Raw genomic sequence first — 288358 nt, 5'->3', positions numbered from 1 at the left:
GCCCCCCCAACAAAGAGTTATCCAGTCCAAAATGTCAGTGGTGCCAAGGTCGAGAAACCTTGCATTTAGCATCAGTGTCGGTAGTTAGATCACTGCTTTGTCCTCCAGTGTTTGAAAACCTGGCTTGTGACCTGCCTGGTACCCCGATTCTCTAGAATGATTCTCTTGAATCCCCAGACTCCTTCTCAAACTGAGAGTCAGTCCCTGAGCCCCAGCCTCATGTCATGTCCACCTGCCTGCGTGTCAGAATATTGCCTGCTTCTAGGTGCCTGTATCCAGGAGCTTTGTCTGCCCACATGGGTGAACAAGCAGTTCCTCTAACTGGAACTTCTTGAAGTCAGTTATCCTCCCTGAATATTAATATCATCTGTGTTTGTTAATCTGTTCTTGGATATCAAATGCCACCTCCCTGTCTAGACTTCTTCCTATGGCCTCAGTTTCATTTATTCTCCTCTGGCCGATTCTTCCCACTTCTCACCCTACTGCTCTTTCATCAAATGGGCACACACAGTTTCACACTCCCATCCTTCCTGGTTAGCCCAACCTCACTGTAGTTAATACATCTGTGTCCAGCTGCTTGACTAGACACTTCAAAATGTGTTCTAGACTTAGAAGATGTGTCCCATAGAGAACTAGGAGATCGCATTGGTTTAGCTCAATATTTCCTAACTGGGAAAATCAAGAAAGAGGTGTCCATGCAAAGCAGCATCCAGGCTAGGTTTGTCTTGTAAGTCCTCCTCTAAGTCTGAAGAGAGAACAGTTCCCACTTCTAAAGCAACTGTGTGGGAATCTCTATAATAAATGCATTTACTTTTAGACCCACTAATTTTTTTGCTTAGTTTATTATCAAATTTAAAAAAATCCCTCTTGAAATTTTTAAAGGACTCAGCAGCAATAAATTGGCTGTGTGGTCTAACACACTGCATGATATGCATATTCTGCCCCCGAAACAACAAATAAATGAAAACAATGAAATTAATTTATGTTTTATGATGTGAATATAAACTGATGAGAGAATTAAATCTCTCAGGTCAGTAATAATAAAAAGTCTAACTTAAAAAAAAATAAATGTATTTACTATCTCATTTAATTTAACATTTACAAAAGAATCCTGTGAATTAAGAATTACTGTTTCTATTTTACAGATGAGGAAACTCAGACTCAAAGAGATTAATTCACTTACTAAAAGTCCTCTAAATAGAAAGTTGTGAGTCAAGATTCCCAGTCAGGGTTTTTTTGTTTGTTTTTTGTGTTTTTTTTGCCACACTCCACGGCGTGTGGGATCTTAGTTCCCCAACCAGGGATCGAACCCATGCCCCCTGCATTAGAAGGGCAGAGTCTTAACCTCTGGACCACCAGGGAAGTCCCTCAACTCAGGTTTTTTGACTATAAAATTTGTGCTCCTACTTCATCTGTATTTCAGAAATGACATGTCCCATGAAAATCTGGTAAAGTTTGAGGCGTTTCCCCCCTTAATCTATTTCCTGAACATTTTATTGATTATTCCTTTCAGATCGATTATTTGTTTAAAAAGAAAAAACTTTAGGTGTGTCATAACACTCAGTACATTTCCCTGTGGAGAATAACATACGTTCCATTTAATTATAAGCTTATTTTTCTGTCTCCCCGCTATACTATAAGTTCTTCAGTGGAAAGACCCTTGTATTATTCATTGCTATACGCCTGGCAACTGGCAAATATATACCTGGCTCCAATAAACATTCATTTTGGTGATGTGGATTCTTGTCCTCTATCAAAGAGGAACAAAGATACTGAGAAGGTTATCAAGACAAGAATTCAAGCAAAGGACAACAAAATAAGGGATAGGGTATACACACTAGGCAATCTGATCCCACAGAAAGAACTGGGATAAATTTTGGAAGTGAGGACTGCCATGTACCTGCCACTCTGCGTCTTTTCCCACATAGCTGTTTCCTTCCCTCAAGAAACATCGATACTTGTTGCATGAGTGAGTGAATGAGTGATTGACTGAATAAATGAATGCTGCTACTAGGATGAGATTTCTTTCTTAAAATTTTAAGACCCGAACTGTAAAAAATATCTGGTCATTGTGGAAACAACTGTATGTGGCATATGGTGTGTGCCAGACATAAATGTCTCAAATCTTTGAAATAAAACTTGAGTAACAACCAAGATTTCTTCTTGAGATCAGTGAAAACAATGTAGATTCTTGATCAAGGTTTGGTTACTCTGCAGGCAGTCAAAGATGACTTTCAAGACTCTGGTAATATATCTGACATTTGATAAATCTTTTGTTTTATAAATTACTGTGTTACAGGATTAGTGACTTTACATTTTTAAAATCAGTTTTACAAGAATTAAAATCACACCATAGCAGGAATACAAAAACAAACCAATCCACTCACATTCCCACCATCTGATTAAATTTTTGGTCTTCATTTTTCTTGTTTCTTTATAGTTCCTGTCTACGTTTATACCTAATTTTTACACATTGCCTGGCAGAGTGCCAGATAGGTGAACACAGGAACACTTTGTGTACTTTTTAAAAAAAATATTTATTTCTTCATTTGCCTGCGCTGGGTCTTAGTTGTGGCCCGCGGGATCTTTGTTGCTGCATGTGAACTCTTAGTTGCGGCATGTGGGCTCTAGTTCCCTGACCAGGGATCGAACCAGGGGCCCCTGCATTGGGAGCATGGAGTCTTAGCCACTGGACCACCAGGGAAGTCCCCACTTTGTGTACTTTTGATAACAAATGTTATCTGTTTGCTGAGAAAGTCACTTGTTCCCTAGACTAGGATCTGAAGATCATGTTGTTTGGTCCTGGAGTTATTAAATCACTCTAGTTTCAGTTTTATAGCTTTTTATTCATTTTTCTCACTTGTCTATTTTCATTTAATTTCAGACTACAAAAAAAGGGAAGAGATGGGGTAATTCAACAGCTCTTGAATCCATAAATACATTTAAGAAGCTCTTTGTCTCAGTCTACCACCTGCACTTTCCCCTGGCAGTTCTAACTCCCTTCTCTTTCCATCTTCTCCCAGTTTTCCCATCTCCAGCCCTCAATACCCCAGGGCATGTTATCTTTTCTGCAGCCAAAAAGACAAGCAACAGGAAAAAAAAAAGGTTTTAAAAACAGGAATTTATTAGTTTTTTTGTTCCCTTCCGCCAACCATCCCGTTTCCCAGTTACCTGCTCTTTGCCTGACTCTACCATTAGCCAGACTGACATCTAGAAGCCCCATCTTCAGTCATCAGTATTACATCAGGTACAGCACTGCATTTATTTCTCAGCAACTGATCTTTTCTTTTTTCTAACATGTTTCCATTTCAACAGTAAGTATACTCTGGTTCTTTTCAAAATACAAAGCAAGATCTTTTTAGAGTCATACAGGATTAGAGCTAGAAGGGACGTTAGAGATCATCTAACCCTCTTGTTTTACAGAGGCCACAGATGACCCAAACTAGTCAGTGATGATTTAATAAATGTAAGATTTCTAGCACTGCGCTTGCAGCATGACCAGTACTCAAAAAGTATGCGCTCCATGTCCTCTTAATACAAAACCTAGAATAGTCAGTGAATGTATTTTCCTCACTACTTTTATGCACTGAATAGTATATATTTTCATTGTAAGGCATTTAGGGGCAACTGGCTTTATTTTTTAAAAATTCTTGGTGAGGGCTTCCCTGGTGGTGCAGTGGTTGAGAGTTCACCTGCCGATGCAGGGGACACGGGTTCGTGCCCCAGTCCGGGAAGATCCCACATGCCGCGAAGCGGCTGGGCCTGTGAGCCATGGCCGCCGAGCCAGCACGTCCGGAGCCTGTGCTCCGCAACGGGAGAGGCCACAACAGTGAGAGGCCCGCGTACCGAAAAAAAAAAAAAATTCTTGGTGAGGCCAGATGAGTAGAGTAGATGTAGTAGGTAGAGTAGGTAGCCTGAAGGACCTGTCCTTTCATAGAAACACCAAAAAAAAAGAACAAAAACTGCCAGAATCAACTTTGTCAGAACTCTGGAATGTGGTCAAAGATTTATAGCAACCAAGAAAACACTGAATCGAGAAAAAAGTGTCTATAGTGTTTTAACCTAGCCTTGCCCCATCCCCTCCCCACAGAGCAGCGGGTCTTCTGGCCGGCAGCTCACGTCCCTGGTGTGGATACCTGGTTCTGGAGGGAAGGAGAGGGGGCCTTGTTCCCAGGGAATTGTGTTTGTCTGCTATCATCTGTCTGCAGGTTCTCTGAAGGACTGACACAACACACTGCCTTTTGTTCACCTGACTAAGAGCTCTCTCAGGGCAAAAGTGCAGCTAAAGGAAGGTAGTTTTTGAAAACATGGAAAGGCAAATGAACAAACTTAGGAATCTCTCTCTTGAACATATAACTATAGTCTAAATACCTATAATCTATTTATATACACATATATGCAAATATATGTGTATATAAATTATATATATACTATATATACATATACGTATAACTATGTAAATGCAGTTTACATATATATTTAGACTATATTTATATATTCATATATGTATGAATACATATATTTAGACCATGGACTGCCAGATATCTTTACAGAATGGACGAACAAACCTAATTTGTCACCAGCAGCACATGAGGGTTCCTGTATCTCCACCTTTCCACTAACATTTCACATTAATAGACTATTTACTTTTTGCTAGTCTGATGGACAGAAAGTCTTATCTCACTGATTTAATTTGTATTTATGTACTTACTAATGGCTTTGTATATCTTTTCATGTGCATGTCAGACACTTGGGGTTCCTTGTCTGAGAGTCTGCCCCTGTTTCCATTGGGTTTCCTTGTCAATGTTGACTTGGAGGCATTTCTCATACATTCTACATATCAATACCTCGTCGGTATTAGATAATACTAATGCTTTCTCCTAATTTTTTGGATGTTTATTAACTTTGTTCACAATGTCCTTCATCGAAAAGAAATCCTTAATTTTGATAAAGTCAAACTTTTTATCCAGGTCCTAGAGCAAGTGTCTTCATTATTTTTTCTCATCATTTCTTCATCTTCAGGATTGTGCTTTTTGTAGTCCTGTCCAACCTCCACTTTTCTTCAAGTTGTTTAAGTTGAAGAGTCAGGAGCTTGCATTTTGTGGATTTAATTTTATCAGCCTATGCATGGATTTTGGAGAGAGGAGCATTCTACCAATTAATATGTTTCTGAACAGCCTAAGTTCTGCACAGAGCCCATTAACAAACTGGTATCTAAAGCACATACCATGTGGTCATCAGGGTTAGGCCTGAATAATCCTTCCAGATGTTTCCTAATAATATAATTAGATATGCCTATAATTAGAGACTCATTTGCCTCTTTAGTATCTCTACCCTTGAATCTTTGACCAGTCTATTCTGTAGGGATGCAATCTGAGTTATTCTCCACTCTCCTTAGCCCTATGATTGACCTAGGTTATATTTTGATTTAATTGAGTCTTTGGCTTTTTCAGACTATAAGTGGATCCTGGCATCTCCAGGACCCACAAGAAGTTTGGCTAATTGATAAAGGTCTGGAAGCCCTGGAGAATATGCCTCTAAAACTAATCTGAATTATGTAGAAATTTTCTGTTTTTTCATGGTTCAGGAAAGTCCTTTCTTATCTCATTTAAGGCAGATTGAGACCAATGCTTAAAAATGACTTATTGGGAATCCCTTGGCAGTCCAGTGGTTAGGACTCTGTGCTTCCACTGCTGTGGCCCCAGGTTCCATCTCTGGTTGGGGAACTAAGATCCTGCCATGCAGTGGGGCCAAAAAAAAAAAAAAAGACTTGTTGAGAAGGGACAATTGAAGTCCTTCAACTTTCCTTCCTTGAAGTCCAAGTACCAGAAAAGTAGGGCCAAAGTCTTGAGTAACTATAGGGTAGTGGGGAGACAGCAAAGTGGATCAGGTTTGGCAGGGGTGTGGGGTGGGTAGATACAAGGAAGGTCAGGACGTGGTGGAGAGAGAGAAAAGGAGTCTGAAGGAGCAGATGGATAAGGAGAGGAAAAGGAGGCAGGTATGAGTGTCTTTAAGGTTGGAATAGATGAAGGAGTAATGGGTGAGGAGGACAGGTGATCCTTGAGAGGTTAAATAGCTTCAGATAAAGTTGATTGAGATTGTTGAATGGCCCCACTAAAGTGAGACTGAGAAAGCCACTTTTCAGTTTCTTCATACCAAGAGAAACAACACCATTATCTAGAGGGGTTTTTTGATCCTTAGGATGCATGGGCCTCCCATAGATGAACCAGCCTGGGGAGATCCCAGGAACCCCAGAGAGAGGACATTGTAGCTCCAAACTATCCTTTGTAAAAATGTTGACATTTTTGGAGATCTTAGACTGCATTAGTGCCATAGTGATGGAGCATGTAGTCAGGAGGAGAGGAGCCTGATGGAGTGAGAATTACTCATGTGTCTAGGCTAGTACTCAAATAAACAAAAAAAGACCTCATGAAAGATCTAGGAGTAATATTTGACTCAGCAGAAAAGAGCCTAGAAGAATTCCACTCAACAGAAAGAGTCAGGGATTGAACCCTCACTCAAAAAAAACCCCCCAAACCTAAGAAGACTTCCATCCAGAAAAATTCTCACCCAGACAGAAAAGGGCCAGAAAGAGTTCCTCTCAATGGAAAGAGTCAAGGATTAAATCCCCACTCCAATAGTGCCAAGATGCTGCTATGGAAAATAATATAGCGGTTCTTCAAAAAATTGGAAATAGAACTACCATATAACCCAGCAATACCACTTCTGGGCATATATCCAAAAGAATAGAAAGCAGGGTCTCAAAGAGATATTTGTGCACCCATCACATTCATAGCAGCATTATTTATGATAGCCAAAACAGTAGAAGAAACCCAAAATGTCCATTGATATTTGGGATAAATAAATGGATGAATGGATTCACAGATGAATGATTAAAAAAATGTAGTTTATGCATATAGTGAAATATTATTAGCCTTAAAAAGGAGGAAAAATCTGACACATGCAACAATATGGATGAACCTTGAGGACATAATGCTAAGTGAAATAAGCCAGCCATAAAACGACAAATGCTCTATGGTTCCACTTATATGAGGCATCTTGAGTAGTCAAACTCATAGAAACAGAAAGTATAATTGTGGTTGCAGGGACTGGTGGGGAGGGGAAATGGGGCCTTGTTTAAACAGAATAGAATTTCAGTTTTTCAAGACAAAAAAGTTCTGAAGATTGGTTGCACAAAATGTGAATACACTTCACACTGCCGAAGTATACACTTAAGATGGTTAAGATGGTAAATTTTATGTTATGCCTATTTTACTACAATTAACTTTTAAAAAAATTTTTTAAGAGCTAAGATAACTTTTGTCCAGCAAGACTCTTTCTCAAACAGAAAAGAATCAGGAAGAGCCCCATTCAATAGAACCAAAGTAACTCCTTCCTGTGTTACAACAGACAAATGTCTGGATGACTGGATTAGGAGTTGTGACTTATCCCTGTGTGTTATTGGGCTGAATTGTGTCCCCTCAAAATCCATATGTTGAAGCCCTAACCCCTAGCACCACAGAATACCACAACGATACAGTTGACTCTTGAACAACACAGGTTTGAACCACATGGGTCCACTTTCACGGGGATTTTTCTTTGATAGTACATACTACAGTACTACACCATCCAAGCTTGGTTGACTCCATGGATGCAGAACTGTGGATACAGAGGAACCTCTAATACAGAGGACCAACTATAAATTATACGCGATTTTCAACTGCACAGAGGCTTGGCACCTGTAACGCCCAGTTTGTTCAAGGGTCAACTGCATTTGTAGACAGGACCTTTAAAGAGGTAATCAAGGTAAACTAAAGTCACATGGGTAGGACCTAATCCAATATGACTGGTATCCTTGTAGGAAGAGGAGGTCAAGACACTGACATAGAGAGACAACCATTTGAGGACACAGCAAGAGGACAACTGGGGCTACATAATTTTCCATTATCTTTGTGAATTTAAAGTTCACATTTAGTCTTTAATATATTTAGGGTCCACATTCAACTATCATATTTGGAAGGAACATGGTTTTATTTTTTTCTCTATTTGGTGATCTAGTTTTCCCCAAACCATCCATGAAAAAGTTTAGTTTATCCTTTCCCTGTTTTGTGGTAATAACTCTCAAATATATATGGCTGTATCTCTGAACTCCCTATTCTGTTCCAATGTTTATTTATCTGTTATTGTACTTTACTGTTTTATTTCCATGGCTTTGTAGTATGTCTTACCACCTGCTCCTCTGAATTTGGCTCTTCTTTTACAATGAAAAAAGATAACCTTTGTTCTTTCAAATAACTTCAGACTGTTTGTTGAGTTTATAAATAAATAAATAAATAAAGCTGGAATTTTTATTGAGATTGCACAGAATTTATGGATTAATTTGGGGAGAATAGATGTCTTTATAATAATGTTATCTCATTCAAAAGTAAAATATTTTCCCATTTATTTGAATATTTCCCTACGTCTTTTAATAAAGGTTAAACTATTTTTTCATAGGTAACTTCTATATTATTTGATAAATTAAATTCTTAGATATTTATATACTTGCTTTTAAATTATGTTTTCCAGTTGATCATTACTCATATAGAGAAATGTTATTGATTTTTATCAATTCATCTTGTATCTGGTGCTCTTTCTCAATGCTCTCATTCGTGCTGATAGTTCGCTTTTTGATTCTGAGTTTTCTATATAGATGATCATATCATCTACAAATAGTGAGAACATTATCACTTTTTTCCTGATTCTTACATCTTTTTTTTCTTTTCCTATACAGCTTACTAGGTACTGCAGAACCATGTAAAATAGTATGAATGAATGTGAGCAAACTTGTGTTTTCCTGATCTTAAAGCAAATGCATCTAAATTTTTTCCATTAAGTAAAAAGTTTGCTCTACGTTTTTTGTATTAAACATTTTTCAAGATGAGGGAGTTTCCTTCTATTTCATGTTTTTAAAGGACTTCTTAAAATTAGCATAAATGGTAATCATTATTAAAGTCTTCTGAGTTTATCATATGATATTCTCCTTTAGAATATTAGGGAGGGGGCTTCCCTGGTGGCGCAGTGGTTGAGAGTCCGCCTGCCGATGCAGGGGACGCGGGTTCATGCCCCGGTCTGGGAAGATCCCACATGCCGCGGAGCGGCTGGGCCCGTGAGCCATGGCCATTGAGCCTGCGCGTCCGGAGCCTGTGCTCCGCAACGGGAGAGGCCACAACAGTGAGAGGCCCATGTAACGCAAAAAAAAAAAAAAAAAAAAAAAAAAAAAAAAAAAAAAAAAAAGAATATTAGGGAGGAATTATATTGCCAGACTTTTCTGACGTAGATTATGCTTACATTCTTAAGATAAACTTGATTATAATGAATTTTTTATGACACTATTAGACTTAATTTGCTAATATAGGCATTTCCTGCTTAATGTCATTAATCCTTTTTTTTTTTTTTTTTTTTTTTTTGCGGTACGCGGGCCTCTCACTGTTGTGGCCTCTCCCGTTGCGGAGCACAGGCTCCGGACGCGCAGGCTCAGCGGCCATGGCTCACGGGCCCAGCTGCTCTGCGGCATGCGGGATCTTCCCGGACCGGGGCACGAACCCGTGTCCCCTACATCGGCAGGCGGACTCTCAACCACTGCCCCACCAGGGAAGCCCCATTAATCCATTTTTGAAGATGAGATGTTCTGAGTCACTAGCCAGTGGAAGTTATAATACATTTCACATCAACCCCAAACCCCAAATAAATTTCTTAAAACGCAAGAAAACTCATAAAAAGCCTATAAGTAACAAACACTACTGTAAGACTATAAAATGCTTAAAACATCATTTCCCAATCACCTTAAAACTAAGTGGAAGTTGGTAGATAGGACTTTGGGGAGATCAGCTGAGGTATAGCCCTGTCTTTCTTCCTGTTCCCTACCTGGAAAGCAGATACGATGGTTGAACTGTCAAGCAACCATTTTGTGAGGTAAGGGTGGAAACACTAAGAATGGTAGAGAAGAAAGCCTGGCTCCTTTATGCCTTTGTAGAGCTGCTCTATTAGCCTTTGATTGCCTATTTTCCTAGATTTCCATTAAGTGGGAAATATATATCCTTATGTATCATAATAGATGTGTCTGTTACTAGCAGAAACTGAACATCCTTCCTGACTGATCCAGGTATCTTATTATTCAGGCCTATGACCTCATTTCCTCAGAGGTATCAGTTACGTGGACTGATCTCATGTATTGCAGAATGGGCCAAAGCCCTGCCCTAGGTTTTATTCTTCCCGGTGAGTTTAAGCTGGGGGATGGGAAGGGAGGAAATAAGGATGAGCCCCCAGAGCAGAAGGTCTCCAGCTGTCGACCACTTCCTTTTTCTGTCACTTCTTCAGGTGACTCTTCAAAGAGTTTCTTCGTATTAAAAGAAGCAGTACGGGAAGAGGATAGTTTTCTTACACTGTAATATACTCGTCCTGAGGATTAGAAAGGGAGAGGGTGATTTTGCAGCCTAATTTTGTAAAAGATGCCAAGCATGGCCACATTCCTTCAGCTCATTCTCAGCACCATCAGCGCTACGGCTGACAGCTGCTATAATGAAAATTTGGCTGGAGTATCCTTGGAAAATAGCTTGTTTCATGTAATGTCACAGAAACAGCAAAATCTCTCAGCCTGCAAATATCTGATATGTAAGGTTTCAGGCACCTACTTCATATCCTGAATCCTATTTGTACATCCCAGCAACTATTTTGCCAACTCTCTTTGAAGTCATCACTCAAATGTTACTTCCTCACTGAAGCTCTCACTAAGCATCCAATTTAAAATTGCACTTCTTCCAACTCCCCCATCGTTGTTCCCTGCCTTTATTTTTCCTTCGTAGCATCTAACATACGGTATGTATTTTATTTATGTATTCTGCTCATCATCTATCTCCTCCAACTGCATAGAGGTCCACAAGCGCAGGGGTGTTTGTTTTCTTCACTGCTGTATCACTAGTGCCTGGCACATAACATATGCTCAATAATTATTTATTGAATAAATGAATTCCAAGGTGTTAAACAGACATCTCCCTGTCACAGGGGTTGCTGCATTCCTTTAAATCAAAAAACTAAATTGTATTATTCAGAAGCACCCCTCAATACCCCAAGCCACTCCTGAACTGCTCAAGCTCATAAGGAATTCCCATGGTGGAGGATCTATTCCTTAGTTTGAGTGATGTATGAGTCAGGAGAAAAGCAAGAGATAGATGGCGCTCTTAAGAGGAGTATTTGAGTATTGCTTAATAAAGGGGCTATTTACAGAGGTTTGGGCAGGCTTAAAAGAATCCTTACAAGGGAAGGTGAAACACCCTGGACTAAAATCCATTAGGAGCTCTTATCCACCCCCAAACCTGTCCCCTGCTTCCCCCTTGAAGAGACAAGGAGAAGGCCAGTCACTGGAACCTGATGACAGTAGTTATAATTGTAGGAGTTGTGGCCTGTGTATAGACAGAGCTAACCCGCAGTTAGCCTGCAGGCTGGGAGCTGAGGAATAATGTCTGGCTATTACCCTCTTCCCTCCTTCTGCCCTCCTGCCAGTGCCTCTCAAGACCAACAGGAAGCCTGAGAGTACAGAATCTTATTGATGAAGTATATTAAATTCAATTTCCAAGATTACTGAGAAGGGAGGAAACAGTGGAGAGTGGACTTAGAAGAGAAAAAGGAAAATATCCAGTACAAGCGGTAATAATATACTGGTCAATTATGCAATCTGTATCTCTTTTTTCTAGAAAACTCTTTTCTGCCATTGCTCAAGCCCCAAACTGATAAATTCCTGAAAGCCAACTGTATGTGACCCTGATTATTTTCATCAGGGTGTCTACTACCCATCAGCATCTCTACCTGGAACCCCTACACTTTAGCACACTCAGTACCTCTGTCTACAATCTATGGGATCCACCTGTTCTCAGCAGTAGTTGTAGGTAGCATGACGCCCCCCTTAATTAAGAACGTGTTTTAACCACAATCCACCCATTTACTGACTGCACACGTACCTAATGTACTTTTCCCCTTCAGCCCCTATGTCAGCAGACACTGGTAGCCAATGACAGAATTAATCGTATTCTTTATTCTTTACTTAGGATAGTAAGGGCCTTTAACATCTCCTTCTTCTAACTGAACCAAAGCATCATCTTTCTAACATCGAACTTGACTGCTACAGTATAGTTTGGAAAGCTTATGGAAATTAGGCATTCCCCTGGACTAAGTAATCAATGTATTTCCCTCACCTACCTGCCCCTGCAGGATGTCATTGTATCAGATGGTTCCAATTGCTACAGAGGATGATCTCTCCATCTTAGGTTCTAAGTTTCTGGTCACAAACTAGGAGTATCCATATTAAGTAAGTCTCACTCTTGCCTGAATCATTCAAATACAGTTCCTTTGATCAGATCGCAAATTCAAACCCCTGCTCTGCCAAAGCATCAGATTAAAATAGGCAATTCTCCTCAGCCTTGCATCCCTTTCTCTTGTAGTCATTCCCCACAGATCAAAGTATGATAGAAACTTGGTTCACAAATCTCACACAGTAAGTACGGCCATATTGGTATCCTGGTACCTCCCAACTATATGACCACCCTAGGATGTAACCAACATTCCTAGAATTTCACAGGTGTATGTGGTAAACAGAAAAATGTTCCCCCAAAGATGTCCATAGCCTAAGCCCTGGTAACTCCCTCCACAGCAAAAGGAATGTTGTAGATGTGATTGAGTTACTTAAGGATCTTCATCTGGGAAGAGTATCCTGGACTATCCAGGTGGCCCCAATATAATCACAAGGGTTTTAAGAGAGATGTAGGAGGGTCAGAGTCACAGAAGATGTGGCAACAGAAGTATAGGTATGTGACTGCAAGGGAGAGAGAAAAATTTGAAGATGTTGTGTTGCTAGCCCTACAGATGGAGAAAGGGACCATAAGCCAAGGAATGTAGATGACTTTTACAAGCTGAAAAAGACAAGGAAACAAATTCTCCCCTAGAATCTCCAGAAGGAACATAGTTCTGCTAAAATCTTGACTTCAGCCCATAAGACCCATTTCTGACTTTGTATTTCCAGAATTTTAAAATCATAAATTTCTCTTATTTTAAGCAATTACATTTGTTGTAGTTGTGTTATAGCAGCAATAGGAAATTAATACTGGTGCCATCCTATCTCTGGGTGATAAATAATGGAATGAAGTAGCTCCAGGACAGCAAAATGAATAACAGGTGAGTACAGGTCTTCTGCTCACTCTTTCTCTCTTTTAACTAAACTTTGTACCAGCACAACTCAAAGATATTGCAAGTTCGGTTCTAGACCACCACAGTAAAGCAAACATCGCAATAAGGTCAGTCATATGAACTTTTTGGTTTCCCAATGCATAAAAAAGTTTATATGTTTATGTGTTATATGTTATGTTATATGTTTATGTTTATATGTTTATGTAAAAATATGTTTACACTATTCTGTAGTCTATTAAGTGTGTGATAGCATTATGTCTAAAACAACAATGTACACATAACTTAATTAAAAAATGCTTTACTAACACAGCATTGTAAAGCAACTATACTCCAATAAAAATTAATTTAAAAAATAAAAAAAGCTTTATTGCTAAAACATGCTAACCATCATCTGAGCCTTCAGCAAGTCATAGTATTTTTGCTGGTGGAGGGTCTTGCCTCGATGTTGATGGCTGCTGACTGATCATGGTGGCGGTTTCTGAAGGCTGGGGTGACTGGTAATTTCTTAAAATAAGACAACAATGAAGTCGGCCACATCAATTGACTCTTTTTTCACAAATGATTTATCTGTAGCATGCAATGCCATTTGATAGCATTTTACCCAGAGTAGAACTTCTTTCAAAGTTGGAAACAATCCTCTCAAAACTTGCCACTGCTTTATCAATCACGTTTATGTAATATTCTAAATCCTTTGTTGTCATTTAAACAATTTTCATAGCATATTAACCAGGAGTAGATTCCATTTCAAGAAACTACTTTTTTTTACTTATCTGTAAGAAGCAACTCCTCCTCTATGAAAGTTTTATCAGAGATTATAGCAATTCAGTCACATCTTCAGTCTCTACTTCTAATTGTATTTTTCTTGCTATTTCTACCACATCTGTAGTTACTTCCTTCACTAAAATCTTGAACCCCTCAAAGTCATCCATGAGGGTTGGAATCAACTTCTTCCAAATTCCTGTTCATGTTGATATTTTTACTCCTTTCCATGAATTGTGAATGTTCTTAATGGCATCTAGAATGATGAATCCTTTTCAGAAGTTTTTCAATTGACTTTGCCCAGATCCATCAGAGGAATAACTATCTATGGCAGCTATAGCCTTATGAAATGTATTTCTTAAATAATAAGACTTGAAAGTTGAAATTGCTCTTTGATCCACAGGCTGCAGAATGGGTGTTGTATTATCAGGCATGGAAACAACATGAATCTCATTGTACATCTCCATCAGAGCCCCTGGGTGACCAGGTTCGGTCAATGGGCAGTACTATTTGAAAGGAATCTTTTTTTCTGAGTAGTAGTAGGTGCCAACAGTGGGCTTAAAATATTCAGTAAACCATGTTGTAAACAGATGTGCTATCATCCAGGCTTTGTTGTTTCACTTACAGAGCACAGGTGGACTAGATTTAGCATAATTCCTAAAGGCCCTAGGATTTTCAGAATGGTAAACAATCATTGACTTCAACTCGAAGTCACCAGCTGCTTTAGACCCTAACAGGAGAGTCAGCCTGTCCTTTGAAGCTTTGAGGCCAGGCCTTGCCTTCTCCTCTTTAACAATGAAAGTCCTAGATTGCATCTTCTTCCAATATAAGGCTGTTTTGTCTACATTGAAAATCCGTTGTTTGGTGTAGCCACCAGCATTCATTATCTTAGCTAAATATTCTGGATAACTCGCTGCAGCTTCTAACTCAGCACTTGTGGCTTCACCTTGCACTTTTATGTTATGGAGATGGCTCCTTTAACCTCAAAAACCAACCACTGCTAGCTTCAAACTATTCTTCTGCAGCTTCCTTGCCTCTCTCAGCCTACACAGAATTGAAGAGAGTTAGGATATTGTTCTGGATTAGGCTTAAGGAAATGTTGTGGCCAGTTTGATATTCTGTCCAGACCACTACAACTTTCTCCATATCAGCAATTAGGGTGTTTTGCTTTCTCATCTGTCCTGTGTTCACTGGAGTAACACTTAATTTCCTTCAAGACCTTTTCCTTTGCATTCACAACTTGGCTAATTGGCACAAGAGGCCTAGTTTTGACCCATCTCACCTTTCAACATGCCTTCCTCACTAAGCTTAATCATTTCTAGCTTTTGATTTAAAGTGAGAGACGGGCAACTCTTACCTGAACACTTGGAGGCCATTGTAGGGTTATTAATTGGCCCAATTTCAATATTGTTGTGCTTCAGGGAATAGGGAGGCCTGAGGAGAGGGAGAGAGACGGGGGGATGGTTAATTGGTGGAGCAGTCAGAACACACACAACATTTACCAATTAAGCTCACTGTCTTAAATGGGTGCAGTTTCTGGTGCCCCAAGACAATTATAACAGTAACATCAGAAATCACTGATCATAGATCACCACAACAAATATAATGATAATGAAAAAGTCTGAAATATTTCAAGAATTACCAAAATGTGAGACAGAAACATGAAGTGAGCAAATGCTATTGGAAAAATGTCACCTATAGACTCGCTCAATGCAGCGCTGCCACAAAACCTTGTTTGTAACAAAACAAAAAAAAAAAGGCAATATCTGCCAAGCACAACAAAACATGGTATGCCTGTATTTGAAATAATTTTAGCTCTACAGAAAAATTGTAAAGATAATTTCAGAATATGCTCCCATGCCCTCCCATGCAGTGGTGCCAGGGGCCAAGGGCAAGAGGAGAGAATTGTCTAAAAAAGGGCATGGGGAAAGTTTCTGGGGTGAGATGTTACGTTATGATTCTGGTGATGGTTATAGAACTGTATACATTTGTCAAAGTGAATTGAACGCCTAAAATTTTTTAATTTTATATGTAAATTATATTTCAATAAAATTAATTTAAAAATATTTAAAGGTGGCCAAAAAATACAAGATTTTATGTTTGTATTTAATTTAATTTTGGCCACACTACGTGGTTTGTAAAATCTCAGTTTGCAGACGAGGGATTGAACCTGGGCCCCAGCAGTGAAAGAGCCGAGTCCTAACCACTAGACCATCAGGAAATTCCCTGTATTTACTGAATTAATTCCTGCTAAGTATATTGTTTTCATAATTATGATATTATTTAGTTTTTATGCTCACCTTTTTAAGTAAAAAACTGTATAGTGAAAAATAATTTATGAGAAAAATAGAAAATCAAATTGAGAAATCTCTCAGGAAGTGGAACAAAAAGGACAACATAGTACAAAAAAAGATGCATATTTATCACATGGATGAAACTTGAGGGCATTATGCTAAATGAAATAAGCCAGTCACAAACAGACAAATACTGTGTGATTCCACTTATGACATCTCTAAACTAGTCAAATTTACAGAAATAGAAGATCTGAATAGTGGTTGCCAGAGGCTGGAGGGAGTGGGAAATGCAGGGTTGTTGTTTAATTGGCATAGGCTTTCAGCTCTGTGAGATGAACAACTTCTGGAGAGCTGTTTTACAACACTGTGAATATATTTAGTATTACTTAACTGTATACCTTACAATGGTTAAGGTGGTATGTTTTATCTAATGTTTATTTTTATATAACAGTTAAAAATAATTTTTTTAAATCAAGAAAACAGGAATATCCTTTACTCCAAAAATTCCGTTTGTAAAACTTTATCCCACAGACATGCTAACAAGATCCCAGAGGCATATGTGTAAATGTATATAAATGTTTATATACACATTTGTGCATAAGTATATATAAATCAACAGGAAACAACCTAAACGTCCATCAAGAGAAGAATGGCTAATTAAATAATGACACAGACAGCAAAATATCAAACTGTGGTGAAAATGAATTAATTACAGTCATACAGACAAACATGGGTAAACCAGACATATAATATTGAGTAGAGGGACTTCCCTGGAGGTGCAGTGGTTCAGAATCCACCTGCCAATGCAGGGGACACGGGTTCAAGCCCTGGTCCGGGAAATCCCACATGCCGTGGAGCAACTAAGCCCGTGCCTGCAACTACTGAGCCTGTGCTCTAGAGCCCGTGAGCCACAACTACTGAAGCCCGTGCGCCTAGAGCCCGTGCTCTGCAACAAGAGAAGCCACGGGGGCTTCCCTGGTGACGCAGTGGTTGAGAGTCCGCCTGCTGATGCAGGGGACATGGGTTCGTGCCCCGGTCCGGGAAGATCCCACATGCCGCGGAGTGGCTGGGCCCGTGAGCCACGGCCGCTGAGCCTGCGCGTCCGGAGTCTGTGCTCCGCAACGGGAGAGGCCACAACAGTGAGAGGCCCGCGTACCGCAAAAAACAAACAAACAAAACAAAACAAAACAAAAACAACAAAAAAGAGAAGCCACGGCAATGAGAAGCCCGCGCACCACAACAAAGAGCAGCTCCTGCTCGCTGCAACTAAAGCCCGCGCACAGCAACGAAGACCCAACACAGCAAAAAATTAAATAAATTAATAAATTAATTTTTAAAATGTGTAAAAAAAACATTGAGTAGATAAAGCAAGACATAGATGTAGATTTAGAGGAGGATACCATTTTCATAAAACTCAGAAGCCACAGAGCTAAACAATATATGGTATGAGAATATATACACTCAATTCAATTTTGATTCAACAAATGTGTTTTGAGTACCTACTATATTCCAAGCAGAGTTCTAGACACCAAAGATAGAGGCAGCAGTAAACACAAAAGACAAAAAAGCCTGCCCTCAGGGTGCTTACTTTCAAGTGATGGAACAGACAACAAACAAGGTAAGTAAATTAAACATGTTACAAAGTAGAAAGTTAATCTTAAAGGAAGGGGCTAGGAAGTGGTAGGGAGATTGATTAGATAGGGTGGCCAGGGAAGGCCTCTCTGAGAAGATATATTTGAGGGAAGACTTGAATGAAGCAAGGAGTTAGCTGTGCAGAGATTTGGGGAGAGAGCCTTCCAGACAGGAGACACAGCAAATACAAAAGCCCCAAAGTCTGAGTGTGTTCAGAGAAGCAAGGTTGAGAGAGAGGGGTGGGACCAACCATGGGATATTGTAGGGTTTTTCTCTGAGATAGAGAGCTATTATGCAAAGATCTGACTTCGTCCGCCATCTGACTTAGGTTTAAACAGAATTACTCAGGCTGCTGTATTGAAAGTGGACTGGAAGGGGGCATGGATGGAAACAGGGAACCAAGTTAGGGGGCTACATTGGTGATGCAGGTGAGAGATGGTGGCTTGGAATAGAATGTTGCTGTGGTGGTGAATTCCGGATATGTTTTTAAAGGCAGAGCCAGCAGGATTTGCTGACAGATTGGATGTGAGGGGTAAGACTAATAAGAATTCAAGAGTGACTCCAATACTTTTGGCTTCAGGAACTGAGTGATATATATGTAGTAAGACAAATAACAACAAAAAAGGGAGAGATGACAGCAACAAACTTGAGTGCAGTATTTTTCTCTGGAGGTTAGTAGGGGTTAAGACTACGGAGGAGGCCACATGCAGCTTCAAATATTGATAGTGGTTGAGTTCTGAGATTGGATAAAGGGTTCCATGGTGTTTATTTTCTTCTTCTTTTTTTTTTTTTTTTTTTTTTTTTTTTTTTGTGGTACGCGGGCCTCTCACTGCTGTGGCCTCTTCCGTTGTGGAGCACAGGCTCCAGACGCACAGGCTCAGCGACCATGGCTCACGGGCCCAGCCGCTCCACGGCATGTGGGATCTTCCCGGCCCGGGGCACGAACCCGTGTCCCCTGCATCGGCAGGCGGACTCTCAACCACTGCGCCACCAGGGAAGCCCTATTTTCTTCTTCTTTAAACTTACATAGTCATTACATAAATATTCTTTTATAAGTATCAAACACTACATACTTTTTTCTAAAAATAATAACAAAATCCCAACAGTAGATAAAAGTGAAAATATAAAAACTAATCACATGTAGGACTATTTCCTAAAATAATTAGCAATGTGAACAAAGGTTTATATACAAGGAGGTTCCCTCTTCCTCATTAGAAATAAGAGTAATACATTGGGGGAAATAGAGGCATGGTTAAACTATGAGACAATAGAATATTATGCAGCCATTAAAAACCATATTTTCAAAGCTATTTGCATGGGCACTGCTCTCCTATTTTAAGCAATAACGCTATGTGGTAGGATGATACTTATTGTACTCTATATATATAAAGAAAAGAGACTGGATATTTGAATGTAATTATAGAGCTACATATAGATCTAGCATACTAGTTTGCATGAAGTGTGGCTTTGAGTTACAAAAATACACAAAAAAAGTGACTTTAACAAGATTGAGGTTTACTTTGCCCTCATGTAAACAGAATTCCAGCTTGGGATGGTTGTTCCAGGGTAATCAGAGACACAGGCTCCTTGCATGTGATTGTTCTGCAACCTTCAGCACGGGGCTTCTTGCAGTCTAAGCTGGCTACTCCAGCTCTAATCATTATGTTTGCATTCTAACTACGGGGAAGGAAGAGAAGGAGATGGAAGGGTATGTCCCCACTTCACCAAAATCTGCTAGAACTTTTCATCATTGCACTTGTAGCCCATTGGCTAGAACTTAATTTGTATGGCCACACCAGCCTGCAAGTTGAGGTCATATGCTGAGCTAAAAGCTTGGGATCTTACTATATAGAAAGAAAAGGAGAACAAATCCTGGGAGACAACTCTTAGTCTCTGTCACATCTAGTGTGATTCCACTTTTCTTAAAGACAGAGACAGCAAGACCAGAAAGTTGTATAGCAAAATATGAGTGCTGGTTATCACTGGTTGGTAGAATGTTGGACAATTTTTGCTTTCAATCTTGTATTTTTCAAATTTTTTATATACAACATGTACTATTGTTAAATATTAAAAATAAAATACTTAGAATTAAGAATAAACTATATAACAAAAACAAGGAAATTGAAGAGTATTCTTCTCTGTACCAAATCTGTTTGTTTTAAGGAATGTTTAGAAAGCACCAATAAAGACTATAGAAAGCACCTTGAGTGCTAGAGTATAATTTCTATGTTAAATAGAAACTCAAAATGTATCTGTTGTAAAACAAGTATCAAACAAAGGGATAAAAGGTAAGTTCCTTGGAAACATTCAAGAACCCCAACTTTTTAACACAGTTGAAGTGGGTCTGACTTTTGGGAAGGCCCCTGTTGTGACAGCTGTGAGTTCAGAAAGCCAAGAGATCAGAAAGCAAGGTCATATCCTTGGCTTAGCCTTTCAATGTCAACTGGACATGTCTTCCTAATGTCCACAGTCCCTGAAGAGTGTGGTTCCCTGGGCAGTCCAATATAGCCTTCACCCTGGTCTTTGCAAACTTCTTCAGTAAAAACTCAGGGAATTTAAATGAGAAGCCCAAGATTGCTGGTGAGGCCTGATGTCTTGGGAGTGTAAGTTTTTCCATCCATCCCTGTCTCCAGTTGAAATTATCTGCTGAATATAAAAAGGCAGAAAATTTTGTTATTTGGAGGTCTAAGGAGAGGCTAAATCCTTGTGTGAAAACAAAATCAACATTCATGATCAGTAGAAACTTATTCCAATTTGCCAAATTGGAATTGTTTTAACATGACAATACCAATAGTCATTTTTGCTATGTACAATTATACAGCTTAAAAATTGAAAGAATTCCACAGAACAAATTAAAAGAACTTTTTTTTTTAAACTAACTTATGGTTACCAGGGGGTAAGGGGAGGAGGGATAAACTGGGATATTTGAATTGACATATACACACTATTATGTATAAAGTAGATAACTAATAAGGACCTACTGTGGAGCACAGGGAAGTCTACTCAATATTCTGTAATGGCCTATATGGGAAAAGGATCTAAAAAAGAGTGGATATATGTATATGTATAACTGATTCACTTTGCTGTACACCTGAAACTAACACAACATTGTAAATCAACTATACTCCAATAAAAATTTTTTTAAAAAAGCACTTTTTAAAAGTAGGTCTTAGAAACATTTGAGTAACTGCACTGATTTATACAGCTGGACACCCCTGCCCCCTGCTGGCTAGAATTGGCTACAACCAGACTATCCCAGGTTAACTGTACTCATACAGTAAGTTCTTCCTGTACTTTGGGAAATCTCTTAATTTCCTTCAAGAGGCATACACACAGAGACAGAGGAAGAGAGGGACAGAGTCAGACAGAAGAAGAGAGACAGAAACACAAAGAATAGATAGACACAGAATACCTTGTGTTCTTGCCTTCCCCTCCCTCCTTCTACCTTATTGCACTGCAATAGCCTGCTCAAGTACTGATTTGTTTCATTATATTGTAAAAAGAGAGGGAAAATGCTTTTCTGATTCAAAATATAATCATCAGCCTAAAATAGTGCCTCGTATGTAGAAGGTGCTCAGTAGATATTTGTTGAGAGAATGAGAGGGAGCCAGAGAAAAAGTTGCAGAGGGATTGAGAGAGAGGAGGAAGAGAGACAAGACCTATTCTTTCCAGGACTCCTCCCACTTCTATTTGAGAGACAAATTTATATCAGAAATACTAACATCACAGTACGTTGCAGACATAGGAAATAGGAACTCAATTAAGTTGGCACACACACAGGCATTGACCTAAGCCTTTTACTATTATTCTTATATTGTCCTTATAATAATCTTATAAAATAAACACTATTATATCCACTTTAGAGATGAGAAGCCTCAGGCAGGAAGAGGTTAAGTTAAATTTCCCGAGGCTACTAAGTGGTGGGGCTGGGATTTCAACCCAGGAAGTTTGACTCCACAGTTCACACTTTTAACCAGCAGCAAAGTGCCTCTTCAAAGGATGTGAAGAAGAGGGCAGAGCAGAGATAGAGGAAAAAAATATCTTTGGGATATTGTACCAATCTTTCCATGTAAGTCGTCTGCCTGCTGGAGAATAATTTTATCAGAGATGACATAACTATAGCAGAGAACCAACTTCATCAATCCAGTCCTTCTTACACTTGATTACTAAAGGAGAACTAATAGCAGAGGTGGATCAGAGTGGTTTAAAGGACCTGAAACAGTCTCAGGGGAGAAATTTCTTGTTAGTTTTCTATTATAGCCTAAAAATTCATTAAATCTTTCAACTTTCAACAACAGATAGTTTATCCAGACAGAAAATCGATAAGGAAATGTTGGACTTAAACTACATTTTAGATCAGATGGACCTAACAGACATTTACAGAACATTCCATTCAACAGTAGCAGAATATTCTTCTCAAGCACATGTGGAACATTCTTTAGGATAGATCACATGTTAGACCACAAAACAAGTCTTAATAAGTTTAAGAAGATTGAAATCATATCAAGTATGTTTTCTGACCATGATGGTATGAAACTAGAAATTAATTATAAGTGGAAAACTGGGAAAATCACAAATATGTGGAGATTAAACAACAAGCTCCTAAAACCAATGGTCAAAGAAGAAATCAAAGGGAAAACCAAAAAATATCTTGAGACAAATGAAAATGGAAACAACAAACTAAAACTTAAGGAATGTAGCAAAAGCAGTTCTAAGAGGGAAGTTTATAGTGGTAAATGCCTTCATTAAGAAAAATGAAAGATCTGAAATAAACAGCCTAACTTTATACCTCAAGGAACTAAAAAAAGAACAAACTAAGCCAAAGTTAGAAGGAAGGAAATAAGGATCAGAATGGAAATAAATGAAACAGAAACTAAAAAGACAATAGAGAGGATCAGTGAAACTAAGAACTGGTTCTTTGAAAAGATAAACAAAATTGACAAACTTTAACTAAATTCACCAAGAAAAAAAGAGAGTACTGAAATAAATAAATCAGAAATGAAAGAGACCTTACAAGTGATACCACAGAAATACTAAAGATTGTAAGAAACTACTATGAACAATTATATGCCAACAAATTAAAAACCTTGAAGAAATGGATAAATTCCTAGAAAAATACATCCTACCAAGCTTGAATCATGAAGAAACAAACAATCTGAACAGACTGATTACTAGTAAGGAGATTGAATTAGTATATAGCATAATGACAGAAGTAAGTCCTTCCTTATCAGTAATAACTTTAAATGTAAATGGATTACTCTCCAATGAAAAGGACAGAGATTGCCAGGATGGTATTATGCCAGATGGATAAATACACATGATCCAACTATATGCTGTCCATGAGAGATTCACTTGAGATCCAAAGATACGAACAGGTTTAAAGTGAAAGGATGGAAAAAGATATTCCATGCAAATAGTAACCAAAAGAACCACTCCTGTTATGCTAATACAAGACAAAATGGACTTAAATCAAAAAAGGCTACAAGAGACAAGGAAAGACATTATGCATTAACAAAAGTTTAATACAGCAAGAAGTTATAACAATTTTAAATATTTACACACTTAATGAGAGACCATCAAAATATGTGAAGTGTATTGTTCTGTAACAGATCTCTAGGAAATTTTTCATTTTGGAAAACAGAAATTCCATATACACTGAGCAACAACTCATTGATTTTTTAACTAACCTTGCATTTCTGGGATAAACCCTACTTGGTTATGATGTACAATTATTTTTGTAAATTGCTGGAGTCCTATGCTAACTTTGTGTGTGTGTTTCTGCATTTATGTTTATTGGGTTTTACAGGTTTTAGTATGAAGTGGCCTTATAAAATGAATTGGAGGGTGTTCCCTTTATTTTCTGGAAGAGTTTGTGTAAGATTAGTGTTATTTCTTCCTTAAGTGTGTGATAGATAGAATTCAAAAGTGAAACTTCAAGGCTTTTGTTTGTTTGTTTGTTTTTCTGGTCAGTTAAAAAATTTTTTTTATAGTTAGGTATAATTTATATACAGTAAAAGTAACTTTGTATGTGTATACAACTATGAATTCTATGAACCTATTAATTAAATTCATTTTTATTTCTCTCAAGTAAATACTTGGAAATTGGATTGTTGGGTTATATGGTTAACTTTATAAGAAACTGTCAGACTGTTTTCCAAAATGGCTATACCATTTTTTCTGCTCTGTTCAATTTATTCTTTTTTAAAAAAATTTTATTGAAGTATAGTTGACTTACAATGTTGTGCTGGTTTCTTCTGTACTGACTCAGTTATACATATATATTCTTTTTCATATTCTTTTCCATTATGGTTTGTCACAGGATATTGAATACAGTTCCCTGTGCTATACAGTAGGACCTTGTTGTTTATCCATCCTATATGTAATAGTTTGCCTCTACTAATCCCAAACTCCCAATCCTTCCCTCCCCCTTGGCAACCACAAGTCTGTTCTCTATGTCTGTGAGTCTGTTTCTGTTTTGTAGATATGTTCATTTGTGTCATATTTTAGATTCCACATATAAGTGATATCATATGGTGTGTCTCTCTTTCTGACTTACTTTTTAGTATGATAATCTCTAGGTCCATCCATGTTGCTGAAAATGGCATTATTTCATTCTTTTTGATGACTAATATTCCACTGTATATATGTACCATATCTTCTTTATCCATTTATCTGTTGATGGACATTTAAGTTGATTCCATGTCTTGGCTATGGTAAATGGTGCTGCTATGAACATAGGGGTGCATGGATCTTTTCAAATTATAGTTTTGTCTGGGTATGTGCCCAGGAGTGGGATTGCTGGATCATATAGCAACTCTATTTTTACTTTTTTGAGGAAACTCCATACTGTTTTCCATAGTGGCTGTACGAATTTCATTCCCACCAACAGTGTAAGAGGGTTCCTTTTTCTCCACTCCCTCTCCAGCATTTGTTATTTGTAGACATTTTAGTGATGGCCATTCTGACTGGTGTGAGGTGATACCTCACTGTAGTTTTGATTTGCATTTCTCTAATAATTAGCAATGTTGAACATCTTTTCATGTGCCTATTGGCCATCTGTATATCTTCTTTGGAGAAATGTCTATTTAGGTCGTCTGCCCATTTTTCGATAGGGTTGTTTTTTTGTTGTTGAGTTGTATGAGCTGTTACTATATTTTGGAAATTAAGCCCTTGTTGCTTGCATTGTTTGCCAATATTTTCTCCTATTCTGTAGATTGTCTTTTCATTCTGTTTATGGTTTCCTTTGCTGTGCAAAAGCTTGTAAGTTTGATTAGGTCCCATTTGTTGATTTTTGTTTTTATTTCTATTGCCATGGGAGACTGACCTAAGAAAACATTGGTACAATTTATGTCAGAGAACGTTTTGCCTATGATCTTTTCTAGGAGCTTTATGGTGTCATATATTATGTTTAAGTCTTTAAGCCATTTTGAGTTTATTTTTGTGCATGGTGTAAGGATGTGTTCTAATTTCATTGATTTACATGCAGCTGTCCAACTTTCCCAGCACCACTTGCTGAGGAGACCTTTTCCCATTTTATATTCTTGCCTCTTTTGTCAAAGATTAATTGACCGTAGGCATGTGGGGTTTTTCTGGGCTCTTTATTCTGTTCCATTGATCTGTATGTCTGTTTTTGTGCCAGTACCACACTGTTTTGATTACTGTATAAAATGGCTATACCATTTTGCATTCCCACTAGTAGTGGAGTGTTCCACCTGCTCCACATCCTCACTAAAACTTGGTATTTACTTTAGCCATTCTAATAGGTCTATAGTGGTATCACACTGTGGTTTAATTTGCATTTCTCTAATGATTTATGTTGAGCATCTTTTCATCTGTTTATAGGCCATCAATATATCTTCTTTAGTGGAATACCTATTCAAATCTCTTACCCTTTTTTTAAAAAATTGAGTTGTTTCCTTCCTTACTGTTGAGTTTTGAGAGTTCTTTTTTATATTTTGGGTACAAGTTTTTTTTTTATGAGATATATCAGTTGCAAAGATTTTCCTCCCAGTCTGTGGACTGCTTTTTCATTCTTTAACAGTGTCTTCTGCAGAACAGAAGTTCTGCAATTTTTGTAAAGTTTAATTTATCAAACTTTTTCATTTCATATTATGCATTAGCTGTCATAACTATGATATCTTTGCCTGACCCATAGTCAAAAAGGTTTTCTCTTCATTTTCCCCCTAAGTTTATAGTTTTAGATTTTTACCTTTTGATCTGTGATCCATTTTGGGTTAATTTTTGCATAAGGTGTAAGTTATGGGTTTGGGTTAGCTATTTTGCATAGGAATGTTCCATTGTTGCAGCACTGTTTGTTAAAATGACTATCCGTTCTCCATTGAATTACTATTAAACTTATGTAAAAAATCAATTGATCAAATCAATTGATCTATTTCTGGACTCTATTCTGTTCCATTGATCTTTGTGTCCATCTTTTACCAATACTGCACTGTCTGATTATAGTTTTTTTTTTTTTTACGGTACGCGGGCCTCTCACTGTTGTGGCCTCTCCCATTGCGGAGCACAGGCTCCAGACGTGCAGGCTCAGCGGCCATAGCTCACGGGCCCAGCCACTCCACGGCATGTGGGATCTTCCCGGACCAGGGCACAAACCCATGTCCCCTGCATCAGCAGGCAGACTCTCAACCACTGTGCCACCAGGGAAGCCCTGATTATAGTTTTATAGTAAGTTTTACAATCAGGTTGTGTGAGCCCTCCAACTTTGTTCTTTTTTTTTTTCTTTTTTCTTTTTGGCCTGGTTGGGTCTTTGTTGCTGTGTGTGGGCTTTCTCTAGTTGCGGCGAGCAGGGGCTAGTCTTCATTGCGGTGCACGGGCTTCTCATTGCAGTGGCTTCCCTTGTTGTAGAGCACGGGCTCTAGGTGTACAGGCTTCAGCAGTTGCAGCACGCAGGCTCAGTAGTTGTGGCACATAGGCCCTAGAGCATGTGGGCTTCAGTAGTTGCAGCATGTAGGCTCAGTAGTTGCGGTACATGGGCTCTAGGGCGTGCAGGCTTCAGTAGTTGCGGCACGTGGGCTCAGCAGTTGCAGTGCATGGATTCTAGGGTGTGCAGGCTTCAGTAGTTGTGGCATGGAGGCTCAGTAGTTGTGGCTCATGGGCTCTAGAGCACAGGCTCCGTAGTTGTGGTGCAAGGGCTTAGTTGCTCTTTGGCATGTGGGATCTTCCTGGACCAGGGATCGAATCCGTGTCCCCTGCATTGGCAGGCAGATTCTTAACTACTGTGCCACCAGGGAAGTCCCCTCCAACTTCATTCTTATTCAAAATTCTTAGGCTATTTCTTTTGATTTTCTATATAATTGTTATAATGATCTTGTCAATTTCTATAAAAAGTTTTGCTGGGATTTTGATTGAGATTGTGTAGATTCTATAGATCTCTTAGGATAAAATTGACAGCTTTACAATATTAACATATCCATAAATATGATATATTCTTTTATTTAATTGGGTCACAGATTATCAGTGTTTTATAGTTTTCACCATATAGTTTCAGCACATTTTTCTGAGATTTATTCTTGAATTTATACATGATACTTTTACAAATGGTACTTTCAAAAATGATTTCCAGTTTTCATTCCTTATATAGAGAAATACAACTGATGTTTTATACTTAATCTTGCAATCTTGTTAAACTATGTATACTACTATTTTTTGATATTCTTTGGGATTTTATATGTAAACAATTATGCTCTCTATGAATACAGACAGTGTTATTTCTTCTTTTCCAGTCTATGTGTCTTTTATTTCTTTTTCATGATTTATTACACTGGCTAGACCCTCCAACATGTGGGCACATCGAGTGAGAGGAGACATCCTTGATGTCAGGCAGAACATTGAACACTGGTTACCAATGTCAGGGGAGGTCTCCAACAACATGAAGGATAGCAAAGATCATTACTATGCAAATCACCAGGAATAGAAGTCCAAACACTTCCACTCACTTTCATTCCACTATACTTGGTAATGGAGTTGCCAAGGAAAACATAACACAGTCAAACACTAGGTGGAACAACAATTTTACTTACATGGAGAAGAGACAGAGAAAGATCAGCTCCAATTGTGTGCATCGGTCCCCTATGGCCAGTGGGTCCCACCAGGCAGCCAACACAGGGCAATTAGCCTGCATGCACCGCTCTTGTGCTGTAGCAGAAGGACACCTCTTCCTCCTCCATGGAGTCTGAAATAAATGAAAGCTGGAGAGTGCCTGAGAGTCATTGATGCATTGAGTATAAATACTTAAGCAGAACAAAGGAATACACATTGGGTCTGAAAAAGAAGACATTCCCATACAAGGTGATAAATCTGGCACTGACTATATGGGTTCCTTATCTCTTGGTAAAGAAGTATTCTAGGCCCAAGCCCTGTTCTTCTGAAACTAGATGGGGGGGGGGGGGGGGTCAACAGGCAGTGCACATTAGACTGTCTTTCCCAACATTTGCCTTGTTAATCCTAGGGGAAAACTGTGGAATCTTTGATCGTTAAGTATGATAATGACTGTAGACTTTTTGTAGATGTCCTTTGCAAAATTGAGGAGATTCCCTTCTGTTACTAGTGTTAAGGATTTTAAACTCATGAATGTGTGCTGAATTTTGTCAAATGCCTTTTCTGCATTTACTGAGATGGCAATATAATTTTTCTTTTCAAATTAGTTAAAATGGTGAAATATATTGATTGGTTTTTGAATGTTAGACTAGCCTTGCATTCCCAGAACAAATCCCACTTGCTCATGGTGTATGATAATACATCTTTATATATTGTTAGATTCAATTTGCTAATATTTTATTGAGGATATTTGTGTCTAGGTTCATAAAAGATATTTGTCTGTGGTTTTCTTGTATTCTTATTTTTCTGTTTTTGGTGTCAGGATAATGCTGACTATGTGATTTAGGATATTTTCTCTTCTATTTTTTGAAAAAGTTTGTAATTAGTATTACTTCTTCCTAAGTGTTTGGTAGAGCTCACCAGTGGAGTCATTTGGACCTGAGTTCTTTTTGGAAGAGTTTTATATACTAATTTAATTCTTCTAGTAGCTATAGGACTGTTCAGGTTATCCATTTTGTCTTCAGTTAGCCCTTTTAGTTTTTCTTTTTCAAAGAGTCTGTTCTTTTTACCTAAGGTCAAATTTATGGGTATAAAGTTGTTTGCTAATATTCTCTTATTCTTTTAATATCTGTATACTCTGTAGTGATATCATCTCTCATTTCTGAAATTGGTCATTTCGGTTTTCTATTTTTCTTCATCATTATGGTTAGAATTTATCAACTTTATTGATCTTTTCAAAGAATTAGCCCTATGGTTTTATTTTCTCAATTGTTTTTCTGTTATTCATTTTACTAATCTCTGCCCTTATCATTATTTCTTTTCTTCTGCTTGCTTTGGGTTTAATTTGCTCTTTTTTTTTTTATAGTCTCTAGACCGAGGCTTAGATGACTTGACACTATTCTTCTTTAGTAAACATTTAATGTTCTAAATTTCCCCAAAGCACTGCTTAAGCTGCATCACACACATTTTGGTATGTTATGCTTTTTCACTTCCATTCAATTAAAAATATTTTCTAATTTCCCCTGTAACTGCCTCTTGGACCCTTAGGTTATTTAGAAGTAGGTTATAAAATTTCTGAATATTTAAGTATTTTCCAGATTAAAAAAATTGATTTCTAGTTTTAATTCTATTATGTTTACAAAACATACTTGGTATGATTTAAATTTTTAAAATGCCCTTAAGGTTTTTTTATGGCCCAGAATATGGTCTATCCTGGCAAATGTTCCATGTATAGTTGCAAAGAGTGTATTTGGGCGTTGTTAGGTGGAGTATTCCATAAAGGTCAATTAGGTCAGTTTGGTTGGTAGCACTATTCATGGCTACTATATCCCTTTTGATTTTCGGTCTACTTGCTCTACCAGTTAGGGGTGATGGTACCTTTAGTTATAATTGTAGATTTGTCCACTTTGAAATTAATATAGTTACTCCAGTTTTCTTTTGATTGGTGTTAGCACAGCACATCTTTTCCTTTTCATTTACATTTCACCTGTGTCTTTATATTTAATGCAAGTTTCTCATAGGCAGCATATATTTAGGACTTGAATTTATCATCTATGAGTTTATTGTTTATGGGTTGAATTGTGTGTCCCCCCCAGATTCACATGTTGACATCCTAACTAGTACCTCAGAATGTGACCTTATTTGGAAATAAGGTCTTTGTGGATATAATTAGTTAAGATGAGACCATGTTGGTGTAGGGTTAAGCACCTAATCCAGTATGGCTGGTGTCGTTATAAAGTGGGTTAATGGAGAAAGACACATACAGGGAGAATGTCATGTGAATATGGAGGCAGAGATTGGGGTGATGTAGACAAGCCAAGGAACATCAAAGTTTGCCAGCTAACCACTAGGAGCTAGAAGGGGAGCAAATTCTTCCTCATAGCCCCCAGAAGGCTCAACCCTGCTCACACCTTGATCTCAGACTTTTAACCTCCAAAACTGTAAGAAAATTTCTGTTGTTTGAGCCACTCAGGTGGTGGTACTTTTTTAACAGCAGCCCCAGAAGACTAAAACACCATCTAATCTAACAATCTCTATCTTTTAATTGGTATGTTTAGATCATTTATATTAATGTAATTATTGATATAGTTGGTTTAAGTCTTCTACTTTGTTTACTGGCTGTCTCCTCTGTATTTTGATCTTCTTTCTTACCTCTATTTCTATTATTTGAATACTTTCATATTCCATTTTAATTTATTGGCTTTTTGGCAATTTTTTGGGTTTCTTTTTTGTCTTAATGGTTTCTCTATAGATTAAATTACACATACCCAACCTTTCCCACTATATCCAGGTTAATATTTTACCACCTCAAGGGAAATGTAGAAGTCTTACAACCATGTAGGTTGCTTTACCCTGCCCTCTTTATGTTATAGTTGTCATATATATCTACATATATTGATATTCCTACCAGGCAGTGTTACAATTTTGAGAGGGGATTTATTTTAATCAACTTTCAAGCTATTAAGTTAGCATGCTACCATTTCATGGGTACTGAACACACTAGAATCCTAGGTAAGGTCCCCTAGACTATGTACAGTAGACATGCACACTAGACTCTGAAACTTACGGTGACAGCAGAGGCAAGAGTATTTTTATGCTGATTACCTGAGCCACAAGACCCACAAGGCAATGCAGAAGGCCTGATGAAGCCTGCAAAATTAGTGGATTTTTGGGCCACAGGAAAGGAGCTTTAAGGGGTCTACCACTTTTATGGCAATCAGTAAGCAGATCAGCTTTTTATGTGATGGAAGATATTACCTCACCTTTCATACTTTCCAGCTGCAAAAACAATCCTGAGAAATGACCTGGATGAAAGAGTTGTCAGGGTCTTGCAATCCTTTACACACTTAGCAACATGTATCAGAGTTAGAGAGACCCATTGACTATGTCCCAATCATTTTTTGCTTTCATCAGTTATGCATATTTTAAAGAATCTAATAGGAGAAAAATAGACTGTTAAATTTACTCAGATCTTTACCATTTGTGTTGCTTTTCCTTCATTTTTCAACTTCTAAGTTTCTCTTTGGTATTCCTCTTTAGCCTGAATCATTTCCTTTAAGTATTCTTCTCGAATCAATCTGCTGATGATGAATTCTCATAATTTTCTTTAATCTCAGAATATCTTTATTTATTCTGATGGATATTTTTGCTGGACATAGAATCCTGTGTTGACCACTCTTTTCTTTGAGCACTTTAAAGATGTTCTTCCATTGTCTGAGTTTCATGGCTTCTGATGAGAAATCCAAGAGCATTCCAATCATTGTTTCCCCATATGTAATGTTTCATTTTTCTCTACTTCTGTTAAGATTTTTAAAAATCCTTTTACAAAAGTCTTCAGTAGTTTCATTAAAATGTGTCTAAATATTATTTTCTTTATCTTGTTTGGGGTGCATCAAACTTTTTGCCTCTGTAAATGTATGTCTCATTAAATTTGTGATGTTTGGGGCATTATTTCTTCGAATAATTTTTTTGGCCCCAATCTCTTTATCCTCTCTTTCTGGAACTCCAGGGGCAAGTATGTTAGATTTTTAAAATATTGTTCCATAGACCCTTGATGCTATGCTCTTTTTTTGCTCTTTCTTTCTTTTAAAAATCTTTCCCTGCTTCTGTCCTTCAGATTCTATAACTTCTGCTTATCACTCTTCAGGTTCATTGAGTGATTATATCTTTAATTTTTGAGAATGTTTTAATTTGAAATAATTATAGAATAAAAAGTTGCAAAGGTAATACAGAAAGGCACTATGCATCTTTCATCCTGTTTACCTCAATGGTTACATCTTATACAATTATAGTACAATAGCAAATGACATTGACAGGAAATGACATTAATATGGTGTGTATATGTAGTTCTATATCATTTAATCACATGTATAGATTTGTGTAATGACTACTGCAGTCAAGATGCCAAACTATTTCATCACCACAAAAACCTCTCTGGTGCTATTGTTTTATAATTACACCCCTACTTTCACCAACCACTAATCTTTCCATTTCTGTATTTTTTTCATTATGAGAACCATATATATACATATATATATATATATATATATGGAATTATACAGTATGAGTTTTTGGAATTGGATTTTTTTTTCACTCAGTACAATGCCCTTGAGATTCAGTGTAGTTGTTATATGAAGATATAGTTTTTTTCCTTTTTACTGCTGAGTAGAATTCCATAGTCTGCATATATCAGTTTAACTATTCACCTACTGAGAGACATTTTGGTTGTTTCAATTTTGGGCTATTACAAATAGAGCTATGAACAATCATGTTCAGGTTTTAATGAAGACTTATGTATTCATTTCTCTAGAATAAATGTCAACAGTGATTGCTGGGTTGTATGATAAATGTCTTTAAAGAAAATGCAAAATTATTTACCAGAGTGGCTGTACTACTCTACATTCCCATCAGCAATGTACAAGACTGTTTTTCTGTATCTTCATCAGCATTTGGAATTGTCACCATGCTTTATTCTCTTGTGTTATCTTCTTTTAGCTTTATAGTTTTATACTTTGCTTTTAAATCTATGATTCACTTCGAGTTAATTTTTGTATAAGGTGTGAGTTTTAGGTCTAGGCTTATTCTTTTGCTTATGGATATTTAATTACTCCACACCATTGTTGAAAAGAGTGTCCTCTCTCCATCAAAATGCTTTTGCAACTTTGTCAAATATCAGTTGGCCATACTTGTGTGATGCTATTTTGGAGCTCTCCCTTCTGTTCCATTGATCTGTGTGTTTATTCCTCTGCCAATACCACCATCTTGATTACTACAGCTGTGTCTTGAAGTCTGTTGGTTGTCTTTGCCTGGTTAATTAGTCACTTTACTCATACTTTATATGCTAAGTAACTTTGAATTATATCCTGGAAATTGTGACTGCAATACTGTGTAGACTGTGGGTTCTCTTATAATCTTATGGAGGATGTTAATTTTTTTTAGCCAGTCTATCAACTCAGTTAAAGTTCTGTCTTGCCATACAACCATCACCCAGTATTAGTCTGAGATTTGGGCCCTGGTTTAAATCATAGTTCAGGTCATAAAGCATTTGCTATACTGTTTTGGGTCCAACCTGCACATGTGCTTTTCAGGGGTTAGTATGAGACTTGAGCAATGGTCAAAATGTTAAGTGTTATTAAGTTTTAGATTTGTCCTGTCCATGCACAGCCCAGGGGTGAGCCTGTTACACCAAATTAGGTAATCCCCTTCCCCAAATCCAGAATTCTTGTTACACTTTCTGACCTGCAAGTTTCCCTTTTTGTGGTTCCTTTGGACAGGAAAACAAGGTTCTATTGGAGGCTAGCCATCTACATGATCACACATTTCTACAACTGAGCCCCCCCTTGGGGGCATAGCTATAAAACAGAAACTCAGAAAATTTACTCCTTTACGGATTGCTTTTCCAACTGCTGACTTCCTTCCACAATTTTTTGTTTAGTTTTCAGAATGCTCAGGTAGTTGTTTATGAATATTCTCAAGAGATTTTAGTTGTAATTCAAAAACAGATAAGCTGTAGTGGACTTTAGTGTCCTGATGGAACCAAAATCTTCCTTTTGTCTCTCTGGGAAGGTTGTTAGATACAAATTCAGCATGTTTAAGATGCAGAGCTTTTCAGAGTTTCTATGTCTCCTGTGTCAATTGTGATAAGTGGTATTTTTGTTAAGTTGTTCTCTTTAAGGAAACTGTCCATTTAATTGAATTTATTGTCAGTTGTTCATAATCTTTTATTATCCTTTTAATCTTTGTAAAATCTACAGTCATGTCCTTGCTTTCATTCCTGATATTGATAATTTATTCTATCAGTGTTATGGGCTGAATTGTGTTCCCCTCAAGTTGAAGGCTTACCCCTCAGTACCTCAAAATTGACTGTATTTGACTGTATTTTGAAGAGGTAATTAAGTTAAAATGAGAGCATTAGAGAGGGCCCTAATCCAATTATGACTGGTGTCCTTATAAGACTAGAACACACAGAGAAACACCAAGGGTACACTGCATGGTGACCATGTGAAGAGAAGGCAAGAAGGTGGTCATCTGCAAGCCAAGGAGAGAGGCCTCAGAGGAAACCAACTCTGCCAGCACCTTGATCTTGGCATGCAGCAAATTCAAGTTTTGCTTTCTGGAACTTTCTGGAAATATTTTTCAAATATTTTGGATCCTAGGTTGGCTGAATCCACCAACATGGAACCCACAGATACCAAGGGGGCTGACTGTATTTCTAATTTAATTATATGGTGGTGTGAGCGCGTATTCTATAGGACATCAATCCTTTGCAATTTACTGAAACTTAATTATGGACCAGCATTTTGTCTTAGAGACTATTCCATGTGCATTTGTTTTGCGTAGTGTTCTATAAGTGTCAATCACCTTATATTAATATGGCCACACTAAATTCCCTATGCTAGGTGTATAATTTTCCATCTTTTTACTTATAACTTGTTTGGTCTTTATAAAGTGTCTCTCGGAAAAAGCATATGGTTGGATCTTTCTTTCTCCTGCCTTATTCAGAGTTTAGTCCATTACATTTAGTTATTAATATGGTTGGATTTAAATCTACCATCATCCTTTGTTTACCATTTGTTCTTTCTTTGTTCCTTTTCCCTCCTTTTCTACCTTTACTTTTTTTGTGTGTGGGGGAGGGGGTGACATGAGTATTATATATTATTACATTTTATCTGTTTTACTGGCTTTTAGTTATGCCTCTTTTCTTTTTCTTTTTTTGTGTGTGGTTGCTCTAGGGTTTATAGTATACTTTTTTTTTAAAGATTTTTTTTGATGTGGACCATTTTTAAAGTCTTTATTGAATTTGTTACAATATTGCTTGTTTTATGTTTTGGTTTTTTGGTCACAAGGCATGTGGGATCTTAGCTCCCTGACCAGGGATTGAACCCACACCCCCTGCATTGGAAGGCGAAGCCTTAACCACTGGACCGCCAGGGAAGTCCCTATAGTATACATTCTTAATATATCATGATCTTTTGCATTCATATTATATTAATCCACATATAAGAACTTTATAACAGTATAATTTCACATAAACCACTCTCCTTTGTCTGATGTCATATATTTTATTCACATGTTACAAATCCCACAGTACGTTTTCATTCATTTTGTTTTGAACAACCATTTGATTTTTATCTAAGAAAGAAAAAATTTTCTATTTATCCACATACTCTACTCACCATTTCCAGAGGTTTTATTCCTTCCTGTAGATCTGAAATTTCCATCTGGAAATTCTTTGAGCATTTCCATAAACACTTCTGTATTATGGGTTACTGACAGACAAATTATTTTTAATCTGAAAATGTTTAATTTGCCTTCATTTTAGAAGGATATTTTCTTGTGTATTAATCCTAAATTTGACAGGTTTCCCTCCCCCTTCCCCCACCTTAGCACCTCAGAGACGCCATTCCATTTTCTCCTGGCCTTTGTTGTTTCTAATGAAATGTCAGCTGTTACGTTATTTGCTAGTAATGTGACTTTTTTTCCCCCATGGCTGCTTCTGAGAATTAATTTTTATCTTGGATTTTTATTAATTTGACTATTTAAGGGTATGGATGTGGTCTTCTTTTCTTCTTATCCTGCTTGGGGTATGCTGGCTTAAGTTGATATTTTCAGTCAAATTTGGGAAAACATCAGCCATCTGTTTTCAATTATTTTTTTCTACATCATTCTTCTCCTGTTTGGTTCTCTCTCACAAGTCTTTGTGTCCCTGTAAATTTAGGGGGAAAAAATCTCTATGCCTTATTTTGGATAATTTCTAGACTTATTTTTAAGCTGTGTTCTGCATTAATCCCATCCAATTAATAGATTTTTGATTTCAGTTATTATATTTAGTTTTAATATTTACATGTGGTTATTTCTTATAGTTCTCATATGTATTTCCTGAAATTCCCTATTTCTTACTCATTCTATCTTTTCCTGTGGATTCTTTAATGTATTTATTATAGTTATTTTAAAGTCCTTGTTTACCAATTCTAACATCTGGGTTATCTTTGGATCTGTTTCCATTTACCATGGGTTTACACTTCCTGTTTCTTTATATTTCTAGGAATTGTGAATGATACATGTTATTTTCTATTTTATGACATATGGAGGCAATGTAACAATATCAATGCCTCATCAAGGCAACTGAAATGAACATTTTAATGAATATCCTTGGAAGGTATTTCTCATTTTTTAAACAATATACTAATTTTCATTGAATTATTTGGATCCTGACCTTTTTTCTCAAAGAACTTGGTTTTACTATATTTGAAATTACATGAAGAAAACAACAACAACAACGTGACAGTTGTGGAAATATATCCACAAAATATTTACTATAGAATAACATCCCTGATCCTTGAAGTTAACAGTCTAGTTACAGGGAGTGTAGTCTATTACAGTTTTCCTATGGGTTTCCTATGGGCAGATTTACAGAGTCCAAGAAAATATACCTTAGGCAAAGACAGAGAAGACAAAACAGTAACCTTGATTTTAGGGGTGAATTCCAACATTACATTTTGAAAAACCAAACCAAAACTAAGGAAAACGAGCAAACATCAGAGTCTGAACAGATAAGCCATGCCCTTGGAAATCCAATGTAGCTGTGGAAACAGACAGCAGTAACAGAAGGATGACTAGGTAAAAATCCAAGTTTACCAGCTAAATACCAGCTAAATACCAGCTAAATACCAGCTAAATGTAAGGGTAGAAACAAATAGGCATTAAAAACTTGAAGTAGGGCTTCCCTGGTGGCGCAGTGGTTGAGAGTCCGCCTGCCGATGCTGCCGATGCAGGGGATGAGGGTTCGTGCCCCGGTCCGGGAAGATCCCACATGCCGCGGAGTGGCTGGGCCCGCGAGCCATGGGCGCTGAGCCTGCGCGTCCGGAGCCTGTGCTCCACAATGGGAGAGGCCACAACAGTGAGAGGCCCGCGTACCGCAAAAAAAAAAAAACCAAAAACTTGAAGTAAATAGAAGTGTCCCAGAATCTGGAGAGTATGTGTGGGTCCAGTGACAGGAGAGGGAGATATAGCTAGCATCTAAGACAAGGAGCTGTCTTCTCTCTGCCCTGGTTTTAGGTTGTCTCACACTTTGAGGGCAGGCTGTTAGGACTCACTGAACTCTGAAGCTAAATTCTGTATTTGCTAATAATTGTAGTATGAAAGTGGTTTCCAGAGTTACACCAATTTCGCTAGCACCAAAGAAAACACCTGGTCTTAGCACCACTCACTGTGAGCCTCACACATATTAAAATTACACAAATACTTCTGTCCTATACTACTTATTTCTAGAATATGTATCAATTAGGTGGTTTGCCATGTGTTTCAAAAAGCAGATTTTGAACAAGCTAAGCAATTTAATTTTCCTTCTGGGTCTATCATTGAGGGTTTAAAAATCTTGTTAATGGATCGTGTACAAGTAATTCCGGTTGGGCTATTTTATTTTTACACAATCATAATTGGTGTCATTATATAGTTCATCTTCTGTGTGCCATTTTTAAGAAAAGTGGGAAGATCCAGGATGTTCCCAGTCTACCTAGTTGTTTAAAGGGAATTTTGAGGGATCTGTCCAAGAAAATACTTTCTTTATAGCTTAAGCCACCCACGAAAGAAAAAAACCACAGAAAATCTCTCCTTTCCAATCAAACTTGACTATCTTCTCTTTCCTTAACATTTGGCTCCTTTTGTTTTCAAAATTAATTTACCCTGTTGGGAAACTGAGTCTTACCCTTGGCCATCAACAAGACTCTTTTTTTGCCTCAAAAGTGAGGTTGTTTTTTTTTCTCCCCCCCCACATTACTTCTTGTTTAATTTAATTTTTATTTCTTATCGGAGTAAAATTGAAAAAGTGAGGTCTTTTTAAAATGGGAATTCAAGTCTGAAAACTATGGACTGTTTCACTTCCCAAATTAGTAATTTGTACACCAGTCTTTGTATATTCCAACCAAATACTATACAGTATTTTTACTATTTCAATGTGCTTGAGGGTGATTTAGGGACTTCTGTTTTGGGACAGCAGTAACAACTCATCCAGGCTTATTAATACTATACAAATTGTGGGCTCCCATGGGGATGGGGTCTCAAGGCAGTGTTTGTTTAAACATAGTACCACTACACAGGTTGCTTGGAAGCAATCAGTAGGTAAACTCTCATTAGTATTTAATAACTCTGAGACCCTTCTCAGAAGATGCATGAAGACAAACTTGGTGACTACATTGTTGGTCAATGCAGAGGCAAAAAGGATCTAGATCTAACTTTTTTTTTTTTTTCTTGTGGTACACGGGCCTCTCACTGTTGCGGCCTCTCCCGTTGCGGAGCACAGGCTCTGGACGCGCAGGCTCAGCGGCCATGGCTCATGGGCCCAGCCACTCCGCCGCATGTGGGATCTTCCCGGACCAGGGAACGAACCCGTGTCCCCTGCATGGGCAGGCGGACTCTCAACCACTGCGCCACCAGAGAAGCCCTAGATCTAACTTTTGATAGTTGTTAATTCTCCTGGAAAACCTTGGACTCAAGAAAAATGGACAATCTTAAGGGAAAGTAGACTTCAGAATGCTGTATATGTGATACTAGATAAGGAGGCTATTAGCCTAGTCACAGAATGGTTACTTTGCCATGGAAACCAGACAAAAACTGGGTTGGAAGACAGATTTCTTTGCAATAAAAATGTCTTTAGAAAATATAAATGAAATATTGCTATTCTTTACATTTAATCTTGAATATTGTAAATTCCATAAATAATACTGAATTTATTATTCTTAATAATACTGAATTTAGAATGTTACTATATTTTAAACATATCTATTTTTAATGCACATTCATAAGGTAAATTTACTTTGAAAGCTTTAAAAATACTCAGTAATACATCAGGGATAAAACAAAATCACAGTAATACAGTGATGCTTCAGATATTGAGGCAAATCCTTCATTTAATAATTATCACATTTGGAACACATACTATATCCAACACCGTCTTAGCATCTATGAACAAGACTCTTCCATCAGATTAATTCAGTCTAATGGGGGATGAGAGATATGCATAGCCCAAGGTGACAACTGATGTGTCAGGAAGAGCAAGCCAGTGTATGTTGGGATTGGTCCTGAAGAATGTGTGTAGGAGTTTGCCTGGTAGGAGATAATGCAGACCATTAAACAGAATAGTATGTGGGAAAGCCCAGAGTGGTCAAATTGTATATGTTTGAGGGAAGGTGAGGAGTTGGATAAGGGCTAGTTCTCAATCTTTTCCCTCAAGCACCAGTTGAACAGGCAATCTGGGTGGAATAATTGTTACCCTATTCTTTGTTCTCTTGCTGAAGAAAGCTTATTGGAACTTGAGTGTGAATGATATTGAATAACGATAATTAGTCTCATGTGTAAAGAGAGAACAGTCATTCCCACACTTGGGTGTACTTCTTTGTTAGTAATAATACCTGCTGCATTCTTCATAATGATCAGGACACAATTTATACCTCACAATTATTCTAAAAGGTAGGGTAATACTCAGTGCCAGGAGTGGATGGCTTAGGTAGATGGGGAGTTTGGCTTCCTCACAAATAACTATTAATAGCCCTCTACCACAAGTAAACTGTACATTCCAAGAAAAACCATGTGCTTGCTGAGCAAACATGCAGTTTTAAGAGTCTCACACTTCCTTCTACTCAGACTGTTCACCTCAAGCCCTCCTAGATGGAAATTCTGGAGCTGCTCTAGTTTGCAAATTGGGAGTCAGAGAGGTAACAAGACTTACAGAAAAGTGGTAGGCCCAGAACTCAGGTGGTTAAAGTCCTAAGCCTATGTTCTAAACCACTCTTTTATTCATGGAGGGTTTGGAGGAGGACTTTAAGCTAAAGAGAGGAATAGAATCTGACTTTTACTAATTATATCCCAACAATAAAAGTCATAACCTGTGGAGTTTGGATTTTACTTTACTCAAATGATTTTAGATACTGATAAATAAAGTTGGGGGAAAAAGACAACATAATCCATGATTGCTGAAGGCAGAGAAAAGGGTTTTAAGTGTGAAATGTTTAGTTATGCTCATAAATAGCTTTAAAAAACAAATCTGTTAGTATGTAACTGGATTCTAGTATCCGTGATGAAATTTTAATTTTCAAGCTTACCATCACATTAAGACTTCTGCTCCAAGTCTTTTAGAGGAGCTAGGAGAATATCTTTAAAAAAAAATGAAAAAACAAATATTAATTTGATCCATCCTACTGGTTATTCTTCTGCTAAAAATATATACTTAACAATAACTTTAAAAGCTGAATTTGAGCCTTCAATTGAAGAAGTCTTTCATCAGCAATGATAGAGCACTCTAGTTGTCCATAATAGGAAATATGCCTTATTTGGCAAAACCTCGAAGTTTATACCTCTATATCCATTAACTCTTAATCCTCCCAAGAAACTGGTATTTTATGGTTGAGAAAACTAAAATTCAGAAGCCAATGACTTAAGAGCTAGCTGTGGTGAAATGGTTTTAAATACAGAATGTTTCCTACCCTATCTCACTGTCTCCCAACAAACATCTTACCCAAGTATTCGTGATTATTGATGTTTACTGTTTGAATTTGCAATATTACAACTCACACAATAGATACATGGCACAAAATTGAAATTGTTTTATAAATCGAGTTTTATCTTACTAAAGTCACTCAATATGTGTCCTACAGGAATAAAAAATGTACTATCAATAATTTCTCCATATTTAGTTTATTTTTTGGTTTTCTTAAGTGAGGGCAATTCTAAAATAATTCATATATGCTTGGAGGTTGCTCTGTCTTAAGTAGTCTTCAGGACACTGATAATTCATTGCAGGAGTTAGGGAGCTCAGGGGATGAACAGTGATCTGGACGTCTTGAACTTCTTTGGGAAATGACTTAAAAGGTCATGATGTGATTAATTCTGACGAACTCAAGAGAATTTTAAAATTGCCCACTTCATATAATCAAAAGATTGTTTTCAGTATAGAGAAAATGAAATACTGTCACTACTTATAGGGAGAACTCAAGGTCAGAAGAAAAGCAGGCCAGATGAAAGAGTGAAGGCACACATGTAAGGCCAGACTAAGAAGAACACTTTAATACATGAGTCTAAACTATTCAAAACCTAGCATACCTAAGAATCAATGAACAGAGGAGGAATAAGGAGTTACAATGCCTGTTAATCTACAATATTCTTTCATAAAGTTTAAAAGAAAAACAAATAAGTGTTAATGAGAAACCTCAGTTTGAGATATTACAGAGTTTAAGAATCCTGAAAGGTTTTAAGAATTAAAAAGCAAGGTGATACTTAAGGTTTAAAACAGTTTGGGAAATGTAAAGAATTTGTCATTACTGAGAAAAACGTAAGAATACACATTATGGGAAAAGACTGTTGGGATGTTTCCGTATTTATTGTTTTACTTGTATGTATGTAGATTTAACTCCTAGCAATGGATTTGAAGGTCACAGCAAATAAAACTATTTTTTTGTTTCATCAAATTATATAGAACAAACTACAAGTTCCTGATATGAGGGAAAACTTTGAGCAAAATGAGCACCAACTTCAACCATGATTTTCTACAGTAGAACATAGTTAATTACCAAAACAATTCAAACATTTAAAATATTTGATTTTGTGCATACTGAAAATGTGCAGTCTTATTTTTACAGCATTTCCATTTAAAAGAACAATTTCCAAAGAGATAGCTGTATTTTTAGCTGCTTTGTATAATATTTAATAGGCATTTCTAGAAAAAAAATGACATCAAAACCCATTTGACTGATTTTTCTCTCTGTCCTTTGAGACTCTAGTCCACAATATTATGTCAACTCTTGATTTTCCCTGAATGGTTTATCCACTTTCTGGATTCTCTTAATAACCCAGAGTCTCTTCCCTTTCACTATCCTGGCAATTTCCAGGCTTCCAAAGATAGAGCTGGTTATAATTAGACCATGGTATGATGTAGTGTGAGGATGTTTCCCAATGCATATATTTGCCAAAAATAATTTTTGTACTGTCTGTTTTATATTATCCATTTAAAAATTCTTTACCCCATCATTAGTGCAAATAAGGCTTGATCAATATTTGAATTTTTACTATGTACATTTTACATGTATATTTTATCTTCCTGATTCTGATATTTAAAAACCTATTCTATGCTGATTAAAAACTTGAATATACCTAATCCAGTTTTAAATGAAAGTGTTATCTGAGCTATTTTGAAATTCTTTTGCTTTAATATATGGTAAATATGAATTAAACACATGAAAAAATATATAGAATTGAAATACCCCCCAACCTAGAATAATTTATAAGATAAATTAAACATGTTTCTCATTAAAAAACTCTGATAATGAAACAATAGACTATATAGCTCTACAACTAAATATATGTCAGCAAGAATATAAATACACTCTCCTTCCCCCTTTCTCTATCCTCTGGCACTTAAAAAAAAGTATCTGTGAGTTATCAACATAGTTACCTTTTCAAGAGAAGCTGTTTCAAATAAAAATTTAAAAAATTACTTTATTGTAGAGCAAAAAATATGACCAAAGATTTCCACTATTCTTCTTTGGCTTCAGAAATAAAATTTATTTTCCTTTCCTTCTCACTCCTCTGAGATTTTAAAGACTTTTGGTTCCTTCCCCTGTATACAAGAATTCTCCACATTTCTACCTTAAAAACTAAACTGGAGAGAATGTGCTCATCTATACTGCACAAGCAAAGATCAGAAGCATAGCTACAAGTAGGGAGGATGGGAAGCAGGCAGTAATGAAATGTATTGTCTGTAAAGTACTTAAAGATAATAAAACAGACTAAAAGTTGGCTTACTTTTTGTTATCACCATGTACCAGTGATAGTGTCAGAGACAGTACATTCTTCTCTGGGGTGAAAGGCTCCTACTGGCATGCTCCCCACCCCCGCAAACCACACCCCACCCCCCAACTCCCTTTTATAAGCCACTGAAGGAGACTCTACTCATTTTATCTCATAGTCTCCTGGCTTATTTCTCATAAGATGTCCTCACCTCAATGAAATTAGTTGATGAACAAGCACTGTCTTTATACTGTATCAATGGCTTTGACACTTAACTAATTTTCTTCATACCCAAACCACTGTTTTGTGTAGCTTTATATCTAGCTGCCAGAAAAGCAAGGACAAATATAGGACTACTAAAGGAATACAGATTATAAGAGAAAGCAGGATACTTAAATAAAACATTAGGCTGCAGCTTTTTCATATAGATTAATTAAAACTAAATCATAGGTGAAGAAAAAGTCCTGAAAATCAGGGTTGCATTTGGGGAAATGTAAAGAAGGGCACAGTTGAGTTACATGAACAAGGAAAAAAATGCCACATTTAAAATTTAATTAAAATTGTAATAAATGTATGTAAGTTGAATGAAGTTAGTTTTAAAAGGGAATGGTTAGTCAATGTTCCAGCTGGTATTTCTCTTATTCAGTACTCAAATATTCACCTGAAGTTACTTTTGGGAGCAAAGTTATTAGACTTCAAGATGACTTTGTATTCAGACTGAAAAAGTCAGTAATGAGTATACCACATAGCTTACAAAGCACCTTCCCATAAAATGCATTATCTTGTTTGAGCTCCAAACAATCCTGTGAGTCAGACACTATAACTAGTGGGAAGTAGCACATGTACCTGAGGATAGAATATTGGCTACCACATAGCAATTCTGTGAACTTGGGAATATTGGCTGCTTTGTACCTTGGTTTCTCCGTATTAGAAATGGGGATGATGAATGTTCCTACCTTGTAGCTATTGTGGAATTATATGAGGTAATACATGTAACACTTTAATATATAGTACCTGGTCCATGAAAGTGCTCAATAAATGCTCCTATTATTATTATTATTTTACAGGCGAAGAAACAGACCAGGAGAGATTAAATTCAAAGTCATGTGATTACTAAGTAGCAAAGCTAGAAGCAGAATTCTAGACTGGATATATTCCTACTACCCTGTACTACCTATGAATATCTACTTTTAATTAGAGTATGGATTAGCCTTTGTACTATTTTTACAGTTTTTTTTTTTTTTGCAGCTGAAAATGCCATTTGAGTTTGACAAATTCAATGGTATTATTAACATCATTTTCTTTTCCTTCAGTGGGAATATAAGTTAATCACAGGAAAAAGGAATGGTCTCTATGGACAACTAGGGTAGAGACTACAATCTAGAGCTAGAAAAAATTTTGTCTTTTCTTTAAACCTCAGAAAAATGGAAATAAAATTTGCTAGTTGGTAGGTAGCAGAAAGACTGCAAACTCTGTGAGCACAGGGATATTTGTTTACTGCTAAATCTCAAGATTCTAGATTAGTAGGTACACAAACAAACATTTGCTCAATGACTAAATATTTAAACTGAAAAAGTCCACTTTAAAACATGTCCTTAACAGTAGGATTTACTTAGCTATGACATGCTTTCCTTTCTATTTTTAACTGTATAACTAAAAAGTCTATGGTCACCTACCATAAAATAGAGGATTTTTATTAAAAGATTCAGAGTAAGAAATAAAAGACTAAATAAGGCCTTGAATAGCTTTATTGAAATCTGTATAAATAAACATGCACATTTCAAATGTAAACTCAAGTGAACTCAAGTGCAGACAAAATTTTAACCTCTGTCATGCAGGAGGTTAGTTTACATTAAAAAAAAAAGAAAGAAAAAAAGAAAAGAAAAGAAAAGAAGAGAAAAAAGGAAAAACCCAAAGCAGCTTTAAAAATACCAGGATGAAAAACCAGCTTTAATATCACGGTATAAAGCAAAGCCATGATCAACATACCTCATTTATCCTGGTCAAATGCATTTCTCTTTCACTTTTAAATGCTAACATAAATAAATAATTTACCAAAATGTGCACTCACAGAGTGAACTTTTATTTACAATACACAATTTATAATCTATTGTATTTGATTAGTTCAAGTGAAGAACATTATACTTTTTGCTTTAATAACAGTGGGACACAAAGCAATTTCTCAGGTAGTCGATATGTGAAATGTGCCCCAGCATTTATTTTCTATTAAAGGCAGTATTGTATGCCAACTGACAATACATTCTTTCAACTAGATCAAAGGGAAAAAGCAGCAAATGAAAAATGTTTCAAATGTTCACACATATTTTTGGCATCCTGGATCCTTGAATGTGGTGAACTAAAATAAAATTCAAGGTTTGTATACTTTATATACTGTACAGGTTCTGACTCTGGAACATGCAAATGCCAATTCTCTTGTAACAAGTTACCTTCTGAGAAAAGCTGTAAGGCTATGGTGAATTCCATCAGGAACACACAAAGAAAGTTAACAGACCTACCTGTAAAGCCAATTGTCCATTAGTGATTTAAAGGCCAGTATATGAAAAAAAATTCTCATCTAAGCTTGATGTAATTATTACTATGGATACAGAATACTATTAAGTTTGTCCTTATATTACAATACTTGGGAGAGCTGAAAGTTGCCAAATTACCAAAAAATGGGGTAGAGAAAAACAGACAGCCAAAATTTTAATTTTGGACCAACACCAGATTAAAGATATGCATTTTAAAGTAAGTCAAAAAGAATTTGAATATCTAGGGAATAGATCCCAATAGCAGTAAAAAATACTTACATTTAACTGAAAAGTGACTTTCGATGAAGTGTGAAATCTAGAACCTGTTTCCACAGTAGTAATAAGATGAACATAACATTCTGGATTTTTTATGATACTATAAAAGGAAATAACTTTTTCAAGATTATTTCTTGTATCATGATTTGGTTTTATAACAGGCCCACATTGACTACCAGGTAAAGATTTGAAAATTTGGTTTTCCAAGAATACTACTGCAGTATTTATGCCACATGGATACCGCAGCTAAATATCATAGTAGTATATGTGGCAGCTTAATGCACATGAATTAGATTATCCAAAAACTAAGTTCAGCCATAGTTTTCTTGCAGTATTATTTGAGCAAAATAAATGACCAACATCCACAAATTTAACGTTTGTCATCAATTAACTCACATCCAAAAAATTAAAGAAAACATAATTCATCAAAACAGCAGCAAACTTAAAAGGGATTTATTTGTGATTTCCTATATATATTTAGCTTGTAAATACAAGACTGTAAATGTATTAAGAGACAATTTCTGTTAAAGTTTTCATTGTGTTTCACTTCAAGTACTGCACAAGTTAAAATCTGATAAAGGATTTACATTCAGTTATCTGAAACTCCCCATCTCAGACTTTTGTTTAATGTGGTGGGTAACTTCATCATTTTGATACCACCAGCAGGAAAGTCTCTCTTTTATGGCTTCTAGGACTTTCATTAGTTAGTGTGCATACAGTTTTCATTTTCTATATCATTGTCATTATCATTGCTATCTTCATCACTTTCTAATGGGATGCCTGTGGCAGCTGAAGCACCTTTAGTTTCTCGGTCAAGAGGAAAAAAGCCAGTTCCACTGAAAGTGTCTTGCCTCTGGTAGAAGAGTACATATGCTGCTTTGGACTGTTAAAACAAACAAAAAAAGAATGTTAAAATGGTTATGATTCTTAAAGGTTATGTTAAATACAGTATGAATTTTGAGCTGGTAACCAATTTTGGTGACAGGACATAAATCAAGAAAACCACACATGGTCAAATGGGGGTTACTAAAACTGAGTAAATATAAGATGACTTCTATATATAAAGGAAAAATGGTCACTGGATTTAACATTTTTATTCTCTTCTAAGTTAGCTGGATAGATAAATAAATCCAACTGTATCACAGATTAACCTAGTTACTCTAAAATGAAATAGAATTCTATGCTTTCTTCCCTCCTGTCTCTAAGGAAAAGATAAGCTTCTTTCTAATAATAATAACTTCATTCTGTATTTGCTCTAGATTCTAACTTTTCTTACCATCTTAAGGATATTGCTCCATCAATCATCACTGTGTATCTTTAAAGAGTCCTTATCTACTGGACTTTTGGGCATAAAAAATACTTAAGTCTTTTCCCATCATAAATCCCTCTCCATTCTACCACTTCTTCTAGCTGCCATATACCTCTTCCTCTTCCTCATCCTCACAGCCAGGCTGGAGACAGAAAATCTAATATTCATCATTCACTCTCACGTACACTCCTCAATTCAATGTGACTGCCTCAACCATTCTAATGAAATGGCTTTCACTAGGCTCAAAAACCTCTTATTAACAAATTAAATGGATGCCTTTTTAAGCCAGTCTTTCTGTAGCATTTAATGCTTTACTACTCTTCTTACCTGCATTAAAGCATTTTTGGCTTCTGTTACACCACTTTTCCTTAGATCTTCCATCTCTACAGTTTCTTCTACTTTTCTGTGGGCTCTTTAAATCCTGACCTTCAAAAAAAATCATGTTCTGTCCTCAGCCTACTGCTCTTTCTCAATCTGTATCTTCCCATAGGTGACTCATTCGAACCTATGGTTTTAACTGCTACCTAAGACAGACAATTCAGATTTATAACTGAAGCCAGTTCTCACCCTTGAGTTAACTCACCCTAGTCCTATTAGTCCAATTTCCTAATGGAAATTTCCACATAGCTATTATACATGTATCTCAAACTTCACAGCAAATTTTCTTCCTACGTTTACTACCTTAGTGAATGTTGAAGAGTCATCTTCATCTTCTCCCTCTCTACATCTTTATATCTAATCTTAATCAAGTTCTATTATTTCTATCCATTAAGTAGCTCACAAATCCATTCTCCCCTTGTCTATATACTTACTACCACTACTTTAAATTTAGAAGCTCTTGTTGGTTAACTTACATGACAGCCTCCTTTCCTCTGGAGACAATAATGACCTTTCTGCTTCTGTACTCAGTGCCCTCCAACCTGTCTTCTAAAGTGTTCATAAGACATGTTAAGATGCAAATTTAATAATGTTCTTCTATTACTTAACAACCATCCAATACTTCTTACAAACTTTAAGAAAAGGTCTAGGGCTTCCCTGGTGGCTCAATGGTTGAGGTCTGCCTGCCGATACAGGGGACATGGGTTCGTTCCCCGGTCCGGGAAGATCCCACATGGCGTGGAGCGGCTGGGCCCATGAGCCATGGCCGCTGAGCCTGCGTGTCCGGAGCCTGTGCTCCGCAACGGGAGAGGCCGCAACAGTGAGAGGCCCGCGTATCGCAAAAAAAAAAAAAAAAAAAGGTCTAAACAACGAAAAATGTCATCTTTCTTGATCTGAGTGCTAGGTTTAGCCCCAGCCTAATTTCTGCTCCATATCCCCAACAAGAGTCTTTCCCTTCAGTAACACCAAATTATTTGCTGTTCCCCTAAATGCTATATTCTGTCATGCCTCCTTGCTTTTGTAGGTACTGTTCTTTTTGCCTAGAATACCTTTGCATCTTTTGTCTAATTTACCACTATTTGTATCTGCAACTCAGGTCAAACACCACTTTCTCTGTGCAAACTTCCCTGCACTGGCCCTGTCTCCTTAAACCCCAAATCAGTTGAGACAGATGCCTCCAACCTATACAGCCAAGATATTTAATAGTAATTATCATATACAATTGTCAATTCACTTCTCGTCACCTTTAGATTGTAAGCCTCTTGAAATCACAGATAGCTGTCTTTTAACCTTGTTTAGAATAAAGTGCTATATATAGAAGGTACTCAAGTACCTGTTGACTAAATGAAGAATTGTCATTGTTAAAATGTAAGGTAACATCAAATTCACTTACTGTACATAAACGAGATATATTATTTATTTGAAAGCAAGATTAGGGCAGTGTTGTCAAATAGACTTTGAAGGACAATGTAGGCAACTTCAGGATGTTTTGGTTGGTAGATTAAAAAGGAGAATAGAATTGAAAAGTGAGGGATATGATATGAAATTAGAAGTCTAAATATAAACTGAAAATGTAGTTAACTTAGGCGTATACACATTTTAAAAAATATTAAAATATTAAGAGTTCAAAAGTCTTCTTGTTCTTTGTTACAGCTGTAGGGAGATAAGCAACGGTACATAACTTAATATATAAATATATAAATTATATACACATATATAGATAAAAATATGAAACATCTACAGAGAAACAATTCAAAATAATTTCATATCTGTTCATCCAATGACCAATTAAAACTATGTCAGTAATTGGGCTCAGAAGTTTATTAACTTATTAAATAGAACAATTTTAGTTGAAGACTTTTAAAGCATTATAAACTAAAAAAGTAAAAAACTAGTCTCTGCTCTCAAGGAATATATAATTTGAATCAGGAAATAAAGTAAAGCAGTCAGTGCTCCCCAACATCACCAGAAAACCTCTGTATAGGAAATATTATCACATGAGCAAATACCTTAATTCTCATAATTTTAATACTGTCATCAATAAGTAAAATATACAGAAAGGCAAAATTTATAGAATAATAAATTCTTATCAAGCAATTCTTAGTTTTCTTCTTAGAACATACTAGTCATGTGTTGATCAATCAATATCTGATAATAAAAATGTGCTCTGATGGGAAACAAAACAAATGCCAATATTTTGGCTCCAGCTGTGGCTGATAAACTGATGCAAGTGTGGCTAGATGTAACTTCCTAATTTTTCTACTATTCAGAAAACATCAAAGTAACAAATGCACAGCATTAATTTTTAAAAAATCTGTAATTTGTTTTATGTAACTATATCATTTTGAGTTTGAATATGTAATTGTCATAAAGGGTAAGACTTTAAAAATCTGAGGTATGGTAAGGCCCTTAAAGAATTTTTTTTTTTCTACTTTAGCATTCTGACTTTAAGCAGTCAATGTCTAGAATGTCTGAGCCTATTTTTCAGGGGAAAATGTGATATTTTCATTAGAAAACTCCAGTTTTCATGTTGAAAACCAGAAAAATTTTCATGTTTCAACTTATGCTTCTGTTAGTGGGCAAATTTAGTAGACAGATTTCCACTTAGAGGACAATTTTACGTTTCTTTAAAGCAGAGCAAGTCTCTCACCTATTAGAATTGCTAGAATATAGACTATAGTGTTCCATGGGCCCCTTTTAAAACCGTAGGTTCCTTGATTTTCAGGAATAAAAGACACACTTACCACAATCTGGTCTTCAGATGCAGTTGAGACACTACTGTCATCAAAGTAGTACCATTTTCCATCATCTTTATTTTTTGCGAAAGCAGTATCTAATGAAAAAATATAATCGCTTCTGTGACTTAAATGAGCTGTGGTTTCCTGGGAGGGAACCCTCAAAACTTTAAAACCATCTAATATAGGGAATACCTATTAAAATTACATGATAATCATCTATATAAGGCCTGTCTATCATGTATTTAACTGATTCCAATGATTAAAGGTTTTTAGAATAATTTCCTACAAACTAGAAGCCTACAACACTTTCATATAAGTTGAAATATGTTTCATCCCAGGGATAAACAGGACAGATTTATTATTTTTTAATTCACAGAATAACAATACTAATGACAATAACTGGTGATTAACATTTATGTAGTGCTTCTGGTGTATCAGGCACAGTGCTATGCACTTTATATGTATTATCTTGTAAAGAAGGTACTATCATTACTATTCTTCTGATTTTAGAGATGGGGAAAGGGAGGCATCAAGAGAAGTTTAATTTGTCCAACAGTATAGCAGTTAGGTAGCAGAGTTAGGATTTAAACTCAGGCCTGTTTCTGATTCCAAAGTTTGAATTTTCAACCAAAATTTAACTTTTCTATGACTAATATTTTTCCAACAGTATTATCTCATTGATTTGTAGAGGTTTTTACAACAGAATCTTTTCCAGTCTTTAACAAAAGTACAGAGCAAAGGAAAGGTAAAAAACGATCAATTGATGTGCACAAATTTTAAAGATCTGCTTTATCTTTAAGTTAAAAAAAAATGCCCAATGCTCCCATCCATACTTTGTATAAACTATCCAGTAACTGAGGAAACAAAGTTGCAAAATGTACTCAAAACAATTATTTGCTGTCATAGTTTCTAAAAAGTGACTTTATAGGTTTTGTCTTCTAAATAGTTCTACCCCTCTTAAACAAAATTATTGTTCTTCTGGGTGGAGCCCATTATGGGTTATAAATTTGTCAATCTGAAATCAAGACCACCACACTCCCAAATTTAAAGAAACATATTTTCAGACCAATAAGTCTGAAAATAAAAAGATAAGATTTAACAATAATATAGATTATAAGAGACAAATCTAACAAGAAGGCACACAGTTTGCAAACGAAATCATGATATCAAAAGAAAGCTAAATTAATATTTGTAATTCTGAGAAAAAGACAAAATGAAAAATGAATGTCAAATTCTGGTAAAAGGAACAATAGAGAAAGAAGAGCTACCCATTTTAAACATAAATGAAACTAATAATGCAAAAGAATAAAACTGTTAGAAGAAACAGATAAATCAACACTTCAGTAGGAGTCTGACATATTCCTCTCAGAAAAAGAATGAACATCAAAAATAACCAGAGATAGTAACGATTTGAATACAACTGATCAGATTAACTGTAACGGAAATACAGAACTCTATGTTTAAATGGGGAATACGTATGCTTTTCAAATACACAAACATTTAAGGAACAGACCATATATTAAGCCCCATGGAAGGCTTAATAAACTCCTAGGATTAATATAATATAGATAATGCCCCTAAATGCTATGAAATAAAATTAAAATTAAGAAACAAAGGAGAGCTTTATAAAACCATATATTTGAAAAAGCATATGATGAGATAATCTTGGGATAATCAGAAAATTATAAAGGAAACTAAAGACATATATAGAATTGAAAGACAATGAATACTACATTTCAATATTTATGGAATAGTGATAAAGGAATATTTAAAGGGAAATTTACAGCTTTAATTATAGCCTTCAATAGAGGGGAACAAAAGGAAAACAAAAAGTTAATAAGCATTCAACACAAGAAGCTGGAAAAAGAGAAACAGAGCAAACCCAAATTAACAAGAAGAAAAATATACCAAAGGGAAGAGAAGAAATCAATGAGACAGAATACATACATGTATAACAATGAGAAAAATGTAATAAAATAGAAAGCTAATTCTTTGACAAGACAGAAAAGAACAAAAAAGGGACAAAAATATGGCACAAGAGTATTACAAACAACTACTCTCAAATATATTGGAAAACATACATTTTTAGAAAAATGGAGAATGCCAAAATGTACACATTTTGGAAAAAGAAAACTGAATATACTTCAATAAGCATGATATAAACAGAAAAATTTACGACTGTAAAGCCCAGATAGTTTTACACGTGAATTCTACTAGACTTTCATGAATAGTTAATTCCTATATTATACTAGCTGCCCCAGGAAATAGAAAAAGAGTAAAGTATCCCAGCCTGTTTCATTAGGCTAGACTGTAATCTTGATTCCAAAGTAAGAACAATATAAAAAAATTGCAGTATCATTTATGAATTAAATTTTAACAATCCTAAATAAAATCAGCTAACCAAATCCAACTGGGTATATTAAAAAATACTTCAAGACTAGGATTTATCCCAGAATGCAATGCTGGTTCAACAGACAGAAAAACCTATCAGTTGGAGAGCACAGACTGGTATAACCGTCCTGGAGAGCCATCTCACAGTACTTTACTCTATAACCCAGCAATCTTACATCTGGGTATGTAGTTCAATCAAATTCTCACGTAGGAGACCATAATGATGTTTATTGCTCTTGTGGTGGTAGAAAGTTAAAGACAATTTGGATGTCCACCATGAAGCGAATAGAGAAATAAAATATGGTTAGATATATAAATCATGTGTGGTTAGAAGCAATGAATTAAATTGACACAAAGTAATATGGAGAAGTCTAAAGTGTCAAGAGAGAAAAGTAAGATCCACAGCAGAGTAACAATCATGTAAATTAACAATGATGCACGATTCATGAGAGCTCATACATCAGACAAGTTAGAAACGGAAGGGGAAGGAGAATGGGGAAGGACAGGAGCTCTGAATGGACCAGTGATTTCCTGTGCTTTGAACTATGGAGGATGATTAACTCAATCCTCTACTCTTGATGTTAAAAAAAAAAGGTTCAAAAGTTGATTCATTCATTAATCAATATCTATTGAATGACTACTATATGTAAGACACATCTCACAATTTCCCTTTAAGAAGTAATAAATAGCTTAAGGAAAAAAGTCTGGAGTTATCAAACACCATGATTTTAGTAAAAAGGTAAACTATCAACTTACAGTGTCCTCCTCCCATCCCTCCATAGTGGTTGGAAACAGCAATCAAATTATAGCGGCAAGGACCTGCATTTGGATTAATTAGGAATTCCGACATATCCAAATCACTGTTTAAAAAAGAGATCAAGTTAGTTTTATGTTTTCCCTAAATGTAATGAATTCTACTCTCCTTTGTCAGTGTTGTTTGACTCTCATTTAAATGTATTCCCATCTATCTATCTATCTATCTCACGAAAGAAATTACTAAGAGCCAAATAACTTTATAAAACAAATTATATAAATACCCTTGAGATTTGAATGTTTTGGCAAAAATTTTCTTAGGGATTGAGAATTTAAAAATTCTCCAATGATTGTTGTTATTCAGATTAATGTTTTCATGCTAATACATTTCTCTCTTAGTATATGAGGAGATACAGACATCACCATTTAGCATCTGGATTCTTTTATTTTTTAAAGTCATTTTCAGAAATGATTTATTTAAGGAAGAATAAAGGGACAGTGAAAAACAACTTTTTAAGAAATTTTATCATAATTTAAATATAAGTATATACTTAAATATAATCCCAATATCTATTCTATATTTTTCAGGTTTTGATGACCTCTGTAACCTAAATGGGTAACATTCTCTGAAATACAACCAACTGTTTATATAATCTAGCATGCATGAAACTGGAATATGACCATTTTATAGCTTATCATTATTTCTGGTTATTCTTCTTGTATTTACATAATTAAAAAGCAATTATGATTCTAAATTTCAAATACATCTCTAAAAGGTTCCAGCTTATCATTACTTTTGTTTCACCTTGTACTCACATTTTCAAAATGCTGTATTCTTGAAAACTTTGATGGCTCAAAATTTTGTTTTGTTAAAGAGAAAATTAGCATTTTTTGTTCTATAATTGCAAAACGTTTTCAATTTATAAACGCCAATTAGAATAAGCAATCCAAAGAATGTTTTCAATATTACATCACCTATTTCCTTCTAATCACCTCTGCATGCACACACACCTGCCTTCAGTATTTGTTTACTTACTAACTGTATTAAGTAAATTTGGTGCACAAATATCATGAAATATGAAAGAATACTACCAATTAATTTTTAGCGAAATGGGAGAGTAGAATGTTCTTGTCACAAGATAGCGTGTGATAAAGTCCTGGACTCCATGAATGAAGATACACTATTCCCTTTTTGTCCTTCTGAATTCTCAATTATGTTTAGTGAAAGCTTAAAAGAAAAACCAAAAAGGCTACCAAGATGCTGTCTCCAGACTTCTTTACACATATTTACAAATAGGATGTCATACTCTGGACGCTGCAATAAGAAAACTGAAGGATGACAACAGGGATGACTTATTACACTACTGCATCATCCTCCTTCTAAGCAATTCCGTTATTCTGTTTTCACATTAGTCTTTTTAAAAAAGCATTTAGAAATAATTGAGGATTAATGATGAAATAAGTCCTGGGAAAAAGAAAATCACTAAGATCCCATGAAGTATCTTAGATTTATAAACAGGGCCAGTGAACTCATAAGATTATGTAACATAGAGTCTTACTCTGTTTTTTTAAAAAATATATTTTCTCTTTGATCTTTGAAAGATCTCTTAAGAAGGAATAAAAATTGTTACCGATCCACACAAATTGTCAGAAGTACCCAAAAATACACTCAAAAACTGAGATTGGACGCTAAAAAACAAAACAAATGAGCAAATATAACAAAACAGAAACAGACTCACAGATATAGAGAACTGGTGGTTGCCAGAGGGAAGAAGGTGGGGGGATGCGTGAAAAAGGTGAAGGGGATTAAGAGGTACAAACTATCAGTTACAAAATAAGTCAAAGGGACTTAGTATATAGCACAGAAAATATAGTCAGTAGTATTATAATAATTTTGTATGCTGTGTAAGGTATAAAAACATCAAATCACTATGCTGTACACATGAAACCAATATAATATTTAAAGTCAACTATATGTAAAAGTAAATAGACAAAAAAAAAAACACCCTAAAATTTGGGTGCAAACTTACCTAATGTCTAAAAAAAAGCTAGAGGTGCCCAATGTTTATGAAGCAAAATCAGAACTTACTTGATAGGAAAATCAACTAAGGTATCTAACTTGTCTCTCATGTATCGACTATAAGAAAATCGCTTGAGATGTACCACAAGTACTGGAGGCAGGGACCATAAATCTAATTTCTTTGTGGCTTGCTGATGTTCTTTACAATTTGGACAATACCTAAAAATAAAGAGAAATATTTAAAGCTTGTTAGAGATAATGTTAGAGGTAATATTAGGTAATGCCTAATATATAACAGATAGGAACTTCTGTTATTATTTTTATCATCAATACATTTTCCAAATAGATTTAACTATTAAAAATGAATATGTAAATAAGTATTCAAAGAAATAATGAGGGCTAGATTATTTACATTACAGTATGCTAAAAAGACATGGATGTATTATAAAACTGTGCTGAGATACAGGCATGAGAAAAATCTCAAAACTTCTGGACTCTAATGGAATTAGTAATGCCACAAAACATATTGTGATTTTCCTAAAAAAGCTTCTCTTGAAATAGCTGCACAGATAAAAGTTCTTGGGAAAATGTAACTAAAATTAATTATTCACAGTAAAATGGCTATTATGGAAAATATAGTAACAAAATTAAAGCTTAACATTATAATAATACTTTTAAAGACATTCTCATCCCTCTTAATATATTATTAGCATATAAAGAAATGCTTATTGTTAAAAATATCAAAGGGAATTTAAATATCACTTTTTCAATTTGATGTACCACATACCTCAGTATAAATCCTTAAAAAATAATTAGACACAATTATTTAATATTGTCTCTTACCAGGGATCTTCAGCACCCAGCTTTTCTTTTGTTGTAAAAAGCTCAATGCAATCTTTTAATTTCACAAAGGGTTTTTTAGGAGGTTTGTATTCCACACTTTCATGTTTTTCAAAATCCTAAAGAGAAGTATTTCTTGAGTTAAGAAAACAAATGAAACAAAACTCATTTTAGTGATACCATCTTACTAAGAATAGTAATGAAAAACTCCTAAATGTTCTCAAAAAAACCAAAGCTTATTTCAGCTGAGATTTACATTACGCTTCTAATAATTCCTGTATACACACCTATATGCACAACCAGGAAGTTTAAACAGAAAGCAGTTCCAAAACCAACAAGCCTTTTCTCTTTTAGCACATAACCAATTTTTTACTGCAAAATAAACATAGTTGGTAGAAGCAAAAGAGTGTAACAAAACAGTGTGATCAACAGGGAAAGATAAAGAAGGAATGATTGATGACCTACCTCAGCAGCATTTTCATCAAAATATCTTTTTTTCAAATCAGGATCCCAATCCAAAGCAAGAAAAGATCTTTCTAAGGTGGAAAACATATTTTTTCTTTAAGATTTAATATGCCTTAATGTTAAAAACTAATATATTTTACTGTTAAGATATATACCAGAATAAACAAATAGCAGTCTCTTCTACTTGCACTAGGTGATCAGGGTAAATAGCTGTTTCCAAGCCATTAAGATATTTTAGAGCTAAAAAAAACTTAAGCATAAGTCCAACTTTCATTTAATAAACACTGACGTGTTTTAGTCTACTTAGAAATGAAGGCTTTTCATTTAAAAATGTAGATAGATAAATAAATGTTATTTTTCATGATAGTGTTGAATTTCATGGTTTCACCTAAAAAAAGTAACATGCGCTCAAGTTTAGTGTTTAAGCCATTTTTCACAAATACTTACCATCTAGTCTAAGCTGCCTATCATCAAATCTTATATGCCTGGTATCATCTTTGATGTAGTTGATATCAGTATTGCCTAAGTTGTTGAACTGGAATGTAAACAATCGTTTTTTGTGTCCCATGAGTTGACCTTTGCAAGTTTCCTCAGTACATAATCCATTTTCAGAATCATTATCTCCTCCAACTGAATCTTCAGACTGACTGTTTTCATTCTCAGAGGGAAGTTCTTGATCCTGGCTGGATTCATCATCTGGCTCATCTGTTTCCATTTCACCTAAAATTAGATATTAGAAATCTTTAAATAAACCCAATGTTACATTTAAAACTTATTAATACTAACACTATTTTTCCCAGGCTTGCAAATATTGTTTAGTTCCTTAATCCCCATCCTCTTAATTTTTCTCTGCAGCAATAATCCAAGTGAAAAGTTTTTACAATTTAATAGGGAAGTCTTACTTGGTGAGCCTTCTTCATGTATGCCATTTGGGCCATTCCCATTAATATTTTGGTCCTTACAGCAGTGTAGGGATCCTTCGGTTTCTTCAGTGTCAGTAGATATTTTGACATATCGGCTTAAATAAAATCAGAAATCAAACAAGTTCAGTTCTATAAAGGCAAAAACTTAAAAGTTTTTCATTCTTTCAATAAAACAAAACCTCTAAATACAATTAACAGTGGTCATTAGTGGATTCAATGATAAATTCAAACTCAAGACATGATACCGTAATCATTTGTGTTTGGCTGTCTTTATAAAAATACGTTAATTTGTTACTTCTAGGGTTTTAACATCTTTCTTTTATATGTTAAAAGTTTGTGGCAGGGCCTCCCTGGTGGCGCAGTGGTTGAGAGTCCGCCTGCCGATGCAGGGGATACGGGTTCGTGCCCCGGTCTGGGAGGATCCCATATGCCGCGGAGCGGCTGGGCCCGTGAGCCATGGCCACTGAGCCTGCGCATCCGGAGCCTGTGCTCCGCAAGGGGAGAGGCCACAACAGTGAGAGGCCCGCATACCACAAAAAAAAAAAAAAAAAAAAAAAAAAAGTTTGTGGCAAATAATTTCTTGACATAAAATTATTTTATAAAGATCCTCATTTAGATGATATATATATTATTGCTAAGACCACTTATAGTTTATAATGTCATCTTTATGTATGGTTTATGGGACTACAATATTAAAATAGGTATGCAAGAAAGAAAACTAAATATGTTAGCTATAAAGGATAAAAGAAAGGGAGCAAATGGCATTCTTGATTACATTACAATTCAAATCAAGGTTTTAGGAAAACAAAAAGGTGTTGCCTTGCAAAAGGATCAACCATGAAAGTTTATCCTTTTAAATAAAAATATTTATTAGCATGAGTTCTTGTTATCAGTATGAGCATGGTGTATAAAGAAATGAAGCATATGACATTTGTTATGATTTCAGAGTGCAAACATGATAAATTCCTATTTTCTTCCAACTGTAAACTTTTGGTGTAGAACAACTAAAAGAATTTATGCTTCCTGGGTTTAAAATTACCTCAGTAATGTGGTTTACATGATCAAGAAACTGGATTAGACTATAATGTGATTTCTTACATTGCTACCCATCTAAACAAAGCTGAAATAATACAGACAACTAATTATATTCTGATAGTACCTTGCATGTTTACTTTTATTAGCTATTTAATATTTTATTTTGTTAATGTAGAATTGTTTGGCACTTACCACATTCTCACAAGCAGAAGATTATAGAGTTTATCTTCAGTGTTGTTTCGTGGTACAGCCATAAGAAAAGGCTGACCAAAAAGTGAAGAACCAGTATGGTGGGTGTAACTTGAATGTCTAAATTTTTCTCTCAGGCAAACAGGAATAATCACATGCTCTGTATCTTCTGTTCTATTGATGTTAATCTCAAACCTACAAGGATAAAATTGACTATAAACTCTTGAAAATTTTATGATATTTCTTTTCAATTTTTTCTCAAGTAATATTTGCACAATAGATTTCATACTTACACATAAATATCATCCCGTTCCATAATACTACTAAGGTTTTCATCCATTGCGAATATTCTGTGAAATCTATGATTGTATATATCAGTAACTATCATCTAAAAGGAAATAAATTTCTATTAAGCTGGTTTTACAACAGTGAAAAACTAAACTCCAACTTACATACTTTAAACCCAGAAACATCTTACCTTATCTGCAGGTACTCCTGACAAGGCAGACAACGCTGTACAAAGATCAAGTATGTTTCCAATTTTGGGGACAACCACTTTGTACTAAAAAACAAAAAAAATTATAATACATTTATTACTTTGGAAAATATTCACTAGGTGAGATAGACCTTTTGGTTGCTTCCTCACATTCACGGTGGCATCTGGCTCACCGTGTCTTGTCTCCAATCTTGGCATCATCCTGGGTGACAAAGTCCACATGGATGGTTTATCTTATTGTTCCCTGACTCCTCAATTCAAAGACCTACACTTGCTTCAACTATAGTTCACTTCTTGGACCTTGCCATCTCCTGCACCGCCTCTGACATCTTAGACTCTTAACTGTTTAATCACTATTTACTTTTCCTGGAAACTCATTCTTTCCTATTCTTGGCTTGCACTGAGATATCTAGTCCTTCTAATTATCTATTTTCTCCTAGTTTATCAGCTCCCTACTATCTCCATGCCCTTCCACCCCCATGATTCATCCCTTCAACCACTCATCGCAAAAACATTAATTACTTTGTTATTCAGGTTTATTCTTGCTATACTTTCTCAGAGTTGTTTAGATTGCTGGAGTAAACTGCTCAACTTCAGAGACTGGTGTAGTACAGACTCACAGTGCTCAATCTCAACTGATCCTTCAACACCAGCCAGAAATTCTTCTGTGTAGCCTTTATTCCCTTATTCTCTTATTTTTCTCAATAACTATTTAAAATCTTCACCATTTCTTAGGCTTTTAATTTTACCACTTCTCCCCTCACTATCAGCAGAATACCTATTTCACTGAGAAAAATATAGGCTACTGGATAGGAAAATCTCCAACTTACTGTTCCCCCTACAAACTTGAGTCTAAAAGGTCCTTTTCTCTGTCTCTTTTGACACAAGGAAAGAGAATCGGGTGTTACTCTTCCCATTCAAGGCTAACCCTGGCATCTGTCCTTTTCTGCCTCCTTTAGAACAGGGGTCCCCAACCCCTGGGCCACAGACCAGTACTGTTCTGTAGCCTGTTAGGAACCGGGCCGCACAGCAGGAGGCGAGCGAGCGAAGCTTCCTCTGCCGCTCCCCATCGCTCCCCGTCACTCCCCATCGCTCCCCATCACTCCCCATTGCTCGCATTACTGCCTGAGCCATCCCCCACCCCATCCCACCCCTGCCTCCATTCCGTGGAAAACCTGTCTTCCATGAAACCGGTCCCTGGTGCTAAAAAGGCTGGGGACCGCTGCTCTAGAACATAAACCCAGCAATTATCCTTTATTTCATTTTATTTGACTCTTATAAAAGCACTGAACTGTATACAAGTCTCAAAAAACAAAACAGTTTCTCACTGTTTTCTAATAATTTTCCACTAATTATCGCCCTTTCTCCTCTGCTTTATAAATAACCTTATTAAAAGTAATGTCTACACTTACTATCGTAACTTCTTTATCTCTCATTCACTTATTTATCCACTCCTGGCTTTTGCCTTCACCTCTTTATTTAACCTGTTACCAAGGCTGTCAATACTATCATTTAACCAAATCTTTACCAGTCCTTACTTTATTGAACTCTCTGCAACATTACTGTTGACCACTGCCTCCTTCAAAATTCTCCTCTCCATATGACACTACACTTCTTATTCTTTAATGTCCTGGTCACACCTTCTTTTGAGTGAAGAACTACCCTCTAGCATTATCCTTCAGAGTTTTATCCTCAGCCTTCTTGATTCTATATGCTTTCCTTAGACTAGGTGACAATATATCCTAGTTTGCTTTGGCGAGTCCTAGATTAGCCTGCTGTCCTGGTATAACTATTAATATGGTCCTTTTTATTTTTAAAACAGTTCTGATTTAGATGATCATTTGGGTGATCTCATCCTTCTAAGACATTCACTACCATCTTCATAGAGTTCACCACCCGATTTATATTTCAAGCACAGACCTCTCTCCTCTAGTCTACATAAATAAAGTCAAGGCCTATTGATATATCTCCTAAATTTTCCTCATGAATCTCAACTTGTCCAATACTAAACACAGATTTAGGTCATGTTAGGTCAACATATCCAATACTAAAATAGGTTTCTTCTTAAACCTTTCTTCCTATATCTCCCATTAAAACAAATAGTACCATTCTCTCCTCAGTTTTCCAGTTCAATAAACTTGAATACTCTTAATACATTTTCAACTCCTATATTCAACTGGTTCTTCTGATTGCCATCCTGACACTTAGCTTAAGAGGTCAAGCCCTTGTCCTCTGTCATATCATCACTGCAAAAACCTCCTACCTGGTCTTAGTATATCTGATCTAAGCCCCTCCAATCCAATCTTTGCACTAGCCAGAATGTTCTTTCAGAAATACAAATCTGACCACACAATCTCTTTATACTTAATACACTTTAATGGCTCCCTTAGTCTTTTAGGATGAAGTCCAAACTTCCTATGAAAGCATCAAGGTTCTTTGTGATCTACCATATTATCTACTTGTAGTTTCCAGAAGTGGGCCACATTCTCTTTTGCCTTCAGCCGTTTGTACGTGTCACTCTCTTGTTCTATATAATACTTTATTCCCAACTTCCATGTGATTAATTTTAAAACCTAATCATCCTTCAGGATTCAGCAAAGGCATCATCACCAGTTTGGGTAGGTTATTCCTTCTGTATATCCCTACAGCACACTGTCAGAGCACTTTTCACACTCTATGAAAAGCTTCTTGAGAACAAGGACTAGGAACACCCTTGTACTTCCAGCATCTTGCATAGTATGTGAGTCCAATACATAACACATGTTCAATGCAATTACAAATAAACTTCCATGACTCAAATCTACTTCAGTGATGGGAAAACTCATCAAGTGCGCTAACCTAGCTAATTCTCTTTTCCTCTAGAGCTGGTTAAAGCACAGTGTTAATGAGGTGATCATTTTGGATTTGAGTTGTTACTGTCTCCAAGAGGAAAAAAAAATCCCAATTCCTCTGTGCTGATCACGGCTCTAACTTCCACAAATTTATGGTTCTGGTCACCAAGTGAGAAAAGAGGTAAATCAGTGAAATTCACATTGCTGGAAAAATAATTTAAAACCCAAATTATGGAAGACCATTCAACACATACTTTCCAGGTTAATGTGTAATTTGATTTCAATTTGCTTCTACATAATAGATGTTATATTATTGGCATGGGAAAGTACTATCTTTAACAAATGAGTATAGAGAAATAGAGTACATTTATTTTATGTTGCAATAAATTTTTACTCATTTTTTTATACTCCTCTCTTATTCCATTATACTCACTGGCATATATTTGTAAAGTTACAAACTAGAGAGGTTAAGGATGTAGTTTAGCATTGTTATATCTTCTCTCCATTGAAAAGAATGTTAAAAATCCTATACTTCTAAACAAGTGAATAAGTGAGTATCTAAAGGATGTGATTTTAGACATGTGAACATATATGCCCCTGGCAAAAATAAAAGCAGGTATTCATTAACCTTGCTCATGGATAAGGGCAAGTGCCATGTCTCTCTTGTTCTCTAAAATATTCTCAGCACTGTTGGATGAAATACTGACATGAAGATACCAGGTTCAATGAGTTCATGAAGCAAATACATAAATAGCACAAGAAATGGGTGAAATTTGCATAACTGAGTACATGACTAGTCTCTACCAACTTTAATTATTTTGGATGAAAGTACTATATTTTTATGAGTACTTCATATTCTGTGCCCTGTTGACAGTAAACCCAAACACTTCCACTAAATGAATGGTACGATGACAATTTTGTTCAAAGCGTACCTTTCATAAAGATTTCATGAACACTGCTATGGACTGGATTCTGTCGTCTCAAAATTCCTATGTGAAGCCCTGTGATGGTATTTGGAGATGGAGCCTTTGAGAGATTTAGATGAGATCATGAAGGTGGGGGCCTCATGATGGGATTAGCATCCTTGTAAGAAGAGACAGGAGAAAGCTTGTGCTCCCAGTCTCTCTCCCTGCCCTGTGAGGACACAGCAGAGGAGGCGGCCATCTGTAAGTGAGGAAGAGTCTGCACTAGAAACCACCAGGCTGGCTCTCTTGATTTAGACTTCTAGCCTCCAGAACTGTGGGGAAATAATTTTCTGTTGCTTAAGTCCCTCAGTCGACGGTATTTTGTTACGGCAGCCCGAGCAGACTAATACAACTAATAGGCTCTAACAAACTGCACTGCTGGCTGGAACCCTCAATTAAGATCTTTAGTAAAGAATCTTCTAAAGTAGGAACTATGTCTGTCTTGTTTACCAGAGCTTTACAATCAGTAGGTGCCCATTTGAATGAATAAAATTTTTGAACACTTCTAAGTCATGAGGGTTGGGAATACAAAGATTTACGAAGTCCTTTTCTTCAAAGAATTCATGGTCTGGGGACAAAAGTTAAAGTAAACCAAAGGTCATAATAAAATTTGGTAAGTGCTATAATAGAAATTAGGGTAACAGAAGGTAGAAAAGGAACGAAATACTTTTATTAGGGTGGGTCAAGTGTCAGAAAATGATTAACTGATTAATAAAGGGAGAAAATATAGTGTTTTGCTCCATAAAATGTAAAAAAATCCAATTATAACACTAGGCAATGGAATCAGGCAGACAATTGATATTAAGGTCTAGCACAGGGCTCTTGCATAAACTAAGTGTTATGTGATAACCCAAACTGTTAAAATATTAGAACACTATTGAAACAAGTATTTTTAGCCTAACTAAATTTCCACTTCTTTTCCAGGTTCTTAAGAGGCCTAAAAATTACAGGTATTTGAATATAGCATTATTGAAACCATTTCCTCTAAGATCAGGAACAAGACAAGGTTGCCCACTCTTGCCACTATTATTCAACATAGTTCTGGAAGTCCTAGCCACAGCAATTAGAGAAGAAAAAGAAATAAAAGGAATTCAAATTGGAAAAGAAGAAGTAAAACGGTCACTATTTGAAGGTGACATGCGACTATACATAGAGTCCTAAAGATGCTACCAGAAAACTACTAGAGCTAATCAGTGAATTTGGTAAAGTAGCAGGATACAAAATTAATGCACAGAAATCTCTTGCATTCCTATACACTAATAAGGAAAAATCTGAAAGAGAAATTAAGGAAACACTCCCATTTACCACTGCAACAAAAAGAATAAAATACCTAGGAATAAACCTATCTAAGGAGGCAAAAGACCTATATGCAGAAGACTATAAGACACTGATAAAAGAATTAAAGATGATACAAATAGATGGAGAGATATACCACGTTCTTGGATGGGAAGAATCAACATTGTGAAAATGACTATACTATCCAAAGCAATCTACAGATTCAATGCAATCCCTATCAAACTACCAAGGGCATTTTTCACAGAACTAGAACCAAAAATTTCACAATTTGTATGGAAACACAAAAGACCCTGAATAGCCAAAAGTAATCTTGAGAAAGAAAAACGGAGCTGGAGGAATCAGGTTCCCTGTCTTCAGACTATACTACAAAGCTACAGTAATCAAGACAGTATGGTACTGGCACAAAAACAGCAATACAGATCAATGGAACAGGATAGAAAGCCGAGATAAACCCACCCACATATGGTCACCTTATCTTTGATAAAGGAGGCAAGAATATACAGTGGAGAAAAGACAGCCTCTTCAATAAGTGGTGCTGGGAAAACAGGACAGCTACATGTGAAAGAATGAAATTAGAACACTCCCTAACACCATACACAAAAATAAACTCAAAATGGATTAAAGACCTAAATATAAGGTCAGACACTATAAAACTCTTGGAGGAAAGCACAGGCAGAACACTCTATGACATAAATCACAGCAAGATCCTTTTGACCCACCTCCTAGAGAAATGGAAATAAAAACAAAAATAAACAAATGGGACCTAATGAAACTTAAAAGCTTTTGCATAGCAAAGGAAATCATAAACAAGATGAAAAGACAATCCTCAGAATGGGAGAAAATATTTCCAAACGAAGCAACTGACAAAGGATTAATCTCCAAAATATACAAGCAGCTCAGGCAGCTCAATACCAAAAAAACAAACATCCCAATCCAAAAATGGGCAGAAGACCTAAATAGACATTTCTCCAAACAAGATATACGGATTGTCAACAAACACATGAAAGGATGCTCAACATCACTAATCATTAGAGAAATGCAAATCAAAACTGCAATGAGGTATCACCTCACACCAGTCAGAATGGCCAACATCAAAAAATCTACAAACAATAAATGCTGGAGAGGGTGTGGAGAAAAGGGAACCCTCTTGTACTCTTGGTGGGAATGTAAATTGATATAGCCACTATGGAGAACAGTATGGAGGTTCCTTAAAAAACTAAAAATAGAACTACAATACAACCCAGCAATCCCACTACTGGGCACATACCCTGAGAAAATCATAATTCAAAAAGAGTCATGTACCACAATATTCACTGCAGCACTATTTACAATAGCCAGGACATGGAAGCAACCTAAGTGTCCATCGACAGGTGAATGGATAAAGAAGATGTGGCACATATATACAATGGAATATTACTCAGCCATAAAAAGAAACAAAATTGAGTTATTTGTAGTGAGGTGGATGGTTGTAGAGTCTGTCATACAGAGTGAAGTAAGTCAGAAAGAGAAAAACAAATTCTGTATGCTAACATATATATATGCAATCAAAAAAAAAAAAAAAGGCAGGGGCAGGACAGGAATAAAGATGCAGATGTACAGAATGGACTTGAGGACAGAGGGAGGGCCAAGGGTAAGCTGGCACGAAGTGAGAGAGTAGCACTGACATATATACACTACCAAATGTAAAATAGATAGCTAGTGGGAAGCAGCTGCATCGCACAGGGAGATCATCTTGGTGCTTTGTGACCACCTAGAGGGGTGGGATAGGCAGAGTGGGAATGAGATGCAAGACGGAGGGGATATGGGGATATATGTATACATATAACTGATTCACTTTGTTATACAGCAGAAACTAACACAACATTGTAAAGCAATTATACTCCAATAAAGATGTTAAAAATAAATATACCATTATCTTATCATAATATGAATCAAAATGTATAGCAAGTATTAGTTTCTCTTCCAACAGCCAGTAGGAAAAAAATTACAATGAACATTAAAGAAAGTTCAAGTTGGAAAACTGGGAAATTACTACGTTATTAATCTTTGTAAGCTAATATTCATACCGATATTGTAAAATCAAACCACCTCTCATTTTTCTTTATAAGAAAAAGTCTTTGAGAATTTTGTTTTTACATGACAAATAATGGTACTTTACACATCCCTCACCCTTTCAAGATTCTGAAAAGTTGTACTAATTAGTGTATAAAAATCTCTTATGCAAAACAGCTTATTATTATCGAATTGTACTTGAGGCATAAGGACTCAACACTAATCTTTTATAAAAATAAGAAATGCAAAGAAATTAATCACTTCCTACCTGCATAGGTTTCGTAAGTGGATCCATTCTAACTAAATAAACTTCCAAGGTACGTTCCTTTTTCATGGGCAATGGAAGTGTCAAGTAACAAAAAGGATCAAATGTTACTGAAATCTTAGCACATTCAGGACAAACTAAAGTTGATTTAAAAAGGCCATGAAATATATCTACTATGATAGAATCATTTCTTTTTAAATGGTTTTCCCAGGCTTCTTCAGCAACTACCTGTAAGGAAAACAGACACATATTACAAAGAGATACCACATTATTATAACAGTGGTGACAATAATATGGTTAAATTTACCTTATCTGGTCTTCCATCAGCATCTTTTAATTGTATATATGGTTTTTTCCTAATTCTATTCAAATCCTCATGTAGTCCATCTAATAGGAAAGCTAATAGTTCTTGACAGTCTTGTTGCTGGTATCCAGAGAACTGAGGTGCAAAACGTCCTACCTGTGTCTGTAAGAGAAGCAAAACTATAAAATCAGTTCTAGGGACAAGATTGATTTAAAAAATATATAGTCAATTTTCATTATTCACAGATTCCATATTTGTGAATTCACCTACTTCCTAAAATTTATTTGTAACCCTCAAATCAACTTGTGGCACTTTTGCAGTCATATGCAGATATGATAATTACATATGGATAAATACACGTAAAGAATTACATATCTAAAAATATTTTAATAATGATAACTAATCTGTAAAATAGAAAAGAAATGCTGACCTAAGGAGAGAACACTGAGAAAATATGGTATAGTTTTGTACGAAGGATTGGGAAACACTAAAGACTTAAAATTCAGTAACATTTCTGGGTCACTTGAAAAAAGTACAATGCTCTCATTTAGTTTCTGTGTGTAAAGAGAGGATAAATCTCATAGAGATAAAAAGAATATTCATGTTCATATATAATTTTCCTAGCATTTGCAGTGCTTTTTTTTGATGAGACTGAAAAGAAATGCAAAAGAAAAAAGTCAGATATCAAGGACCTATTTAAACATAATTGAGAACATCTTGTAAAATGAAACTAGTTGGAATCATGGATAATGGTTGAGAAATGACTTGTCTGAACTAGTTTGTCCTAAGTTTGGAAAGTTAAGGAAGATAAATGCAGGACTTCTTTTGATTTGTCTTTTATTTTTTAAGAACTAGTACCTAGTTAATAAAATGTTGCCCAGTCCATGTTCTATATGAACATCATTTAAGTTGTATAAAAAACGGTTGAAAACTGCTTATTTTCTTCAAACATTTAAAATTTCTCATAAATCTCACCCATATAATTAGGAAAACTTTAACAATATAAAGCTAAATTTCAGTTTAATTCTTATTTGAATGACAAACTAAATTACTTGAGATTTTGATTCTAAGAATTAACTACTTCACAAATAAGAAAAAATAGATGATTAAGAATTATATTGAAAATATATTTAATTAATATTTAGTGCTTACTTTGCAGACCAGTTTCATTTCAATTATTTTTCAAACCAATAATGACTCGCAAAATAAAGTTCTTAGAGTTTAATGACATGCCCAAATTTAGTCTTTACATTTGTATAAAATATTTATGTGGGTTTCTTAGAGATGTGCTGTATTCTAAAACAATCTGCAAATGCTCACTGCTGTCTATAGTCATTTTGAACCATACCAGTGTTTCTCAAACTTTATTTCATTATTTTCTTTACCATCCTCCAGAACTCTTTTTGGACAGTTTAAATTAATCATCTATTATGTGCCCCACCCTGAAAATTTAATACCATATATGCTGTGTATGTATTTATGTGCTGAGTCCCTTTGGAGGGCCACAAACCATTGTAATAGCTATGATTTTTTTACCCCTTTCCCAAAGATTTTTGTCCTGTTGGGTGTGATATAGGCCTTGTTGAAAATGTATTTACCATACTAACCTTAAAGGCTCTTGGTGTGACGTAGCTAAATTTTCCAGACCACATTTGCTTGATCAATTCAGCATAAGATTTAGCTATTTCACCTCTCATTCCTAAGGGATTGTCAAAATTCAGTTCTTCTTGATACTTATCATTCAGGAAATATTCAGTAAGTGGAGGTGTATTGCTCAAACACTGCAAAGAATAAAATATATTTTCAAGTAAAAGAAACCACACATTAAGCATGTTAAAATGTAGAGAGAAACAAAGTGATAATATACAGAGAAAAATTTACATGATGGCCTCTTGCACTAATAAGTAACTGATCAAATAAACACTCAAATGATATACTCAACTATTCATTTCCCAAATTTCAAGTCAATTACTTATAGTAAATGAAAATGCTAATATTTGTTGCTGTAAAATCTGCATTAATTTTAACCACAGCAAGCTACTGGTTAACTGGGAGAGAAGCTCAGAATTTTCTTTCCTTCTTTTACTTGACTGGTAGAAATTATGGATTGTCTAATCGTCCCAGGCATCTGCAAATTAGCCTGAGTAGGTAAAAACTGAGACAGAGCGCAAGCAAGAAATGAACTTTAAAGAGGTATTTACTGCTTCCATTGTCAGTTCCTTATCATCAAAGAGCAGCCTTCTAAACTTTCCTTTTGGATCAACCATTTTTAGAAGGGAGAGTACAGATCAGCTGAACCTCAGAAAACAAACTTGTTATGTGAACTCTGGCTAACTGTGTTCTTACTTCTTCTAGCTCTTCTTTAATAACACAACAATCCAACTTTCCTTTATGGCAAGATTAAAATTATGAATAAGTTAATTCTCCAGCTCTGTTCCACTTTGAATTAAATAATTTAGGATTTAAAATAAAATAGACGGCGGAGGTACAGTTTTTGCACAATTTTTTATCTCAAGATGAAATAATTTTTTAAGTTGATAATACCATAAAATGTGACTTCATTTTGAACCGAATATTACTTTATCAAGTAGATGTCTAGAGCCATTAATTAGAACATGTAATGACTGACACAGACATACAGTCATATAGGTAACTTTTTTTTGGCTGCAGGAAGATATTTGTCTTGGAGTAAAGTGACAAAGTGCCTTAAGTGAAGCTAGCTGCTTGCACGCAAAGTAGTAGAAACCTGTTCTTATGACAGTTCAGACTTATATTAATGGAAATAAAAGTTTTTCAAAGCTTGCTTACCACTCATATGGAATAAGTTAAATAGTTTTGGTAACTATGAAAGGTTCAGCCTGCTGAGTTCATGCTGATAACTTGGATGCTATAAACTATGACTATATGTCATATACTGTTTGGCTAAAACTCCAAAATTAAGCATATTCAATTTTTTTTTTTTCCGGTATGCGGGCCTCTCACTGTTGTGGCCTCTCCCATTGCGGAGCACAGGCTCCGGGCGTGCAGGCTCAGCGGCCATGGCTCGCGGGCCCAGCCGCTCCGCGGCATGTGGGATCTTCCCGGAACGGGGCATGAACCCGTGTCCCCTGCATCGGCAGGCGGACTCTCAACCACTGCGCCACCAGGGAAGCCCAAGCATATTCAATTCTTAAAAATAGATTACAGCGTTATATTTTGTGGTTTCAATTATAAATCAATTTATGTGTACTCATATAACTATGATATCTATTTTGGAATTTTCAAATAAAAATAATAATGTCCAAACTGGCAGTCTGGCCCCTACCTCAAGGTAAAAGGGAGAACTCTTCATAATATCATGGGACTTGTTATTGTGTTATTCTTAGGCAATGAAAATAATATCAACAGTTTAAAAATGTTTGAGGTGGGCTATACAGCCTGTACAGTTATTTACATGTCTTTTTCAACAGTAAAATATTTTATGTGAACAAGAGGTAAGCTACAGTGTAGGAAGTAATTAGGGAAGAGACTTTTTTTCTACCTTTCCTCTTAATTCCTTTTATATCTCAAACTTTCATAATTCTTACAGGCCTTCTGAGTTTCATTTTCTCTTTTCTTTTTGTAATATATGTCATTTTAATTATAAACCCAGCACTGGAGGTAGGGCCAGGCAACCTAGAATACACCATGACCACATAGGGCATAAATGCCATCACTTAGCAGTATCATCTCATTTAGTACAAAAAGGACCAACACTGAATAGTCGATGAGGCAAACTGGAGGTCAGACAGCATTTACAACAATTATCAATTAGTTTTCAAATCCTTATATTTGATCAGCTCAGGGTTATACTAAGAATATAATATTCTACTACTGCGTGTAACAATTACATAAAGCACCTAATGCTTTACCGTTTAAACACTTCAAAAAATCAAGTTGTGCAAACATGAATAATTCTCGAGCTTTGTTTTTACCTAATTATTCATGTTTATCCTTATCTTGCAAAGAGCTTCCAAGTATAATTGAAAATCTAGCTTTCCATAGCATCCAGAGTGATCTTTCTAAAATTTGTCACTAAAATTTATGACTTAATTATGTCACTTCCTTGCTACAAATCCTTTAATAGCAATTTCAGATTAAAATTTCAAATCTTTAGAAGGGTCTGTCTTTTGTCCATCTATTTAGCCTCATCCCTTGTCAATAAAATACCTTTAAAAAAACAAAAAACAAAAAAACTTCCATCCCAGCCTTATTTGATTACTTGTGGTTCTTTGACCTCCATGCATTCTCTCACTTTTTAAGTTCTCATTACTCTACCTATATGAAATATACCTTCTTTGCCTTACTAACTTCTACTAAACCATTCAGGTATCCTGTCTGGGAAGGATTCCCAGGTTCCCTTATAGTGTTTCCTCCTGTATGTTTCCTTATTGCTTACTTTTATTACAGCATTTATTTTATAATATACTGTAACTTTAATTTTTAGGTTGTCTGTCTTGCCAAATGGACTGAGACTTCCATGAGAGCAGGATCATGATATCCTTTAAATTCATGTCTCTAGCACTGAGCACAATGTCCCTTGGCATTTAGCATGTATACAATAAATGCATGCTTAGTTAAAATGTTTTTTGCCTATATTTACTAATGTATTTATCCTCCATTTCTTCTTCTTTTTCTTAACTCTTTTCTTTCAACGTTTGGCACAGAGTACTCAAATTTTGTTGAATGAAATATCACAAAGTGAGGCAAAAATATTTTTGCTTGTAATGCATAATTTCAAAAGTTTCTTCAAGCACTTCTACCTGAATACTAAATCCAAAAAGACAGCACCTAGTAAAAACTCCCTGGTCCCCTTTTGTTTGACTTTCATTTAATCTACCATCTGCTTTGTAGTGGGCCTCTACTTGTATTTTTAAAAAGTCAATGACACAGAGACCAGTGCTTATTTTCATAGTGACTCATGCCAGTTTGAAACTGATTATAATTCACTGATAACAAACTAAACAACAAAATACAAATAGTCTTAATAAGTAACTGCCTGTATTTCCTGTCAAAATATCATAACCAATATATTTTGAGATAAACTTTATATTTAAATGTAAACTATTAAATACTAAATGGTCCCCCAAAGCATCTTATTTGCTGAACATAATGTTTTAAGGAACTCACAACCTTAATTTTTCTAAAAATTTTCTAAAACACAAATACAGAAATTCAATAGCCGATTTAACTGTTCTACTACATAGATCGTAATAGTTTAAAAACTAAACTGATGTTAGACTTTTTTCCTCATGTTGAAAATACCATAATTTTCTCCTTCACCTTGAATATAATGTTATTATAGGAGTCACTATATTCTTGAAATAATATGAAAACCAGTTAAACATTAAAAGTTCTCTTTTGGTATAAATTTCAAGGAACTATTGTAATAGAGCTCAAACAACTAAAATATTTCCTCCAGGTGACATCAGTATTCAATGCCATCATTCTGGTAGAAGAAAGAGGCCCATTTCTTAAATTTGGTCATAATACAGCTTGATTTTTAATTTATGCAACTCATTATTCAATCTTTTAACATGAGGCTATCTTAGAAACATGAACATCTTCGACAATTACAAGAAAATTGGATACTTGGACTGGCTGCCATTAAATACAATGTTTTAAAGAATAAAGATAACTTTCATTAGTTCAATAATAAAAACTATAACCAAAGTTCTGAAGCATTTCTCTCAAAGATTTTTCTATTATAAAAAACATCACTTTCCTATCTGATTGGGACTGTTCCAGAACAATTCCTTTCTTAAGGCATGTAGATATTAGAAGTCCTACATATGTAGACATAGGAAATGTCCTTTTTAACTCATGATACTTTACTCCAGTAATGTAATATGGACTAGAAATCATACAACATATGTTGTGCCTATGTGGATATATCTCTTATTCTCAATGTTTCCTGAACTGCAAAAAAAAAAACAAAACCCCCTCATCGTTAACATACATGGTTTTTCTTAGCAAAAACTGAGAATAAAAAACCCCCCACAAAACCTGAGAATATATATGAATGTATGATAAAAACAAAAAGGATTATTTAAACAGTATTAGTATGTTATTTTTACAGCTACTTATGAGTTTTGTGCCATTCTAATAGTCACATGCCATTTTGAGCTTCACCTGTTAATTCATTTGATTTCAACTGCCTGACACTGACAAATGCCAACACTTTCATAGTTTAAGAACCACCTATTACAAGTCATCACCAAAAAAATGAGGTCCATAAATGAAGTAATGTGACTGATCATAAAACACGTATCTCAAGCCACATTTTGTTTGTATTATAATTGTGTCTAGAGTTGGTCCTAATATTGGGTAGAATTCTGTCAAATACCATGTTAAAAATAAAGCAATAATCAGACTGAAGAAAAAGATTCTGTACTAGTAGTTTCAATTCTTGATGCAAAAGAGAAAAAGTAAAAAAGCTACATTAATCAACAGGCAAATGCACTTGTTAACTAGGCAAATTATTTATTTAAATGCTTTTTATGATCCCTAGGCAAGTTAATAGTGTGCAAAACTGACAAGAGCATTTGAAGATCTAAGGATTAAAAAAACTAACTTTCACATTTAGTATATGGTAATATGAAATACTAAAGTTTCATATTTAGTGTATGGTAGACTTTTGGCATTCATTAATTTAGCCTTTGTGATAAAGCATCTTCACAGCTGGCTAACTGGAAGGTTGAGGATATAAGCTAGCATGAAAAGATGTTGATCCATGAGGAATGATGAGAATGGTGTATTATGTGCAAGCCAATTGTTTTGTGAGCAAATGTATCTGTTCCTCAAAATGGCTTTGTAGTTCTCTACTTGTGCTCACATATGCATTTAAAATGGAAATTGCAAGTAAGAGTATTCTTGAATGTGAATTTGAATAAGGGGTCTTAAGATATATTCCTTAGTTTAACGTATTAAGACTGAGCCTTAGCATGTACTCCTCCCCTTCTTAGAACATTCTTCCCCTTTAAGAAATTCCTACTTATTCTTTAACACTCATCTCAACATCTCAGCACCTCAAGGAAGAACATTCCTTCTTCTGGACTAATGCTATACCTTGAACTCACTTAGACTGTCCTTATCTTGAGAGCAGAGTCCATGTCTTATTCACCTTTGTAACTTAGCATCTAGCACAATGCCTGGCACATACCGTAATAAAGGTATGTGATGAATGAATAAAAACTTATACAGTAAATCAGTCCTTAGAGACTGAGAACAGTGGGAAAACACTTGACTAAGATCTGAATTGCACCCTGTTACATAACTATAACCTATTTAAAGTTCTACAAGTTCAAAAATAAACTCCAAATAATGCCTAAAGAGGCTTTCCTAATGAAGGAAAAATAACTATTGTGAATACTCCAAAAAATAACTGTCAAGATAAATCCATATAAGTAAAAGATATGTGAAAGAAAAATATTTGGTAATATATTTTCATGAAGACTCTTTTTCCCAAATCAACCTGGAACTAGACACCACAATTCTTAAAAAAATTCTTCTAAATAATCAAGTATCTCATCCAGTGGACATTCTATATGGCTCAATGTATAAAGACCTTTAATCACTGTCACCATGAAGAACTTTTTTAAAAAGAATGCATATACCATTGGACTATTTTATAAAGTATTAATTATCTATGAAAAACTCTCTGATTATAAATTCTGCGCTTAACCCAACATCCTAAAATTGGAGTATTATGTGAAGTATGATTCTCTCTCATTATTTAAATTTCATGGAAAGACTACAATATTTTGTACATAACTTTTCCTTACATACACATGCAAAAATCCTATTCCTCTTACATTACTTTCAAAAAGTTCTTCCATTAAATATGTTCTGATCAGTAAGACTGATGTTTCTCGAGTTCTTTGAAAGAGTGACTCATGTAAGAGTCTCAATTTTGTATTTCACTATAAACTTCTATATATTTTTAAAAATTGATGAATTGAAATAAAGTTCTACTATATAACCAAATCTCAAGTCTATAATCAACATATTTTAGGAAATGAATAATTAATAGCCATCCCAATAACTTGTAATGAATCTGGAATTTCCCCAGTACCTGGAAAATAGTCAAAGTAATCCCCTTCAAAAAGAGAAAGTTGTCTTTTGTAATGCTGAATATGAACCACTCCCTTTCTGTTCAGGTGCTCCAGAAGCCCAATTTTCAAGTGATCATGTATGCTCACTATTTTAGTAAACCGGTAACTAGAACAGGAAAGAAAACAAACTTAATTTTTGAATACCTAAAGCCTTTGAGTTGTGTAACTCATTCTGTAACTGATCAAAATGTAACGCTACTCACAACTCTTAAAGTAGCTACACTTTCAAACTGACCAATACTAAAAATAAAAACCCAATCTAAAATGAGGAAACCATTTTATTTTCTTATGATTTAAAAAATAAAACCTAAAGTAATCCATGGTTAAAGTAATCTTAGAATACCCCCAAATATCTTATTTTGGATTTTTAAGATTAGATGGATAAAGAATTTTCGAATTTGTCATGTTGTTATTTTTCAATTCGTCATGACAAGAGTATAAACGTTATAAAAAGGTACTGTATAACTCCAAAGCATTTTATTAAAACTGGGATACTGGCTCAAATTCTGTAAAAAAGTAATGGATAAGACAGAAAACTATGACGTAGACTTTTACAATGAAGAACTACAAATATAATCCTGCCCCTTCACCACGGAGGTTTGGAAAATGAGATATTTTTAAGACACTTCATGTTTTATCTTTTGTTATATTTTTTCCTAGGAAAGGCAAATCTCATTATATTTGAGATCAATTCTGAAGTTTCTCCATATATTTTAGGCAAACAAATACAACTGTAGCTCTATTTTGCTTTACATTTCCATTCTCTCTTCAAGCTTTCTTTAAAGAACAGATTTGTGTAAGTAAAATATAAGTCGATATAACTTTCTTTTTATTTATTTAGTTTTAAAAAACTTTATGTTTTCTTCCCTCTCTCACCTAGTTAGTGAAGAGAGAACTGCCGTACACTTGACTTAAAATATTGAAATTTTACATAAAGTAGGTCTAAAGACAGTATTTTTGAATTGGACAAAGATGTTCTAACATTTTCACGTTTATCATTAATCTGGTCACTATGCTTAGGACATGAATAAAATTAAACTTCATTTAAAGTCCCTGCTGTCACCCTTTCTTCAAATTCTATGTAATCTCTCTTCACACGCTACTTGAATTTAATTAAGAACTATTATGAAAGCTTGGGAAGTATGAGAACTAATGGGAAACCTTTTGGCTAGCAAAGAAATGTCAATGCCTTCCCCTCCTCATCTATGGGACTGAGGAAGGAAAATTTTGTCAAAAGGACTACCCTGTTACTTGCAGTGAGTAAGTCCTATAACTAGAGATGTCATGCTTAAAAAAACATGATTATATAAAGACCAGTGATTTTTTTCATATTAAAAGCTAAAAGTAGAAACTGGATAGAAGATCCACTTGCAATAGAGAGAAATTTGAAAGCTTCTGGGATAATGATTAGATCAACAATGATGTTATAAGCTTCAGGTAGTTGTATGATGCTTTAAAACTACTAGATTGTAACAGCAATTGTTTAATTTTTTTTTTTAAGTAACAGGCTATTTATTGAATGATTTTTATGTTTAGATATTCAGTTTATGGGAAGCATGCTCAAGCTAAATGGTTCTAATAACATTAATAAATATTAGTGTAAGTTATATTTATTTTAAAGAACTAAAGCTTATTAGCTCAATTTTAATGTTTAGTAGCTTATTAATTACCTATTAATTACCCTATTAATAATTCAAAACTGGCTCACAATGAAATGAATGCCAATATTTTAAGCAAGCAAGATAGTGAAAGGTTTTAAGAAAAAACAAGTGTTTTATAGTTTTGTTCAGTCCCCTGAACATAATATTCAGTAAAGAAACATTTTTGAATAAATTAGTATTAAGAATTATGTGATTTATTCATCTTTTAGTTATCCTGCTAAGGCATAAAGAAAGGGACAGCAGAATTTTTAAAAAAGTTTAACTGACTTACTACATTCTTTGAAAGAACTACCAAGTCATATACTTCTCGGTATCATTTCATTACACTAGGCCCATAATTGACAATATTAATATTTAAGCTGAGTTGAAACAGAAATTTAAGGACTATGTGATAACATAACTATGAAGGTTTCTAACTATTTTCATAATAAAAGAGAACTTTAAATTTATTTGATTAATCACTCAACAAATATTAAGAACAGAAGACCATTATGAGACTAGAAATACAGAAATACTGTTCTAAAATGATGTTTTCATGCCATTCATTGTGAAATCGTTCAAGAAACAATTTGCAGAGTAGTAGGGTATGTTCTGCCAAGCTGTGATGAACATGGCAGCCCAATTCAAATACTATCAGACTGGCTACATCAGCAGAACATAAGCTATAGTGTTTATTAGACTTTATATAAATTGGTAGGTCTTTGCAAGAAGTAAATATATATATTAAAAGCTATAATTCTTTTAAAAATTATTGTGCTCTTTGACATTTAGACAGCTCCAGAAATATCATTAATCTGGTACAGGTCAAGTACTAAATATTTCAGGTAAATTTTCCTAATGCAGTGCTTCTCAAATCATCTATGTGGAAGGACTAGTATCTTTTTAAATTTTCAAACTGTCACAGACTGATACTTCTATAAAGTTTTTTAGAAAACAAAAATGAACCACTAGAAAAATGAAATAAGAGAAAACATACAGAAAAGAAAGACCCATTTTAAAATTATTAGATTTAATAGATATGAAACTAACCTAACTGCTATAAAAGTTCTGGATCACTCACTTATGCCTAATTTCTATAGTTATTTTATTGTTGACCAGCATTGTCTCATCCAAACACTGTAAGAAACACTGTTCTAATGTAGTTACTATTATGTGGCATTATACCAAACATTGGGGATATAAAAGAAAACCAAAGATAGCCTCTAATTTCATGATTCTTACTGTGTAGTAGGTATTTGTCCAGAAGAGATAGAGGAAAAGGTGTGTGTGTGTGTTTGTATGTGTGTGCGCATGCACGCATGTGTGTGTGTGAAAGGCAACTAGGGAAGAGGTAACATTATATATAAAGAGATTTGAAACTTAATGAATTCCAAGAACCTTTAGTTTTGGTTAAAGAGCTAGGTAGGGTCCAGTTTGGATTTTATACTTTAGGTGATAGGAAATGAGGCTTTTAAAAATAATTAATTGATTAATTTTTGTCTGCATTGGGTCTTCGTTGCTGTGTGGGCTTTCCCCAGTGTAGGTGAGGGGGCTCCAGGCGAGCAGGCTTCAGTAGTTGTGGCACGCAGGCTCTAGAGCGCAGGCTCAGTAGTTGTGGCGTGTGGGCTTAGCTGCTCCGCGGCACGTGGGATCTTCCCGGACAAGGGCTCGAACCCGTGTCCCCTGCACTGGCAGGCAGATTCTTAACCACTGCACCACCAGGGAAGTCCCGGAAATGAGTTTTAAGCAAGGAGGTATTTGCTTTTAAAAACTGACTCTGGGGGCTTCCCTGGTGGCGCAGTGGTTGAGAGTCCGCCTGCCAGTGCAGGGGAAACGGGTTCGTGCCCCGGTCTGGGAGGATCCCACATGCCGCGGAGCAGCTGGGCCCATGAGCCATGGCCACTGGGCCTGTGCTCCGCAACGGGAGAGGCCACAACAGTGAGAGGCCCACATACCGCAAAAAAAAAAAAAAAAAAAAAAAAAAAAAAAAACTGACTCTGGGAGCAGTGTACTAAATGGAACAGAAGAGGATAAATGATGGAACAAAGAGATGAGTTAGATGTATTTTTCAACAGTTCACTTAAAAGATGCTCAAGTGTTAAAATACTGTACTGACAGGAAAGGAAAAGATAGATACAAGTGACATTTAAGAGGCAGTAGAATGAACAGAACTTGTGGTAAGTCTCAGGTTTTGACTTGGGTTAATTAATGGTTGCACCTATAAGGGAGTATAATAAATAAAAGCATCGGGTTTCTAGGAAATACGTTTAGTCATAGACATTCTGAGTTTGAGTTATCTTTAATACTGTTTAGGCAGAAATGTCCATCTAATAGTTATATTTTGCAGGGAAACTCAGGAGGGAGAAGTATGGTGGAGATAGATCTGGGATTTGTCACTTTTAAGCAGATGTCAACTTCTCAAAGGTAAAGGGGCTACAAAGAGCCTAGGAAACGGAGTCAAGAATGACCTTACCAAAAACAATTTCTATGGGGTGGTATGATGGTCACAGTGATGATATAACAGCAGTTGATACTTACACATTGCTTGTTACGTGCCAAGCACTTAAGCATGTTATCTTCATTTAACAGATAAACTAAAACGTTTCTTATCCAAGGTCACAAAACTTACAAGTAACAGAACTAGGATTTGAATCCAAGCAGTCAAGTTGCAAAATCTAAGCTTTAACTACTGTGCTAAGCTGCAGACGTGAGGGCTATTGAATGGGACATGAGAAAGTAGGGAGAAAGGACAGACCACCCTTTTCAAGGTCAAGGGTCCTCCTCACTCCATCTGCCTCCCACCCCATTAAAAAAAAAAGAGTTGACCATGCATATATGAGTAAAGGAAGACAGTGAAGAGGTGAGGTTAAAGATATAGAACAAAGAAGAGACAATTAATGTAACAAGTCTCAGGGAAGGTAAGAGTGGTCTCAGGAAGATGGTGGCATAATTATGATGATATAGATACTTTTGGTATGGTATTCAATGAATGTAAGAGGAATCATAAAGTATATTATATCTTGCTATTAAGAATTTCCTTATGAACAGTTAGTAATATTTTGGTCAAGAACTTGTTTTTAATTTCTTTTAAAAACAGTTACTGAGGGCTTCCCTAGTGGCACAGTGGTTGAGAGTCCGACTGCCAATGCAGGGGACACGGGTTCGTGCCCCGGTCCGGGAAGATCCCACATGCCGCGGAGCGGCTAGGCCCATGAGCCATGGCCGCTGAGCCACGGCCGCTGAGCCTGCGTGTCCGGAGCCTGTGCTCTGCAACGAGAGAGGCCACAACAGTGAGAGGCCCGCGTACCGCAAAAAAAAAAAAAAAAAAAAGTTACTGAAAGCTTTCTCTTGGGCAAGGTACATAATGCTTAGAAAAGCCCTGGGCAATTACTTAAGAATTACACAAAATACCTTAATCATATACCAAAACTATTTAAAAATATATGTATTCATTCATATATGCATAATAAATATGTATGTGTGTATGTATATTGTCATGTGTGTGTCAGTCAATGTTCAGTTTATATTCAAAACAAAATCTCTCTAAATAGGACTTCCCTGGTGGCACAGTGGTTAAGAATCTGCCTGCCAATGCAGGAGACATGGGTTCGAGCTCTAATCTGGGGAGATCCCACATGCCGTGGAGCAATTAAGCCCGTGCGCCACAACTGCTGAGTCCGTGTGCTGCAACTACAGAAGACTAAGCACCTAGAGCCCATGCTCCACAACAACAGAAGCCATGGCAATGAGAAGCCTGCGCATAGGAATGAAGAGTAGCCCCCACCTCGCCACAAATAGAGAAGGCCTGTGCACAGCAATGAAGACCTAAAGCAGTCAAAAATAAATAAATAATTTATATATTAAAAAAATCTAAATGAAGACATATTTTTAATTATACATGGGACTTGATTATAAAGCAAAGAGTGATTTTTCCAGTAAACACTTCAAATTCATATGAACATCATTTTTGACTTAATTACTTTAGGAGAGTATATGTTTGTTTCATTGATATTGTCACTGCTCAAAATATTTAGGTACTTCTCTTTTTAGAGTTGGCAGACGTACAAAAAAGTATTGCTGTCTAGCATCCAGGAGGTGTCAGTATGTGTTTATTGAGTGTATGAAAAATGTGGTTTTTACTATGGTAAAATATGATTTCTTTTTTTTTAAATTTTTTTATTGGACTATAATTGCTTTACAATGGTGTGCTAGATTTTGCTTTATAACAAAGTGAATCAGCAACACACATATACATATCTCCATATCTCTTCCCTCTTGTGTCTCCCTCCCTCCCACCCTCCCAATCCCACCCTTCTACATGAGCACTGAGCTGATCTCCCTGTGCTGTGCGGCTGCTTCCCACTAGCTATCGGTTTTACATTTGGTAGTGTATATAGGACCGACCACCTCACTACAAACAACTCAATTTCGTTCCTTTTTATGGCTGTGAAATATTCCATTATATATGTGTGCCACATCTTCTTCATCCATTCATCTGTCGATGGACACTTAGGTTGCTTCCATGTCCTGGTTATTGTAAATAGAGTTGCAATGAACATTGTGGTACATGACTCTTTTTGAATTATGGTTTTCTCAGAGTATATGCCCAGCAGTGGGATTGCTGGGTCATATGGTAGTTCTATTTTTAGTTTTTTAAGGAACCTCCATACTGTTCTCCATAGTGGCTGTATCAATTTACATTCCCAACAGTGCAAGAGGGTTCCCTTTTCTCCACACCCTCTCCAGCATTTATTGTTTGTAGATTTTTTGATGATGGCCATTGTGACCGGTGTGAGGTGATAACTCACTGTAGTTTTGATTTGCATTTCTCTAATGATTAATGATGTTGAGCATCCTTTCATGTGTTTGTTGGCAATCTGTATATCTTCTTTGGAGAAATGTCTATTTAGGTTTTCTGCCCATTTTTTGATTGGGTTGTTGGTTTTTTTGATATTGAGCTGCATGAGATTCATGCTTTGTCAGTTGCTTCATTTGCAAATATTTTCTCCCATTCTGACGGTTGTCTTTTCGTCTTGTTTATGGTTTTCTTTGCTGTGCAAAAACTTTTAAGTTTCATTAGGTCCTATTTGTTTATTTTTGTTTTTATTTCCATTTCTCTAGGAGGTGGGTCAAAAAGGATCTTGCTGTGATTTATGTCATAGTGTTCTGCCTATGTTTTCCTCTAAGAGTTTTATAGTGTCTGACCTTACATTTAGGTCTTTAATCCATTTAGAGTTTATTTTTGGGTATGGTGTTAGAGAATGTTCTAATTTCATTTGTTTACATGTAGCTGTCCCATTTTCCCAGCACCAATTATTGAAGAGACTGCCTTTTCTCCACTGTATATTCTTGCCTCCTTTATCAAAGATAAGGTGACCATATATGTGTGGGTTTATCTCTGGGCTTTCTATCCTGTTCCATTGATCTATATTTCTGTTTTTGTGCCAGTACCATACTGTCTTGATTACTATAGCTTTGTAGTATAGTCTGAAGTCAGGGAGCCTGATTCCTCCAGCTCTGGTTTTCTTTCTCAAGATTGCTTTGGCTATTCGGGGTCTTTTGTGTTTCCATACAAATTGTGAAATATTTTGTTCTAGTTCTGTGAAAAATGCCCTTGGCAGTTTGATCGGGATTGAACTGAATCTGTGGATTGCTTTGGGTAGTAGAGTCATTTTCACAATGTTGATTCTTCCAATCCAAGAACATGGCATATCTCTCCATCTGTCTGTATCATCCTTAATTTCTTTCATCAGTGTCTTATAGGTTTCTGCATACAGGTCTTTTGTCTCCTTAGGTAGCTGTATTCCTAGATATTTTATTCTTTTTGTTGCAGCGGTAAATGGGAGTGTTTCCTTAATTTCACTTTCATGTTTTTCATCATTAGTGTATAGGAATGCAAGAGATTTCTGTGCATTAATTTTGTATCCTGCTACTTTACCAAATTCATTGATTAGCTCTAGTAGTTTTCTGGTAGCATCTTTAGGATTCTCTATGTATAGTATCATGTCATCTGCAAACAGTGACAGCTTTACTTCTTTTCCGATTTGGATTCCTTTTATTTCTTTTTCTTCTCTGACGGCTGTGGCTAAAACTTCCAAAACAATGTTGAATCATAGTGGTGAGAGTGGGCAACCTTCTCTTGTTCCTGATCTTAGTGGAAATGGTTTCAGTTTTTCACCATTGAGGGCGATGTTGGCTGTGGGTTTGTCATATATGGCCTTTATTAGGTTGAGGTAAGTTTCCTCTATGCCTATTTTCTGGAGGGTTTTTATCATAAATGGGTGTTGAATTTTGTCAGAAGTTTTCTCTGCATCTATTGCGATGATCATATGGTTTTTCTCGTTCAATTTGTTAATATGGTGTATCACATTGATTTGCGTATACTGAAGAATCCTTGCATTCCTGGGATAAACCCCACTTGATCATGGTTTATGATCCTTTTAATGTGCTGTTGGACTCTGCTTGCTAGTATTTTGTTGAGGATTTTTGCATCTATGTTCATCAGTGATACTGGCCTGTAGTTTTCTTTGTTTGTGACATCTTTGTCTGGTTTTGGTATCAGGGTGATGGTGGCTTCATAGAATGAGTTTGGGAGTGTTCCTCCCTCTGATGTAGGGTTTTTTGTGGTGGAAAAACGTAGTAACAAGCATGAGCTATAATGTTATCGTTGTACCTCTGGTAAGTCACTGCTATTTTTATGACCAGATGAACCAAACATAAGTCATAATGAATAATATACTCAATCAAATGAAATCAAGACCCAACTCAAGTGTCACCTCCTTGGTGAAGCCTCACTTATTTTCCAATGGCTCTCTTTTCTTTGCTTTCAAAACATTTGGCTGATCATGCTTTCTATGTCACATGTTACATCTTATTTATTTATATGGCTATCTCATTCACTACAGCACGACATTCAAGAGGATAGGCACAGTCTTGTTCAACTCTGTACCACCAGTGTCTAGAACAACACTTGGCATGGAGCAGGCTCAAGGATGTTTACTGGATTAGCTAAATAAGAAAATTAGTCTAGTTGCTCTTAATTCCTTTGACCTTTTCTCTTTACAGCCCTAGATGAACCCAATCATTTTAATGTATGAACCCATCTATTTTATGCTCCATGTAGCTAAACATTAAGATCTCAAACAATGAGATCTCAACATTGCTGACCAATCTTATTCTTTCATTCTTAGCTTATGATCTGGTCTCGTACTTTTAGGATAATGGAAGTCATTACAAAATCTAGAAACTACTTGCATCCATAATCCATTTCTTTTTTTCCTGTTGCAACAGTAGTGTCTTTCCTCCTTTCAAATGTTATATTCAAATGTTATATTCAAATGTTATATTGTAAGGCTTAGTCCTGGGATCTCTTTTTCACAGATGGCCTCACTTCACAGATGCAATCATTTCCCTGATTTTAAATACCATCTACAGTCATATTTTTATTTCCAACCTAGGCCTCTGGTCTATGTTCCATACTAGAATATCCAACTGCCTATGATATATCCACTTGGATGTTTCATTGGCATGACAAACTGAACATGACTAAAATTAACTCATAATCTTCTCCTTACCCCAAACCTACTTCTCCTGTGTCTCTCCTCCCACTGTTACCATTATGTTAACATTATGATGTACAAGCCAAAAACAAGACACACACTTGTGATTTCCTTCACTTTTCATTAATTTGAATGCCTTCTACAATACATGCCAGACACTGTTTGAGGTAATGGGGCTATAGCAGTGACTAAAACAAAACCCCTGTGCTCATGGAGCATGAGTTGGGAGTAGAGGGAGGCAAATAGATAAACAAAAAACTCAAATATATATATACAGCATATATCAGGTGGTCATGGAATGGGAGAGGGCAGTTACCATCGTATACAGTGAGTGGGGAAGAATCTGACTGATAATAGAGACCTAAAGGAAGTGAGAAAGTAAGGATATAAACATTTGGAGAAAGAACATTCCAAGTGTAGGAAATTATAAGTTCAGAGACACCAAGGCAGGAACATTTGTGCAATATGTGAGGGGGCTACTGAGGATGGAGCAGAGTGAGCATGGAGGAAAGTGGTAGAAAATAAGACAGAAGCCAGATCATGCACGGCCTTATATTCTCTTTTAAGGAATCTAGCTTCTGTTGAGTGAAATAAGAAGGCATTTAGTGATACAGACAAAGGGTAACAGGAAATGCCTTAAGTTTAAAAACATTGCTCTGGCTGTTCTTGTGAGGACAGACCATAGGAGTTAAGGGTATAAGCAGAGAAATCAGCTAGAAGATAACTGCAATAAACCAGATGAGATGATAGCAGCCTGGAACCTTCAATGCCTTTTAATACATTACAATCCATATTCCCCCTACGTGATCTGGCTTTTGCCTATTTCTCTGAACTCATTTTATCCCACCCCCATTTAAATATTATCTCACAGGTTATTCATCTTTGGTTCCTCAAACTTGCCCACTTTAGGGGCTTTGCACATGCTGTTGCTCCATCTGACTTCAACTCTCACCTGCCCAACTAACACCTATTCTTTGGTCATAGCTCAAAGGTTACTTCTGGGGAACATGGTATCCAATATAAAGTAGGTGCTCTCCCAGCTCTTGTTATACTCAGAGTACTCTCCATGATTTTTTCTTTTCATGATGCTTAAAGTATTCACAATTTATTTAATGTTTATCTCCCCTACTAGACTACGATCCATGGAAATAGTACTGGTTTTGTTCACCATGGTATAGTTATTGCCTACCAGAGTGAAAGGCACCTAGTGGGCCCTTGATGAATATTTGCTGAGTAAATGAATGGACGACTGAATAAGTATATTTATTATTTGAAAAAAATTATCTAGCTTGATTACCTATAATATTCTGCAGATAATGCTCTGAATAACATCAGGTTTTTGAAAAATCAACTTTGTCATCAAAGGAAGAGAAATCTCCATCAGTGAAATTCAGAAGAATGAAAGCAATTCCAAAAGGAGCTCTTAAACTATTTCGAACACACCATCAAATGAGTAAGTGTGTAAATAACCTCCCAGGGAAACTGTTTGAATCATGCAAACAGTTATGGGAACACCTTATGGGAATATCTTGTATTATGGGGGCCATAAATTTGGCATAAACATAAAAACATTTTTAATGATTGTACAACAATGTGAATATACTTAATACCACTGAACTTAAAAATAGTTAAAATGGTAAATGTTATGTTATGTATATGTGATAATAAAATGAAACATTTTAAAAGCATTTCTTACAAGCTGACTAGTATAATTATGAAAGATACATTATCTCAGGATATATGAATAACAGCCCAGTTTTAACTCATTTATTAACTTGTCTTAGTGAATGACAAGTCACTTAAACTTTCCTTGCCTCAATTTCCTCATCAGTGAAATAAGGATAACAGATGCCCTAACCCAGGGGTGTCTGTGAAGAGGAAATTAAGAAAGTGACAATGATATGAAAAACAACCTTTACTATGCAAAGAAGAGGAAATTAAGAAAGTGACAATGATATGAAAAACAACCTTTACTATGCAAAGAAGGATACTGTTACTATCAGATACTGCAAGTTCATTACTGGGCTGTTAATATTTTAACATGAATTTATGAGAATTAGTAATTTATTTTAAATATTATTATTAATTAAGCAATGGTTTTCAGTAACCAACTCACTGACACTCTCCCAGTATAGTATAGTTTACAAATTACTGTAAAGAGGTGATTGGTAAAAATTGGTTTCCATATATACACTACTAAAAAAAAATACTGAACTAAGCAGCCATTATTGGCAAAGTGAAAACACTAATGAAGTTGATCATTGGTAACATGCATCATCACAAACTATTTTTATGCACAAACTAAAATAGAAAGATGATCTTAAGTGTGATATTAGAAGAAAAAAATCTAACAGATGAGGGCCTTTTAGTAATTAAAACAGCATAGCCGCAACTGACCAGAATTTAAATGTATACATTAGAACAAATAGGCAAAAGACAACAAACAAGGCTTTAAGAGAAATTTAGCATGGCTTTCTCCTTTGAAAGTCTCTATCAGTCCAATACCTTATATTTTCTAGTTACACTATTCAATAATACCAATTTATAAAATTTAGAACATAACCCTGATATACTTAAGAATATTCCAATCATACTGTGTTGAATGATATGCATACCTTTATTAAAGGAAGAAAATGTATTTTAGAAAAGATTTTGACAACAAGAAAATGAACTGTTTTTGATTTTTAGGTAACAGAAGTAAATCTGGAAACACTTTTCTTTTGTTTTGTTAGAGGGGGCAAATTTGTAGTCACCATTATATATTAAAGATTAACATTTCTTATGTTTTCAATTACAAATACTTTGAGTAGTTATTAAAATCAATAAAAGATACTTCAGTGTGATTATATTAAAAACTGCTGCCATAAATGTTAGCACTGCAAGTAATTCTACCTAGTGAATATAATGTAAAACAATTCTGTATTAAAATCAGATGTAATTATTTACAACTCCTTGAAATAAGCCTTTCCCCTGTAACCTGTACTCTTGTCATTTCTTATTATAGAATTAGGGACTGACAAAACATTAGAAAGTTTATATTAACAGAAATAGGAGCATTAATCCTAGAGAAATTTGTATATTAATTTGGAAGAATGTGAAGAACAGACAAGTAAGATGGTGGTTAAGAAAGGCATATTTTCGTGACTAGAAATCATTTTAGCCAAGTTACACAGGTACAAGGTATTCTTTCAGAGATACCGTTTCTGCTCCAGTTATGAAAACTAAATACTTACAGAACTTTACTATATATACTCTTTCCACAAATAAGCTGCCTGAGAATTCAGGTTCTCTTTTCCCAGTCCCTTTTCTTTTTCTAAAGGGAAGGGATACTTCTCCCTTTCTCTGCAACAAGGGAGAAGTAGAAACATTGGTACCTGTGATGGGAAAGTGAATGGTTCTAATACAAGTAAGGCTGTTTCCATTTCTTTACCTTTATCAAATTGGAAAGATCTGATTGAGTTGTCATTTGATAGATAATTAAACATATTTTTGATGCTAGTTTGCCATGTAATTTTTGGCACATAGTATGGAAGGAACTCAAATAATTGAGTTTAATTGCTTGGATAGATAAAAATCTGCCCTAGGAATATTATCTGAATTTTTAATCAGCCACATTCTCAGCTTATCGGAAGTCATCATTTTCTTTAAAATCCTAAACTGTTTTTTAAAATTCTTATGTCTCCGGGGTTAGGTGTTTCTTTTTGTGATTGAAACTATGTTCATTTATTCAGCTGTAAGTTTGGTTAATTTGAATAAAATTACAAAGCTTCATGTTAAAGTGCGTTTCCAAGAATTTGTTCCAATAAATGCAAAATGAGAGTCTCAGGTAAGTGTAGAAAAGCGTTACACTTAGTCACACTCAAAGTTATGAAGTACTAGAACACAGAAATAATAGCTTTAGTAATGACTTTTTTACTGTTTTACATTATAATGAGAATCTAGTTTCCTAAAAGAATATTATTTCTGTGTAGTATCACTCATTCTCTTTAATTAAGTCTTATAAAAAAACTTTCAACTTTCTATATTCTTCTGAATTTACAGAAAGATTTTTTCCCTAACCCAACAGATCACAGGAAGAAGCTGACCTTAAAAATGCCTGGAGGGGCTTCCCTGGTGGCGCAGTGGTTGAGAGTCTGCCTGCCGATGCAGGGGACACGGGTTCGTGCCCCGGTCTGGGAAGATCCCACATGCTGCAGAGCGGCTGGGCCCGTGAGCTATGTCCGTTGAGCCTGCGCGTCCGGAGCCTGTGCTCCGCAAAGGGAGAGGCCACAACAGTGAGAGGCCCGCATACCGCAAAAAAAAAAAAAAAAAAAAAAAAAAAAAGCCTGGAATTTCAACTGACTTTGCATTGTGTGTGACAGGGATAATGAACAGGTCCTTGATTACTATCAGTTTTTTCAATGAATTCCTAGAGTCTGTTTAAGGAGACCTATTACTTCCAAGTAAAGAGTTTGAAAACAACTATCTCATGCCATGCAGCTTTCCAGTGGAAAAGACCATATCACTCCCCTGCTTCAAATCCATCTGAAGAGTTGCTTCTTTCAGGAGGCCAGTCATGAGCCTCCTAGGCCTTGACAATGAAAAAGACAAGGGTTGGAGTGCTCCTGAAATCTACTCAACTAATGCTAATTAAAATTACCTCCAATAATGCAAATTTCAAAAACTAGACATTCTCTCAATGGAGTAATACATTTAGGGCCCTAGAAAACTACTTTGTTAACTTATTTGTACCACTGGGACATGGTGGTATATGCCTGTAATCATAACTACTCAGGAGGCTGAGGCCAGAGATAACCTGAACTCAAGAATTTTAAATTTCCTGCAGATTGACTATTCATGAACAGTTCTATGTTGTTATATCCCTTGCCTATCAAGTATGCCTAGGAGAGCTAAATTAACACAGCTCAGAAATGGAGATGATAAATACCATTATTGTAATACTACTAAGCAAAAAAGAATTAAAAGTACATTCAAGTCTTTCTTCATTCACTAGGTCCTGACAAAGTGGAATAAGACTTGTAGGAAAGGAGAACAAATAAATACAGGGACTATGGATGGTAGAATTTTCCCGAAGTCATTATGCTTGACTCCTTCAATTTAAAAAGATAAAATAATATCATAATCTAATACCTATTCACTTCCAATGTGCCAGTCACTATCCTAAGAGCTTTATATTCATCAACGCACTTAATCCCCACAAAACTCCTAAGATATGGGTACTATTATTTTCCTCACCTGAGGAGAAAATGAGTTGTAGAAATAACTTATACAGGGCAGCACAGGTGATCAGTAGTAGAGACGTTTTCAATCCAGATAGTGTAACTCCATAGTCTGTGCTTCTAACTTATATTGCTAATTTTTAATGTGTTGTTTTCTTTTCTCTAGCCAGAATATGGTTTTTAAACTGTTCCTCAGAGTCCTGGGATCCCATAAGAATGCTTCTGGGGCCACTAAATAGAAGAAAGCAGATGGGACTCTGGGCACTTCACCCAACCAAAGCAACTTCACTACATCTGTTTAAATATTGAGGATACAATTAAACTTTTCACAGTAATAATTAAAAAAAAAATTTCATGCTAAAAGTAAAACATTTGAAAAATCACAATATCAAGACTATACTCTTCATAAGTCAGGATCTATGTCTAAAAGTATCTCACATGTTTGCCATTCAGTAAATATTAACTTGATAAATTGAAACTATGTGGCAGTACTGTACTCATCAGAAAAATTTAATACTCAGTTGTACCATTAAATCAGAGAAAATCTTGAATATCAATATAATTAAATTGAATAACAATAATGATATTAAATCACACTCAGATTGGTGCTTAAGTTTTTAATCACAAGCTATCAAACAATTTCATCATCTCAAGGCTACTTATGAGTTAAGCATAACCCATTCTCACAAAGAAAAAATAGGTATGTTTTCACATCCATATTGTTAACAATATGTAAATAATTACACTGCCTGATGTACTAATGCCCACTCATATTTTTAGAATGATTGAATTAATAAAAGGAATTATATTAAAATACAAATTATCAGTAGAAATTTTATTTTATAATATTTTCTGAAGTTCATGAATTATCTTCAGTTTCACAGAAGTCACAAAGAAACTTGAAATAAAGCATAACTGAGGAAACAATATCTAAAAAAATTATTTTAAAAAATCTACTCTATTAACTATCTTTTACCCTTTTCACCTGTGGACCTAAGAACTTACATGGTGTTCATGAAATAGAATAACATAGGCTACTGCCACCATTTTATATTCCCTCCTATGGTGAATTTTCAACTTGAGAGCTGACATCTAAAGCAATTAAAAATCACAGATGCTTTCAGAAAATAAAACTGAAGTACTAGCTTTTCTAATTCTGGATTTGGATTAAAAGTCAAAAGCAGCAAAAATTAAAACTAATTTTTTCTCTTCTCCAACTTGGAGAGTTTTATTTTAGAAAAAGTACAGTTTCCAACAAGATACAGACATAAAATAATACCCACTGCTTAAAATACTTTGCTAAAATTTTCATGAAAATTTTTTCTTACTTTATATTATCAGAAAATTACAAACTATCATCCTAACAAACCTCACCCTCATGGCTATATCTCAGTTGAAATGAAACATGTAAAGGTGAAATATATTAAAAGAGAAGGTCAGCATTAGACATACCTATTGTAATAAAATTGCTTTGAACAGAAGCAAAAACTAATAAATGAAGTTTCTTATAACTTAAACATACACAAAAACTAATAAATGAAGTTTCTTATACCTTAAACATACACAAAAAAGTTCAACAAATGCCAAATCTAGCTCAACATGGCTGATTAGAAGATTTCATTTTAATACTTGTTTTTGAGAAATTGAGTTAATCATATGGAGACAACACTAAATAGACTATAACAAAGGCACAGGAAACTAGAATGTAATATTGCCCTAGAAGGAATTTAGTTTGAATGTAAGCTAGAGACTACCATGAATGATTAGCAAGAACACTAACTCTTGTTGTAACAGACTCAAATTTTTTATGCTTATGCTATTAAAACTTCTTGAAAATCCTAGTCTTAATCCTTAGGAAAAAGCAACAAGACTGGTTTTCCATACTACAATGTTAAAAAACAAAACAAAACCCAAAAGACCTCAAGAATATCAAGCCTCCAGAACCAAAGTAATTTTGGTAGTGCAAGGATAAGCAGTTGTATAACAATATGACTGGTGATATGAAAAAGGGTTTTCTGATACTGATGTAACCACTGATTATATAAAACATTTTCCAGAGGTGGCGCTGAAGATGATTTTTCAGTGATTAGGCAGGGTAGTCCAACAGATATACAAACAAAATTACAATATGTCTGCCCTGTTCCTACTCTGAAAGCTCAGCACCCATGCACTTTACTTTGTTATCTAAATAACTGCCAGGATAACAATATGTTTTGGCTTGATCTTCTCAGATGAATTCCCTTTCTCCTCTTCCGGAAAATAAAGATAAAATATTTTAAAATTTAATTGTCTAACTAGTGCTAGGATCCTAGAAAAAAATTTTGGATAAAGTAATTCACATTAAAGTATAAGCAATATTACTCATCAAAGAAAGTTTATAAAGGAATAGTTTATTAACCTACACAGTATCTGCTTCAGCAGATAGGCTATTTCCTGAGTGGCTCAACTCTAAACCAAGATATCAGGAATTAATCAATTATACATCCCATCCCAGTGCATGTCTAAGAAAAGTTGCCAACTCCTGGTCAAGAGTTATGACAGTTAAATTTCTAGTTTTTCAAGAATGCTATAAAGGCAATGGTTCATTTAGGAAACAACTGGATTAATGACTATGTACAAAGGATTTATTTTGAATTTTGGATGATAAAGAGTCCTATACTTTTCTCAGATAGTCAAGATTTGCAATAATGTCCTTATCAATCCATATCTGTATTTAATTTATATCTTTGGAGGGTGCCTCCTGGGCATAGGAGATTCAGTATTAAAATATAGATAGAGAACAGAATACTGCAGATTTAAAAATAAAAATTCAGAATTGCACACACACACAAAAAAAAAAGAAAGAAAAAAAAAGACTTCCAAAAGAAGGTTAAAATTCAAATATCAGAATAGTATACCATTATTTTGGGCTTTTTGAAATACAGAATTTTATTTGTAAAAGGGGAATAAAATAACCAGCTCTAATTTTACACACAGTAACAGTGATATTAAAGTATACATGGATCTTGTTACTTCACAATCAATCAAAGACATAAATATTTCACAAGTAAAACTGGAAGGTACAGACAGAGCAGGAAGAAAAGGGAAGCTCTATGGAGAGACAAAGGGAAAAAAAGGGCAGTGATCTGTTATATCCCCAAATTGAAAGAGTATTAAGGGAAAGTGATTTGTTAAAAATATGTATACAAAAGGTTCATAAAATTTTCTTATTTTTACAAATCTTAATTTCACATTAAGGTAAAAAAAAGGTTTAAAACTAATTTTATTTAGAGTTAGAACACTGGTGACCATAAAATAATCATTCCCTGAAATTCCCACCAATGTCTAAAGAAAGCAAGAGACTTCATATAAAGGAGAGATCTCACTAGCTTTTTTTTCTTCTCAGAGAGCCTAGGTTTTCTGTTTGGAATTATATTTTTTGTATGAACTTATATTTAATCTTCTACTATATGATAATCAATCACATGCCACCTAACTGAGAATCATAAGATATTCTTAGAATGAATGATTCAAATGTGTATGCTTAAATCTTCCATGAAAACACAAACTCTCCAAACACATATAATACTCATATTCTGACATGTAAAACCCAACTCTATTCCTCTTGTATTATTGATTACCATAAAACATATATATGAGTTTCATTTTGTTTAGAAAGACCTACCTGAATAGCTGAGTTCATGAAACACGTATTTCCCAAGTTACTTAGGCCACAGAGGCCGGGCTGTTCATTGTTTCTTCCAGGTTCTGAATAATCATAGTTCTTATAAGCAGTATATGATGGGAGACAATAATTTGAGTTTTTCACACTGGAAGAAAACAAAAAATCTTTTTCATAATGCAGCCAATTATCATCACATAGTTATAATGAACAGAGTACTTTAAACCTATTTGAGATATGTGGTCAGTCATTAATTTTTTTATAAAGCACTTAACTCAGGTACTTTTAAAACAAACCTAAATAAAAATAACCCCCTTAATTAATATACTCCTCTTTCAATCAACAAAATCACGGCATCATATACCACACCAACCAATACAAACCACATTATGTCTTTCTACCCTTGATTAACTGGAGCAGCTTCACAGCTTGCTCCATTCTTCATTGCTCCATCAAATGTAAAACATTCAGATTTTAAACACCACCCGCAGCAATAAATCATCTCATTGATGTCCCTTTTACATCCTGCTACTGTAATAGAGTGAGAACAGTAGAAGCAGGAAGAGTTGTGCTTTAGTTACAGGTGAGAGCAGAGATTTCCAGGGCCTTTGTGACATCACTGTTCTGATGCATCAAAGATTCTATTTATAGTATTCTACGCTAGACCAGCAAAATCTGGTATTCAAATGCAGAAAACAGCCTGGGGTGATCAGCAATGCAAAAATGAAATGATTCGAAGCAAGTACACACTTCAGTATTACTATTATGGAAAGAATCTTCTAGTTTGTTAGATTAATGCAGTTTATTTAACTAGGTAAATACAACCTCAGGATAATTTGTACTATGAGTAAAATAAATATTAATCTTAAAAAAACCCTACATAATATTCAACCTTAGAGAATCAGGGTAATTTTACAAAGAACTAAGAGAAGTCAATAAGTTAGATCCCTCTTTCTTTTTACATGTAACTAAAAAAAATTTTGTGGAAAAGGATAGATTCTTCCTTAATTTTTAATAGGTTATCTTATAAGATATTTATGATGGATGTTTTGGATATAATTCAAAAGCATACTTTCAATCATTATTTTTTTTATTCACTAGAACAAACCTGAACAAGAATCAAGGTTATTTGCTAAAAGCAAATAATGATGTAAATAAATGAATACAGTGTTACAAATAAACATGGTAAATCAGTAACTCTGACAATCTCAATTGGCTATAATTTATCCTTGGTATTATTTTTTTTTAAGTTTTTACTTATAATTTCAAATACTTCCTATTGTAGCTTCTATACTCTCACTTTATAACAGTTAAAATGAACTGTACTACTGCTTGTTCTAACAAAGCCTTTAGTAAACTTACACACCCTAACAAACCAACAGGTAAAACACACAAAACCATATCAACCAAAATTTACACACACAATGCTATCCCACTAATATTTTTGTATTTTTAAGAAAACATCCCCCTTCATCACAAATAAAAGATCAACTCTCAGACTGAAAAACCAACCTACCCCAAAGTTAAACAAAAAGAGCAGGCTCCAAAGAAGTGCAACCTTGATCAATTCATAGACTTGTAGCTATTTACTTGTTTTAAACTTAAAGAAAAAAAAAAAACGGGTTCAAGCGTCTTTTGGATTTTGCAGATCACTAGCCTTATAATTCATATTTTATTTTATATTAGCAGTAACAAAGTTCAAGGCACCTATCAGCAATTCCATATATAGTCACTCAGTGACTGGATTCTTGAATCTAACGTTGAGGACATGTAACAAAAAACTGAATCCTGGTTTTCCTTTTACCCCTTTAAGAAGTGCTTAGGGGGCTTCTCTGGTGGCGCAGTGGTTGAGAGTCTGCCTGCCAATGCAGGGGACACGGGTTAGAGCCCTGGTCTGGGAGGATCCCACATGCCGTGGAGCAACTGGGCCCCTGAGCCACAACTACTGAGCCTGCGCGTTTGGAGCCTGTGCTCCACAACAAGAGAGGCCGCGATAGAGAGAGGCCCGCGCATCGCGATGAAGAGTGGCCCCCGCTTGCCGCAACTAGAGAAAGCCCTCGCACAGAAACGAAGACCCAACACAGCCAAAAATAAATAATAAATAAATAATAATTTTTAAAAAAAAGTTAAAAAAAGAAGAAGTGCTTAAAATCAAGGTCTGCTATATATTACAAAAATGCAAGGCCTACATTTTCAACATGTTAAAGAAACCCCATATATATCAGCTGTAAAATTATAATAAAACTTAAGTCAGAGTACAGAGGGAAAGTATGCCCAAATACATGCTCATGCATACACACACCCACGCCAACACCCATGCAAGTGATCCGGATCCTTAAAGGATATCTACATTTTAAGTGACAGGATAAGAATAAACCTTAGCCAAAAATTAAGATGGTAGTCTACATGCTCAATGATAATAAAGAAAACTAACAAATTAAAAATATTTTAATACTATCTTCATTGGTCACTTATAATCCACATCTTATGTGTTCTTTAAATCAAATAAAGTCTGTCGTGGAAAATGTCAAAACCAACAGCTCTTTAAACACTTCAACAAAGTACATGTAAACCTAAACCCGAAAGACAGCCCCTGTATCTTTCATGACTACTGTTGCTATTTTTTTTTCTAAAGGTTGTAAGCTAGTCCTTATCCCATAAGGTTATGTTACTTTGCAAAAACAAATAAATTTGCCAGTAATCTTAATGGGAATTTTAATGCTATGCTAGATTAATTCATCATAAATGAATATACATTTAAAAATATAACATTTTTTAGTAAAATCGAGCCCTTATCTTTCTATAAATATTTGAAACTGACTTTTTAAAATTTAATTTTTTGTATTTTTTATACAGCACATTCTTATTAGTTATCTATTTTATACATATTAGTGTATATATGTCAATCCCAATCTCCCAATTCATCCCACCCCCCTCTCCACTTTCCCCCCTTGTTGTCCATACATTTGTTCTCTACTTCTGTGTCTCTATTTCTGCCTTGCAAACCGGTTCATCTGTACCCTTTTTCTAGATTCCACACATATACATTAATATACGATACTTGTTTTTCTCTTTCTGACTTACTTCACTCTGTAGGACAGTCTCTAGGTCCATCCACATCTCTACAAATGACCCAATTTCATTCCTTTTTATGGCTGAGTAATACTCCATTGTACATATGTACCACATCTTCTTTATCCACTCATCTGTCGATGGGCATTTAGGCTGCTTTCATGACCTGGCTATTGTAAATAGTGCTGCAATGAACATTGGGGTGCATGTGTCTTTTTGAATTATGGTTTTCTCTGGGTATATGCCCAGTAGTGGGATTGCTGGGTCATATGGTAATTCTATTTTTAGTTTTTTAAGGAGCCTCCATACTGTTCTCCATAGTGGCTGTATCAATTTACATTCCCAACAGTGCAAGAGGGTTCCCTTTCCTCCACACCCTCTCCAGCACTTATTGTTTGTAGATTTTCTGATGATGCCCATTCTAACCAGTGTGAGGCGATACCTCATTGTTGTTTTGATTTGCATTTCTCTAATAATTAGTGATGTTGAGCAGCTTTTCATGTGCCTCTTGGCCATCTGAATGTCTTCTTTGGAGAGATGTCTATTTAGGTTTTCTGCCCATTTTTTTGATTGGGTTGTTTTTTGATATTGAGCTGCATGAACTGCCTGTATATTTTGGAGTTTAATCCTTTGTTCATTGATTTGTTTGCAAATATTTTCTCCCATCCTGAGGGCTGTCTTTTCATCTGCTTATAGTTCCCTTTGCTGTGCAAAAAGCTTTTAAGTTTCATTAGGTCCCATTTATTTTTGGTTTTATTTCCATTACTCTAGGAGGTGGGTCAAAAAAGATCTTGCTGTGATTTATGTCAAAGAGTGTTCCTCCTATGTTTTCCTCTAAGAGTTTTATAGTGTCTGGTCTTACATTTAGGTCTTTAATCCATTTTGAGTTTATTTTTGTGTATGGTATGAGGGAGGTTCTAATTTCTTTATTTTACATGTAGTTGTCCAGTTTTCCCAGCACCACTTATTGAAGAGACTGCCTTTTCTCCACTGTACATCCTTGCCTCCTTTATCAAAGATAAGGTGACCATATCTCTGGGCTTTCTATCCTGTTCCACTGATCAATATTTCTGTTTCTGTGCCAGTACCATATTGTCTTGATTATTGTAGCTTTGTAGTATAGTCTGAAGTCAGGAACTCTGATTCCTTCAGCTCTGTTTTTTTCCCTCAGGATTGCTTTGGCTATTTGGGGTCTTTTGTGTCTCCATACAAATTTTAAAATCTTTTGTTCTAGTTCTGTAAAAAATGCCATTGGTAGTTTGATAGGGATTGCAATGAATCTGTAGATTGCTGTGGGTAGTATAGTGATTTTCACAACATTGATTCTTCTAAGCCAAGAACATGGTATATCTCTCCATCTGTTTGTGTCATCTTTGATTTCTTTCATCAGTGTTGTATAGTTTTCTGAGTACAGGTCTTTTACCTCCATAGGTAGGTTTATTCCTAGGTATTTTATTCTTTTTGTTGCAATGGTGAATGGGACTGTTTCTTTAATTTTTCTTTCTGATCTTTCGTTGTTAGTGTATAGGAATGCAAGATTTCTCTGCATTAATTTTGTATCCTGCAACTTTACCAAATTCACTGATTAACTCTAGTAGTTTTCTGGTGGCATCTTTAGGATTCTCTATGTATAGTATCATGTCATCTGCAAACAGTGACAGTTTTACCTCTTCTTTTCCAATCTGGATTCCTTTTATTTCTTTTTCTTCTTTGATTGCTGTGGCTAGGACTTCCAAAATATGTTGAATAACAGTGGCGAGAGTGGACATCCTTGTCTTCTTCCTGACCTTAGAGGAAAATGCTTTTAGTTTTTCACCATTGAGAATGATGTTTGCTGTGGGTTTGTCATATATAGCCTTTATTTTGTTGAGGCAGGTTCCCTGTATGCCCACTTTCTGGAGAGTTATCATAAATGGGTGTTGAATTTTGTCAAAAGCTTTTTCTGCATCTATTGACATGAACATATGATTTTTATTCTTCAATTTGCTAATGTGGTGTATCACATTGATTGATTTGCGTATATTGAAGAATCCTTGCATCCCTGGGATAAATCCCACTTGATCTCGGTGTATGATCCTTTTAATGTGTTGTTGGATTCTGTTTGCTAGTATTTTGTTGAGGATTTTTGCATCTATATTCATCAGTAATATTGGTCTGTAATTTTCTTTTTTTGTAGCATCTCTGTCTGGTTTTGGTATCAGGGTGATGGTGGCTGAAACTGACTTTTTAATTAGCATTTACATTTAACATTATAAACACTATAAATCTATAATTTAATCCTCATAACTGTAATTATGCTCACTTTGCAGTTAATGAAATGAAACTTTCAGCAACTAACTTGTCAAAAGCCAGATGGCTAGTCTCTGGCAGTCTCCAAAATCCAGTTCCTTTTCATTGCTTAATCTCTTACAGGGAGTCATTTCCATTTCAAATAAAAGAGCTTTAAATGAATTAACAGAAAAATACAATGTGCCCCGATGTGGAATGCCAAGAGTTGAGACAATAAATACATTAAAGGGCTTCCCTGGTGGCGCAGTGGTTGGGAGTCCGCCTGACGATGCAGGGGACACGGGTTCGTGCCCGGGTCCGGGAGGATCCCGCATGCCGCGGAGCGGCTGGGCCCGTGAGCCATGGCCGCTGTGCCTGCGCGTCCGGAGCCTGTGCTCCGCAACAGGAGAGGCCACAGCAGTGAGAGGCCCGCGTACTGCAAAAAAAAAAATAAATAATAAAAAATAAATAAATACATTAAAGAGATTTTTTTTTTTTTTTTTTTTTGCGGTATGTGGGCCTCTCACTGTTGTGGCCTCTCCTGTTGCGGAGCACAGGCTCCGGACGCACAGGCCCAGCGGCCATGGCTCACGGGCCCAGCCGCTCCACGGCATGTGGGATCTTCCAAGACCGGGGCACGAACCCGTTTCCCCTGCATCGGCAGGCGGACTCTCAACCACTGCGCCACCAGGGAAGCCCTAAAGAGATTTTTTTAGAAGAAGTATTATAGTAAAGCAAATGCAGCAAGACAGAAGAAAAATGCGGAGAGTGGAAAGATTTTGGTACATATTAAAAATGTACTTAAATTATAATTGAGGCAAGAATTAATACTGTACGGATTAACAAGTAAAACTACTACACAGGGTGAATGAACAATATTCTGGCATCTGATTCTTCATAATATTAGTCTTTAATAAAAACTTAAACTTTATTAAACGTCAATGAAATAATTCCAAGTACACTCTGTTATTACTTTTATAACAAATATTCTTATTTCTGGAAATGAAAACTTTACATCTTAATAATGTATCAGTTTAAGTCTTGAATTTGTAAAAAAATGCCATATAAACGTTGTATCACAACTACTGATTTTAATATGCACTTTACACTTGGAGTATTATCTCCACATATATGAAGTTTCATAAACGTATTTAATCTTAAAAGGTTATTACCCATTTTACATACTTTTAAAGAAACTATGCTATTTCCACCTGAAGTCTTAAGCAGCTACTTATTTCCACAAGTTGAAAAGTCAAGAAATAAATTTTATGTGAAATAATTGTTGATAACATTAATTCAAGTTTTTTAAAGTAAAAAAAAAAAAAACTCTCCATTTTGTAAATGTTTAAATTTTGTTCCTTACTAAGAAAGGTTAAGTTTTACTTTTAAGTAAGGTGGTACCAGTAGCTGTTTGCTATTAAAATTTTCTAATATGAAAGGACTATTTTAGTGTCTAAAATAGACAAATATAAATAGCTAAAAATATAACCTAGTCATAGGAGTAGAATCATTAATTAATCATGTTCTAAACTTTTAAGACAACACTCCAATTCCTCTCTTAATATTTTCTGCAGTCAGAGGTTTTGAGATCAGATTGTACTGTCATATTTTTACTGTGAGAGGGAAATAAGACAAAAACAGAAGCACCAGATCACATATACTAATATGGCAACTCTGGTCAAAATACAGCCTATGTTCAATACAGTCTATATACAATGCTAAAAAATCTCTCCAAAGAATAACTAACTATAAGTACATGTTATACCTGGAACCAAATTCTTTTATAGTAAATGTGGGAGCCATCTGCAATTGGTAGAAACACAAACAATATTTTATCTCAGATGAGAAAATTACTTTTGATGAATTACATTAAAAGATACCATGTAAAATACAAACCAGATTATAGGAGGATATTTCCCTTTACTCTTTTGCCTGTGGATATACATTTTTAAATAGAAGAGAACACACTACACTGCAATTTTGGATACCCAGTGTCTTCAATATTTCACTATTATACTACAGTGCACGTATCTTGTTACTACTAAAGTAAGGAATTAGTGTTTTAAATCTTCTTGATACATATAGCAAACTCTTTTCTACAAAAGTTGGACTAATACTCCAACCACTCAAACAGAATCCTTACAAGAACGGATACCATCACTTAACTTTTCCCAATGAGACTGAGGTGGGGGAAAGTGGATGGAGTTGTTTATGTTTTTAATTTACATATCTCTAGTTAGTAGTGAACTTGAACATTTAAAATGTCTGTTTTAATTCTCTTATTTTCATTGCTCAGCTGCATCACTTACTTACTTTTCTAGTTGTCTTAAAAAATTTCTCACTGATTTTTATGAGCTTGATATACTAAGAGTATCTGCCCTTCCTCTGTCATTTGTAGCAATAATATTTTCCATTTATTTGCTGTTTAATTTTTAATATGCCTGACAATTAAAATTTTTAATTTAATTTAAAGTTTTAAAGAGAAATAGCAATCCAATTTTTCCAATAGCATTTCCTGGATAATCTGCCCATTCTCCATTAGTCTAGGATACCTTCTGATCACATTACATTCTTTTATATATAAAGGTCTGTTTCTGGGCTCTCTTTTCTATTCCACTGATCTGCAGGTATATTCTTGGGTCAGTACTATGCTGTTTGAATTATTATATCTTTATAGCAGGTTGTGATATTTAGTAAGATTAATCCTTTCTCATTGTTTTTCCTTTCCAAAGTTATTTTGGCTATTCTTATATATTTACAATCCAGATGTATGTTAAAATTAAAATCATTTTGTCAAGCCCCACCTCTCCATATGAATTTTAAGGGAACATTAATTAAACCTATAAATTCAATTAACGGTGCTTTTTTTTTTTTTTTTTTTTTTTGCATTACGTGGGCTTCTCACTGCTGTGGCCTCTCCCGTTGCGGAGCACAGGCTCCGGACACGCAGGCCCAGCAGCCGTGGCTCACGGGCCCAGCCGCTCCACGGCATGTGGGATCCTCCCGGACCGGGGCATGAACCCGTGTCCCCTGCATCGGCAGGCGGACTCTCAACCAATGCGCCACCAGGGAAGCCCCTAACGGTGCTTTTTAAAAGATTATTTCATGAATAGTTTCAGTCCTTTTGAATTTACCCTTTGGAATAATCAGATGCCATTTATGAACTGGACAAGTAGTGTAAATATTTAACTACATAAATCCTGTAAACCTAATACATAAACTACAATGTATATATCCAAGAAGTAAAAGGACAATAATCATCTCTGGATTAAAATCCTTCCCATAATTGAATGGACTAATTATAAATAAAGTTTTCTTTTTATCCTTTTATATAAAACCATGCCAATTTTCAAGGTAATACATCCATGTCAGACGTTATAGTGAATCCCAAGTGATTTTGAATCCTTTTTCTTATAGCAATATGGCACACATTTTCATGTAATTTTTGTAAATCCTAAGATTCTGAATACTATTCCTGATGGAGCAAGGGAATTGTTTCCCCAAACTTTTTCAGAAAAAGTAATTGCCTTTTTGATAAACATAAAAATTTGTATGTTTTCCAGTTGAAAATCACTGATAAACACTTTTAAAAAACATTATGTATTATCTGTGATTACATGTCTAGTTCTAAAATGATATCTGAAATTTATACTATTCCTAAAAATTTGAATTCTAACAGACTTGTATATATATTTCAATAATTAGTGTTTAGAATATGAAATTCCGCAAGTGCTTTATATCTCTTTTAGTAAATTATTGTAGTATATATATTAAATCAAGAAGTTTATACCTCTGCTTGCTTTCTTGTGAAGTTACTCCTTGAAGAACTGACCAGTGATTTAAAAGAAAATCAATTTTAATGCATTAAGACTTTTATCCTAAATTTTAGATACAAGAGATTTTTTGCAACCACAATAGGGCGATCAATTAAACAAAGAGTTTTTAAGATTCAGTGCTTACTTTCTGTTGTTGATGTTGTTATAATTATTTGATAGAGATGAAGGAGAGATCTTTGGTAAAGTTGAAAAATTGGATGCACCTGGGGACCTTTAAAAATATGAAAATGTTAAATTAGATAAAAAATGCTGAATTTTGAAATTAATTATGAAATAAAGAAAAGAACTACAGATGACAATGTATGTAGTAAATGAATGCTGGAAAACAGATTTATGAGCAAAATCACCATATACCCTTTGGTTTTCAATTTCCAATGTATTTGTTCATATAAAAAATAATAGTATATAAGGGAACTATTTTCAAAGGAAATTTATCAAATTAAATATAAAACTTGATATTATTCTTATAAATCTACTAATGCAATACACCCAGTTCTGAGTTCAGGTAACCATTATTAATATCTTACAATCAATAATTTCCTTAAATCAATGGAATTAAAATATTAATTTTTAAAGGAAGCATGTAAAAGAAATCTACTCTGTGTCTCAGTAGATACTATGGCATTCCAATTATATACAACACAGACACAGATATCATAGATTTTATCAATTTTTAAAACTATAAGGCAAGAGGGATGAAATAGCAAAGAGAATTACAAACATAATCCTGAGAAGTAATTTTTGGCCAAGGTTATCCCTGCAAAAACTGAATAGATATAAATCTCACTATCTATTACACACCTCACTAATTCAGAATGTTTTTGGAGAAATCTAAATTACTAGTGGCTTTTAATCAACAAATATGCTTTATAGGCATGATTTATAGTAAACAAATCCATTATATAGGAATGATTATTTTAAAGTAGTACTTAAAAATCTCTAAAAGATTTAATTTCCCTTGTAATTTTGTATACAATTTTAATTTACTAGGCAACATCTAGGCCACGGGCTGTAAGAGGCTAATACTTTCAGTCCAGTATCTCAGTCATCATAAATTCTAAATTAGTGAGGCCCAAAGTGATTACTGTTTAAAAATTATTTTATTTCCTCTACTCAGGTGTTAATGAACAGCAAAATGGTCATTGGGCAGGAAAGTGTAATCTACAAAATTTGCTTTTAGGTAATTTGGATTCTGCTAAACTAAGTGGTGGGTAATAAAATTTCTTACATATAAAATTTTACTTAACTTTTGAAGTTTTATATATTATGAAATATTGGTAAAATTTTTTTCTTCAATTTAAAGGAGAGTTTTGTTGTTGTTGTTGATGCAGGTTATATACAGGTAGATTACATTAAGTGGGGCTTCTATTTAGCTGCTTTTCTGATGGAAGACCCTTACAAGATTTTATTTAACTGTACTAAGCTCAAATCCAAAAATACAAGCAACCAAGTTTTAATATAAAACAATGTAGAAAACAAATTTAAAAGGTAATTTTAACATACTAATATTTTAAGGTACTAATTTTAAGATATTAATAGAATTAATATTAATATAGAAGTATTCTGGCATTTTCTGCCTTCATGTTAAGAATGCTAACTTAGGAAAACAATCTAAAAACACCGAGACTGACTTATAATCAATTAAGGAGGTTAATTTTTCAAAATGTGATCCATCTGACTACAATTTAATTCAATTCACTACAACTTTTCAAGTATACAGATAGAAACTGAAATATTCCCTTGAATTTTACTTATAGTAAAAGTTATGAAAATAAAGATTATTTTATTTATAATATGTATATTTATTACATATTATATATGGCTGAGGCATATATATATATATTTTCCCCCTTTTCTGCCCATCTGTGGCCTTTTTACTATTCATTAGCAACTCTATCCCAGAACAGTATTAGAATTTTCTATGAAATTCATTAAAACACTCAAACATTTATTAAGTGATTACATTATGCCTTGCCCTTGTTAAGTACTAGGGGTACAAAGAGAGAGACAGTTCCTGATCTCAAATAGCTCATACTCTAATAGGGGAAAATGATACAAGCAAAATAACTATAAAACAGCGTAAGTCCTAAAACAAATTTTAAAATTATAACAAAAAGGGCTTCCCTGGTGGCGCAGTGGTTGAGAGTCCGCCTGCTGATGCAGGGGACACACGGGTTTGTGCCCCGGTCCGGGAAGATCCCACATGCCGCGGAGCGGCTGGGCCCGTGAGCCATGGCCGCTGAGCCTGCGCGTCCGGAGCCTGTGCGCCACAACGGAGAGGCCACAACAGTGAGAGGCCCGCGTATCGCAAAAAAAAAAAAAAAAAATATATATATATATATATATATAACTAAAAGTCAAATTTTGTGGGTAGTAACATGAAGTGATTTTAAAACGATGTGCACAGTTGGAGGGGTAGGTGGAAACTGGAAAGTGAGAGTACTCCAGGTGGAAAGAATAGCATGTGAAAATGTGTGGGACTATAGAAAGCATGATGTGTTTAGGGAATTACCAATGAATTGGCTGAAAGAGTAGGGTGTAGTGATAGGAACAGAGGTTAGTAAGGTAGGTATGATAATGAAGAACCTTTTTATGTTCTCCGAAGGAATTTGGATTTTATCCAATTGTGCTGTGGCATGTTGAAAGATTTTAACAGTATCAACGTAATCAGATTTGTATTCTAGAAAGGTAACTCTTGAGGAAGAGAAAGAGACTGAAGATTGGAAGAGCATTTAGGAGACTATAAAAACAACAAAGGGGGGCCTCCCTGGTGGCGCAGTGGTTGAGAGTCCGCCTGCCGATGCAGGGGATACGGGTTCGTGCCCCGGTCTGGGAGGATCCCATATGCCGCGGAGCGGCTGGGCCCGTGGGCCATGGCTGCTGAGCCTGTGCATCCGGAGCCTGTGCTCCGCAACGGGGGAGGCCACAACAGTGAGAGGCCCGCGTACCACAAAAAAAAAAAAAAAAAAAAAAAAAAACAAAGGTGAGAAGTAAAAAAGGCTGGGACTAAGACAGTGGAGTGGGCAAGGGCAACATATCTTGGAGGTTTAGGAAGCAGTTCTCAAAGTACAGTCCATGGACACTGAGGGGGATACAAGATCCCTTCAGGGTACCTGTCCATGATCAAAACTATTTTCATAAAAACACAAACGTGTTATTTATTATCTGACCTCCTTCACTATACAAAAACAATGGCAGTTAAAACTGCATAGTGCCAAGAAGGTAGCCGTGAAAAACTGTGGTATCATGGATTCAAAATAAGAGAATTTCTTTAGGAGATAGCTATCAAAAAGAAGTATTTAAGAGAGGTCAAATAAACTAGGTTTAAAAAGTTAAATAAGGACTTTGTTAAATTCTGAATATGTGGTAAGGAATGGTAAGCACTGCCTTTTTTTTTTTTTTTTTTTTTTTTTTTTTTTGCGGTACGCGGGCCTCTCACTGTTGTGGCCTCTCCCGTTGGGAGCACAGCCTCCAGATGTGCAGGCTCAGCGGCCATGGCTCACGGGCCCAGCCATTCCGCGGCATGTGGGATCTTCCCGGACTGGGGCACGAACCCGTGTCCCCTGCATCGGCAGGCGGACTCTCAACCACTGCACCACCAGGGAAGCCCAAGCACTGCCTTTTTAAAGAAGTTGGTTATTAGAAGAAAAACTAAGTGGTATTCAGAGGAAGCTGATGGTCTTGTTTTAAAAGATGGGAGAGATTTGTTTATATCTATAGGTTAGCAAGGAAGGTGATACTGGAAAAGAAACAAAAGCACGAACTAGTGTTAACTGAGTGTCTACTATACGTGTGGCAGTATGCTAGGCATTTATATGTATAGGAGAGAGGAGAAAACGAAGGAAAAACGAGGTCTAGGAAACACTGAGATAAATGCTATTGGTAGAGAGATTGTTCTTAAAGAGCATGGATATCAGAGACAGCAGGATGGATGTGGTGATCCACAGCTAAATAAAAGTATGATAACACTTTTTACCGCCTGTTACAGACATTATGGTTAATAGTTAGATCACTTATCTATTGTGATTCCAACTTCTGACCGAGATTACACATAGCCCAACCTAGCTAACATTTGTGGAGTTTGTGTAGGGGTTGACTAGTCAATCTGTGGATTATAACCTAAATTCTTTAACTCTCTTTCTTTGATATAACTTGGAAATTACACTGTTTATTAGCAACTTTGCACTAGTAGCTTTCTGAAGAGACGAGTGAAGAAAATGCTTAGAATATTATACATAAACTAGATATTAAGCCATTTATCTAGTGTTAAACTAATTTTGGCTAGTTTGGGCTAAGTGTAATATAAGGCAGTGAATCGTCTCTTAACAAGACAGAAGAAGGTAAAACATGAGTTTAGCTGAAATGATTTCATGAAGAGAGAAAATTATACTTCATCCCTGACAACTGAATGCAGTATTTTAATTTCCCTATTTCCAATGTTTCAACTAAAAGCCTGTAATTCAAGGCTAAGCTGAACTTCTTACTTGAAGAGAAAAATACAGCTTATTCTTTGTAAGTTACCTAAATAGTCAACGTACATGGAAATCTAATACCATACTGAGCAATCAAAATATAGAGAAATTAAGTCTGAATGTTGACATAGCAAAATTAGTTATTTAAAACTTTTTATAGTTATTTTCAAACCTGATATAAAACAACCTGAATTTGTAAATTTTGACATTATAAAACAAAAACTATCTTATTAAGAAAGACAAGACCGACCTTAAACTTTCCCCATTTCTAACAATCATCCTAGGGTAAGTTCTTAGAGAAAAAGAGAAATTTAAATCTCTTGAAAAATTAAGCACTTTTACTCTTGTGAGATACAGATTAGTTCAGTTCAACAAGCATTTGCTATGTGTCTCCTCTGTGTCAGGCAGGGTGTTAAATACTTAAACAAAAGACAATTTAAGGAAATTTATATATAAAGTGTTTCTCATAACCTGATTTTTGTTCCTCATTTTGACTGCTCTGTATGGTATTTGACAAAACATTCCACTTAAAAAAAATAAAACTACAGTTACTTTTCTTTAGCCATTATCAATCTCAATACCAAAACTGCAACCGATTTTTATTTTTGCTGTTATTACAGATATCTCCAAACATACACAAGTCCTCATGTACCCAATACCAGTCATTCAGCTTCAAAAATTATTAACATTCTACCACTCTTGGTTTATTTATAATCTCCTTGGCCTCCACATTCCTTCATGTTTTTGCTGGACAACTTTAAAGCAAATCCCAGACATTTATAATTTCACCTGTAAACACTACAGTATGCATCCCTAGCAGGTAAGAAATCTTTTTTGATACTACTGTCTGTCCCAATCTAACAGTCAGTTCATGTTTACATCTTTTCCCCAATTGCCTCAAAAACTGGGTAGTTTGCATCAGGATCCAAAATAAATTCATACATATGCAGATTAATTTTAGTAACTTCAAAAGCCCTTACTGCTCCCTACCAGCTAACTTCTCCGGTTTCAACTTACTATGACAATTGTTTATTTTCCATTTGTCCTGACTTTTGTATCTATTCATATAGTTAACTTTGACTTACATGTGTTACTGTCAATTGCTCAAATCTTTTTCAGAACTAGGGGAGAAAGGAAGAAATAAAATAACCAATAATTATTTGTGAGTACCTCTGAATCAAGCATCTATATGAGAACTGAATACTTAAGTTACATTCATTTATGCATGAAATACTATGTATGTCTTAATTTCAATTAAATTTGGATATGGCTTTTAAATATTGAAGCTAACACTAACTAAGAAGCTTGACTGTGACCATGCTCTCTTTGGCAAAACTTGGAGACATAGTACTAGGTTATACATTATCTTACCACAACAGAAAGTAGGTAACAGTGTTTACATGAAGGAAAGATTTATTTAATCGATGTGCATTTTCAGCATTTCAAAGGAAAATCTGCATACACGCTCAAGATCTTAATGAATATTAAATTGAGGAACCGCAAAGTACAGAGTTATGGGAAGTGTGTGTTTATGTACAAGCACAAGCTTTTCCAAAAAAGATTTGGAGTTTGGACCACCAAAATAAAATAACCAGAAAAAAACAGTTTATCGGTAAATAGCAGTACACAAGAACTTCATTCTACCATTATGCTGCCTTCATCGTTAGGTGACAAACACCCAGGAAAGGATGTGTATATTTAAATAACAAACAGATTTATATAGTTTCTTTTTCTCTCCAGGAATCCTGCCTTTCCAACCAAGTACACCTTAGTTAATCTTTCTTCTTTCAGTACATTACATGATGAATGATCTATACCAGGTGTTCCATTTTCTGACTAGGTATTCATCCCCTTTTCCTACTATTTGTCATTCTCATCATGCTGACCCCATCTGTCAAATACACCGAATCTCTTCTGTCCCCCCCCAATTTCTGCATCATTTAGCACTGCTTACCATTCCCTTTCTTCTAGAAGCTCTTTTTTCCTTTGGCCTCTATGACAAAACAGAATCCAAGTTTTCCTGAATCTACACGATTATTTATTTGATCTTTCTTTTATATCATTACTTAGGGACACCCTTTAAGGTTTAGTATACAGTTCTTTACATTTTTAATTAGATAATTCACATACGCCTAATATTTCTCACTTCTAGGAATATAACTCCATACCTGCAGTTCTCATTACTCCCCAAGCTTTGGCTCCCTATATTTAACTTCATCCTGGGCAGTTCTGTTTGGCTGTTCCATTACCTCAAACTTTAGTCTCAGAAAAAGTCATTCTATGTCTTTTTCTTTAAAAAAAATTTTTTTTGGAGTATAATTGATTTACAATGTCAGGCTCTATGTCTTTTCCTTAATGAGACCAATAATAAGAATAAGATAAAATGAGATGAAGCATGAAAGAAAATTTATAAAGACTCAAAATGTCTTTAAAAATGACAAGAAATTGCAGGTTTTAGAATGTTACCCTAGATTTATGGCTCACAGGTTGCATTTCAAATTGAAGACATATTATTAACTTAAAATATATGAATATGCATGAATGACAAGAAATGCAAAACTGGCTCTTGAGCCATCCTCTCGACCCCTACATCCAAAATCACTCAATCCCCCATTTCCAGTATTTGAACAAGGTTAAAATTGGTAACAAATTTGTATACTTTCATAGAAACTTTAAGAATGCACTTTCTGTGAACTATAATAACCACTGTTCTTTTAATACCAAAATAAAACTGTCATAACCTACTAATGTTTCAAATAAGTAGAGACTATCATGCTTATAAATACTTTAAAAGTTTCTGTACAGGGTTTCCCTGGTGGTGCGGTGGTTGAGAGTCCGCCTGCCGATGCAGGGGATGCGGGTTCGTGCCCCGGTCCAGGAAGATCCCACATGCTGCGGAGCGGCTGGGCCCGTGAGCCATGGCCGCTGAGCCTGCGCGTCCGGAGCCTGTAAAGTCTCTGTACAGTTTATTGTTAAAATGAAAACACTTTATCTGACAAGTTTCCTAATATGAATTTTCAATCTAATAGGTCTATCCACCATTTCTGAATCCATTTATACAGTTAACCGTGCAATTACTATATATGCAAATTGGGCTTAATAACTCTTTAAAAAATTCTAAAGTATATGCTAAGTTTTTCTACCTGTACTTAAACAGGTACAATAGCAAAACAGCTGGTGTAAAAAAAAAACAAAAACAGAATATTGCAGAGTCACCTAGATGTTTATTATTTATCCTAACTGAAAAATAGTATGCAATGGTTTTATTTATAAAGTGCTTCCTCTCTCCAAGAAGAGCACTCAGGGACAGAGTGCTGTAAAAATACTAATATGCCACTAGATTAAGTTTATACTTAGTGTTTCAGTCACCAATTTGGAATTCTGTTAATCAGAACACCACAGATGGCAGGGGGACAACATATGAGTTAAGAACTACTGGCTTAGTTTTCTATTTGATTTTTTTTTTAGCCTCTCATGCCTTACCTTGTTGATTTTGGATTCTTCTCTGAATATTTTCTAGCCCATGAAAAACTGCCTCTTCAGTTATCAATGATGCTTATCTTCTTCCACCAGATTTTTACTCACATATCTCTTGTCAATATTTTTGAGCAATTAATGAAAACGTCTGAATTACATCAACTTCTCATGTTACCCTCACAAGAATTTTTACTTATTTCAGGAAAACAGCAAAATTTGGACCTTTTTATTTCCATGTTAGTAATCTCAAAGGCATTCTTTGAGATAGTTATACCTAAATGAAACCATACAGAAAAAAATTAATAGTACAACTTAGTCAATTAATAAAGCTGTACTGCTTCTAACTGAGGAATAAGGTGTTAACATTAAACAAATTTTCTGGAAAGTAAGGGATAATCTATTGATTAGGTTTCTCCTCTCTTCAGGAACACCCAGGATTCTACAATTATTCTACTTTAAAATAATTTAAAAAAAAATACAAGCTGTAACTAGCCACACATCTCCAATTGAATAATCAGACTATCCACCCAATGCCAACATCTTTGGAAAATAGTCAAATTTAACAGAATAGAAAAAAAGTTAGAGTGGTTTAAGCTTTTCTAAGGTATCATTAGAAAATATCACGTTTTTGAGAGGTTTTAAGAAATGACATGCTTAAGAACTGGATTAGAAATGCACGTTCTGAAAAAACTAAGCATTTTAATATTTAAAAAATATAACATGAATATAAAGATGAAAAATTCAAATTATAAATTGATATCTAGCAGAAAAATCCAGATAGAAAACTTCTGAAAATTTTTTAGGTAGGTTCTTAGGTTTCTAATATAGACTTTGGGTTGCCTTAGGGTATATACATTTTTATAAATAGGACTACATGTTTTTGTTTTTGTTTGCGGTACGCGGGCCTCTCACTGTTGTGGCCTCTCCGTTGCGGAGCATAGGCTCTGGACGCGCAGGCTCAGCGGCCATGGCTCACGGGCCCAGCCACTCCGCGGCATGTGGGATCTTCCCGGACCAGGGCATGAACCCGTGATCCCTGCATCGGCAGGCGGACTCTCAACCACTGCGCCACCAGGGAAGCCCAATAGGACTACATGTTTTAAACAAAATTATATTTTACGCCTAACATTTTTTTTTTTTATATTTAGCATTTCTTCAGATGAGGCTATATGGTCTCCATTCTGATAAAAATGGGCCTAGGGACTTCCCTGGTGGTGCAGTGGTTAAAAATCCGCCTGCCAGTGCAGGGGACACAGGTTCGAGCCCTGGTCCGGGAAGATCCCACGTGCCGCTGAGCAACTAAGCCCGTGCACCACAACTACTGAGCCTGAGCTCTAGAGCCTGCCAGCCACAGCTACTGAGTCCGCGTGCTGCAACTACTGAAGCCCACATGCCTAGAGCCCGTGCTCCGCAACAAGAAGCCTGCGCATCGCAGGGAAGACCCAACGCAGCCAAAAAAACCAAAAACAACAACAACAAAAAAGGGCCTAGTATGATTTTAGGGCCTTCAGAACAATTAATTTCTTTGTTTTCAGTGGTATAGAAAAGTCAGACACTTAGATACTAACATGCTTTCTCTTAGTGAACATATGCCTACTGTAGTGGTGTGGTTTTTTTGTTTTTTGTTTTAACTGGTATTATTGTTTTTATTTATAAAGAATTATTTTTATTTGGCTGTTTGGAAAACCACTAACATTTTTCACTTTAGAAAACATTAAGTAATAAACAAGATGTTATACAGTACTTTGGATAACTTCTTCTATCAGTGTAGTGCAATGCATTATTGGCACCTAAAAGTGAAACTTTCTATTATTTTCCCCTTTCATCTCCAGTTGTGCAGTTATATGACCAAAAAGGAAATGAATCATAAAATTCAGATTCCTGAGTCCCTTCATAAAGATTTATATTCTGCTGGCCTGGGGGAGGACTCTGGAAGCTGCTGCCTATGGGGGGTCACATAATACGTATTAAGAAACGTTAGCTACAGAATTTCTCAAAGTGTGATACTTAGACCAACAGCATTAGAATCACCTGTGAGCTTAGCAGAAATGCAAATTCATGAGGCCTACCCAGATCTACCGAAACAGAAATTCTGGAGATGGGGCTGAGGAAACAGTGTTTTAACAAACTCAACAGGTGATTCTTCCTTCTATCACCATATTATAGCTTTTAATGATTTTTCCTTGGCTTTTGACACTCTAGGTAGGAAACGGTTATGTGCTAAGCAGTATGAGCACTGGACAGACCCCAGGTTAGTGATGTTTATCAGAACTAGCATCTTCATACCATGTTGAGGATGAGGGGTTGTCTCCTGAAAAATATGATGACAATTCTAAGCATATAAAACAGGCTGTTCGGGCCTCCCTGGTGGCGCAGTGGTTGAGAGTCCGCCTGCCGATGCAGGGGATACGGGTTCGTGCCCCGGTCTGGGAGGATCCCATATGCCGCGGAGCGGCTGGGCCCGTGAGCCATGGCTGCTGAGCCTGCGCATCCGGAGCCTGTGCTCCGCAACGGGAGAGGCCACAACAGTGAGAGGCCCGCATACCACAAAAAAAAAAAAAAAAAAAAAAAAAAAAAAACAAAAACAGGCTGTTCTGTATCTTAATAACTTGAGGTTTCTTTCTTGAGGAACTTAAAATTACATGCCTTCTGCTGGAGTTGAATTTGTCTAAGTTACATCTGCTTGTAATGTAACTTCAATGAACACACAGAATTCTTTTTTTTTAAAGTTGCCATTTACCCAAAAAAAAGAATTTGCATCCTTACTTCAATTCTATACATATAAATATAAGTAAATGTTAATTCCTCAAACTTTATCTGTACTATTTTCCTCCACTACAGGTGTTTTCTCAATGTTCTTGAATATTATAATTTTACACAGTATGTTCTAAGTTTACCTAAATGGTACTGAGTGAAATCTCATTTTGTTTTTATTTTTTCTCTCAACTCTGTTTTAAAGTTTATCCAGTTTCAAAGATCTCACCATTGTTACTTCTATCTGCTGCACTGGCATTCCACAGTATATCACCATCATTTTTCTTATTCACTCTACCAGAGATAGATACTTACTAGGCTGTCTTCAAATCCCCACTACCACAAACAACACAGCTACAAAGATTGTATATTCAGGGACCTGTGTGAAAAATTCCGCTGAGTGATGGGTCAGAGGGATTAAGCATTCCTGATTTAATTAAACACTGATATACAGCATGGTACTAGTTTGTACTCCCACCATCAGTACATAAGACTTCTCCTACAACCCTCCAAACGCTTTTTATTAGCACCCTTTTAAGTTTTTGTCATTCTGATGGCTATCAGATTGTATCTCATGCTTTAATTTTTCTGATTACTAGTGAGTCTGTATATCTCCTCAGCTACCTGTCAGCACTTGGGCTTCCCCTTCTTTAAACTATTTATATCTTTTATTTTTTAAAAGCTTGTTTGCTTTGTTTCTGTTAATTCACAGCAGTTCTTTGTACACTGTGGGTATTATTCTCTTGTAGGTTTTAGATTTTCTAAAACCGACATTTGACTTTTAACTTTGTATATGGTTCCTTTACCAGAAATACTTAATTTAATGCAATCAAACATTAATTTTCGCACTATGTTCTGTGATCCCTAGGTCACAGATATTCTCCAAAATATCTTATTAGCTTTAAAGCTTTACATTTCTTATTTGAGTCTTTAGTCCTTCTGGAGTCTTTGTATGTAATGTGTAAGGCAGTGATTCTGCTTTCTTTTCTCCAAATAGTTAGTACTCCTAATAAAATCTAAGCACCTATCTGCTTTAAGCAACCTGTTTTTCACTGCCTAGCAGTGCCACTTATCATACATATAGGAGTTTTTCTTAGCTCACTAGTTTATTCCAGTCTATTTGCCTTTTTTTTGCTAGCGTCATAGTGTTTTTATTACCATACCTTTGCAGTAATTCTTACTATCTAGTAGGTAAACACTTCCCTTCCTCTTCTTTGTCAAAACTGACTTAGCTAATCCTGGATCTTTATTGGAATATGCTAATTTTATTTTATTTTATTTTATTTTATTTTATTTTATTTTTTTTTTGCGGTACGCGGGCCTCTCACTGTTGTGACCTCTCCCGTTGTGGAGCACAGGCTCCGGACGCGCAGGCTCAGCAGCCATGGCTCACGGGCTTAGCCACTCCGCGGCATGTGGGATCTTCCCAGACCGGGGCACGAACCCGTGTCCCCTGCATCGGCAGGCGGACTCTCAACCACTGCGCCACCAGGGAAGCCCGGAATATGCTAATTTTAGAATGAGTTTCTGAAGTTTCTCACACACACAAGCAGAGGGAAAAAAAAAGGTCAGGATAGAATTTTGTTCCTGTTTTTTTAAATTTATTTTATTTATTTCTTTTTGGCTGCTATGGGTCTTTGTTGCTGCGTGCAGGCTTTCTGTAGTTGTGGTGAGCGGGGGCTACTCTTCGTTGCGATGCGCAGGCTTCTCACTGCAGTGGCTTCTCTTGTTGCGGAGCACAGGGTCTAGGTGTGAGGGCTTCAGCAGTTGTGGCACGTGGGCTCAGTAGCTGTGGCTCGCAGGCTCTAGAGCGCAGGTTCAGTAGTTGTGGTGCACGGACTTAGCTGCTCCACGGCATGTGGAATATTCCTGGACGAGGGCTCGAACCTGTGTCCCCTGCCATTGGCAGGCAGATTCTTAACCACTGCACCACTAGGGAAGCCCCAGGATAGAATTCTGAATAGGAGGCTCTGACATGACAAATTTAGAGAAAGGCTAAGTTAAGCCATATAGTACACAATAATCTTTTGTCTTTAATGAAGTTAGAATTTTTTTTCCATGAAGGTTTTATGCATTCCTAATTAAGTTATTTTTTGTTATGCTATTTTCTAAGTGGGTTACTAATGTTATATAGCAGGGTCAGGAATCTATGGCTCACAAGACAAATCCATGTTTTTTAAATAAAGTTTTACTGGAGCGCAGCCACACGCATTTGTTTACACAATGTCTACTGCTATATCAGTAGTTATAGTTGAGTCAGAGACCCTATGGCCCATAAAGCTAAAAATACTTATCTGGTTCTTCATAAAAAAGAATGCTAACCTATGGGTATGGAAAACATCTATTAATTTTTACAAATTAATCTTGTATTAGATAATGTTGCTGAATTCTCTTAGTTCTAGTAGTCTGCTGATTGCTTTTGGATTTTACGTAGATTGCATCAGATGTAAATAGTGAATTTTATTTCTTTTTAAAATTCTAATCTTATTTGGTTTGTGTTCAAAATTTCTCAATTAAATGTTTGCTACAGATTTTGGGTTTATAGGCTTTAACAAGTTAGGAGAATTCCCTTTTATTCTTAGTTTATTGAGAGTCTTTTCATACACTAGATACTGATTAAAAATTTTTTTGTATTCTAATGAACTATCACTTGGCAATTTACTAATTGGTTAACAATTACTAAATCATTTATTTAAGAATAATTATTTTAAGGTTTCAAAACAAATTCACAACCTCTTATCAGAAAATCTGAAATTCCAAAATCTCTGAAAACTTAAAAAATTTTTCATAATTCACTTCAGGGCAATCTAACCTGAACTGAAATGATGCTATTTACACTCCTTTTTATCTTACTTAGTGTGGATACTTACTGAATATTAATGTGCTTAACTATAAGAGTCCCCCTGGACTCTACAAAAATAGTAAAGTAATAGGTGGCACATGTACCATATTACTTCTCAGAGGTTTAGAAAGTCCAAATATTGAAATACAACTAGCCCTAAGTGTTTCTGATAATCCTAAAACCCTTAAAAATATTTCCTCCCATTTGGCATGTTGCCTTTGCACTCTGTTGATTGCTTCCTTTACTGTGTGGAAACTTTTTAGTCTGATGTAGTCCCTTTTGTTTATAATTGCTTTTGTTGCTTGTGCTCTTGGTGTCATATTCATGAAATCTCTGCCTAGACCAATGTCATGAAGCTTCTCCCCTAAGATTTCTTCTAGATGTACAGATTAAGGTTTTTCTTTTTTTTTTTTAACATCTCTATTGGAGTATAATTGCTTTACAATGGTGTGTTAGTTTCTGCTCTATAACAGGGTGAATCAGTTATACATATACACATGTCCACATCTCTCTTCCCTCTTGCACCTCCCTCGCTACCACTCTCCCTCTCCCACCCCCCCATCCCACCCCTCTAGGTGGTCATAAAGCACCGAGCTGATCTCCCTGTGCTATGCAGCTGCTTCCCACTAGCTATCTGTTTTACATTTGGTAGTGTATATATGTCCATGCTACTCTCTCACTTCGTCCCAGCTTACCCTTCCCCCTCCCCGTATAAGGTCTTATTTTTAAATCTTTAAACCACATATCTGGTAAGGGGTTAATATCCAAATATATAAGACACTCATTACAATTCAACAGCAAAACCCCCAAATAACCAGATTAAAAAATGGGCCTGAGACTTCTTTGAATAGACACTTCTCTAAAGAAGGCATACAGACAGGTAATAGGTATATTAAAAAGATGTTCAACATCAGAAATCATAGGGGAAATGCAAATAAAACCACAATGAGATACCACCTCACACCTGTTAGGATGCCTATTATCAAAAGAACAAAAGATAACAAGTACTAGCAAGAATGTAGGGAAATTGAAACCCTTGCATACTGTCGGTGGAAATGTAAGATGGAGCAGCTGCTATGAAAAACAGTATGGAAGTTCCTCAAAAAATTAGAAATAGAACTAGCACATGACTCAGAAATCTCATTTCTGGGTATATATCCAAAGGAAATGAAATCAGTATCTTGAAGAGACATCTGCACTCCCAAGTTCACTGCAGTATAATTTACAATAGCCCAGATAATGAAAACAACCTAAATGTCTATTGACGGATAAATGGATAAAGAAAATATGGTATATACATACAATGGAATTGTATTCAGCCTTAAAAAAGCAAGGAAATCATGCCACATGTGATAACACTGATGAACCTAAGGGACAGTATGCTTGGTAAAGTAAGCCAATCACAGACAAATACTGTATGATTCCACTTATATGAGGCTATGTAAACTAGTCAAACTCATAGAAACAGAGAGTAGAACGGTGGTTCCCAGGGGCTGGGGGAAGGGAGAAATGAGGAATTACTCTTTAACAGGAATAAAGTTTATTATATAAGATGAATAAATTCTAGAGATTTGCTGTACAACAATGTGCCTACAGTTAATAATACTGTAAGTGCACACATTTAAAACTTTGTTAAGAGGGCAGATATCAAGTTATGTTTTCTTACCACAATTAAAAAAAAGTTTAAAAGGTTTCTAATCACTCATTTACCATCAAAAGCAATTCTTATACTCCTTTATCTCTACTTGTGCTGTTATATTCTAAAACACATATCTAAATAAATAAAATATTGCTTTCATGATTAGATTTAAAATGTTGCTTTCACATCAGATTCATTCTGACAAAGAGCATTCTTTTAACAGACACTTTTAAAAATACCACAAAATGCTTGAAAAATATTAAACAAAATGTTTAATAGTGATTTGATTGTATTAGACAATGCACCATTACATTTGTAACGTATTTATACTGTACCTTATTCTAAAAGAGATTAGAATTGGAAGGCTTTTAAATTACAGCATATTCATTTAAGTGCCAACTTAGATAACTTCTATACAAGAATAAAATATTAAAATATAAAGAAGCTATATATATTTACAATTGCAATATACAATTAGGTTCTTCTATCATTCTGGATTTTATTATCTGAAATCAAAGCTTCAACATCATGCATTGAGCCATAAAAAGTGGGAGCACTTACTTAGGAGTAGAAGGACCCCTTGGCCATGTTCCGTCTTCATTCTTCTGTTCTATCACTAACACCTGCAAATAAGACACAATAAAAGAGTGTATTTCCTTAACCCTGAAGTTAAAATAGCTTCAGAAGATTAGCTGTATATGCTAAGAAACTAAAGTAACTCTGCGATGACTTAAAGGACACAGTAGACAAGGTGAAGAGGCATTTGCATTTTGATTCCAAAGCTGGCCAAGGGAGATAAAGAGACCTTAAATATAAGAAGTCAGCAATGACGGTCAGAAAGAAAGAAGGTAAAACACTACAAGGAAAATCATTGGGTCTATGACTTTAAGTATAAAAAACTAGATGCAATATAAGTTCCTTGAGTTTAGGGCACATTTTCTATTCCTTTTCTATTTGTAGCTTGTAAAAGTACTGTGCAAAAAACAGATGCTGAATAAATGGTTATAGTTGTTAAACATACTGATGTATGATCTCAGTCAGCTATTATTATGCAAATACTGAGGAACAGTGGCAAAAATAATCCCAAATTACAGAGTATACATAATTACACATAATTTGTTTGGGGCTTTGAAATTTGTCTTTATTTACATTATAAAATTATAAAATCTTTTAATATATAAACGATAGAGCCATGTGTGTGAGAATCAGACTGAAGTTCCCTACTGCAGCATGGTCAGGGTAGACAAAAAACACCTCTAATAAATGAAAAGTACAGGCTAAGGTGAGCTATACTTTATTTTAAAACATCCCAGAATCTTTTTTCGTATGTTTCAGTCTAAAAAAGAAGGCTTTCTTCTAGATTTTACTAGGGGCAAGTCTGTGCAAAGAAGAAAAACTAACCAAAATAATTAATAATATAATAATAATATCTAAATTTCCACAGGAAAACTATAATATAGAAAACATGCCTTGAAGCAAATTCAAGGCATTAAAATTTTGCATATATTCTACATATTCAGTTTCATTAACTCTTGTTTCTTAAAATTGCAATCTTGCAACCTGTTCTGGAAACTCCTAGCAATATACTTTTGTGGACTATGTTTCAGGCAATTTATAAGCTGGCATTTGGATCTTCACCATGTAAAATGTAAGCCTGATTCAGAAGACATATAACAATGAAACAGCGATTTAAAAAACTCATGGAATCTTGCTGTTGAAAGAGTAAGCTAATTAAAATACTAAAGTTGTCTTTTAAAAGAAAAACAGTTATTTCCTACATTCAAGAAACACACATGGTGGGGCTTCCCTGGTGGTGCAGTGGTTGGGAGCCCGCCTGCCAATGCAGGGGACGCGGGTTTGTGCCCCGGTCCGGGAGGATCCCACATGCCACGGAGCGGCTGGGCCCATGAGCCATGGCCGCTGAGCCTGCGCGTCCAGAGCCTGTGCTCCGCAACGGGAGAGGTCACAGCAGTGAGAGGCCCGCGTACCGCAAAAAAAAAAAAAAAAAAAAAAAAACCACACATGAGGGACATCCCTGGTGGTCCAGTGGTTAAGACTCTGCACCCCCAGTGCAGGGGGCATGGGTTCAATCCCTGGTCAGGGAACTAAGATTCCCGCATGCCACATGGTGTGGCCAAAAACAAACAAAAAAACACACGCATGAAGTATATGTAACATATAATGAATAAGTGCACTGTATACCTGCCATCCTGATCCCTCCCTGATCATATTTCTCTCCTTACCTACCACAGACAATCATTATGCTCAACTGGCATCATTCTGATATATATTTACATATTTTACATATTTATAAAATTGAATTTAGTGAGTAGTTTTTAACTTCTGAAGAAAGGTTTTCCTTTGCTACAACTTATAACTCTACACACATCTACATAGAAACTGTATTATATAAAAAAACATATATATATACATACAAACTGTCTCTAGGAGGACTTGAACCAGTTATAAAACAAAAGATTTTTCCTACAGAAAATTTCAAAGTTATGCATTTAATATCATTGTTTATGGCTTGTTTTTTAAAGGAAGGTCTTAAAGCTGAAGAATCAAGTAAATATTTAAAGTTCAACTGTAACCTTTAATTCCTAGCAGTATTTGTACTTTAAATTCTTTTTGTCTTTACAGTCACAGATATTAATGTTGAATGCCACCAGAAATGTTAAAACTCACTTGTTTATTCAAATGTATCATTTTCTGAATAAAATTTTGCTCATGGTTAAAACTTTAACTCAAAATGAAATTATTTTTTAAAAGATTTTAAGATTTAATTAAATTGAACACACACATACAAGGGAGAGAGATAAAGACCACCCATTTTGGGAGATAAACTCTTCAATAATGTATCTTCGTTTCACTTTCTAATGAGGATACTTTTGATTTCAGTAAAAAACAAAACAAAAAAACCAAACTTCTTTTAAGTCTAAGATAGTGTTTAGCTCATTTATCATCAGTCAGAAAATAAAACCTAGTACAAAACCTAGAAAATTTAATCCATGTTTTTTGAACAATTCCTATTTCAAAAGATCAAATGTCCCTAAAGATATTTTATAAGAATAATATATTTAATAAGATAGTTAATCTTATTAAAGTAATTTATTGTCATCTTCATTCTGATAAATGCATTCCTATCAAGAATAACAAATTAAATTCTCTAAGCCTTGGTTTTCTAATGTACATGATGAGTAGAATAATAGCCATTACTCAGAATCAATTACTGAAAAGATTTAAAGAAATAATCCTATATATTTTAAATTGTACTCCTGGAGCTACCTCAAGGCCTGATGGATGGTAACCAAGGAGAGAAGTGTATGTCTATTTGGAAGACAGAAAGAGGAAGTTGGCTGGCTAAGGAGGGGAGTGTTGACTAACCAGTAGAGTTCCAAATGTCTCACACTCAGCTTCAACTGGGTAACTCCTTTTAACTGTAACACATATTATTAGATTTCATAAGATTTCATATAAGAATATAATGGCTAAAATAAGTCTGAAAATCACTGTTTTATAGCCGAGTACAATACCTGACATATAGTAGGCATTTGCTAAAAAATTAATTTCCTTCTGTTCCTCTGATTTTTTAAAATAACTTACATCATATATCAGTATTAATTTTAAATAAAACAGAACAAAACAAAACAAAAAACTTCCATATACTAGAGTGGCAGGCTCTGGGTTAGGTACTAAAATAAAAATAAATAGGACACAAAGTCCAACTAAAATAAGGACCTCACAGTCTAGTTGGGGAGCTTAATATATAAATAACTTAATGAATGATACAAGACATATATGTAAATCACTATGGAAGTTAAGGGAGAAATTTCTTCTCCAAATTAAAACAAATCCTATACCTCAACTAGATACTGAAATAAATAGATCAGGAAAGGCTCAAGAAATGATGTGACAAATTTTGAATTGGAATTTGAAGGATAAATAATCTGATCTGGTTAGATTATATGAAAGGATGGGATGCTTAATTTCAATATTTGGATGTTTGAAAGGACTTTTTCTGGATGAATGCAGGGACTGGGAAGAATGGTACAACAGGCAGATGGAACAACATATATGAAAGCACAGGAGTATGGAAAAGCATAGCAGGCTTAGGGAACTATAAGTACTTCAGTTTGGTATTATTAGAGTGTAAATCCAAAGGCAAGGATAATCGAAAGATGCTGGAAGACTAGGCAAAAGGATAAACCATGACTTGCATGCTGCGTTAAGGTGCCTGGACTTTATTCTACAATTGTTAAGGAGCCAGGAAAGGTTTATGAAAAGGAAATAATAAGGTTTACTTTTTTTTTTTTTTTTTTTGCGGTATGCGGGCCTCTCACTGTTGTGGCCTCTCCCATTGCGGAGCACAGGCTCCGGACGCGCAGGCTCAGTGGCCATGGCTCACAGGCCCAGCCGCTCTGCGGCATGTGGGATCTTCCCGGACTGGGGCACGAACCCGTGTCCCCTGCATCGGCAGGCGGACTCTCAACCACTGCGCCACCAGGGAAGCCCTAAGGTTTAGATTTTAGAAAGAGTATTCTGACAGAAATACGGAAGACTGAGAACGAACATGCAGAAGACTGGAAGCAGAGGGATTTGTTAAGAGATTATGGAAAGGTAAGGGGTAAGAATGGGATACAAACGTTAATTAAAGAGATATTTAGAAGGTGGAATCAGTAGAATTTGCTGATTGTGTCTAAAAGTCTTCATTTCTCAACACATTCATTTCTTTAGATTCTGTCATAAAGAAAGACCAAATTGGGGGTTGATACCTTCTAGCAGGGGTTGGCAAACTAAGTTCACTTAGCTCACTGACTGCTTTTGTAAATAAAGTTTGTTGGAACATAGCCATATCTATTTTTTACATATTGTTTATGGCTACTTTCTTGCTACTACAATGGCAAAGTTGTAGTCGTAACAGAGACCTTACAGACTGCTGAGCCAAAAATATTTATTATTTGATCCTTTACAAAAAGTTTGCTGACCCCTTATTATATTAGCTATTTTTCAGTGGAAAATAATTTCTTTTTAAAAAGTAGGTTATTCTCAAGCTCAAGGAGAGAAGCAGAAGTTATAATTAGTGACCAGCAGGGATAGAGAGGAGTTAGAAAGAGGAAACCAGAAACAGTAGAACCAATTATAGATTGTCAGGATAGCCATAAAGTTTGTGACTCCCAAAAACTTCATGTATAGTATGCTTAAAATAAACAGTATTGCTAAAAAATACCTGTCCTTGGTATAAACCAGCATCCTGAATGGTGCTGTCTGGCTTATTCAGTGGTTCAAATGTATTACTCATGTATTTGTTCCACAATCTGGTCTCCTTTTCATCTGGAATATTGAAGATTTTTCTTATTTCCTTTTCAATTGTATCTAGATTTAAGGAGGAAATATATGTAAATATAATATTTAAAAATATACCACAGAGAGTTAAGTGCTCACTAGCATAAAAATCCTACATTTAAATTACTGATATAATAGCAAGAATAGATGAACAAATATGTAGGAAATACATAAAAACAATAAAGAAAAATTTTAAGACCAGGTATACTTTTTAGGAACAAAATGGTAATTATAACTCAGATGATTACTTTGGGACAATAAGACCTAAAAAGGTAAGAGTTCAATCATATAACAATTAAATATAATTTATGTTATACAGGATGAACTTTAACTTTTTACACATTATAAAATCAATATATTTTCTAATGATATGTTAGAAATTAAATATGACTCAGAGATGCCACAGATAAAAAGTATTTTAAGTTATAACCAATTTAAGAATAATTTGTATTAAGTTGAATACAATTTACAGTTTAAATAGCTAACTAAAATTAAATAGATTACAGGGACACAAAGAAAAGTGCCTTCTTTGAAGAGAGGTCTGAATTGGTCAAAATTTCTTATTTCCAAGGTAAAGCCATATATTTTCTTTATTTCTAAACCAATTATCTGAATGGAAGAAGTCTTTTTTTAAAAAAACTGGAGCAGCTTAATCTGCTGTAAAATAAGATATAGGAGTGTCTACATGTTTGAGAGTAATTAAGTTCCGGTACCATATTTAGATGAATCTTTTAAAGTACTTAAACATTAGAAAGAGATATTAGAAAATACTACCATATCTATCAAATTCTGGTCAATAACTTACTTAACTTAGACTCAAGAAAATTACACTTAATATATTTTATGACATATAAAGAAATATGAAATACTTCTAAATTTTAGAATACTTGATTAATTTTGGACAAAACATTATTTGTAAAATACTAAACCTAAAAATACATGCTCTCTTAAAAAATATAAAAACCCACATCTATCTTACATAATTAAACTTAGTCCAATAACACTGTTTATGTTTTACTTAGCAGCTAATGTTCTTTAATAGTCTTATAGTCAATGACAGTTTGATTAAGGCATTAAATAAGTAGTAAATACTACAGTGTATTTCAAAACTTAATGCAAACTAGCCAGAACATTAAAAAAATTACATTAAATAAATATAAATATACTGTAAGTACTGCTTTCTATTTTGGCGGCATTAATTTTTTTTTAATTGAAGTGTAAATGTATATGGAAAAATGCACAAATCGTCAGTATATAATGATAAACTTCTATAGTGGATACACTCGTGTAAGCAGTACCCAGATCAAGAAACAGAAAGTAACGTAGGAAGGACGAAAGAGGAAGAAGCCAAGGAAGGGAGGTCATTTTAGTCTTTCTATAAAAATGAATACTTCTTTCCTGATTGAAGAAATAAATCTTGCTCATTGCAAAAATTCAGAAAATACAAGTACAAATAAAACGTCCACCTAGAGATAACCACTGTTAACATTTTGATACTTCTTCTTCCAGGCATTTTTTTCTATTAATACATACATATTTATATACATAATATAATATATACCAACACATATGGAAATGCCCCCTTTATTGAGTTTTGAAAAGGGTAATGCAAAGACCCTGAGATGGGAATGTATTTGGCATGTTTTAGAACAGAACGGTGTACCAATGTGGCTGAAGTGGAATGAGCAAGGTGGAAATAAGACCATAAAGGTACTCATGTAGGACCATACGGAATTGAGGCAGTTATGAAAGTACTCTATTTTATCTGATTAAGAAGGGAAGTCATTTAGGAGTTTTGAGCAGAGAAGTGGTATGATCCAATTGACACTTCAAATGTTCACTTTTGCTGCTAGTGAAAACAAACTGCAGGATGTCAAGGGTGAGAGAGACTAGGCTACTACAGAAATCCAAACCAAGGGGGTAACAGTGGAAGCAATGTTAAGTGGTCAGACTGGGAGTAGATTCTGAAGGCACTGCTTAGAAGATACGTTGCTAAATTATATGCAGGGTGAGAAATACAAGACAATCATCATGATACCAAGGGTTTTGGCCTGAGCAATTAGAAGTGTGCAAGTGACGATTACTCAGATGAGGAAAAATGACAGAGTAGTAGGTTTCAGGGGGAAGGGAGAGAGTTTAGTTTCATATATGTTATCTTTAGATTCTCATCAGACACATGTGAAGATATGGAATGGTTGAAACTGGAATTAAGGGAGAGTTTGGGTAGGAGATATAAGACATCAATATACATAAAAGTATTTAAAGCCAGGGGACTAGAGGAAGTCTTCAAGGAAAAGAAAGAAGATACAAGGACTAAGCATATCACACTGATGTTTTGAGGTCAGAAATATGAAGAGGAACTTACAAAGGACTCTGTGAAGATGCAGCCAGTGAGAACTTGTGCCCTGGCAGCCATGTGAAGAGAAAATATTTCTAGATGGAAAAGTGAGTAAGTATGTTAATTTTTGCTGGCACGTTAAGAAATGGAAGACTTCGACCACTGGATGTATCAATGTAGAAGTAATTAGAGACCATCACAGAAGCAGAACCAAGGAAGTGGTTGGTCTGATTTAGTGGGTTCAAGAGAGAACGGGAGCAGAGGAAGTGGTAGCCAGAAAGCAGTTTGCTTAAACTGAATTTTGGCAACTGCAGTTGTAGATAATGACAGCCTAAGGTATATCTATGGGAACTGGTGGTTGAGGCTGGATGCAGACCAAGATCACTGGAGTTGAGAATGTCAAGGTATTGAGAACATGTGCATATTTTTCTGTATATTAATCCGACTCTATTAGGCAGTTAATGAAAAGCATAAAGAGATAAAAAAATATTAACACAGATAACAGAAATAAAATTATTGTGACACATTTCTAGTAGGAACATTTACTAAGAAAGTTAAGCAGTGAGGGAGGGGAAGATGGCGGAAGAGTAAGACGCGGAGATAACCTTCCTCCCCACAGATACACCAGAAATTCATCTACACGTGGAACAACTCCTACAGAACACCTACTGAACGCTGGCAGAAGACCTCAGACCTCCCAAAAGGCAAGAAACTCCCCACGTACATGGGTAGGGCAAAAGAAAAAAGAATAAACAGAGACAAAAGAATAGGGACGGGACCTGCACCAGTGGGAGGGAGCCGTGAAGGAGGAAAGGTTTCCACACTAGGAAGCCCCTTCGCAGGTGGAGACTGCGGGTGGCGGAGGGGGGTAGCTTCAGAGCCACGGAGGAGAACACAGCAACAGGGGTGCGGAGGGCAAAGCGGAGAGATTCCCGCACAGAGGATAGGTGCCGACGGGCACTCACCAGCCCGAGACGCTTGTCTGCGTGGCCGCTGGGGCTCGGGCTTCAGTCAGAGCGCAGCGAGAGGACTGGGGTTGGCTGTGTGAACACAGCCTGAAGGGGTTAGTGCACCACGGCTGGCCGGGAGGGAGTCCGGAAAAAAGTCTGGACCTGCGGAAGAGGCAAGAGACTTTTTCTTCCCTCTTGGTTTCCTGGTGCGCGAGGAGAGGGGACTAAGAGCGCTGCTTAAAGGAGCTCCAGAGACGGGCGCGAGCCTTGGCTAAAAGTGCGGACCCCAGAGACGGGCGTGGGAGGCTGGGGCTGCTGCTGCCGACGCCAAGAGGCCTGTGTGCGAGCGCAGGTCACTGTCCACGCCCCCTTTCCGGGGAGCCTATGCAGCCCACCACTGCCGGGGTCCCGGGACAGCTTCCCCGGGAGAGCGCATGGCACACCTTGGGCTGGTGCAAAGTCACGCCGGCCTCTGCCGCCACAGGCTCGCCCCACACTCCATACCCCTCCCTCCCCCCGGCCTGAGTGAGCCAGGGTCCCCGAAGCGGCTCCTCCTTTAACCCCGTCCTGTTTGAGGAAACAACAGACGCCCTCCGGGGATCTACACGCAGAGGCGGGGCCAAATCCAAAGCTGAGACCCGGGAGCTGTGAGAATAAAGAAGAGAAAGGGAAATCTCTCCCAGCAGCCTCAGAAGCAGCGGATTAAAGCTCCACAATCAACTTGATGTACCCTGCATCTGTGGAATACATGAATAGACAACGAATCATCCTAAATTGAGGAGGTGGACTTTGAGAGCAAGATCTATGATTTTTTCCCCTTTTCCTCTTTTTGTGAGTGTGTATGTTTCTGTGTGAGATTTTGTCTGTACAGCTTTGCTTCCACCATTTGTCCTAGGGTTCTATCCGTCCTTTTTTTTCTTTTTTTTAAATTTTTTTCTTAATAATTGTTTTATTTTAATAACTATTTTATCTTACTTTATTTTAATTTATCTTCTTTCTTTCTTTTCTTCCTTCCCTTCCTTCCCTCCTTTAGACAATGAATCATCCCAAATTGAGGAGGTGGACTTTGAGAGGAAGATTTATGATTTTTTCCCCTTTTCCTCTTTTTGTGAGTGTGTATGTGTATGTTTCTGTGTGAGATTTTGTCTGTATAGCTTTGCTTCCACCATTTGTCCCAGGGTTCTATCCATCCGTTTTTTAAAAAAAATTTTTTGCTTAATAATTATTTTTTAATTTAATAACTTTATTATATTTTATCATACTGTATTCTATTTTACTTTATCTTCTCTCTTTTTTCCTCCCTTCCTCCCTCCCTCCTTTCTTTCTTCTTTCTTCCTTCCTTTCCTCCCTCCCTCTCTTTCTTCCTTCCTTCCTTCCTTCCTTATACTAATTCTTTTTTTCTACTTTTTCTCCCTTTTATTCTGTGCCATGTGGATCAAAGGCTCTTGGTGCTGCAGCCAGCAGTTAGTGCTGTGCCTCTGAGGTGGGAGAGCCAACTTCAGGACACTGGTCCACAAAGACCTCCCAGCTCCACATAATATCAAATGGCAAAAATCTCCCAGAGATCTCCATTTCAACACCAGCACCCAGCTTCACTCAACGACCAGCAAGCTACAGTGCTGGACACCCTATGCCAAACAACTAGCAAGACAGGAACACAACCCCACCCATTAGCAGAGAGACTGCCTAAAATCATAATAAGTCCACAGACACCCCAAAACACACCACCAGACGTGGACCTGCCCACCAGAAAGACAAGATCCAGCCTCATCCACCAGAACACAGGCACTAGTCCCCTCACCAGGAAGCCTACACAACCCACTGAACCAACTTTAGCCACTGGGGACAGACACCAAAAACAACGGGAACTACGAACCTGAAGCCTGCAAAAATGAGACGCCGAACACAGTAAGATAAGCAAAATGAGAAGACAGAAAAACACACAGCAGGTGAAGGAGCAAGATAAAAACCCACCAGACCTAACAAATGAAGAGGAAATAGGCAGTCTACCTGAAAAAGAATTCAGAATAATGATAGTAAAGATGATCCAAAATCTTGGAAATAGAATAGACAAAATGCAAGAAACATTTAACAAGGACCTAGAAGAACTAAAGATGAAACAAGCAACGATAAGCAACACAATAAATGAAATTAAAAATACTCTAGATGGGATCAATAGCAGAATAACTGAGGCAGAAGAACGGATAAGTGACCTGGAAGATAAAATAGTAAAAATAACTGCTGCACAGCAGAATAAAGAAAAAAGAATGAAAAGAACTGAGGACACTCTCAGAGACCTCTGGGACAACATTAAACGCACCAACATTCGAATTATAGGGGTTCCAGAAGAAGAAGAGAAAAAGAAAGGGACTGAGAAAATATTTGAAGAGATTATAGTTGAAAACTTCCCTAATATGGGAAAGGAAATAGTTAATTGAGTCCAGGAGGCACAGAGTCCCATACAGAATAAATCCAAGAAGAAATACACCAAGACACATATTAATCAAACTGTCAAAAGTTAAATACAAAGAAAACATATTAAAAGCAGCAAGGGAAAAACAACAAATAACACACAACGGAATCCCCATAAGGTTAACAGCTGATCTTTCAGCAGGAACTCTGCAAGCCAGAAGGGACTGGCAGGACATATTGAAAGTGATGAAGGAGAAAAACCTGCAACCAAGATTACTCTGCCCTGCAAGGATCTCATTCAGATTTGATGGAGAAATTAAAACCTTTACAGACAAGCAAAAGCTGAGAGAGTTCAGCACCACCAAACCAGCTTCACAACAAATGCTAAAGGAAGCTCTCTAGGCAAGAAACACAAAAGAAGGAAAAGACCTACAATAACGAACGCAAAACAATTAAGGAAATGGGAACAGGAACATACATATCAATAATTACCTTAAAGGTAAATGGACTAAATGGTCCCACCAAAAGACACAGATTGGCTGAATGGATACAAAAACAAGACCCATATATATGCTGTCTACAAGAGACCCACTTCAGACCTAGAGACACATACAGATTGAAAGTAAGGGGATGGTAAAAGATATTCCATGCAAATGGAAATCAAAAGAAAGATGGAGTAGCAATTCTCATATGAGACAAAATAGACTTTAAAATAAAGACTTACAAGAAACAAAGAAGGACACTACATAATGATCCAGGGATCGATCCAAGAAGCAGATATAACAATTGTAAATATTTATGCACCCAACATAGGAGCATCACAGTACATAAGGCAAATACTAACAGCCATAAAAGGGGAAATCGACAGTAACACATTCACAGTAGGGGACTTTAAAACACCACTTTCACCAATGGACAGATCATCCAAAATGAAAATAAATAAGGAAACACAAGCCTTAAATGATAAATTAAACAAGATGGACTTAATTGATATTTATAGGACATTCCATCTAAAAACAACAGAATACACATTTTTCTCAAGTGCTCATGGAACATTCTCCAGGATAGATCATATGTTGGGTCACAAATCAAGCCTTGGTAAGTTTAAGAAAATTGAAATTGTATCAAGTATCTTTTCCGACCACAACGCTATGAGACTAGATATCAATTACAGGAAAAGATCTGTAAAAAATACAAACACATGGAGGCTAAACAATACACTACTTAATAACAAAGTGATCACTGAAGAAATCAAAGAGGAAATAAAAAAATACCTAGAAACAAATGACAATGGAGACACGACGACCCAAAACCTATGGGATGCTGCAAAAGCAGTTCTAAGAGGGAAGTTTATAGCAATACAATCCCACCTTAAGAAACAGGAAGCATCTTGAGTAAACAACCTGACCTTGCACCTAAAGCAATTAGAAAAAGAACAAAAACCCCCAAAGTTAGCAGAAGGAAAGAAATCATAAAGATCAGATCAGAAATAAATGAAAAAAAATGAAGGAAATGATAGCAAAGATCAATAAAACTAAAAGATGGTTCCTTGAGAAGATAAACAAAATTGATAAACCATTAGCCAGATTCATCAAGAAAAAAAGGGAGAAGACTCAAATCAATAGAATTAGAAATGAAAAAGGAGAAGTAATAACTGACACTGCAGAAATACAAAAGATCATGAGAGATTACTACGAGCGACTCTATGCCAATAAAATGGACAACCTGGAAGAAATGGACAAATTCTTAGAAATGCACAACCTGCCAAGACTGAATCAGGAAGAAATAGAAAATATGAACAGATCAATCACAAGCACTGAAATTGAAACTGTGATTAAAAATCTTCCAACAAACAAAAGCCCAGGACCAGATGGCTTCACAGGCGAATTCTATCAAACATTTAGAGAAGAGCTAACTCCTATCCTTCTCAAACTCTTCCAAAATATAGCAGAGGGAGGAGCACTCCCAAACTCATTCTACAGGGCACCATCACCTTGATACCAAAACCAGGCAAGGATGTCACAAAGAAAGAAAACTACAGGCCAATATCACTGATGAACATAGATGCAAAAATCCTCAACAAAATACTAGCAAACAGAATCCAACAGCACATTAAAAGGATCATACACCATGATCAAGTGGGGTTTATTCCAGGAATGCAAGGATTCTTCAATATACGCCAATCAATCAACGTGATACACCATATTAACAAACTGAAGAAGAAAAACCATATGATCATCTCAATAGATGCAGAGAAAGCTTTCGACAAAATTCAACACCCATTTATGATAAAAACCCTGCAGAAAGTAGACACAGAGGGAACTTCCCTCAACATAATAAAGGCCATATATGACAAACCCACAGCCAACATCGTCCTCAATGGTGAAAAACTGAAACCATTTCCACTAAGATCAGGAACAAGACAAGGCTGCCCACTCTCACCACTCTTATTCAACTTAGTTTTGGAAGTTTTAGCCACAGAAATCAGAGAAGAAAAGGAAATAAAAGGAATCCAAATTGGAAAAGAAGAAGTAAAGCTGTCACTGTTTGCAGATGACATGATACTACACATAGAGAATCCTAAAGATGCTACCAGAAAACTACTACCTAAGGAGACAAAAGACCTCTATGCAGAAAATTATAAGACACTGATGAAAGAAATTAAAGATGATACAAATAGATGGAGAGATATACCATGGTCCTGGATTGGAAGAATCAATATTGTCAAAATGACTCTACTACCCAAAGCAATCTACAGATTCAATGCAATCCCTATCAAACTACCACTGGCATTTTTCACAGAACTAGAACAAAAAATTTCACAATTTGTTTGGAAAAACAAAAGACCCCAAATAGCCAAAGCAATCTTGAGAACGAAAAACAGAGCTGCAGGAATCAGGCTCCCTGACTGCAGACTATACTACAAAGCTACAGTAATCAAGACAGTGTGGTACTGGCACAAAAACAGAAAGATAGATCAATGGAACAGAATAGAAAGCCCAGAGATAAACCCACGCACATATGGTCAACTTATCTTTGATAAAGGAGGCAGGAATGTACAGTGGAGAAAGGACAGCCTCTTCAATAAGTGGTGCTGGGAAAACTGGACAGGGACATGTAAAAGTATGAGATTAGATCACTCGCTAACACCATACTCAAAAATGAGCTCAAAATGGATTAAAGACCTAAATGTAAGGCCAGAAACTATAAAACTCTTAGAGGAGAACATAGGCAGAACACTCTATGACGTAAATCACAGCAAGATCCTTTTGACCCACCTCCTAGAGAAATTGAAATAAAAACAAAAATAAACAAATGGGACCTAATGAAACTTCAAAGTTTTTGCACAGCAAAGGAAACCATAAACACCAAAAGACAACCCTCAGAGTGGGAGAAAATATTTGCAAATGAAGCAACTGACAAAGGATTAATCTCCAAAATTTATAAGCAGTTCATGCAGCTCAATAGCAAAAAAAAATCCAAAAATGGGCAGAAGACCTAAATAGACATTTCTCCAAACAAGATATACAGACTGCCAACAAACATATGGAAGAATGTTCAACATCATTAATCATTAGAGAAATGTAAATCGAAACTACAATGAGATATCATTTCACACCAGTCAGAATGGCCATCATCAAAAATTCTAGAAACAATAAATGCTGGAGGGGGTATGGAGAAAAGGGAACACTCTTGCACTGCTGGTGGGAATGTGAATTGGTACAGCCACTATGGAGAACAGTATGGAGGTTCCTTAAAAAACTAAAAATAGAACTACCATATGACCCAGCAATCCCACTACTGGCCATATACCCTGAGAAAACCATAATTCAAAAAGAGTCATGTAACAAAATGTTCATTGCAGCTCTATTTACAATAGCCAGGAGATGGTAACAACCTAAGTGTCCATCATCCGATGAATGGATAAAGAAGATGTGGCACATATATACAATGGAATATTACTCAGCCATAAAAAGAAACGAAACTGAGCTATTTGTAATGAGGTGGATGGACCTAGAGTCTGTCCTACAGAGTGAAGTAAGTCAGAAAGAGAAAGACAAATACCGTATGCTAACACATATATATGGAATTTAAGAAAAAAAATGTCATGAAGAACCTAGGGGTAAAACAGGAATAAAGACACAGACCTACTTGAGAATGGACTTGAGGATATGTGGAGGGGGAAGGGTGGGCTGTGATAAAGTGAGAGAGAGGTATGGACATATATACACTACCAAACGTAAGGTAGATAGCTAGTGGGAAGCAGCCGCATAGCGCAGGGAGATCAGCTCGGTGCTTTGTGACCGACTGGAAGGGTGGGATAGGGAGGGTGGGAGGGAGGGAGACGCAAGAGGGAAGGGATATGGGAACAGATGTATATGTATAACTGATGCACTTTGTTATAAAGCAGAAACTAATACACCATTGTGAAGCAATTATAAAAAAAAAGTTAAGCAGTTCTATTAATAAATTTTATAAACATAAAGCATTTTTCAAATTTAATAATAAAATTATTTTTCAGTGGTATCTTTAAAGAAAAAATAAAAACAAGTTTTATCTTTCTTACTGATACATGTTCAATACCCAAATATATCAATTTAGGTAGAAAAATATTAAAAAGGCCAAGTATTTTGGCTCTGAACATGGTAAATTATTTAGATCCTACCTACGGCTACTATCATTTTTATTGTAAATCAATGTAGGCATTACTAGCTGAAAATGGAACGTTTTATTAATTTGGTAAAAACAGTAAACAGGTGTTTATATTTCTTAATTCCGTTTACAGAATTTGTATACTGTATTTCATGTACATAGCTATTTTGATCCTTTTTAAGCACGAGTGAAAAAACACACAGGGAAAAATATACATCTCGTATTTCCTTTCTTATCAAATTCTTTGTTTCAAAACTCACTTCCTAAAGAAACACAAAATCAACCCAATTAACATTTGCACAGATTGTATAAGGCAGCCAATTAAGAAGTGAGACTCTGGTATAAGAGGCCGGGTTAAGGAGTTAAAATACTGGCTCTATCACTTGGTAGCAGGGTGAACCTATGGAGGTTACTTAACCTTTCTTAGCCTAGGCTTTATCACCTTTAAGATGAGGGTACAGTAATGTTGAGGTTTAAATAAGAAATTTCCTGTAAAGTGCCTAAAGCATAGTAAGTATTCAATAACTGCTAACTATTATACCCATAACCATGAAGTTTCTAAAATTCCTGACTTGATTAATTTTTGCAAAAATTTTTGCTTAGAAAGCAAACTTGCTCTAACATAGATTTTAAAACTACAGTAAGGAATTGTGACCCACTATACACATATATGTTGATATTTTCTATTCTGATATTTTCCATTCCATTCTCTTTACTCCACAAACTGTTTAATAACCATGAAAGTATAGACAACACAGTTTCAAAAAACTGTTCTAATAAGAAATGTTAGCTACGTGAAAAAATTTATTCATATACAATTTTAAGGCATATAGCCAATGTATGTAGCATTTTAAAGTATTAGTAAATTTAAACTATGCTAATTAACATCTATGTAAGTCATAAACTTTTTGAAGTAGAGATTCTTTACAAATCATCTCCTTGACAATTCTTACCTAGTACTTAATGTAAAAACTCCAAAATGCTTGTTTTGAGTTCACAAATTAAACCTTAGATCTTCACATAATGAGTTTTAAGATATTTTTCAGTGAACTAATGTTCTAAAATAAGTTTCTTATTGTCTCATGTAACTTATATATATATATATATATATATATAAATATAAAATTTTCCTATAGAAATGAGGTAAGAAACAAAGAAACTTTAATACCAAAAGTTTAATACCAAACTTTAACTAGAAAACACCAAACTTTAAAATAACTAGAAAACATTATCTACATCAAGCATTTAAGAGGTAGTTTATTTATATTCCAATTGGCTGAACATTTCAGAAGTTAGTCTCTGAATTAATTTTAATAGGTCATCTTTGTTGGACAGACTTACAGATTCTGAAAGATTCTGTGTACATTTTAATATCATGATTAATGTAATTTGATACATTTAAAACTTTCAGTTCTTAGGATATAGAAATGTTTTACTTTCCTGAATATGTTCCAAAAATCTAGAACTGCAAAAGTTAAGTACTTTATCCATAATAATACTTTATACATAATAATGTAATAAAATGACATTTATATGGAGTTCCTAACATTTTAAGCATTCATTTTAGAAAGATGACTGTGTGACTTTACTGAAATTGCATCTCAACTTACAAATGTTCTAGGTAAATAAAGAGAGGGAAAATAAAAAATCCATACATAATGTCTGGCAAAAACATTAGGATTAACCAAGCATTAGGAATTGAAGAATGGTACTATTTCATGAAAATTATGAGTTAAAAGTATTTTCCTGCAGTGAAATGGCTATGTGGTGAAAGTCAAATGTACTTAAGAAATTCAGAAATATTTTTATTTACTTTTAATAAAGTGTACTTAATGACTGGTTCCAACAAGAAAAGCTATACGGTGCTATAATTCATAAATTTTCTAATCTTTCTTTCTTTCTAAGTTCTACATTAAGTGTCATGTCCTTCTCCAGTGTCCATTTACACTTTCTAACAAGATCAATGTTACTGCCATTAATCTTCTGTTCCAAAAACTTTATTTGAAAGTAACAACCTTTTATAATTTTTATTTTGAGTTGTGTCTTATCAAAAAGTACTGCAATTCTGTTATTAAATGCATAATCATTTATTTACAAAACATTTATTCAATATATTCTTTTTTTAAATTGAAGTATAATTGACATTAAACATTTTATTAGTTTTAGGTGTATGACAGAATGGTTCAACATTTGTATACATCACTAAGTGATCACCACAATAAGTGACCATCTGTCACCATACAAAGTTAGAAAAACTTTTTCCTTGTGATGAGAACTTTTAAGATTTACTTTCTTAGCAACTTTCAAATTTGCAATTCAATATTATTGACCATAGTCACCATGCTGTACATTACATCATCATGACTTACTGGAAGTTTATACCTCTTAATCCCCTTCACCCAATTTCACCGAACCCCCAAGTCCCTCCCATCTGGCAGCCACCAATCTGTTCTCTGAATCTATGAGTTTTATTTTGTTATTCAATACATTCCTGATCTTAAATTAACATGTGGCTTTTAAACAGAATTATAAATTTACATGTATTTAAATATACATTTACATGTGTAGATATGTAAATATATAAAGATATATAAATACATAGAAGGAGTTAGGCACACTTATATTTGATATATAATTCTGTAACCTACTCATTATTAAAAAAAAAAATCAATGAGTCATATTAATGCTAAGCCCGCTGCTGTAAGTAGCTACTTAATTTTGTATTTATAGAGTCCAAAGAATAAACTGTGAGAAAAAAGAAAAAAAACGGTCATTTTCCATGCTAAGAATGGTAAATTATTATACTGATATATATATTACATTACCTGACAAAGTTTTACCTAAGCAAGCTTTTATTTAAAGTTCTACTTCAATTTATAGTCATGTTACAAACATGATATGTATTTTCAAATGCTAAATTAAAACAATTATTTGATTTTTTTTTAAAGTAAAATGGCACAAATATTAACCTCATTTAATAATGTAAAGTAGACCTAGAAATGATAAATAATTCAACTCTAAGCTAAGACTTATTGTATGATGCTTGGAAATCTGTGATGTCTAAGGATAAACCCTTAAAATGGTTATCATCTTAGTAGCATATAACAAATAGAATTTTAAATAAATTTCTAATAGCAATGGTTTAACAAAGAAACAGGATCTTGCATTACCTATTGTGTCAGCTTTGCTAAATCTTCGAGTTACAACATTGTTCATGTTTCCATTTTCACAGAGCTTCAATTCTGTGAGATATACTTCTACTTTGCAGTGTTTTACAAACATACCCTGTTCAACCACCTAAAAAAAAAACAAATTGTTATCAGCTACAGCTTGATATATTTCACTGTTCTGAATAACAATACGTTTCTCTAAAGAGGCTTTAGAAAAAAACTACAGATCTCCAGTGAGAAACTAGTAACTATTAAAACCCATCAGTATAAAATAATAGATATTGGATAGCTGAAAAAGAAAGGAACATTTTTGGAAATTTTAATATTTAACAGAATATGAATAATCATGACACAAACATTAACAGACAGTTTAGAAAGGCATTCTACTAGTCTATGAAGATACTTTGGTATACTATAAATAATGAATACATTTAGTATTTATGATGAGAAAGTGAATGCAAAGTGTAAATACAGCTCTGATTAAAGATACAGACATACTTTTAGCTTTTAGTACTTGATCTCAAGCAGAAAACCTTTAAAAATTGTAAGTTTTATACAATTTCAGTTAGCAACAGCTATAATATCACTCTATACGTTAAAATAAATCTTTTAAAACAATAACTACAAATTACTGTTGCCAAAATATCCAGCTATGCCCTGTAACTGATATGTTAGTTTTCCATCCTAAGATGACTTTGTTTGACCTTTAAATGCATACTCAGTAATTCTATGCAACAAATGAAAAAAAAAAAAGCTGCTAAACATGCAAGCAATAAGGCAGAAAAAGAGAAAATATGTATATATTAGGTTCACCTTATTAATAAGTATATTTCCTTTTGATCTTCTAAAGGTTAACTGTAGGATTTCAGCCATGAACACTGTTTCTGAAAATAGTAATCGGCCTGATATGTGATACATTAGACAAATATGGCAAAAGGGAGGCTCCAAATGACTGTTGTACTCACACGCTTTGCATCAATTCAATAAGGGACTCATAAATTTGTCTTTCACTTGCAGGGAATTGTTTTAGCTCAAAAAGTTCAAATGTAGTTTGTCTAGTATTTAAAATATCCAGTCCAATGCTAATTTTTATGATACTTTGTCACATATATTCTCCTAATTATACTTGTTACATTCACATTTCTAAAACAAGCAACAGCATGCACTTCCGTGTTAATTAACTTAACCCATTTTACAAACTAATATACAACTGTTTAACCCTGAACTAATTGAATTTGTTTTATACTTTATTTGAAGGATTTTGCTTCATGCTTATTTGAAGTTACGAAGGAAGCAAAGGATATTACATCATTTCTAAGATTACTTGAAGCTGTAAAGCTAGGAATCAAATATTCTTATTAATCAGAAATTTCTGCTCTGGGAGTCAATATGTGAGTAAGAATCCTAAAATAATATTATATCAAGTTAGTTACTAATCATCGGTAGGTTGCCAAAACTGAGGTAGCTACAGGCCTCATTTTATTGGCGGGTGGTGGGGGGGATGACTAACAATACAGCAGGTAATGGGATAAAGAAACAGGATAAAATAACAAAAAATAAGAAAATCCTTCATTATGATTTATATTGAGGTATATATTTTCTAAGTAAGCACAGTTTTTTAAAAAATGAGAATCTTCATAAAACTAATAGATATTTTCCTGGAAAGAATCTGGTGATTTAACTGTCAGAAACTCACTGTCAACAATGAAAACAAAACATCAGTTCACTATTTCACTATCGTATGTAAGACAGATAACCAACAAGGACCTAAAACAAGGGCACTCTAGTCAATATTCTGTGATAACCTATACAAGAAAAGAATCTAAAAAAGAATGGATATATGTATAGGTATAACTGAATCACTTTAATGTACACCCGAAATTAACACAACACTGTAAATCAACTATACTCCAATAAAATAAAATTTAAAAAAAAATCAAGGGGGCTTCCCTGGTGGCGCAGTGGTTGAGAGTCTGCCTGCCGATGCAGGGGACGCGGGTTCGTGCCCCGGTCCGGGAGGATCCCACATGCCGCGGAGCGGCTGGGCCCGTGAGCCATGGCCGCTGAGCCTGCGCGTCCAGAGCCTGTGCTCCGCAACGGGAGAGGCCACAACAGTGAGAGGCCCACATACCGCAAAAAAAAAAAAAAAAAAAAATCAAGATTATTTCAAAACCCACTCTTTATTGGGATTCAGAATATTTCTCATTTTTCTTCTTTTCTCCAACAGTATCTTACATTGCTAAAACCCTCATTAACATTATTCAGAATACTACTACTGTATTTATAAGATATTTTACTGTTTCCAAAAGTAGTGTATTAAAAAGCAGTTCTTTTAAGGAAGATATGAGTTTGTCCTCAAACAATTTTTATTTGAAAGAACCAGACTGTATGAATGATGAAAGCTTGAATACAACAGCATCACAGCAGAGAAAAATAATTAGCATATTTATGTATTAGTGTCATAATCATATGTATATTACTTGTTCATATATAGCATCTTCTTTATATTTGTTTATATAAAGTATCCTACCTTCATTAAAAATGTTTGTGTTGAAAATAATCATTTAAAATGATGGCTATTAAGACTGTAACAGGAAGAAACAGGCTTAGAAAAAACAGGATACAAAGATTTACCTAGTTATTATAACCATTAAGATACACATATGAAATAAGACAGAAAGGTGAATGTTCAGAAATATCAGTTATGTTTCAGAATTAGAGGTGACAGCTAAAGAGTTTTTTTCCTAAGTGAATTATAATGTTGTTGAAATCTGTGCTTGGATTCTATTAATTCATGGCCACAATGAAGGTCAAGTTTTTTTACTAAGTTAGTTAGGGAAATATGTTTATGCTAAATTAAAATAAATATAATTTCCATCTGTTCATTTTGCTGTGAATATTAAAGAGCATTTTGACTAAAGCTATGAAATATACCTGATAAACCTAATGTAGTCTACACTTTATATCGGCATATGACTGCTCCCCCCTTGGAAACAGAAAGTAATTTCTAAAGAAATCTAGTACTTTAAAGCAATTTGATAACATTGGACCTAATAGACACATTTACTATTTTTGAGGAGTTAGCTACATTCACTTTGGCAGCACTTATTGAGCATCTATGCTTAGCGCTAGAAATACACAGGTGAATTAGACCCAGTCCCTGGAATCAGGGTGAGAACACCCAGTGGTAAAGACAGAGAGACTAGCAGAGAAGTATAACACAACTATGAAATCACAGGTGTTAACGTACAACAAACAAATCCTACTTGTGATATTCTATACAAATATTTCAAGATATATTTCTTCAGAAACAAGGACTCAAACATAACCATAAAAACATGATCACACCTAAAATATTAAAACTAATCCCTTAACATCCAATATTCATTACATTAAAATTAAATTAAAATCATTTTTAATATAGATCCAAATGAAGCCCATACACTGCAAATGACTGATAAGTCTCGTCTCTTTTTTGTTTTTTTAAGTGTCTTTTAACTGAAAAGTTTACCATCAATCTTTTAATTCTTGCAATTTTTAGTAAGACTACTTCATAGGGATTGTGAGATATATTCTACACAAGATGCAAATAATATCTAGTTGCCCCTCTTTTTATGATGTTGGTAGACGTTAATTAACCAGCACCTAGATCAGGAGTGGGCTAACTATGATCCATAGGCTAAATCTCGCTCATCATCTATTTTTGTAAATAACATTTTACTGGAACACAGTTATTCCCATTCATTTACGTGTCACCTATGGCTGTTTTTGCACCCAAAACAGCAGAGATGAGTAGTTCCACAGCGACCATTTTGGCCCACAAAGCTGAAAATATTTGCTATCTGGCTTTTTACAGAAAAAGTTTGGTGACCCCCTAACCATCAACTCATTAGGTCTTCTTTAATTTTGCTCAGTAATGTTTCATAATTTTCATTGTAGAGAAGTAATTTTGTAAGGTTTATTTCTACGTACTTTGATCTGTTGTAAACATTATTTTAAAATTCAACTTTATTTGTTGCTGATAAATAACTCATTTTTCTATATTTACCTTATATCCAACCACCTTGTGAAACTTAATTATTGATTTTAATGATTTGTTAGTACAACTTTTGGAATTTTCAACATATAAAATCATGTCTGTTAGAACATTACAATTTTATTTCTTTATTTTCAATCCTTATTCTTTGAGTTCTTTTCCCTGCATTACCACACTGGCTAAGACCTCTAATATAGTTATCCTTGTCTTGTCCCTGATCGGAGAGGAAGAACTTTGAATATTTTACCAGTAAGTATGTCTGAAATAGGTTTCTATTTCTAGCTTTTCTTAAAAAAATCATACATAGATATTGAGTTTTATCAAATGCTTTTTCTGCATCTACTGAGATGGTTTTTCTACTTTACTCAGATAATACAAAAATTATAGTAAGTGATTTTCAAAGTAAAACCAAAATTGCATTTGAAAAAAATCCAGCCTGGCCATTTTTTAACTCCCTTTTTGCATAATGCTGGGTTTGGCTTGTTAATATTGTGTAAATTATTTGGTATTGTGTTATTAAATATTTGGTTGAATATTTACTGGTGATGCCTTCTGGAGCTACAGTTTTCTTTGTGAAAAGATTTTTATTTAATGATTTAATTTCTTTATTCAGAGAAGGCAATTGAGATTTTCTATTTATTTCGACACTGTTGTATTTTTCTAGAAATCTGTCCACCTAAATTTTTAAATTACATAAAATTATTCAAAATTAATCTTTTAAAAAAGGCTTTAGACTCTGCTATGATGTCCCCTTTTCCATTCCTAATATAGGTGACTTGGGCCTATTTTCCTTTTATTCTTGATCAGTCTTGCCAGGACTCATCTTTATTTTACTAATCTAATTCCAATGTTCTTTATAATGAGTCAACTTTGTTCATTTCATGCAATTTTTTTTTTCTATGTTATTAATGTCTACTTCATATTATTTCTTGATTAGGCTTAATTTCCTTTTCTTCTCATTTTGAGTACAGTCTTTCTTCTTTTCCAGTATTTACATTTAAGCTATAAAGTTCCTTCTAAGAATGACTTTAGTCATTCTTTTATGATGCACCATTATTCTTCAGTTCAAAATATGTCTAATTTTACTTTTTATATCTTTGACCTAAGGATTACTTAGAAGTATATTGTTCCATTTCTAGGTAGCCGAGAGATCATCTAGTTGTCTTTCTGTTACAGACTTCTAAATTCCCCTGAGGACAGAAAATACACTGAATAATTTCTATCATTAGAAATATATTGGAATTTGCTTGATGGCCCAGCATGTGGTTAATTTTGGTAAAAATTCCACTTAAAAAAATTTTGTATTCTGCATTAAGTGCAACGCATGTCAATTAGGTCATGGTGGTTAATCATGTTGTTCAAATCTGCTTCCAAGCTCATTCATGTGTTGTTGGCAGGCCTCCATTCCTCTCCAGCTGTTGGCAGAGACTTTTAGTTCCTCATCATGTGAGTCTTTCCATAGGCTGCCTGCATGGCATATGGCTTCACTCAGAGTGACTGATCCAAGAGAGAGCCAGAGAGCACTCCAGTATCTTTTACAAACTCAGAAACAACATACTATCACTTCTGCCATATTTTACTGGTCACACAGACCAACTCTGGTATGATGTAGATTACATAAGAGTGTGAATAACAGGAGGTGGCGATAACTTGGGAGCATCTGTGAGGTTGCCTACCACAGTCAAACCTCTGGTACCTAATAAGTCACAGACCCTCTCGCCAACATGCAAAATACACTCCACCCCCCACAAAGGCCCCCACTAGTCTCATCCCATTACAGCATCAACTCAAAGTTCAGAAACTTGTCATCTATATCTGACTAAGGTACAGATGAGGATCCTTGGACATAGTTCCTTAAGCATCTCGAGTATAGTTCCTCTTGATCTACAGGCCTGTGAACTAAAAGATAAATACTGAAAGTTCCTTGGTTAGGGCTCACTTTTGCCTTGACATGAAAATGACTCTTCATAACATTTGCTTCTGTTTTCTGAGTCATCCTTTTTTTCATGGAAGTTAGCACATGTTTGCAGTTGAGTAAATTCTTAGTCTGATTCCTGCTTGTAGCAGTCTGCAAGGGCAAAGGCCTCTCTAATTTTATACTGTCTCTGCAGTCCAAGATGGCAGTGGTTCTTGAAAACACTGTGTGTCTCCAGTGGATCTCACTGGAGTTCAACCCAGTAGGCAAAAGTCACAACCACAAATGTCCTCTAGTTAAGTCCTTTCTACCTTGGGTTTATACTGAGAAGGCTCAGGAACATTGCCCTAAAGCTTCTTAGAAGCCCTACTGTTCCTAAAAGCCACGTATTGAAAGGCGGTATAAAGTACACCTTAAAATCCTTTAAAGGGCCCTTTTTTCTGAAGAGTATTGTGAGGCACTACCTTCAACTTTTCTGAGGTCTTAACAAAGAAATTTTACAGTCACAACCTTGGCTTCAACTTTAGACCATGCTTTCTTAAGAGTGCCTTGAGTTTGATCTTTGCTTGGAAATATTTCTTAGTTTTAGTGTTGTCATCTGGAGAGGCTAATTTTCAAAACTAGCAAGTCTTGGCTCTTTTTTATTTAACAGTCCTTTCTTTAGCTTCTCTTTTCTCATATCTGACTAAAGGCAACACAAGAAGAAACCCAGCAGTACTTTCAACATTTTGGCAGATCGTTTAGTTCATGAATATATTTTTTATCTTTCAGTTTACTGCAGATTGACACGTTGTTAAACTTTCTGCCACCTTATAACAAAAATCACTGGGTTCCAAGATTTCCTCACTTTCCTTTAAGATCTCACTGGCAGCCTCCTCAAAGTCTAAAATTCTACTACCAATTTATTCAAGGCACTTTAGGCTTTCATTAATACTCTTAAAATTCTTACAGCTTCTATCCACTGCCCAGTTCCAAAGCCACCACCACATCTCAAGTTTTTGTTACGGTTGCATGCAACTTCCAGGAACCAAAATCAGTATTAGCTACCTACTACTGCATAATAAATTACCCCAGGTTTATCAGCTTAACAAAGCAAACATTATCTCACATAGTTTCTGAGGGTCAAGAATCTGGAGCAGCTTAGCTGGACTGTTCTGGCGTGGGGTCTCTCACGAGGTTGTTGTCAAGCTGTGGACTGGGACTTCAATTATCTGGAAGCTCAAATGAGACTGTAGGATTCACTTCCAAGCTCACTCACATGGTTGTTAGCAGGCCTCCATTCCTCTCTATTGGCCAGAGATCTCAATTCCTTAATATGTGAGCCCCTCCATAGGCTGCCTGAATGTGCAGTTGAATTTCCCAGACTGAGAAATGAGAGAGCAAGAGGGCGTGTGCACCCAAGATGTAAGCCAAGGTGTCTTTTATAATCTTAATCTTTTCTTTTTTAATGAGGTACAACTGACATATAACATTACATTAGTTTCAGGTGTATAACAAAACTATTCAATATTTGTATATATGGTGAAATGATCACCACAATAAGTCTAGTTAACATCCATCACCCTACATAGTTACACTTTTTTTTTCTTGTGATGAGAACTTTTAAGATCTTCTAGAACTCTTAGCAATTTTCAAATATGCAATATTTTTAACTATAGTCACCATGCTGTACAAATACATCCCCATAACTTATTTACTTTGTAACTGTAAGTTTATTCTTTTGACCTAAAACTTAATCTTAAAAGTGATATACTTTACCATGACTTCTGCTATATGTCACTGGCCACAAAAACCAATACAATACCAAGACACTGGTACAATGTGGACGGGGACTATCCAAGGCTGTGGATATGAGGAGGTGGAGATAATGGCTGTTGTCTTGGGGGCAACTATCTTAACGTATATACTAATATTGTCACACACTTTAATTTTATACATATTTTCACCCTCATAGGGAATTATTACTATTTTAAACAGCCCATCTTAACATCTATTCACAGTATGTGCTTTTGTCAGTCAACATTATTTCCTGTGTCTCCAAGATTCCATACGGAGTAATTTTTCATTCTGAAGACTGTTTTGTATTTCCTTTAGTGCAAGTCTTCTGGTAACAAATCCTATCAATTTATTTATCTGAAAACAGCTTTTGTCACCGTTATTCTGAAGGATCATTTCCTTGGTCATAGAATTCAAGGTTAGCAGTTATTTTCTTTCAGCATGCTGAAGATAAACTATTATTTCCTTGGCATTTATTTCTCTTGAGATATCACTCCTTTGTCTTACCCTTACTTTGAAGGTAATATATCTTTTTTTCTGGCTACTATCAGGAATATCTTTGTTTCTCAACAGTTTTATTGCATATGGTTTTCTTTGCATTTTTTTTCAGCTTGGAATTCACAGCATTTCTTTAATGTGTAGCATGGTACCTTTCACCATTTTCGGAAAATTCTCAGCTATTACTTCCAGTATTACTTCTACCCCATTCTGTCTTTCCTTTCTTTTGAGGAGTCCACTTAAATGTATGCTAAACTTATTCACTGTATTCCATGTGCCCGTCTGCTTTTTTCTTTATTTTCCATTCTCCAGTGGCTTTAAACTTTGGTCAATATATTTTCTATTGATGTTATCATTTAGTTTACACATTCTCTCCTTCTTTTTAGTCTAGCATTTCACTCAAATACTATGTTCTTAATACTTAATATTTTCATATTATTGTTGTTTTAGAATTATATTTGGTTCTTCTTTTCAACTATCTTTTATTTTCCTGAACATAACAAGCACAGGGTTTTAAGGTTTCTGTCTGATAATTCCATTATCTGGATCCCTCACATGTCTGTTTCTATTACCTATAGTTTCTTTTGGATTTTGGTCCCATTGTACTTCCTGCTCATTTACCTGTTTTGTTTGTTTTAAATTGAACGCCTCACATTTTAAGTGAGACAGTTTAGTGATGATTTTAGGTCCAGGAAGATGGTTAACTTTCTTTCTACATGACAGAAGGAGCATTACCAATTCCAGATTCCTCAAGGCAATCAGAGATTAGTAAAATTCGAACCTGGGGCTTCCCTGGTGGTGCAATGGTTGAGAGTCCGCCGGCCGAGGCAGGGGACACGGATTCGTGCCCGGGTTCAGGAAGATCCCACATGCCGCAGAGCGGCTGGGACCGTGAGCCATGGCCGCTGAGCCCGCGCGTCCAGAACCTGTGCTCCGCAACAAGAGGCTGCAACAGTGAGAGGCCTGCGTACCACAAAAAATAAAAAAATAAAAAAAACAAGGCTGGGCTTCAGACTATAAAAAAACAGTCTATTCTTTTAAGTAAGTTCCACTGGCGTAAGAGTCTGTTCTTTGAGTTCACTGGCATCAGAAGCATATCAAAAATGGAAATTCCCAGACTTACTGATTTAATTCTGGAGGAAGACACATTTTAATAAGTACTCTAGGTAATTTTTTTTTTTTTTTTTTTTTTTGCGGTACGCGGGCCTCTCACTATTGTGGCCTCTCCCGTTGCGGAGCACAGGCCCCGGACGCGCAGGCTCAGCAGCTATGGCTCACGGGCCTAGATACTCTGTGGCATGTGGGATCTTCCCAGACCGGGGCACGAACACGCGTCCCCTGCATCGGCAGGCAGACTCTCAACCACTCCTCCACCAGGGAAGCCCCCTCTAGGTAATTTTATACACACTAAAGTTTTTTTTTTTTTACATCTTTATTGGAGTATAATAGCTTTATACTGGTGTGTTAGTTTCTGCTTTATAAAAAAGTAAATCAGTTATACATATACATATGTTCCCATATCCCTTCCCTCTTGCGTCTCCCTCCCTCCCACCCTCCCTATCCCACCCCTCCAGTCGGTCACAAAGCACCGAGCTGATCTCCCTGTGCTATGCGGCTGCTTCCCAATAGCTATCGACCTTACGTTTGGTAGTGTATATATGTCCATGCCTCTCTCTCACTTTGTCACAGCTTACCTTTCCCCCTCCACACATCCTCAAGTCCATTCTCTAGTAGGTCTGTGTCTTTATTCCTGTCTTACCCCTAGGTTCTTCATGACATCTTTTTTTCCCTAAATTCCATACATATGTGTTAGCATACGGTATTTGTCTTTCTCTTTCTGACTTACTTCACTCTGTAGGACAGACTCTAGGTCCATCCACCTCATTACAAATAGCTCAGTTTCGTTTCTTTTTATGGCTGAGTAATATTCCATTGTATATATGTGACACATCTTCTTTATCCATTCATCAGATGATGGACACTTAGGTTGTTTCCATCTCCTGGCTATTGTAAATAGAGCTGCAATGAACATTTTGTTACATGACTCTTTTTGAATTATGGTTTTCTCAGGGTATATGGCCAGTAGTGGGATTGCTGGGTCATATGGTAGTTCTGTTTTTAGTTTTTTAAGGAACCTCCATACTGTTCTCCATAGTGGCTGTACCAATTCACATTCCCACCAGCAGTGCAAGAGTGTTCCCTTTTCTCCATACCCCCTCCAGCATTTATTGTTTCTAGAATTTTTGATGATGGCCATTCTGACTGGTGTGAAATGATATCTCATTGTATTTTTGATTTACATTTCTCTAATGATTAATGATGTCGAGCATTCTTTCATGTGTTTGTTGGGAGTCTGTATATCTTGTTTGGAGAAATGTCTATTTAGGTCTTCTGCCCATTTTTGGATTGTTTTTTTTGCTATTGAGCTGCATGAACTGCTTATAAATTTTGGAGATTAATCCTTTGTCAGTTGCTTCATTTGCAAATATTTTCTCCCATTCTGAGGGTTGTCTTTTGGTGTTTATGGTTTCCTTTGCTGTGCAAAAACTTTGAAGTTTCATTAGGTCCCATTTGTTTATTTTTGTTTTTATTTCAATTTCTCTAGGAGGTGGGTCAAAAGGATCTTGCTGTGATTTACGTCAGAGTGTTCTGCCTATGTTCTCCTCTAACAGTTTGATAGTTTCTGGCCTTACATTTAGGTCTTTAATCCATTTTGAGCTCATTTTTGAGTATGGTGTTAGCGAGTGATCTAATCTCATACTTTTACATGTCCCTGTCCAGTTTTCCCAGCACCACTTATTGAAGAGGCTGTCCTTTCTCCACTGTACATTCCTGCCTCCTTTATCAAAAATAAGTTGACCATATGTGCGTGGGTTTATCTCTGGGCTTTCTATCCTGTTCCATTGATCTATCTTTCTGTTTTTGTGCCAGTACCACACTGTCTTGATTACTGTAGCTTTGTAGTATAGTCTGCAGTCAGGGAGCCTGATTCCTGCAGCTCCGTTTTTCGTTCTCAAGATTGCTTTGGCTATTTGGGGTCTTTTGTTTTTCCAAACAAATTGTGAAATTTTTTGTTCTAGTTCTGTGAAAAATGCCAGTGGTTGTTTGATAGGGATTGCATTGAATCTGTAGATTGCTTTGGGTAGTAGAGTCATTTTGACAATATTGATTCTTCCAATCCAGGACCATGGTATATCTCTCCATCTATTTGTATCATCTTTAATTTCTTTCATCAGTGTCTTATAATTTTCTGCATAGAGGTCTTTTGTCTCCTTAGGTAGGTTTATTCCTAGATATTTTATTCTTTTTGTTGCAGCGGTAAATGGGAGTGCTTTCTTGATTTCACTTTCAGATTTTTCATAATTAGTGTACAGGAATGCCAGAGATTTCTGTGCATTAATTTTGTGTCCTGCTACTTTACCACATTCATTGATTAGCTCTAGTAGTTTTCTGGTAGCATCTTTAGGATTCTCTATGTATAGTTTCATGTCATCTGCAAACAGTGACAGCTTTACTTCTTCTTTTCCAATTTGGATTCCTTTTATTTCCTTTTCTTCTCTGATTTCTGTGGCTAAAACTTCCAAAACTATGTTGAATAAGAGTGGTGAGAGTGGGCAACCTTGTCTTGTTCCTGATCTTAGTGGAAATGCTTTCAGTTTTTCACCATTGAGGACGATGTTGGCTGTGGGTTTGTCATATATGGCCTTTATTATGTTGAGGAAAGTTCCCTCTAAGCCTACTTTCTGGAGGGTTTTTTATCATAAATGGGTATTGAATTTTGTCGACAGCTTTTTCTGCATCTATTGAGATGATCAAATGGTTTTTCTCCTTCAATTTGTTAATATGGTGTATCACATTGACTGATTTGTGTATACTGAAGAATCCTTGCATTCCTGGAACAAACCCCTCTTGATCATGGTGTATGATCCTTTTAATGTGCTGTTGGATTCTGTTTGCTAGTATTTTGTTGAGGATTTTTGCATCTATGTTCATCAGTGATATTGGCCTGTAGTTTTCTTTCTTTGTGACATCCTTGTCTGGTTTTGGTACCAGGGTGGCGGTGGCCTTCTAGAATGAGTTTGGGAGTGTTCCTCCCTCTGCTATATTTTGGAAGAGTTTGAGAAGGATAGGAGTTAGCTCTTCTCTAAACGTTTGATAGAATTCACCTGTGAAGCCATCTGGTCCTGGGCTTTTGTTTGTTGGAAGATTTTTAACCACAGTTTCAATTTCAGTGCTTGTGATTGGTCTGTTCATATTTTCTATTTCTTCCTGATTCAGTATTGGAAGGTTGTGCATTTCTAAGAATTTAACCATTTCTTCCAGGTTGACTATTTTATTGGCATAGAGTTGCTTGTAGTAATATCTCTCATGATCTTTTGTATTTCTGCAGTGTCAGTTGTTACTCCTCATTTTTCATTTCTAATTCTATTGACTTGAGTGTTCTCTCTTTTTTTCCTGATGAGTCTGGCTAATGGTTTATCAATTTTGTTTATCTTCTCAAAGAACCAGCTTTCAGTTTTATTGATCTTTGCTATCGTTTCCTTCATTTCTTTTTCACTTATTTCTGATCTGATTTTTATGATTTCTTTCCTTCTGCTAACTTTGGGGGTTTTTTGTTCTTCTTTCTCTAAATGCTTTAGGTGCAAGGTTAGGTTGTTTATTCGAGATGTTTCCTGTTTCTTAAGGTGGGATTGTATTGCTGTAAACTTCCCTCTTAGAACTGCTTTTGCTGCATCCCATAGGTTTTGGGTCATCATGTCTCCAATGTCATTTGTTTCTAGGTATTTTTTTATTTCCTCTTTGATTTCTTCAGTGATCACTTCGTTATTAAGTAGTGTATTGTTTAGCCTCCATGTGTTTGTATTTTTTACAGATCTTTTCCTGTAATTGATATCTAGTCTCATAGCGTTGTGGTCGGAAAAGATACTTGATACAATTTCAATTTTCTTAAATTTACCAAGGCTTGATTTGTGACCCAAGATATGATCTATCCTGGAGAATGTTCCATGAGCACTTGAGAAAAATGTGTATTCTGTTGTTTTTGGATGGAATGTCCTATAAATATCAATTAAGTCCATCTTGTTTAATGTATCATTTAAGGCTTGTGTTTCCTTATTTATTTTCATTTTGGATGATGTGTCCATTGGTGAAAGTGGGGTGTTAAAGTCCCCTACAATGATTGTGTTACTGTCGATTTCCCCTTTTATGGCTGTTAGTATTTGCCTTATGTACTGAGGTGCTCCTATGTTGGGTGCATAAATATTTACAATTGTTATATCTTCTTCTTGGATCGATCCCTGGATCATTATGTAGTGTCCTTCTTTGTGTCTCTTATAAGAGTCTTTATTTTAAAGTCTATTTTGTCTCATATGAGAATTGCTACTCCAGCTTTCTTTTGGTTTTTATTTGCATGGACTATCTTTTTCCATCCCCTCACTTTCAGTCTATATGTGTCTCTAGGTCTGAAGTGGGTCTCTTCTAGACAGCATATATATGGGTCTTGTTTTTGTATCCATTCAGCCAGTCTGTGTCTTTTGGTGGGAGCATTTAATCCATTTACATTTAAGGTAATTATCGATATGTATGTTCCTACTCCCATTTTCTTAATTGTTTTGGTTTGTTATTGTAGGTCTTTTCCTTCTCTTGTGTTTCCTGCCTAGAGAAGATCCTTTAGCATTTGTTGTAAAGCTGGTTTGGTGGTACTGAACTCTCTCAGCTTTTGCTTGTCTGTAAAGGTTTTAATTTCTCCATCAAATCTCAATGAGATCCTTGCTGGGTAGAGTAATCTTGGTTGCAGGTTTTTCTCCTTCATCACTTTCAATATGTCCTGCCAGTCCCCTCTGACTTGCAGAGTTCCTGCTGAAAGATCAGCTGTTAACCTTATGGAGATTCCCTTGTGTGTTGTTTGTTGTTTTTCCCTTGCTGCTTTTAATATGTTTTCTTTGTATTTAATTTTTGACAGGTTGATTAATATGTGTCTTGGAGTGTTTCTCCCTGGATTTATCCTGTATGGGACTCTCTGTGCTTCCTGCACTTGATTAACTATTTCCTTTCCCATATTAGGGAAGTTTTCAACTATAATCTCTTCAAATATTTTCTCAGTCCCTTTCTTTTTCTCTTCTGCTTATGGAACCCATATAATTCGAATGTTGGTGCGTTTAATATTGTCCCAGAAGTCTCTGAGAGTGTCCTCTTTTTTCTTTATTCTGCTCTGCAGTAGTTATTTCCAGTATTTTATCTTCGAGGTCACTTATCTGTTCTTCTGCCTCAGTTATTCTGCTATTGATCCCTTCTAGAGTATTTTTAATTTCATTTATTGTGTTGCTCATCATTGCTTGTTTCATCTTTAGTTCTTCTAGGTCCTTGTTAAATGTTTCTTGCATTTTGTCTATTCTATTTCCAAGATTTTGGGTCTTTACTATCATTATTCTGAATTCCTTTTCAGGTAGACCACCTATTTCCTCTTCATTTGTTAGGTCTGGTGGGTTTTTATCTTGCTCCTTCACCTGCTGTGTGTTTTTCTGTCTTCTCATTTTGCTTATCTTACTGTGTTTGGGGTCTCCTTTTTGCAGGCTGCAGGTTCGTAGTTCCCATTATTTCTGGTGTCTGTCTCCAGTGGCTAAAGTTGCTTCAGTGGGTTGTGTAGGCTTCCTGGTGGAGGGGATTAGTGCCTGTGTTCTGGTGGATGAGGCTGGATCTTGTCTTTCTGGTGGGCAGGTCCATGTCTGGTGGTGTGTTTTGGGGTGTCTGTGGACTTTTTATGATTTTAGGCAGCCTCTCTGCTAATGGGTGGTGTTGTTTTCCTGTCTTGCTAGTTGTTTGGCATAGGGTGTCCAGCACTGTAGCTTGCTGGTCGTTGAGTGAAGCTGGGTGTTGGTGTTGAGATGGAGATCTCTGGGAGATTTTCGCCATTTGATATTACATGGAGCTGGGAGGTGTCTTGTGGACCAGTGTGCTGAAGTTGGCTCTCCCACCTCAGAGGCACAGCACTGACTCCTGGCTGCAACACCAAGAGCCTTTCATCCACACGGCTGAGAATAAAGGGAGAAAAAGTAGAAAGAAAGGAAGAGGATAAAATAAAATAAAATAAAGTAAGGTAAAATAAAAGAAAGTTATTAAAATAAAAAAATAATTATCAAGAATAAAATTTTTTCAAAAAGTGAAAGAAAAAAAAAAAAAAAAAGGACGGATAGAGCCCAAGGAGAAATGGTGAAAGCAAAGCTATACAGACAAAATCTCACACAGAAGCATACACATACACACTCACAAAAAGAGGAAAAGGGGAAAAAATAATAAATCTTGCTCTCAAAGTCCACCTCCTCAATTTGGGATGATTCGTTGTCTATTCAGGTATTCCACAGATGCAGGGTACATCAAGTTGATTGTGCAGCTTTAATCCGCTGCTCCTGAGGCTGCTGGGAGAGATTTCCCTTTCTCTTGTTTGTTCGCACAGCTCCCGGGGTTCAGCTTTGGATTTGGCCCCGCCTCTGCGTATAGGTCACCTGAGGGCGTCTGTTCTTTGCTCAGACAAGACGGGGTTAAATAAGCCGCTGATTCGGGGGCTCCGGCTCACTCCGGCCAGCGGGAGGGAGGGGTACGGAGTGCAGGGCGAGCCTGCGGTGGCAGAGGGTAGCGTGACGTTGCACCAGCCTGAGGTGTGCCGTGCGTTCTCCCAGGGGAGTTGTCCCTGGATCCCGAGACCCTGGAAGTGGCGGGCTGCACAGTCTCCCTGGAAGGGAGGTGTGGAGAGTGACCTGTGCTTGCACACAGGCTTCTTGGCGGTGGCAGCATCAGCCTTAGCATCTCATGCCCGTCTCTGGGGTCCGCGCTGTTAGCCGCGGCTCGCGCCCGTCTCTGGAGCTCCTTTAAGCAGTGCTCTTAATCCCCTCTCCTCGCGCACCAGGAAACAAAGAGGGAAGAAACCACACTGAAGTTTGAAAATTATTTTACAAGTTGAGTGAATTCCAACTACCTCATTAAAAATAAATATATAGCCTCCTAACAGACTTCTTAAACTTTTTTTCTTTCTCCCTGTATGAAGTCTTCATGATTCTTTATCTTCTTTAACTTGCTTATCAGACACAGATTTCAAGAAATGCCAGTAAACCCTCTTTCAAAAAGAAATGCCAGTGGAGTTGTCAGTTGACCTGTTTACTATATTATATGATATGCTACAATTATTAAGAAAAAAAAGCATGTCATTAAGGTTGAATTAATACAGTTTAACACATGTGAAGATATTCCAGACATATTACAGATTTTCCTTTATCCCAGGAATGAAGGTCTTCTTCTACATAGTTTTACAGCTGAGTAGTTTATCCTTCAAATAGTAAAAACACTCAATTCTCCAGCAATTATAGATAAAAATGATAGGCCACTACATATATATATAAATATATATAATTTATGGGTAGCATTCCTAGTAGATATGAATCTTAACTTTGAAATGGCTATAAGAAAAGACTGAGTGAAATTAAGGAACAGAATTAAACTACACTAAACTAAATAAAAGGCACATTCACATTCTATTTAGAAAACGAAATTCAATTCTATACCTAAACCATAGATACACAAATACAAACTGTTAATATATTAACTTTGTAGCATCAGTTCCAAATAAATCCAAATATGGTTTGGTCTATCAGCGGTTTATATCCTTGTGTTACATAATTTGGCTTTTTAATCGTTTTTATGTAGAAATAAAATCAGATAAATAATTTTGCTCCATCCAAATACACTATTAAATACTTGTGTAAGGCTGACAGATCTACTTTAAGCAGTTGGTATTATTCTACTATGGTGATACTGATACTTTCATAAATGAATTTTTAGTTAACCAAAAAATTTAAAAAGTGGGTCATTTTAAATTTTTCTAGACTGTAACTGTAAAACTTAAAATAGGGATAAGAAAAATATCTGCATTTTCAAGTTTTAAGAAAATTGTATGCTGTAAAATATTTCTTCTACTTTTAGTTTCTTTATCATTTAAAAAAAATTTTTTTTAATCAGAAAAAAAAGTCAGAGTCAGGCTACTTAAGTACGTAAACTCATGTGGCTTTCTAAAAGACCCTGCACCTCTCTACCTCTGTCCTCATTTCCTCATCTATAAAATAGGGATAATACTTACCTCAGAGAATTTTTTATGAGGATTAAACTAGTTAATAATGTATATGATGTGCTTATAACAGTGGCTAGCATATAGTAAACCCTCTATGTGTGTTAGTGTACAGTAACATTCTGATGGTCTTTTTCTCCAAGATAATTGAGGAGGCTTCATAAGTCATTGAAATTAACAAGAAAATGTGAACTAAGAAAAATATTTCTATTCAGTTATTCTTAATATGTACCTTCCGTGCTATTGGTTCCTGACCTTCCATCAATGTGTACCAGCTGACAAGTTTATTCCAGCCCTCAGTTGGCAACAGTATGTAATCCAATTCATCAATAAGATGCTCCTTAAGTGACTGGGCATCACCATCTACAAAAGGAAAAATAAACTCAATACATAAAAAGAAACAATACTACATGTCTCTAAATACTTTGGTTGTACACATTAAAAATTACGTAAACTCCTGGAGACTAACTCAGGTATTTAAATAATGAGTTTTGAAGAAAGCTCTGAAGAGGTTCACATCTAAGTCTAAATATTCCAAAATAAACTGTTGCTTTACAAAGTTTCAATGTGTACCAGGCAACCAACAGTGTTTAAAAAAATAATTTTTCTTTTATTGGGCTCTTAAAAAAAATACTAAAGTGTAACTGTTAGCCAAAAGATCTGAATGAAGACTGTTTCCCAAATATTTTAAGTATCAGAGATCCCTCACATGGTAATAGTGATCGTTCTAGCATTAGCTGATGAAGAAAATTCAGAAGCAAATCAATAACTTTTAACAATGATGCCAAAGCACATGGGCTGGGAACCATGATGGAAATCACAAAAGGGCATCTCATTACTCTAGAGGGCCCATGATCTAGATTCCTCCACAGATCTAAAGTAGAGGTAGTTGTTCAGATATGGTTCTAATTCTATGATCCATTTTCAAAATTCCAGTTGAACTAGAAATACAGTATAGGACAGGCCAGAGATAGATATCTATTTTAGATCAAAAAATATATTCAAGGAAATTGAGTAACTTGCCCCAAATCATTCAGAAAATTGCAGGTACTATGAAAGGTATTATTATGGAAAACCCTTTCATCTCAGTTGATTTTCAGAACAATATTATCAAGTAGATAGCTACATTTTACTTAGTAAATAGATTCAGATATTGATTAACTTGCCCAAGTTCACATATAGAAAACTGTAGAGACTGGACTCAAACATGTATCTGTTTATGCTAATATCCATTTTCTTTCCACTATAACAGACTACTTTGAAGTAAATTTAGGGGAAAAAAAAGTTTAAAAATTAAGACTTCTATGCTATTCTCCACAATAATTCAAGATTTTCAGTAAATGATTTTATTATGTAACAGAACCCAAATAGTAATTTATATCTAGTGGATAAAATAAAATGATCAATTTTTGGATTTTTTTAGGGGGAGAACACCCCTAAACAAAGAACCCCTAATTTTTGTTACTTCTGTGTTTATTGACATAAAATTGATACAAACTGTTGCAGATTTAAGGTGTAAAATTTGATAAGTTCTGACATATCACTACAAGTGTGAAACCATCATCACCAAAACGATGAAGAGATCAATCAGTATCCCCCACCACCAAAGGTTTCCCTGTAGCCCTTTTTTGTAATCTCTTCTTGTCCACCCAGGTCTACTGTCCTGACCCCTGAAAACCACTTATCTGTATTTTGCAATTGTAGACTAATTTGCATTTTCTATAATATTATATAAAAAATAGTATGTACTGCTTTGTTTGGCTTCATTTATGCTGCATCATTATCTTGAAATCCATCCATGTTTTTATGTATCAATAGTTCATTCCTTTTAATTGCTGAGTAGGATTTCATTATATGGATATTCTATAATTTGTTTATCCATTCAGCTGTTGATGGGCATTTTGGATTGTTTCTAATTTTCACTACTACAAATAACAGTGATGTGGTCACTCATGTACAAGTTTTCATATGTAGAATGGTTGGTTCCTATGGTAAATGTATGTTTAGCTTTTTAAGAAATTGCAAGACTACTTCATTCCCAAAAACAGTGTATGAAAGTTCTACTTGCTCCACATCCTTGTTAATACTTGGTATGGGCTCATCTTTTAAATTTTAATCATTTTAACACATGTATAGTAGGACCTCATTGTGGTTTTAATCTTCATTTTTCTAATGACAATTGATGTTGAGTATATTTACACGTGCTTTTTCTCCTTTAAATTTTAATTTATTTTTGGCTGTGTGCGGGCTTTCTCTAGTTGTGGCGAGCCGGGGCTACTCTTCATTGCAGTGTGTGGGCTTCTCATTGTGGTGGCTTCTCTTGTTGTGGAGCACGGGCTCTAGGTGTGTGGGCTTCAGTAGTTGTGGCAAACAGGCTCAGCAGTTGCAGCATGCGGGCTCCAGAGTGCAAGCTCAGTAGTTGTGACGCACGGGTTTAGGTGCTCCGTGGCATGTGGCATCTTCCCAGACCAGGAATCGAACCCGTGTCACCTACATTGGCAGGCAGATTCTTATCCACTGTGCCACCAGGGAAGTCCCACATGTGCTTTTCGAAAACACTATCTTCTTTGGGGAGGCATCTGTTCAAACCTTTTGTCTACTTTTTCCACTGGGCTTTATGGAATTCCTTATTCTGCATATAAATATTTTATCAGCTAGGTGATTTGCAAATATTTTCTCCCACATTGTGCTTTATTGTTTCATTCTCTGAACAGTGTCATTTGAAGCATTTGTTAATGATGAAATACAAGCCATCAATTTTTTTCTTTTATCAACTGTGCTTTTTAAATTCATATTTAAGAAAACTTTGCCTAACACAATGTCACAAAATTTTTCTCCTATTTTTTTTATAGTTTTGGTTTTTACATATAGGTCTACGGTCTGTTTTGAGTTAATTTTGTATATGGTGCCAGGTATAGATCAAAGTTCACCTGTTTCTGGCAAATAGATACCTAATGCTCAAGCAGCATTTGTTTAAAAGACTATCTTCTCTCCACTGAATTCCCCTTACAACTTTCTGTAAAATCAGTTGGCCATACACGTGTGGATCTACTTCTGGATTCTCTAATCTGTTCAATTGATTCTTACCTCACACCATATACAAATACTAACTTAAAATTGATCAAAGACATAAATATAACAGCCAAAACTATAAAACTCTTAGGAAAAAACATAAGTTTTTTCTGATCTTGGATTAGGTGATGCTTTCTGACACCCAAATCACAAGCAACCAAAGGAAAAAAACAGATAAACTGGACTTCATCAAAATTAATTTGCACTTCAGAGGCACCATCAAGAAAGTAAAAGACAATCCACATGTTAGGAGACAATTTTTGGAAATCATATGTCTGATAAGGGACTAGTATTCAGAATACATAAACAACTCTTAAAACATAATAAATAGACAAATAATCCAATTTAAAAATGGGCACAGGATCTGAATAGACATTTCTCCAAAAAAGATATAAGCAGCACAGACAAGATACTTAACATCATTAATCACTAGGGAAATACAAATCAAAATAACAATAGATAATATTTCATACCCATTAGGATGGCTATAATAAACAGACAATGACAAGCTTTGGCAAGATGTAGAGAAACTGGTACCCTACTTGTTGCTGGTGGGAATGTAAAATGATGCAACTATTTTGGAAAAGTCTAGCAATTCTTCAAATAGTTAAACACAGAGTTAATATATGACCTAGTAATCCCATGCCTAGGTATAGATCCATGAGAAATTAAAATATACATCTACACAAAAATTTGTACATGAATGTTCAGAGCAACATAATTCATAATAGCCAGAAAGTGAAAACAACCCACATGTTCATCAATTGATGAATGGATAAATTAAATGTGGCATATCTCCATACAATGGAAAATTACTCATCCATAAAAAGAAATGAAGTACTGATTCATGCTACATGAAGACACTTTAAAACTTTGTGCTAAGTGAAAGAGGTCAAACGGTAAGGCCACATACTGTATGATTCCATTTAGATGAAATGTCCCTAAAAGGCGAATCCATAGAGACAGAAAGTATACTAGTGATTGCCTATGGCTGGGTCTTGAGTGGGGATGGAGAGTGACTGCTCATGGATACAAAGTTTCTTTCTGGGGTGACGAAAATTTTGTGGAATTAGATGGTGGTGATGGTTGTAAAACTTTGTGAATATACCAAAAAACAGTGAATCACAGAATTTAAAAGGATGAATTCTATGGTATGTAAATTCTGTCTCATTTTTAAATGAGATAGAAAAACACCTACTAGAAATGTGATTTGGAATTGTGTTGAATCTGTAGATTGAGTGGGGGAATTTAACAATACTGAGTTTTCTGATCCACTAACATAATTTCTGTCTTTATTTAGGTTTTATTTATCTCAGCAATGTCTTATGGTTTTTAGTTTACATGTCTTGCACATGTTATCAGACTTATCTGTATTTTATGGTTTTGGTGCCATTATAAAATGTACTTTTAAAATATCAATTCACGTTAGTTCATTTTTAGTGTACAAAAATACAATTGGTTTTTGAATAATGATCTTGTATCCTACAGGCTAATCTCATTTATTAGTTCTAGAAGTTTTCTTTTTGTAGATTCCATTAAACTTTCTACATAGACATAGGTGTATGTGAATAAAGGAAGATTTATTACTTCTTCCGATACAAGCTGTATGCCTTTTATCTCTTCTTCTTGCCTTATTACACTGCCTAGGCCCTTCAGTACAATCCTGGCTTGAAGGGCTGAGAGTAGACATCCTTGTTTTTTCCTGATTTTAGAGGGAGAGGACTCAGTCTTTCACTGTTGAGTATGTCTTCTGTAGGTTTTCCATAGATGTCCATTATGAGGTTGAGGAAGTTTCCTTGTATTTTACTCTTTTGTTTTATATTATATATTATCTTTGTAATATTTATTTCTCTATTTATACTTAATGTTTATTTCTATATATATCTTCTTTATTGTTGGACTTGATTTACTAAAATTTTGTTAATAACTGATGCATCTATGTTCATGAGGGATAATGGTCTCGAATTTTTTCTCTTGAAATGTCTCTGCCAGATATTGGTATCAAGGTAATGACGGTTTCATAGCATGAATTGGGACGTATTCTCTCCCAATTTTCTAAAAGAGCTTTTGTTATTCAGGGCTATTCAGAGAATCCATTCCTTTGGAATGAGCTTTGGTAGTTTTCATCTTTCAAGAAACTTGTCTTTTTCATCTAATTTGTTGAATTTAATGGCATAAAGTTCATAATATTCTTTTATTCTCCTTTTGCTGTTTGTAGATTTCTGTATTGATGTTACCTCTCTTGTTCCTGATATTGGTAGTTGTGTCTTTTCCCTTTTTCTGATGATCAAACTAGGTATTTATAAATTTTATTATCTTCACAAAGAACCAGTTTTTGGTTTCATTGATTTTCTCTATTTTTCTATTTTCTCTTTAATTTCTGTTCTGAACTTATTAGTAGTTCCTTTCTTCTGCTTGATTTAGGTTTAATTTGTTCTTACTTTTAGTTTGAGTCAGAAACCAAGGTCAAAGATTTCAGACCTTTCTTTTCTTTATAGATGTTAAGAGCTATAAATTACCCCCCACATACTATTTAGCCACCTTCCACAAATTTTGATATGTTTTGCTTTCACTTTCATTTAGTTAAAAATACTTGCTAATTTCCCCTTTGAGTTATTTTTGACCCATGGCTTATGCAGAAGTATGTTAGTCTCCAAACATATGAAGATGTTCCAACTGTCTGTTATTAACTTATTTATTCCACTGTAGTAAGAAAACATATTTCATATGATTTAAATCCTTCTAACTTTATTTATTTATTTTTTTAAAAAATTATTTATTTTATTTATTTATTTTTGGCTGCACTGGGTCTTTGTTGCTGCACGCAGGCTTTCTCTAGTTGCGGTAAGCGGGGGCTACTCTTCGTTGAAGTGCACGGGCTTCTCACTGCAGTGGCTTCTCCTGTTGTGGGGCACGGGCTCTAAGCACGTGGGCTTCAGTAGTTGTGGCTCACGGGCTCTAGAGCACAGGCTCAGTAGTTGTGGTGCACGGGCTTAGTTGCTCCGCGGCATGTGGGATCTTCCTGGACCAGGGCTCAAACCCGTGTCCCCTGCAATGGCAGGCGGATTCTAACCACTGCACCACCAGCCCCCTTCTAACTTTACTGAGACAGGTTTTATGGCCCAGAATATAGTCTATTTAAATGCTTCATGTGTACACCTAAGGAGAATTTTCATTCTGCTGTTGTTCAGTGGAATATTCTATAAATGTCAATTAGGACAGGTAGGTTGATTTATTTCATTACTTTTCCGTCTACACGTTTTCTATCATTTATGGAGAGAAGAATATTGAAATATCCATTATATAATTGTGGATATTTTTCTATTTCTCCTTGCAGTTCTATCAGTTTTTTGCTTTACATATTTTCAAGTTATGCCATTAGCTGGGCATATATTTAGGATTATTATGTTTTCTTAACAAATTGTCCTGGACCATTTATGATCATGAAATGAACTTTTATCCCTAGTAATGTTCTCCGTTCTAAAACTTAACATCTGATATTAATATGGCCATTCCAGCTTTCTTTTGATTAGTGTTTAGTATGTGTATTAGTTTTCTATGGCTACATAACAAATAACCATAGTAGTTTAAAACAACACCCATTTATTATCTCACAGTTCTATGGGTCAGAAGTTCAGATGGGCTCAACTGGGTTTTCTACTTAGGGTCTTACAAGGAAGAAATCAAGATGTCACCAGGCTGGTCTCCTATCTGAAGGCTCTGGGGAAGAATCTACTTCCAAGTCCATTCAGACTGTTGGCAGAATTCAGTTCCTCATGGCTACAGGTATGAGGTCCCTGTTTCCTTGCTAGCTGTGGGCCCAATGACTCTCTTTATTCCTGGAGGATGCCTGTTTTCCTTCTCACGTAGTCCCCTCCATTTTCAAACTAGCAATGAGTCCTTCTCATGCTTTGAATCCTGACTTCTACAGCTACCAGCCAGAGAAAACTCTGCTTTTAAAGGGCATGCACGATTAGATAAAGCTCACTGGGATAATCTCCCTTTTGTCATATAATATAAATAATCACAGGAATGATATCCTATTCTCAGGTTCCACTCACACTCAAAAAGGAGATGATTATGTAAGAGGAGGGTCGCTGGAGGTCAGTCTTACAATTTTTCAATCTCTTAATCTATTTGTATCTTTATATTTAAGGTGGGTTTCTAGTAGACAGTATACAGTTGAGTCTTTTTTTTAATGCAATCTTACAGTCTCTACTTCAAATTGGGATATTTACATTAAATACGACTGTTCATAGAGCTGGGTTTAAATCTACCATCTTACTACTTGTTTTGTATCTGTTTCATTTGTTCTTCGTTCTTTTCCACTTAAAAAATATTTTTTTAAACATTGCTATTTCTCCTTAGTATGCATTGTATTTTTCTGTTTCTTTGCATTCCAGGTAATATTTGGTTGCATCCAAGATATTATAAATTTTATCTTGTTGGATGCTGGATATTTTTGTATTCCTACCAATACTCTTGTGTTCTGTTCTGAGATGCAGTTAAGTTACTTGGAATTAGTTTGATACTTTCAATTTAGAAGGATAAATTTTGCCCTTCTATAGAGGCAAACCCATTCTCTGCAGTCTACCTCATGATTTATAAGGTTCTCCACTCTGGCTACTGTGAACACATTATTCCTGGTCCTTTATGAGTGAAACCAAGGATACTCATCAGTTAGATCCATTAAACTATAACTGTAACCTGCCTCTACTGATCAAGCTCACTTTAATTGTTTTTATAAAAACTTGCATGTCCTCCAAGCTTCGCATAGCCTAAACAATAAGATATTTGCCTGAGTTGTTTTTCAGGAACTTGAAATCAGCTGTGTTCAGTTCTAGGTGGAGCTAAGACTGGTTAAGACCACCGACTGTCTAACTGGGCTTGTGTGAATGTCCGCTTGGTGACCTTTTGACATGAGAGGGCCAAAAACTCCACCCTCAGCACCTGTTAACGCCTCCATTTTCGGAGTCCCACAGAGAAGCAAGTAGCTTAGCTGCACCTGCACAGAACAACTATTACCTCACTCTTTCCTTATCACCAATTACCTTTTCCCATGCTCCCCACACTTCAGACCACCCTGCTTCTTTGTTCCCATAAATACCCTGAGCCTCTTGCCATCAGGGAGGCAGATTTGAGATTTGTTCTCCCGGCTCCTCACTTGGTTGCCTTATGAATAAACCCTTTCTCTGCTGCAAACCTTGGTATCTCAGAATTTGGCTTGCTGTGCATCTGGCAAATGAACTTGATTTGGTAACATGAACCTAAACGATTGTTCCTTCTAATTCTTTTGGATGGTTCTTTCCTTGGCCTTCGGTAGCTTCCTCACATACATGCACTGGTCAACAGTCAGCTCTAGATTTAAAAGAGAGCTTCTATAGATCTCTAGGTCTCTCTCTCTCTCTTTGTGTGCTGCTCATTCCTCTCTGGTACTCTGCCCTGAGAACTCTGGCTGCCTTGGTCTCCGTGGACTCCAAACTCTTTCCTCAACTAAGGGAGGTTGCCAGGCTTTGCGTGGGTTTCTCCTTCTGTGCCGTGTCTTGGAAACTCAGTACAGTAAGCTGAGGAAATCATAGGGCTCACTTCATTTGTTTCATACCTCTCAGGGATCACTGTTCTTTGTTGCCTGATGTCCAATGTTTTGAGAACCACTGTTTCATGTTTTTTGTCAGGGTTTTAGTTCATTCAAGTGGAAGGATAAGTCTAGTCCCTGTTATTCCATCCTGGCCAGAAATGGAAGTTCTGGTACTTATGTTTTATTCTCTTTAAATGTTATGCGAGTTTTAGAAGAGCTGGCAAGTAGTAAAGGTTGTAGAAGATTAATGCAAAAATCCAAGAATGTAACCATATACCACTGATCCCCAACTTAAAGAGAAAAGTCATATGCCCATTAGCAAAATAATACACAATATAGCATTTCCCCCAAACAATCAGATAGTGCTTTCTAATTTACATTCTAGGTTTAAACGATAATAAACCCTTATTAATCAGAAATGACAAACAGAATTTGTCATGATACAGAATATAACTAATTATAACAGAATAATCTGAATTCATTAGGTCAAATCTATAATACAGTCGGCCCTCTGTATCCATGGGTCCTGTATCTGCAGATTCAACCAACCCTGGACAGAAAATATTTGAGGGAAAAAAAAAATTTCAGAAAGTTCCAAAAAGAAAAACTTGAATTTTCCGTGTACCAGAAACTATTTGCATAGCATTTATATTTTATTAGGTATTACAGATAACCTACAAATAATTTAAAGTATATGGGAGGATACACAGATCATATGCAAATATTATGCCATTTTATATAAGGGGCTTGACCATCCATAGATTTTGGTATCTGAAAGAGGTCTTGGAACCAATCCCCGCATGGACACTGGGGGATGACTACACAAAGAAATTTCTAATTTACCAATTTATTTACATTAACATTTTCCATATTACTATAACATACTGAAACGAACACATTTACAACCTGACTGAAAGAAGGAAATAATACCTTTAAGAAGCCCAGAGTTATCAATGGGTCCAGGATATACATTTTGATCTCCCATCTGGTATTTGTCCCAACTGTCAAAGCCAACATATTTTTTCCACTGTTTGAACCAGCGACTATCGACTAGGTACCTAAAAAAGAAGAGAAATAGGTAAAGGAAAATACCAGGAACTATAGGAATAGCAGAAAATCTGCCTATTTTTTATATTTTATTTTATATCAAAGTACATGTCTACTTCCAAGGATTACTGAAAATAACTATGTCACAGTAGTAGAAGAAAAATATTTCACTTGTGTAAAGTATTATTTCTGTTGTTCTATAAAGTATCTATCAAAGACAACTATTAACGTATACATTAAAAAAAATCCTTAACTGCATTTTAAAAAACTGCAATAGCTATTCAACAGAATATTTACCAATTGGACAAAAATTCAAATGGTAATTGTAAGAATCAGCCAAAATAAAATTTTAAATGCAACATGGTAAAATATAAATATGGAAAATGGTTCTTTTGCAAAAAACTTACAATATGTTAATTTTATATATTTAACTGTATCTTTTATGGGGTAAGGAAAGCAATTATTAAAGGTTTGCAAGATCGATTTTAGTAATCATAATCAAAGCTTAAAAGAAACTTTAAAAATAATTAGCTTCTTTACCAACAAAAGTTAATAACAACAATACTGTCTCCAATTGTTTCTCATACATTAGTAAAATCTGCTGGGGCAAGCAGGACTGGTTTTTAATTGATTTCAAAAGTGTGATACCAAGCACTATAATAAGTATTACTGAAACTATATTCATCTTACTTTCAAATACCTAAATTAGTTTCTCATCAGATGACCAGTGACAGAAAAAATAAAATAATGGTTTTCTAGCAAAGAAAGCATAAAAAATTATAAATCTAAAAAACTTTACGAATTGATTTATATTATACCTACTATGCTTTGCCACTGGTTCATAATTATTTTAAATTCTTTTCCAGAAACACCTTCCCCACACTTAACCAGGTTCAATCACAAACAAAAGCAAAAGTAAAGATTAACAAGATGTTTAAAGCCCACATGCATAACCAAGTTTTTTAGAACATCATTCTAATATTTCTGTGCTTATAGCACTATACATACAGCACTATAGGAATGAAACGCTACAGTTATGTTTGAAACAAAGGCACTAACATAGCAAAACCCCACAATACTTAAATAATATTCATCAGCAGTTTAATTCCCTAAAAGTGGGTAAGGCAGAATTATCTATACATGAGTATTCCAAATGCACTATCAGGGTTACAGAATGGAAAGCCCCCAAATTGTAGCTTTTGATATTTATGAGAAAATAAGAGTTGAAAAACTAAGTTTTAAGAAAACCCTGTTTCTAAGATAAATAAAATAGATCAGACTAGCAATGACTTTATATGTTAAATTGATAATAAAGAAAATCATACTTAATTGTATATCACCCACTAAAATTTTTTAGACTCTTTCTCCCTTGCAATTTAAACAAGATATTCAGACAGTTCATTTGCTTTCTTTGCAAATAAATGTCATACTAAGTGATCGTTCCCCTATTCCATTCATCTATTTTTCTATTATTGTGCCATTTTAATTGTCTTAATTACTTTTATATTGATATTATTTAGGGCACGTTCCCCCAGCTTCTTCTTGTTGCAAACGGTCTTAACTATCTTTGGCCATTTGCTATTCCATATGACTTTTAGAATCAGTTAATCAAGTTCCACAAAAAACCCTATTAAGATTTTGATTAGAATTGTGCTGAACTTATAGATTAACAATAATACTATAATTTAAAATGTCATTTATAAAACTTACATTAAAAATATATGTGGAATACTATCAAAATTCTATTTACATTTACTTAAAAGATATTTCTAAAAGATGACGTTTTACCTCCCAAAGTATTTAATAAATTCTTTAGTTTTAGTGCAGGGTTGCATTGGGCAGAATTCGTCTGCTGCCATAATATTTCTAGTTCAACTTTCTTTCCTAGATCTTGAACTGAGTGCTTTCTGTATAATGAAACCATTATGAGAGGAAACTCTCCCAACTGATGAAAATTCAGCTGTTTTTAACACTACCTTCAATTGAAAATGGCCATCATATTTCTATTAAAGGCACCTATAACTTACTTGCAGAATGTTGTGGTCATGAAACATGAGGGAAATAGAAAAAACAGGAGTGTCTATTACTGAAATAATGTGTAGTTATAGATGCACCCTTGAAATTAGATGAAGTGGACAAATAAATGAAAAAAAATTATTTCAAGACATTTACACGGATTTGTTGTACTGTAAAAACTCTAATCGTAATCTATTAAGAATCTGCCCAAAACACAAGATTGCTTAATTTTAACTCATAAAAGACTAGAACAAAATCAATAATAGCTCACCAAGATTACAAATAAGTGAACAAGGACTTGAATTTATTTTACATTCTCAACAGCACTCTTAATCCTTGATATGCTATTAGGGTCCAGATGCACACAACTTTAGCTTCTGAGTTTCTTTTTTGAATAGTTATAACTATTTGTAAAGATTAATACTTCATGGCTTTTATTCTTGAAATATCAATCTTTACAAATAGTTGTAACTGATTTTAACATGAAGTCTAAAATGCTTAACATTGCCTAATAGGTCTTGCATGATCTGATCTGCTCCTACTTACCTCTCTAGTTTTAACTGGTACCATTTTTCTTTGTGCTGAGATCTAGTTCCTGGACACACTTTTTTCTGCCTCATGGCTCCTTCTGCCTCAAATATTCTCCTACTGCTCTCAACACCTAGTTAACTCTTATCATCTTTCAGATAGTTTAACCATCACTTTCTCAGGGAATCCTTCCAAAAGCTTCTCATTTCCTCTTAGTTTGGAAAAGGAAAAACAAGATGGCAATCTCAGTCTACTAGATCTCAAGACTCTTTATTAACTAACAGGGATTACTTTTAATAATAACAAAATAACTAACATTTGAGCTTTACTCTTGGGCCAGGCACATACTTCTAAGCACTTTAATATACTGGCTCATTTACTCCTTTAACTACCCAATGAGGAAGGCACTATTATAATTTCATAGGCACACAGAAATTAACTTGCCCAAAGTTACAAAGTTAGTGCCAGACCTGTGATTAAGAAAATATGTTATTAGCATAGGGAGAAGCGGAAAGACCAATGAAAATAGCACAAAGAAACAAGAACCAGGCTCAAATATATGTGGAACTATGCTGCATGCTAAAATCATTACAAACCTGTGTCGAAAGATCTGGCTACATATACGGGAAAAATTAATTAAGAGCTCTATACCTCACATATGTAGTCAGTTCTATTCGAAAAAGTTTCTTACGAAAGCCTGAATGTGTTCAACATGATTGATATATAAGGGAGCAGTAACACAAATGCAGTGCATGCTTAAGCACTACTTCACCCATAAGCAGTGCAAGGACTAGGGTGAGGCAAGTGAGATGCCTAGGGATCCTAACAGGGAGTGCTTCCTTAGATTTTACACCCTAGGTGCCTTGCTTGTCTCACCCTCATCCTAACTGAAACAAACACCAGATACATGTGGAAAATTTCCCAGCTACACTGAGCTGCACAGGTATGCACAAAACATACATTTTAAACATCTACCTACATTCACCATGTGTGTTATGAACCACACTCTCCACATCTGGTGTTACAACTTCTTGGCAGATTTCGGATAACCCTCCTTCTACCATTTCACAATCCCACTTCAAGCAAATCTCATCTTTTTCAAAATAAAAATACCGTATTTATTGCAGTATTAATGTATTTCTTAACCATTTAAAATGTGTAAAACCATGCTACCATTTTATTAAGTATCTTTTTTTTTTTTTTTTTTAAAATGGGTCCCTGAAAAATTTTTTAAAGCTCTGTGCCCCAGGGCTTCCCTGGTGGCACAGTGGTTGAGAATCCGCCTGCCAATGCAGGGGACACGGGTTCGAGCCCTGGGCTGGGAGGATCCCACATGCCGCAGAGCAACTAGGCCCGTGAGCCACAACTACTGAGCCTGCGCGTCTGGAGCCTGTGCTCCGCAACAAGAGAGGCCGCGATAGTGAGAGGTCTGCGCACCGCGATGAAGAGTGGCCCCCGCTTGCCACAACTAGAGAAAACCTTCGCACAGAAACGAAGACCCAATACAGCAAAAATTAATTAATTAATTAATAAACTCCTACCCCCAACATCTTAAAAAAAAAAAAAAAAAAAAAAAAAAGCTCTGTGCCCCAATCCTATTTTTCCCGTATGCCCTGTGGTTTTTATTGCATGATTTTGCATATAGCACAGAGATTTTTAGGTACACATGCTGCATTACAGCAGAAAATTACAAAAATAAATTGTAGTTGGATTAAAAACATAAATGTGAAAGCTAAAATATAATTTTTTAAAAGATATAGGAGAAAATCCTTGTTACTTCAGAATATAGGAAGAGTTAAGACAAAAAAACAAAAAATCTTAAAGGTAAAAGCTGATAAAATTGCAAGGTTAAAATGAAAAGCTTCTGTTCAACAAACGCACCAAGTAAAGAAAGATATAGATTGGGTAAGATACTTATACTGCCTATAACCAACAAAGGATTAGAACATGAAAAACTCCTTTAATTTTTTAAAAAAAGAATGCAAAAAAAAGGGCAATTCACAGAACATCAGAATGGCCTCTACACATATGAGAAGATGTTCAATCTAATTAGCAATGTGAAAAATACAAATTAACACCATATCACATCATTCTCATGAAATTGTTGAACACACAAGCACATGCACATGTGTCAATAATATTAAGTGTGGAGAAGATGTGTAGTAACTGCAACTCATAAACTACCAACTGGGGTATAAACTAGAATCCTCATTTTGGAGAATAATTTGGCAATATTTATTAAAGATGAAGATGTGCATACCATAGAATCATGTATTGCCATTGCTAAGTTTTACCCTACAGAAACTCTTGCACATATTTACAAGAATACAACTGAAGAATACATAACGCAGCATAATTTGCAAATGGAAAATTGCAAAAAAAACCCAAAACCAATATTCATTATTCCTACCAAGAAATACTACCCAAAAACTAAAATGAAAAATACTACATGAACTAACATGGATAAATCTCAAAACTGCGTTGAAGTAAAAAATACAAGCTGCAAAAGGCTACATGTAATATAACACAAACATATTAAGATAACATAGATATGCACACACAGTACAACTATATAAAAATTTTAAACATGCCACAAATAATATTACTCATAAATCCATGCATATATATTAAAAATATAAGTAAAGAGAATAATAAAAATCAATTTCTGGATGGTGGCTCCCTCTGGCAAGGGAAGGAAGGGGTTAGGATTAGGGAAACATGTACAGGGAGATTCAACTGTATCTGTAATGTTTTATTTTTTTAAACTAAGAAAGGTGTACACAGGCGTTTTGTTATATTTTTCTTTGTATTCTGTTTCCTGAAATATTTACTGTGACTAATACGTTTTCTATTTAATATAGAATAATAGTTTATATATATATCTTCATATACATACACAAAATGGAGTCAAATGTACAGACTGAATAATGTTGCAGTCAAAAAAGCTGATAGATTCAGCAAATGAAAATTTCAAGCATAAAAATAGGATAAAAAATATGTACAGCAAAATGTATAAAATGCATAGCTTTAGTTTTATTTTTTAAAGAAATTTCTAATTTTCTATTACCTCACATTTATCTTTTACATTTTATATTACCTCTTCCAAATCCAACAGATGAATTTGCATTAGATTTGAACAAAAAACTTACATAAGCTTTGAAGAATTTTCTTTAGAAAAACATGATTTATTTGATTATTTCCAAATTGATCAAATTATGATTCTGATATATAGTAATGTATTCATTTTCAAGAAATATTTCCTTTTGGTAACTAACGCCTAGTAAGTAAGCCAGAAAAGTAAAAATGACTGGCTGACATCTCATAAGAAAAGAAAAGCACAAAGTACAGAAAGTATAGATTACTACCCTTGATATCTGGGAAGATAATATAAGCAAATCAATCAAAAAATCCTGAAACTGACAGAAATACTGATTTTGAGCTGATCAAGCTTTAGTATCAAATATTACATTAAACTATAGACTTGCAACCATCTAAAATTCAAGTAAATACTAATGTGCAAACATCTTGATAGCCCAAAGTACAGAGTAGTTATTAATCGCTTTATGATAAACAGACTAAGTTTCTTACACAAAGGAGTCTATACCTTATAGATGAAACTAAAGGTGAAATACTTCTGAATAATATTGAGCCATCTGACTGTTTCCATATAAAAAGCTATGAAACAAATGTACCAAAATATGCTCAAGATCATTTTACTTTTGACTGAGGCCTCTGGCTGTGGCTTAATCACTGTCATTCCCCTCTGTTTCAGTGGATTACAAGGGATTTTATGACGATGCCTCATACTAGGTCGCGACCGATGATTCTCAAACACTAGTACATCAATATGAAAATATTTTGATCATGTTATTATCTGAGTTCAAAAATCACTAAAGAAAATTTCATGGAGATTAAAGATCTATGGTCTTCAATCAATATCTCAAGTCCTTTAAAGATGACCCACAATCCTCCAGCATGTCTCCATTTAGCCTTCTCTATTTCCAATAATGTGCCAGTCTCATTAAGTCTCTAGCCCATTAGGCTGAATAGGCAGCCTTGCTGCTTACTTTTCAAGGAAGTAAAAGCCCCAACTTTCTTACTCTTTTGTTCCACACCTTTATCATACCTGATTCCCTAATATATCGTGGAGGATATAACCCTCCTTAAATCCAAGGCTAATAATTTTTGTTCCTAGTCTTTGGATCTAATTTCCTTCTGCTTCCTTGGAGACTTACGTCATTAACAGCCACTAATCCCCTTGTTTCTCCCTGTAACTTTTCTTTTTTTAACTTAGCATATAAGAGGGGCCAACTCTTTTCCCCATTCCCCCGACATTACCTCCCAACTCACATATTCATTTCCTCTTCTATCTACCCCCATTTTTCTGACTTGTCCCTGCAGCCAAGCTCTCCTCAACCCTCACTTGCGCTTCAACCTAGCACAACAGATCTTCCTACCTCAATGGGCTCTCAAAAAGGTTCTCACTAAGTTACCAACGGCCACCCTAACAAATCCAAAGGATCCATAATTTTATTACCATATCAATGCTTTTAAAAATAATCTGTGATTCTACCTTTCTGGATAGGAGGAATACATATATATATAATATTATATTATATATTATATCTAATAATAATATAATTAATATTGTATTAATATAACAGTAAATATATATTACATACAATTATATATATGTAATTTAACAATATTCTCTTCCTCTGCTTAAATGTTAGTATTCCACAGAGCTGCTCTCAAATTTCTTCTTCTCTCACTGTTAATACTCTCAGTGATATTGTAACTCATGCCAATGATTCCAAAATTTGCATCCCGAGGCCAGTCCTCAAGTTCTTTTTTACTCATGAACAAAATAAGAATTTTCAAAGTGGGGGCACCTTTTGGTAAATGTTAGATCTTTGCCTATCAGGAACTTAGCAGAAAAGCACACCCAACAGCAATTTGTTTTCATGATTATTTTTGCTTATAAATTTTCTTACCTCCTGAAATGAGACTTAAGTAGATGTGAATTCTAAATTTACTGTAGAAAAAGTACTAGACCAAAGTTCTCTTTCTGACATTACTTGCTGTGAGGTCCTAGAGAAGTTACTCAATGCTAAACCTTTAGATTGCTCATCTTAGAAATGGAAATACATTCATTCAAAAAATATTTATTGGAGGTCTACTACATATATGCTATTCCGTATGCATTAGTTGTTAGCAAAATAGCCAAGAGCCCTATGTTCATGGAATTCAGAGTCTAGTGGAGGAAAGAGACAGTAAATAATTAATATGTAGTAAAATACTGTAGTAAGTGCTGTGACGCATAGGGAGCTATGAAAGCATAATAAAGGGGTCCCTATTTAGAATAAAGGAAAGCCTTTTTGAAAAAATAATATTTTAGCATATGGACAGGAGTTATTTCACGAAGAATAAGATAAAAAGCTATCTAGACGGAAGGAACAGCACGTGCTAGGGCCAGAACAACTTCGGGAGTTAGGTATGCTGGAGGAACTGACTAAATGCAGTTGGAGTTTATGACAAAGGGAGAAGAGATGCTAGATAAGGTAGGCTGGGGCCAGACTACATAGAGCCTTTAAGGTAATTAAAGATTTTATCCTAAATGCAATGAAAGCCAATGAAAAATATTTAGAAGAGATATGGCCTGATTTACATTTCATGATGACCACTGGCAGTATCTCACAGGATTGTTGGGAGGTTCAAATACTCATGAAATGTTTAATAAATCAAAAACTTACATAAAGTTATGGGTACTTCAATTGTATGGTGCTAAATATTCTAATGGCATCAAGAAAGACAATTTGTACTGTGGTCTGGACAGAATAATCTTCAATGGCTCCAGAAAAGTGGGGTCAATTTTAGGACCCCAAATAAATCTGAGTCAATTTTAAGACAGTCCTCAAATGCAGAAAAGCTACTGTAAGAACTAAAAAAGCCAGGTTGTTGTTTGGTTGTTTTGGGGGGGATGGTAGTGGGGAAAGATAGGAGAGTCTCAAAAGTTGTTTAGTGTTTTTATACACACTAGAAGCAAATTTAAGAAAGATATAAAGGGACCAATAAATGACTTAGAAATAGTCCTAAATACAAAGACATTTAAAAGCAGTACAGGGAAATGGGGAAATCCCAAAAGCTGGATTTAGAAAACCACAGAGCCAGTGAATGTATAGTTGTGTGTGTGTGTGTTTTTTTTTTTTGATTAGTACATGTTTATGCTGACAACTTTCAGATAAGCAGTTCCTTCTTAATTGCCTACTACTGACATAAATATGACGTCTATTTTTTCAAAAAAAATCCTACCTTTTTCTCCTCAAAGTAGACATAATACTGTCACTCTTTTACAACTAAGATGATATATAAAAATTTCAGCCTAATCCAATGTAGCACACTTAATCTGAGAACATGTGTAACTATTGTGCATAGAATTAACAGCATAAACAATTTTGGATATTAATTCACTCTTATGACTAATCCTCTCATTTAATAAAATACTGTTTAAATTACATGAGTTGCAATAGCATAAACCATTTTTAATAGTAAAAGAGATATTAATAGTATCTAGTATTTTATTTGTTTTTTTGATGTGGACCTTTTTTTTTTTTTTTTTCCCTGTAGGCGGGCCTCTCACTGTTGTGGCCTCTCCGTTGCGGAGCACAGGCTCCGGACGCGCAGGCTCAGCGGCCATGGCTCACGGGCCTAGCCGCTCCGCGGCATGTGGGATCTTCCCGGACCAGGGCACGAACCCGCGTCCCCTGCTTCGGCAGGCGGACTCTCAACCACTGCGCCACCAGGAAAGCCCAGATGTGGACCATTTTTAAAGGCGCTATTGAATTTGTTACTACATTGCTTCTGTTTTACGTTTTGGTTTTCTGGCCACAAGGCATGTGGGATCTTAGCTCCCTGACCAGGAACAAACCCGCATCCCCTGTATTGGAAGGCAAAGTCTTAACCACTGGACCGGCAGGGAAGTCCCGTATGTAGTATTTTAAATCGTTATAAACTAGATATTTCACTGAATTTTTTTTTTTTTTTTTTTTTTTTTTTTTTGCGGTACGCGGGCCTCTCACTGTTGTGGTCTCTCCCGTTGCGGAGCACAGGCTCTGGATGCGCAGGCTCAGCGGCCATGGCTCACGGGCCCAGCCGCTCCGCGGCATATGGGATCCTCCCAGACCGGGGCACGAACCCGTATCCCCTGCATCGGCAGGCGGACTCTCAATGAATTTTTTTTAAGTACCACAAACTAAAACTCATCAGTAAAACATAACCAAAGAAAGCTATGAAGTTCTTTCAAATAAACCATCAAATAAACCAAATAATCATCCCTTTATATCTTAATTTTTAGATGTGAAGCGTTTCCAACCTATTTTCTGTTCTGCACATTAAATTCATCAGTTGGCAAGAACTAATTTTTATGACCTCTTTTTACATCTAAACTAAGAGACAAATAAAGAACTCAGGAAGGAGGCCAAGTAAGATTGTGAAAGTGAAAAGAAAACCCACAGAATCAGAGAAAATTCTGCAAATCGTCTATCTGATAAGGAATTTGTACCCAGAATAAAGAACTCTTAAAACTCAATAATAAAGAGCCAAATAACCAAACTGGAAAATAGGCAAAGGATCTAGACAGACATTTTGCCAAAGATATACAAAGGGTCAATAAGCATATATGAAAAGATGTGCAACATCATTAGCCACTATGAAAACTGAAATCAAAACCCCAATGAGATACCACTTCACATCTACCAAGATGGCTATAATCAAAAAGACAGGCAACAACAAGCACTTCAAGGATGTGGAGAAACTGGAGCCCTCATACACTGCTGGTGGAAATGGAAAATGGTGCAACTGGTTTGGAAAAGAGTCTATCAGTTCTTAAAAAGCAAACACAGAGACTTGGCAATTCCATTCCTAGGTATACACCCAAAAGAAATGAAAACTTGTGTCTAGACAAAAACTTGCACACAAATGTTCATAGCAGGATTATTTGTAACAGTCAAAAGTTGTGAACAACCCAAATGTCCATCAACCGATGAAGGAATAATTCAATGTGGTATATCTATACAATGGAACATTTTTTGGAAATAAAAATAAATGAAGTACTGATACACACAACAAAATGGATGAACCTAAAAAACATGTTAAGTGAATGAAGCCAGGCACAAAAATCACACATATTATATGATTCTATTTACACGAAATATCCAGAAGGCAAAATTATAGAACAGGAAAGTAGATTTGTAGCTGCCAAAAACAGGGAGATTTGGGTAGAAAAGGGGCAGGGGAGACTGCTAATAGGTATGAGGTTTCTTTTAGGGATGATAAAAATATTCCAAAATTGATTGTGATGATGGTTGCACAACTTTGTGGACATACCCAAATCCAGTGAATTGTACACATCAAGTGGGCAAATTGTATGATATGTGAATTATATCACTATAAAGCTCTTGTGTTAAAAAAAAAAAAAAAGAAGAGAGTGAAAGGGCCATAGATCTGGATGGAATTATTATGGATGATTTTACAGAGACTGGTTTTGAAGAAAGTGAAAGTCAGGGCTTAGTAAAATGTACTGGAAATAATATGAATGATGTGTAAAGTCCTATAAGGTAGGAACACGTAAAGACTTTGCAGGAAACGGGAACCACCATCTGTATCAAAGAGCTATATTAGTTAGAAATGAGACTGCTGTGACTAGAATGCTAAACCAGAAAGACCTAGAAAACTCTAGAGGTTCCTCACATGGATAACTAGATGAATATGGTGTTCTACTAATATGACAAAGCTGTCACTTTTTGATTCTAATACTTTCAAGTATTCATCCCTCAAAAAACTGCTTCCATAAATGGCTATGGCTTATCACTCATAGGCAGGCAGTACAGTTTAAAATGCAGGTGTTAGAGTTGACTGTCTAAGTCAGAATCTCTGCTCTACCACTGACTGAGTATATTACCATGTGCACTTAACTCTGTACCTCAGTTTCTGAATCTGTAAAATGAGAACACTATCACTTATTTTATACATGCAAAGAGCTCTTAACCTTATAAAAGAGTGGTAATATTTGTAATCATAGCCACAATTACATGGTACATATAAATACTTAGCTACATCTCTCCTGAGAATCAAAAGTTTCTTCTGCTTGATATCCAAAGTTATGAAAATACATTTTCCATCTATATCAAAGATAAATTTCTTGATTAAACTGTTAAACTTTGTCAAGCTGTTATATTGCTAAATAATATAAAGCAACCTAAATTATCAGGTCTCTTTAACCATGATCATTTAACCCTTACCATTCTTTTTTTCTTTCCTCCAGTTTTATTGAGATATAATTGACATACAGCACTATATGAGTTTAAGGTGTACAGCATAATGATTTCACTTATATGCACTATGAAATAATTACCACAATAAGTTTAGTGAACATCCATTATCTCATATAACACAAAATTAAATAGAAAAAAACTTTTTTCCTTATGATGAGAACTCTAAGGATTTACTCTAACAACTTTCATATATAACATACAGCACTGTTAATTATATTACAATGGAATACTACTCAGCCTTAAAGAATGAAATTTTGCCATTTGCAACAACATGAATGGACATAGAGGGTATTATGCTAAATGAAGTAGCTCAGACAGGACAAATACGTATGATTTCACATATATGTGGAATCTAAAAAATGAACAAACATAACAAAACAGAAAAGAGTCATAGATACAGAGAACAAACAGGTGGTTGCTAGAGGAAAGGAAGGTGGGAGGAGGAGAGAAATAGGTGAATGAGATTAAGAGGTACAAACTTCAAGCTGTAAAATAAATGAGTCACCGGTATGAAATGTACAGTGCCGGAAATACAGTCAATAATTATGTAGTATCTTTGCATGGTGATAGATCATAACTAGACTTATTTTGGTGATCATTTTGAAATGTATAGAAATATCAAATCGCTATGTTCTGCAACAGGAAGTAACATAGTGATACAGGACAATTATACTACAAAAACAACCAACCAAACTCATATAAAAAGAGTGTGGTTACCAGAGGCAGGAGTGGGGGGAAGAGGAATTGGATGAAGGCAGTCAAAAGGTACAAACTTAACAGTTAGAAAATAAATTCATACTAGAGATGTAATGTACAACATGATAAATATAATTATCACCCTATCATTCTTAATGTTTTTGTTTTTTTACTACAGGAACTTGATGCTCTTTTTAATTTTGTCTCTAATGCTCCCAGGTTTTAACTGGCTCTCTGTACTAAGTGAAGTCAGTCAGACAAAGAAAGGCAAATATCAGATGATATCACTTACATGTGGAATCTAAAAACATGGATACAAATGAACCTATTTACAAAACAGAAACACACTCACAGACATAGAAAACAAACTTATGGTTACCAAAGGGGAAAGTGTGAGTGTGTGTGTGTGTTTTTGGGGGTGGGGTGGGGGGGTAAATTAGGAGAGTTTGTGATTAAAATATACAAAACACTATATATAAAACAGATAACCAACAAGGACCTACTGTATAGCACAGGGAACCATATTCAATATCTTGTAATATCTATAATGGAAAAGAATCTAAAAAAGAATGGATATATGTATAGGTATAACTGAATCACTTTGCTGTACACCTGAAACTAACACAACATTGTAAATCAACTATATTTCAATTAAAAAAATAACAAAAACTGCCTCTCTGAAACTCAGAATAGCCTGGTCTCAGAGCCACATTGGACTTAACTTGTGAGAGCCTTTAACTTCTTTCACAGAGGAAGTCTTTTCTATGGCTACTTCTGCTAAACCATTTTCTTGAATCACGATTTTCCTGAACCACAAGGAATTATCACACTAATACGTGGGTCTTCTCAAAACTAAAAGGAGAGTGGAAGGGACAGTATTCTTAATTATCCTCCTCATGAAGAGGAAAAAGTAGTCATTACCCTCCTTTTCTTTTTGGAGAGCTATAAAGAAGCTATGCAGAATCTTACCGACAGAAGCAGTATTCTAGGCATAACCAAATATAGGTTAATCCTACAGAGGTTTTCTGCCTTATATTAGAATCTGAGCTTCTTCTTTTTGAGGAGCTATTCTTGATTGTTCCCTCAGATACATCATTTTAATCTGTATCCAAAACTGAGGTCACTTACTATCAATCAGTCTTATTCTAGGTTTCTTTAGTAGTGGTTTCTGTGTAAACTGGATGATAAAGTTGAAAGGAAATACATTCCCTTTGTTTAAAGAATAGATGGTGAAAGAATCTAGAAAAATGACTTCAAAGGAATAAATATAAGATACAGAGTGTGAATTACAGTAGTAACTAAGGAAATGAAAATAAGAAGCACAAACCGGGCTGACATTATGCAGGGAAGGAAAAACTAGTAATCGCTGAAAAATTCTATATGGAGACTAAGAAGAAATAGTTTACTGCCTTATGAAATACTGTTTGAATTACATGTAAGTAGTGACAGCACAAAACATTTTTAATACTAAGGAGATACTGGTAGGATTTAGTATTCTAAATCATTATAAGCCAGGTATTTAAAAAACCATCTCTGAAATCATCACACACCCGTAAAATGAGGTAAATAAGAGTATTTGCTCTTATTATATGCTGCACATGTATAAAGCATTTAGAATAGTGGCTGGAACAGAGTAAGCATTCAATAAAGGTTCACTAGTGGTGGTATTATCACCTGTGAACCACATGCAAACCAACTGATTCCTCTGAGCTCAGACTTCCCATCTACAAGAAAGGAATATAAATACATACTTTGATCCTTATTTTGAGAATCCAACCAGATAATGCATGCAAACACCTCCACCAGTAGTTCTCAACCTTCCCTTTATCTCCCTGCCAATGTATCTGATGGTGTTTCAATTCACTTTTATAATAATTACGGTTTTTTTGTAAAGTGATTCTCAAAGTGAGGAAAAGAAAAATCACTCTAAACTCATGTAATAAAACCAATATATCTAATGACTAACATGGCAAAATTGATTTTATTAGCAGTCATGTTACATGGACTGTCAGTTTTCAGGAAGATGTTAAAGAGGTATCAATATGGTTATGTACCTTCCACTGTCTTAATTCAAATGTGCTTTGACTTTGAAAATTCACAAAAAGTTGGTAAACATAGAACATAAAATACCAAACTTTCACATTTGCATTTTCTGTGTTGGGTTATTCCTATGGATTTTTAGTTGAAAAAAAGTCTTATGTATTTGTGGTTTATTGTAAACCAAACACTTTAAAAAATATGGGCAAAGTACTAAAACAAAATATCCTACAAGTTCTTCCTATCTGCTTGATATGCTGTTTCTGTAAAACTATATGAAAAGGGGCCATATGGCCTCTAACAATCACTTATGATTACTGATAAACAATTAAAACCCTAAATCTAAATAATACACAATCCCAGTTTCTTTTGTTTAAATGTACTTTTGGATCAAAATAATATTTATTCTACATATTCAGTAAATAACCTATTAATCTTTAAACAGATTTTAATTTCCAAAAGCAAGATGTTAAGATTTTCTACCATATCTAAACTGAACAGTCACAAGAAACAAGTGTGGGATAAAATGGAAGAATTCTGCTGCTAAATATAAAATAGACTCCATTTAAAGAGAAAAGAATGTCCATTTTTTAAAAAAGTGGAACACTTTAAAATGCATCTTTAAAATAAAAGGCAGCGTAGAACAGTATTTTTAAAGCCTGAATTAAAGCCCCAGACTACTTGGGTTCAAATCTCAGATATATCAATGTGTGAACACCTCTTTGAGCCTATCCGGGTGAATTCCTATTCTGGCAAATGTGAATTAGAGCACATTCACATTCTAGTACCCTAGAATTGTGGTGATGAGTAAATAAGTTAACATATGTAAGTACTTCAACAACACCTAGCACAGTGTTTTCAAATGTAATATGATCGGTCATAGCCTGACAATTTCTTATTATACTTTCATGCAAGCAAGATTAATAACTGTCACAAAACTATTTTCTAAAAAGAACATCTAGTTAATACCTTGTATGTGCTAATAAAAAAGTGGTATGATTTAGGAAAAAATAAAGCCTGAATGTCACTAAGTAGATAAATGAAATCACTGACTAAAGCTCTGGATCTTCTTGGCTAAATAGGGTACATTAACCTTGGCTTCACTAACAACTTACAAGTGATTTTAAAACTTATGAAAACAATTAAATTAGGAAAAATTGCTTTTCTCAATTTTAAGCAACTAAAATGTGAAAAATACACTTTAATGTCCCTATTTCTGTCCTTATTTTCATCAATTTACTAACACTAAAAAACAGTTTTGCTTTCTGGTTTCATTTCCTGCAAATGATGTAATATATACCCTATTTTCAGTGGTAAACACTTTGTTACAACTAAAGTTAACAGTAACCGTAATGTAAAAACTTCTCAACAAGTACACACTAAACAATTTGGAGTTCATATTGATTAATAGTGTCCATTTACATTATTAACTGATTTTTTGACTTAAGATTATTTTCTGTTAGTGTAACTCTAAGTCGCAAAAACATAAGGGACCATATAAAATAAAGCCTCAAAGACTTCTAAGTAAAAGAGTAGGAATGGAAGGAAAGCTCTGAAATTGAAATTAGTGTCTCTCCTATCTAAAAACCTGACTGATGTGATTCCTCGGCACTTTACTGAGACAAAAACATCATACATATTTTAAATGACTCTAAATGCAAATTAAAGCTACTCTCCAAATTTACCTTAAACCTACTTGAGTTATTTTATTAGGGTTTATATAAAAATGACATGCAAAATTTAATTTATAAAGTTAGCTTTGAACATACTTGAACATAAAAATTAGTGAAAATGACTGGTAGATGAATAACACTTAATAAAATGGGGAAATAAAGTAGTGATTTTGGTGATTTGTAGTCATCTGTTTATTTACTCATAATAAATCTATTTTAAAAGAAATCTCCAAAGAGAGTATTCCATAACCCACAACATGCCTTTGCACATTTGTACATTTATTCTTTTAACTATCATCCCCTTCAATAGGTTCCTCCATCCCTAATATACTTACATGCAATGAACTTTAAACAAATTTTCCTTTTATCTTATCAGGAGAAACTACCATGTATCTGAAAATTAAGTTATCTTTCATTCATCCTAAGCTAAACAGTTCTAGTTCCTTTATTCTTCCTCTATAGTTTCTTTCTTTCTTTCTTTTTTTTTACATCTTTATTGGAGTATAATTGCTTTACAATGGTGTGTTAGTTTCTGCTTTATAACAAAGTGAATCAGTTATACATATACATATGTTCCCATATCTCTTCCCTCTTGCGTCTCCCTGCCTCCCACCCTCCCTATCCCACTCCTCTATAGTTTCTAAATTCTAACAGTCTTGTTCCTGGTTTTCTGAATCTCTCCTTGGAGCTGAACACAGATCAAGAAACAGCATACAAGACCACTGCTTTACTCCATCTAATGCAGATCTGTGTTACTTTTATACCCAACCTTTTTAAAAGGTACGACTCTCTTGCATCAATTTTGACATTACTGTCACTATGAAGTCTAATACCAAACATATCATAAGGTTTGTTTCTCCTCATCTCAGACATGTGTAACTTATTTTCATTTCTAGAAGGTTAGCTTCCAGATAAAAATCATTCACCATTTACAAATAAACAGAAATTCATGTAGAAGCAAATTTTTATCCTTGCCCAGGTGTTAGCATTAATTACCAGAGTACTAAGAGGCAGTCCTTATCTGCAAAGTGCTCACAACCTAATTAAGAACTTTATTCATCTGCATGCATTTCATTATAACATCAAACATTAGTATTAAAATTTCAAGAATAAACTCATGGTAAACCTACCATTTTTTCTCAATAGTCCAATCAGTCTTTCCAAGATTGTTATATACATATACCAAGACAATGTTCCATTTGCATATGGCCCATTTCAGCTATAAAATAACAAACAGTATTTGCCCAAATACCCATAAATGACTAATCCAACGATTTTTAAGACCTTAAAAAGAGAAATAACTTTTTAACAAGTTTTAATGAGTTCCAAAAACATGAACCCAAGTTACAACTAAATCATTAAATATCTGTACTAATTCTGTACTCATGAATACATTAGCAAATTTGTACTTACGAAATTATTCTCCTTAAAACTCTGAATCAAACTTTTGTTAATTCCTTTTTTAACAGGTTTCACCTGCTAATTCCAACAAAACTGGCTCGCATATAAACCAAACTATATAGTTTCTGCAGTATCCCAGCACCATCTTTTTCCTGCATTTTTTTCTTTAAATAAGAGGGGAACTCAATTGTGAGGATAAAAATTTGCACATTCTGCTGTTACCTAAATATCTGGGCCTCAGTTTCCTTTTCTTTAAAATGGAAGCACTGAAATGACTCAAATTTATAGACTTCCTGTATTTACTCTTTTAAATAGATCTTTTAAAATCATTTACAGTAACTTTGTCAAAAAATAAAAATGCTAAACTTTAACGTTTAGTGCTCACAATACTCATATTGCTCCCATCATCCTGTAGATTCAACACCACCAATTATTACTCAGTATATCAAAACCACAACATTAAAGAGAATACCCATATAAATAATATCTATATATTAAATTGTAGATTTCTATTTTGTGGAAATCCACATTTATCTTTTTATGAGGTGGTAACAGGCAAGGTAAATTAAGAATTTTAAAGTGTTCTTTAACAAACAATAAGAAGCAAGGATTGACTTCATCTTTAACAATCCACAGGCCAAGGTAAACATAAATGTCCTAGGAAATGTCCAATTTCCCCACAGTAATAAACATCTTAGGAACACTGCCATATGAAGAATAATTATTAAATATTTTTTGCTATAATGCAACAAGTATATGTTTACATTCTCAGGGATTTTTATCATATAAACAGAGTATGCAGCCTAACAAAGTAGGAAAAAAGTACCAAGACTTAGATCAAAGTACTTAAATTCAAGTCCCAAGTCTACCATCTACTAGCTTACTTGAAAATGATTCTAATACCACAGCATTTTATCAGAAATGGCGGTGATAAAAAGGGAACTAAAATTTAATGTTCTCTCATAAATAATCTTTTAAAATATTTCACTGACTCAGGATAAAGCCCTATAATGAAATTATTCTGTCCATTTCATAGACGAAGGTACTGAGGTGCAATGATTTAAAGTAACTTTCCTCAAAGTCATACTGCAAACTAAGTGGTGAAAAGGTAACCTAATTTGGGTCTAAATCTTATGTTCCTTCCACTAAGCCATATCGAGTAAATGAAAAAACACTCTGTAAATTATATACCACTGTTATGGTGACGATGAGAAATGAAAATAACTTTTATTATAATAAAGAAGCTCATTATACTTCCTAATAAAACAGAGCACTTTATGTTACATATTCACATACTGAAGTTATTCTGAACACCACTTGATATTGGCCCACAAATATTAAAATCTCCAAGTACTTCCTTCAGTATTTTAAGTATATCCTTTCGTATTTTATAAGTCTGAACGTTAACAAGTGACTTAAGCCTCAAGTGGACTTATCTACTTTTTGCAGGCCTGCGTTATCCTTCAAACAGGAGGGAAGAGCTGCACTTCTAAGAGAAACGCTACCGGCGTCTATCAAGTCTCCAAGGCACAAGACCACGTGGTACCACTCAGAAGCCTAAGGTTCCGTACTCCCCTCCCTCCTTTTGACAAGGAACTAGGAACTAAGGTTCCTTTCTCTTAAGTGGCGCCCTGACACATGCCACCTGTGTAGTACGAACCGCAAACATCCTGCAGCCGGCCTCCCGGAAGAATACGAGAATCAGAATAGGGAACTTGGATGCCGACAATGCCGGGAAAAGAAATGACTAAAGAAGTAGAGGGTGAGATCCTGATCAGCTGCGGGACCAGAACCTGTCAAACATTAAGAGACTCACACCAACGAGTGTAACCTATCGTTCGGGAAGGCCTGGGGTGGGAGCGGCACTACCAGAGGAAGAAGGACGAAGAGAACTGCACGAGCCGCCGCCGCCGCCGCCGCTCCCCGCAAGCCTCTTAGCATGCTCCGACGAGCCACGAACCCTGGCCCTCATTTCGGGTCCGATCTATGCCCCAACCTTTCGGGAGCGGCCAAAATCCTGCTGCCCGAGGCGGCCGCCGCCGGACCTGCCCGCACCTGTCACCACCGAGACACCAGCCCGCAGTTCCCGCCCAGTTCTCCACCACCCTCGGGCAACCACAGCCACCTCAACCCCTTTCCCTCACCAGGTGTCCCCTTTCCGGAGCGGGGTTTTGAGTAGCGTCGCGATGTCAGACCGCTGGATGTCCAAATCCGCCGCTCCGCCTTCCGCCATCTTCTTCCACTAGCGGTAGCGGAGGCGGCAGCAACCGCCGCGGCACGCCCCAGAGCATTGTGGGAATGGCGTCCCGCGGCCCCGCCCAGTCGGCAGGTCGAAACCAAAAGAGACGAAAGGTTGGGGGGGTGCGCCTCCGGAGAAGCGTTGGGCCCGGGCGGAGTGAGTGCGCCGCGGTGGTCTGCTGCCCCCCATCGGCTCCCACCCGTCCAGCAGCTCGCCTCGGTCTTCTCCGGCCCGGGACCGCCTGGTTTTAACTCTCGTGTTTGGGGCCTCGGTCCTCTCGCGCTTGAGCGGTGCCACCACCCCGTCCATCCTTGACTTCTGCCTTCCCCTCCCTCTTTCCCACAGACGCCTGAAAATCCTTATTTGCGCATTCACTCACGCTTGAGGGTGGGACGGGGGGCGTGGGGACGGCTAAAATATGGCAGAAAATTTTTAACAGGTCCGTGACTCGAGTGTTTTCGTTGCGAGTCGCAGAACCTAAACTCGGTGAATATTGGGTCAAACAGAGAACAATCCGAAACCGAACGCTTAGCCGCAATGCTCTGCCTGGGTTCTTTCTTGCGCTTCTACTCCTGCTGTAGGTGGAGACCTTTTACAGGTTCTTTGTGACGCCTCCCCAGGCACACCCAGATAGCTAAGCTGCAGTGAAAAACATGTTCCATTTCCTCGGTGAACAGAGTGTAAAATATGTATCGAATAATGCCAGGTACTAAAGGGGAAAAAACGGGCGAGAAACCCATTCTCCTAGATGTTAGGAAGTAACATTTTCTTAGGCACACCTTCTCCTGGTGTGTGCAACCTGAAAGTAGATAATATCAGCTATTATTTGAAGCCAGTTGTGTTATAAGTGGGAAAATCGAGTTTCTCAAAAATCAAATGCCAACGTCACACAGTAAGTGGAGAGGCAATCCAGCTTCCAAAGCCCACTGGCTATCTATACACTATAGTACACTAATTACCACTCCGTATGAAAGCCTAAATTAAAATGTAAACTGAGCTGCACTAGAGTCATAAAACAACCCCCAAAAAACCTTTGTACAACTAGCGGCTAGCACAATGCTGCCTAACATATAAGAACCACCCAAATATGTGTTTCATAAATGAATTGTGGCAAAACTGCTTAAGTAATTCCAAGCATGAAGATGTCCGGAGATTTGACTTTAAGATAACACGTGATGTGAAAAGACTAAACTATGGATAAGAATTCCTGCATGATCTCTCTTGTTTACTCATTTTCAACCTCTACACTAACTCATTTGGTGAGAATGCAGTAACTGGGTGTAATATGCTACTAAGAATTGCTAAACCCTTCCAAGGGTAGTGTATACTGGCATCGTAATTTGTGTGTATCAGCATTATTACTGCTTATTTTCTTTGAAATAATACTATTTTGTATTATCGTATCATCCTTGATTTGAAATTCTGAAAACAGCTTCCAATTACTGATATTTCTTATACTATTTGACTCTTGACAAGTTAAAAATTAGAGTTTGTTTAACTATGAATGCCATCAAAGGGTTACGTTTCCCTCCTTTCCCACCCAACCTCTGAAAGAGAACTAAGTAGTTTTCCAGAGAAAGACAGCATGAAATGGGAAGAATAGTGGAGTCATATGAACATGAGTTCAAACCTCATCTCAACCACTAGCTGCAAAGTATTTAACTTATAGTTTAGTCATTAAATTGGGAATAACAGTACCTATGTTAAAGAATTTTTATAAAGATTAAATGAAACAATGAGTTTATTACTTGGGACATAGTAGCCAATCAATAAACACTAATGTTCACTATTGACAGGATGAATTTTAATAGTGTGTAAATTATATCTCAATAAAGCTGTTGGAAAAAAGTTACAGACTTTGAAGGCAAACATACTCTCCATCATTTTATAAATATAACATAATTGAGAAGTGATGCCTCATGCACACTCTGCTGTCCAATTTCCTTTCAAAGAAAGTGCATTTTTGATATGTTGAAGTCTGTAGCCATGCAAAAAATGAACTAACCTTTTCTTCATTTGCACCATGTTCAAGGCAATGAGTTAATTGGATATAGATGTGTAAGTTCAATGTCAATTTGAATTATATGTCAGATTTATGAGGTCATTTTGTAGACCTAGTTGCCTTCAGAGTCAAGAAAGAAATAATAGTCATAGTATTTTATTTAACAAGCACTTATAAAGTGCCAAACCAGGTTCTAAGCACTTTGAAATATTATCTTTTTTTTTTTTTCCTTTGCGGCACGTGGGGCATATTGAGGCAATTGACAGAACCCAAATTTGAAACCAAACAGTCTAGCTCCAGAATCTAGAAGTTTTGAGTAAGCTTTTATTTTTCTACTGACCTTCATGATCTTGATTACAGCAATCAACTTTCTAGTGACTTCAGTTTACTAATTTATGGAAATTCTGCCTATTTTACTTATGCTTATTCTACTCTCAATTATGAAGAGAAATAAGATATTGTTTATAAATACTAAATTGGTTAAGGTCCACTACTGAATATTTTCTCTACTGAATAACTAAGTAGATAATTGATGAGAAATGTTACTTTCCCTTGAATCACACAGATAATTGAATATAAGCCAGGGGTTACATCAGCTTCTTTGGAATGAGTATCTTCATTGATGCTTCCCTTAGTTAATTTTCTAAAAATGTAATATTTACTTGGTGATTGCCATTGCCTTCTCAGACTCTGCACCTTTCTTGTCCGTTAAAAATTTAACCTAGGGCTTTGAATAGGGAAAGGGGGTATACTGGGTACTTTAGAAATTAGGCTTCATATGAATAAAGTGCACCTTATATAAAGGCAGGATTCCTTCATCTTCAAATAATTTCCTCTCTGCTCACCGATGTTTAAATGATCCCTTTCAGAAAGGTTCTTGTATCCTACAATTAAAAGATAGGACTTCAAATGTCAACAGTCCAGGAGAGAGTAAGTCTTAAAACTAAGGTGTTAAATGAGAGCTGGTTTTCAGCCTGAGATGGACCAGAGAAAGAAGAAAAAGCACTGCATTTTTTTTAAAAAATAGAGCTGAATGCAAGAAAGTACAAAGAATTCCAAGAGGAGCTTTGCATACTTCACAATTTTGTTTGGTGCTGGCTACATGAGCCTAAGGAAAAATCTGCTAGAATCAGCACATCCCCTAAAGGAACAATGATTGATGACCTTGCTGTCTTTATTTCTCAACACTTCTTATCTCGGGTCTTCAGGAACCACTGTTTCACTTTTTCCTCCTTCCTTGTCCTTCCTCTACATTTATTCCCTCCGATAACGCCCCACTCCCCCATGCCTGTTCAACTGTCTAAACCCTTCATTCTTTACTCTTTTGTAATTTTATAACTCTCTTTTTGCTTTACTAGCTCTCTGGACAGCTAAAAGGCAGTGGAAAGGCGGGGGAGTAGTGCAAACACCAAAACAGCATGTAGTAATGTGCTTAATCTGTTAATGATATTTTTAAACTTGAGATATGAATAAAAATTGTAAGTGCCACGATGCAGTTTTTAAAACTTAAAAAAAAACCCCACAGAGGCTTCTTATTTCAGATAAATGTTAGGTGCTGATAAAGAGAAAGAAAAAGTAGTGAAATGAATACAGTGTCTTAGAAAAAGGGCCAGTATACTTGGCTTTTGACTCTGGCTCAGTGCCACTAACTAGCTGGGTCACCTTGGCCAAGTTATTTAACCGCTGTGAACATTTGTTTTCTAATTAAAAATAAGGTGATTAGACTCTTCTGGGGCTGAAACTCAAATGCTTGCAAGGGTTCAATATAGATAATGTAAATGGGCGAAGAAAAACTGTTAAGACAGTAAGGAGTTGCAGGAACTCTAATGAACGATCTGCCCTAACTAAAGTTACTTAAACTAAAAAAGTTAGAACAAAAAAAAATTATACCTTCTACCCTAAAGGATCTAGAAGGTTTAATTTTAACATAGGCATGATGTCTGCTAATGAATTAATCTGAGCTGCTACTTTTTATTCTCTATTTTGGAAGCGTACACAAAATGCTGTGGAAGCTGACACTACTCTGAAGGCTGATGTCAATCTATAGTAGATACTAAATGATCAGAGAACTAAATTGAATTGAATCAATAAACAAATTGAATAGTCTTATAGGTCTAGAATTATAGCAAAAAAATTCTTAAGACATAGTATATTCTGTTGGTCCTAGATATTTCAGAATGAAATGTACCTGTATGGTGGGAAACTTTTCCAAGAAAAGACTCTGGTTATCCTATCCAATCAAGAGTAATATAGATTAAATCAAGGTTGATAGGAGGGAAATCTGCCTGTTTTATTTTTTCTTTATTTGTTGCTTATATGTATTGACAGATTAAAGGTTGAATATGTTATTATATTTATATATAGACTTCAAGGTTAATAAAGAACCACTTCATGAAAAAATAGAAATGCTAAGCAGCTTCTGGGTCCTTTTCCCAAGCTTCATAATAATAGATGGACTTTAGAAAGCTAAATCACTTCAAACATGCTGATATTTTGTTTTAAAGGACAGGTGAAATTAAACAAAATATTGATCTTAACATTATATACTTGATCATACTTACATCAGTTTTGTGCATGAGTTTAAAAATGTTTTCTTTTATGCCCATGGGTCTTCAAAATCTACACATCCAAAGTGAGGTAGAGACTTGTGTAATGATCCAGTGATTCTTCAACTATATAGAGTCCAGAGAGATTAACTTTGTTTCCTCCCAAGAAAGGACTGAATTATTCAGATTTTCTGTTTGAACAATCCTTCTCTTCATTTTGGCTTAGGTAGCAGAAAGATTTAAATTGCTTACACAGAGTTTTAGAACAATATAATAGCAGTTCTTAAAGAATACATCCGTGTTCTGGGAGTGATATAAACATTGTATGAGGAATTTTTCATGATGTTGTCTTGAGGTATCTCTAAGCAATAGGGGCACTACAGACCACATGGATGGTTTAGTCAAGTTAGAAGACATCAACAATGAAGGTAAAACAAGTCTAGTGATTTTATAAAAATATTTACTATCACTTTTTGTTGCTAGCCAGTATGCTTCTGTCTAGGCTCTTTGAACTATGTCAGTTGTGCATTTCTAAAATTATTAGTGGCCCAAGACCACTATGTAATACATTGGATGTGATTTGTTTAGCATGAGGAATTCATGATATGTGCAGGAAATAACAATATACCTCCACATATAACTTGATTTACTTAATGTTTATGGAAATTTAATACAATATAGTGGAAAAATTATATATCTTAGAAAGACCTATATTTGAATGCCCCACTCTGCTACTTACTAGTTCTGTGATACTGGAAACTTTAGTTTCCTCATCTGTGAAATGGAAATAATAGACTTCTTTTATAGCATTCAGTCAAAAAGAGAATGAAGTAATGAATGTGAAACTCATAATAGAGCTCAATATATAGTAGCAAATATTACTTATGAAATATCTGTCCCTCTTAGACTGGGGCAGATATTAAATTTGAATGTTTAAACAAATTCATTAAGACCACAAAGCTGTATGCAGTAATATAAATAATTCTGTTAAAATTAGTAGTATCCTATGTCAAAGACACCCAATCATTAAAGGGGCCGAGAAGGATAATATTAAAAGTCCAGCTTTACTCACAGTCTTTTCTGTGAAGGTGTTCTTAAGGGTAAAACAATGTACTTGGAAGCCAATAGTGGAATATGATACAAAAATATTTTCCTATGATTATGAATGTCCTCTAATTATAAATATAGATACATAGTAGATCAAATACATGTGTTATAGTCATCTTACCTGTGGACTGAGACTGACAGCACAGAAGGCAGAGTAGTGGCTCCCCAAAGATGTCCATGTCCTAATCCTGGAACCTGTGAATATGTTACCTTATGTGGCAACATGGCAAAAGGGACTTTGTTGATTTGATTAAGGTTGAGGACGCTGAGATGGGGAGATTATCTTGCATTATCCAGTTGGGTCCAATCTAGTCACATGAATCTACCTCTGACCACAGCCAGAAACTTCCCTGGCTGTGGTCGGACATAGATATGACAACGGAGGAACAGCTTTGAAGATGGAATAAAGGGGCCATGAACCAAGGAATGTAGATGGCTTCTAGAAGCTGGAAAAGGCAAGGAAATGAAGTCTCCAGAAAGGAAGACTGCCTTGATTTTAGCTCAGTGAAATATGTATTCCACTTCTAACCAATAGAAATGTAAGATAAAACGTGTGTTGTTTCAAGCCACTAAGTTTGTGGTAACTTGTTACAGTAGCAATAGAAAGCTAATGCATATAGGTAGTAGAACAGCCTATCCTGAGGAAATTAAGACAAAGCAAAATATTTTCAGACCTAAAATTGACCACTGTATCCACCTACTGTAGTACTACACAGATATGTTATGTCATGCATAACAAGAAATTGGGCTCAATAAGATATATTCTCTGGACTGCTGGTTCACAAAAGTATGGAAGATATTTTTAGCAATGAACTGTAAAACGGACACAATATAGAAAGTAATAGCCATACTAAAGTCTTCAGTGATTATGAGATACTTTTTAACTTTTTAGGCAGTGTTGCCAAATTCGTAACATCAAATTTTAATAAATATTCATCAAGAATGATGACCTGGAGTTTGTAAATTATGCTGATTACATTTCCACATTACATTTCTACATTTCCACTAGACCAGTTGTAGTAGAATTATTGGCATACTATGCAGAAAAACGCTATAAAGACTCACTAATAGAGACTCTGAAACAGTTCAGGGAAGCAAGAGCAGCAGTTAAGGGAACCTCATGTACTACAATCAGAGGAAATTGAGTCAAGGTGACTTATGAGGAGTAGAGCTGTAAATATAGATGGGCTGGATAATACATATAACTGCTAGCCAAAATAGATTACAAATCCATACACGTGGTCAAAACTTTGTTTCCTTCCTTCCTTCTGCCTTCCTTCTCGCCCTCCTTCCCTTCTTCCCTGTCTTCCTTCTGATCTTCCAAGGTATTTGATACAGGTCTATGTGGACAATGGTTCCTTGATAAGTATATACTTACTGAATGAAATGGCTTTGCAGGCAAGTTAAAACTAAGGATAAAACCCATGTCTACTGACTACTTAAAGTGGTTAATGGAAAAGAGAAGTAGATCAAAGTAAGGAGGAAAGTACCCTGTCTTTAATAGAGCAAGAGCTGAGTGATTTTAAGTACTGCCCTTTAGACTCCATAATGCTCTAACTGCTTTTGAATAGTCCGTGTAAATGGTGCTATACAGCAAGTTTCTTTTAGCCCTTTCAGAGAAAAATGAATTTCAATTTTGTTTCTCTTGAAGTGAAAGTAAAAGAAACTAGAAAATTAAAAGACAGTTCAGAACTGTCAGACTTCCAAAATAGAGGAAGTTTTCTCCAAATTCTTCTACTGTTAACACGGTTTGCATTTGTAAGCTTTCTATTTTCATATTGCATAAATTAATTCAGAAAACAAACAATAACAATTTATAAAGACGCGAATACTTTTTTGTCTGAAAGAACTTTAAAACTATGTTAAAGAGAGTAAATACGTTTTTTAAATTATAGAAAGACTCATCTAAGGGAAATGGTAATTCACTGGGAAGGAAATTTCTACTGACAATGATTTTTTAAAAATTAAATTAATTAATTAATTAATTTTTGCCTGCATTGGATCTTCGTTGTTGCGTGTGGACTTTCCCTAGTTGCAGTGAGCGGGGGCTACTCTTCGGTGTCGTGTGCACGCTTCTCACTGCGGTGGCTTCTCTTGTTGCGGAGCACGGGCTGTAGATGTGCAGGCTTCGGTAGTTGTGGCTCGCGGGCTCCAGAGCGCAGGCTCAGTAGTTTTGGCGCACGGGCTTAGTTGCTCCGCGGCATGTGGGATCTTCCCAGACCAGGGCTCGAACCCGTGTCCCCTGCATTGGCAGGCGGATTCTTAAACACTACGCCATCAGGGAAGTCCCTACTGACACTGATTTTATTACATATTTGCTATCATGATATGGAAGAACATTTGTGATGAAATCAACTCATGAATTGGGTGTTTCTTTAAAAGCTATAGAAATAGTATTTGCTGATTAAGAATAGACTTGTCTACCTCAAATTAAATTCTAGGGCTTCCCCCTCAAAAAAGAAACTCTTAAATTAGGGAACAAGGAATCTAAGAAGAGAATGCAGTCCTTCATATGAACTTCAGAAAGGGATGATAGAACTCATTTGGAATTTATTCTTCCTTTTCACCACTGAAGGTATATTACTTATCCAACGGACTGTTAATGGCTGGAGGGTTAAAAAGGAAAATGAATGTTTCTAAACTAACTCAGGCAGTGTTTCTAAGAGTCTTGTCTGTAAATTAGCTGTATCACAAACACTTAAGGTGCATTTAAAAATGTGGATTATTAGGCCCAACTCCAGACACAGTGAATCAGAATCTATAGGGGTTAAAGTTTAGAATGCTGCATATTAACAATCTCACAGGTGGTTGTTATGCTTTCCAAAGTTTGGGAAGCATTAGTGTAAAGAGATAGGTTAGCTTCTTGAATTAATTTTGCTCAAATTCAGACAATGACCTTGTGATAAGAGTGCAATTATATTGTAGCTGTAAGGCTGGATTGTCAGTTCTTGATAGAAAAATTTCTATCCCCAGCCCTCTAGGAATATTTAGTCTCAGTAAATTAAATGAACAAACTCTAGTATAGCTCTCATATACTGTAACTGGCATCACTTCATCTAGGATTCTTTTCCTTCTTAAAAATTATGGCAATTTCTTTAATAAAAATGCTGGGTTGTATCAGTGGATTGATTTTATATTCAATCATTTCTTCTTTTTGATATCTCTATATTAACCATTTATAGTCCATTTGGCTTCATTTTTTTTGTAGATAAATCATATTTTAGTTAAAGCACAATAAACTAAGAATTGTGTATCTAATTGATGATAACTATCTTTAGTAAGCAATGTAAAAGTAATATATTTTTATGTTAAAAAAGTTGTACTGCCTATACAAAGACCTACTTTAAGATTTGTTAAGTCATAAATGCTTAAATATAAATGTAATACAAATATATGCTATGGCATATAGATTTTTAAGATATATTTATATATTATATATATATATATTTAGATAATGTTTAAGCAGAGGGAATGAAATACTTGTATAAATCACGTACCACATATGATATATGTGTACACCACGTATTTACCTATGACAACTTAAATGTGTGATAATTTGTAGACTCTATGTCAAAACCTTGTTTGCTTTAGATTTTTAAGGATCATAGTCTTTGTTACTGCATTTAAAATCTTATTATTAAAAATGGATTTTATTTTGGAAACACTGAAAAGAGGAAAAGATCTTTTTTTAGGCTGTTGTCATCCTCAAACTTTGATGTATGTAAGAATAAGTATGGGATATGTAAAAGTGGCACATTATTGGATACCTCTCAAATCAGAAAATCAGCTGGTGAGAACTAGGAATCTGCTGTGTTAGAAGCCCTCTATATGATTTTATGAAGTTAAGTAGTCCTGTGAGAAATCTCCATTATAGAGACAGACTACAACATATGTTAAAAATGAAAGCATCAATAATTATTATTTTTATAAACGTTCTGCATTTTGTATTGAGGCAGTGGATACCCACCCCTATCCTACCTCACCCTACCCCCAAATGAGTTCAAATCCTTTTTTTCTTCCTGGACCCATGTCTCTTCATGCCTAGGGAGCAGTTTGGGGATCCATGGGACTGAAAACATGACTTCCCTGAAAAGTACTGAAAGTGCCTATGTATTGACTTATAAAACTAACTCCTTAGGACTCATATTTTGACAGGTAATAAATAATACAACATGAGAGTCAAAGGAGTCTTGAATAAGTAAACTATTACATAAGACACAGACAATGGCAATATGAAGATGGCTTTTAAAATAACTAAAAATGATTAAATAGACTTAAATTTAAGAGCAAAACATCTTGAAAACTGCTATTTAGAGTTACATTTCCCTTAATTGGAGACAGATGGAACTGAGAAGCTTGAGTTAGCTATAACTAAGTTTTTTTGTTGGGAATTACAGACAAATAATTCAAGGAATCTCCTTTGCTAATGATACTTAACAACTGTAGTTGAATACTTTCCTGTTTAAAGTCAGGGTTTTACCAGACAAAGATACTACAACAAAAGAAAATTACAGACCAATATCACTGATAAATATAGATGCAAAACTCCTCAACAAAATACTAGCAAACAGAATCCAACAACACATTAAAAGGATCATACACCATGATCAAGTGGGATTTATCCCAGGGATGCAAGGATTCTTCAATATATGCAAATCAATCAATGTGCTACACCATATTAACAAATTGAAGAATAAAAACCATATGATCATCTCAATAGATGCAGAAAAAGCTTTTGACAAAATTCAACACCCATTTATGATAAAAACTCTCCAGAAAGTGGGCATACAGGGAACCTACCTCAACATAATAAAGGCCATATACGACAAACCCACAGCAAACATCATTCTCAATGGTGAAAAACTGAAAGCATTTCCTCTAAGATCAGGAACAAGACAAGGATGTCCACTCTCACCACTATTATTCAACATAGTTTTGGAAGTCCTAGCCACAGCAATTAGAGAAGAAAAATAAGTAAAAGGAATACAAACTGGAAAAGAAGAAGTAAAACTGTCACTGGTTGCAGATGACATGATACTATACATAGAGAATCCTAAAAATGCCACCAGAAAACTACTAGAGCTAATCAACGAATTTGGTAAAGTTGCAGGATACAAAATTAATGCACAGAAATCTCTTGCATTCCTATACACTAATGATGAAAAATCTGAAAGAGAAATTAAGGAAACACTCCCATTTACCATTGAAACAAAAAGAATAAAATACCTAGGAATAAACCTACCTAGGGAGACAAAAGACCTGTATGCAGAAAACTGTAAGACACTGATGAAAGAAATTAAAGATGATACCAACAGATGGAGAGATATACCATGTTCTTGGCTTGGAAGAATTAATATTGTGAAAATGACTCTACTACCACAAGCAATCTACAGATTCAGTGCAATCCCTATCAAATTACCAATGGCATTTTTTTACAGAACTAGAGCAAATAATCTTAAAATTTGTATGGAAACACAAAAGACCCCGAATAGCCAAAGCAGTCTTGAGGGAAAAAAATGGAGCTGGAGGAATCAGACTCCCTGACTTCAGACTATACTACAAAGCTACAGTAATCAAGACAATATGGTACTGGCACAAAAACAGAAACATAGATCAATGGAACAAGGTAGAAAGCCCAGAGATAAACCCACGCACCTAGGGTCAACTAATCTATGACAAAGGAGGCAAAGATATACAATGGAGAAAAGACAGTCTCTTCAATAAGTGATGCTGGGAAAACTGGACAGCTACATGCAAAAGAATGAAATTAGAACACTCCCTAACACCATACACAAAAATAAACTCAAAATGGATTCGAGACCTAAATGTAAGACTTGACACTATAAAACTCTTAGAGGAAAACATAGGAAGAACACTCTTTGACATAAATCACAGCAAGATTTTTTTGATCATCCTCCTAGAGTAATGGAGATAAAAACAAAAATAAACAAATGGGACCTAATGAAACTTCAAAGCTTTTGCACAGCAAAGGAAACCATAAACAAGACGAGAAGACAACCCTCAGAATGGGAGAAAATATTTGCAAATGAGTCAACGGACAAAGGATTAATCTCCAAAATATATAAACAGCTCATGCAGCTCAATATTAAAGAAATAAACAACCCAATCCAAAAATGGGCAGAAGACCTAAATAGACATTTCTCCAAAGAAGACATACATATGGCCAAGAAGCACATGAAAAGCTGCTCAACATCACTAATTATTAGAGAAATGCAAATCAAAACTACAATGGGTTATCACCTCACACCAGTTAGAATGGGCATCATCAGAAAATCTACAAACAACAAATGCTGGAGAGGGTGTGGAGAAAAGGGAACCCTCTTGCACTCTTGGTGGGAATGTAAATTGATATAGCCACTATGGAGAACAGTATGGAGGTTCCTTAAAAAACTAAAAAGAGAATTACCATATGATCCAGCATTCCCACTACTGGGCATATACCCAGAGAAAACCGTAATTCAAAAAGACGCATGCAGCGCAATGTTCATTGCAGCACTATTTACAATAGCCAGGTCATGGAAGCAACCTAAATGCCCATCGACAGACAAATGGATAAAGATGTTGTGGTACATATATACAATGGAATATTACTCAGCCATAAAAAGGAATGAAATTGAGTCATTTGTTGAGACGTGGATGGATCTAGAGACTGTCATACAGAGTGAAGTAAGTCAGAAAGAGGAAAACAAATATCATATATTAACGCATGTATGTGGAACTTAGAAAAATGGTACAGATGAACAGGTTTGCAGGGCAGAAGTTGAGACACAGATGTAGAGAACAAATGTATGGACACCAAGGGGGGAAAGCCGCGGGGAGGGTGGGGATGGTGGTGTGCTGAATTGGGTGATTGGGATTGACATGTATACACTGATGTGTATAAAATTGATGACTAATAAGAACCTGCTGTATAAAAAAAAAATAAAGTCAGGGTTTTAGATTTGTTATCCTGATCTAATTTAACCCTAAGAGTCTGTAATAAATATTAAGGAGAAAAGCTCTCATTCACTTTCAGTGCCTCAAATAGTAAAATACAAATTCTTGAATGGAGAATTAAAGATGAACTATTTGAGAATAAGAAGTAAATATTATTTGAACAATATTTACAGTAATTGTTATACATGAGGGGGGCTCCTGGGAACACTGTAAGCAAGTGCTTGACTCTTGAAATGACAAATAGGAAGGAAACAGTCTGTGAAAATATCCATTTGTAGAGTTGAAATCAAATGTCCTTAGAACTCAATGGATGTAGCAATCATCTCATTTAATCCTTACCTTTTGGATGAGCAGTTTAATACTTAGAAAGTTTGTGACTTACCAAGGTCATAAAGCTAGTAAAAAGGTAGGGTCAGGACTAGCATCCAAATAACCTTACTCTTACTTCGTTGCTCTTGCTATAATGTCACACTAATTCAGTAAGTCACTATATTAATGATATTGGGCATTCTTAATGTAACATGATTTGCTACTAAATTGGAAACTGTACTAATAGTGCCAAAAGTCAGAGTAGTACCTATGGTAGAGACTGCTTACTGTCTCTAAATGTATACTCTCCTTTTCTTCCATAGCAATAGAAGTTTCAGCTGAACACATGGCTACACAACCAAACACTCTGGATGTTTTTTTCTTTTTTAAAACCACTTTGAGATATAATTCACATACCATACATTTGACTCCTTTAAAGTGTGCAATCTAATGTCTTTTAGTACATTCACAGAATTGTGCATCCATCGCCACAATATTACAATATCATCATTACCCTCCCCAAACCCCACATCCCATAGCTGTCACCCCAATCCTTTCAGCCCTTCAGCCCCAAGCAACCATGAATCTATTTTCTGTCTCTATAGATTTGCCTATTTGGACATTTCATTTAAGCAGAATCATACAATATATGCTCCCTTGTGACTGGCCTCTTTGATTTTGCATAATGTTTTCAAGTTTTATCTATGTAGCGTGTATCAGTGTGTCGTTTCTTTTTATTGAATAATAATAATAATAATAATTCCATTGTATGGATATACCACACTTAATTTAATCCACTCATAGTTGATGGACATTTGATAGGTTTCCATTTTTGGACTACTATCAATAATGTTGCTGTGAACATCACGTACAATTGTTTGTGTGGATATTTCCACTTCTCTTGGGTATGTACCTAGGAGTGGGATTGCTGGGTCAAATGGTCACTCTATGTCTAATCATTTGAAGAACTATCAGATTGTTTTCCAAAGTGGCTGCAGCATTTTACATTGCCACCAGCAGTCTATGAGGGTCCCAATTTCTGCACATCTTCAGCAACCCTTGTTATTATCTGTCTTTTTGACTATAGGCATCCTAGTGTGTGTAAAGTGATATCTCATTGTGGTTTTGATTTGCATTTCCCTGATGGCTAATGATATTGAGCATCTTTTCATTTGCTTATTGGTCCTTTGTATATCTTCTTTGGATAAATGTCTATCCACATTCTTTGCCCATTTTATAATTGGATTTTTTATTACTGAGTTATGTGTTCTGTAAATATTTTAGATCCTAGACCTTTATCAGATAGATGATGTCCAAAAATTTTCTCCCATTGTGTGGGTTAGCTTTTCACTTTTTTGTTGGTGTCCTTTGAAGCAAAAGGTTTTAAATTTGATGTCCAATTTTATCTGTTTATTCTTTTTTTGCTTGTTCTTTTGGTGTTCTAAGACATCGCTTAATCTGAGGTCCTAAAGATTTATACCTATATTTTCTTCTCAGAGTCTTATAGCTTTGGATCTTACATTTAGTCTTTGATCCATTTTGTATGTGGTGTGAGGTAAGGGTCCAATTTAATTCTTTTGCATGTGGAAATTCCAGCATTACTAGTTAAAAATACTATTCCTTCCCCCATTTAATTGTCTTGGCACCCTCTTTGAAAATTAACTAATGATAACTAGGAAGACTCTCCATTTTATCCATCTCTGTATTTATCCTTATGGCAGTATCACAATGTATTGATTAATCTAGCTTTGCAATATGCTGTGAAATCGAGAAGTGTGAGTTCACCAACCTTGTTCTTCTCTCTCAGGATTGTCTTGGCTATTCTGAGATTCTTGAAATGCCATAATAATATTAGAATTAGCTTCTCAATTTTTGTAAAGAGGTCAGCTGGGATTTTGATAAAGATTGCTTGGGATCTGTAGATCAGTTTGGGAAGTAATGTCATTTTAACAATATTGTCTCGCAATTTATGAACATGGTGTCACACCATGGTCTATTAATCTCCCTTCCTAATACGTGTGGTCATGTTCTAGGTTGTGGTCAATAGAATGTGAGCAGAAGTGATATGTGAAACTTCTTATTCATGCTCTTAAAAGGAAGGATCATGTTTATCACTCCCCCTTTTTTGTTCTTCCTTTCTGGTGGCTGAAAATTAAAGATGTTAGTGGGAGTTAGAGTTACCACCTTTTCCATAAATTGGAGTAGATGTCCTGTCTCCTCTTTTTATAAGGGGTTTAATCCCTACATGAGGCCCCACCTTTATGACCTAATCTAACTTTAATCACTTCCTAAATGTCCTACTTTCAAATACCATCACACTGGGGATTGGAGCTTCAATATGTGAATTTGGGGGCCAGTGGTACACAAAAACATTTCAGTCCATAGTATTCTGCCACTGGCTTTCCCAAATTTATATCCTTCTCACAGGCAAAATACATTCACTCTACCTGAACAATGCCAAAAGTCTTGACTCTTTCCAGCATCAATTCTAAAGTCCATCTAAATTACATATGGGTGAGACTCGAGCTATGATTCATCTAGGCAAAAATTCCTCCCCAGCTGTGAGTGAACATGTGAAACCAAGCAGTTCTGCACTTCCGAAATTCAATGTGAGAAGGCATAGGATAGACATTTCCATTCTAAATGGGAGAAATGGGAGAGAAGGAATGGGTGCTGGGTCCCAAGCAATTTAAACTCTAGCAAGGCAAATCCCATTGGATTTTTCTTTTAGTGTAAAAATTAATTAAGCGTTTATTTAAGCTTTCATTTAATTAAGTTTTTTTAAGATTAATTTTTATTGAAGTTCATTGTATCTTAAGGTGAGAGAATAGTCCTGGTTGGATGTTTTGCCCTCCAAATCTCCTGGAGTGGCCAATACCATCCCCATGGCTCAGTGGGAACACGCAGTCTACACCACAGTTCTTCCAGTGGGTGTCATGCCCCCACAGCTCCAGGCAGTCCCACCCCATAGCTTCCTTCGGTGGCTGTCTGGCCTGTTGAAAGTGAGGTGCTGGCCCTGAAGATCTCTGAATCACCCTCAGGGCCATTCTTTTTTTTTTTTTTTTTTGACATCTTTATTGGAGTATAATTGCTTTACAGTGGTGTGTTAGTTTCTGCTTTATAACAAAGTGAATCAGTTATACATATACATATGTCCCCATATCTCTTCCCTCTTGCATCTCCCTCCCTCCCACCCTCCCTATCCCACCCCTCTAGGTGGTCACAAAGCACTGAGCTGATCTCCCCCTCAGGGCCATTCTTCCCTTATCTTGAAGAATAACACATGTTCACAGCCTAATAGCACTATGGTTGAGGTCCTGTAGGGTCTAAGGAGTCTGACAGCCTTCCTTCATTTTGTCCCCTCTCCGTTACTTTCAGTTCAAACCAGCAGTGCTGTTGCTGGGATGGTTGATTAGATCTGTGATTCACACTCATGTTAAACTCCTAATTGAATGGTCAGTCAGCCATACCCTTAGCATTCTCTTCTGAACACACTTTCTCATTTTTTTTTTATGGACAGGCTGAGAATTTTCCAAATATTTAAGTTCTAGTTCCTTTTTGCTCAGTAATTCTGTATTCAATTCAAATCTCTTTTCTTATATTTCACTATATGCAGTCAGAAGGAACCAAGCTACTCCTCCACACTTTTTTTGGAAATCTCCTCAGCTGAACACCCAGTTTTATCTTTTGCAAGTTCTACCTTCCACAACACACTAGAATGCAAACACAAGTCAGCCAGATTCTCTGCCACTGTATAATGAGGATAGCCTTTCCTCCAGTTTCCAATAATCTGTTCCTCATTTCCATCTGAGACCTCATCAGAATGGCCTTTTACCATCCACATTTCTACCAACATTCTGTTCATGATTATTTATGTATTCTCTAAGAAGATGGAGGCTTTCTCTCTAGTTTTCCTCTTTTCTTTCTGAGCTCTCACCAGCATCACCTTTAGCAGTCTCTTCATGACAATATGAGCTTTTTCTACCCTGCATTTCAAAATTCTTCCATCCTCTACCCATTACCCAATTCCAAAGGTACTTCCACATTTTTAGATATTTGTTACAGCAGCATCCTACTTCTTAATACCGATTTCTTTATTAGTTAGGATTCTTCAGAGAAACAGAACCAATAGGATACACACACATATATAAGATATACATATACATATATGTAGGATATACATATACATACATTTATTTATTTCTTTATTGGCTTATGCAGTTATAGAAGTTGAGAAGTCCTATGATCTGTCGTCTGGAAGCTGGAGGGCTAGGAATGCCAGTGATATAAATTCCAGTCTGAGTCTGAAGACACAAGAACCTGCAGAAGGTACAGATGGTGCAAGTCCCAGTCCAAAGACAGGTGAAGACTGATGATTCAATTAAAGCAGTTAATCAGGGAGAGAGAGCCATCTCATGTTTCCTCCTCTTTTTATAAGGGCACTAATCCAACCATGAGGACCCCACCCTCATAACCTAATGTAATCCTAATTGCTCTCCAAAGGACCTACCTCCAAATTCCATGGTGCTGGGGGTTAGGGCTTCAAAATATGACTTTGGCTTGGGCACCACATTCTGGTCATAGCAAAAGGTTAAATTACAACTAAGATGCAAATGAAGAAACAATTCATAAATTGAATCTTTTTAAAATTTATTTTATTTTTTATTAAAGTATAGTTGATTTATGATATTAGTTTCAGGTGTACAACATATTGATTCACTATTTTTATAGATTATGCTCCATTTAAAGTTATTACAAAATAATGGCTATATGTCCCTGTGCTGTACAATATATCCTTATTGCTTATTTATTTTATACATAGTGGTTTGTATCTCTTAATCCCCTACCCCTACATAAATTAAATTCTTGATCTGAGAAAATCTCCCTATACTACTTGGCTTTTGCTGTGCAGCCAACCACCCATATACTTGGTAGCATGCAGGGAATATAAGCTTTCATTTATTTCTTACACCTATTGTTACTAAGGCTTGACAAATCTAGTTTAGACTCAGCTGACCTTGGCTCTAAGCTGCAAGTTGGGTCCAAGTATGCCCTACATTTCTGTTATCATAAAGATCAGTGTACCTGAGGCATATCCTTCTGATGTGAAAAGCTGGAATGCAAGAGAGAAAGCTCAGTCATATAAGCGCATTGCAAGCCTCTGGTCCTGTCAGGTCCATTAACATTCAATTGGCCAAAGGACATTAAATGGCCAAGCCCAAAATTAAATAGGGGCAAAATATACTCCTCTCCAGAGGTGGAAGGAAAAGAATGACTATTTGTTGAACAATGTTTTAAGTCTAATCTACTACAGTCTGCTTTTTCAGTCACAAATTTTCATTCAACAACCATATGAAAAATACACTCACTTCCATTCCAAGACACCCCAAAAGTCTCATTCAGTCATGACATCAGATTTAAAGTGTAGGATCACATGACTTATATAAGTTTTAGAGTATCGCTTTGTGATTCACAGACCTAGAAACTTAAAGGATAAGGTATCTGCTCTCATACATTCAACATATGATGGTAGAACAAGGACAGGATAACTATAATAGACACTTCCATTTGAAAAGGAGAAGAATGAGATACAGATAGGAGTCACTGGCTCATACCAATTTTGAAATCTTGCTAGACAAATATTTGCAAGTACCTCCACCTTGGGGGTCTGGGATGTTCCTTGATGAAGTCCTAGTTCCGTGTCTTGGAACTAGAGTTCCGTCTCTAGTCCTAGTCCCATCTGTGCTTCTTCATGGCTCTTTGCTCTGTCCTCTTGTGGGGAGGAAGGATCTTTATTTTTTTTATCATCCTCCTTAGCCACTTCTGAAGAGGGCTTTTCTTTGTAGCTAAGATGATGTCATGGTCTGGTCCCTGCCTATAGAATGTTGGGGCCCAAAGTTCTTTTTATATTTGAAAAGTCTCAATTTCTTTTAGCTCAGGCCTGTGGTGCTTTGGCTAGAATAGCTTTCAAAAACAGTCATGGATTTTCTATGTATTGATTCCAGTCAGTGCTACATATCAAAATGCTCCACAATTCTCTTTGAGATATGGTCATCCTACTTTAAAGACTTAATTACAGATATTTTGGGTACTATCAAGGTTTTCTGGGACCATATGCTTTATTTCTTTAGATCCCTTTTACCCAGGTGAAAAGATTTAGTAGATAACATGTGTAGTAGACACTGTCTACTTAAGCTCATCTCGATGGCTGCATGATTGATACCTAATGATTAGTTTACGATAAAAGGAAAAAGTTGAGGTTTATTTATGAATGACTTAGCTCAGTATGTTGGTCAAAGCCAAGAAAAGGATCATGTCTGCAGTACAGATCCTTTCTTGGGTGGGCTTAAAAGAAAGCAGAGAAATTCTCCCAGTGATCAGGACTTTGGGTGGTACACCTGGTCATCGACTTTGCATGGAAAGACAAGTTTGTTTAGGGGCCTGCAAGGAGAGCTATTGTTAGACTGAGGACCAGGAAGCCTGAGGGAAAGTTATATGGATGGACCTAAGGAGATGGGCAAAAATGTCAAGAGTTTTGTATTATATGTGAGCACCAACCATAAAGCATACACCACAGAGGAAGTATTGAACAAATAGACTGAATGACTACAACAGTTGGCATGAAATAGCTTCTATCCCCAGAGGTGGAACAATGAGCACGTGAATGTCATAGCCACAGGGGCAGGGATGGTGGCTATACGAGGGGCCCACAGCACAGTTCCTATTTATCAAGACTGAGCTAGCTGTACTGCTGCCAAATGTCCAACTTGCTGGGAACAGAGACCAATGCTGAGCCTGTAATATGGAATCATCCCTAGAGGAGAAACAAATGATGTCAAGTTAAGTACATTGGACCCTGATTCTGGAAAAGGCAATGATTCATCTTGATTACAACTGATATTACATGCATGAATTTTCCTTTCCTGCCAGCAGTATCTCCACCATCTCTACCATCAAAGGGCTTACAGAGGGTTTGATCTCATGGCATAGGATCTTTTATAATATATCAAACAACGGACCACCATGCCTAGGAGATGCTCCATTCCAGGGGGCATCTAGTGTGTAATGACTAGTTGATATGGGGTTATAAAGATGTGGCCTCAATGCCTCAGTTTGGATCAACTCAGAGGAGCCATTTAGTTTCAGTGGATTGAAGTCTTTTTGTAAATGCATTATACCCCAATTTCTTTCTCTGCTCAATCTTGCTTGCTTCCTTTCTTCCACAGGTTTTGATCCTGAGAGCACTTCTTTGCAGGCTAATCTCCATGTCAGAGCTGACTTTCATGGCACTTTGACCTGCAATACCACCTTTATCTTTTCTGAGGTTTTAACAAAGGGTGTTGCAGTTACACCCTTGATTTTGTCTTTACCCTGAGGTCAAGTATTACTGGTAGTAGCCTAGACTTGCTTTTTCTATGAAGTTGGAATTTGGTGATAAACAGTTTCATTTTTAACCCTGCAAGTTTCAGAATTTCTGGACTGTATATTTTTTCTCAACTATAATTCAGGCAGGTCTTTTTGAGTTCATCTCTTTATTATGCCTTTTCAAGTATAGCTAGCAGCAGCCCACTTTTTAACATCCTGCTTTGAAATCATCTCACCTAACTTCACAAGTTTATTAAGTACATGTTCTGCCTTCCATGTTATTGCAGGTGACAATTTTCCCAAACGTTTTTCCACTACATAACACTGCTGCCATTTTTCCACTCTCCTATGACAAGTACATCATTGCCTGCTGCCCATTCCCAAGGCCAGTGCTGCACAACTTAGGTTTTTGTTACAGCAGCACTTTAAATACCAAATTCTGTATCAGTCAAATTTTTCTGCCTTTCAAAACACTCCAAATCATAGTATCACACAATAATCTACATATATTTCTTATACATTTGTGGGTTGGATGGAGTTTGGCCGATCTTGGCAGGACTCAACTGGTCTCTAAGCTGCAAATTGGGTCTAAGTCTGCTTCACACATATCTTCCTCAAGCCAGAAGCTAGCCCTGTTCTCATGCAAAAAGCAAGAGACCAAGAAACAAGCCCAACTATGCAAGCCCACGTCAGTAGTAGAGAAGTATATTCCTCCTGTGGGGCAAGGGAAAGGGAGTGATCATTTGCTGAAAAATCCTCTGTCTACTGTATTACCAGGATGCAGAATAGAGAGATAAATTATGGAAAATATGAAAGAACAATAATTTAATGGAGAATGGATAAAACCCAACATATGTCTAATAGGAGTTCCAGAATGAAAAATAAGCAATATTCAAACAGAAAATGCCTATGATTTTTTTCCAGAATAAAAAACAAAGTCTTCAGATTCAAAAATTAAAATGAACTTGATGCAAGTAAAACTAAACAAAAACAATTCTCTCTCTTTCTCTACACACACACACACACACACACACACACACTCTTTCTCTCTCTAAAGATACACAAACACATACCTATATGTACAGAAATTAAAATGAGTTTGATAAGAAAAATAAAAATAAATCCATACATATATATTCATACCTATAAATATCTAGACCCATTTTCATGAGCATAAAAATATGAATCTCAGAGAAAATCTTAAATACTAAGAGAAAAGACAGTTCCCTATTAAAGAAATGCCATTTAGATAGAAAACTTCTCATCAGCTACAGTGTATGCAAGAAGACATTGAGAAAATATCTTCAAAGTGCTGAGGGGAAAATTACTATCAGCTTAAAATTCTGTATGCAGTTAAATTATTCAAGATGAAGGGAAATAAAGAGAATTTTAGGAAAAGATTGAGTTTACAGCATACTGATCTTCTCACAACTTCTCACACAATGTACTTCAGGAAGATGAAAACAATTTAGAAATGAATGTAAGAAGCCATTATGAATGAGGAAATAAATACACATAACCATTGATTAGACTGATTTTGAAGGAGGGGTGTTTTAAAAAGTAGTCGTGTGGACTTCTCTGGTGGTGCAGTGGATAAGAATCCTCCTGCCAATCCAGGGGACACAGGTTCGACCTCTGGTCCGGGAAGATCCCACATGCCGCGGAGCAACTAAGCCCATGCACCACAACTACTGAGCCTGCACTCTAGAGCCCATGAGCCACAACTACTGTGCCCTCGTGCCACAACTACTGAAGCCAGTGCCCCTAGAACCTGTGCTCTGCAACAAGAGAAGCCACCACAAGGAGAAGCTTACGCACCACAACGAAGAGTAGCCCCTGCTTGCCGCAACTAGAGAAAGCCCGCATGCCTCAATGAAGACCCAGTGCAGCCAAAAGTAAAATTAAATTAAATATTAAAAAAAATTGTTGTATGAATGACTCCTGAGGACATCATGCTGAGTGAAATAAGCCAGTCACAAAAAACCAAATACTATAGGATTCCATTTACACAAGGTCCCTGGAGTAGTCAAATTCATAGAGACAGAAAATGTAACAGCGGTTATAAAGGGCTGGGGAAAGAGAGGAATGGGGAGGCTGTTGTTCAATGGGTATAAAATTTCAGTTTTGCAAGGTGAAAAGAGTTCTGGAGATTGGGTGCATAACAATGTGAATATAATTAACACTACTGAACTGTACACTTAAAAATGGTTGTGACAGTAATTTTGTTTTACATATTTTACAATTAAAAATTAAAACAAAGAAAGTTGAAAGGAAATAATTTTAACAAATACAATAAATGGTCTAAGTGTAGCAGTATCAATTAACTTTAGACTGTTTTAAGAAAGCATGTTAAAAATTTAAGGGTAACTGTTACAAAAAGAAAAAAAAATGAGACAGTAAATTAAGCCAATCCACTAGAAGGCAAACAGCAATGACAGCAGCAACAATAGCAAACAGGGAAAAACTAAAAGAAGCAGCAATGGAAAGCATAGCATATAGAAAGCATAGCATATTTATGATAGTAGAAATAAGGCCAAATATAATCACAGTAAATATGAGTGATTGGACTTGTTAAAAACCAGAGGTTTTATACCTACTTAAAAAAAATAAAACAGCCTTAAGCAATTTATGAGGTACCAAAAACATGAAGACATACAGAAATGGTGAACATAAAATGATCGAAAATAATATGCCAGGAGAATACCAAAGAAAGTTGGTTTTGCTGGTAGATCAAAACCTATTTTGAGTTGTCTTACCATCTATTATCAATCAAATTTCTATCAATATAGACCATGAGGCAAAAAAGAAAATAACTTATTAGGAAAAAAGTCACTATTTACTGATAAAAATAACAGTTTATAAGGAAAATGTAACATCTTGAATCTTTTCGTATCTAGAGGCATGACCTCAAAACATATAAAGCAGAAAGTCTAAAGAATTGTAAGTAGAAATTGAGAAACTCTTTTAAAAGACCCCAAATGCCACAACTAAGACCCAGCACAGTCAAAATAAATAAATAAATAATTTTAAAAAAAGCTGATGGATCAAGCAAAAATCAATAAAGATAGAGAATATTAGGACAGCATAAGCAACACGCTTGATCTAATAATCATATATAGACTCTTCTGGCCAACATTTAGAGAATACAGATTATTTCAAACATGGGTAAAACGTTTACAAAAATCAAGCAGTACAAAGCCATAAAGAAGATTTCAAAAAATATCAAACAATCCATGTCATAAAGAGCTCCTTTTCTGAACAAAATCAGAAATCTAAAGAAAGAGATGGCCCCAAATACTATGTGTTTGAAAACTAAATGGTTCATGGCTAAAATAAATCAAATTGGAAATTATATAACATTTATAAAGGAGTAACAGTGAGAATAGTCTGGTGGTAAAACAGAACCAAGAGTGACATGTAAGGTCTAAATGCATAAATAAGAAAAAATGAAAACTAAGCTAAAATTTCATTTTAAAATATTGAAAAAGTACAACAGAATAAGTCACAGAAATTAACAAAATAGAAAATAGAAACAAAAAGAAGGATCAAAAAAAGCTAAAAACTGGTCCTTTGAAAAGACAGGGATATTTTATAAAATGAGAAGAATGATGCCAGTGTGCAATGAATGTTAACTAATAGCTGTAATCATTAAGAGAAGATTGCTACTGAGCCATCATCTTAGTTTTCTGGGTTTATACCATGTAGTTAGTTTTTGCTGGTTCAAGTCCCTGGCATTTAACCACACAATAAAACAAAAAATCAGTCCATAAATGATAGCCTTTACAAATAATCATGAGTATATATTGTTGCTTGGTTTAATCGACTGCATAATGTTTTATAAAAATTACTTCATTTACTTGATAAACTGAAACGGCTATGGGGCTCGATTCCAGCCTAAAGGTACATGATATGCATCTATAAATACATAATTAGGCAGTTCTTAAAGCCAAATTTGCTAGTGCTACATTGCAGGTCCAGCATCATAAGTACTAAAGCATTTTCCTGCCAGGCTTCCTTTATCAGCGTTATTACTAAGTGGAGAAGCTTGGCATTCAAATGTAGTCTCTATATGAGAATACGTAATGGAAAATTGATATCCTGGATATATCCTATATAATATCCTCTTACTATGTAAATCTTTCATAACTAAGGGTGTTTTCATTTTCTTAATATCTTGAGTATCTTAATATTTAAAAATCTTAATAACTTAGCTTAAAATCAATAATTTTGCCTGTAGGTTTCAACACAATTTTATGTAAAACATATTTATTATCTACTTTTCAGGTCAGTGACTCATTTAAAAAGACTGTTAAGTGAATCTAGCTTTGGGGAAGAAATGTGCTTATTTTTAAATAATAGGTTTTTGATTAGAGTTTTACAAGGTGGTTGGTTATTACAGATTATGTTCACATAAGGTGTGTGAATTTCAATCTATGTGAACTTACTCCAATCAAAGTACTGTGTTTCCTTGGACTAAGAAGACTTTGCTTTTTAATCTTATATATGTATTAGGCTAGGTGTGTGTGATGTTAAATTTTAAAATTTGTGCAATTAAATTTTAAAATTTGAAATATTTTAAAAATATAGGAAATTACACAAAGTAATAAAACATACACTAGAAAATGACCATAAAGAATCCTCAATAGTTAATATTTTGTCATATTTGCTTTATCTTTTTATAATATAGTGACTAAAACATTAAGGATAACTTGGAGTCTTTGTCCCCCCAATCTAGTCCCATTTCCTTCCCCTTTCCCTATAAATTCAATGTGTCTTTTCTTTCTTTCTTGTTTTAAATGTCTCTCTGTATTTATTTCTCTGTATCTTAGACTGGAACACAAAGCTTTAATTTTAGTTTGAAGATAGGTGAAAATCACAACTTGGACTTGGTTCAAGGCTTTTATGTTGGTGTACCACAAAAGCAGTTAATAAGCAGTGCTAAGGATATAAATGAGGTAAGGATGCAGGTAGGTGAATTCACCTGCCCACTTCCTGCTTGTGTATCACAAAAAATTTGGTGGCTTCAACAGCTCTAGCAACTTAGTCAGGCTAATCTTCTCTGTATCGTTCCAATTTTAATATATGTGCTGCTGAAGCAAATGCTCGATGTGTCTTTTCATTCAAATTTTATGCCTTTACACGCATAAAAATATATTCAGATAAAATTTAGAGTATGTTTTATGTTTTAGACTTTACTTAAATGAATTCATCCTGTATAAATTATACTGCAACTGCTTTTTTTTCTGACAGCATTGTTTTTTATAATCCACTAATCATGTATATATGTGTGTGTGTGTGTGTGTGTATATATATATATATATATATATATATATAAAATTAGTGGGTTGCTTTTACTTGCTGTATGATATTCTATCATTTAAGCATACCATATTTTATTTAGTTAGTTTTCTTCCAATAGACATTTCAGTTTGGGTCAATATTTTGCATATGTACCCTCTTATAAATGTGTGAGAGTTTCTCTAGAGTATGTATCTAGAAATAGGAATGTTGAGTTTTACAGTATGTTCATGTTAACCTTCATGTCCTTTATTTACTTTTTGCCAAAGTATTATACCTAGTTAAAAATTCCGAGTATAGCATAAAAATTGTAGAGTATAGCATAAAAGTATAGCATAAAAAATTGTAGTCCCATTTTCTACCTTCTCTCATTCTTCTCCCTGGAAGCCACCACTTCCAACTGTTTTAAAAGTTTATTCTGATATTTACCTCCATTTATATACAATATGCATGTACTGCCATCGCTTGATTATTAATCGTAAACATCTGTTGTCTTCTTGCTTTGGAACATAAAGACTTTAGCTCATTCATAGCTTCTTATTCCTTCCTTCTATTTTTCTATATAATTTTATATCTCAATTTTTGCTTATTAAATCTCTGTGTCAGCATCTTTTGACTACGTAAATATTGATCACTGTTGAGCCAAGCATTAGACTATGCTTTTATTTCCTATCTTGTTCTTTTTTTCTGAAGTTGATAATTGCTTGATTTTTTATCTTCATTCATTATTTTTCTTTGAAAATTTGAATAAAGTTTTCCCATTGTTCCAAAACTGCCATAAAATATTTCTCAATATAATTTTCATCAGGGCTAAACTTTAGGACAACTTAATTGTTCTATTTCCCCCCCATGGAAACATCAACACTGGACATATCTGATGTCCTGACAATCTGAATTGGTTGCATTCTCAGCTTTGATGTTCACTGTTATCTTGGAACTTTCTTTCGTCACCATTTTTGGAATTTTGTTTGCTTTCCTTCTATCTTCTTTCTGGAGCCAAAAGGAGGAAAGAGGAGAAGGGTCCTACTGCTCAGTATGAACTTTTTTCATCTATGCCTGGTCATCTTCCAACTGGGACCTCTCTGTATTTCCAGAGAACAAATACTTGTTTCCCTGCAGGGATTGGGGAAGTTGCCTGGCTTCTTTGAGGATGAGAACTTGGGAGTTTCATTACAAGCTGTACAGTCTTACAAGCAACCTCTGTGTTTTCAGCCCCTTCTCTGCATCACTGCCTCCAATTCTTGAGCCATTCTAGGGTTGTGAGGGCTAAGGCAGCTTGCTTATCTTTGCTTCTCCCAGTATAGGCAAAAATGTTGTATTTCTGTTTCTTTTTCTTGTTGTTTGAGATAATTTCCAATTGGGGAAGCAGTCAGAAATGTCTTCTGTTCCTTCTACTATGGTATACTGCTTCCTCAGGGGATACAGAAGTTAGACTTCCACATTCCCAATAACTATTATGGCAGCAGTTGCTGGAACCAAATTAGGAACTCCACTGAGAGCTTGGTAAATTAGACTGAAATTAACTGAAAAAACTAGATAAAGCTTCTCTATTTGCCAGGATTAGGACTTAATGTTAGAAAATTAAATTGAGTGTAAAAAAAGAAAGGAAAGGGTAGCCCCTTTTCAAGGTGGCAAAGATATTTCTGAGTCCTCCTTTTGAAAATTCCTTCAAAACAAAGAGAAGAGAAAAATGAAACTCTGACTTTATCTCTGATGAAAATAGGAGACATTTGTATCTCTGAACCATCTTAAGTGCTTACAGGAGAAGTATCGATGTGAGGCAAGTTTGCTGCATGATCTGACCCCAATCTAACCTTACAAGATTATCTTTTATCACTTTCTTACATGTACCTCATGTTTAAACAAAAATGGGTCCTTCAGTTTCCCAGAATATATCTACCTTTCATATCTTCTTGTTATGCAGGACACATGTTATTCTCTCCTCATAAAATAATGTTGCTTAACGTAGGCTTGTGTGTGTGTCAGGAGAGGTGTTGAGAATTAAATATCCTCCTAGTGAGCTAGTATGCAGTTAAGATTAAAACCAACTGGTCTGGAATGTCCTCACCACCCCTTTTCTCTTCTGCCCTCAGGCTTTTCTGTAGTAAAACTCTACTCATTGTTTCTGGTCATCTCAAGGTTCACCTCAAACTCTTCCTGACCTTCCTCACCCTCCATTCCCCTATCCAGATATTATTTCTTCCTCCAGTGATCCTCTGTAGCGCTTTATTTGTAACTTCTTCTGGCACATATTATATTCTTGCACATGGAGGAATGACACTTGTTATTTGTTTTTGTCATCTCTAGACTGTAAATCTCTGGAACAATAGAGCCTCTATTCATTTTTACATCTTTCAAAGCATCTAGCACAGGGGCTTTCATATAAGTGGGTACTCAATAAACATTTGTAACATTGAATAATTCACCTTTGATGAGGTGCATTTTTTTTTTTAACTGAGAAAACTGAGATTAGAAGTCTGTGGGATGTGAAAATAAGGGCATATACAGTGACAGGTCAGGATTAATGATTATTTCTTCCATGTTTGAGTGTATGGTTTAAAGGACTAAAGTCTGGCTAGCTATAATGTTTCTAACACAGAGATAAGTAATATACACATCTTCAAAGTTTTACCTAAGTTTACAATTTCTAATTTTCTGTCAGAAAACAACTCTGAAGAGAGAGCCACCTTAATTATTGTATATTTCTAGGCCCAATAATTAGAGAGTCAATTAAGTAGTATTTGCTGATTAAAAAATTACACAACATAGGAAACAGGAAATTACAGTGCAATATATCAAAGCAACAGTACTTATAAATTCAAATTGCTTGAGTCTGTCAGCCTTTACCTGGTGCATTTTAGGTATTCATTGTTTGAAGGACTTAAATAATACAAGGTGAATTGATGTAAACGTCTGAAGATGGGGGTCAATGCTAAAGATTTGGGGGAGGGGGCAGTAATATACTGATGGTAGGTAAGGCCCAGAGAATAGATGGGATTGCTTCAGAAGAGTATGTCAAGAGAAAGATGTGGACCAAGAATGGCATTCTAAAACTCAATAACATTTAAGGGATGTCATAGGAAGAAGAATTTATGAAGGTGAATGAGGAGGATAGGTCAGACAGGAAAAGGAAAAGCAGGAGGGAGTCAAATTTCAGAAGCCAAGGGATTAGAGAATTCAAGGACCCAGGAGGACTTCTGGTTTGAAGGTGGTGTCATATGTAGTTGGCATTTTCCTTTTCTCTTACTAAAAATCATCTGAAAGCAGCAAGGAAAATGAGAAAATAAAAGAACACAAACCAGGAGACAGCTAAAACCCCAATCCACCAGATAGGTGGAAATGACGATGAAAGCTTTAAAAATTAAGCAAAAGTAGTTGTAGGAGGAAGCAGAGAGAACACAACATTATCTTAGAATATCTTAGAGCCAGCAAAGTAAACTTCTCAAAGGCAATAAGCATAGCCTAGGGAACAAAATCTAAATATGCTGTTTGGGAATAGGGTGTATGTTGGTTGGATGAGACTACCTGTAAGATCAGTTGTTAGAAGTGGGATTGCTGGGTCAAAATGCAGGAACCTTGGAAGTTTTGTTAAATATTGCCGACTTGTCTTCTACAGATTTTAAACTCATTTACACACCAACCGGTAATGTATAAAAATCCCCGCTTCTCTGTGCTCTTGTCAAGTGTGTTATATTAAACTTTTGAATCTTTGCCAAAGTTATAGGTGAAAATTGATATTTCAGTGTATCTTTATATATGTTTCTCTTCCTGTGAGAAAGTTGGAGCATCTTTTCATATGACCAAGAACCCATGAAGTGTCTCTAGATTTTTCTGCATTTTCCATATTTTTCTCTATAATGCTGATTTGGAGACACTCTTACTATATAAGGGAAATAAATCATTTGTCAATGAATAAATTGCAGGTTATTTCCAGCTTTGCTCTTTTTAAAAAAACTTTAGTGGGTTTTCCATGTAATTTTTATAAAAATTAATTGTAGTCAAATTAGTTTTTTCTTTTATGGCTTTTCGTTTGGAAGCATACTTAGAAAGAATTTCCTTATTTCAAGATCGTAAATTTTTTTTCACATGGTTTCTTCTAGCTCCTTTATAATCTATTAATATTTGAGTCTTTGATCAATCTGGAATTTTTCTTATTTTAAAATGGGAAATATGAATCAAATTTTGTTATTTTCCATAAGGCTACTCCAATAGCATTTATTAAGTAATCATCTTTCTTTTAATGACTCAAAACATTCACCTTTGTTTTTCTTTGTCCACTCTGTGTGGCTTGTGGGGATCTCAGTTCCCTGACCAGGGACTGAACCTGGGCCACGGCAGTGAAAGAGCCGAATCCTAACCACTGGACCACCAGGGAACTCCCCTTCATGACTCAAAACATTTAAATTCTCATTTTATTTTATCTGTTTCTGGACACTCTAGTCTATTTCTTCTATCTGTTGGTTTATTATTATGCTATAACACACTGTTTTAATTAACTAGTTGGCTACTTTTTAAAATACTCTTTTTCAGAAATGTATTGACTATTACTTATTTTTTAAACTTAAATTTTTGTTTAAAAATTGTGGTAAAATGTACATAACATAAAAATCACTATTCTGGCCATTTTTAAGTGTATAATATAGTGAAGCTAAGCACATTTCCATTGTTGTGCAAACATCAACACCATCCACCTCCAGGAATCTTCCCAAACAGAAACTTTGCACTCATTAAACAATAACTCTCCATTCCTCCCTTCTCTCAGTTGCTGGAAACCATGATTCTACTTTCTGTCTCTATAATTTGACTACTCTAAGTATCATATGTAGGTGGAATCATATAATATTTGTCTTTTTGTTTCTGGCTTATTTCACTTAGCATAATGCCCTTAAGATTCAAACATTTTGTAGCATGTGTCAGAATTTCTTTCCTTTTTAAAGGCTGAGTAATATATAATGATACATTATTATTGTCATATATTATCCTCTGTTCCATTCATCTGTTGATGGACTTGGGTTGCTTTTACCTTTTGGCTATTGTAAATAATGCTGCATGAACATGGGTGTACAAATACCTGTCTGAGTCCCCGCTTTCACCTCTGTTTGGTATATACCCAGTAGTGGAATTACTAAATCGTATGGTAACTCTATTTCATCTTTTTGAGGAACAACTATACTGTTTTTTGATGAACAACTATACTGTTTTTGACAGTGGCTGCATCATTTTGCATTCCCTTTTCACTCTGTTGATAGTGTCCTTTGCTCCACAAATTTTACAGTTTTGATGAAGTCCACTTTATCTTTTTTTTTCTTCTGTTACCTGTGTTTTTGGTGTCATATCCAAGAAGTCATTGTCAAATCCAACATCATGAAGGTTTCCCCCTATGTTTTCTTCTAAAGATCCTATAGTTTTAGCTCTTTTGCTTGGGTCTTAATCCATTTTGAGTTAGTTTTTGTATGTAGTGTAAGGTGAGAGTCCAACTTTTTGTGTGTGGATATCCAGTTCTTCCAATACCACTTGTTGAAAAGACTGTCTTTTCCTGATTATGGTCTTGTTACCCTTGTCAAAAAGCATTTGATCACATATTATTTATTTATGTTTTATATATAAAATTTAGAATCAGCTTGCTAATGGAAGAATCCTGTTAGTATTTTTTTAAATTGAGGTATAATTGACATACAACATTATTTTAGTTTCAGATGTACAACATAATTGTTTGATATTTGTATATATTGCAAAATGATCAGCACAATAATTCTAGTCAACATTTGTCAACGATATACAGTTACACAATTTTTTTTCTTGTAGTGAGAACTTTTAAGATTAACTCGCTCAGCAACTTTCAAATTGCAATACAATATTATTAACTATAGTCACCATGTTGTACAGTACATCCCGTGACTTAATTTATTTTATAATTGAAAGTTTGTATCTTTGACTCCCTTCACTCATTTTGCCCACTCCCCATCCCCCACCTCTGTCAGCCATCTTTTCTGTGTAGCTGTCCTCTTAATATTCTTATTGGAATTGCATTGAATTTATAGATTAATTTAAGGAGAATTTATATCTTAATAATGTTGTGTCTTTCTAACCAAGAATATGGTATGCTTCTTCATTTGTTTAAGTCTTCTCTTGTGTCCTTTAATATTATTTTAAAAGTCTTTATATAAATGTCACATACTTTTTACTTAATAAAATCTTAGCTATTTTATCCTTTTTTATTGTTATTATAAATGAGATTCTTTCTTAATATTTTTAAACCAATCACAGTATGTATATATGAATTTTTCTGTTTTCAGTTCATGGAAAAATATGAATATATATATTAATTTCATGGTGAAATGCGTGGGTCACAATTTTTACTTATCCTTCAGCAATATTTTCTGGAGAATGTTCTTCATAAGCTTTCCGTATTTATGTACTCTGGTAGAATCTTTGTACAGATCTTGTGCTGGTTCTTTATTGATTACTCATTTTAAAGGAGGTAAGTTTTTGCTGGACGAGGTACGTGTGGGTGGCTCATGTTGGGAAGGAGCCAGAGCCATGTTGAGGCTAGCTGGAATTTCCTTATTATCTAGAATTGTGTGTGTGTGTGTGTGTGTGTGTGTGCACGTGTGTTGTTTTAAAGCCTTTACTTCTCCCCAGTCAATGGAGATAGGCATGTATATCCAATGGAATAGAGGTTTTCACAATGCAATGTCTCTCTTCACCTCTCTGTCACAGACACAGACCACTTCCTAATATGTCTTGCTTGTTTTAACCCTTATTTAGCCCCCACTCCATCTTTTTATTGGACTTAAACTCTTTGTTTAACATGGTTTAGGAATCTTTACTCTGGAAGTCTCCAACTTAGGGATTTGTAAGAGTTTTTATATATTTTGGATAATAGCTCTTTGTTGCTTATATGTGTTGAAAATACATTCTCTCCTCTTGCTATACTATTAAAAATATTTTCAGTAATTTCCAAATCTTTTTAAAGATAGCATAGGTAACTTCTGGTTATAATATATAATAGCAATACATGTATATCATAGAAAATTGGAAAATACAGAGAAGTATAATAAAGAAAATAAAAATGACCTATATTTTAACTACTCAGAGATGATTACTTTTGAAAATATTTTGTTTCATTTCTTCCAGGCATCTCTCTTTCTCTTTCTTTTAAAAAAATAGACTTTAGTTTTTAGAGTAGTGTTAGGTTTACAGCAAGATTGAATGGAAAGTACAGAGATTTCCCATATACTCCCTACCCCTACACATACATAGCTTCCCCCACTATCAACGTTACTTACCGGAGTGCTACATTTGTTACAACCTTCATTGACACATCATTATCATCCAAAGTTCATAGTTCAAAGTAGGATCCACTCTTGGTTTTGCATATTCTATGGGTTTTGACAAATGTATAATGACATGTATTCACCATTATAGTATCATACAGACTAGTAGCACTGGCCTAAAAATCCTTTGTGCTTTGTCTATTCATCCCTCCCCACCAAGAATCCTTGGCAACCATGGGTCTTTGTACAGTCTATATAGTTTTGCCTTTTCCAGAATATCATATAGTTGGAATCGTATAGTATTTGGCCTTTTCAGATTGGCTTCTTTCACTTAATAATATGCATTTAAGCTTCTTCCATGCATTTTCACAGCTTGGTAACTCATTTCCTTTTAGCACTGAATAATATTCCATTATCTGGATGGACGACAGTTTATCCTTTCACCTACAGAAGAATATCTTCATTTCTCCCAAATTTTGGCAGTTATGAATAAAGCTACTATAAACATCTGCAGGTTTTTGTATGGACATAGGTTTTCAACTCGTTTGAGTAAATATCAAGGAGCATGTTTGCTGGATCACATGTTAAGAGAATATTTAGTTTTATAAGAAATGGCCAGACTGTCTTCCAAAGTGGTTGTACCATTTTGTATTCCCACCAGCAATGAATGAGAGTTCCTGTTGCTTCACATCCTCATTGGCATTTGGTGGTGTCAGTGTTTTGGACCTGTCATTCTATTAAGTGTGTAGCAGTATCTCATTACTGTTTTAATCAGATATTTTTCAAAATCTTTTGGTACTTATGTTTAGTTTCTCAATTTGTTAAATTGTATTTTCTTCCTTTTCACTAATTGGCTTAATTTTGTAATTTCTTTTCAAAATAATTATTAGTGTTTTTCTTTATTGTATTTATTTTTCCTGATAATTTATTTGCACTGCTTACTTTCACATGACTTATACTTTGTTCTAGTTCTTTTTTTTTTCATTCTGGTAGTTTGTTTCTGTCTCTCATTAGGTTCTGCATTTAGTAAAGGCATTCTCAACATTTTTTTAAAATGACACCGGTAATTTAGCTGTTTAATAATACTCCATAATTTTGTTTTAGATTTTTTCACTTTCTGAAACAAGTATTTTCTGTTTCCATCTCACATTCTCTTTGATCACTAGGTTAAAAACAAATTCCCAAATCCATAGGTTAGCTTGTTGAGTAAACCCTGTGACAGAATGAGATTTTGTGTTGTGTTTTAAAGTTAATATGTTAGAATAATTTAATTTAGCAAGCTATTCAAGGAGGAAGACTCACTGATACAGTTCTAATTTAATAGAAGGAGGCACAGTTTTATGTACAGGGTAGGTAGGTCATTTATAATAAGAGCAGTAAGGTTATATTTAGTGATTTAATTGTCATAATTTTAGTGAACAAATTCAACCCCTTATGAAAAATATTGCTTACAACTTTAAGTGAAAAAAATTTTTGTTAGCAAATAAATCTCTTATAAAAAATATATGCCTTTTCAAAGTTTCGAGTCAACAGTCCTAAAAATTTTACTCTTAGAACTAACTTCTGAATATTTTAGAACAACTCTGTCCTTGGTATACAGAAATTCAGGTTTATATTGGTTTAGACTAAGTGTAGATTTAGTTTATTTTGTGGTTACTGTTTGTAGATATTCTCTAGTCCTCTCTTGTATCTACCAATGCTTTGCATTCCCCAAAGCACCTGTGTTAGCAACGTCTTCAAGTTTTCTATTAAATACAAGTAAAATTGTGACCTGAAGTTTCACTTAAATTTTAACTAAACCTAATTCTTCATTTCAGACATCAAAAAATCAAATTAATTTCTTTTAGGTCTATATTTGAACTCCTATAAATCAACCAAGTTTTTGTTTTTAGAGCTGGAGCGTATTTTTATTCATCGATTTACAGAGATATAATATTAATAAGAGGGACTTTTAAATTGGGTCTTTTCAAAAATATTTTTCCATAAAAATGTTTTCTTTTGCTATACTCACCTTGACATATTCATTAGTAAAATATTATTTTGTCCTCATCTTTTCTCATGTAGTCCAAATCACAGTTTTCATATACTGCCATTTTAATCTCATCATTTCAAATCCAAAATGCCAAACTGTCTAGCTACTTTGCAAGTATGATATTATTGAATGTCCTATGTAAATGTGTAACTGCTTGAGAAAAAATGTCCTTCAGGATATCTTTGGTAAATAGATGATATCTACTCTGATTATTATTGCTTTATTGACTTTGTGACTTGCAGTGAGGTATCAACAAAATGTAAAAGAGAAGGAAAATAAGTGGCTAGGAATAACATTATATCTAATAATACTTGAAATATCTATTTGGCTTATAGATTTAAGAGTGTACATAAAGATAATACTACTATATTATAGAAATAGATCAGTGCTTGACATATTATAGGTGCTAAATAGATATTTATTAAGTGAATGTGTAAAATTCAGAATTTTCACAGGAGGTAAAAACAAATACAGTTTGGGTTAAAATGTTTAGTTTCTTTGCTGAATAGCAAATGGTAGTGTTTTTCTGGGATAATATCCTCCACTTTAGTAACTGGGAAGTGAAAGGCTACACAACTGACTACATAGCTTTTCAAGGAATGGGGAAGATGTGTTTATCAGACATGAGGAGGGGAGTCTCTTTTACCTTTCCTTTACCTCCCTCTCTTCCTTTCTCCCACTCTTTTTCTTCATAAATTAGAAATCAATTCAATTCAGATTTATTTAGAAAAATCCAGAAGTAAAGCTTCTTTATTCCCCTTCCCCACTTTCACCTAACTGAGTAGAATTTTGGTACATGTATCTTAGGTAAGTTTTCCTGGGGAAAAGATTCTTAGATGCACATTTGCTTGCCAGAAATTTATTGAAGAATGTCCTTGGGATTGATATCCATGGGGGATCAAAGGAAGTAAGAATGGCAAGAGGGAGGAGTTGAGCTGTGATTCAGTTGTGACAATGGCCTCAGCCATCTCAGGGGGAACTCTGGAACTAGTATGGCCCTTCAGAGGTGTTCTACTTCGAAGGAAGTGCTGAGCTTTTATACCCTTGTATCTGGATTAGACATTGGAGGTAGGTGGAACCCAGGGAAGAGGTTTGATCTTGGCCAGATGGCTCTCTTGAACTGACTTAGGAGAGGTCTGGCAGAACCCACCTATAATGAGTAGTTCTCGCCCACTGGTCACTTGATCTCCCATGGTCAGGCCTCTGTCTCTACCAAGGTCCAGTAGCATTCCAGAGACCTTTTATAATTTTTTAAAATGCTGTATAACTCACTACTACAGATGGCATAGTTTGATCAGAACCCTAAGGATGTACATTGTGATTTCACTTTGGGAGCTTGTCATAAACGCCACATGATATCTTTTCCCATCACTGATACCTTGAATACTGAAGGATCTGCCAAATCATATGGTCCAAGCACTCAACCTGGACCTGCTGCAAGTCTCTTTCCTGCTTTGAGTCTCACTCACACTTTCATGGCACCTGTTAAGTGCATCAGAGCAGTATTTACTAGTGTGTAATATGTTACTTCCAGAACCAAAAGACAAATACAGGGCATTATGCTTCCTTATTTGTGCAGGGAGAGACAAGATGCAATAATTTGTTCCTTAGTTTAGAAAGAATGTCATGACTTGTCCCAGAGCACTGGACTCCTACATATTACTTATATGGAACTTCCCTGAATTTTCATATAGTTTAACTCCCACTTTTAAAAAAAAATTATTTTTTAACACCTTTATTGGAGTATAATAACTCCCACTTTTTGGAACACATATGTTATACCAAGGCCTATTATATGTATGCAACATTTTTTTTTGTATGCAACTTCCAGTCTGATTAGCAAGGTACCATCAATAAAGTGAACCAATGCCATGTCTTGCCAAATGACCAGTTCAGATCTTTATGACTATATTATGTCAGAGGGGAAAAGAATTAATCTAGTTCTGGTTAAGACTGTAAATATATACACATATTTGCTTCAAGTGAATTCAAACCATTTCTCATCTTTCCAGTAGGGATGGAAAATGACATGTTCATCATATCAATGATAGTATACCATGCACCCAAGGCCATGGTAATCTGTTCTAGCAAAGAGGTCACATCTGGCATAGCAACTGCAATTGGGGTTGCTTTCTAATTGACATTGCCTTACTTTCCTGTCATTCTCCAAGATACATCTTTTTTTTTTTTTGGTAAGGTCCAGGCTGGTTAATGAAATGGGGATATGATGAGAACCAGCAACCATGCATCCTGAAGGTCTTTAATGGTGGCACTAGTCTCTGCTACTCGCCTCAACTCCCAACCAGGGATAAAATACTTTAAAAAACTATAATCTTGATGAAGGTGGTTTGAAGCTGCATAGGTCTTATCTCACAGTCCAGGTAACCAATAGGGAGGTTCTGCTAATTACCAAATATGTTCATAATAATTATGCCTTTAGGAACAGGAGAGGGAACAAATAGACACTGGAGCACTCTGTGGACCCACTGTTAGCAGAGGAATTTGACAGGACTGGATCTATTACATCACCCCCATATTCTGGTACTCTAACAGGGGAAACATGATGATGTTTCAGTGTCAACTCAAACCCTGTGTCCAAAAGCCCTTGAAATGTTTGGGCATTTTCTTTGTTGACTAAATGGTCTTAGGTCAGGTCCCTTTGGGGAAGAAAGGTTGAGAAAATTGTTAACCTATTCACTTGTCATGGTGATACAGGTCCTTGGGACTTGCTCTTTCAATGGGTGAAACTTGCCAGTCTTCATAATTATATAAGTTTATTTAAGGCTCACCACAATCCCTGTAATTAAAATAGCTGATATTATATAGGTGCCCTGTCTCAACAGATAGGGTTCAGGGAATTTAGATTACACGAACAGTAAGTTGCAAAACCTATGTTTGTACCAATATCTTTTTTGTTTGTGAAACAGTGTTCTTTTTCTTAAGCCAAATACTATCCTGGAGAGGCTGTGGCTACAATAAATTTACCCAGAGCAAGATTATATTCAGATAATTCTTTGTAGCTGAAAAACAAAGCTGAAAGGCAAAAGAATAGGTGAAAATGTCAGTACTTCCCTAGGCTGTGGTATGTGCTGGTAAATTTGTCATTCTTGTATCCTATGAAATGAAATGAAAAAAGTCCTAACCTTTTTCCACTTCAGGATATCCCCACTGTTAGGGCAACTACTGAGAAGGGAAAACTTGAATGACCTAGGTATAGTATAACAGTGATTGTTTTGGTGACTGAATATCATCATGCAATTAATAAATACTTTATGAAAAAATGACTTATCAATAATTAGAAAGTTTCAGTGTCCTATGTGAATATACAAAAGTATCTTATGCAGAAATGATTTAGCTTTTTAGTAATCTCTCTTAGATGTGTTCCACAACTTCCTTCCTTTTCTAGACATGCCCCCCTTTTGCCTTGAATCAGGAGAGTGAGTCTCAGCATTGCTGAAGGGGTATGAGTGAACATTCTTGTCTTGTTTCTGATCTTAAAGGCTTTTAACTTTTCACCATTGAGTATGATGTTGTCTGTGGGCTTGTCACATATGGTCTTTATTATGTTGAGGTACATTCCATTTATACCTAATTTGTTGAGAGTTTTTAATCATGAAAGAATGCTGACTTTTGTCAAATGATTTTTCTGCTTCTATTAGGATGATCGTATAATTTTTATCCTGTATTCTGTTAATGCGATGCATCATATTCATTGATATGCTTATGTTGTGCCATCCTTGCATCTCAGGGATAAATCCACCTTGATTATGGTCTATGATCCTTTTAATATGCTGTTGAATTTGGTTTGCTTGATTTTTTTTGTTGGGGACTTTTGCATCTATATTTATCAGGGATATTGACCTGTAATTTCTTTTCTTGTAGTGTCTTTGTCTGGCTTTGGTATCAGGGTAATGCTGGCCTCTTAAAATGAATTTAAAGTGTTCCCTCCTCTTCAATTTTTTGGGAAGATTTTGAGAAGAATTGGTATTAATTCTTCTTTAATGTTTGGTAGAATTCACTAGTGAAGCCATCTTTTCTTTGTTCTTAGCTGCCCCCAGGTGTTCTAACTATGGTAGTTGCCTCAGCACACTGAATGAATGAAGTGAGACAGAAGTAAGTCCCTTGGGCAGTTCCCTGGAAGGCTACAGATGCTGGATGGGCATGTCACTCATTCTTTCCCCTGAGGAAGAAATTGCAGGCTGAGTGAGCTCAGCCCTGAACTAGGTGGCTTGAGGGAGGGGCTGACATGAATAAAGTGAAACCACTTTATTTTCTTGATTTTGTGCTCTTTTGGGGTGTTGCAAATTCTTAATTGGATTCTGAAAGCCTTATGAAGGTATTTTGGCCCAAGTATTGTTGTTTTATCGATGTCTCTGTCGGGGGGACAAGAGGTGAGATTTTCTTTCCACCACCTTGTTGATGTCACTCATATGTCTAAGTCAGCCCTTCTTAACCGGGGGTTCCTGGGTGGTTCAGGGGATCACCAGTCTCCTTGAAACAGTTCATTAAATTTTAGAAGTATGTTCTTTCGTCGGGTTCTTATTTATTCCCCCAAGTGTTAAGAGTCCAAAGGGTGTTTACATTCTGGTAGTGGTATCAACTGGGAACTTGATTCAGCATCTCTTTGTTTAACATTTTTTTTTTTCTGAACTTTTTATTTTGGTACACAGGTCTGGGAACCTAATTTCCATTTTAATCATTGTTTCCATGGGATGGGGACATGCTGAATTTCAAATAACATAAAAAGTCTTGAAAGACATCCCATTGTAAGTTGAAGCTACCTAGAGTTGAGATAAAGAATAACTGATTTTAAAGGATTTCAGAGACTGATAGCATTTTTATTCTCTGGCTTGGATTATAAATTCTAAAAGACCAGACGATGTATATTTAAAAAGCCCCGTACTACACAAAGATGTACCTAATAGCAACTTGTACTTTTAATAATTATTAAACAAATTGAACTTACATTGTTCAAGTATTCATACTGAAAACTATGCAGATTGTTTATAAACAGATTACAACCAGGGATTTCTCCTCTGAATTCTAAGTATGACTTGGAACTTTTTTATTCTTTCTCTTGTTGGGAAGGGGGAAATATTGCCCTCTACCTCTCTTGAGTTCTTGTGGCTGGACTAAAAATAAAATGAACACAAGACAGATTAACAGGAGAAAAAGAAACACATTTTAATTCGTGTGTATGGAGGTCTCATAAAAATGGGACCTAAGAAGTGGACAAAGCAGGAAGCTTTTATACTTTTTAGACAAAGAAACAATACATTTGTAAAGAACGGGACAGGACAAAGAAATGTAGCCTTTGGGTACTTAATTAGTGAAGATTCTAAACCGAGTTTGGGCTTGGGGTAGTAAGTTAAAGAAGTAACAAGGTTTGTTTACACAGGCTTCTTGGTCCTGAATTCCCTTCTCTGGTGATAAGAGTGTCCTTCTACTTCCAGATGCAGGGAGTGCACCTTTCACATGAGAGATTTATTTTCTGCTTGGGGAGACAGAGAGGTGGGTTAAATCGTCCCTCTTGTATCGGCTCTTTCTTAAGTAACTTTAATTCAAAATAATTAATATGCCATTGAGGCACATTTTGGGGCAGTCTGTCCTGGGCTCCAAGAGTTCCCTGCTCTGCAACTTCCCTGGAAGTTTCACATATTAAAAGTTGAGCTGGTATATTTTTCCATCTCATTGAACCAGTCTCTTAGTCTTGACAATAGGCCAGTTCACTTAGACTCATTTGAGTAGGTGGGTTCCAAAAGTTAAACCTATGGTTCAAGCAATTGTGTATTTAACAAGTGTGTCAATGGAAACAAAAGGAAAACAGAGGTTAATGATTGGAGCAGATTATAAACCAGTTTCTGAGCCCAGAGTCCAGTCAGTCAAGAAGATTTCTAGATATTAGGGTTGAAGCATCTTTTACAGTTTGAAATGTCTCTGATGATGTCATCAGTAAACTTTCTGAATGGCTCCTGCAGCAACAGGCATGAAGATTGTGACAATTTCTCTGAAGTTTATATCAAGTCACCTAGCTTCAGTTTGCAGGACTTCAGGGAAAAGGGCAGTTTTAATTCTCAATGATTTCAAATGAAAAGGTTAGGAGAAATTTGGAAATGTTAGTTTGGAGAGTCATAGTCAGATGTTAGAGGAAACTAGAATAATTCAGGATCCAGTTCAGTTTACAGGTAAATAACAAAAACCTCAAAGACAGTAGTTAACAGAACTAGAATCTGGTATCTATAGTATGTATTACAGTTTCTGCTGAAACATATTTTTTTCTCTCTACAATTACCCCCATTTTTACCAAAGATAGCCAAATTAAGATGAATTTATTTGCAAAATAAGTCTAGTTTCAATAAACTTGGCCTAGTTATTCATATAGCTACAGCAAGAATAGTGATTGCACCATATAGGCTTTTAAAAATCTGCTTTGTCAGAACTTTAGAAGGAATCTCAGATTGAACTTTTAATAGCCTCTCAAAACTATGAAGCCAAGCCAAATATCAATATTTGCCATCAGACATTGTTTGCAATATGTATAGATTTGGGTTAATTCCTCTCTTCTCAAGGTCCCCCAAATGTTTTGAGGATTCTGTACCTGTCAGGAAGTGAAATTTCTTACTCACCTGGAAAGACTGCTGGGAACCCTGTAAACAAAGCACCAGGCTGTTTTTCCAAGGGGCTTTATTGGCTCCATAAAGTCAACCTTAGTTCCTTAAAGCTGTCTAGTCATATCTGAGTCTAGGCATGTATCTCTCAAATATGACATTCCAGTCAAAGCTTTGGTAATATAATCAATGGTTCCAGTTGTGTCCTGTTATAAGGACAACAGATTCTTATTGAACATATGCAAATAACTATATTGTCAAGAAAGTAAGAATACTCACTGAGAGTTTCTGAATTCTGGAGGAATCAAATAGAGAAAAACAGGTAAATGTTTTGATCTGGCTTACAAAGGTATAATTTACAAAATTGCTTCTCAAATCTGGAGAAGTAAAACATTTAAAAAATCAGTGATGTCGCAGAAAAAATCATAAAAAATTATAATCATCTTCCTCAGTTCATTTAGTCCCATGTAATTAGTTCTTGTTCTCCTTAATCTTTTGTTAGGAATTTTATGAAGGCATCAGTTTCTCCATTAGGGTTCTGTAAATTCTTACCCAGTTCAGTGGTTTTATTTGAAAGACATCAGAAACTTGTATTCTAGAGTACTTGTTAGATTCCTTTCCATGAAGTTCTTTGAAGATAAAACACATTTGCAGGAAGCTTTTGTAAAAACATATGAGTAAAACAATAACTGTCTGTAAATGATAAAAAACTTAAAAATAGCTATTATTAAAGATCTGATTCATTATAATGGAATTGAGAGGAAATTTAGTTATCTCTGTGACACACATTTTAAGAAAATAACTAGAATTATGACTGGTAACATTATACTAGGGCATATCCAAATTTTAGAAATTTCATATATTTTCTAGAACATTTAATTAATAACATTTATTCATACAATATAACCTAAGAAAGCTTATCATCATTTATTTGACAATGCTTCCTATGTAATTTAATAAATATGAAATTTTACAAATAAGCCTAATTAATTTAATATCTCCCTTTTATAAGAAAAGAAAATAAATCTTTTGAGACATTCTAGGGACCTTTAGAAAACCCCAAACTTATTTCCAGGTCAATAAGTCTTCATTTAGAATTTTATTTTTGGGAAATTTGTCAAAAATATCAAAAGTTTTAAAAACACTTGGTTAAATAGGATCAGAGGTCACTATGAAACAATACTTAGTTATACTTTTAATCAAAATGACAAAGACTTCACAGGCAAATAGAGAAGTTAAATAGTTATAAAAAGCCCTAGCTCTATTTATTTATTTATTTTTTGCTGTACGCGGGCCCCTCACCGTTGTGGCCTCTCCCGTTGCGGAGCACAGGCTCTGGATGCGCAGGCTCAGCGGCCATGGCTCACGGGCCCAGCCGCTCCGCGGCATGTGGGATCTTCCCGGACCGGGGCATGAACCCGTGTTCCCTGCATCGGCAGGCGGACTCTCAACCACTGCGCCACCAGGAAAGCCCCCAAGCTCTTTTAATATTGAAAAAATTCAGTTTCTTTCCTTTTCTTCTAAGTAATCAAAGACCTGTTAAAGACAAAATATAGAATCTTTGTTTTTCTAGACAGATTATATTAAAGGTAAAGAAAACCTTTGTCTACAATTTTTTATTAAAACCAGACCAATAATCTAAGAAAACGTTGTCCTTTTCACAGACAGAAAAATCAAATTTTAATTTTGTACCAGCTTACTTTCGATATTAAGATTTATTTACTTAATTAAATTCATTGCAGTCTTAGCTAGTCCTTACCACAGATAAAATTCCTTTAGAAAGATTCCTTTTTTTCCCACAAACCTTTTACAATTTTCCATGTCCATTTTATTTATCACTTGTTTTCTTTCCCATTTAGAAATAAGCAGCTTTAGGACAAAATCACTTTCTTTTTCCTTAACAAAAACATCTCCATACCTTATAGCTTTTCTTACCCCAAAACACATCTTACTTCACTTATTGTTTCTGGTAGCTTTAGCCACATGTGTTAATTAGAATTCTTAATCCTTTGAAATCTTAATTATTTTAGTGAAAATAAAGAAGTAAACAATTGTGAACTGTATTAACATTTTGTGGCTTGGCAAACTTATAAATATATTTTATAATTTCTAGAAACATATGCTATTTCATAGTACAGTCTTTCAATAAAGCATAAGATATAATTACTAATAAACCCAAACTTATTTAGTCTCTGTAATAGAGGTCAAAAGTAGGTAAACTTAAGACTTGTTTAGCAATAAATGTTTCAGTATTTTATCTTATTTGGAAATGATCTAGACATTCAGTGAATCCCCATCATTTAATTTAACTTTGCAAAACTCTAAGGGTATAAATTACCAAAGAGATTTAGGAAACAATTTAAGTAGACATATCATAAAATAATTATTGTTAAAAATTTTATCTAAAAACTCTTATCTCATTTATGTCTATTTAAGTCATTTGTTTTTAATGGTCATACTTAGATTACTCATGACAATTTCATGAGACAATGAAGCAATTAGTCATTACCTTAAGTTTTTTTGTTGTTGTTGACAAACTGCAACAGAGACTACATGACCCCATTTGACCAGTATACCCAGGTAGAACAAAAGTTGTTTATCTGCATTGTATTTAATGCTGATAACTCTGAAGACATACCTGTATTAATTAAGCCAACAAGCTTAAAGTTAGCTTTTATTCACCAAAGATTATTCTAGATCATGTGAACTCGAAAAATATTTGTGTTAGTCTTTATTATACTTTTGAGAATTTTAATAAAAGCACTTGTTTGTTTAGGTCAAAGAAATAGAGCTCTTTTATAAATTAATTTTGTCAAATCATCTGATGGTAGAAAAATACCATATCTACAATGTACACATATAGACATGTAGACAGGCACAACCAGAGATCTCATAGTTTTCATTTTAAAACTTTAGCCATGAATCAGGTACAATACAAAACTCACTCTTTTATAAATAACAGTTGGAATAAATGAAGTTCACTTACTCAGATGGCTTAAGTCTTTTATTATTTGTGGAGAATACTTTTTTTAAATTTATTTTTTATTGAAGTATAGTTGAATTACAATGTTGTGTTAATTACTGTTATACAGCAAGGTGACTCAGTTATACATATATATACATTCTTTTTCATATTTGTTTCCATTATGGTTTATCACAGAATGTTGAATATAGTTCCCTGTGCTATACAGTAGAACCTTGTTGTTTATCCATTCTATATATATACCAGTTTGCATCTGCTAATCCCAAACTCCCACTCCTAGCCTCTCCCACCCCCCACCCTCTTGGCAACCATCAGTCTATTCTCTATGTCCCTGATTTTGTTTCTGTTTCATACATAGGTTCATTTGTGTCATATTTTAGATTCCACATATAAGTGATATTATATGGTATTTGTCTTTCTCTTTCTGACTTACTTCCCTTAATATGATAATCTCTAGTTGCATCCATGTTGCTGCAAATGGCATTATTTCATTCTTTTTTATGGCTGAGTAGTATTCCATTGGATATATGTACCACATCTTCTTTATCCATTCATCTGTCAACAATAGGTTGTTTCCATGTCTTGGCTATTGTGAATAGTGCTGCTATGAACATAGGGGTGCATGTATCTTTTTGAATTATAGTTTTATCTGGATATATGCCCAGGAGTGGGATTGCTGGATCATATGGTAATTCTCTTTTTAGTTTTTCTGAGGAACTCCCATACTGTTTTCCACAGTGGCTGCACCAACTTACATTCCCACCAACAGTGTAGGAGGGTTCCCTTTGTGGAGAATACTTTTAAGATATGTATTTGCCCTTGACAAGCAATTATAAGGAGGTTGTGATTTATTAGAATTTGAGCAAGAGAATCCTTTTAACAGTTTGTATTTAAAAAGGCCTCTTTCCTTTTTTTGTGTGTTGTTTTGTTATGTTTGTTTCAGGTTCTACCAATTGAGCTAATCTGGCTCAGTCTCAGGCAATGTGGACTGTGTTTACATTTCAAAGACGTGATAAGATTTATGACATTAAGGGACAGAGAAAGAAAATACAAGCTTTCTCCTAGGAGTTTTGGAATATATTTGTCTATTATAAGCTTAGGGTAGTTACTATTATAAATTTTTTTTAAAGTTTGGGACAGTTTTGCTCCAATATCCTGATCTTTTATAATATCAACAAGCATTTTGAGAGGAATAGGTGAAGTTTGGGGATTGGTAAAGATAAGTGGGCCTTGACTTGTTTCTAGAGTTGCATTTCTGATTTTGTAGAGATTTCTAAGACAAAGCCAGTTGTTTCTAATAGCCCTTGAATATTGGCTTCCAGATGATCTATTTCTTTTCTTTTCTTTTTTAAGAAGAAGAATTTATGTTGGATCTTTAAATCTAATTTTTGTTTTTTTCAGAATAAGGGATTCCCGAAGGCTAGCCATTATACTTTTTTCCCTTTCAATTTGATCCTCCTGAAAGTATTAATATGACAGCTGTTTATAATATGCAGCTCAATATTAAAAAAAAACCCCAACCCAAGCAAAAAATGGGCAGAAGATCGAAATAGACATTTTTCCAAAGAAGACATACAGATGGCCAAAAAGCACATGAGAAGATGCTCAACATCACTGATTATTAGAGAAATGCAAATCAAAACTACAGTGAGGTATCACCTCACACTGGTCAGAATGGCCATCATCAAAAAATCTCCAAAAGTAAATGCTGGAGAGGGTGTGGAGAAAAGGCAACCCTCCTACACTGTTGGTGGGAATGTAAACTGATATAGCCACTATGGAGAACAGTATGGAAGTTCCTTAAAAAACTAAAGTGGAGCTACCATATGATCTAGCAATCCCACTCCTGGGCATATATCTGGAGAAAACCATAATTCAAAAAAATACATGCATCCCAGTGTTCATTGAAACACTGTTTACAATAGCCAGGACATTGAAGCAATGTAAATGTCCATCAACAGAGGAATAGGTAAAAAAGATGTGGTGCATATATACAATGGTATATTACTCAGCCATAAAAAAGAATGAAATAATGCCATTTGTAGCAACATGGATGAACCTAGAGATTATCATACTGAGTGAAGTCAGACAGAGAAAGACAAATATCATATGATATCACTTATATGTAGTACCTAAACAAAGATGCAGATGAACTTATTTACAAAACAGAAACAGATTTACAGACTTAGAAAGCAAGTTTATGGTTACCAAAGGGGACAGGGCTGGGGAAGAGGGATAAATTAGGAGCTTGGGATTAACAGGTACACACTACTATGTATGAAATAGATAAAAAATAAGGTCCTACTGTATAGCATAGGGAACTATATTCAGTATCTTATAATAAACTATAATAGAAAAGAATCTGAAAAATATATATATATATATAAAACAATCACTTTGCTGTACACCTGAAACTAACATGACATTGTAAATAAACTATACTTCAATTAAAAAGAAAGAAAATCAGAGACGGTATCTGGGAGGAAAAGGATCCCCAGGTGTCACTAAGTCCAACCAACTAGCTCTACAAATATTTTCTCCTGCTCATCTAAATTTAGAGAGAGAGAGAAAAGGGCTCTCAGCACTTTGCTTCCACCAGAACTTGCAGGCATCTTACCACCTTTGTCAGATGTCTCACGTTCTCTCAGCGGCAGAAGTCTCAGGGTGGAAAGTGGGGGGTCCACCTAGCCTCCTGATGGCTCACTGACTGTCCAGGAGGGAAAAATTTGCCCCTCTACCCCTCTTGAGTTCTTGTGGTCGGACTAATAATAAAATGGACACAAGACAGGTTAACAGGAGAAAAAGAAACACATTTTAATTTATGTGTATGGAGGTCTCATAGATACAGGACCTAAGAAGTGGCCAAAGCAGGAAGCTTTTATACTTTTTAGGCAAAGAAACAATACATTTGTCAAGAGTGGACAGGACAAAGAAACATAGCCTTTGGGTACTTAATCAGTGAAGAATCTAAACAGAGTTTGGGCTTAGGGTAGTAAATTAAAGAAGTAACAAGGTTTGTTTACACAGGCTTCTTGGCCCCAAATTCCCTGTCTCTGGTGATAAGAGTGTCCTACTTCCAGATGCAGGGAGTGCACCTGTCATATGAGAGGTTTATTTCCTGCTTTAGGGAGACAGAAAGGAGAGTCAAACTGTCCCTCTTGCATTGGCTCTTAAGTAACTTTAATTCAGTATAATCAATATGCCATTGAGGCACATTTGAGGGCAGCCTATCCTGGGCTCTAACACACTCCACTACTTCTCCAACTGTGCTCCTTATCCTAGTGAGGAGGGATTGAGGGATGTGTTGTATACTAGCAGTTGCCTGGTGTAAATCTAGAAGAGAAGACAGACATTTATAGTGGCTTCTGGATATAAATTGATTCAGAGACAGGGGCTAAAATAAAATTTGTGGCCTCAAAACTTCCTGGGTTGCCAGTATAAATTATACTTATACAGTTATTTCACAGCCTTTAATATAATTATTTCCACCAAAGAGAACAAAATATGTTACCTGAGGCTTCCATTTTATATAATTTCATAGTTGCATTTTTTTTTAGAACTAGAATATAAGGCAAAGACTTCACGTTTCAATAATTTGTTTGGGCTTATTTTCAGGCATCTTCAGGAGCTCTGATATTAAAAGTTTTAATCATTTGTACATAATTTTTTTTACCTTGGAATTTACATCTCTTGGACTCAGTTGGTTAAGTGTGTTTTTTATTCTCCTTAAAGTAACACAAGAGTTGAGAAACCTATTGTGTCAGCACAGTTGCAATTTATTTTCTTGGATTACAACTTTGATAATTTAGAATGCCAAATGAATAAGAAAGAAAGAGCTTTCAAATATTTCATTTTTATTAGAACTTTTTTTGGTGGTAGAGCATATTACAATCTCAATTATTCTAACAGGTTTTTAAAGGAAAGCAGTTCATCGGCCAAGGAGAGAAGAATCAACGTTTAGAGAATGGTTATTAAGCAGAGAGGAGTAGAATGACTTTTCCTCCACGTATGTCAGTGAACTTGGATAGGCTCAGCTTTGACACCTTGTCAACTTGCAAAGCGTCTAATGGTGGCTTGAGCCGCAGGGGATAATTGAATTATGGTCATTAACAATATTTATTGCTTGACTACTGGCTTCATACAATTTGGTGATTTTTTGTGAAGTTAGTCATTAATAATAAAGTGACTTAATAAAGCACAAAACTTTGGGAAGTATTTACTTTGCAGTGTAAACTGGAAAAGTTATCCCTATGATTGTCCTTTATAATTGCCCTGTTTAGTCACTTGTGTTAACTATGCTTTGTCAGTGGGAGAGAAAGGACTTACAGTAAAGAAGCCAAGAATTTTGAATAGTCCTGGTACATTTATAAGAATGCTTTCTATCCCACACATGGAAACTAATTAAAATGTTGAGAGCTACTTGTCCAATCTACAACATTGTATATTTGTGCACTGTGTTGGGGCCAACACACTAGTAGAGCTAGGATTTCACAGCCGAGGTTGACCCAGAGAGCCCAAGCAGAAAACCTGAATAATTATGAAATAAGACATATTACCATTAAAAATCTTTTCCTTTTCTTATTCAGAGTTCTATGGCTATTTTTCTACTTTTAAAATTTAAATTATACTCCATTTCTAAAATTCACTCCTCTTTGCCATTCATTTAATTGGATTAATGAGCTACTAGCTTCATTTGTAGTGATGTTATCATTTTGCTCTTTTAGACTTTCTTGAAAGGGCAGGTGCTATCTACATACAATTAAGTGTGTAGTAAATCCACTTAGATGATGATGATGTTCTAACATTAGTCTTCATAGATCTCTTGCTGCATGTTGTTTCCTTGTGTTTGTAATTACGACTTGAGGGAACTTGATTTCTATGTTTCCCATCAGTTGTCAGTAGAGATTTCGTGAATACCTCCAATATTGGCAAGTCCACTAATTCTTTTTGTAGCTCATTACACTGTCTAATTAACCTGTACATTAAAGTACGTTAAAAATGTGTTAAAAACTGAATTTACCTCCTCTTATTTTTATTTTTTTTCCGGTACGTGGGCCTCTTACTGTTGTGGCCTCTCCCGTTGCGGAGCACAGGCTCCGGACGCGCAGGCTCAGCGGCCATGGCTCACGGGCCCAGCTGCTCTGCAGCATGTGGGATCTTCCCGGACCGGGGCATGAACCTGTGTCCCCTGCATTGGCAGGCGGACTCTCAACCACTGCGCCACCAGGGAAGCCCTACCTCCTCTTACTTTTGACTGCTTCTTTACATATGATTAAACTTTATTATCTCATTTCCTTTTATTCCATTTTTTCTAGGATTTTGGAACAGGCACATCTTCACTTACACTATTTAAATTCTTCATTTAAAAAAATTGGCTTCTCATTTTCATGTGCTTCTTTCTGTTGTGGGAGTACCTTCTAAATGTACAATCTTTACCATTGAAAGACTTAAGAACCTCTGTCATGATTTATTTTTGTTGCGGTAAAGCAGACAGTATGTACTATCATGCCTGTAGAAACATCAGCACCTGCCTGCAGTTGCTCTGTTTTGACACTGGATGGCTGAAATACATAGTGAAGTTTCTTGAAACACTTAAACCTTTGCAGGCAATATTTTGATCATGTTGGGTGACAGATGTCATTTTATATTATACTAAAAATAGGAGAAAATTTTGTGCAGAAATCCAAAGAGAGTTTGAATGGAGGAATTTCAGGGTTTGTGCTTGAGCTTTGTGGAAATAATTAAATCAGAACAATATGTAAGGTGAAAAGAACAATGGGCTAATAACTAGGAGACATGAGTTCTTATTAATGCTCTTGAGTCAGATCTAATTGTAATTCTGGCTGCTCTCACTTTTTAACTGAACTTTTGGGCAATTTACTTAGTCTCTGAACCTTAGTGTATAAGTCATAAAATGAGATAATATCTGTTTTATAGAACTATTATGAGAAGAAATAAATGTGTTAGTTTTCTTTCTTTTCTTTCCCATTTCAGAGTAAAAACTTGTAAACCTTATCCTCTACTTAGCTTCAGTGAAAAATAACCTTTGATGCATGGTCAATTAGTTCAGTGGATTTTGCTCCCCTTCCCCCTATTCTTAGCTACATTCTGTGGATGAAATCTATGGATTATTAATATCTAGTTGGCAGATAATACAGGGAAATGGGACTTTGAGCTAAAGACTAGGAAGACCAGGCTCTTAAGCATGGTACTAAAACTGACTTTCATCTTGGTTTGTACCTTCAGAATGTACCTTGTTGTGTGGTTCCCTGATAAAGTGAGAGTCTGTCTGCTTCCACAACCTTGCAATGGGGAAGTGGGGGAGGAAAGAGGGCAAAAAGAGAATGAGAGGCCAAAAGCAATCTCATTAATCCAATAAACCAGGCAGGAAGAATGAAGATTAGAAGAAACATTGATTACCCATGATTACTACAAGCATGATAAAATCAAGAGAGATAATCTGGAGCCGTAGTATTGACATGAGGCTGTATATCACACCTCAGGTAGAGACTGAAGTACAACCAGGTCTTGGTAACTTATGAAAATCTTATGAATGAAGACAGCCAATGACTTAAATGAGGTAAAGTTGTCAAAGAGCCTGGACTTCCTACCTCAAACCAATGGAAATTTTAATTTCTGATGGAGGAAGGGAGCGGTTTAGTAAGACAACATTCTTAATCCTGATGATTCTGCCCTCTAACCTATACTGCTGAGACTGGTATATTCATTACATGGATCATTAATTTCTCAGAGATCTGGAGTGTGTCAGTCTCTGCCGAACCCTAACCCCATGCTAGTTCTTCATAATGATTTTATAGTTACTTACTTGCTACGTATTTAGTTTTAGAAATCATTAGGTCTCAGCCTACCATGATATTAATAGCTTCTTTCTACTAACAAGTAGTATCTATAAATAGTTTCTTACTACCTTATGCTACAGAACTAACATGCCCTGAAAGCCAATATTCATAGAACCCATGTTAGCCCATAAATAAACAGAATGGGTACAAATTAAGTGCAATCAATAAATAGTTTTATTTTTCTTCCATTGCTTTGATGACTCAGGCCACTACCTTGTGTGACACCCACTTGGTCCATGGAACTAATATGTCTTTGGCCCATGAAATGATAGATTTGCCTCTTGACTATCAGATGACCCTCTTTTTTGGACTGCTGGCCTTGGTCACTTCAGCTAGCCTCCTACCTTTAGATTTTTCACACAAGAAGCAGGCACTTTTCTCTAATTTCACATTTTCCCCCAGACTACTGGGAAACAAATGGTAGATTCTCCTAAGGGCTCTTTTTCACCCTGGTCTCTGCAACTCAGCAAGCATCTGGCCAAGGAGTGAGACCAAGATTACCCATCTCACTTCATCCCTCCCTATGGTCGACCTCAGGTTCACAAGGAATGAGAATGTCTAGACACTAGAGACCTGGGCTCAACACCAGTACCTAAGTTGTCACAGGGAAGGGCTTATACTGGATGCAGCATGAAGCTGATACCAGTTCTCTTTCTTACCTAGCTACTCTGGCAGTGTGGGCACACCTTGGGGAAAATACCTATGTGCTTGTAACTTAAGTTGCTCACCAAGAGATGGGTCTTCTAGAGTCTAGGGCTATTTTTCTTTGGTCTTGGACTGAGTATAACATTGTGGAGAAGTGAAACTTTCCCTGTACTCAAGGAACCACTGCAGTTCAGCTGTTGGAGCAAATTGAACTTCAGTTACTATTCTGAAGTGGGGCTTAGTGCTAAAACGTGCATAGAAGCAGCTGAATGTAGGAAATAGAAACAGGCAGGTGGAGCTCTGGAGGTCAGCAGGACAAGATAGACCTTAAGGAGTGCATTTGAGCTCCTGTCTCTGGTGTGTGTGCAGGTGCAGTAATGAAGAAGGCTAATTTTATAAACCATGTCAGCATTCTTCAAGAGTGCCTGTAGGCACTTGGGACTCTAGTGTCTAGATGCATGTAATGCTTGTGATCAGCAAGATGGAGGCCTAAAGTCATTATTACTGGATAATAAAATAAATGTGACCATACATTGCTCCACAGTCTTGTGAACTGAGATATATTAGTTGCTCATCCATTCACGTCTGTAGCTTTCGTAGATGAAACAAGGATGAACATGACTGTGTACCTTCAAGAGGGATATAGTCTAATGTAGGATAATCTATTAAAAATGACTCAATTACAACACAATGTGATAAGTGTTAAGATAGAGGGAACTCTCAGGTGTTTGGGAGCACAGAGGAGAAACGGTTAATATAGTGGATTAAGGGAATTATGGATGATTTTTTAGAGAAGATAACCCTTGTCCTGAGCCTTAATGAATGAGTTGGAGTTAACCAGGTAGAAATTGTTTGCAGATGTGGTGAGGTGGTGCCAAGGGTTTCAGTCAAGTCCATTTGGGAAGCCATTATAGTAGGTTTTACTCATCTCAATTCTTTGGAGTATGATAAAAAAAATCAGGAAGTAGGCTTCCCTGGCGGTGCAGTGGTTGGGAGTCCGCTTGCCGGTGCAGGGGACATGGGTTCGTGCCCCGGTCCGGGAAGATCCCACGTGCCACGGAGCACCTGGGCCTGTGAGCCATGGCCGCTGGGCCTGCGCGTCTGGAGCCTGTGCTCCGCAACGGGAGAGGCTGCAATGGTGAGAGGCCCGCGTACTGCAAAAAAAAAAAAAAAAAAAAAAAAATCAGGAAGTAAACAAAGTCTCTAAATAACCGAAATAGATGCTATCAGGTCTGTGTACCAAAGATGATATAATCACTGTCACGTAGAAGTGGCTAGTGATTTCTAGCTTAACAAGTCGAATTTTTATAATCCTGTTGATAAATCTGAATTGTAAATTAAAGCCCTGAGATTAATTCAATGGCTAATGTGGAAAGTATGTTAAATCTTGGAACATTTGCACTTTCTAGTGAGACAGAGAATTACAGAAACATGTTGCATTGTATTGGTGAAAGGTATTGGATAGACTATTTCTTTTAAATTGATAATAGGAACAGTCCAGGGACTCAATAATCTGAACAAACATCTTGTTCTTACCCAAGACAGGTGTCCTTTAATCTATAATGGGAATACTCTGCTGTGCACAGGTCAGTCCATGAAACACTTGGTGGGTTAAGCTACCGTGCAAGATGCTAGCTTTCTGGGATAGCTATCATGCTAGATTGCAAAAATGAAAGCAAATACTTTCCCCCCCATACCAGGTTCTTTAATGTACCAGGTTTTTGTAGCTCTACCGATTAAGAGATGGAGCCTTTCTTCACCCCTTGAATCTGGGCTGGTCTGATGAATTGCTTAGCCAAGGGGACTGTAGCAAACATGATGTGAGCAGAGACTTGGAAAGTGCTGGGGTACTGAGGCTTCCCCTATTGCTACTCTTGGAAGCCTGTGATTGCCACCATGTAAACAGCTAGTGTACCCTGTTAGATGATAAGGGACTAGCAGCTTAGTTACTCTCAAATACTCCAGCTTACAGTCAGCTTATAGTGAGGCACTATAGTGCCAGTTGACCACAGGTACACAAGTGAGCTCAACTGAGTTCAGAGGAACTGCCCAGTTGACGAGCTGAGCTCAACCCATATTGCCAATCCCACAAAAATGTGAACTAAATCAATGCTTGTTCTTTAAACCACTAAGTTTTGGAGTGGTTTGTTCCATTTGCCTCACTCCTCCATATAGGGCAGTTTTCCTACCTCAGTTACTTTCTCATATGGCTCTGTGGAGTAATTCTTTTGGTTTAGCATCATGGTTTCAGTCTGCTCACTTGACCAATTTGGTTTCCTGATTACTGACCATAATGTATTTATAGAGTATTTATTATGTATTAGGTACTATGCTAGGTGATGGGGATTCTAAAAGTTAATAACGTACACATGCCACCTTAGGTTATGTGAAACGGATTCTGTGCTTCCTTCTGTTTACCTAATTACATGAAAACAAAAGTGAGTGAGGGAGACATTACTGAAAAAGATATCAGTAGAATGAGGTGGTTAGGACCAAATAAACAAAACAAGAGGAGATAAGGAAGAATGAACGGCACTCCTCTTCACTTACACACTAGGAATCAGAATTTTTTTGTTCATTTGTTTTAATATCCTAGACCCTGGCTGAGTGCTGAGGGGATCTGGTGCTAATTTTTCTTCTCTCTTTCCCATGAATAACTTCTTTCTATTCTTATTAATGGACTCACATTCTTTAGCTAAGTTTTTTCCATATCCAGGTCCAAATGATTTTTATTTCCCTGTAATATAGAAGATAGCCTATTTTAGTGGTGGTTCTGGGGAGGGTAGAAAAAAATATCAAAGCCAAAACCAAACCAAAAACTGGTTTTGGATTCAGGTAGAGCCATCTGGTTTAATTCCCAGCTCTGCCACTTAATCACAGTGAAATTGTCTCAATTTTTTTCATGTGTAAAATGGGGTTATATCAGGTACTTTATGGCATGTTGTGAGGACTTGAGATAAGAATTTGCGATAATATAGAAAGCCTCCAGCAAGCTTATAGTGCCCCAAAGTGATGTTTCAGTGAGCTCTCAGAACATGAAGAGCTATGCTCTGGGTTACTGTCAGTGAAGTTCTGCATTCTAAGTAATTAGTTTTTACTGTTTATATGGGAGGAGGCAGGCAGTTTAAATAAACAGAAGATAAGAAGTATCACCTCAAGATTTCTATTAAACTGGGGAAGTATTTGCCATTTTGTTTCAGAAGGAAAACAAAATATTTGATTTCAAAGTCTAGGAGGTGCTGGAAATAGGAATACCTTGATCTAAAAATCATTAGAAATTATCTGGATCTGTACAAAAAGTACAAAGATTATTACAGAATTTAAGTATCATATGACTTTGGATAAGAAATTCTATTATATTTTGTAATTAATTTACACATTTGTTCTCTTTACGAACTTTTTTCTTTACATTTTTGTAAAAACATGATGGGTTTAATTAGGAAAATAAGGATGAAATGTCATATATTTTAACAATAAAAATAAAAATTTAACAATATGATAAAATGATAGATTTTCCTATAGTCACAGAGAGCTACTTGAATTAGAAGCTAGAAGAATTATAAAGTATACTTTATATTTCTTGTAAGAAAGGAAGGCCAATGTTCTAAAGTGATTTTGTAAATGGCTATGCCTCCCAGCACAGAGTCCAGATTTCCAGTCATTCCTGCTTGGATTCCATCCTACTACTTAACATAGCAGACTGAGAATTACTGTAAGATTGGCAATGAACAGCGCCAGGTGTTTTAAAATGTAAACTTTGCTCCCTGGGGAAATAAGTTGCTAGGTAATGAAACGGAGCGGGACCCCATGGTCCTTCGCACCCCCCACCATGGCCTCTGCCTGCCTTTTGTCTGTGCAAAAACTTTAGCCAAAGAATAAGTTTAATCAGAGAAGTGAGAAAATGCAGAAACAAAGGAAAACAGTAAAAGGAGTCCAAATAATAATAGTTTTGTCATTAAGCAAGGTCAAGGACCTTTGGTTCCTCCTCAAGGGCTATAGATAATATCCTGAGCCACATCCTGTGAGCTGCCTTGTAGATACTGAAACTGCCACCAGGTGGAAGAAGTTAACCACATGATGACCAGCTGTAGCCCTGACATAAGCTGCCACAATTCCAAAAACTGGCCTCAAGGAAATGGGAACAAATTGACCCTGGAACTGAAGATTAATTGTACTTAAAACAATCAGGATAACATTGGTCAGACCACCACATGACCAATTTCAAGATGACTGTCAGAGCTGACTGTGCTGTTTCTACATGTAGCCCCCTCCCTCCGTCCATAAGAGGTCTTGCCCACTGATTGTCAGTGGTTGGGTCAGGTTGGCCTTTAGACAGGAGTCTGCTCTCCTCCACTTGTTGCTGGCATCCAAAATAAAGCAAGCTTTCCTTTCCAGCAACGTTGCCTCTTTTTTGGCTTTTGAGTGGTGAGCAGCCAGACCCCACTTTCATTAACAGTAAGAGGAATGAAATAAAAATCTTTGACCATATGACATGAAACTTTTGAAAGAGACCAGGTGAGGGTACCTCAAATGACTGCCATGCGCTTGACTGATTCAAACTTACTATAGTACAATTAGCTAAATAATAAAACTACATGACTTAGTTTTGGCTCCTTGTTTTAAATGACTTCAGTCAGTCTAAGCTATTTCTTATAAATTCTTTTCTTTCTTTAAGCCTGTACTAAATTAGATTATCAAGTTAAAATATGACTACTTCAAAAATTCAGAGTGAATGGAAATGGGAAGGAGTTTAATAAAAACTTGAATACATTTTTAATAATTTTTAAACATACAGAATTTTTTGTTTTATTATTTTTATTATTTATTTTTAAGTTTATTTAAAAAACTTTTGTACAATTTTTAAAGGTTACCCTTCATTTACAGTTATTACAAAATATTGGCTATATTCTCAGTGTTATACAATGCATCCTTGAGCCTATCTTATACCCAGTAGTTTGTACCTCTCTTTCCCCCAGCCCTGTATTGCTCCTCCACTGCCACTGATAACCATTAGTTTGTCCTCTATATCTGTCAGTCTGCTTCTTTTTTGTTATATTCACTAGTTTGTTGTATCATATAGAAATATTTTGAATGAAAACTTTTAAATAGTTAGATCACAAAATCTAAATATTAAAGTTACGGATGGAACCTAGCTTGGACTTGACTGAAGTAACAAAACATTATAACATCCATGACACTATTGTTACCGAACAAAACTTGGGTCCACCTGCCCTGGTGCAGTAAAGCCAATCCACTGATACCAGGTTTTGGTGAAGGAAAGTGCAATGTTTATTGTAGGCACCAGACAAGGAACGCCAGCAGCTGATGCTCAAAAACCCCGAACTCCTTTTCTGGTTAGTTTAGTTGACAATGATTAGTTTAGTTAAATAAGAGTATGAATATTGGCTCCAAAGCAAGATCTTTGAGATATCCCTAGATGTAAGGGGCTTGTAAGATTTCCTGGATCAGCATGCTATTTCTTTGCTTTAGATTTTCTTTTCTTTTTCTAAATTCATTATTACTACTTATTCATTTTTGCATAATCCTCTAATCACTAGATTAAGGTATTGTTCATCGCCAAACTTGATCAGAGTGAGTCTAAGAAGATCCTTCTTTTGAGCTCGTATGCATACTGCTTAAACCAACACCCAAATTGACCAAACCTGTAAGGAAATGACCTTCCAGCGTCTTGCTATTAAATTTCTGTAAATATTGAGAGGTTCCTTTAGCAAGGACTCTGCTTACATAAGCCTGCAGTGCAAATCCTCTCTCTAAATCCATTAGAGGTTGGAATTTGTAAAAGTACAAAATTCTCTGGAACCGATATTGTTTTCTTTTTCTTTGTGGAGAAATTGGAGTCGTAGTCAGTAAAGCTTTCTAACCCGGGCCTCCCTCTAGAGGGAGACATAGTCCAGCTTTTATACCAATTGCCGCCCTCTCATCTTTTACTGCCTCTTTCTTTTTCTGCGAGACCGCAGTTTCCTCTCAGAAGCAGCTGCGGCTGCTAACAGAGGTGGCTGTTGGGAGACAGAGGGAGGCAACGCCGCCTGGTCCCGCCCTCGCATTTTCCTGCTTAGCTCAACCTGAAGTGTTGGCACCTATTTCCTCCCTGCGTTCTCCTTGTACTATACAGGGAAGTCAGTCACTCCGGACTCTCTGGACGTCCAGGCTGGGTGGAATAAGGGGTCTGGGTGGAACAGGGGGCTCTGCCCTCTACGGTGACTTTCTAAAAGGTACCACTAGTGTTTTTTTTTTGACAGTGCAGCGCCCTAGGGTGGGCGGCGGAGAGGAGGCTTCGGTTTCTAAACCGCTTAATTCTTTTTATTCTGGTGATCGGATTTGTTTCCCCGCCCTCCTCCCCCGCCCCATCTCCCTCCCCTCCTTTAGCGAACTGACACACGCAGCACCTGCTCGCTTGTGTTCGATGTTGGAACACGCACCTTCTCGGCGGTGACTGTGCCCAGCATACTAGGGACGGGGGACAGCGGCGGTTTCCCTTCCTCCCAGCCCACGATGCCTAGAGGGGCAGCGGTTGGGCTGCGTGGGGCTCTGCCCGCAGCACTTCGAGGAGGGATTGAGGGTCTGCAGCTGGCCTGGAGTTGCTGTTAAGTGGACTTGGCGCCAAGTCTCCGAGAGGGCATCAGCTGGGACCTATGTGCTAAAAGCGGGAACAGGGGCGCCTGACGGAGGAACTCCAGCGTCTCGCGGGCGGAAGACTGCCGAGCTCAGAGCCTCTCCTCCTTCCTGCCCCGAACCTCCCCAGCAACTCTCGCACAACGGAGACCCGGGACCTACGAGAGCCAGGGAACTGGAGAAGTACGTGGCGGAGGCTGCTTTTTCTGAAGGTGAACTGTTCCGTCCAATTGCCGTTCCCCAGAGAGCAAAAAGGGAGGGCGGGGGAAAAGGAACCTAGTATGCGTGAGTGTGTGTATGTGTGAGAGGCAGAGACGACGTGTGGCAGGAGGAAAAGTCTTTACTCGGCGTTCAAAGCAAACAAATCAGAGATGGAGTAAGAGCGGTAACTGCTGCAAGACCGCCTTGATTCTCGCATTGTGAGGAGCTGAGCGCACCGCGCGCATCCGGCGAGGACCGCTGGCGACCGCGGGCGCTGGCGAGGGCTGCGGGACTTCGGCGTTTCCCCAGTAAACAAATCTTTTGATTACTTTGACTTGTGAAAAACGAGAGGAGGAAAGAAACGAGGCTCCCGCACGCCATCTTCCACCCACTTTAAGGGGATTCCAGTTTGGATGTCAAGAGATTCCTGAACCCTCTTTGCTCTCGGAGGAGGAAACACACGCGCGCGCGCGCACACACGCACGCTCGGGGCCACACTCACACGCCCTCCACGAGCACACACCACCAGACTTCGGTTCCCTATGCCCCAGAACGGTGACGGCGGATTGGCATCTTGGAAGCGATGCAAGAGCGATAAGGCTGGCGCGGGCCCGCGGAAGCTGCAGGAGCATCGCTAGGTGTTGCCGCCACCAGGAAGCCGGGCTGCAGGTAGGTGCCAGCCGCGCCTCCCGCCGGCGCTGGGGATTCGGGCGGCAGCTGGAGGACCCGGGGCCCGGAAGCCCTCCCCTCTCCGAGGGTCGGGGGCTGTAGGGAGCTCGCCCGGGGAAGGCTGGTTGGGCGTCCAGGGTAGGGGCGGGGGTAGAGGAACGCCGAGAAGGGGATCTGAGCAAGTGTAAGGCGGTTCCGAGAGCCTTGCCCTCCCTCTCTTCTGTGCCCCATTTCTCTTAACACAACGAGCGACCCGGCCGAGGTTGAAGTGGGTTTTAATTCGATCTCTCAACCAAACCAATCTCGGTTCGTAACCATTTTGGACTCCTAAAAAGAAGTTGGGGGTCGCGTTCAAGGGAGGATCAATGGGATGTCAGGTCGCCTTTCTGAAATCCCCAGTTTCTGTCCACTTCTGATTCGTTACTTCTCGGGCCTGTGTGTAGAGGGTGGATGTTTCAATGAGGCCATTGATTTCTCCACCTCTAACCATTTTCATAAAGAATCTTCTTGATAAGTTCTGGAGCCTCATCTGTGTAAAGGTTTATTTAGATTTGGTACCGGACGCTTTACTACTGAGTGAGATAAAGCTTCAGTAAAGGATACTACAGGAGAGCTTTAGGACAAGGATCATTTTAGGAACAGCGTTCAGAAAAAGAACAGCTTTGAGAAACTAACGGTTTTTCATTTATTTCCGCATAGATGCCTCTAGAATCTTGCTAATAGTACACGGTTTTTCTGCCCCACTGCTTTCCTGTCCCTTCCCCCTTCTATTCCAAAAGGCCAGGTTCCACCAAGAGGTGTTTTCTTTAAGCCACTGATCTTCACTTGTCAGTGGGGAACGTGTTATTTCCAGAAACTGCCTTTGTAAAGGAAAGTTTGAGATCCATTGCCCTATTTCTCCTAGAGCTGCAGGCTGAGCTATCTAGTCCCCACTTGAAAAGGAGGAACTGTAGGTGCTTGCAGAGCCCCGTGGTAGACGTGATGCTTTCTAGTCAGTATTCCACCTCCTGAGCAAGTGTTAAACGATTGCCTGAAGTGGGTGGAATCACAGGTGTAGTCACTACAGTGGATAGCTAGCCTGTTTTCACCTGGTGCTGGGTGAGTTTGGCTTGTGGCAATAAGACAGAAAAGAAAATATCTTCTTTTTGTGAGTGTTAAATACCCTCTTGAATTTTGCAAACACCATTCTTGAAAAAAACAAAACCAAACAAACCTGTATGCAACCTTTGCTCTGAAAAGTACCCCCAAAGCAGTCAGTGTATAAGGGTCTTTTACTCAGGACAGGATGAATTTTAATGACTATTGACTGCATGATAATTATCTGGTTCCAGTCTTCCCCAACTCGATTGTTTGAGACATCAACATTCAGACTATTATCAATTAACACTTTAAAACTGCTCTGTTAGGCAATGTAAGTTAAGACAAATGAGTAATTAATTTAAGATTTCTGGGTAAAGTCCTAAATGGCAATAACTAGCAAAGGATTCTGAAAACACTTCTAAAGCCTTTAAGAACCAGGGCATTAAGATTATTTGTATTTATTCCAGCCTTCCCATGTTTGCACATGTACTCTCAGACTGGTGAATCTTTTACAGTTTCAAATTTGGCACCTAAGATCCTTAAAAATGATCAGACACATTTAATCTTCCCTTTTCCTACTTTATTCTGTTCTGGATCTCTTCCTGGGTCAGTTGTTTTGCATACTGACCTTTTTAGAGTCCTAACTTTTAAAACCATCTGTAGCCATTGAAAGGCCATTACGAACCACACTGGAGCTTATTTTATTTTCATTTTCTTAATTTTCAATGAAAAAAATTAGATTGCATTATTTATAGACATAATACTATGAAAGCAGTGTCACACTGCCAACTGCTTAGACACAGTACTTTTAAGAGGCAGAACACAGTTTTAGTGTGTGGCTTTATTCAAATCAAGCATTCTTTGAGACTGAAATCTTGATTCTTGCCTTTAATACAGTCTTGTAATTTAGGATGCTTGAATTTACATATTTATACATAGTGCTATGATATATGTCTCTTACGGAAGAACCAAAAAACCTCGACGTGAAAGCAAATACCTGTAATGCTACAAGTTGTGCTAAAAAGGAACCTAAGCTTTCTGAGTATGTGTGATTTTGAATCTGAAAAGTATTAGCTATTTTAAGTGACAAACTGGAGAGTGAAGATTCACTGAGATCCCATGGATCTATGTCAAAAAAGGTACATATTGCTTGGAGACTGCATTACAGTATTTACTAACCACCGAGTTATAAAAATGTGATGACAACAGCTGTAAAAAGATCTGTTTTTAGACATGGCCACTTTTCCTTTTTAAAAATTTATGAAATGATGAAATTCAGGGGGTGATAGAAGATTTTATGGAAGTTATTTTGTATAATATCAGAAAGGTTTAGTTGTCCTGGATTGTGTATCTTTAATGTAGTATTTTAATGATGATCCTTTACAATGTGTTTTTGAATACGTAAATGTTGAAAGTGCATTTTAAGTTTGATTTATCACTAATTGCAGGTTATGGATTATCCCATACAGGTAGGGTAAGATGTGCCTCTCCAGCATGTTCCAGACGTTTGTTTTTGTTTTTTGTTTTGTTTTGTTTTTTATCATGGGCCCTAATAAAAGGTACTGTCAAATTCTGCCTAAGTTCAGCTGTGGCAGCAAACGAATGGACATTTACCTCTTTAATGCATGTCCCAAACTAGGAATGTTCCAAAGTGTCATCAGTTATTTCTAATATATTTGAGAAGATGAAACAACCAGAAACAGTTCAGTGCCCCTGCTTTTACTTCTCCAGTATTTTATTAGGAATGCCTCATTAAATCGCATTATTCTGCAGCTGTTTTGTTCATTGAAGAGTCAAGTAAAAATAAGGAACTTTACTGTGCAATGCAGTTTTGTTTTCTAGGTGAAAAACCATAAGTTGAAGTAAAATAAGCACCTAACATAGCCCCCTTTGATCTATAACTGACATTTACAAACGCAATTCATCAACTTGTTATTAGTAGGGCTCCATCAAAACAAAGAGAAGAAACGCATTAACACAGATTGCTGCCAGATATGAAGGCCAAGCCAGCCGAATCAACCTCATGTCTGGTCCACATACCTGCACAGCATTTCACATCCTATATCTTGCTTATGAACCATTGATTTTAATGCCATGTAATATGGTGACTTTGTTATTTTGTTGGAAAATTCTTTGGTTTAGTTTGAATTACTTAGAGCACATGGAACTGTACCACTGGAAGAGGAGGAATAGTCCCACAATGAGTTACTGTAAGTCTTTTTAGAGAACAGTTTTACTTTTGGTTTGGAGTGCAGTCTGAAACAGGGGAGGTGGAAAGGTGGCCCTAGCAAACAGAGACCTAGAAATTAGTTTTGGTTTTTAGTTGTCATTGACCACTGATTTCCTGGGTAATTTTTAGAAAATCTGATGCTATTCATTTGGCACAGTGATTCAGTGCCCTGTCAGTGAAATATAGCTAACAATTCTTATCTTCTGCTTATTGTTTTTTTTTTTTTTTTTTTTTTCGGTACGCGGGCCTCTCACTGTTGTGGCCTCTCCCGTTGCGGAGCACAGGCTCCGGACGCGCAGGCCCAGCGGCCGTGGCTCACGGGCCCAGCCGCTCGGGGGCATATGGGATCCTCCCAGACCGGGGCACGAACCCGTATCCCCTGCATCGGCAGGCGGACTCTCAACCACTGCGCCACCAGGGAGGCCCTCTGCTTATTCTTAACAGAAATTTTAAGAGGAATGGTTAGACTTCATTGGAATGTGAAGAAAAGTGGTATTTAAATACTTTTCTCTGCAATATGAATCTAATTTCTACTTCTATACATATATATGCACATGCATACATACATACATATGCTTTTAATGGGATCCATGTAAAATACTGGTTTAGTATTGAAGGGGCAGGGAATGACTTTTAAAAAAAGTCTACATTTTTAAGGTACCTAGTTTTTCACTATTTTACATGATTTGACCTACAGTGCAACTGGGCAACCATGGTTTAACAAGGTCATTTATAATTGAGTTTTACTCTTTGAGCCACCGTTGCAGGCAGTATTTTTTCTCTTCAGTTTTTCTTTCGGAGATATTTTTATTCATTAGGCTACAAATGCAAAAAAAAAAAAAAATCATTTTTGTCCTCTATGTAGGGGTGCTTTGGGATGTGTTTATTGACACTATGACTAGAAATCTCAACACATTTTAAACAGTGAATATATCTGTATACTGTCTTTATTAAATATGTGCCTCCACAGTCAAAACACAAACCGTGTGTTACATTAGCACATACTATTCTGGTTTCAAATGGTATCTACAAAATTTCCAGAAACATATTGATATTATACTCCAAATTTGTTAAATTTCCTAAATGCACCCACTTCCAATGTGTATACCACATGTCGTTGTTGGATTTCATCCTGTGCTGTAACTAGGCCACCTAGTCACTGGAATTAGTGAAAATCTAGCATATTTAGGCAATTGATTATTATTACCATTGAAAAATATAAGACTTTCAGGTAACTTGGGATTCAGATGAGACATGACTATATAAGCTATAAGGAAAGTATTCCGTTTTATTCACAATTATCCCTATGGGGTATGAAATATAGCTAGGGAATCATAGTTTATATGCTTATATTAGATAAAGTCCTTTTAATCACTTCCTTCAGTTTCCTAAATTACTCCATAGTACCTGTAATTATTTTATGATTTCCCCTGAATGGCCAGTTAGCAAAGGTACATCTCCCTTTCCCCTAGCAATAGCACAAACATACTTATCAATTAAATTTATATTTATAATGCTCCTTTTACACAGTAGATTTTGGAAACTCTTTACAGAGAGATTGGATAATGTGATAATGTTGCCTTCTTAGCAATTATGGTGGTAGGCTAAATTTAGTACTTTGACAAAATGGGGACAATCTGCCAAACAAGTCTTCTTTGCTCTTTTATTTTTGTGCTACATAAAGCTAACTCTTCACGTAAAGCCCGGAGAGTGCAAAGGTTTGTTTTACTAAATATTTTTATGAGTTTTTTTTTTTTTTTTTGCTGCTATGAACTAGTCACTGTGTAATTTCATGCATGTGCATGCAAAGATTCTAAACCTTACAGTTTGCAGTGTTAATTGCCTATGGCCTCCTGTCGCTGCATATGGAGCTTTCTGTTGAGTTTAATAATACAGAACAGATTATGGAGCTGGCAGATTATGCCCCTCTTTATAAGTGAATTCATGAATGTATCCACAGTAGGCACTATGACAGAAGATTTTTGGAAAAGTGTATATGTGCTTTGGAATTAAAGTTTTCAAGCAGAATGGCCTGGGCTATGAGGATACAAATGGATTACTTCTGGTGCAAAAAAACTGACCACTAAAAATTATTATTTATATGTAAAAACTGTGCCATGGTTTTCTTTGGTTCTGGCTGAGTTTTTCTCCCTTTTTTAACATCCTTCTTGGAGATTCTAGTGAAAATTGTACTTAAATATTGGAGGAAGTAAATATGCTTTCTCTCTCCTGCTCTATTATGAAAAAGACCATCTATATAAGAAATGCAAGGTGTGTTATTTGTCCTAGTCTGCATTTTTCTGGCTTCATATTTTTTGTCTTGATGGATTGGAGTAAGCAAAGGCAGGCAACTAAAAATGGGTTATGTGGTCATAGGAATCTTAATAACAAAACCTCAACCTATTAATAGAACACTGAGACTTTGTTAGAATGGGTTCTTCAAGAAAGCAGGGCTTTTACAGCCCTAAAACTTGGATCTACTCAAATAATAGAGCTTGATGGACCGATGTAGCAAATTTGTGATTGTTCAGATAAGAAGAATTCAGAAGTGGTCAACTCAGATCATTTGAGGAAAACAACATATATACTTATATTTTTAATTTATATTAGTTTATGACAGTTCAAAATTCATTTAACGTGGAAAAACCTAGTTATTGTTACCATTTCTTTCTCAGTTTAGTTTTCCTTGTTGTAGGTGTATGATGGATGGCATACTCAAATTTGTTGGTGTTGAAGAGTTCAGTAAATTCCTCCTTAGAATGGCCATCAGACATGTCAGTAGCAGTGATGTGGTCCTGCTTTTGTTTGTATTTTCTTCAGAAAGTTGAGTTTGAGTGAAACAGCTCTAACTTTAGCTCTCTTTTATGGTATAAAAGGAGAAAGGAGGTAGATGATCCACCTTTAAGTCAGGCAATCCAAAGCCCAAGGGGAGAGTGAAAGGGCATTGAAATCTCATACTCCAGAAAACAGAGGCCCCATTTTGGGCAGCTTTAAGTTCGAGGAAAATTCTAACCTAATTTTTTTTTTCAGGCTTAGTTCTTGAAATGTTGTATCACAGTAGTTTCCTGCTAAGATACATATGTAGCATTATTGCAAACTCCTTTTAGATTGATTGTTGTGTGTTTATAAATACACCAGAACTGGGTCAAAATTTAGACTTTGCTATTTGAAGATATATTTGCTCATCACATAATTTGTTGAGTGGTTAAAATTCATTGGCTTTCACTTTGGTTAGCAGATAAATTTTGAAAATGACTATTATAAAACTAATGTGGTGCAGTGGTGAGAGCTCTGGAGATGCTTTTCTAACTCTACCAATAAATAACCATGTAACCACAAGAAAATCAATTTATTTTTCTGTGCCTCAGTTTCTCAGCAATATATTTTCTTCAGTCAAATTTTCAAGATAATTAAAACTGTAATTTTTTCCTGCATTCTGACCTACTAAACATCATGGTATGGGAAGTATAACAGTATTCCAGGACATACCTTTATTCAGAAAGGCAAGGGACATCTAGCACAAAAAGTTCCTGGAGCACCAGTAAAAGTTCCATAAATGCTTTTCAGTAAGCAATTTGTAAAAGTTAAGCTTTATATGATTGGGATGATGATGATGATGTTAATGATGATTATGGTGATGACTAAAGACTATAGATGTAGGGATATAAAATTGAATCAGACTAACTCTTATTCTGTTTATCCATTTTGCCTACTTTGCATGATGCTGTTTTGCTGCAAAACAAGTTGTGATAGGCCATGAGTCTTAGGCTTGTTGAGGTTACATGTCTCTTCTCTACTGCTGGTTTTCATAGTCACTGAGATAAAATGGTTTGGTTGATTAACCCAAATAGAACTAGTTAGCAAATGAATAATCTTCATATACCTGTTGATAATGAAACACATTCATTCAAAATCTGCATATGAACTTTAGAGAATTTATAATCCTTGGGAAAGTTCATTCATATATTCAATAAGTATTTACTGAACACTCTCTAGGTTCTTGGGGTATTTCAGTAAACAAAAAAGACAAAGATACAGAATTTACTGTTTTAGTATAGTACTTGAAGTTTTGAAATGAATCTGGAGGAATGGTTCAACAGTGTATTTGTGTTATATCTGCTCTTTCTATTAATTCTTGTTTATAACTGTGAAGTACAGTTCTGAAAAGAGTTAAAATAGTTAAAATGTCTGAGTTGGGAAGAAAAATATCACAGTGTGTATTTAAGGTGAGGTAATAATGTAGTTTAGTGGATTGATTCCAGCTCACAAGATCGATGATCAAACTAAGGGTGACACAAACAATAGCTCCTTTTCCTGAGTTACGTACCTGAAAGAAAGAAATTCAGATAGGCTGAATGACTTGAGATCAGTGACATGATGCTTCCTAGAGCCTCTTAAAGGGGTTGCAAATTCAAATGCCTATAGGAGTTAGGCTGGGACTGTGAATGAATGAAGCAGACCAAATGGAAGATGACAAATGGCAACTGACACATAGCCTCAGCTACAGTGTTGGGGAGACTGTAGGGAATAGTGGAGATTCTGGCATTTCTGAGTGGGATAGCCGAACCTTGGCTCCACTTGTTGCCATGCCGGAATGTGGGTCTGGTGTTGCCATGATTTGTAGAAGAGAACTTAGATGTGCAGATGTTTTAACGTGAAAGTTTCAGATTTATAAATGATGGTATTAAATTCAAATTTGAAATACTGTGTGGGCCAACAGACATATCTGTGGGCCATATGCAGGCTAAGGGCCTGCAACATGACTGTGTCACTGTTGACAGAGGGATGTGTGAAGACAGCTAGCCCTTCTGTCCTCTGTAGGCACAATCCTCCAACCCCAGTTGCATCTGGAGCCAGGGTGGTTGACAGTAAAAGGCTCAGCTGGAGATGCTGAATGATAATAATGTGTGGTTCAATCTCACTGCTGTTTGTAGTTTTCTTCTGATTGACTCATTGTTGCTGAACTCACCTTGAAGCTGGTGGTACCTTGGAGGGTTTAGGAGATGTGCTGGGAATACAGAAGTTTAAATTTATGCCAAATATTTGGAATGGCTCTATAGTTCAGTAAAACCTATCCCTTTAGATAGGTGCTTCTTAAACTTCGACACGCACACTAATCATCTGGGGGAATTTTGCTAAAATGCAGTTTCTGCAGTGGGGCCTGGAGATTCTGCATATCTAACAAGCTCCTGGATGAAGCTAATGCAGCTGGTACTTGAGTTGCAAGGCTTTAGAGAGCTTCTTTACCACTGAATTTCATTTCATGCACACACAAATGTTGGAAGCCTCCAATTCTTCTCAGACAGGTTTCTCCTTGTAGTAAGCAGCATAAACCTGGCCACCGACTCTAAACACTTTTCTCAAAGGCTCTTTAATCTGAGCACAGAATTCATAAGTGTTCAATTTAGTATTGAAGACATAATAGCTTATCATTTAGGGAGTTTAACTTCTTCATATTTTATTAATAGTTTTTTCACTAAACCAGTTTTACTAATGCCAGAAGTGTTATAGCTCAGATGTGTGACTCTAATTTATTGAGAAAAGACCTGGGTCTCATGTCACAAGCTCAGTTCAAAAAAATTTTGTTGCCAGTTTTATCAATGCCCTGGAAATTCTTACATGTTTTCTTATTCTGGTATATTAATTATAAACTGAGATTAGATTTAGACATGTCAGTCTGAGAGAGTGAATCAATTTGTTTTCTTGCAAGTTGTATGATTAATATAGTTTGTAATAGTAATGCTATTAAATCTTACTCAGGTTCTTTTAAGTGCTTTTAATAGAAGTTTCTGTTATATTGAATAGCTTTGCTTATAGCTGAGTAATGATATGAATTGATTTTACTGAGTCCATTAGACTGTAAGCTCTGTGAGGCAGAACCATGTTTAACATGTTTCTATTGATTCCTGGTGCTTAACACAGTGTCTGGTACATTACAGTACTTAATAAATTTAATGGGAAGATGATCAATAGTTCATATTGATAGAATGTCTTTTTGTGTGTTTCTTCAGTGTGTGAGGAAGTATTCTATGAAGAACTGTCATTTATTCTAATTGTGTGTTTGTTGTGTGTGTGTGAGAGAGAGCGCATTTATTTTGACCTGCACTTTCCATCTCTAACCTGAAAGGTATATTAGCATTAAAAAATAAATACATTCTAGGCAAAACAGCAAGGACAAAACCAAAATGAGCATGCTGACCGATATTCCCATTCTTTCTACAATTTATTGTAACCTGGAGGTTTAGAGACTACATATGCTTGTGATTCTACTGTTGTTTGAATTAAATAATATTTGTCAATGTCAAATTTAAGTGTTGTTAATCACATATGGAATATATTTTGATTACTCTTGTCAGTGACTTGACTTATCATTCATTAGGGAATTTAAAGCCATTTATTCTTATCTACATAATTACCATTTTCATAATTTATCATGAACCAGATTTACTTATTTCACCTTCAGGAACACTATTGACTGATATCATTGTTCTTGGCTTCAGTGATGTTGAAAATTACTGGTGTTCTAATTTTAAATGCTATTTAGTACAGATAGTATGTATTCAAGTATTGATTTTATTTTAGTTCTTCTGGGTTAAGCAAAGCTTTTAAATGCTGGCACCATAGATAATTTCACAAAATTAAAATTCTTTGACTGTATTTGAATATGAAGCAAACTCATGTGTATTATAAAACCAAAAAAGTCAACTCATTATATCATTAAAAACTTAAAGTTGAATTATTGCATTGCCTTTATTTTAAAAGATTGCATTAAACTGGTTATATTAACATTCCTATATACTTAAAAAGCTGCTAAAAACCCTTAAATATAATGTCTTCACTCTTTGAAATATAAAGCATATTTTTGGAACTTTTTAATGAGTCAAAGGACAGACTTTAAATTGAAGGGATATGATTTTTCTCTGTATTGTCCAAAAACACTCATACTTTTATAATTAAGATCTAAGGCTATTGAGCTAGAGACACTGTGGAACTTATTGAAAAAGACAGGTCTATACTTCTTTCCCAACCCAATCTCAAATATGAGATTAATGAAAAATTTAGGTACTGTATAGTACTGAAAGATTTTCAAAATCAATGAGAATTAAAATCAAGCTTATTGTATATTGGTGAAACTTTAGGAGCAAAGTTTCTGTTATATTTCTGGGAAGACTGTGTGAGTTATGGTCTTCCTTGACTAGAATCTTTTCCTAGCTGCTGATTACCTCTAGTCTTTAAAATGGGCCTCAGGGTTTGTGGCTAATATTTCATTTTGTATTTTGTGAAATCTGCTTCAAGTTCACTGGGTAGATGGTATGGCAGACTGGAGTGAAATGAAAGCAAAAAGCAGACTGAATAACTGGCAATCAGGGATTATAAAGGTGGCAGGGTTAGCATTTTGTAGGATATGATGGGAAAAAGATATTAGATAGGAGGTCAGATGGAGTGAAAAGGAAGAAAAAGGGTCAGAAGGGAAGTTCGTTCTAGCTAGAATTTTTATACAATAAAAAGAGGAAATAATTGACCTTTGAGAGAAGGAAAAAGACAAAGAACACATCCATTGTAATTCTTGGGGAACAAAGAGGTAAAATGGCAACAAACTAAAGTAAAGTTATAGAGGGAAAGATGTATGGTGCCAAACCAATTTTTCCCTCTTGATTTTGTAAAAACTCTGTCCAGGAATAAGAAATTTCTGTCAGGTTTTTTTGTTTTTTGGGTTTTTTTTAAACCAAACTAAAAGCCAGAAAGAATGGATCCTAGTTCTGACCTCACCTACATGTAGTCAACCCTGAAAAAAGTTACTGAACATTTTTGTCATCAGTTTTCTCAGTGGTAAATAAGATGATTGGATTTAATGATTACTTAGATCTCTCTAAGCTCTCTATAAGTCAGTGATGACCATAGGTCATCCTTCTGTGCTTCTATTCTGTCCCCTGAACATATCTTAGACACTGCCCTGTCTGCTTCCTTCCTAGACTGTGAAATTCTTGATCTAGAAATACTTTATTCTTCAACTTGTACTACCTAAGCCTACCCTAGAATATTCAGGGGATAACTGTTTTATTAATTGATCTTTAATTTTGTTATTCTAAAATTCTATATTTTTTATCTGCATAATAAACAATTGTGTGTTCTAGAGGTATAAATAATAACAACATTTGTATGCTGCTGTATTGTTTATAAAACAGTTTCATGCATGTGATTTCATTTGATGTTTAAAATGGCTGTGAGTTAGGGATAAGTGCTATCCTCAATTTCAGGTGAGGAAACTGATAGAGACTGGTAAAAATCATACAACTAATGAGTGCCAAGAGGTTGGCTTGAATTCAAAGCCTGTCTGTTGGGAGAAAATTCTCCCTGGGTCTCTCAAGACACTAAGTACCCTTTTGTTCCATAATATCTTTTTAAGGATGTTTAGAAAATGATCAGTCTTGGAAGATAATGTCTTCCTCTGAATCACAGGGCAGATTTGCTTGCTGTCCAGCATAATAAAATAATGTCTCCCTCCAAGACAAAGGGTGTGTCTGCTTGTAGCCTATCATAAAAAATTTCCTAATCTCAAGGTTCCACAAACCAAAGCATGTGCAACATACATATGGACTGCTTTGTATCACACCTGTGGGACTTGTGGACAAAGGGAACTGACTCTAAAGTGATGTTCATGCTTCTTGCTATGTAACAAGTCCTCTGACCCAGGAGTCTTGTGTCTTTTGCCAGCATCCATAAAATATGGCAGGCTTCCAAGTAGCATAAAAAGTCTCAGACCCTTTGTAGTTCTTAACAGTACATCTTTATGTTACATTAAAGAAAGTCTCTTTTTCTTTATGTAGTTTATGTCCACTTTCATAGCCACTCTAAGAAGAATTGTAACAAAATTAATGACCTGTTATACACTGCCAGGCTTTTAGTTCTGAGGACCCTCTTCAGACCCATCCTCCTCTGATATTTAGAAAGATCCTTTGGTGGCACTATAGAGGGGAGGTTCCATGGCATCCAGAATAGGAAGCCAGGGAGACCAGCTAGAGAGCTAGTGAGAATTGGCAAGAGTTTGACAAAAAACATTGGAAGAAGGGAGGAAGAAAAGGCACAATTTAGAGGTAGGAGATGGAACCAATTGGTCCTGGAGACAGAATGTGCCGAAGAGGGAAAGGGTCAAGAATAGGTCCTGGCTTGGGCGACTGGTGCTGTTTATACAGTGAGATCCCCAAAGCTACTCTAGTCTATTTAGATGAAGATAGTTGGTTTAATTTTAAGTATTCTGAGTTTGAGGTACCCTTGGGATACTCAAGAGGATATCTAAATAAATAGTGGTAAATTTGGGTTGGGTGTTCAGGACAGAATTACGGTTATGACACAGAGATTTGGGAGTCATCAGTGTACATGTTGCTGTTGAAACCTAACTAGATGAGATCTCCAGGAAGAGTGTTGTGTAAACACCAAGGAGAGAGCACTGGGGAGCAATAACATATATAAAAGAATCCCAGCTCTTTCTAATATCAGAAAGAAGACTCACCTTTTTCTCTGTTGTTCTCTCTTTGGGCTTTTGTTCAGCTTGCTGCAACTTGGCCTCATAAACCATGAGGTCCACCTTTCCTGTAATGATCTGCTGTGTAGAGAAGCTGATGATAGCAGGAAGAGAGAGCAATGCAGGAAAGTGGGGAGGATGCCTGGTGCTTTTTATTTGTATTTTCCCCTCTGCTAACCCTGGAGATCGTTGTATTAAGGCTGTGCCCCTGCAGAGCTGTCATGGACAAGCACACTGTGAGGGGATAGAGACTTTCCCCTGTGGTCTTTACTCTTTGTGGAGATCTGTAGACATTTGAAAAATTAAAAAGTGGAGCATTCACGATGTGCCAGGCACTGTGCCAAACACTTTACATGAATTCTCTCATCTAGTATACACAGTAATTCCAGAAGAAGGTGCTACTGTTATCCCTATTTTATAAATAAGTGACTTGACCAAGGCTGTATAGCTTTTAAGAATCAGACAAGTCTTGAATCATACACCCTGGCTTCAGAGCTGAGTTTTTAACCATATAGTACTGCACCTCAGTCATACTTGTTAGAATAGTAGACTCATTCTGCTTAATAGATTGCTGGTTAAAGAATTGTCTTGGTTCAAATTATTTCTATCTACACATCCTAAGTAGGTCCTACCTCTCTAAGTTTAGAATTGTATCATTAAAATTATACTGTAACGTCCATAGCATTCTTTGAATATCTCTCAGATTTCCCATATGTAGCCTTCTATGATTCTCTAATTCCATTTGATAAAAAATTTTATTAAGTAATGAGATAAAGATCTAGCATTCAAAAAAATTTGAAAAATTCATTCACATACTCATATGTTTGTACCTTTGAATTGAAAAAAAAAGCTCGAACTTCTAAACAAATGTGAGCTAAAGTGTGTCTTTTTCTGGAATTTAAATTCAGGCTGAAACATTCTATTATATTTATCTTACAAAAATCTCTCTTCACTCTTTGCTATGTAAGAAAATGTGTTTCTTAAGGGTAGGGTGGGAATAGCCTATGCAGCAATCCTGGCTGCAGAGCTCAGTTGCGTCTGTAGAACATCAGTATAAGACTAATAAGATGTTAAATGCTTGGTGAGTATTGAACAATGCATTCTTCTAATTTTCTGATTAATGACAAAGCTTCATGAAAACATTAATTGTATTGGAAGAATTCAGATAATCCCTTTTTGAGTAAAACAGAAAATATATCTGTAAATGGACTTTTTTTCCTAATAATATGATAATACAGACAGCAGACATTCTATGGTCATGTGAATAGTAGGTTCCTATTCTTGAAGGTTACAGATGTGTTTAATATGATGACCAAATCAAAGGAGGAGTACTGTATTGTGCAATAGCTACATTATATTTTCTTTTGAATCTGTCTTTAAAACTCAGAGTTGGAAAGGGATGGGAACATACTGAATCGTTTTTATTTTTTAAATGAGACGTATCATGCAAAGTAAGCATATATATGTATACATATATATTCAGAATATATATATATATTATGTTTTATATGCTCTTTGTTTACTTCAGTTTCTTAGTCTGAATTATTGATATAATTATTGCTTCTAGAATGGATTAGTAGTTGGTGATAATTTATCTTAATTATCAATAATTTAAGTATCATTATAGATTGCACTCTAAAACTATAAAAAGTCCCAGCTAGAAAGTTTTGTTATACTAAGAGAAAAGCCTCTTGTGAAAGATAAGATTTAAAATCATAACAAACAACAATGTACTTTCATTTGAAGAGCCACTTTGTTGAAGATGACAGGGCAGTTTTATTTCAAATGACTGGGGATATGGCAAAGTGAAAATGTGCTATAAAAGGAGTTTATTGTAGATACACAATAACTTTAGAAAAGAAGAAAAATGTGAAGTTTAAAGAAATGATATAATCAGAGCAATGAGTAGGCATTTCTAATATTTTTCTATTTTTATATATTTTCTCATTATAACATTTACACCGGATTCAACCCCTCCCCCTGCCATAATCTTATAGTTTTAAATCAGGAAAAAAACCTTGGAGTATATATAGTAGAATCCAAAAGCCTCACTTTATATAAATGAGTTCTCAAGGACCAGAGAAGCAGCCAGATTTGCTGAAGAGCACAAAAATAGTGGCAGACCCAGGTCTGGAACCTGGTTTTTCTGATTTCCCAATGCTATGTTTCCACTACAAATAATCTTTGTCAGCTTTTTATAGAATCAAAGTTCTGAAAGGGCATTTCAGAGGGCACCTAATCTGTCTTGCTTTCTTACACTGATTTAGAAAGTTATGTGAACATTGATCACATAACCTTGATCCAATTAAGGAAAAAAAATCTACAGAGAAAAGAATGATAAAATTTCATTCAGTAATTTATTCTAGAGTTTAATACCCTATTTGTCAATATCTGTATTCATTTAATCATTGTTTATGTGATTAAACTGCTATGTGTCAGGCACTATGCTATGTGCTGCAGATACGTAGTAAAGCAGAGAGTTTCCTTACTTCTTGGAGTTTATAATCTAATAGGAGAGATAGCCAATACACAAACATGTTATTTATATATATACATATACACACAAATATATTTGCCAATCAGGGTAAGGCTGTATCTTCAAATATTTAGAAAATAGTGTTGTATCAGTGGAAAGACGTATAAGGAGTAAGATTTTGATTCAAAAGGAGAAAAAATTTGTAATATTTACAGCTGTCTAAAAATTAAGGGTTTTAGAAAGTGGTAAATTTCTAACATTGGGGTGTTCATGAAAGTGCAACTGGACAGATTCCAGGAGAGCATTATTTTGGAGGCATTCAAATGGTAGATGGACCTTTTATTAAGTTAGTTTTCTTTGAACTTCTTTATGGGAAAATTAAATTTTTGACCCAGTGGATTTTATTTAGGCTTCATTTTATTTGATTTCTCTGACATTTGATTTAGATGACCATTACCTGTTTTTCCAACTCAACTTCTCTCCCACCACAGGCTATTGAACAATATTTGTGGCTCTCTTCCTACTTCTATGATCATTCTTTTTTTTTTAACATCTTTATTGGAGTATAATTGCTTTACAATGGTGTGTTAGTTTATGCTGTATAACGAACTGAATCAGCTATACATATACATATATCCCCATATCTCCTCCCTCTTGTGCTTACCTCCCACCCTCCCTATCCCACCCCTCTAGGTGATCACAAAGCACCGAGCAGATCTCCCTGTGCTATGTGGCTGCTTCCCACTAGCTATCTATTTTACATTTGGTGGTATATATAATGTCATTGTCACTCTCTCACTTCGTCCCAGCTTACCCTTCCCCCTCCCCGTGTCCTCAAGTCCATTCTCTACTTTCGTGTTTTTATTCCTGTCCTGAGCCTAGGTTCTTCAGAACCATTTTGTTGTTTTTGTTGTTGTTTTAGATTCCATATATATGTGTTAGCATACGGTATTTGTTTTTCTCTTTCTGACTTACTTCACTCTGTATGACAGACTCTAGGTCCATCCACCTCATACAAATAACTCAATTTCGTTTCTTTTTATAGATGAGTAATATTCCATTGTATATATGTGCCACATCTTCTTTATCCATTCATCCATTGATGGACACTTAGGTTGCTTCCATGTCCTGGCTACTGTAAATAGTGCTGCAGTGAACATTGTGGTACATGACTCTTTTTGAATTATGGTTTTCTCAGGGTATATGCCCAGTAGTGGGATTGCTGGGTCGTATGGTAGTTCCATTTTTAGTTTTTTAAGGAACCTCCATACTGTTCTCCATAGTGGCTGTATCAACTGACATTCCCACCAACAGTGCAAGAGGGTTCCCTTTTCTCCACACCCCCTCCAGCATTTATTGTTTGTAGATTTTTTGATGATGGCCATTCTGACTGGTGTGAGGTGATACCTCATTGTAGTTTTGATTTGCATTTCTCTAATGATTAGTGATGTTGAGCATCCTTTCATGTGTTTGTTGGCAATCTGTATATCTTGTTTGGAGAAATGTCTATTTAGGTCTTCTGCCTATTTTTGGATTGGGTTGTTTGTTTTTTTGATATTGAGCTGCATGAGCTGCTTGTAAATTTTGGAGATTACTCCTTTGTCAGTTGCTTCATTTGCAAATATTTTCTCCCATTCTGAGGGTTGTCTTTTCGTCTTGTTTATGTTTTCTTTTGCTGTGCAAAAGCTTTTAAGTTTCATTAGGTCCCATTTGTTTATTTTTGTTTTTATTTCCATTTCTCTAAGAGGTGGTCAAAAAGGATCTTGCTGTGATTTATGTCATAGAGTGTTCTGCCTATGTTTTCCTCTAAGAATTTTATACTGTCTGGCCTTACATTTAGGTCTTTAATCCATTTTGAGTTTATTTTTGTGTATGGTGTTAGGGAGTGTTCTAATTTCATTCTTTTACATGTAGCTGTCCAGTTTTCCCAGCATCACTTATTGAAGAGGCTGTCTTTTCTCCATTGTATATTCTTGCATCCTTTATCAAAATTAAGGTGACCATATGTGTGTGGGTTTATCTCTTGGCTTTCTATCCTGTTGCATTGACCTATATTTCTGTTTTTGTGCCAGTATCATAGTGTCTTGATGACTGCAGCTTTGTAGTACAGTAGGAAGTCTGGGAACCTGATTCCTCCAGCTCCGTTTTTTTCCCTCAAGGCTATTCGGGGTCTTTTGTGTCTCCATACAAATTTTAAGATTTTTTGTCCTAGTTCTGTAAAACATGCCATTGGTAATTTGATAGGGATTACAGTGAATCTGTAGTCTGCCTGGGGTAATATAGTCATTTTCACAATATTGATTCTTCCAATCCAAGAACATGGTACATCTCTCCATCTATTTGTATCATCTTTAATTTCTTTCATCAGAGTCTTATAGTTTTCTGCACACAGGTCTTTTGTCACCTTAGGTAGGTTTATTCCTAGGTATTTTATTCTTTTTGTTGCAATGGTAAATGGGAGTATTTCCTTAATTTCTCTCTCAGATTTTTCATCATTAGTGTATAGGAATGCAAGAGATTTCTGTGCATTAATTTTGTGTCCTGCAACTTTGCCAAATTCACTGATTAGCTCTAGTAGTTTTCTGGTAGCATCTTTAGGATTCTCTGTGTATAGTATCATGTCATCTGCAACCAGTGACAGCTTTACTTCTTCTTTTCCGATTTGGATTCGCTTTATTTCTTTTTCTTCTCTGATTGCGGTAGCTAAAACTTCCAAAACTATGTTGAATAATAGTGGTGAGAGTGGGCAACCTTGTCTTGTTCCTGATCTTAGTGGGAATGCTTTCAGTTTTTCACCATTGAGAATAATGTTTGCTGTGGGTTTGTCATATGTGGCCTTTATTATGTTGAGGCAAGTTCCCTCTATGCCTACTTTCTGGACTGTTTTTATCATAACTGGGTGTTGAATTTTGTCAGATGCTTTCTCTGCATCTATTAAGATGATCATATGGTTTTTCTCCTTCAGTTTGTTAATATGGTGTGTCACATTGATCAATTTGCATATATTGAAGAATTCTTGCATTCCTGGAATAAACCCCACTTGATCATGGTGTATGGTCCTTTTAATGTGCTGTTGGATTCTATTTGCTAGTATTTTGTTGAGGATTTTTGCATCTATGTTCATCAGTGATATTGGTCTGTAGTTTTCTTTCTTTGTGACCTCTCTGTCTGGTTTTGGTATCAGGGTGATGGTGGCCTCGTATAATGAGTTTGGGAGTGTTCCTCTCTTCCGGCTTACAGAGTTTCTGCTGAAAGATCAGCTGTTAACCTTAAGGGGATTCCCTTGTATGTTATTTGTTGTTTTTCCCTTGCTGCTTTTAATATTTTTTCTTTGTACTTAATTTTTAATAGTTTGATTATTATGTATCTTGGTGTGTTTCTCCTTAGATTTATCCTGTATGGGACTCTTTGTGCTTCCTGCACTTGATTAACTATTTCCTTTCCCATATTAGGGAAGTTTTCAACTATAATCTCTTCAAATATTTTCTCAGTCCTTTTCTTTTTCTCTTCTTCTGGGACCCCTATAATTTGAAGTTTGGTGCATTTAGTGTTGTCCCAGAGGTCTCTGAGACTGTCCTCAATTCTTTTTATTCTTTTTTCTTTATTCTGGTCTGTGGTAGTTATTTCCACTATTTTATCTTCCAGGTCACTTACCTGTTTTTCTGCCTCAGTTATTCTGCCATTGATTCCTTCTAGAGAAGTTTTAATTTCATTTATTGTGTTGTTCATCACTGTTTGTTTGCTCTTTAGTTCTTCTATATCCTTGTTAAACGTTTCTTGTATTTTCTCCATTCTGTTTCCAAGATTTTGGATCATCTTTACTATCATTCTCTTAATTCTTTTCCAGGTAGACTGCCTATTTCCTCTTCATTTGTTTGGTCTGATGGTTTTTTTCCCTTGCTTCTTCATCTGCTGTGTGTTTCTCTGTCTTCTCATTTTGCTTAACTTACTGTGTTTGGAGTCTCCTTTTCGCAGGCTGCAGGTTCATAGTTCCCATTGTTTTTGGTGTCTGCCCCCGGTGGGTAAGGTTGGTTCAGTGGGTTGTGTAGGCTTCCTGGTGGAGGGGACTGATAGCTGTGTTCTGGTGGATGAGCCTGGATCTTGTCTTTCTGGTGGGCAGAACTGTGTCTGGTGGTGTGTTTTGGGGTGTCTGTGACCTTATGATTTTAGGCAGCGTCTCTGCTAATAGTTGGTGTTGTGTTCCTGTCTTGCTAGTTGTTTGGCTTAGGGTGTCCATCACTGTAGCTTGCTGGTTGTTGAGTGGAGCTGGGTCTTGGTGCTGAGATGGAGATCTCTGGAAGAGCCTTCGCTGTTTGCTATTACATGGAGTTGGGAGGTCTCTCGTGGACCAATATCCTGAACTTGGCTCTCCCACCTCAGAGGCACAGCTCTGACACCCGGCCAGAGCACCAAGACCTTGTCAGCCACACGGCTCAGAAGGAAAGGGAGAAAAAAAGAAAGAAAGAAGAAAGAAAGAAAGAAAGAAAAAATAAAATAAAATAATATAAAATTATTAAAATAAAAGACAATTATTAAAGATAAAAAAAATAATAAAAAAAGAAGAAAAAAAAGTTAGAAAGAAGAGAGCAACCAAACTAAAAAACAAATCCACCAATGATAAGAAGTGCTAAAAACTATACTAAAAAGATACACAAAAAATGGACAGACAGAGAACCCTGTCTGTACCTAGGACAAATGGTAAAAACAAAGCTATACAGACAAATCACACACAGAAGCATACACATACACACTCACAAAAAGAGAAAAAGGAAAAAAAAAAATACATCGTTTCTCCCAATGTCCACCGCCTGAATTTAGAATGGTCCGTTGTCTTTTTCAAGTATTCCACAGATGCAGCGTTCATCAAATTGATTGTGGAGATTTAATCTGCTGCTCCTGAGGCTGCTGGGAGGAATTTCCCTTTCTCTTCTTTGTTCGCACAGCTCCTGGGGTTCAGCTTGGATTTGGCCCCGCCTCTGCGTGTAGGTCACCTTAGGGTGTCTGTTCTTACCTCAGACGGGATGGGGTTAAAGAAGTGGCTGATTAGGGGGCTCTGGCTCACTCAGGCCAGGGGCAGGGAGGGGTATGGATGTGGGGCGAGCCTGTGGCGGCAGAGGCCAGCGGGACGTTGCACCAGCCTGACGCGTGCTGTGCGCTCTCCCGGGGAAGTTATCCCTGGATGACGGGACCCTGGCAGTGGCGGGCTTCACAGGCTCCCGGGAGGGGAGGTGTGGATAGTGACCTGTGCTCGCACACAGGCTTCTTGGTGGTGGTAGCAGCAGCCTTAGCATCTCATGCCCGTCTCTGGGGTCCGTGCTGATATCAGCAGCTCGCGCCCACCTCTGGAGCTCGTTTAGGTGGTGCTCTGAATCCCCTCCTCGCACACCCCAAAACAATGGTCTCTTGCCTGTTCGGCAGCTCCAGACCTTTTCCTGGACTCCCTCCCGGCTAGCCGTGGCGCACTAATCCCTTCAGGCTGTGTTCACGCAGCCAGCCCCAGTCCTCTCCCTGGGATCCGACCGAAGCCCGAGCCTCAGCTCCCAGCCCCCGCCCGCCCGGCGGGCGAGCAGACAAGCCTATCAAGCTGGTGAGTGCTGGTCGGCACCGATCCTCTGTGCAGGAATCTCTCCGCTTTGCCCTCCGCACCCCTGTTGCTGCGCTTTCCTCCGTTGCTCCAAAGCTCCTCCCACCCCACGTCACCCCCACTCCCGTCTCCACCCGCGTAGGGGCTTCCTAGTGTGTGGAAACTTTTCCTCCTTCACGGCTCCCTCCTACTGGTGCAGGTCCTGTCCCTATTCTTTTGTCTCTGTTTTTTCTTTTTTCTTTTGCCCTACCCAGGTACGTGGGGAGTTTCTTGCCTTTTGGGAAGTCTGAGTTCTTCTGCCAGCATTCAGTGGGTGTTCTGTAGGAGTTGTTCCACATGTAGATGTATTTCTGATGTGTTTGTGGGGAGGAAGGTGACCTCCATGTCTTATTCTTCCGCCATCCTGAAGGTCGTAGTCCCATGATCATTCTTTAGAACCTCTTTTGCTGGCTCCTCTTCCTCAGTATTTCCTTGAAATATGATGTTCCCTAGTATTCTGTCCTTGGCACATCTATGTATTTACATTTCCGTGTTGATCTTATTTACTCTGATCACTTAACTAGTGCCAATGTGTTGATGATTTCCAAATCTGAGGTTCATAGCAAGATTTTTTAGTCTGAATATCCAATGTATACTAGGCCTCTCCATCTGGATGTCTCCGATTGAACTCATTCTCTACTCTCTCAAAACTCTTCTATGTTTTCCTTTGTCACCAAATAATATTTAAATCTGAGTAAAGACTTAAAAGTTGTCTCCCGGGCTTCCCTGGTGGCGCTGTGGTTGAGCGTCCGCCTGCCGATGCAGGGAACACGGGTTCATGCCCCGGTCCGGGAAGATCCCACATGCCGCGGAGCGGCTGGGCCCGTGAGCCATGGCCGCTGAGCCTGTGCTCCGCAACGGGAGAGGCCACAAGAGTGAGAGGCCTGCGTACCACAAAAAAAAAAAAAAAAAAAAAAAAAGTTGTCTCAGAAAGTGGTGAATTTCCAATAGTGGAGGTTATGGATACTTACCATTCACCAGGTTATCTAGATCAGAAACTCAGACACAGGTTTAGAAGATACTGGTCTGGAATGAAGTCCATTGCATGTGGTACATACTTAATAATAGTCAAATAAATGAATGGATGAAGTTTATGCTTGATAATGAGGCCAGTTTCTTCTGCTCCTAAAGGAGATTAAACCATTTGATAAGGAAGGTTGTGGAATGACCTTTTTCACTAAGTTCAGAATGTCTTAAAGGGAAATTGAGGAAAAGACCCTTCAAGGTCTTTTCTAGTTAGGAAACCTCACTTTTTCCATGTATGTAGTGAAGACGTGAGACTAACATTTACAGAGTACTTTACATTGGGCGATGCCCTGAGTTAGGGACCTTTATATATGTTAGTTTATTTATTCCTCATAATGACCTAAGGGCCCCAGGGATTAGTATCGATATCCTCATCCTCATTTTATGGCTAAATAGTTGATTGTTAAAGAGATTAAAGAGTAGCCCTGCTGAAGGCCACTAAGCTTATTAGGTGACAACTCAAATTTGGACCCAGATTATTTGAATTCAAAGGCAAAGACTTGCTCTAGCCTTTATTTGTTTTCTGTTGATTATTTTCAATTAACCAAGGTCACTGACATTTTAATTTCATCTTTATATATGAAAACACTTTGCCTGTTCATGTAGCTTTGAGTGTAAAATTAATATGTATTAAGCACCTACTCTGTGTTTTTACTGAGTATTATATGCAGTAAAAGAGGGAGAAGTCAGCCCTTGCCTTGAAAGAGCTTTTGACATAGCTGCCCACAGTGTTATGAAGCATGCTGTCTGGGCCATTATGGAGGCTGTGGAAAACCATTTAAACCACTCTGGATCCAAGATTAATTCCTGTAATGCTTCATTTTTCTTGCTGAATTCTTGTAGTTACATGAAATTGGAGATACTTTTTGGTATGCTGATGAATATATCACTGAAGTCATGTCAAGAGAGTCTTCTATGTAGATGGAACTAGTGGGGCCCTCTTTTAAGCACTCACAACTTTGATTTCCATCCCTTAATGCCTCCACCTTATTTTGATGAAATTATTTGTTTGCCTTAAACACTAGATTATGTGATTCTTGAAGGCAGGGGCTGTTCTTTGCCTATTTCCTGGCATGTTGTTGTCCCTTAATAAATGTTTGCTGGAGAAGGAAGGGAGAGAGGGAGGAAGGAAGAAAAACATCCTTGTTTTTAATCTCCTAAACTTATAATTTTGTTAACTAAAAATGTTAAATTTGTCTGAAATGTTTTCTTTCTTTTCTTTTTTTTTTTTTTGGCCACACCATGTGGCATGCAGGATCCTAGTTCCCTAATGAGGGATTGAACCCATGCCCCTGCAGTGGAAGCATGGAGACTTAACCATTGGACAGACAGGGAAATTCCTGAAATGTTTTCCTTTTTAAAGAATGGGCTTACTACATGATCTATGCTGTTTTTCTTTTTGACAAAGATTTTATGATGATTTGCTCTGATAGGTTTCCAGTAATGTTTAAAAATATATATATATGAGAGACAATATAGTTATACTCTATCTTCCTAATCCTCCATGAGTTTTTAAAAATAATAGGTGTGGGCCTGTGGCCAGCTTCTTAATATTATAATAGATTAAATATATTTATTCTTTTCTTAAAAATAAATTTTATTTATTTATTTATTTTTGGCTGCATTGGGTCTTGGTTGCTGTGCGCGGGCTTTCTCTAGTTGGGGCGAGCAGGGGTTGCTCTTCATTGCAGTGTGCAGGCTTCTCATTGCGGAGGCTTCTCGTTGCAGAGCACGGGCTGTAGGCACGTGGGCTTTAGTAGTTGTGGCATGTGGGCTCAGTAGTTGTGGCTCACGGACTCTAGAGTGCAGGTTCAGTAGTTGTGGTGCACGGGCTTAGTTGCTCCGTGGCATGTGGGATCTTCCTGGATCAGGGCTTGAACCCATGTCCCCTGTATTGGCAGGCAGATTCTTAACCACTGCACCACCAGGGAAGCCCCGAAATGTATTTATTCTTACTTTCTCAGTATTATCAGTATGCAGCACATCAAAAGGGAAGAAAAGAGGTCCTTTGAAGTCTCTGGTGAAATTCTTTGTTTGGGGATTGTCTGTTCCCAATGATTTATTATAAATGGAATGTCATGCAGCAGAAGTTTCTTCTTATCGTTCAAACTTTGTTCTAGTCACAGCTGTAGTTTTCTTTCAATACCATCAAATTTCAGGGACTATATTTCAGAATCTGGAATTGTTCTATAATGTAAAATTTTAGCAAAGCAGAGCTGAAGAATTGTGTATTAAGGATTTGCTTACTTATGTTCTCTTTTCTCTTCAAATACTATAGCTCATCTGCACAAATCAGTTATCAGTAACAAGGTGATGGTTAATAATAAAGCAATAATAACAGTAATTAATACTAAAATAATCGTAACAGCAATAATACAGTGTATAATCAGAGAGATCATGTGATACCTTAAGTGTGATGTGTCATAGCAAAGTGAATAATATAATGTTGCTAGGCTGCAAACTACTTATTGTTTTCAAAATAGAGGTCAATCAAGAATCAATCTATAGCAGCCTGAATATAAAAGTAAGAATAAACATACTTTTAAAAATCGTGGATACAAAATGTTGATGGGTAGGGCTATAACAATAGGCCAATAGCTAAGCTAGTCTGCTATCTGATAAAGCCCATATTGCAGTTGGGGTTTATAGCTCTTGATGGTCCCTATTGAGTAAATACTACAGAAGTAATAAACAAGTACATTATTCTGGTAGAGCAAATGTGGAAATGGAAGAACATAAAAGCAGAGTTATCTATCTCAGGAACCTGGCTGACTTGATGTACAAGTTGGACAAATTTCAAAACTAGTATTTCTTTCATGTTTTGGCAACGTTTCAGGAGAAGGTGCATCTTTGTACTCGCTATATCACTAGGAGATTTCTTTCCTTAAAGAGATTTGACTAAAGTACTCACCCAGTGTGATGCTGTGACCTATTATCTGATTTACTTGACTTTAAAAGTACCTTTACTTACTATTATGATGATGATAACACTGTACTTTGACATATAGTTTCCTTCGTTTGTCATTTAAAAAAAGGGTATCAATTATTTTAGGCTCAAGGGTGCTATTAAGTCTTGCCTTAGGGTCCTTGGGACTGCAATATTCTCTTCTACCTTTCATAAATCACTGGCACAACAAGACAAACAAGACAGTTATGCTGCTTGTAAAGAACTTGGAAGCTATACAATAAGGGAATTCTCTTATAATCTTAATTGAATTTTTAGATTTGTGCTTATACTGTAAACTCATTTCTGTTATGCATCTCAGACTCATTTCTATTATTTAGGTGCTATCAGTTATGAATAGAATATATTAACAAAAACACTTATTAAAAAGACCTGTTACTTAGTTTAAAACATCTATTTCTTGTGCTTTTTTTCTAAGTCTAATTTGCCACTCTTCTAGTTGGCCTCCCTTTTTATTATAATAGGTACACACTTATAAAGCTCTCACTAAATGCATAATTAAGGCATGGAGAACCCTGAAAAGCTAGGTAATGTAGGTAGTCATCAATTTACAAATGGTCATGTGCAGGCATCTGTGTGGTGCATTTGAGAGAATCTCAGTGACCAGATAGATCACAGACTTTGGCATCATACAACTAAGATAAGAGTTATGTTGCTTACTAGGTGTATGATATTGGCCAAATCACCCAGCTTCCACAAAAACCAATTTATGGCTGTTTTTGTTCATCTATACCTCCATCCATTCCCCTACCCTGAATTAGAATGTCCAAGATAGCTATCATTTCTTCTGAAAATATTTCAGTATTTCTCTAAAAGATAATGAATTTAAAAAATTTTTATATATTTTGAATATTAACCCTTTATCAGATATATGATTTGCAAATATTTTCTCCTGTTCCATGGGTTGCCTTTTTATTTTTTCAAAAAACTAAACAGAAGCTTTTTAATTTGATGTAGTGCCACTAGTTTATTTTTGCTTTAATTGTCAAATCCAAAAATTCATTGCCGAGACTGAAGTCAGTAAGCTTACCCACTGTGTTTTCTTCTAGAAGTTTTATGGCTTCATTTCTTATGTTCAGGTCTTTAATTCATTTTGAGTTGATTTTGTGTCTGGTGTAAGATAGTGGTCCAGTTTCATTCTTTTGTATATGGCTGTCCAGTTTTCCCAACAGCATTTATTTCCCCATTGCATATTCTTGGCCCTTTTGTCATAAATTAATTGACTGTATATGTATGGATATATTTCTGGGCTTTCTATTCTATTCTATTGATCCATGTGTCTGTTTTTATGCCAATACCATACTGTTTTGATTACTGTAGCTTTGTAATATAGTTTGAAATCAAGACACATCATGACTCTATCTTTGTTCTTCTTTCTCAAGGTTGCTTTGGTTCTTTGGGTCTTTTGTGGTTCCATACAAATTTTACCATTGTGTGTTCTATTTCTGTGAAAAATGCCATTGGAATTTTGATAGGGATTGCATTAAATCTGTAGACTTCTTTGGGTAGTATGGACATTTAAACAATATTAATTCTTCTGATCCATGAGCATAGAGTGTCTTTCCATTTATTTGTGTCTTCCTTAATGTTTCATCATTGTATTATAGTATGCAAGACATTCTATACTGTATATAAGACATTATATGCTGTATATAAATGTATATATGTAATATGTGTATATACACATATAAAAGTATATATTATATAAATATGTATGCATACATATATGTATACATATATGTGTATGTGTATAAATAACTCCTACAATTCAACAGCAAAAAACCAAACAATCCAATTAAATAATGGGTGGAGAACTGGCTAGACATTTTTCCAAAGAATACATACAAGTGGTCAACAGGTACAGGAAAAGGTCCTCAACATCACTAATTATTAGAGAAATGCAATCAAAACCTCAATGAGATACTACCTCATATTGTCAGATTGGGTATCATTAAAAAGAGAAGAAATAAGTGTTGGTAAGGATGTGGAGAAAAGGGAACCTTTGTACACTGTTGGTGGGAATGTAAATTGGTACAGCCACTATGGAAAACCATATGGAGGTTTCTCAAAAAAATAAGAATAGAGCTACCATATGATCCAGCAATTCCATTTCTGCATATATATCCAAAGAAATGGAAATAACTATCTCAAAGAGATATCTGCACCCCATGCTCATTGCATCATTATTTGTAATAGCCATGGCAAGAACCTAAGGGTCTATTGATGGATAAATGGATAAAGAAAATGTGGTACATTTATACAATGGAATATTCTTTAGCCATAAAAAAAGAATGAAATTTTGCCATTGGTGACAACATGGATGGACCTCAAGGGCATTATGCTAAATGAAATAAGTCAGACAAAGAAAGACAGACGCAGTATGATTTCACTTGTATTTGAAACAAAAACAAAAACAAACTTATAGAGACAGAGAACAGATTGGTGGTTGCCAGAGGGAGGGAGTGGGGGAAATGGGTGAAGGGAATCAAAAGGTATAAACTTCTAGTTATAAGGTAAGTAAGTTCTGGGGATGTAATGTATAGCATGCTGACTGCATTGTGTATTTGAAAGCTGATAAGAGAGTAAATCTTAAGTGCTCTCTTCACAAGAGAAAAGAATATGTAACTACATGAGATGATGGATATTATCTTATTGTGGTGATCATTTCACAATATATACATATATCAAATCACTGTGGTATACACCTTAACTAATAGTGTTATATGTCCAAAAATTAATCACAATGATGTCATCACACCTAAAAATTTAACATTAATTCCTAAATATTACCAAATATCCAGCAGTCAGTGTTGGAATTTCTTGCGATGGGAACTTCTAAGATCAGGATCTTAAAAGAATATAAACAGATATCTTGGATCAGGATATACATAGAGTTTGTTTGAATTGGGATCCAAAGCAATCCATCCATTCATGATTGATGCCTCTCAAATATTTTTAAACCTACATTCCCTCTCCATCTCTTTTATTCTTCTTCCTTGTAATTTATCAGTGGAAGAAATCAGGTCATTTGTCCAGTATATTTCCTATAGTCTGGATTTGCCAGTTGAATCCTTGCTATGTTTTTAACCCATTTATTTGTTCCCTATATTTTTGGTAAGTTGGTAATTCAAACTAGAAGCATGGTCATATTCAATTTAGATTTTTGGGGCAAGAATACTTCACAGATGGTGTTGTACACCTACATAATATCTGGTTGTCTCTCTTTCCTGATGTTAATAATCACTGATGCTCAGTGCCTAGATCTATTAATTTATGAAGGGTTACAAAGTAGTAATTTACTAATTCAATTATTCCTTTTAAATTTATTGGCTATACTATTTCTATAAAGAGAAACTTCTCCTTCTCAACTATTTGCTCACACAGAGGTATAGGTAGAAAAGGCAGGACAAAAGTGTGATTTTTTTAAAATTTACAAATAATGTTATATTTTTAGCATCTTTCAAAGGTGACTATTGAGCTTTTAAAAATTATAATTATGAACTTATATTTCATATGTTTCATTCCATTGCAGATATTATACTTATTAATGCTCAAATTGCCCTATCTTTGGTCAGTAAGAACCTTTTCAAGTTTTCTCATGAGGTTTTTTTATTTTTAATTTTTTTTATTTTTATTTTTTGCGGTACATGGGCCTCTCACTGCTGCGGCCTCTCCCATTGCGGAGCACAGGCTCCAGACGTGCATCCTCAGCAGACATGGCTCACAGGCCCAGCCACTCCACGGCATGTGGGATCTTCCTGGACCAGGGCACGAACACGTGTCCCCTGCATCCGCAGGCAGACTCTCAACCACTGCACCACCAGGGAAGCCCTCTCATGAGGTTTTGAACAACCCTATTTTTAGTGTGACAAGATGTCTCAACCTTATCTTATACTTTTCCTTCTCCAAACCTGGAATAAACTATTTTCTCAGGAAGCCCTGCTTCTTTTTGTTAGGAAATGGCATTTAGAACTACGATCTGGGAACTAGGTTTGCCCATTGCTATTGGGTTGAATGTTGTTTCAAAACCTTTCTGGTGTACAGAACTAGGAAATATTAACTTTTATGATGTTTTATTATAAATTCATAATACCTCCAATTAAAGTTTAGGACTATAGAGTTTTCACTTAATTTCTTTGATTTTATGTCTTATCCCATGGTGGAAAGCCTTTTTACCAATGACAACAATATAATTGTTCATTTGTTTCATCAGACAGCGTACACACAGCAGTCTCAGGAGGACAATACCAACTCTATCACCAATGACTGAGTACTGAAAACATCTGATGTTAGTTAATAGTTTCTCTCTGTGCTTATGCTACATAGATTCACTGGTTTCATACTGCTTTTAGCTTTCAGAGCTCGCTTTTTAAAATTTAATTTAAAAGTAAAATATTTGTATCTAACACACAAGGCATATTCAGAGAAGTCTAGTTTCTATCCCTGTCCCCTTCAACCACTTCCCTCCCTCCCTCTATATAAGTAACTGTTAAAAAAATTTTGGTTCTTATGTATTTTTAAAAATAATTAAATGCATGTATATATTTATATATTAAACCCTTAGATAAATGGCAGCATATTGTACTCCACTGATTTTTTTTTTCACATAGTATTTCTGGAAATCATTCCATTGTAGTATATAAAGATTCCTAAGCCCTTTTTACACTTGCATAGTGTTCATTTGGTGGATGTAATATAGTTTATTTGGTCAGTTCCTAAAGATGGACATTGGGGTTTGTCAAAGAAAATAATAGCTAAAATGATTCAGGTAGAGATTATGAGCTTTAGTTAGCTGATGTTCACTGGGAAGTACCTGAAACCCAAATAATTTCTCAAGTTGTATTGGTCCTGGAATTTCACAGTGTGAGAAGTGAGGAGTACATGTCTTGGTGGTTTGGCCATTTTGCTTCTTCACATTAACTGTTGGGGAACTTGTGGTTGGGACAGTTGGAGGCTGTTTTGGTTTTTCATGCCTCATGTTTGGGATCATGGTTGTAAATCTCCTCCTAGCAATTGTCAGAGCAGTTCTTAAGGAGATACTTTGGAATCCTTGTAGTTTGTTAAGGTCCAGGGGTAGAGGTGAAGGGAAGATAGCAAACAAAGGGGAAAGGTAAGAAGAGAAGAGGAAAAAAAGAAAAGGAAGCAAAGGTTGAAAAAGAGAAAATAGAGTCTTTAATTAATTTATAAGTTATTTCCATTCCTTTGCTATTATTAAATAGTGCTACAAAAATGGGCTTTTTTGTGTTGCCAGTATTACTTTGGGATAGATTCTTAGAAGTGAAATTAATGGCTTATAGGCTAAAATCACATGTAATTTTGCCAAATTTCCCTCCTTAGGGTTTTACCATTTTCCGTTAACACAAGCATTGTATGAAGTGCACATTGTTCTACCAAATTGCCAAAAGAACATGTAAAATTTTTTGATTTGTGTCAATCTGATAGTTAAGAAGTGGTGTTTCAGTGTAGCTTCAGTTTGCATTAGATAATTTTTTTTAAAGAACGAGGGATACATGAAAGAAAAAGAAACAAAATATGAGAAAAATCAAAGAATTGTTATTGTAGGTGTATTTCTTTGCAGAGGGATTTAGCTAATAGCCTTCCCAAAAGAGCATTCATGATACTAGCCCCTGAACATCCTGAGAAGTCAGAATGCAGATAATGTTTGTTAATAATATGGAAGAAAGAGAGAGACTGACTGTAGTAAGCTTAAGTAACCACCAATTAAAAAAAAAAAAAAAACAGCCCAGCTGGCAAAATGTTAAATTCTGGGTTCCCTAAGCAGTAAGTTTTGGACAGACTTCCTTAACATTTTGTTGGAGAAAAATGAAACAGACTTCCTGCTTTTGTTTAGTACTATTATCGAGACTGTATTTTAGCCTGAATTGCCTGTGGAAGACAATGATTATAAAACCTTTCTAGAAGGTAAACTTCTCCATTTGGAAAATGTTAATAGTGAGTGACGTCAATGCTAAAAAAGTATTAGGTTGTTTAAATTTAATTTTTGTTCATAAGAAAGAAAAACCATCACATTAATTCTGAGCACCGTACACCTTTTCTCATTGCCTGAATAATGTCAAAGAGAAATATTAAACCTACAAACTTGGTATGTAACTTTGTATTTTGCTGAGAAATTGAATGAACATAGTGGATAACAGGGCAAGATGGTAGAGAGTTCTGATTGCAAAGCCAAAGCGTTTAGATCCTATCTTGTAGGTGCAGTGAAGTGGTTGGACAGATTTGATCTGAGGAATAATATGATAGAATGTGACTCAGGAAGATAAATTACCCTCACGGAGTTTGTAAGACGGTGAGGAGTAAAGGCGGAGCCATCAGTTAATAGGCTCTCAGAACTGGCCTTGCTGGTGAGGAACTAAACTAATGTGATATTAGTGGGAAAGGAAAGGAAGGAAAAAAGAAAAGATATAATAGAATTTGTGATCGATCACGTCTGAAGGGTGAGGAGACTCAACGATGTCTTCATGGTTTCAAGACTGGAAGAATTATGGAACTGTTAACAAACTTTGAAAATGGAGATTTTGAGCTTCTTTAGGGGGGAAGATGATAATTTTGATTCCAGACATAGTAGTTTTGAGATAATATTGGAACACTTAGGTAGTAACATCCAGTAGGAAACTGGAAATTTGCTGCTAGATTTCAAGAAAGACATGAGGGCTGAAGACGTTTTAGAGTTAGCTGCATAGAGAGAGTCCTTGGGAATACATGTGATCTCTGAAGGAGAAAGAACAGATTCAAACGTTCAGCTCTAGAGATTCCCATGCTTTGGGTACATGAGGAAGGAGGGAGAAAGTAAACACAGAAGGAGTAAATAGAGAGATAGGAGTTGGTTTACTGTGGTGTCGCTCAGGCTGAAGGACAGTGTAGTGATGGTGTGAAAAATAGCAGAGGTTAAAAGAAGGTGAGGACTGAGAAAAATCCCATCACATTCTGAAATTACAAGTTAATCAGGATAGAAACTGAGAAGGCTTGCCACCGGAAGATAGAAATGAAGTTTAGCCTTTCTCTCTAAGGATCTTTTATATGACAAAAGAGCTCATTATAATTGAAAAAATTATTCCCCCCAAGGTATTGGGGAAACAATATTAGACTTGTAAAGGGGCCTGCCTTCCAATTTCAGCTCTGCCACTAGCCAGCTTTGTAACCTTGGGCAAATGATTTAATTTTTCTGGGCCTCATCTGTAAAATGAACTGTTCGGTGAGGAGAGGGTGGATGACTACTGCTATTGCTACCACTACTGCCCTACTGAATTGACAGCTGTTGCTTATTGAGCCCTTTGTGCCAGGCTTTGTACTAATTACTTTATCCCTATTCTTTCTTTTATATGATATTTAATGTACCTTTTATGAAAAATATCATGATTTAATCTGAAATGTATGAGAAGCTCTAACATTTGGAAACTACTCTGAAATAACCAAGATTATGTCTGAATTTTTCCAGTTGATTAATTTTTCCAGTTGATTAATTGCTGGGTGGATTTGTAAAAAATAATTATTGTTTTAAATCTTGAGTGAATCTTGTATGTATGAATCTAAGACCTGAACCCTAGCTAGATTTAAAACTTAGACATTCCCATGGGAAGTAGCACTTGTATTTTTAGGCATATTTCTTTCACTAAAGACAGACATGCTCATTAAGAAACTAAATGAAATATTTCTTTAAAAAGAACTCAGTGTCTCAATAAGGCTGCCTGGCTTTTGTCTGCAAGTCACAATGATGTCCGGAGTATAAAAATGTATCTTAAGTTCTCCAGGAACAAGATAGATGTTCTCAGTTTCTCAACAACTCTCTCTGTCAAACCTAAGTGAAACTTTGGCTGCCCTTCAAAAACCTCAGGTTTACCAAATTGCAGATCAATGAACTCAGCTCTTACGAAAACTTCTAAGGGAGAGCCCTATACAGAAGGGTTTGAGGCATAAGCACAGATGTCCTTTGAACCGTGCTTGTGGAAAACAAATCAAATACTAGATTTCTTGTTCCACTCTCTTTGATTGCCTGAAATAAGACTATTCATAACAGTTTCATTTTCTCTGTTTTCCAAAAATAAATTAGATCTCAGCTCTGATGATAGAAACATCTGTTGAAGTGAAAATTCTTTTTATGAAGTCACGGGAAAGAGTTAAAATGAAACTTTCCCCCACTTCTCCATACCCTTAATCTTTGTGTTTTTAATATACTTATCAAAAGAAATATGACATGTTAGTACAAATGGTTATTGCTGACATCCATTTCTTCCTTTGCCTAGCGTTTTGAAGATCCATTGCAATTATGATAGGCCAGTGAGAGATTTATATTACTTGGAAAACAAACAGATGTATTTGCTTTACTTAAATAACAGCCTCCCTTTAAAAGCCTCTGTCTTTGAATGCAGATTTTACAAATGAAAGACGACATTCTGTGGGTTCTTACATTTCCGTGACTGCTCATTTGGTTTCAGCAAATCATCTTTAAATAGGTAAGACACTTCCCTGAAAATGAGAAGGAAGGTCAAATAAAAACTGGAACCACTGGCCTTAGCCGCCGTGAGTGACAGCATAAGAAGAGTGACAGCATAAGAAAATTGAGAGCAATGGTTGCTCTGGCCCAGAAGATAAGGAGTTGAAAACAAAGAAATAGTTCTTCTAAACAGCCATGCCATCTTAATAACAACACCCCAAAACTGCTGTTAGCTGTTATGGAGATAAAACTGATAACTGTGGTCAGATAAGAGACCAGCTCCTAAGAGCAATGAAAAGTTGAGATTTATCTTTTCTTCTAGTGTTTGAAGATTTAGGCTGGAATTAAGGATAATTTTTACAGAATTGTAAAGAGAGTGTAGCATTACCCCAATGTTCATAGCAGCACTATTTACAGTACCCAAGACACAGAAGCAACCTAAATGTCTGTCGACCTATGAGTGGATAAAGAATATGTGATATATATACAATGGAATATTACTCAGCCATAAAAAAAGAATGAACTATTGCCGTTTGTAACTACATGGATGGACCTAGAGATTATCATACTAAGTGAAGTAAGTCAGAGAAAGATAAATATCATATGGTACCACTTATATGTAGAATCTAAAAAAATGATACAAATGAACTTATTTACAAAACAGAAATACACTGACGGGCACAGAAAACAAACTTATGGTTACCAAAGAGGAAAGGTGGGGAATGATAATTTGGGAATTTAGGATTAACAGATACACACTACTACATATGAAAGAGATAAATAGTAAGGACCTACACCTATTGTATAGCACAGGGAACTACACTCAGTATCTTGTAATAACCTATAATGGAAAATAATCTGGAAAAGAATATATATAAATATATATGTGTATATATATATATATGTGTGTATATATATATATGAATCACTTTTCTGTACATGTGAAATACTGTTAATCAACTATATTTCAATAACAAAATAAAAACATTAAAAAAAATAAAAAGGGAGTGTAGCACTGAACATACGTTTTTGTATTTATCATGGAAGATCCTTGCTAAATCATATGTTGCTCCCTTCAGAGACAACCTGGGTAACTTTTTAAAAATTTAATTTAATTTTTACTTTATTTTATTTTTAACATCTTTATTGGAATATAATTGCTTTACAGTGGTGTGTTAGTTTCTGTTGTATAACAAAGTGAATCAGCTTTACATATACATATACCATGATATCTCCTCCCTCTTGTGTCTCCATCCCATCCTCCCTATCCCACCCCTCTAGGTGGTCACAAAGCACTGAGCTGATCTCCCTGTGCTATGCGGCTGCTTCCCACTAGCTATCTATTTTATATTTGGTAATGTATATATGTCCATCCCACTCTCACACTTCTTCCCAGCTTACACTTCCCCCTCCTCATGTCCTCAAGTCCATTTTCTATGTCTGAATCTTTATTCCTGTCCTGCCCCTACATTCTTCAGAACCATTTTTTTTTTTTAGATTCCATATATATGTGTTAGCATACGGTATTTGTTTTTCTCTTTCTGACTTACTTCACTCTGTACGACAGACTCTAGGTCCATCCACCTCACTACAAAGAACTCAATTTCGTTTCTTTTTATGGCTGAGTAATATTCCGTTGTATATATGTGCCACATCTTCTTTATCCATTCATCTGTCGATGGACACTTAGGTTGCTTCCATGTCCTGGCTTTTGTAAATAGAGCTGCAATGAACATTGTGGTACATGATTCTTTTTGAATTGTGGTTATCTCAGGGTATATGCCCAGTAGTGGGATTGATGGGTCATATGGTAGTCCTATTTTTAGTTTTTAAAGGGACCTCCATACTGTTCTCCACAGTGCTGTATCAATTGACATTCCTACCAACAGTGCAAGAGTGTTCCCTTTTTTCCACACCCTCTCCAGCATTTATTGTTTGTAGATTTTTTGATGATGGCCATTCTGACTGGTGTGAGGTGCTACCTCATTGTAGTTTTGATTTGCATTTCTCTGATGATTAGTGATGTTGAGCATCCTCTCATGTGTTTGTTGGCAATCTGTATATCTTCTTTGGAGAAATGTCTGTTTAGGTCTTCTGCCCATTTTTTGAATTGGGTTGTTTTTTTGATATTGAGCTGCATGTGTTGCTTGTAAATTTTGGAGATTACTCCTTTGTCAGTTGCTTCATTTGCAAATATTTTCTCCCATTCTGAGGGTTGTCTTTTTGTCTTGTTTATGGTTTCCTTTGCTGTGCAGAAGCTTTTAAGTTTCATTAGGTCCCATTTGTTTATTTTTGTTTTTATTTCCATTATTCTAAGAGGTGGTCAAAAAGGATCTTGCTGTGATTTATGTCATAGAGTGTTCTGCCTATGATTTCCTCTAAGAGTTTGATAGTGTCTGGCCTTACATTTAGGGCTTTAATCCATTTTGAGCTTATTTTTGTGTGTGCTGTTGGGGAGTGTTCTAATTTCATTCTTTTACATGTAGCTGTTCCCTTTTCCCAGCACCAGTTATTGAAGAGGCTGTCTTTTCTCCATTGTATATTCTTGCATACTTTATCAAAGATAAGGTGACCATATGTGCATGGGTTTATCTCTGGGCTTTCTATCCTGTTCCATTGATCTATATTTCTTTTTTGTGCCAGTACCGTACGGTCTTGATGACTGTAGCTTTGTAGTATAGTCTGAAGTTTGGGAGCCTGATTCCTCCAGCTCTGCTTTTCTTTCTCAAGATTGTTTTGGCTATTCAGGGTCTTTTGTGTTTCCATAGAAATTGTGAAATTTTTTGTTCTAGTTCTGTGAAAAATGCCCTTGGTAGTTCGATAAGGATTGCATTGAATCTGTAGATTGCTTTGGGTAGTAGAGTCATTTTCACAATGTTGATTCTTCCAATCCATGAACATGGTATATCTCTCCATCTCTTTGTATCATCTTTAATTTCTTTCATCAGTGTCTTTTAGTTTTCTGCATACAGGTCTTTTATCTCCTTAGGTAGGTTTATTCCCACATATTCTATTCTTTTTGTTGCAATGTCAAATGGGAGTGTTTCCTTAATTTCTCTTTCAGATTTTTCATCATAAGTGTATAAGAATGCAAGAGATTTCTGTGCATTAATTTTGTATCCTGCTACTTCACTATATTCATTGATTAGCTCTAGTAGTTTTCTGGTAGCATCTTTAGGATTCTCTATATATAGTATCATGTCATCTGCAAACAGTGACAGCTTTACTTCTTCTTTTCCAATTTGGATTCGTTTTATTTCTTTTTCTTCTCTCATTGCCATGGTAAAGCTTCCAAAACTATGTTGAATAATAGTGGTGAGAGTGGGCAACCTTGTCTTGTTCATGGTCTTAGTGCAAATGGTTTCAGTTTTTCACCATTGAGAACGATGTTGGATGTGGGTTTGTCATATATAGCATTTATTATGTTGAGGTAAGTTCCCTCTATGTCTACTTTCTGGAGGGTTTTTACCATAACTGGGTGTTGAATTTTGTCAAAAGTTTTCTCTGTATCTATTGAGATGATGATATGGTTTTTCTCCTTCAATTTGTTAATATGATTTATCACATTGATTGATTTGTGTATTTGAAGAATCCTTGCATCCCTGGGATAAGTCCCACTTGGTCATGGTGTATGATCCTTTTAATGTGTTGTTGGATTCTGTTTGCTAGTATTTTGTTGAGGATTTTTGCATCTATGTTCATCAGTGATATTGGCCTGTAGTTTTCTTTCTTTGTGACATCTTTGTCTGGTTTTGGTATCAGGGTGATGGTGGCCTCGTAGAATGAGTTTGGGACTGTTCCTCCCTCTGCTATATTTTGGAAGGGTTTGAGAAGGATAGGTGTTAGCTCTTCTCTAAATGTTTGATAGAATTTGCCTGTGAAGCCATCTGGTCCTGGGCTTTTGTTTGTTGGAAGCTTTTTAATCACAGTCTCAATTTCAGTGCTTGTGATTGGTCTGTTTATATTTTCTGTTTCTTCCTGGTTCATTCTCTGAAGGTTTTCAAAGAATTTGTCCATTTCTTCCAGGTTGTCCATTTTATTGGCATAGAGTTGCTTGTAGTAATCTCTCATGATCCTTTGTATTTCTGCAATGCCAGTTGTTAGTTCTCCATGTTCATTTCTAATTTTATTGATTTGAGTTTTCTCCCTTTTTTTCTTGATGCGTTTGTCTAATGGTTTATCAATTTTGTTTATCCTCTCAAAGACCAGCTTTTAGTTTTATTGATTTTTGCTATTGTTTCCTTCATTTCTTTTTCATTTATTTCTGCTCTTATCTTTATGATTTCTTTCCTTCTGCTAACTCTGGGGGTTTTTTGTTCTTCTTTCTCTAATTGCTTTAGGTGTAAGTTTAGGTTGTTTATTTGAGATGTTTCTTGTTTTATGAGGTAGGATTTTATTGCTATAAACTTCCCTCTTAAAACTGCTTTTACTGCATCCTGTAGGTTTTGGGTCGTCGTGTTTTCATTGTCGTTTGTTTCTAGGGATTTTTTTTTCTGTACGCGGGCCTCTCACTGTTGTGGCCTCTCCTGTTGTGGAGCTACAGGCACCGGATGCGCAGGCTCAGCGGCCATGGCTCACGGGCCTAACTTCTCCGCGGCATGTGGGATCTTCCCGGACCGGGGCACGAACCCACGTCCCCTGCACTGGCAGGCAGACTCTCAACCACTGCGCCACCAGGGAAGCCCTCTAGGGAGTTTTTGATTTCCTCTGTGATTGCTTCACTGACCTCTTTTTTATTTAGTAGTATATTGTTTAGCCTCCTTGTGTTTGTATTTTTTACAGATTTTTTTCCTGTAATTTATATCTAGTGTCATAGCATTGTGGTCGGAAAAGTTACTTGATACTTTGGGTTTGTTATTGTAGGTCTTTTCCTTCTCTTGTGTTTCCTGCCTAGAGAAGTTCCTTTAGCATTTTTTTTGTAAAGCTGGTTCGGTAGTGCTGAAGCCTCTTAGCTTTTGCTTGTCTGTAAATGTTTTAATTTTTCCATCGAATCTGAATGAGATCCTTGCTGGGTAGAGTAATCTTAGTTGTAGGTTTTTCCCTTTCATCACTTTAAATATGTCCTGCCACTCCCTTCTGCCTTGCAGAGTTTCTACTGAAGGATGAGCTGTTAACCTTTTGAGGATTCCCTTGTATATTATTTGTTGCTTTTCCCTTGCTGCTTTCAATATTTTTTCTTTGTATTTAATTTTTGATAATTTTATTAATGTGTGTCTTGGTGTGTTCCTCCTTGGATTTATCCTGTATGGGACTTTCTGTGCTTCCTGCACTTGATTGACTATTTCCTTTCCCATATTAGGGAAGTTTTCAACTATAATCTCTTCAAATATTTTCTCAGTCCCTTTCTTTTTCTCTTCTTCTTCTGGGACCCCTATTACTAGAATGTTGGTCCATTTAATGTTGTCCCAGAGGTCTCTGAGACTGTCCTTAATTCTTTTCATTCTTTATTCTTTTTTCTGCTCTGTGGTAGTTATTTCCACTATTTTACCTTCCCAGTCACTTATCCATTCTTCTGCCTCAGTTATTCTGCTATTGATTCCTTCTAGGGAGTTTTTAATTTCATTTATTGTGTTGTTCATCATTGTTTGTATCCTCTTTAGTTCTAGATGCTTGTTAAACGTTTCTTGTATTTTTCTCCATTCTATTTCCAAGATTTTGGATCATCTTTACTATCATTACTCTGAGTTCTTTTCCAGGCAGACTGCCTATTTCTTCTTCATTTGTTTGGTCTGGTAGGTTTTTCCCTTGCTCCTTTATCTGCTGTGTGTTTCTCTGTCTTCTCATTTTGCTTAACTTACTGTGTTTGGGGTCTCCTCTTCTCAGGCTGCAGGTTCCTAGTTCCCATTGTTTTTGGTGTCTGCCCCCCGTGGCTCAGGTTAGTTCAATGGGTTGTGTAGGCTTCCTGGTGGAGGGGCCTGGTGCCTGTGTTCTGGTGGATGAGACCGAATCTTGTCTTTCTGGTGGGCAGGACTGTGTCAGGTGGTGTGTGTTGGGGTACTCTGACCTTATTATGATTTTAGGCAGTGTCTCTGCTAATGGGTGGGGTTGTATTCCTGTCTTGTTAGTTGTTTGGCATAGGGTGTCCAGCACTGTAGCTTGCTGGTTGTTGAGTGGAGCTGGGTCTTAACGTTGAGATGGAGATCTTTGGGAGAGCTTTTGCTGTTTGCTATTACATGGAGCTGGGACGTCTCTGGTGGACCAGTGTCCTGAATTCAGCTCTCCCACCTCAGATACACAGGCCTGACACCTGGCCATAGCACCAAGACCTTGTCAGCCACATGGCTCAGAAGAAAAGGGAGAAAAGAAAGAAAGAAAGAAAAAATACAATAAAATAAAGTTGTTAAAATAAAAAAATTAAAAAAAATTAAAAAGTAAAAAAAAAAAAAAAAAAAAAGGACAGATAGAACCCTAGGACAAATGGTAAAATCAATGCCATGCAGACAAAATCACACAAAGAAGCATACACATATACACTCACAAAAAGAGAAAAAGGAAAGGAATATATATATTTTTATATAAATATAAAAAAGGGAGAGAGCAACCAAATCAATAAAGGAATCTTCCAATGATAATAAACTCAAAATATTAAACTAAGATACCAGAAGCAAATTTGATGCAGAAAGCAAACCTCAAATCTAAAATTGCTCCCAAAGTCCACCTCCTCAATTTGGGATGATTCATTTTCTATTCAGGTATTCCACAGATGCAGGGTACATCAAGTTGATTGTGGAGATTTAATCCGCTGCTCCTGAGGCTGCTGGGAGAGATTTCCCTTTCTCTTCTTTGCTCGCACAGCTTCCGGGGTTCAGCTTTGGATTTGGCCCCGCCTCTCCATGTAGGTCGCCTGAGGGCATCTGTTCTTCGCTCAGACAGGACTGCGTTAAAGGAGCCGCTGATTCGGGGGCTCTGGCTCACTCAGGCCGGGGGGAGGGAGGGGCACGGAGTGCGGGGCGAGCCTGCAGCGGCAGAGGCCGGCGTGACGTTGCACCAGCCTGAGGTGCGCCGTGCGTTCTCCCTGGGAAGTTGTCCCTGGATCACTGGACCCTGGCAGTGGCGGGCTTCACAGGCTCCCAGGAGGGGAGGTGTGGATAGTGACCTGTGCTTGCACACCAGCTTCTTGGTGGCTGCAGCAGTAGCCATGGCATCTCATGCCCGTCTCTGGGGTCCACGCTGATAGCCGCGGCTCGCGCCCGTCTCTGGAGCTCGTTTAGGTGGTGCTCTGAATCCCCTCTCCTGGTGTACCCCAAAACAATGGTCTCTTGCCTCCTAGGCAGCTACAGAGTTTTTCCCGGACTCCCTCCCGGTTCGCTGTGGCACTAGCCCCTTCAGGCTGTGTTCACGCAGCCAACCCCAGTCCTCTCCCTGGGATCCGACCTCCGAAGCCCGAGCCTCAGCTCCCAGCCCCACCCTCCCCGGCACGTGAGCAGACAAGCCTCTCGGGCTGGTGAGTGCCGGTCGGCACCGATCCTCTGTGCGGGAATGTCTCTGCTTTGCCCTCCGCACCCCTGTTGCTGCGCTCTCCTCAACGGCTCCGAAGCTTCCCGTCTCCGCCACCCGCAGTCTCTGCCCGCGAAGGGGCTTCTAGTGTGTGGAAACCTTTCCTCCTTCGCGGCTCCCTCCCTGTGAAGGTGCAGGTCCCGCCCCTATTCTTTTGTCTCTGTTTAATCTTTTGTCCTTTGCCCTACCCAGGTAGGAGGGGAGTTTCTTGCCTTTTGGGAGGTCTGAGGTCTTCTGCCAGCGTTCAGTAGGTGTTCTGTAGGAGTTGTTCCACGTGTAGATGTATTTCTGATGTGTTTGTGGGGACGAAAGTGATCTACAGGTCTTACTCCTCCGCCATCTTGAAGGTCTTCACCTGGGTTACATTTTGATCGTTAAGTGGAAACTCTTCCTCCTGGCATGTAGATCTCTGCACTATTGTCGTAACTTACATTACTGGTTCTGTCTTCCAAGGTCCTACATGCATTCAACATTTCAATGTGATCAAGCTTCTTAGTGTTCTCCAAACACCCTGTTTTTCCTCCTTTGTACTGTGTTCACGCTGCATCTTCTACTTGCAGTGCCATCTTCCTTCATTTCTGTCTTTGAATGTCTTCCCTTTCCTTAGATCTTAAAAGACCTAAAACCTTAAAAAAAAAAAGCTGAACCTTTTTTTTTTTTTTTTTTGGTAGAATGCCACATAGGGACATTCACATAATAGATACCAAATTCTTAGTTGACATCTAAATTCCTTCTAAATGGTAAGATTTTATTACTTTATGACTTCAGAATCCAAAGAGGAGCCCCAGTCAAATAAACAAGGCAAATTTGCTGGTGACTAGAGAAAGGCTGCAATGCACTGGGCATTTCAGTGTTCATGCTGGATGCTGTTGGGGAAATAAAATGAAAAACAACATATCCTTCCAACTTAGGAAACCTCTCTACAAAGGTAGAGAGAATGACAACACTTTTATTACTGAATAAGTATTAAACCAGAATGTCATGTGTATCACAGGTGATCTGTTAAGAGATTATAAAGATGGAAACAATCTCAGCCTTTTGTATAGCTAAGCAGATACAAATCATTATGTGTCCTCCAGATAAATAGTAACTAGTCCTCAAGTTAGGAGACTAGACAGTACCACTTGTCAAGCATAGTTTATCATATATTCACCTGGTAATTGAGGTGACCATCTATGTTAACTAATTGACTTTATCCAGAGGGTATACTCTCTTCTCATGACAGGAGGTAGTTATTGCAATTTGGTAAGAATTTCCCACTGAAGTTAGGCTCCTGCCCTCCCAATAGACATAGGAAGATGGGGTGCTATCTTCCTAGATAATTACATTTCAGAGAGTTGGTTCCCAGGTCTTTGAGGAATATGTTCCTGGGTTTTAAAGTCAGCAAGAGATTGACTTGCCTTTTAAAAAGATTTATGTGTATTTCAAAGAGAGAAAGAACTTAAAATTACAAATCTTCGAAAGTAAATAAGGAAAGGGATAGTGAGTGGGGGTTGGGGAGGATGTGTCTTCCCTTATTTTCTTCTTTTTTAAAAAATTCCAAAATTTTCAACTTTCTTTAATATACAAAAGAGCAGTCCTCTCATTCACTGTGCTTTTGTTGTAGATATACATTCAGACATTCTTCACTCTCTGAAGTATTTTTCTTTTCTGGTAGTATTTTATATGTCAGATTATTAATTTTTTATTGTGGTAAAATGCCCATAATATAACACTTTCTATCTTAATCTTTTTAAATGTACAGTTTGGTGGTATTAGGTACCTTCTTATTGCTATGCAACTGTCACCACCATCCATCTCCAGAATTCTTTTCATTCTATAAAACTGAAAACTGTACTCAGTAAACAATAACTCCCAATACCCTCTTGCCCTACCTCTTGGCAACCGCTATTCTACTTTTTTTCCCTTCTTCTTTTTAAAAAATCTCTCCCTTTTCCCCTGTGCCTCAGGCTCTGGTAACTGCTATTATACTCTCTGTTACTATGAGTTTGCCTTAAAAATACACACACACACATATTCCACATATATGTAACATCATGCAATATTTGTCTTTCTGTGTCTGGCTCATTTTATTCAGCACGATGTCCTCAAGTTTCATCCGTATTATCAGAGATGGCAGAATCTCCTTCTTTTTAAAGGCTGAATAAAATTCCATTGTTTATGTACACCACATTTTCTTTATTCATCTATTGATGAGCATTTAGGTTGTTTTCCCATCTTGGTTATTGTGAATGGTGCTTCAGTGACCTTGGGAGTGCAGATGTCTCTTTGAGATAGTGATTAAGTCTTATATTTTAAATGTGTATTTGCCCTTGCAATACCACCCTGAGAGCAACAAGACCTAATTTCAGACCCCTCTCACAGGTATGGACACAGAGCTGGTCAGGGACATACCTATAGGAGACACACCTGCCTTCACACTCATGCGCACTTGCAGCTGATCATATTGAAGTCAGAAACTGGCAGTAAGCGTTTGCACCTTTCTCTTACGACATGTTACTCTCTGTCATATATCAGAGTTATTTATATGCATGCCTCATCTCCTTTGCATGACTTGGAGCCCCTGGATGGCAGTGAAAAACAATTTCTTATTGTTTTCTAACCCATTAATATTTGTCAACATTTATTCAGTATTTTCGGTGACAGGTACTGTGCTAAGGTAAGGGCACAGAGATGAATATGAAGAGATGACACTTTATTAGGAGACACCAAATAATTGCAACTGGCCAAGGCCTTTAAGAGAAGTGTGAACAGAATGTAAGAGTGAGAAACTACCTGAAGGATTCTGGGAAGATTTTCTTAGGAGGTGTGATGGTTAATTAATTATATATGTCAATTTGAGTGGGCCATGAGTTGCCCAGATTAAGCATTATTTCTGGGCATGTCTGTGAGGGTGTTTCTGGGTGACATTAACATTTGAATCGATGGATTCAGACAAATAGATTGCCCTCCCCAATGTGAGTAGGCATCATCCAGTCTTTGGGGGCTTGACCAGAACAAAAGTGAGAGGAAGGAGGAATTTGCCCCCTTTTTCTGCCTCACTGCTTGAGCTGCAACATCTCATTTCATCTTCCTTTGCCCTTGGACTGGGATTTCCCTTATTGGCTCCTCTGGTTCTCAGGCCTTGGGACTTGGCCTGAATTATACCACTGGCTTTCCTCAGTCTCCAGCTTGCAGACAGAAGATTGTGGGACTTCTTAGCTTCCATGGTTGCGGGAGCTTCCAGTTCCTCATATTACTATGAAGAGCTCTCCTTTCATAATCCATTGGTTCTGTTTCTCTGGAGAACCCTGACTAATACAGGAAGTGACACTGAACCTTGGTAGAAATCTCTTTTATCAGCTGGCTACATGCCTGCTCATAGACATATTGACTTTTTCTTGTACTTAATTATCATCTGGGATCATAGAGCTGTTAGGGAAAGAAGAAAGGCCAAGAGAGATATTCCTGGTGGGGGGAAAGGGCAGTTGCATGGCCAGGTTCCCAGGAGATTTTCAGAAAGGACTTCAGATATATCCTTAACACCAATCACCTTGCCCTCTTAGCTCTAAAAACATGGGATCTGGTTGGGACCTGGCACACAGAGGATGGCATATTGCTTGAGTTGAATGGGTTGGGTAAAGGTACAGAGGTGAGAGGAGATACTTGAAGATACAGAGTTCCAGGGGCAGTGCATCCAAGAATGTAGGAATAGGAATATCATGGGGCAAGCTAAGAGCATCAAACATTGTCTTCCTCTACTACTTTACTTTGTTTGCACTGAGCTTAGTTAGAAAGCTGAGACTTGATAGAGAATTCAAACCTATTATTCAGATTCTGCCATAAAAAATATTTATTGTGGCCTTCTATGAAAACAACCTGGAGTTCTGACACTCAAAGGAGCAGGCTGTTCCTTTTAGAATATTTCTTCCTGAGTTGTAATCCCTAAATGGGGAAATGCATCCTACAGGATACTTAAGAATTTTATGATGCTCAGTAATTCACCATAGTCTCCTCAGTTTATGGTGGCAGTTCTGCTGGTAATGATAGCATGAATATTTTTATTAATGGCCATTACATCAAATGTTAGTTTCTTCAGGATTATTAAAATCCTTTGTTTAGTTTCTGTTATATTCTCCCCTGAACCCACCTTTTGGTAAGTGATTGACTACAGCATTGCATAAGCCAATACTTTAAGGAAACAACTTCAGCACTAAAAAAATGTCTTTTAGCCACATCTGATGCATTTACAGAAACAGAAGAGTTCTTCAGTGCTATGTCAACTTGTACCATGGGACAGGAAGAAATTATGGTTCTTCTA

At 36.0% G+C, this 288358-nt stretch overlaps 1 protein-coding gene across 3 annotated transcripts; it reads right to left on the bottom strand.

Annotated features, from left to right (window-relative positions):
• Positions 1-46745: 46745 nt before the first annotated feature.
• USP15 (ubiquitin specific peptidase 15) lies at positions 46746-183688 on the bottom strand (the record flags this gene model as incomplete). 3 transcript variants are annotated; one of them, XM_079714303.1, is made up of 22 exons in its annotated part: positions 46746-46928; positions 50477-50565; positions 53618-53721; positions 55704-55853; positions 56478-56593; positions 56940-57010; positions 57387-57659; positions 57842-57957; positions 59090-59281; positions 59380-59474; positions 59565-59648; positions 66995-67219; positions 67299-67457; positions 68903-69076; positions 93510-93654; positions 102807-102893; positions 118428-118489; positions 123097-123242; positions 136736-136862; positions 154308-154438; positions 163623-163783; positions 183600-183688. In XM_079714303.1, 22 exons carry the CDS (start codon positions 183686-183688, stop codon positions 46746-46748), a joined length of 2979 nt encoding a protein of 992 aa, XP_079570429.1. The 3 variants fall into 3 exon arrangements, with proteins under 3 accessions (XP_079570429.1, XP_079570430.1, XP_079570431.1); XM_079714304.1 differs by having other exon boundaries at positions 163656-163783; XM_079714305.1 differs by lacking the exon at positions 102807-102893 and having other exon boundaries at positions 163656-163783.
• Positions 183689-288358: the final 104670 nt, after the last annotated feature.

The sequence above is a fragment of the Hyperoodon ampullatus genome (genome assembly GCF_949752795.1).
Source record: "Hyperoodon ampullatus genome assembly, chromosome: 11".
Lineage (NCBI taxonomy): Eukaryota > Metazoa > Chordata > Mammalia > Artiodactyla > Ziphiidae > Hyperoodon > Hyperoodon ampullatus.
Note: the sequence above shows the minus strand (reverse complement) of the source record. Positions and strands in the feature narration are given on the sequence as shown.